Genomic DNA, 256028 nt, shown 5'->3' with positions numbered 1-256028 from the left:
CACTAGCCGGTAAATAGACCTCATTTACCAAGGACTGGACCTCACTAGCCGGTAGCTAGACCTCATTTACCGTGGACTGGACCCCACTAGCCGGTAGTTAGACCTCATTTACCGTGGACTGAACCTCACTCACCGGTAGTTAGACCTCATTTTCCATGGACTGAACCTCATTAGCCGGTAGATAGACCTCATTTACCGTGGACTGGACCCCACTAGCCGGTAGTTCGACCTCATTTACTGTGGACTGGACCTCACTAGCCGGTAGTTAGACCTTATTTACCGTGGACTGGACCTCACTAGGCGGTAGTTAGACCTCATTTACCGTGAATTGAACCTCACTCGCCGGTAGTTAGACCTCATTTACCGAGGACTGGGCCTCATTAGCCAGTAGGTAGACCTCATCTACCGTGGACTGGACCCCACTAGCCGGTAAATAGACCTCATCTACCGTGGACTGGACCTCACTCGCCGGTAGTTAGACCTCATTTACCGTGAACTGAACCTCACTCACCGGTAGTTAGACCTCATTTACCGAGGACTGGGCCTCATTAGCCAGTAGGTAGACCTCATTTACCAAGGACTGGACCTCACTAGCCGGTAGATAGACCTCATTTACCATGGACTGAACCTCACTAGCCGGTAGATAGACCTCATTTACCATGGACTGAACCTCACTAGCCGGTAGATAGACCTCATTTACCATGGACTGAACCTCACTAGCCGGTAAATAGACCTCATTTACCATGGACTGGACCTCACTAGCCGGTAGATAGACCTCATTTACCGTGGACTGGACCTCACTAGCCGGTAGTTAGACCTCATTTACCGTGGACTGAACCTCACTTCTAGTTACGGGCTAGTGAGGTTCAGTCCATGGTAAAAGAGGTCTATCTACCGGCTCCTCATTTACCGTATGCTTAGTATTTCAATGTGATAGACACTGTTACTCTCAGTTCACTGATATACAAATTTATACATATTTGTATCCCCCCCCCCCATATTATGTTATAGATATTATTACACTCATCGTGCTATGATATACAAGTGTATATATAATCTATAATGTAATAGACACTGGTTCACTCAGCTTAGCCAATCGTGGATGGTTGGACTTCATTAACCGATATGCCCTAAATGTCCTTATACACTAGTAGGATAAAACGTATGTAAAAACACACCTAGGCTGTTACATTTGAATTATGTGTGTGTGCATTTATCTTATTTATGATATTATATGAACGAATATTTAATAAAATTAAAAAAAAAAAAACCCGTCATAGCAGAGCGAGGTTTCGATCCTCGGACCTCTGGGTTATGGGCCCAGCACGCTTCCACTGCGCCACTCTGCTGCGTGGCTACCTACGGTGGAAATGATTGCATCACAAAAATTCTCTGTCGTAAAGTACGAGTTGTTTCCCTTGAACTTGTATGTATACTTGCCATCCATTTCATTCTAAAAAAAAATACAAAAAACATAAAAAAAAATAAAATAAAAAAAATACTGATTGTATTCGATTGTATTTTATACACTATATCCCTATCCAAAGCAAAAAAACTGATAATAAGATTTAATATATTGTAAATAAAGGAAATTTCACATGGTCTATATTATGTATTCTGCTTTGCCTCTACAGTAAACGTACGTATGTACCAGAGTAAATAATTATATTTAAGGGAAGAGACGGTGGATAAGTAACAAAGGCGAAACACTCAATTCGAAAATTTTATATTACATCATATATCAAATTTGCCTCTATTGGGGCTCTTTTTTGTTTTTCCTTTCTGACTTTTCTTCTCTTTTGTCTATTTGAGAACATTTTAGTAACACAGGTAAAAAAATCATCTTAGCAGAGCGAGGTTTCGATCCTCGGACCTCTGGGTTATGGGCCCAGCACGCTTCCACTGCGCCACTCTGCTATATGTACTGACAAGATACATAGAACACTATTCAATATAGTATCGGAAACACGCCACAGGACATATCGATCTCATTTCAATAGTATTGCATCAGAAAAATCCTCTGTCGTAAAGTAAGAGTTGTTTCCCTTGGTCTATCTAAACTCCTTAAATCCTAACACAAGGAATTACCATCCATTTGATTCAAATGCTGTTGTATTGTATTCGATTGTATTGTATACACTAAATCCCTACTTAAACCACAAATTGATAATAAGATAAAATAAATTGGAAATAAAGAAAGGGAAAAGACGACAGGATTAGTAACAATTAAAGGTAACAAATTCAATCCGAAAAACACTACAGATTTATTCTATATTATACATATAATTTGCCGCTATGGGGACCCTATTTTCTATTTCCGTGTCAAAACAACACTTCGTCAAATGTTACACTATGCTCCCAACCCCCACCCCAATACCCTTTTTTTCTATACTTGAGAACATTTTATTTATCAATTAGCATCTATATGTTCTTACATTGTATGTTCATATTTCAGCGAAATCCTATTATCATTTTTAATACATCTGTGCAATAATAAAACGATAATAGTACACATAAATATGTTACCGTGATGTCGCTTTAAAACAGAAAAACAACTTAGCAGAGCGAGGTTTCGATCCTCGGACCTCTGGGTTATGGGCCCAGCACGCTTCCACTGCGCCACTCTGCTATATAAATTCTGAATACCATTCAGAGGAATATTGGAAATACGCCACTGCATGGGGTATCGATCTCATCGGAAAATATTTGGTCATGTTGTATTATACCAGTTGTTTCCCTTTATTCAGTAAGAACACTATCAATCGGAACAACTCTCTTTCCTCTGTCAACGTCCGGTAGAAAATGACGAGGTTATAATTGCAAAACTATATTTCCTGCCCTCCCCAATCATTCCAGCCACCTTAAGCTAACACTCCATACTTAAAATTTCGATTTTCACTAAAGTTGATTGATACTATTTGATTCTGCATAATTTACGGGCCTGGCAAGCTTCCACTGCTCTAGATGCTGTTGTAGAGGATTTTTGTCTATTTTTTTATTTAACACTTATAGGATATAAGGAATTTACAAAGTGTCAAAATATTTTTTCCGCTACCACAATAGCTATCTCTGCTCCGAAACTGAGTAACATTTCTTATCAAATAGCACCAATATTGGACAATTTCAGCTCTATTAGCTTGATTGAATATCCATGTTCGAAAACATCACTTTCATGCTGATTCTGATAGAAGTTTGACCAATCCAGTACATCCACGTGATTTATGACACTGAATTAATTTTGATTAATCCTATTATACAGAGTTCGGGGTAAGTTTAGATATGACAAAACTTCCGAAGTGAATTCTTGTTCCGTAGTCCCAATGTCAAGGTCACTTTTAATCAAGTGCATTTGATTTTTAATAAAAGCAGATATTGCAATCAGTTACATGTATATTAGTATTGGACCATCTATATATAGTTGTCCGCTCCAAAATATACCAAAATAAGAATAAATACATATCAAGCATCAACATTAGTTAAGTTCAAATAGCTTATTTTGTCCATATATCTCTTTATAATCCCTCTTAAAAATATTTTAAAAATTGAAGTACATTATTTACTAAATGTAAAGGGAATGAACTCACCGGAACGTGAAAACCGACCTATTTTCTATCATAGTTCATTTTCTCCACTAGCATCGGATTTTAATCATGCATGGCAAGACCACAATTTATGTATTAGGATACCTAGAATGTCACTGAGTTTTGCCTGAAAAATGCTATAGAATGGTTAGCCCTAATTTCCTCCGACTCTGTCACCATGCCTACACCAGACATGGTAACAGGGCCAGAGGAAACTCGGGCTAGCCCTACACCAGACATGGTGACAGGGCCAGAGGAAACTCGGGCTACCCCTTTACCAGACATGGTGACAAGGCCAGGGGAAACTCGGGCTACAAAATTGTCTATTAGGCCTACTTTCCATGGAATATTGTTTTGTCATTTTTTTATTTTTTTTTTAATTTTATCAAAAAGATGCATTTAGACGATTTTTTTGTGTATAATCATGGTACACACAGTATGTACTGTATATAGTCTAATTTTGAATTAAATAAACTAACAAGGTTCTCAAACAGGCCTTAAAGAGTAAACAGCGCGGTGACTCAATGCGTTACCTGTATGAGTAAAATTATTGTAATCAGAGTTACCTCCCCTCGGACATGACAGCTGACGATGACATCATAGAAAAACATGGAGGACGACTGCACACACTGAGGGACAGAACCAGGGTAAGGGATGAAGATGGCGTGTCTGTGATGTTTGCAATTATCGCCAAACTACCGAATCGACACACATTTTAAGTAACAGTATTTAAGACAAACTGAGAATTGAAATTTTACTTGAATGAGATGTAATTCGACTTGTAAACAAAGATGTAAAACGAAACTCGATTTTCAGCCGATGTTATTATGTTACGGCTAGCTAGATACATTGTTGTATCTGACACTTCCTAGAAGATATCGTGTTTACTATTTCGTGAATCCTGAACTAAGAAATCAGTGCAGAATGACTATGTTACTGTATATATACTGCACTTACTGTTTTGACATCTCATTGATATATTAGACATAATCTGGATATAATCATATGATATATTAGACATAATCTGGATATAATCATATAAATCCCTAAAGTTTCATCGATATTATATATATATATATACAGTGTAGGTCCTATAGATCTTCATCAAATCACTTGTATAATTGGTACATGTACAGTTTGTCCATTATAAGTAAAACGTTTTTCTAATTGTGTGATTTCCTGAAGTAAAATAACACTATATTGCCCGTTTTTCTGTTGAGTATTGATAATTATTTTTTGTTAATTTTTAAACAGGAGATAGATTTTACAAAATAGTTGTTGAATAAAGTATTACATATATGGTGTCAAGAGAAAAGAAATAGCCGGTTCCAAATTGAGAAATAGCAGGTTGCTTTAGCTGGCAACGGTTTTAAGTAGGAGTGGTGTAAACAAAATATTACATTTTATTTCAGTATAAAATGTAATAATGGAGAGCCTTAGGCTAGCGGGAATTTCTCTTCAGCCGATACACAATGTACTAGTGGTAGTGCGTTTGATACACAATGTACTAGTGGTAGTGCGTTTGATACACAATGTACTAGTGGTAGTACGTTTGATACACAATGTACTAGTGGTAGTACGTTTGATACACAATGTACTAGTGGTAGTACGTTTGATACACAATGTACTAGTGGTAGTGCGTTTGATACACAATGTACTAGTGGTAGTACGTTTGATACACAATGTACTAGTGGTAGTACGTTTGATACACAATGTACTAGTGGTAGTACGTTTGATACACAATGTACTAGTGGTAGTGCGTTTGATACACAATGTACTAGTGGTAGTGCGTTTGATACACAATGTACTAGTGGTAGTGCGTTTGATACACAATGTACTAGTGGTAGTGCGTTTGATACACAATGTACTAGTGGTAGTGCGTTTGATACACAATGTACTAGTGGTAGTGCGTTTGATACACAATGTACTAGTGGTAGTGCGTTTGATACACAATGTACTAGTGGTAGTGCGTTTGATACACAATGTACTAGTGGTAGTGCGTTTGATACACAATGTACTAGTGGTAGTGCGTTTGATACACAATGTACTAGTGGTAGTGCGTTTGATACACAATGTACTAGTGGTAGTGCGTTTGATACACAATGTACTAGTGGTAGTGCGTTTGATACACAATGTACTAGTGGTAGTGCGTTTGATACACAATGTACTAGTGGTAGTGCGTTTGATACACAATGTACTAGTGGTAGTGCGTTTGATACACAATGTACTAGTGGTAGTGCGTTTGATACACAATGTACTAGTGGTAGTACGTTTGATACACAATGTACTAGTGGTAGTACGTTTGATACACAATGTACTAGTGGTAGTGCGTTTGATACACAATGTACTAGTGGTAGTACGTTTGATACACAATGTACTAGTGGTAGTACGTTTGCTTGTAGAGCTTGAGGTCACTTACATGTACAGTATATAGCTAGTTTATTACTCATTTGGCCAATAGTAATTAATTCCTATTACACATTTTGTGTTGTTGATATCACTCCATGTGAAAGTGATCGAAGATTGAAAGCTAAAGAACTTGGGTTGTGGTCCGTTGTCTTTTGGGGGCAAAGACATTATGAAGGAAAGAGTAATGTAAACTCTGAGCTCATTAAAAGCTTTTCTTTACAATATATTTATATATTGACTTCTTCTATTCCATGGAATATGCCTTTAGTTCAGTGTACATGTTTTTTCGCTAGATCTTCATCAGTTTTAAGTCTCTTGTAATTTAAACTTCATGTCCCTTATGTTTTCGTTATGGAAATGATGTTGCCCATGTAATGCCACAAGCCTCTCATCATCGGAAATAGATAATTACACCTGTAACAGGAGGGAGAATAATGTCTTTTCCACCATTCAAGATGTCTTTATTATTGTAAAGAAATATTGCTAACAAAAGTTTTTATTTGTTTTTGTGATTTCAGAAATATTGTGTCCACCATGGCTTACAGGGACTTCCACCGAGAAAATAGTGAAGGTCAGTATAATCATTTTTCTAAAATTGCTCTCTATCATCTTTGTTTTTAAAAAAATCTGTTTTGGAAAACAGATATCAACAAGCCATCAAGTGCACTGTTTACCCCAAATTTGTAGACAGGAGATGGACAAACACAATATTTTCAAATGTAAGTATTACTTTGATTAACATTATTATGACTAGTTCATGATCAATTATCTTTTAATCTCTTCACATTCAGGCATATTCAATTTGAGGTCAAATTTCATGATATTGTTTCAACTGGTGTCTCAATCACCCTGTTGCCTAAGTAGACTACTGGTAATTATGTGGATTTATTTTCCAGTGTATGGTTCATCTATATCCTACCTAGATGGGGTGCCCTTCAAGATCAGTTCTGCATTTAAACCGCCAACAAAGGTACCATTTATAATTCTTTTGAAATTTTAATACAACTTTTACTGTAATGTATAAACTGGAAGTAAAATAATTTTTCACTTTTTCAACAAACTACAGAATCATGATATCAGACATGGACAATGACCTTGACCTGTATATGAAGGTCATATCACTCCTTTACTAAGATCTAGAAAAGCTGATGTTGGCTGTAGATCACAATAAGTAATGGTTTCACAGACTTTGATTGGAAAGAATAGTAGTTAAACCTTGATGGATTTCAAGCCAGTCTGATAAAATGTTTTCAGAATTATTTGCAATAAAACTTAAATAGTTCAAATGAGATTTGTAAAATTGTTTAAGCGTGCCAGACGGTCAATGAAATGAAATCTTTGAATTGTTTCATAGATCTCATATGTAATGGAAATTTATATAATATTCTCAATGCTATAGTTACATTAAATACATAAATATTTAACTTCACAATTACCACTGTATTTAGACTTTTCCATTTATCATATCTAAATATGCATGTATTGTAAATAAATCAACAAAGACATATATGTTGATTGACAATACTTTTGAGTGTTTCTTCACAGTGGATTTCTTTGTTACAGGTTCAGCTGCCTTCCACACTCATGAGGAAAACAAGGGTGGCGGCTACAAGACATGAACAGGTAGATAGTGTAAGGGACCTACACCTGATGCACTAGTGTGAATTTTGGCTCGATGGGCAAGAATTCAATAAAAATGTATCATAATTAAGGTTTTTGCCATGTCTATTCATGCACCCATCTGTCGGTCTGATCTATTGTCCAACTGTCCTGTATTACTTATACTGACAATTTTGATGAAAATTTGTTTGCTTATTTAACATACCATTCTTAAGTTTTGTTCAAAGGTTGAATTAAATGTTACTAAAAACAGAATTTCCCAAAACTTCACAGGAATGTGTATATATTTCAAACCATCCTTCAGGCCTATATTCCAGCTATATCAAATGCCATATGTTAAAATCAATGATACACAAATAATAAATATTGCAGCTTTAAACATGCATTTTTCTCACTCATGACTTTTAACAAGATCATACACAGTACCTAACATCTAGCAATAGGTATTGTGAGTCATACTAACTTTCTCTAGTTATGTCTCCTTGCTGTTCCAGTACTCATTTGAAATAGAGGAGGGCGTCCTTCAGTGGGCTCATGAAAGGGAGAGACAGTTAGAGGCACAGAAACGGGAAGAAGAAGAACGTAAACAAATAGCCAATCAGATTCGTGAACAGGAAAGCCAGAGATCAAGTTCCGATGACTCGGAGCCTGAAGACGAATGGTTAGCATCCCACCAGAGTTCTGGGCCTTCATTGCCTGGTGGTCAATCTGCGGCGGCAGGAACTGGACCAGTTTCTGCAAGTTCAATGCCACTTCAGCCTCTAAAGGCAGGACTTAAAGGAAATGAAATACTGACTCCAACACCAATCCATACAGACGCAAACAGCCAGCACTCACACACTTCTAGTCAAAATGTGGATGTTTCACAGTTTGAAAATGTGGACGATCCTTTTGACATGTTTGAGCGCCAAACACTTAATGATATTGAGGAATTAAAGAGTGTGTTTTCTACCACAGACCCTAATGCAAAAACGACAGATACAAATTCTTGTAAGACTAACCAATCAGAAACTGAGAGCATATACGAAAATGTAAATTCAAACAATTCCAATAAGACTAATAATGTAGGCTGCCCACCTAATGGGTTAGTGAGTGGTTCACACGATCGTTCGGCAGAGGCTGGGGAGTATGTGCAAATAGATACTAAACAGTCTGAATGTGAGGGTCAAACAGCAACCTCAATAATAGATCATGGAAATTTACCGCCAATATCACAAACAAAGGATTTTCTTACTGGAAGAATTCCATTACCACCTATTGGAAGCAATGGTATGTCATCAGCAGGACATTCTGCACAAGAGGCTAGCTCAGTACCTCATTCTAACTACCAAAAAGATGTTCCTCTGTATGAGAATGTTGACTCTGCTTCGCTTTATGAAAATGTGCAAATATTACAGGACAACAGAGTGAGTTTCGATGCGAACAAATACTGCAGGAATAATCTGGACTCTCCAACACCACGTCGGAATCGACCCAACTATGTAAATGTGATGCCACATGGCCTAGGTACAGCTGGGACGATCGCGGAACCTGGAGAAAATCAAAGTGGCATGCGTAATGCTCTGAGTTCACCTGATATTTCAGGCATAAATAATATAGGCCTTCATGACTATGACAATACACGAAATATTTCACCAGTGTTTTCTCGATCTCCACCTCCTCGACCATCTTCACAACAGGTAAGGGAGATCAATGAAGATTTGTTTTTAATGTTCGAGCTATATACAAGTATATAAAAAGCTGGGGACATATACCTTGACTTTCTATGTGTTCTCGCTAAATAGGTAGATAAAAAGATGTGGACATACATCTTGACTTTCTATGTGTGTGAGCTGTATAGGTAGGTAAAAAGTTGTGGACATTCACATTGGCTTTCTGTGTGTGAGCTGTATAGGTAGGTAAAAAGTTGAGGACATACATCTTGACTTTCTATGTGTGAGCTGTATAGGTAGGTAAAAAGTTGAGGACATACATCTTGAATTTCTATGTGTGAGCTGTATAGGTAGGTAAAAAGATGTGGACATTCACATTGGCTTTCTGTGTGTGAGCTGTATAGGTAGGTAAAAAGATGGCAACATTCACATTGACTTTGTGTGTGTGTTTGAGCTGTATAGGTAGGTAAAAAGATGTGGACATACATCTTGAATTTCTGTGTGTGTGAGCTGTATAGGTAGGTAAAAAGATGGCAACATTCACATTGACTTTCTATGTGTGTGCGAGCTCGAGCTCGAACACGACCTTTATACAAAATGTAAAATAGATACAGGAGAGTTATAACAAGTTAATCTCTTGTACATCATATATGCAGTGAAAGCATTGCAATTTTTCCCGGAAGTGCTTTCAAACTATATATATTTCAACACTGCACACACAACTAACATGAATCATTTAGATACAAGACTTATAGATAAAGCTAGGATCAATGTTAACATCGAATTGGCAGTAAATTTTCTACATCGCTTTGGGAAATGTTGGAAACATTTATTGAACAAAATAACAGTTTTTGTTATTTTTTTTGCATCAGATTTTAATGCTTTTATTAGATTTCTTACAAATATTGATAAAGGTAGTCGAACTTTTCAAAACAAGTGTGTATGAGTATTTTGTGATGCGAGTATCGGTTCGGTATACCCGTACCGAGTACCGGTATCATCCAATTGCAACGCGAACCCTTTCGGTTTTAGAAGGAATTCATTCATAATATACCCAGTTCAAACTCTTTTAGCTACATGTGTTATGTGAAAATGTTGACTGAATCATTCCATTTAAGACATGTCTCAATGAGATTTGATAGGTGACTTGTTCATGTGATTAATTTGGTACATCTGTAATTAAATATAATTAAATTGAGATCCACGGTGAAATCACCTTCTCTAGAGAGGTCAAACCCAGACTACATATTGCTGGTAGACCATGTTCTAAATATATAAGTTCACCACTCTACTGTAAACCCCGGCTACATATATACTGGTAGACCATGTTCTAAATATATAAGTTCACCACTCTACTGTAAACCCAGGCTACATATATACTGGTAGGCCATGTTCTAAGTTCACCACTGTATGTGACATACAGATAAAATTTTACTGTGAAAGTGTGACTGTTATTCACAGGATCTGACAGTCATGTGTGAAGTAAACCCAGATGTAAGTACTGACTAGGGATCTCTCACCTGTTGGATACGCACTAGTGATGGGAATCAGTTCTGTTTCCACGTAATCAGAGATGCACATAATCTATTATAATAGGTTCTATAGAGTTATTTTGGTTTAATGATTCTCTTGTTACAATGATAGTTAAGTTTGAATCTGAAATCTCTAGGCTGTGAAATGTATATATTTATCAAATCAAAAGGACTGATTAAATATATATATATAGCATTTTCTTTTAATTGATGTACATACATACTGTATATGTGATTACCAAACACAAAAACTCATTCAACTTATATTTATGACATGGATAATATATTTGAAGTCATTTTAGTGTGCGAGTTGAACATTTTTCTAAATTATCCAGCTCATAAATAATATGAAGAATTATAATTCCACTATGAATGTATGAAAAAAATGTTAATTTAGGCATCGTTAAATTGGGTTTTGTTTCACAATCATATTATCATTTAATTTATGATCCCATCACTAGTACACACACACATTTACCAATGTAACATCATATAATTATATTTATCAATTAGTTATAAAACATTGTATTATAATTTCCAGGTACTGTATATAAATTATAATCACCCACATAATGAAATATGTATAGGGCATGCGCACCTGGGTGTATATTCAGTGAATGTGTATTACAGTAGTGGAGGTACCTGTACATGCTTTTTGATCAATAGACAATAGACAATAGACAATGTATTGATATATATTAAATTCAGTGTTAAGGACTTTTCTTTGTTGCCATAAATTATATTTTTCAAAACCTGGCTATCGAATACCAAATTAATTGCAATGTCATTTAATTCAATTGATTATTGATTGCAATTGAATGTAAAAGAGGTTGTTCAATGCAGGATAAATGAAATAACAAATATTTATTCAGAAATGTTTCAGGAATAAATAATAAAAATCTGTTATTTATCATGTGAAATCAAAATTGTCTTTATTTATAAAATCATGATTATATGAAGTTATGAACTAATACGTATACAACAGTCTTTGATGTAGAATATCTGTACATGCATGCACACTCTAGTCCTTGCTCACTGGTGGTGGTCTATATACAGTAGAACCTTGTTAGTCCACCTCAAATGACTATAGCTTATAGACAGAATACAAAAATGCTTGTTCCAATCAAATAGTTAGAAATAGCTTGATGCAACTTTCAATATATTTACAATCATGTAGACAGTGGTACATCTATATGTCATGAATCATTGCTGGACTAACAAGGTTTAACTGTTCTCGGATGTTTTACTGAAAAGAATATAATTCTCATTAGCACAGAAAATTTTCCAAATTTATTCACTATAATGAAAAGTTTGTGTAAAGGTACAGTTAAACAGGTATAATCAAATTTCATAGCTGGCAAGAATTTTCTCGGGAATGATCGATATCGACTCTATTGTACGTATACGAACTTAAAATTTCACATCACCAAATTTTAACTACATGTTTCTTAAATTTGAGATTCGGTTCTGATTCCTAATACTGATATCTCTATCAACATTTCTGGTAAATTTTGTGTTGGATTTGATATGATGATGCAAATTATATATACCGGTATGTATACATGTAATAATAAATTACTGGACATTATATACAGCTAAAGACTTTCTGGAGGTACCATTGTCATGGTATAGTGTGTCATTTACATTAAGTACCAGATTTCCTTGAAGACTTTTGATCGTTTGAATTTTGAAAAAAAAAATTACTTTAAATCAGGATCTAATTTATAATTCTTCAGTTTTTAAGCCATCCAGAAATGAGATCACGGCTGCAGTTTGACTTCATATTTTGAATAGTGTAATGAAATGTTACAGAGTTGGAACAAGTACCAGCCTCTGCCTGTCACCATTCCCAGTAATCAAGAAACCATCCCCAGTTCATTTTCCTCTAAGAGCAGCAGCAGCAGTGACCTTGCCAGTCCGTCTGAGGTTGACCCCTACCTTCGTCTTTCTCCGGAAGCTCAGCATGCAGTCAACAATCTTGTCAGTATGGGTTTCTCAAAACCACGATCTGCTCGTGCAGTAGAGAAGTTTGGGAAAGATGAAAAAGAGGTAAATTCAATGTCTCTTATCTAATTTTTCAAAACTTTAGTGGTTATGCAGTATACATGTTTGCCAGCAAAGGGCTATGAACCACCTATTCCTCTTCACCCTTGGCTTATGTATACATGTATATACATGTATATTATATAGCTATAAGTAAGTAAAAAATGCAAACATTTCTTAAAAGGAATATTTGGATTGTAACCCTTGTCTTAATAATCAAAGATTTTGTACTTATTAGTTGAATAACAAAATAATTTCTGAATAAGTGAAAATCTTATTAGCCTTTAAAAGGCAAACTATAGTCTTAAACTGAAAAAGACATCTAGACAAAATTTAGCATGTGTTGTATATAATAATTCCTGGACCATGATGTATAGATAGAAGGCAATCGTTAAGAATGAAAGAAATCTGTAAATTTGCATTGGATTTTATCCTAATTTGGCATGGAAATAAATGTATCTTACTTTCTTACTTCAGTCTCCAGGTGAGAGACAAGATAGTTTGTTCATGGGAAAATTGGTGCATTAATTTTGTAAGATTCTGAAGTTCCTTGTATTAATGTTGTTTAACAATGTTATTTACATTATTGTCTGGCGCTGTTAGGTGATTGACCACCTCTGTGGAGTGAACAATTTATCTGAGAAAGGATTTGACACCCACCATGCAGAAATGGTTTTACTTCTTTATAACAACAACCTCACCCGGGTAAGTTGTTATGGCAATGGTTTCTATGACAACCAGAGATAATCAAGGTACAAAAAACAAAAATGAAAAAAATGATTCTTTTGTTGATTGACGAAGAAAAATTAAATAATTTTGAATATAACTATTGCCTGCAGTACCAGTATACTAGAACTTCTAATGTAATGATTAATAAGAAATTGTCATGCTAAAGAAGTTGATTCTTAGGATAAAAATTGAAACTTATGAGGAATGAACACATCACTCTCTAAAGAAATTATTAAATACTTTCATTATTTTCAGGCTGAGAAATATTTAGATATGTTCCAACAGTTCAAAGAATTGGGTTTTAGCCATGACAGAATCAAAGAAGCATTAGTCACAAACAATCTGGACAGAGAGAAAGCCTTGGATTTCCTGACAACCTGACAGGAATCATGACCTCTCTTTGGTGACAACCCGAAGAACAAATCTCTAAAACGAAGGAAACTCACAGAAAGTACTGGACAGAGGAAACTTTGACCTTACAAAGTGTTCTGGATGCCTACCTTTGGTCAGATTATTTCCCTCGTTGAATGAAATAACAATGGACGCTGTCAGAAACATGCACAAGAATGTTACAAGCAGCTTTGTGATATTCCAAAGATATATTGAACTTTAACCTATTATTGGTAGTTATTTCCCATCAACTGTTATAGTGAAGGTGATTGATCATGTTTATGTAATGCACTCTGTTTTTATGGATCAAAGTAACAAGATTATAGCTATTTATTCAGATAATTATAGAACAGTCAGTGCTGTGGATAACAATTCATATCATTACAATTAAGACTGTTGTGAATTTGGCCATTTGTGATTGGACAAGAACAATCACATGTTGAGCTAATATTTTGTGATATTGACTTCGGGTGAAGTTGATATAACTTTCGTGACCTCAGACTATTATTTATGATGTCGTTGTCAAGGTGATGTGGGTAATGATACGGTAGATTATATAGATACAGATAATTTCCTTGATGAATCATTAAATTAACAGAGAATCCATAATTAATTCAAAAACTATTTATCATCTTCAGTTTTTGTGATTATGGATATTTGATAACTTTTGAATCATGATAGTGTTTACCTTTGTGTCTGTTAAAATAGCAATCCTTGGGTTAATAGAAATCCATATTCACCTCAACCAAAGATGATAATTGTATATAGATTACTATGTTTGATATGTACCATGTATCTGTCAATCAGAAATACATTTAGATATTTATTGTGACGTGGGTAATTTTGGTTCTAATCAATAAGGTACAATAATAAATATGTACTGATTTTGGCACACTCAAATTTTACCACAAAATATTAAAACAGATTAGCAGAATTATGAATTAGTGTGCTAACAATGCTTTCCATAGAAAACATTGTAAAGAAACTAAAATTAGTGCAATCATAATCTAGAACAATTCTTCAGAGTGTCAAAATCACCAAAACAAGATTAATACTAAATTATGTACATCTACAGTATCAGAATATTGTTGTCAGACATACAAAAATATAAAATTTCATTACACTTAAGTTTAATGTAGATTTGTATTCTAAAACTGAACATGAATTGTGTAACGATATAACTAAATTATTTACTGGTATGGTACCCTTATAAGTTCCAATATAACTGTGATGGAAGGAACATTACCAGACAAAACATCTTATTTTCACATACGTTGTATACATGTGTATATCCATCAAAACAGATTTTATCAATATTCCCAATTTTGAGGACGAACTTGATTTCTGTAGAATTTTGGAATAAAATTTAAATGAATTGAAGTATTCTTGCTTTCTGATCTGTCTTTATTCATCACACCTTATACATTAACATTTTCACATCTCTTCTGTAAAACACACATGCATACAGCAATTTTATTACATCTCAAATTTGCATAAAGCTTCTATGGCCAATAGTGAACTACGTTTATTTGATTTGAACCTTGATGGGCTGACACAGGGAACATTTTATTTTGAAATTTTTTTTTACTTCAGACCTTCTTGGGTTTTGTTTAAGATATCAACAAAAAACAGCGACAGTTTATAAGTAGGTCCCCAACTTTGTTTTATCAAACAAAGCATATTGGTTAAAAAGGGGAGCAAATTGTTGCTTGACAAAGGAAAGGGGCATTTTTGAGAAAAAAAAGTGTTCAATTGCTGTATGTGTTTAAGATAAATAACCTTTCAAAAAGTAAAACCTGCCTTCTCTGCTTTACATATACTAAATATCTTGCTTTGTGTACAGGATTATTTCAATATTTTGTCCCAATTGCAAAAACTTACTTCACATTTCAGGTAACCATTTAGGCCCAAGGCCATCTTGTTCTTTACATTAGGTACTGTATGATACCTGTTCAGCATCAAAATATATGAAAAAAATGTCAAGATTTCCTTGTAATATTATGCTGGCCCCAGTTGCTAAAAAAAACTGAAGAAAAGAAGTAATTGAAATTGGTCAAGTGCTAAAGGGAAAATAATGAAGTCTAAGAATTTACATTGACACAATGATATAATATTAGTTGTTATGCATGATTTGTTTTAATTGTTGTAGTCCTCAATACAAATTGCTTAGTATTGGTAAATATAAATATCTTAAATAGTTTGGAAAATATAAAGAGTAGCACATGTTTGATCTGGCCCTGCTTTAAAAAGAAATCTCAACACTTAAGTATTTTTATACAAGCGGGGCCTGGAGTGCTAATTGGGGCTGATATTTTGATATGGATATTACAATGTACTGATAATGGGACTTTGTTTACTATGGTAACTGGGTAAATAAAATGTAATACCTGTCAGAGCCTTGTTTTACTGCCTTTGTATTGAAGAAGAGTTTTATAAGGTAATTAAGCCTCTGCATGACTTGTGTAAACGTAAACTTTATTTATTTTTACAATTTGATAAGTTAATACAACTTATTCTAATCATGCTTGTTGGCCCGAATGGAAGTGCAGGCCTCGTTATAAGAAGACGCCAGTGAAAACCCACGAGCTTGGGCAGATAGCCTTGTGTCTATTCGCGTCCTATCGGGGAATCAAACCCCCGACGCCTATGTGAAAGGCAAGTGTCCTACCACTGTGTCACCTGACCACCCAACTTATTTGGGGACATATAGTGTACATGTTTTACCAAGCATTTTTCTGTTCATTTGTCCATCTGTCAAGCCATTTTAAGATATAGCATGTAGTAATGAAGTCATGGACAGATGATTTTAATCAAGATTGCCGTGCACACAGATATTCCAACTAGGATTTCCTTCAAACAATGCTACATTTCCGACTGGGTTGTTGAAATTCTTCTTATTACCGGTAAATGTTCTCATATAAGACCAAAAACTATGTACCAGATAAGAGGCATGGTATGATAGAATTTCTTTCAGAATTAATTATTTATTCACTTTAAATTCAACAGATAAAAGGGAAGCTAAAAAAAAAATTGCAAAACAAGTTACATTGTATATCAACTTATATTAATTACGCTTGTTGGCCTAGATTGAAGCGCACAAGGGGTCTTACTGGGGAGGAAATCAGAGAACATAGGGAAAACACATGGTCAGGCAGGTCACCCCCATACCTTTTACGTCTGGTCAGGAAATCGAACCCAGGCCGCCGAGGTGAAAGACAAGTGTGTTACCACTGTGCCATCCAACCATCCAACCAAGCTCAAACTTTTGGAGGATGGTAATAGTGGGAAGTATGTAACTTCTGGTATTGTATAGAAATATACAACAGGCTATTCTTGTTTTCAAATGATTGTAAGATTTACTCATTGTTGGAGATGTAGCAATTTTACCCTTTGTCATTTTGGAGTCTTTGACACAAAAGTACGAAACCAAGATTGGAATATTCTTTTCTCTAACCCTGAACAGGGATATCCCCAAGTTTACCGGGGTGAGATTTCCTTTTCTCCTACCCTGAACAGGGATATCCACAATTTTACCTGGGTAAGATTTCCTTTTCTCTTACCCTGAACAGGGATATCCACAATTTTACCTGGGTAAGATTAAGGATATCCACAATTTTACCTGGGTAAGATTTCCTTTTCTCTTGCCCTGAACAGGGATATCCACAATTTTACCTAGGTGAGATTTCCTTTTCTCTAACCCTGAACAGGGATATCCACAATTTTACCGGAAAAAAATGTGTGACGTCAACATTACCGATAGATTGATGGTAAAACTGAAGTTTCCATTACCGATATGTCAATGCAATGGTGTATCCAAACTTTCTATTACCGATAGGTTGATGGTATAGTTTCCATTACCGATAGGTCGATGGTATATCTAAGGTGTCCATTACCGATATGTCAATGGTGTATCCAAACTTTCTATTACCGATAGGTCGATGGTATATCTAAAGTTTCCATTACTGATAGGTCGATGGTATAGTTTCCATTACAGATAGGTCGATGGTATAGTTTCCATTACCGATAGGTCGATGGTATAGTTTCCATTACCGATAGGTCGATGGTATAGTTTCCATTACCGATAGGTCGATGGTATAGTTTCCATTACTGATAGGTTGATGGTATATCTAAAGTTTCCATTACCGATAGGTCGACGGTATATCTAAGGTGTCCATTGCCGATATGTCAATGGTGTATCCAAAATTTCTATTACCGATAGGTCGATGGTAAATCTAAAGTTTCATCACCCAAAGGTTGGTTCTTCTAACCATATTTTGTCCGTCGTCGTCCGTTGTGCATCAAGCGTTGTCTGTCGTCTCTCATGCGTCTGCAAACAATTTACAATTTCAACTTCTTCTAAGAAACCCTTGAACCGATTTCATTGATACATTGCAGGAAGCTTTCATGGTTAAAAGCCAACCAAAATTGTGAATTGTATGGTCCCCAATCCTCAGGAGGTTGAGTTGTGGGACTAAAGAGGGTGAAATTGACAGAAATTTCAAAATTTCGTCTCAGGTCCCTAATTAGGCAGAATAAAATACTCCTAAGGTGCTTCACCAAAATTTTGAATTTCATGACCCTGGGGTCTCACGTTTGTCCCTGGGGAGGGGGTAAACTTTACTGTAGTTTATATAGGAAAATAACATTTTTGACTATAATTTATTGGATTTCTAATTGAATTAATTCTAAATTGGTTGGGATAACAGTTTGGTGGTAGGCACCACCCCTGGAGCTGATGGGTGGGTCCGAAAATGGTCAAATTGACTTAGATGGGTCTCTTGTTAACATTCATTGTGCTGTTGATGGTGTTCGAACACGGAAAATAGGTTACCAGAAAAGTCTGGGAGAAAATGACTACGTGTGCACATGTGCTGCCGATGGAGAAATCCCTACCCTCTGGTTTAGAATGTAAAGTTTAATAATTTGTAAAGTCCCTTTGTTAAATCTAAAACTGTTGACACTAGAGTTGATGTTTCGATCTACATTATGCCATGATATATGGACCTTGGGTTGGAAATTCGTGTGATGTCCCTGTGGCCAGCGAGTGACATTCTGTTGTTGTTTTCCCCAGTAAATCCCATCTGTACAAGGTATACACAGTTCATCCTAGGGTCAAGATCAGGGAGTTTATAAAAATAGAATTTTGAATCTTGAGATTGTTAAGGGGAGGTGATATAATTTATTATTATCGTACACTTAAATGTTAGGTAGATAACGTTATTCTTCATGAACATGTGACTATGGTCTATACCTATATATGTATCATACACTTACAGGTATGGGAGATATAAACACAGGTACGGGGAATACTGATATCCTACACAGGTATGGGGAATACAGATATCCTACACAGGTATGGGGAATACAGATATCCTACACAGGTACGGGGAATACAGATATCCTACACAGGTATGGGGGATACAGATATCCTACACAGGTATGGGGGGATACAGATATCTTACACAGGTATGGGGGATACAGATATCCTACACAGGTATGGGGGATACATATATCCTACACAGGTATGGGGGATACAGATATCCTACACAGGTATGGGGAATACAGATATCCTACACAGATATCCTACACAGGTATGGGGGATACAGATATCCTACACAGGTATGGGGGATACAGATATCCTACACAGGTATGGGGGATACAGATATCCTACACAGGTATGGGGGATACAGATATCCTACACAGGTATGGGGAATACAGATATCCTACACAGGTATGGGGAATACAGATATAGCCTACACAGGTATGGGGAATACTGATATAGCCTACACAGGTATGGGGGATACAGATATCCTACACAGGTATGGGGAATACAGATATCCTACACAGGTATGGGGAAAACAGATATCCTACACAGGTATGGAGGATACATATATCCTACACAGGTATGGGGTACAGATATCCAACACAGGTATGGGGGATACAGATATCCTACACAGGTATGAGGGATACAGATATCCTACACAGGTATGGGGAATACAGATATCCTAAACAGGTATGGGGGATACAGATATCTTACACAGGTGTGGGGTATACAGATATCCTAAACAGGTATGGGGAATACAGATATAGCCTACACAGGTATGGGGGATACAGATATCATACACAGGTATGGGGGATACAGATATCCTACACAGGTATGGGAGATAAAGACATCCACATAGGTAAGGGAGATACAGATATCCACATAGGTATGGGAGATACAGATATCCACATAGGTATGATAGATACAGATATCCACATAGGTATGGGAGATACAGATATCCACATAGGTATGGGAGATACAGATATCCACATAGGTATGGGAGATACAGATATCCACATAGGTATGATAGATACAGATATCCACATAGGTATGGGAGATACAGATAGCCACATAGGTATGGGAGATACAGATATCCACATAGGTATGGGAGATACAGATATCTACATATGTAGGGGAGATAAAGATATCCACAAAGGTATGATAGATACAGATATCCACATAGGTAGGGGAGATACAGATATCCACATAGGTATGGGACATACAGATACCACATTGGTATGGGAGATACAGCTATCCACATTGGTATGGGGGATACAGATATCACATTGGTATGGGAGATACAGATATCCACATAGGTATGGGAGATACAGATATCCACATTGGTATGGGACATACAGATACCACATTGGTATGGGACATACAGATATCACATAGGTATGGGACATACAGATATCCACATAGGTATGGGACATACAGATATCACATAGGTAGGGGAGAAACAGATATCCACATTGGTATGGGAGATGCAGATATCCACAAAGGTATGATAGATACAGATATCCACATTGGTATGGGAGATACAGATATCAACATTGGTATGGGACATACAGATATCCACATAGGTATGGGAGATACAGATATCATATTGGTATGGGACATACAGATACCACATTGGTATGGGACATACAGATATCACATTGGCATTGGACATGCAGATATCCACATTTGTATGGGAGATACAGATATCCACATAGGTAGGGGAGATACAGATATCCACATTGGTATGGGAGATGCAGATATCCACAAAGGTATGGGAGGTACAGATATCCACATAGTTATGATAGATACAGATATCCACAAAGGTATGATAGATACAGATATCCTCATAGGTATGGGAGATACAGATATCCACATTGGTATGGGACATACAGATACCACATTGGTATGGGACATACAGATATCACATAGGTATGGGACATACAGATATCCACATAGGTATGGGACATACAGATATCCACATTGGTATGGGAGATACAGATATCCACATAGGTATGGGACATACAGATATCCACATAGGTATGGGACATACAGATATCCACATTGGTATGGGAGATACAGATATCCACATAGGTATGGGACATACAGATATCCACATAGGTATGGGACATACAGATATCACATAGGTAGGGGAGAAACAGATATCCACATTGGTATGGGAGATGCAGATATCCACAAAGGTATGATAGATACAGATATCCACATTGGTATGGGAGATACAGATATCAACATTGGTATGGGACATACAGATATCCACATAGGTATGGGAGATACAGATATCACATTGGTATGGGACATACAGATACCACATTGGTATGGGACATACAGATATCACATTGGCATTGGACATGCAGATATCCACATTTGTATGGGAGATACAGATATCCACATAGGTAGGGGAGATACAGATATCCACATTGGTATGGGAGATGCAGATATCCACAAAGGTATTGGAGGTACAGATATCCACATAGTTATGATAGATACAGATATCCACAAAGGTATGATAGATACAGATATCCTCATAGGTATGGGAGATACAGATATCCACATTGGTATGGGACATACAGATACCACATTGGTATGGGACATACAGATATCACATAGGTATGGGACATACAGATATCCACATAGGTATGGGACATACAGATATCCACATTGGTATGGGAGATACAGATATCCACATAGGTATGGGAGATACAGATATCCACATAGGTATGGGAGATAAAGACATCCACAAAGGTATGATAGATACAGATATCCACATAGGTAGGGAGATACAGATATCCACATAGGTATGGGACATACAGATACCACATTGGTATGGGAGATACAGCTATCCACATTGGTATGGGGGATACAGATATCCACATTGGTATGGGAGATACAGATATCCACATTGGTATGGGAGATACAGATACCACATTGGTATGGGACATACAGATATCCACAAAGGTAGGGGACATGCAGATATCCACATTGGTATGGGAGATACAGATATCCACATAGGTAGGGGAGAAACAGATATCCACATTGGTATGGGAGATGCAGATATCCACAAAGGTATGATAGATACAGATATCCACATAGGTTAGGGAGATACAGATATCCACATAGGTATGGGACATACAGATATCCACATAGGTATGGGACATACAGATATCCACATAGGTATGGGAGAAACAGATATCCCAAATGTATGATAGATACAGATATCCACATAGGTATGGGAGATACAGATATCCACATAGGTAGGGGAGAAACAGATATCCACATAGGTATGATAGATACAGATATCCACATAGGTATGGGAGATACAGATATCAACATTGGTATGGGACATACAGATATCCACATAGGTATGGGAGATACAGATATCCACATAGGTATGGGAGAAATAGATATTCACATTGGTATGGGAGATACAGATATCCACAAAGGTATTAGACATACAGATATCCACATTGGTATGGGACATACAGATATCCACATATGTATGGGAGAAACAGATATCCCCAATGTATGATAGATACAGATATCCACATAGGTATGGGAGATACAGATATCCACATAGGTAGGGGAGAAACAGATATCCACATAGGTATGGGAGATACAGATATCCACATTGGTATGGGACATACAGATATCCACATAGGTATGGGAGATACAGATATCCACATAGGTATGGGAGAAATAGATATTCACATTGGTATGGGAGATACAGATATCCACAAAGGTATTAGACATACAGATATCCACATTGGTATGGGACATACAGATATCCACATATGTATGGGAGAAACAGATATCCCCAATGTATGATAGATACAGATATCCACATAGGTATGGGAGATACAGATATCCACATAGGTAGGGGAGAAACAGATATCCACGTAGGTATGATAGATACAGATATCCACATAGGTATGGGAGATACAGATATCCACATAGGTATGGGAGATACAGATATCCCTATTGGTATGGGAGATACAGATATCCACATTGGTATGGGACATACAGATATCCACATTGGTATGGGAGAAATAGATATCCCCAAAGGTATGGGAGATACAGATATCCACAAAGGTATGGGAGATACAGATAGCCACATAGATATGGGAAAAACAGATATCAACATAGGTAGAGGAGATACAGATATCCACATAGGTATGGGAGATACAGATATCCACATAGGTAGGGGAGATACAGATATCCACATAGGTAGGGGAGATACAGATATCCACATAGGTATGGGACATACAGATATCTACATAGGTATGATAGATACAGATATACATATAGGTAGCGGAGAAACAGATATCCAAATAGGTATGGGAGATACAGATATCCACATTGGTATGATAGATACAGATATCCACATAGGTATGGGACATACAGATATCCACAAAGGTAGGGGAGAAACAGATATGCTACATAGGTATGGGGATACAGATCTCCATATAGGTATGGGGCATACAGATATCCACATAGGTATGATAGATACAGATATCCACATAGGTAGGGGAGATACAGATATCCACATAGGTATGATAGATACAGATATCCACATAGGTAGGGGAGATACAGATATCCACATTGGTATGGGAGATGCAGATATCCACAAGGGTATGATAGATACAGATATCCACATTGGTATGGGAGATACAGATATCCACATAGGTATGGGGCATACAGATATCCACATAGGTATGGGAGATACAGATAGCCACATAGGTATGGGTAATAAAGATATCCATATAGGTATGGGAGATACAGATAGGCACATAGGTAGAGGAGATACAGATACTTACATAGCTACAGTTGAGTGTAGACTAAAGGTTACACCCAAGTGCACTCTGAGTGCACTCCGTTTGGACTTGGAGTGCACTCCGTTTGGACTCCAGGTAAACTTGGAGTGCACTCCAAGTGGACTCCGAGTCTACCTGGAGTCCTATAAGACACCATGTCTGCCCCGGGTCTATAATCAGACTATATCATATATAAATATTAATACTTTGATGCTTTCAATATAATTTATTATAAATAAATAGATTTTTACAAATTACTTTTGTTCTGTTCACATTACTATTTACATTTGTTTATAGTCTACTAGGAATATTTATTTTATTGTTAATACATGGTAATAATGCCTACATGTTAAATCTATATTTATTAAGATCCATAAAATACAGTTATACAACTTATGCTATAATCAGGTTTTTATGACAGTTAATTGCTTATTATTTCATATTTTATTAAAATGTAATTAAACTGTATTTCATTTTATTAAGGAAGTCAAAAATTATTTCAATTAGAATATTTATTTCTGTACACATATCATGACTTTAAAGGAAGTTTAGATAATGTATCTATATTATTTTATTGATTATTCAAAATATTGAAAGTTTACAGTATTTAATGACTTATGCGTTTTTTTTAATAAGACATTCTCTGCATGAAAGGAAAATATAACTACAGATATGTACTCAGTTCAGGCAAGTAATTATAAAATAAACATAATCAATATAGTTTACATAGGTTTACATTTTTAAATGTATTGTTAAAAAGTATACATTTACAACTGTAAATATTCACGAGCATTACCTGGTTAAAATAATGTTCTGACATAATGTACACACAAGTATGTAGTTCTGTACTACCCATAATAAATGACAGTATATCTGTTATAATTGCTATTATTATTGGCCATGCATGACTGACTCTGGCCTGACACACCCGAGAACTGTGCCAGGTGAGTTTTAGTAGCCAGCTACAGGTACTGTCCTGGGTTCACAGAAATACCTATGTCCATCTTTGTTGTTGTATGGTTTCAAATGATGAAGCTGTGCAAAGCTGGGTGTGTAGCCTCAGGCCATCAAAACAGTAAGATTATCTCCTGACCTGAAGGAAAGGATTGTAGCTCTCGATCTGAGAGGCCTTAATCAGACCAAAATTATAAACGAAATACCGATATAATTAAGGTGGAAATGTCAAAATAAGCTGTAAAACCATTAACAAACTGGTAAACAGGTTTTAGAAGACCAACTTTATTGAAATGAAGTTATTCTATACCGAAATTAGAAAGTAAAAATAAGCTGTTTCTTATAACATTGTAACCTGTCTAAACTGTAAGTCATTGAGACTAAACGTATTGGCCGATTTATGCAGGTGTCCGGTATGTAGAGGTGAAATGTTGAATGATACAAGTTCAGAAAAAAATAATGTAAATCAAATTAAGAAATGACACAGTTCTTATCTTGTTATATTTAAAAATATAAAGACATTGCATTAAAAAAATTTTTGTAAAGAAAGAGATTAAAGTAAAAAAAAAAATCAGTATAATTCCCAATGGTATAATAAATGTAAATTCACTATTTCCCAAAACCAACCTATAGCCATATACCCGTAATTAGTACACATTGTTATCGTCCAGGAAATGGGATCATAATAGGAAACAGGAAACTGCCTGAGGTACAATTTGCCCCGTGGCAGTTAGACACTGGCAACCTATGTACCATTTACCTGGAAAACTTACCTGTTGGAACTACATCGTTTTCTCTTCCTATGCAGTCAATATCTATCATCGATGCGTCACTCATACATGTCACAGATACAGGTCATGAATGTACAATGGTTGTTCAAGACAATTATAAAATCATAAAGTTAAATGTTTAAACTTTAAAAAAAAATCATAAGGTAAGCTGCAGTTAGTGTATGGAATGTTTGATAAGTATTTACTTATAACTCAAACATGGAAATCATATTAATCTATGGTGATTTACATTATAATTGACTTCTAATACTCTATACATACTTACATTATAATATTAAAGACACAAAGCAATAGTACCAGTTTGAAATAAAATATCTTTTGTTATGTTTTATTTTTATATATTTATGATAATGACTTATAACTGTTGTTGTAATAGTATTTTAATAGTAATGAACAATCATATCATTTCAAAAGTGTCAGATATAGACAGTCACAAGTCTGTACCTATATTCTATATGAACTTGGTATATAGGTTAGCCTGAGTTTCCTCTGGCCCTGACACCATATACACCAGATATGGTGCCAGGGCCAGAGGAAACTCAGGCTAGGTAAAGGTAAGGTGTGATGACCAGTTTCCATCTAACAATTAATGGGGTCTTTATCTAGTTAGATGACTGTGTACACCTGTCCTGATCTTCACACCTTATAAGGTCAACTTGGAGGAAGGGGTCATTATTGGGGTCAGTGTACAAGTCTGTCTTTTCTCCACACCCCTGTAATCACGCTTGATATACAGGTAAATATTGATTCTGGAAGTGGGGAGTGGGGGGGGGGGGGGGGGGGGGGGGGAGGATTGTATCTTACATAACAGTTAAAAGAACTCCATGTATGACCTGGATTTAATGAGGCAGGTATAACAAAACAAAAAAACAGTTGGTTTACCAAATGGAAATGTAAGTCTGATGTTAAACTCTAAACAAAACTAGACATTGGATCCAGAATATGCTATCAAGGTGATAAAAAACAAGCTTTCTTTTGTATTGTATGTTAAGTAATATATATACTGTTGGAAGTAAATTATTTGAAATATTAAAAACAGTAGTACTTTGAGTACAAGATAGTTCCAGTACACATTCAGACTCTACATTTTGAGAGACCACAAACAACTTGCCAGATACATTTCTGTTTATTCCCAATATCTATTCATTTATGGCGTGGCTTGTTAAAATTCTTCAAATCAAAGGAATGCTGTCATATATTTTTCAACAAAGTGCCATATCTATTCAGTCACTTATACAGGGTTTTCTAATAAAAAAAAATCAATTATATTAGATGCATTGTTTGTTAACCAAGTAAAAATGAACCAACATAATTATATGGTATATACAAAGATAAAACAGTAACACATATCTTATTGTTAAGGAGTCTAATTGTATATGAGTATACATCTATATATAAACATTATGTGTATATGTACTTGGTTACAGGTACATATGATACATGTGGACCAAGGTAGAATTGGGGCCTGATAGGACTCCAGGTAAACTTGGAGTGCACTCGGAGTGCACTCCAAGTTTACCTGGAGTCCAAACGGAGTGCACTCCAAGTCCAAACGGAGTGCACTCGGAGTGCACTTTGTGTAACCTTTAGTCTACACTCAACTGTATGGGTAATAAAGATATCCATATAGGTACTGTATGGGAGAAATAGTTGGATTTCATTGTTTGTATACATGCCTTACTCTCTGAAATCATAGCTGCAATATTCTGTAAATGCTGAAGACTGCAATGATCGTTAATTAAAAAAAAACGTTTTGGTGAAGATTAAATTGTAGTGTTAGGTATGAAGATGATCTTTCAGCTGACATTAAGTTTTAATTGATTTGCTTGATTTTACATTATCTATCTTAAATCTATAGTGCCCAAGATTTCATTTATATGTACCTTAGATTCGTTTGACCCTTACAGTTTTTTTTTTTTTTTTTTATATTTCTTTTAGATTTAAGAAAGTAATAGAAACCTATTAAGTTAATTCAATATTAGGCCTAATGATAGGTTTATGGCTTATATTTAGTAAAAAAAAAGAAGGTTTTAATATAATTATGTAGATTTCATCAAACTTTGTCCTAAAATATGCCTGATAAAGCCATGACAAGTTGTTGGTGATGGGCGGAAATCAACGCCATACGACTCATTTGAGTCTTTGAGGTATTGAAGCAGGGACTTGTTCTACAGAGACAATTTATAATTAATACGAGTTACTCCCCTTTAACAATGTACCTACATTTGTATTTTGTTTGCTTTCACCAGAGACATATATTCCAGAAGTGACTTTTTAAAAGCTGCCTGTTGTCGTGATGAATCTAAGTTACCTTTAAACTATTAACTTTGTTTATTTTGCAACATAAATTACGAAACAGACGTTGTTTTTACATGGCAAGGATATGGAAGCGCACGAGGGGTATAAAGTGACCTTGATAAGTAACTGCATACGTCGTCTGTCGGCAGTACGTTAAAAAAGTATTTTCTTCAAACAACTTCTCAAAACAAGTTCTTCTTAACAACTTATCAAAATTTAACCTGATTTGACAAGAAGCATGATGGTGCATGAGGATTCAAAATTGAACAAATGGTGATCGAGGCTTAGTTATCTAGCTGGGTTGATCGCAATTTAGTATCCGTAAGCTATCTGCAGTGAATGGAAACGGACTCAACATAAATAAATATATATTCTTTTTTAAGAACGTCGATGTGGCGCAGGTATAGGCTGCGAATATTTCTGGCTAGGCGATTGGGTGCCGCAGATTGTGAGTTCGAGGCCCGGTCAGGGCACGAGTCAAAAAGTTGTCTTCCTTCGTCATTTGTGTTTCTAAGCTATATATCTATTTATTAGCACAATGTATCATATACACTCTGTGTTGGTGATCCGAAGATAAAGATTTGAATTTCCTGTCGTAGTTGTACCGAGAGAAATATATATAATATATGTACAATTCGTATCCATGTATGTAAATACATTGCGATCCAGGTATTCTATATCACCTTATAGACGACTTCCACAATGATCATGTCAGGGTATCGGGCCGACCATCACTGCGCCATTGAAACGTTCTTCTGTAAGAGCAGCGGTATAGGCTGCGGATATTTCTGGCTAGGCGATTGGGTGCCGTAGGATCGTGAGTTCGAGGCCCGGTCAGGGCACGAGTCAAAAAGTTGTCTTCCTTCGTCATTTGTGTTTCTAAGCTATACATGTATAAATATCTATATATATATAGGGTCTAGTAAGTAATAACGACGGTATAAACCAATATAGGTACTGGATCCTAACAAACAAATGTTGGATGCGTATTTGCACTTGCGGTAACAATATTGTTCCATTTTTTTTAATTTTTTTTTATAGAAATTCATTAATATAAAAGTTTTGTCCAATGCTAATATTTTGTATTTGTTAAAAAAAAATCCTGTTCGTGCAGTTCTGCAGTTTCTAGTTCTGGCAGATTATTTTACATGTATATTTTGACAGAGACCTATATAGTATATAGGTCTCTGTATTTTGACTACAAGTAAACCAAAAGTTTTTATTTTTTTTAATTTTTAATACCTTGTTGATCTTATCGATATAAATCCCTTTTACATCGCGTCACACGGTGTGTGTTTAGGTCTTATACGCAGAGACGTACGTGTCTGCTATACTCTGGGTCGAGGTATAACTTTACACTATGAACATTTCCCGTTAATCAGAATGTAATTCATATTATTTAAGCCTCTGTAATGTATTTCTTTTTATTCAAAATTAGGATAAGTACTACAAGACGGCTCGATATCTCCTTTTCTGAACTAGTACTTTACTTTTTAAAATGGAGCATGATAACTCCCCCGATTTTCACTACAATATTTCCCAATAGGGCTATCCTGAGACATACCATAGATTAAGGAACTGCATGCGAGGACATTCACTCTAACTTTCAGCTGCGTGCCGACCACGTGTGCATGTTGTAGGCCTTTGTATAATTCGCGAAAAAAGGTTACATGTAGCTTACATGACTTATCCTTATTTCGTCTCTCGTGTATTGGAAATAAATCAAATTCCTATTAATAAAGCTTTGAGTCCGGGATATAACTAAGAACACGACTGACATTCAAAACTTCGAACCAGAAATTGTTTTATTTAACTCGTACATCCCGGTAGAACTTCCCTTGCCTGACACGTGGGCTCGCTGATCGTTGACCTACTGTCCTCAATAAAATAACATCGTAAACGAGGTCAATGGAAATGTTTATTCCATGAGTGCGCATGCTCTTCCTCTGTGTATTTATTGAGGTCATACTAGATATCATACACCTCGGAAACGTGTCGTGCATAGCCAAACCATGAAATATGGATGTTTTCGGATGTTTGCAATTCTGAAGAGTTTTGCCATGGTGGAAAGATTTTAACAAATGTGACAAAGAACCGTTTTTAATCGTAAGTATCAGTTTACGATAATAACACAACTGTCAGTTGTGTTTTTTTTCCTGTAGCGAAGGCGTGTTGTCTTGCGACTCATGGAAGCATGTAGCTAATAAATTCGACCCATGTTTTTATCATGTTTTATATGTTAAAGCTTCATTATCTTTTTATGCATACCACAAACTTCATTATGTGATGTAGAAGTATCATAAGGAACCGAAATCGTTGCTAGAAATGGTTTGTTTTGGTTACATATTTGTGGCTAAAAATGAACCGCCACTATCACGAGTCGTATTTCATACACATTATGCGAGGGGCACATATGGGGGCCTTGTTTATGTTAAGAAACTAGAGTCAGTGCGTGGTATTTTGTAAACAAGTGATACCGGATGTTATGGGGCTGGGGAACTAGTACAATTGCGTATTAAATTGTTGAATACATGTTCAAGTTTTTGAGATTGTCAGATTGATACATAGGCCTAATTATATACTTACTGTCCTTTTTCGTTTCATATGAGATAAAATGTATATCAATAAATTAATAACATTAATTGATATTTTTGGTTACATGTAGGATCGGCAACGTGGGAGCTGACTATCTTTTGAAAGTCGGTTAATCTTAATGGAAATTTCAGGTCAATATTTACCATATGTATTATAGGTTAGGCCTATACTTTGTCCAGAGTTACTGGAGGTTAACTGTTTTCAGACTTCATTCGCATAACTTGGAGTAATTTTACTTGTTATTTAAGACGAATCTTGTCGCATGAATTTACGAGTGTGACAAAAATATTTTTATGGTTTTACCTCAGAAATCTATGGTGTTACCAAGATGTACCATTTGCAAATATTATCAAAATAGACAGCTTATATTTATATTTATCCTGCAACTGCCACCGCATTGTCGGAATACACCCACCGTATATATTTTTGCTGTATATGGCAGTGACGGAAAACAGCTGTATTTTGGAATCATAGCACGTGCGTCAGTTCGACTGACCTACTTCAAATTGAAAGTACGTTTAAAAGGCGAACATATTTCTGTCATTTTTGACACCGTTTCACTTCAAAATGATTATTTCTGATGATTATTTTTATGTCTGTTGCAGGATAAATAGAATACATGGTCAGTGTCTTAAAATATAAGCTGTATTTTTGGCTCGGGACAGAAAGACAAAAGTGGCTCGCCACTTTTGTCTTTCTTTACCCTCGCCAAAATACAGCTTATATTTTAAGACACTGACCATGTATTCTCTATTTATCCTGCAACTGCCACCGCATTGTCGGAATACACCCACCGTATATATTTTTGCTGTATACGGCAGTGACGGAAAACAGATGTATTTTGGAATCTTAGCACGTGCGTCAGTTCGACTGACCTACTTCAAAGTGAAACTATGTTTAAAAGGCGAACATATTTCTGTCATTTTTGACACTGTTTCACTTCAAAATGATTATTTTTGATGATTATTTTGATGACTGTTGTAGGATAAATAGAATATATGGTCAGTGTCTTAAAATATCAGCTGTATTTTTGGCTCGGGACAAAAGACAAAAGTGGCTCGCCAAGGCTCGCCACTTTTGTCTTTCTTTACCCTTGCCAAAATACAGCTTATATTTTAAGACACTGACCACGTATTCTCTATATATATAGACGATGGCTGAACTAAAATGTCGCATGATTTTGACAAAGTATTGTGATTGGTCTCGAGAGATAATTTGTATACGCTAGACAACTTCAATTCAAAGCTGTTCAAGTCTGTTCGGTATTTAACAATGAAATGTACTATTGGCAACATCATTATGTACATGTGTAATCTAGTAATATATGTCAAGGACACAACCAATTCAGCATTCAATGAAGTGAACGTACCTGTACCGTCACTCGTGTCAAAGTGACATCGCTCTCTGTACTGTTACCTGGTACAAACTGCTCCTTCAATATCTAGGACTCAAATGGCAATTTCCCTTTTTAGCAAAAAAAAAAAAAATACTTATATAGTTTGTAATAAATTAGATATGCATGTTTTTTCAGTTCATGAATGAAGGCAGATTTAAATCATGCATGCATATATACATAAAACTACAGTAGCTTCAATAAGTAATTTATATAAGCATTATATATATGGTAATCGTCTTTTTTATTCCATCATTTTTTTTTTTTTTTTTTAATTATGGCCCACAAATTGTACTGATCGTATTCAGTATTATTTGCATGTAGAAAAGCGTGGCCCAACATGAATCAATATTTGTCTATATAGCTAGGGAACTACAGTACAACATGCTTACTTAGTAAACTGAAGATTTCAGAAGGAACAAGACGTAAAACAAACACCATTGACATCGCTCTATTAAACCTTACCATTTGACCCTACAATGAAGGTTTGTTTGGCCACTTCAAGAAAGGGCTTCTATTAAAAACAAGATCCCTTGTCTATATTTAACTCATGCGCACAACTATATTATGTTGTTTATCAAATATTAAAAAAAAAGGTTTTGATTTACCTACTCATAGTTTTTTGTCAATTTTCAATGAAGGGTGTCTATATATATATTAGTAAAGCCAAGATTCCGTACTTAAATCTAACCTAGTAAAAACTATATCTATTTTTTTTTCAATTCATAACTTACCTACCTTATTTTATGGCATGTTATTAGAAGGTAACTTTTAGGCCAATGACAGCATACAATGTTAAAGTATACCGTACAAGTTACAGATTAATTCTGTTCACACATTTTGAAAGATCTCTTTAACATATATCACCTGGCTTAGAAATTGTGTAAATATTGTAATGTAGTGTTGGGCTGTGACGACATGGATCAAGTTTACACAGACAGGTTAAATTCGTGATCAAGAGATTAAAGCTCAGGGTCTAAACCTCCAGGGTTTAATGTTATTCAATCTAATAATTACAGTCTGAAGTTTTCAGGCCTTGACCCTTCAGTGACCGAAGGGAAAAAATATGGATCTGTTGACCTCTCTATCTTCTCTCAGTTATCTCAGTCTGGGTGATAACACTAGTCATTTGTCACAGTACTTTAAGCTGGCTTGTTCACAAATGTAATCTAGGATGTTATGTAACAGGGTATAAGATCTACAGGATAATAGTGTATGCCAGGGTAAACAAGGTAAGTCTCTAGCCTACATAATGTGTTCTACTTTTTTATATACATGTTTACCGTATCCATATCTTATTTTTGAACAACTTTAAATTTTTAGTAGTAAACTTTTACACTAGGGAAAAAGGCATTTGGTCAAGGATAAATATAAGATAAAAACGTTTACACTAGAGTAGAGGGGTTATATGATTATTTGTGGATAAATACACTGAACAAACATGTTGGATTACTAAGAATAAAACAAATTAAATCTAAAGTAGCACAAACAACTCCTATAGGTTGGTATGATATACTATGACATGTTTTTTTTTCTTTATCCTAATAAAGAATCCTGAAGTGCAAACATACTTAATGAATACATACTTGTTATCTGAGAAATGCCACAACATGTAGATAATCAAATCAATATGGTTATGTTCCTTATCAGCTGTCACCAGGCCTGGAGGGGGAAGTCGGATAAAAATAATTTTATACAACATGCTATTTAACAGAGAGGCAAGCAAGCCGTTACACATACCGCCATACATGTGTTGTTGCTTGATAGTCACATTCCATATCGCTGAAAGGAAGGATGCAGATTGAAATGAATTCAGATTCACAGGGGACTACATTCGGTTTAAGCATATATCGTCAATGAATATACTATATATAGGAGCCTTCACAACTGTCTCTTCAACTCTTGTAGGGTATGTTTTTGTTACATTTTCTTGCTTGAATACATAGATTACAAGATAAATGAAACATTAAATTTTACTAAAGTAAAACATTCCTACAGTTGCGAATTAATTATAAAGCCTCTCTATGTTTTCTAACATACAATAAATTATAACGAAGTTACAAAACTATATCGAATATGATAGAATACATATATATCCTAATGATGATATAAAGTGGGTGTCATTATCGTGGTTCTCCTTAATTGCAGTAAAAGCTGGTTAACTACTCACTGATTCCTACAAATCTTTAATGCAGTGCTCCACTCTCTATATATGCAAATATTAAGCAACTGAAAATATATCATGCAAACATGTACAAACTGGTTTGTTTTGAAGAATGGCGGACTGGCAACCAATTTGCAAAGCCACAAATCAGAAGCCAGAAGTCGGTCAGATGCTTTGGTTGCTGCCAAGGAGGCAAATCAAAAGATTGGGTAAAATTGCAACATCATCTACGATGTACTTACAGAGTCAACGTGAGCATATTGCATTTTGGGACCGATAAGAAAACAACATGGCTGACAGGTGGCCATCTTGGATTGTGACAATTGAAGTTTGTTGCTGCTAGTTCTCAAATTACATATGTAGGTTTCCCTTGATCCCTAGCTAGTTATGCATATTCCTGTATATAGGACCAACCTAACAACAACATGGCAAACAGGCAGCCATCTTGGATTTTGACAATAGAAACTTTATTAACAATTTCTTAAAGTACCAAATGGCTATTACGGGTCTTTCTCAAATTTGAATGTAGAGGTTCTCCTTGCTCTCCAGTTGTGCATGCAAGTCTGATTGAAAAAACTAAATGGATTACAAAGAGTATATGGCCATCTTGGATTTTGACAATTGCAGGTTGCTCCTGCTATATAATGTTATATAGATATATATATACAAATGTAGTTATTAAATGGAAGAAGGAAGAGTGAAAGAAGGGAAAATAAGAGAAAAGATCAGTCTTTGATTTGACTTGATGGATCATTCAATGGTGGGTGCCAATATCGTTCTGGGATCTCTTGTTATTATATAATTAACTTATGAATGGTTAAATCAGCGTAACTGCAGATTTGGCAGAAATTGAATGAAGATAAAGTTAAGTTAATAGGATTATGATCTTTAACAAGTTTTAAATTTATAAATAAAAACAAACTAAGTTTAAGAATCACTGGATTGAATTGTATCAATTAAAATATATTTTGTAAGTGATCATGACATGTCCAATCATAACTAGACACACCCACATGTTCTGGTGTGTAGCTGTAGTGACGTACACCAGTATATATTATTAGATAATTCTTTTAAGAATTACTGTATAGATATCACTTATAGTTCAAATTCTTCTATCATATTTTATAAAGTAATTTTATTGAAGAAAAAAAAATATATATCATTAGTTTTGTTGCTTGAAAATTTGAATTTTCACTTGGCATGCAATGTATATATGCATGCAATGAAAATGTAAATTTCCTCAGATAGCTTGTGCTGCAGACTTGCATGTGCTACAATTCTTGTGACTGGTCTATGTTTTCCAATATGCCATTATTCCTGAAAACATTCCAGACTGATGGCTAGAGACATTGCAAAAAGTCCATTAACATTATATAGCCATATGTTTTGTTTCCGTCCTAGCCAAACTTGTTTATGTACATTAACCAGATCAAGGTGACTGCTTTGACTAACTGACTTTTATCACTTGTATACGAACTGTACAAGAAAATTCTAGAAACTTACGAAGATTTTGTGTTATTTTGTATTTTCATTCCAGAAAGCTAGCTTTAATTATTCCTGTATAATTGCAGGGTACCAACACAAACTACACATAATAAATGTTGATGAAAAAAATTACTTTGTAAATTAAACCGTTAAAACGTGTATGTTTGCAGTAATAAGTTATTAAACTACAATGCATATTGATCTTTGTCCAATGTATAGTCCCTAGTGTGAAAAATTATTTTTAAAGTTTAGGGAGGGCTCATTTGTGAACAACATTTAACAAACAATGACTTAAATTGATAATTCTGAAAAAGTGAAGAAGGGGACTTATTTGCGAGTACATGTAGAGGCTATTTGTAGATAATTACAGGCCTAGGGTAAATATATTTTTGGCTGAGGTCTCTTAACACCTGAAATGGTATACACATTTAAGTAAATACAGCTGTAGTAATGTTTATTTGGTTTGATATATTGTCCTCACATTTTGGTTTGGTTCCCAATGTTAAAACAAAAGCGTCCTAGCTGTAGGTTATGTACACAAGTCCTAGCAGCATGTTCAATTGTCAGCCGTCATTATTACAGGAACAGTCAGACCTGCAGTCGTCATACAATGTGTAAACCAGATGGGAAGCCATGTTCTGTAACAAGATTTGCTTTCTTTGTACACATGTTCTTAATTATCAATTATATCATTAGTGTATCAATATTTATACCATCTAGAACACAACACTTCGGAAAGAATTAATACTCCTAATTGTTCATTTCTAACTGATGAAACATGTACACCTATTCAGTATCAATGATATATTGTTTAAAGTTCTAAATCAGGGTGCACAGATAGTAAAAACGAATAATAACAGACTCGCCTTCAGACTTGAGTTGGACCACATCAACATGTTAACTTTGAATACCTTTTCATCTGTAACTCTTGTGATGGCAAATCGTTGCATATTTTTCAAAATTGATCATCAGCTATATATAACTAAAAGGGCAGTTTATTCAAATTTTCTAAAAATACATATTAAATCAGTTGTTGTCATATTATTTCTGTGTAAATTTAATTTATAGATGACCAACATTTCTCATGATTGAAATATGTGAATAATTGACATCTTTATTATGTAGACAACTGTTCTAAAATTTTGGAGAAAAAAAATGAAATTTATTTATTCTAAAAAATAGGGTATTAACAATCTAATGATGATTGATTATGAACATTAACAATCGATTAACGGATCAGTTGATGTTAAATGATTTAAAGTGAATACATTATATCCTGATTAATCATCGTCCCAACTCCATAAACATTGCTAGACTTAATGAAAATAAAAATCTGATCATGAGTGGATTGATTTTGACAGTATTTGGTCATTGTTGTATAATTAGTATTCATTGTTGGGTTTATGGGTAACATTTATGACAAGAAGATCCTCATAATCAACCCCTTATGCATACATGTATAGTAAGTATGTAGTTTGTTGTGATCAATAGTGGTCCTGATTTGATTTTTCCCATTTTCACCTACTGCTTATGCGCATATTGTGTATGCCAAGGAAAAGGGTCAATCCGCAACACAAACATAATATCAGTTCTGTCTATTAACACTGTATATATCTATAGGTGACTGTACAAATCATCCACCAACTATTAACACTATATATATATCTATAGGTGACTGTACAAATCGCCCACCAATGTCTATATTAATATTACATACTCACAAATAGAGTTAGTGTATATATTGGACCCCTGGGCTTATTACACTACCCTGTAATCTATATAGTTAAAGATATATATTTATAATTATCGTAAATATTAAATTTAATGTATCCCGGTATATATATACGCACAAATGTTTTTACATATGTCTGTAAGGTGTGATAAATGTATATTGGTGGCATTTATATCAGATTTATCTGCAGCTGTCCCATTAAGTGGTAATGTGTGACAACTTTATAATGATATTATACTGTGAATCTTACTACACTTGTATATCTAGTCTACAGTGTATATATATATATATATATATATATAACTGTATTTGATATTACACTCCATAAATAGCAAAATTAATGGTCCATCTGGAATAAGCTTTTAAATGTTACCTTATATAGAAAATATCATTCTCTCTGTTTCAAATTAATTTATAAAGATCAGTGTCTTTGTGGTTTAAATCAAAAAATATATATATTCACTGGATAAATACCAATTGTCCCACTATAATAGTGTTGTAAAGGTTTCACAAGATAAGTAATACACATAAATACCAGTATATATTCCAGACTTTGGAACAGAGGGACTGCATATGCTCAGTCCCTTAGCCTTAAGTTAGGGCAAAGAATTGGGCCAAAATTAAATTGAAATTGAATATATTTAGGTGTTCAATTCTTCTGTGCATGCACATATATGGTGCAGCATATATATGGGTAAGGGGATTTTAAGCAAACTTATATGTACTGGGTTTTGTACAAACAAGGTCTTGCCACACAAGCTTATGTAGTTAGGGGACAGCTAGAGGGGTCGATATATATATACAAAGTAAATAAAGCTAACGTGAATATGAAATTCTTCTCCTCCTGAAGGGTTAACACATTTTGTCTCATTTTATCATCAGGATCATCATTGAGTGAAGTACTAACTAGTATAACTAGGCCTTTGTAGGATCATTATTGTCAGAAGTGTTTTGCCATTCATTTTAGTTAATTTTCAGTGATTAATTGGTCCAGGATCTGTACATGTATACGTACATGTACATTGTGTCACAGCAAATTAAAAACCCGTAACTAGTGTAACAAAGGATCATATAATTACATGTACTTATAATAAAGAATGTTAACCTCGTTACTGGACAGAAATGTTTATCATTATATAATTACTTATCTAAAAGTTAAATCATGCATGTCCAGACAAAGGAATGACTTGGAGCTATAAAAGTCAGGCAGAGGACAAGACCTCCACCTATTTTTAGCACTTATCAGTACACATAGGAATGATTATGTAATCTGTACACATAGGAATGATTATGTAATCTGCATTATGAATATATTCATGAGTTTAGAATTAAAAATTATCGCCAACAGAAGTGAATGGATCAGCAACAATCATTAGGGGGATGCGGAATGTCTGAATTATGAAACTTTGCTACACATGGAATTGTCATTTGATATTGATTAAACACAGTATATATTGACTAAAGCCCGATTCCTGTCCATATACACAGTATATATTGACTAAAGCCTGATTCCTGTCCGTATACACAGTATATATTGACTAAAGCCCGATTCCTGTCTGTATACACAGTATATATTGACTAAAGCCCGATTCCTGTCTGTATACACAGTATATATTGACTAAAGCCCGATTCCTGTCTGTATACACAGTATATATTGACTAAAGCCCGATTCCTGTCTGTATACACAGTATATATTGACTAAAGCCTGATTCCTGTCTGTATACACAGTATATATTGACTAAAGCCCGATCCCTGTCTGTATACACAGTATATATTGACTAAAGCCCGATTCCTGTCTGTATACACAGTATATATTGACTAAAGCCCGATTCCTGTCCGTATACACAGTATATATTGACTAAAGCCCGATTCCTGTCCATATACACAGTATATATTGACTAAAGCCCGATCCCTGTCCGTATACACAGTATATATTGACTAAAGCCCGATCCCTGTCCATATACACAGTATATATTGACTAAAGCCCGATCCCTGTCTGTATACACAGTATATATTGACTAAAGCCCGATTCCTGTCTGTATACACAGTATATATTGACTAAAGCCCGATTCCTGTCAGTATACACAGTATATATTGACTAAAGCCCGATTCCTGTCCGTATACACAGTATATATTGACTAAAGCCCGATTCCTGTCCGTATACACAGTATATATTGACTAAAGCCCGATTCCTGTCCATATACACAGTATATATTGACTAAAGCCTGATTCCTGTCCGTATACACAGTATATATTGACTAAAGCCTGATTCCTGTCCATATACACAGTATATATTGACTAAAGCCCGATTCCTGTCTGTATACACAGTATATATTGACTAAAGCCCGATTCCTGTCCATATACACAGTATATATTGACTAAAGCCCGATTCCTGTCCGTATACACAGTATATATTGACTAAAGCCCGATTCCTGTCTGTATACACAGTATATATTGACTAAAGCCCGATTCCTGTCCATATACACAGTATATATTGACTAAAGCCCTGATTCCTGTCCGTATACACAGTATATATTGACTAAAGCCCGATTCCTGTCCATATACACAGTATATATTGACTAAAGCCTGATTCCTGTCCGTATACACAGTATATATTGACTAAAGCCCGATTCCTGTCTGTATACACAGTATATATTGACTAAAGCCCGATTCCTGTCCATATACACAGAATATATTGACTAAAGCCCGATTCCTGTCCGTATACACAGTATATATTGACTAAAGCCCGATTCCTGTCCATATACACAGTATATATTGACTAAAGCCCGATTCCTGTCCGTATACACAGTATATATTGACTAAAGCCCGATTCCTGTCCATATACACAGTATATATTGACTAAAGCCCGATTCCTGTCTGTATACACAGTATATATTGACTAAAGCCCGATTCCTGTCCTATACACAGTATATATTGACTAAAGCCCGATTCCTGTCCGTATACACAGTATATATTGACTAAAGCCCGATTCCTGTCGTATACACAGTATATATTGACTAAAGCCCGATTCCTGTCCTGTATACACAGTATATATTGACTAAAGCCCGATTCCTGTCCGTATACACAGTATATATTGACTAAAGCCCGATTCCTGTCCATATACACAGTATATATTGACTAAAGCCCGATTCCTGTCTGTATACACAGTATATATTGACTAAAGCCCGATTCCTGTCCGTATACACAGTATATATTGACTAAAGCCCGATTCCTGTCCATATACACAGTATATATTGACTAAAGCCCGATTCCTGTCCGTATACACAGTATATATTGACTAAAGCCCGATTCCTGTCCGTATACACAGTATATATTGACTTAAAGCCCGATTCCTGTCTGTATACACAGTATATATTGACTAAAGCCCGATTCCTGTCCGTATACACAGTATATATTGACTAAAGCCCGATTCCTGTCAGTATACACAGTATATATTGACTAAAGCCCGATTCCTGTCTGTATACACAGTATATATTGACTAAAGCCCGATTCCTGTCCGTATACACAGTATATATTGACTAAAGCCCGATTCCTGTCCGTATACACAGTATATATTGACTAAAGCCCGATTCCTGTCCGTATACACAGTATATATTGACTAAAGCCCGATTCCTGTCCGTATACACAGTATATATTGACTAAAGCCCGATTCCTGTCCGTATACACAGTATATATTGACTAAAGCCCGATTCCTGTCCGTATACACAGTATATATTGACTAAAGCCCGATTCCTGTCCATATACACAGTATATATTGACTAAAGCCCGATTCCTGTCCGTATACACAGTATATATTGACTAAAGCCCGATTCCTGTCCGTATACACAGTATATATTGACTAAAGCCCGATTCCTGTCCGTATACACAGTATATATTGACTAAAGCCCGATTCCTGTCTGTATACACAGTATATATTGACTAAAGCCCGATTCCTGTCTGTATACACAGTATATATTGACTAAAGCCCGATTCCTGTCTGTATACACAGTATATATTGACTAAAGCCCGATTCCTGTCCATATACACAGTATATATTGACTAAAGCCCGATTCCTGTCCATATACACAGTATATATTGACTAAAGCCTGATTCCTGTCTGTATACACAGAATATATTGACTAAAGCCTGATTCCTGTCCGTATACACAGTATATATTGACTAAAGCCCGATTCCTGTCCATATACACAGTATATATTGACTAAAGCCTGATTCCTGTCCGTATACACAGTATATATTGACTAAAGCCCGATTCCTGTCCGTATACACAGTATATATTGACTAAAGCCCGATTCCTGTCTGTATACACAGTATATATTGACTAAAGCCCGATTCCTGTCTGTATACACAGTATATATTGACTTAAAGCCCGATTCCTGTCCATATTCACAGAATATATTGACTTAAAGCCCGATTCCTGTTGAGGGATAGAACAAAGCACCCGTGCCAGGACTCGAACTAGCGACTCTTTGTCACATAGCCTTGTGTCTACTGCTTGACCACCATCACACACCGTGCCTCCAATATATACCATCCATCTATATCAGTTTGGCCTGACGATAAATATGTATCTGTATTGCCAGATCTAGGTAACTATCGTGTATGGGTATACGTAGTATATATATGTATTGGCTTAGCCAGATATACTAGCGTTAATTTGGTCACAGCGTGGTGAAATTCGAATATATTTTACACCAAGTATATCAGTGCTCTAGCCCTCTACATTTTAAACGACCATAGTATCCTCAGTGATTTAGTAGTTTTATTTTAGGGGTTTTCATCAAAGCTCTAATTTAGGATCTGGACAAGTGTATGGGTCACTTACTGGTAGAAGGAAGTGAAAGAGAATGAAGAGTGTACATGTGGTGGTGTCTGTGTGAAGGGTTGGTGGACAATGGTGTGTGGATGTTGGGCCCATTTAGTCTAATTGGTTGATAGGTAATCTGGAGCCTTGGACAGAGATATGGTCATCAAAGGATTTCAGTCAGAATAGGTTAGTCCCGACTCCTTAGGGTAGAGTTAACCATTAGAAATAGAGGATTTAATTATGTAGAAGTACATGTAGTGTCTTTAGACTATATATCAGATGGATAGATGAGATGAGAAGAAGAGAGCCTTCAATTGAGAGAGAGACAGAGATGGTGTTGAGACCGAGGGAATAAAGGTTACACAATGTTGATGTAACAAAGGATGAAATAAAGGAAGTGGAACTGCTTGTTGCCTTGATTGTCACTAATTTCAGAAACACTGGACAAACACCATGCGTGGGTGACATGTCAGAAACACTGGACAAACACCATGCGTGGGTGACATGTCAGAAACACTGGACAAACACCATGCGTGGGTGACATGTCCAGTGTTTCCGAGAGTTTGTCCAGTGTTTCCGAGATTCCCGAGAACAAAATGCACTGAGAACAAAAATTGATCTTTTTAAATTTTAATGCAAGATTGGTGAAACCTGTCAAAATATTTTCATTAAAATTCTGTTTATAAAAATCTATCTTCATGTATTATTAATACCAATAAATCGAAACTTTAATTCCTCCAATGAAAATACTTTCAATTTATGAGAGCTGTATATAGCTCAAACGTACCGGTATATGGCATTTGATATTTCTGGGAGTGATGCTGGATATGAATTAATGGTACTGTTATAACAACGGAGACAAATTACATCCGGGAGAAATGATCAGAAATCCTCTAAAATCAATGATGAATGATGAAATCGTCAATCATATTTTGATTTTAATTTCCAGCTCTTCCCAAATACCAGCTGGTCTTTTGTTATTGTCTCAATATATTATGTTCATCATCATGTGACCAGACTTGCATTGTCTGCTTCACTAGTTATGTACCAATGTCTAAGAAGTCTTTACACATGCTTGTCTCTTGAAGAGAAGAGGGGGGGGGGGGGCTTTATAAGTATATGTTGTCACCCCAGCCGTGGCGTCAGTGTTGGTTTCCAAATGTTCAATTTTTGATGCAGTGTTGAAAGGCATATCAGTGAACTACTTGAACTATTTGGTTTCAGGGTTGTTATGGGGGTTACCTATTACCTACCATCAAGACAGGAGTTGGAATGAATAATGTTTTGGAATATGGAAAAAGTCTGGGGGTTTTTATGGTCTAAAACTTGACCTAGGATTGTTTTTGATGAAGATGTTGTGGAAAATATCTTGATGAGAAAAAAAATGTGAAAAGATAATTTTGCTATCTTATAGTCCGTACCCATGATATATAAAAGCAATTATTTGAAAAAATGTTTTAAATATTAAAGTTTTCCTGAAGGTATACAATTTTTATAGAGAGGAAAAGGAAAATAACAGTTGTAAAACTCCCTAATGTTCATGTACCATGTACATCAGTGATCATACTTAATTCATAATCTTAAAACTAATTTTCAAAAATTTGTCATATTTCTTGGTTACAGATCTGGAGATAATATTGAACCACTGATGTTCAGAAAAATTAACTTTATACAATATTTTTCATGAAGACTGCATGAATACACAAGCTGACCAGACTTTCAACAAAATCCAATCCAAGCATATGTGTGACAATATATGAAGTCCTGTATATACCTTCTGCTAAGCTCCGGTTACTGAAGCCAGGAAAACTGACAATGTGTAACAGTGGTCACTATTTATTCTGTCTAGACAAATAAACCTATCATTAATCACTTTCATGTTGGTGTATCAATCCTGTAAAGATTTCTTCTGCTGGAGTATATAAGATGGTAATTCTGGTTTGTAGTTGAAGTTTATTCTGTTACATATACAATGTATAGTGATAGTCAATATCTGTTTCAGTCTGTTGTGACAATATAGAATTGGGTAAGACTATTGTGTGGTAGGACTTGTAAATATATATGTGAAGATCTGCTGGAATATTGTACATGTATATATGCTGTGTAAATTAAAGTGGAAATGAACTTGTAAGTATCGTTTTATGTATAATTAATTTTGTGGTACTTGACATGATATACACATTTAATTTATGTGTATGCAAGTTCGAGATAATCAGTGGCATTTCATGGAATCAAAAATATGTTGTTTCATAATCTTTGCGATCAGTGAAAAAACAAAACTTTATGTTCCTTGCATCAATCAACATATGATCTGTGTGAATTCAATAGAAATAAATTTCAGCAGTACCAGAGGGAGTTATCTAGGCGTTTTAGGAAATGAAGACCATGTGCGCATGCATGCAGACCCGAAACTGGGACATTTTGTGGCAGAATCCTGAAACCAGAAAAGCTGGAGAACTGAATGCTCAAGCCTTCATTTGACAGAAATTGAAAGTCAATCTGTTTGGGGAAAAGTTTGTTTGGGAAATATAAGATTGAAATTGTAAGGAAACATTGACTGAATATGATGGGTGTGATATAAGTCTCTGATTAGCCAGTATGTTGTATATACCTGTACCACAAGTTGTACTGTATATATTGATTCACAGGAGAGATTGGCCACATGTTGGAGACATGTCTGCCTGTATCAGTACTGCTGTAGTTAAGCTAATGTTTGTCAGAGAATATGGATAGGAATAATCTACATTATCTGTCTTGGAAAAAAAATCTGAAAATGGGTCTTTTCTCTAATCTAAGTTCACTTCACCCCAGTTACTGTATTGTATTGTTAGTCCATGGCCACCATCATCAGATAACTTTTCAATGTGCCCTTCATCCCTGATCCAGTCATCAATTCTTGTCACCACTTAACAATGTGAACACTTAATCTCTCCCATAGGATATACCCAAGAAGTGGTTATAGATATCTGTAGTGCTATTCTGTCACTATTTTACCATGTAGAGATACAGGTGTAACATGATAGCTATCAGGATGTAGATTATCTTTTCAATAATGGTAATTATGATTTTGTTGCAGATAATGTGATGAGACTGGACCAACATGATGGATGAGGTGGAAGAAAACGACACAGGGTTGGAGATTAACGTTGAAGTGCTGATAAAATGTGTCCTCTTGAGTCTCATTGGAGTGGTGTGCATTGTGGGAAACATGCTGGTGATTCGGACTTTGATCTTTTTCAAATATCCAAAAATTCATCTTTATGTGATGATTGGTGGATTATCCGTGGCAGATCTCCTGAAAATCACCCCGGAGATTCTACAGAATGTGATCCGATTGACACACAAGGGTGACGTGTTCACATCAGAATGGTGCCAGTCAATTTTCTACCTCGTAGAAACATGTACCTATGTTGCATCCTGTCATCTTGTAGCACTCAGCATCATTCGCTGCATTATGCTCACAGATCGTGCCCATTATTCTAAATCGTATGTCATTCATGCATTCATTAGTAGTCTTGTCATCTGGGTCCTTACAATGCTTGCAAATATCCCAAATGCAAAGGCCATTGTGAAAGATGACAATTATGGGTGTCTGCGGAGCGCCACTTTAAATGCAGAGACTGAAAGAAACAACTATTTGAAGGTAGCCTTCTCTTACGCTCTACCACTCCTTGTGATTGGTATAGTGTATATTGTTACGTGGTATTTTACACAGAGATTTTTTGCAGACAGTTACTCTCACAGAGAAAGGCGACTGTCACGTATGGTCACGTTACTTATTGTCAGCTTTGGCATTTGTAAACTTCCCCATGAGATTGTGAGTTTCATTGTGTTCTATCAGACCCGTGCTGTTCAGACCTCGTTCAGTAATGTCAAGTTGGACTTGGACTTATCATTAAACAGTACAGACTTTGGCTCGGATGATATGCTCAGCAATTACCCAACCAATGGGTTGGATAATTATCACCTCTGGGGAAACATCTACGAGTATTGTGACATTTTGGCCGTTCTGGACTTGGCACTTCGGCCATTCTTCTATGCGAAACTCTCCTATTACTTCAGTAAGAGCTTTGACGAAGTGATAAACTGCACATCGTGTCGTAACAACAACAATGCTTCATGTTCAGATATTCACCAATCGCGAGAAGGAGCAGTACGAATGGGCTCCCAAAGTGGCCCGTCCTTGACACCATTGACGGTGGAACGTGAAGAATCTCCCGACGATCAATGCGATGAAATCATTAATATTGATGAAAACTGATCATGGTTACATGTTTTGTCAGGAAGTTTAACGGGCATGATCAAGGTGTAATTTGGTTCACATTTAATCCGCAGCCAGTCATCCAGCTACCTGTCTTAGTGCTAAGACATATTTTTTGTATGCTGTGACATGACTGTAGGTGTCACAATGTCATTGTTCATGTGTACTTTAATGCTGCATTTAGGGAAGAAATCTGAAGTTTGTAAGTTTCAAGTAACGATTTATCAGAGTAAAATCTTGATCTTTCATAGAAGACATCTGTCTGAAGGTACTTGCTGCACCTTACAGTGATTGGGCAAATTTAATTGAAAGAGATAATTCTGAAATAATCAGAAATTAATTTCCAGAATTGAATTAAAACATTAAGGAAGAGAATACAGATGACCAGCACATAATGTCTATGAAAAGCATATGGATGGAAGGAGTCATAGTAAGTTGAAACATTATACACATGTACAGGTATGTGAATAGTAAGTTGAAACATTATACACATGTACAGGTATGTGAAGTTGTTGCATTTCATGCTTGGTGCTATATTATTTAAGTATTTTGTTAGATTGTTTATAAAGATCAGAGAAGTTGCTGTTAAGTTTTAATTTTCTGCTTGGCATGTGGATTTTGTGTCTAGATTTCAGCCTCCAAAATAAGGGATATACATGTAAATATACTGTACAGTGTTCGAATTGTATCAAACTTTAAGACTGAACACTTCCTGGATTTGTGCAGATATACTTAAAGGCAATTATTAAATAAAATCAACTTAAATTTCAGGTTCACAGACTCATTAAACTGTTGTTGTAAATGCAGGTTAAATTGACAGGTTAATGTTTTGGCAGAATAGGTCTACAATTCCTCTGTACATAAAAAATATCCTAGAGGGAGAGAACTTTTTGTAACAGCTTTCAGTTGATTTGTTGGATTGTAATATAATATATCTCTCCCTGGTAGAACTTCCTGGACAGGTATGGTATGGGTTCATATATTCATCCTTTGTTCCACACATCATTTATTGACATGTTGTACAGTGTATTGACCCACATCGTTATTCATGCTATTTAAACCAGCAAAAAGCATTAATAGGTAATTAGCATTAATTTAATTGCTCAAGACTGTCAGTAATTGTTTACAGTTTTACTTGTTTTAATTTTAATTTAAGTATTCTTTTTTCAAAATTGCTTAAAACGAAAATTCAGATGGTGCCTCAAAGTTTGTTTTTGGGTAAAAACTATAACATGTTTGTACCTACATATGACAGACTTTGAAATAATCACTGTCATGCTCACAATGGCCAAGGGTTAAAGCATGCATACAATTGTCATTCCAAATTATCAGCAATATTCATAGCCACTTACAAATATGTACTGCTGGAAAATAATGTTTTGGATTCAAAGTCAGGTTGGTTAAAAATGATGTCTGTGAGATACAACATTGATGTTTGATATGATACTATTTATGTTAAATATGCCTCAGGAATATCAACTTCTCTTTTAGGTTTTGCTATTAGAAATTTATTACACAGAAATTATATTTTAAAAATTGAAAATTTTGAAAATAACACTTTTATTTAGGAAGTGGTTCTGCACTTATATATATACTTACATACAATTGTACTGGCAAACCTTTTTTATACACATTTGTACATACAAATATAAATTTGTTTGAGAGAAAATGCAGTTTGGGTGTATTTATTGGAAATCAGGATAAAGTGTTGTTGCAATATGTAATATTTAACAGCAATCAATAACAGTTATATCTGTCCCATAATTAAACTGCCTCAGATTCAGATGAATAATGAGAAATGTTCAAATCCGTTGAGTTGCTCTGTAGGAGTAGTCTTTTGTGTGTAAATATAGAACCACATTTGTAGCATAGAATATTACAGGTGCAGCTATGATTACAATATGTTTTGACATGTACATGTTTGTATAGGATGATATTCCAGGTATTGGTATACTGTGATCTTTACAAGTATTATATTTCGAGATTCATTATAAGATCCGGATACCATTCCTTCTTGTATATAAATTGTTTATACAGATTGTAGAATTTGATGTCACAATTTAAAGGTTGTACTTTACAGTTTAACTTTTTTCAACTGTGAAAACAACAGAAAAGAAAAGTAATGCTGAAAAAAAATCCTGTTAAAAATGTAGATATCTTCAATATTGCCCTAACATCCATACTGAGATAAGCCTTATAACAAATGATCAATTCATTTAAATGTTGTCCATCATTTACATGTTTAAACAGGATGACACACATCATCTACATGTTTAAACAGGATGACACACATCATCTACATGTTTAAACAGGATGACACACATCATTTACATGTTTAAACAGGATGACACGCATCATCTACATGTTTAAACAGGATGACACACATCATTTACATGTTTAAACAGGATGACACACATCATTTACATGTTTAAATAGGATGACACCCATCATTTACATATTTAAACAGGATGACATACATCATTTACATGTCAAAACAGGATGACACACATCATTTACATGTCAAAATAGGATGACACCCATCATTTACATATTTAAACAGGATGACATACATCATTTACATGTCAAAACAGGATGACACACATCATTTACATGTCAAAACAGGATGACACACATCATTTACATATTTAAATATAGGATGACACCCAGTCGATGGTGTCTATCATTTACATGTTTGAATGTAGAATGACAAAAATCTGATGGCGTCTTCAGTCTCATGCCGGTAATTGATTACATGATGAAATGTTTGCGGGTATAAATTGGATAACATCAAATGTTTGCGGATATAAAATTGTATAACATGAAAATGTTTTCGGGTATAAAATTGTATAACATCAAATGTTTGTGGGTTTAAAACTGTATAACATCAAATATTCGTGAGTATAAAATAGTATAACATGAAAATGTTCGTGGGTATAAAACTGTATAACATCAAATGTTCGTGGGTATAAAACTGTATAACATCAAATATTCGTAGGTATAAAACTGTATAACATCAAATGTTCGTGGGTATAAAACTGTATAACATCAAATATTCGTGGGTATAAAACTGTATAACATCAAATATTTGCGGGTATAAAATTGTATAACATGAACATGTTTGTGGGTATAAAACTGTATAACATCAAATGTTTGTGGGTATAAAACTGTATAACATCAAATATTTGCGGGTATAAAATTGTATAACATGAACATGTTTGTGGGTATAAAACTGTATAACATCAAATGTTTGTGGGTACTTCACTTTTGCGGCTTGAAGCTATTCAAATTGTTTTGTGGTATGAACTTGCATCTAGTCACCGAGGAATATATAACATTCAGAAGTGGGGTATCAATATTTGCTTCCATCAATCACAGAATCCATGAATGGTTTATATATATACACAATGACAATTGATCTATATACACAAAGACCATTAATCTATACACGACAACAATTTATCTATATACGACGACCATTCATGTATACAAGACAACCATACACTACAACCATACACTACAACCATATACTACAACCATTAATATATACAATGACCATTTATATACATGTACAACACAACATTTATCCATATACACATGATGACCATTCATCTATATACATTGTACAACAACCATTCATGTATACAAGACAACCATACACTACAACCATTTATATACAACACAACCATTAATATATACACACAACCATTCATGTATACAAGACAACCATATACTACAACCATTAATATATACACACAACCATTAATATATACACACAACCATTCATGTATACAAGACAACCATACACTACAACCATATACTACAACCATACACTACAACCATACACTACAACCATTAATATATACAACACAACCATTAATATATACAACACAACCATTAATATATACGACACAACCATTGATATATACAACACAACCATTAATATATACAACACAACCATTAATATATACAACACAACCATTAATATATACAACACAACCATTAATATATACATGATGACCATTTATATATACAACACAACCATTAATATATACAACACAACCATTAATATATACAACACAACCATTAATATATACAACACAACCATTAATATATACATGATGACCATTTATATATACAACACAACCATTAATATATACAACACAACCATTAATATATACAACACAACCATTAATATATACAACACAACCATTAATATATACAACACAACCATTAATATATACAGCACAACCATTAATATATACATGATGACCATTAATATATACAACACAACCATTAATATATACAACACAACCATTAATATATTCATAACAACCATTTCATATCAAATACCAGATAATTATGTACATTTGATCAGTTCAACTTATTCATGATTCATTGAAATTTTGTTGAATTATATGAATATACATAAATCCATACAAGCCTGTAGTTACTCCAGTGGCTACACTAAGTTTAAATTCCCTCAGTATGGTAATCATATAGTGTCTCTTTTTGTGTGACTGATGTATCAATCATTGTGGCTCTTGTTCTAGCAATATATATGTTGATATATGCTTAAGTTTAGAGCCCAAATTAAGCTATATAATACCCATTATGTGTAAATTGATATCCAGTTGGAATAATGTACATACTTGTGACCTATTAACACTGAAATCTTTATGTTAATGTACTACCTATATTCTTGGTGTTCAAAACAAGGTCGAATGCATCAACTAGAAAATGTCTGAAAATTTGGCTGTGGTCACAGGATTTAACCCTGTTGTCCGTGTGTTTTCTATATCATAATTTGTGTCAAGTCCCTTTGGCAGCAGCAAAAAACTTGTACTTGCCACAGTTATGTTAAAACTAATGATGATAAATCTTTAAGTTAGGTTTTGGACAGTATATAGGTTTTTTTTGTTTTTTTTGAGACATGTATATATGACTTATATCAATTGTAGTCCCTGGTAAAGTCAGTGGCCTCATTAACTTTATACTTGTCACCATGGATAGGTACGATACATTTTAGTGTACAGAAAGGCTTGTTTTACTCGATATTGATTGTTAACTCTGTTTAATGTGGCTTTAATATGCTCATTTCCCTTTTTTTATATCATATTACATATATCTATATATATATCCTTAAGTACATACAGGGCATTTTTCATGTACTCTCAACATTTACATTATACGAGGTAGATTGACAATCGTTTATATTGTTTTACAGTAAACAGGATTGGTTTACATATGTACTGGGCTGTGATTTCTAGCTTTTGTCAGGACCTTAAATGATTCAATGCTTTAACAATTTATAGTAAATTGTCAAAAAATCTTATATTATGATACCAGCCAACATGATGAACAACCAGTCTGCATATCCACAGTCATGGTCATTATATTTTGAGATGGGGTTTCTTTGTAGTAGCTGGTGGCTACTTCACTGAACTACATACAGAGGGTCAGTCACATCTATCCCAAGCAATAGGTATTGTATGACAGCATGGGACAGTGTTTTATCTTTTTTTTCCCCAGATAACACATACCACCAAGACTATAATGATCCATCCACCCAAATTCAATCTCCCCCATCTGAGGTCCATCAGATATATAGGTCAATTCTTTACTGACTGAACCATTGCAGCCTGAACAGATTTTGTCAACAACAAAATAAAAGAGTCAAAAACAGTTTCCAACTAACGAAAACAAAGGTATCACATATTTGAATTATCTGGTGGTTTTGGACCAGCAGTCAAATGTCTGGGGTCTGACAGCAGCCTGATGAGCCCTGGGCAGAGTTGTTCAAAACGTGATTAGCTTAATCATTTGATTAGTGAAAATCTCATTTCTCTGTTATAACCTGAGTGTTTGTATACCTTAAAATTGTCAAGTAGGAAGAGACTGACGAGTGTTATAGTTTCATGAAATTTTGTCAAGTTCATTTTACCAGAAATGATTTTATCAGAGTTACAAATTTGTTGTTAGTATGTGACTAGCCTAATCACCATTTGAACAGCTGGGACCTGGTGATTAGTTTTTAGACACAACTATTACCAGTGAAATATATATATATAAACCAATCATTGTATTTAAACTAGTGGAATTTTTAATCCAATTTGATTCGTTTCAGTTTCATGTTCATCTTTGTGTTAATATATAAAGTCATATCGAAGCAGCAATACATAGCTAATAAGATGGTTTTATTATAGATTTATGTACAGGTCATGCAACACTCACATTATAAAAATGTATGACCCCTATATGATGATATAAATAGAACTTTGTGTATATTTGACTTTTGGTTTTAAATTAAGTAATTTATGTCAGGGTGAAATTTTACTTAACATCATTAATTGTTTAAGTTATAATAACAGAAATATATTGGTCAAGTTATTGTTTTGATAAATGCGATACTGTAAACTTTAATTATATGCCCAAAGGAACAGAATGTTTTAATATCAAAATTATCCTCTGTTTATGGATTTTTAAAATTATAAAAAGTTTTTTCATGTATAACCTTTATCTTAAGATGGTTAAGTTTACCTTATTTAATTCTCTTTCATTATTGATTTATGATAATTGCTGTTTTGCGGTGAAAGTTTGGCTGGTTCTCATATAGCTTCAGTTGTTTACTGTTTTCTGTCTGGTTTTTTCTTTTTTTTTTGTGTTTATTGTTTACCAGTGCCAGCAAGAAAAACACCTTACTAATTAAAGACACCTTTTATGTAACTAATGTTGCAAGTAATTTACTTAACATATCCTGTTTACAGGGAGTACTGGTATTGAGTTCTGTAATTACCAGCTTTAATTTACCACCTTGTAAATACTGAAAAGTTGGAGTATATTTTACCAGGACATTATTCTTTCTTTGTTGGGAAATCTATTTTTACTCAGAAGTAGTTTTGATTCACAAAATGGAATATAAACATAATGTGACCAGGTATACTGAGGTATTTAAGTTTGTTCCTGGGTGTGAGTAACCTGTGTTAACCTGTGGAGAACATACTTCCTGGGATCAACACTGAAGATTGCATGCTTTCAAGTAAATTGTTTGTGTACATTTGTCTTTATTACATGCATTATCTTACTTCCTATTTGTTCAAATACAGGAAGATCTTGATTAGGACAAAATTAAGCTAGTACATCAAAGGTACACTGGCTGTCTTGATTATACACTGTTTACTTATGTACCATACCCTTGTCTTTTGCAGTTCAGTACATATACTGGTGAACACTTTATCACTGTCCTGCTATAAGCCCACGTGATCCTAGCTATTTTGAGTTTATTTGTTAGCCAATTGACATATTTCAGGATAAATAAGTATTTGTACATTTTAGCTGTAGAAATATTTGTCAATTTAGAAAGTTTTTTCACAAAAGATTTCTATCAAAAGTTATCAGCTTCAAGACATTCAACATGTATTCAAATGTGATATTACTTATGATTCTTGCCAAAATGTTGAATGCTTGTATGTCTATCTTGACCTGATTCAACCTAGCATATTTGTAGTCCTTGATAAATTGTAGAAAATGAACGTCTAAGATAAGGGGAGATAACTAGATTTGGGTTACTTAATGAAGGGGAGATAACCGGACATATGTACCCTAATGAAGAGGAGATATAAAGATTTGTGTAACCTTAATAAGGGGAGAAAATAAGATTTGTGTAACATTAAAAAGGGGGAAACTAGATTTTTGGATTTGAGTTACCTATAATGGAGGGGAGGTTACTAGATTTCTGTAACCTTACAAAGGGGAGGTAACTAGAAACTTGCATTACTATTCGCTCTGTTTATCATACATATATGATTAATATCCAAATCCACCCTAAGACAATTTTAAGTATGTAAAGAGGATGTACTCTTTTCCTGCATGTAGAATCTCTGATTTAGCTATGCCTAGTGACCTTGGTTATGACCCTTGTGTGATGTAGAAGTCAACTGGAGTATAACTGATACTGCTACAGTCTGTCTTTTGAGATAGACTAACATACAGTTACATAGCAGTGTACAAAAACAACAGATTCTGGCTGTAATTGTGATACATTTACCAACTTGGCATTTATGTCAGTCCGGAATTTTGTGTTGGCAGCTCTCCAGGTCTGGCTGTATATAGGTAAAAACTTACCATCAGGAGCTCCACAGCTTCCCGTGGTCAATATTTATGGCTTTCAACTGCATCTCCAGGCTAACTACATGTATAGGGCAATCAGTCAAAAATTGTCAATAAAACAAGTCCCCGAAATAAGTGAAGATGATGGGTTTCATAGCATGTACTAAAAATCTGTTCCATTTCAATACAATTGAAAATGAAAAAAAAACATTAGTGTTTTTACATTGACATAGAGACTAGTACAGTTTCAGTAGATAAAAACTTCTTTAAAAACCTCTCATGATGGACAAGACTTAGATTAAATCTTTCTGTACTCAAATGATTGTCGCAATTTGATTATGGATTCAAGAATGATAAAAGAAATATCCTGAAACTATCACTTTTTCAGCTCTATATATATATAACAGATTCCAAGACTGACAGTACATTGCTGTTAAATAAAGACCTCGGCATTATATAGAAGATTCCAGCATTTGTTTACAGCTCATCAGCAGCCAAACTGTCATGCTATCTATTCCTAGTACTGATTGCTGCCAACCTTTTTTTTGTGGCAAAAGATACACAGCTTCTCCGCTGTAAGATAGAGAAAAGCCCTGACTCATCTGCCTAAACTCCATGACATTATTGTGAGATGTCGATCCAGATAAAGCTATCATCTAGTGTTATGGAAAATTATATTTTGTGACAAAATTAAATTTTAATGATGAAAACTGATCACATTCTGCATGTAAATTACATCGCTTTAAGAGAAAGATGAAATTATGATAATAATTATAATTTTACCAGTATTCATTAGCAGTGTTACAATGTTGTCTAGGTGGGCAATACATACAGTATGTATGTCTGCGTCACAGCTACAAAATCACATTCTAATTTAACCTTGACCTGTATGTATGACCTTGTCTGCCTACAGTCTTGTGCTCGTCAGCTAGAGATGACGGAACAAGTATGAAAGTGTATGGAGAGGCAAGGCTGATTTCATTTACACAATGATCGTCAGAAAAACATATTGAATCTTGTACCAGTCAACCATACAAGTATACTTGCTACAGCTGCAAATACCTATTACTGTAGGGTAGGGAATCTACTCCATTACTGTAGGGTAGGGAATCTACTCCATTACTGTAGGGTAGGGAATCTACTCCATTACTGTAGGGTAGGGAATCTACTCCGTTACCATAGGGTAGGGAATCTACTCCATTACTGTAGGGTAGGGAATCTACTCCATTACTATAGGGTAGGGAATCTACTCCATTACTATAGGGTAGGGAATCTACTCCATTACTGTAGGGTAGGGAATCTACTCCGTTACTGTAGGGTAGGGAATCTACTCCATTACTGTAGGGTTGGGAATCTACTCCATTACTGTAGGGTAGGGAATCTACTCCATTACTGTAGGGTAGGGAATCTACTCCATTACTGTAGGGTAGGGAATCTACTCCGTTACCATAGGGTAGGGAATCTACTCCATTACTGTAGGGTAGGGAATCTACTCCATTACTGTAGGGTAGGGAATCTACTCTGTTACTGTAGGGTAGGGAATCTACTCCATTACTGTAGGGTAGGGAATCTACTCCGTTACTCTAGGGTAGGGAATCTACTCTGTTACCATAGGGTAGGGAATCTACTCCATTACTGTAGGGTAGGGAATCTACTCTGTTACTGTAGGGTAGGGAATCTACTCCATTACTATAGGGTAGGGAATCTACTCCATTACTGTAGGGTTGGGAATCTACTCCATTACTGTAGGGTAGGGAATCTACTCCATTACTGTAGGGTAGGGAATCTACTCCATTACTGTAGGGTAGGGAATCTACTCCATTACTATAGGGTAGGGAATCTACTCCATTACTGTAGGGTAGGGAATCTACTCCGTTACCATAGGGTAGGGAATCTACTCCATTACTGTAGGGTAGGGAATCTACTCCGTTACTGTAGGGTAGGGAATCTACTCCGTTACTGTAGGGTAGGGAATCTACTCCGTTACTGTAGGGTAGGGAATCTACTCTGTTACCATAGGGTAGGGAACGAGTAAATTGACTTATTGCAATTGCAGAATTGGTGCCTGTTAATGCTTGTTTTGTTTTGTTGATTACTTTGTTTAAGGAGCCTCATTTACATGTGTTACCTTTTAATCTGTTACCGTAGCAACATAGAGAATTTATTATCTTATTTGTAAATTTTAGTTCTATAATATTCCAGTGTACATATCCTATATCCAATATATAGTGACCTGTGTTTGATATGTTGTATCGTATTACACTTGTTATGCTTCATGATAAGGCAATATATGGACACACATTTCGTGAAACTGAATTCTAGGAAAACCATAGGTAGATGACAAATAGTCATACTACTATTTTATAATTACTATACATTTGTTCAAGTGGTTGTTTTATTTTGGTGGCACTGTTCGTTTAGTTGTTAATTGGTTTTGACTAAGCCGGGGGGTTACAGAAACATGTTTGAAAATTGTAATGGTACATATGAGGATGCTACATTTACCACATAAAGCACTTATAGTCAAAATTATCTCGACATACTTGGCATAAGGTGTACATTTCTGACATGTCATTTGTTAAGGATGGTGCACAGAGTGTGGAACTCTTCTGGAAATCAAAAGGAGACACATTTAGTAGTCTTACTTTATACATCCCTATTCTGTTCTGGATTAGTTTGTGTTTCTGTTAAGAAGTTTTTAAAAAATCATTTATCAGCCATGAAATGAACAAATGTATCCTAGTTATTATCATGGTATCTGTAAATATTTATGATATATGTATATATATTTGGTCATGTTGTAATGCAGTTGTTTCATATGATGTCGTTAACTCTTGACATCAGAAGACAATATATATATATATCATGTATCGGTCATAGTGTCATTTAGAATTGTGTACCATTCTAATTACAAGATGTACAAAAGTGTATGTGTATTGTTCTTGTGTTCATGTAATTATGTTATGCTCATCCTTCTAACTACAAAATATACATCGGAAGATAATACATGTCTAGTTCTTGCATTCATATATCAAATATACTGGTATGACTTATATACTATGACATACTGGTATGACTTATATACTATGACATACTGGTATGATGACTTATATACTATGACATACTGGTATGACTTATATACTATGACATACTGGTATGACTTATATACTATGACATTCTGGTATGACGTACTACATTTATATATCGTTCAGTGTATACTATATCCTTACTATATCATATCCGATTATACTGATAATTGTGGATGTTGTTGTTTACTGAGTCAGTTAAATGTTTGTATCTAATATTATCATACATGTCGTTCATGTGACTCTAACTTTAATTGACAAGGTCATGTAAATACTTAATGTACTTGTCTGCGTAGATACTACTCAACTCTGGGTAGACTACGGAGGCTGATGTCGACGCACGATTTACTCGGACATTTATGAGGAAAAAATCACTTGAGTGAGTGATAGAAGAAATTTTGAAGTTGAGCATTGGAAATGTTAATTTACTAGTAAAACTTACCTCATTTTACTGGTTTAATGTACATTTAATAGAAAATCATATAAGATTGGAATAAACTGCAACTCAGTTTACCTTTCAGATTTAAAATGAAAATACTGCACACCTTTATGCTATTTAACTCTTATAAAGAAGTCAAATGTCTTATGTTACAGTACAGTATGTCAAAAGGCTAGTATCTGCTGTCAGGGGGAGGTTTAAAGAAGTGCAATGGCTTCTTGAGGGCATGGAAGGAAACTCTTCATTCCAGAGAAATTTAAAAAGAAAAAAATTCTAAGAGCATTATTTGTAGAAATTTTCTTTCAAATTATTTCCATTTTTTTTTTATTTTTTTTTGTAATTAGTCCGAATGCCTGCCTGTTACACATATATTGGACTTATATATTATTAGGTATGTTTGTTGCAGATGGACAAACTCGAAATGCATGTTTATAAATAACACAGGCACTTTAGCCTCGTTGAACTACACTTAGTATACTTCCTAACGAGTGTATTATCTGTAATATATTTCTTTGTCATCACAATATTCATAATTTTGATATAAACTATATTTTTGTTGATATATTTATCACCTGTTTACCTGTACACATTGTGATTGTGACTTTATGATCTATAGTGCTAAATACTCTTTTTCCTTTGTGTAATTGTATTATATACATGTATTCGCAGCTAGCTTCTTTGAGCATGTTGTCTGCGTGTAAAAATGTCAGCTCTAAGTTGTATTAAAAATGTGTGTAAAAACATGTTGATATACTTCTGAAATCCCACTTTCTCAGAAGTAGGATTTTTGTTTTCTGGTTTTCATTTTAAGTTGGGTTTTAATTTTGACATAGATTTTAATTATATTTCATTATTACTTAGTATGTTGAGGTAAAATGTAGGGAGAGTAAAAACAGCCACACTTAAAATAAGATTTAAGTTGTTTATGAAGTGACATTCATTGACATTAAAAAGGAAATGTGAATTGTACACAATCAGAAACCTATAACGAGAAAGATGGGAATTTAGAAGTATTGTTTTTCAAGTTTGTTTAAATACGATTGTACATAAATCTTATTTTGCATGTGTCGGTTTGTATGTGTGTAGATGTTTTATTGATTATGCCGGCTATTGTCGTTTGAAATTACTGTCTACATTGATTCTTACCTTTGACCTTCTGAGCATTAGAATATTTATTTGAGATTAAACTTTCAACCCAGTTGCCGGTTACTTACCTTCAGATAAAACCTCATTGTACTGTATAAACAATTTGATACATGTTATATTGGGCATTGTATCATCAAACTTATGCCTGTGAAACATCTTTTTAGCATTCACATATCTGCTGGAATGTCATTTCATCGATATGTATATTACTGTATGGACAGTGTAACAGCTTGTGATGGTATTATCGGTATGATGTGACATTTTATTGTCTTGGACAAGAGAGAAAAAAAGAAAATAACAACATTGCCAAATATATGCACATTCCTGTATTATGCAAAAAGCAAAATTTTATTTTTATTTTTTTTCTATCTTAATTTTCAATATAAGATAGCATTGCCAATTTTTGCTCCCTTTTGGCAAATGTTTGCCAAACTACCACAGGGTGCCTTTAAACATGATCCACAAGCGTCAGAAAATCTATACAAATGCATTAAATTGGCAGTTAGAACTCATCTGTCTTTCCTTGGCTTAAGCAGTCAGGAGAATCCATTATCAAATAAACATTTACACATTCTACTCTGTAACTGGACTTCAAAGGACCTTGAAGTTAGTGAAATACGATACATTGCACTGTTGTACATGTTAGAAAATCTTCAGACATAGTAAATAGTAGCATTTTTCAGAATCTTTTTCAAAATTAGGGACATTGATATTTGATGTGTAATTTGAGATAAGATGAAGCAGGACATGTAAAAAGTAAAAAGAAAAATTAATAGATAATGAAAATGTTTTAATTGATTGTTGCATTACCTACAAACTCTGACAAATCTGTTGGCAGAGCTGGATGTGAAATAAAATGTTTCAGGAATTTTTAAAGATTTTCTGTTGCTACTAAAGTAAAATTTGTGTAAATACATAATTATCGTCATTTAAAGATAAGTAAGACAAGGGAAAGAATGCTATTTGATTTGAACATGCTTTGTGGTGGTGTGGATGACAGCAGTGTGAGGGTAATGCCCTCACACAGTGGTGTGGATGACAGCGGTGTAAGGGTAATGCCCTCACACAGTGGTGTGGATGACAGCAGTGTGAAAGTTTGAATGATATTAAATGACTTCTGGGCTTATCGATAGAAATGGAGTAAAACTCAATTAGTACGCCACTATACCATTCTGATTAAGATCGCTCATGGTTTCGTTTACTACCAGAAGATGTCGTGTGGTAACACATAGTAAACAAAGCCATGAACAGATAGTTTTAGTCAGATTGCCTTCTTTTAACAAAAAAGATAATTTTATAGAAATTCTGGAACTTCAATTTCGGCCATGCAAGTTTGGCAAATTTGATTTTTGTAAGCAGTGCATAATTTTAAGATATGTATGGTGGTTTTTAAGTATATGTAGTAAGGTTTTGTCCAGTTCTATCTGTCCAGTTGTGACAGGTACTAGATGAATTCTGATGATAATCAGATTAAGTGACATGTATAGGGCATTTTATAGTCTATAAATATTTACTTGTTACTTACCTCATTTCACTTTGTGTATCCCATGGTCCTTGCCTTGGAAGCCCTTAGCTCTAGCCAAATTACATTATTGCTCAAGACATAAAATTAAACATTTGAAAAGTTCAATGTTCAATAAATTGTCATCACTCTACGTACTCTTGTTGTTTGTTTATTTACATAACTTTTGACCTTGGTGAGTCTGTCGTTTGTTTATTTACATAACTTTTGACCTTGGTGAGTCTGTCATTGTTTGTTTATTAGTCTGCTGCCGTTTGAAAAACGGGGGGACTATAGGTTTACCCTCAGTCCGTCCGTCCGTCCGTCCGTCTGTCTGTCACGCAGTAGTTGTCCGGACAACTTCTTCTAAAGTACTACTCCAATTTTAATGAAACTTGGTATACATGATCAGTATAACATGTAGTTGTGCATCCCACATTTTTTTCCCCGAAAAACCAATTTTCAAAATGGCCGCCGACTTCTCATTGGTTGAGACTTGTCCGGACAACTCCTCCTAAAGTACTACTCCGATTTTAACGAAACTTGGTATACATGATCAGTATAACATGTAGTTGTGCATCCCACATTTGTTTTTCTTCAAAAATTCATTTTTTCAAAATGGCTGCCGGCTTCTCATTGGTTGAGGCTTGTCCGGACAACTCCTCCTAAAGTACTACTCCGATTTTAACGAAACTTGATATTCATGATCAGTATAACATGTAGTTGTGCATCCCACATGTTTTTTTCCGAAAAGCCAATTTTCAAAATGGCTGCCGACTTCTCATTGGTTGAGACTTGTCCGGACAACTCCTCCTAAAGTACTACTCCGATTTTAATGAAACTTGGTATACATGATCAGTATAACATGTAGTTGTGCATCCCACATTTTTCTTTTCGAAAAAAACATTTTTCAAAATGTCTGCCGGCTTCTCATTGGTTGAGGCTTGTCTGGACAACTCCTCCTAAAGTACTACTCCGATTTTAACGAAACTTGGTATACATGATCAGTATAACATGTAGTTGTGCATCCCACATTTGTTTTTCTTCAAAAATTCATTTTTCAAAATGGCTGCCGGCTTCTCATTGGTTGAGGCTTGTCCGGACAACTCCTCCTAAAGTACTACTCCGATTTTAACGAAACTTGATATTCATGATCAGTATAACATGTAGTTGTGCATCCCACATGTTTTTTCCGAAAAGCCAATTTTCAAAATGGCTGCCGACTTCTCATTGGTTGAGACTTGTCCGGACAACTCCTCCTAAAGTACTACGATTTTAATGAAACTTGGTATACATGATCAGTATAACATGTAGTTGTGCATCCCAATTTTTCTTTTCGAAAAAAACATTTTTCAAAATGTCTGCCGGCTTCTCATTGGTTTAGGCTTGTCTGGACAACTCCTCCTAAAGTACTACTCCGATTTTAACGAAACTTGGTATACATGATCAGTATAACATGTTGTGCATCCCACATGTTTTTTTCCGAAAAACCAATTTTCAAAATGGCCGCCGACTTCTCATTGGTTGAGACTTGTCCGGACAACTCCTCCTAAAGTACTACTCCGATTTTAACGAAACTTGGTATACATGATCAGTATAACATGTAGTTGTGCATCCCACATTTTTTTTCTTCAAAAATTCATCAAAAATTCATTTTTCAAAATGGCTGCCGGCTTCTCATTGGTTGAGGCTTGTCCGGACAACTCCTCCTAAAGTACTACTCCGATTTTAATGAAACTTGGTATACATGATCAGTATAACATGTAGTTGTGCATCCCACATTTTTTTTTCCGAAAAACCAATTTTCAAAATGGCCGCCGACTTCTCATTGGTTGAGACTTGTCCGGACAACTCCTCCTAAAGTACTACTCCGATTTTAACGAAACTTGGTATACATGATCAGTATAACATGTAGTTGTGCATCCCACATTTTTTTTTCTTCAAAAATTCATTTTTCAAAATGGCTGCCGGCTTCTCATTGGTTGAGGCTTGTCCGGACAACTCCTCCTCAAGTACTACTCCGATTTTAACGAAACTTGGTATACATGATCAGTATAACATGTAGTTGTGCATCCCACATATTTTTTCTTCAAAAATTCATTTTTCATTTTTCAAAATGGCCGCCGGCTTCTCATTGGTTGAGGCTTGTCCGGACAACTCCTCCTGAAGTACTACTCCGATTTTAATGAAACTTGGTATACATGATCAGTATAACATGTAGTTGTGCATCACACATTTGTTTTTTCGAAAAACCAATTTTCAAAATGGCCACCGACTTCTCATTGGTTGAGACTTGTCCGGACAACTCCTCCTCAAGTACTACTCCGATTTTAACGAAACTTGGTATACATGATCAGTATAACATGTAGTTGTGCATCCCACATATTTTTTCTTCAAAAATTCATTTTTCAAAATGGCTGCCGGCTTCTCATTGGTTGAGGCTTGTCCGGACAACTCCTCCTTAAGTACTACTCCGATTTTAACGAAATTTGGTATTCATGGTGAGTCTGTCATTGTTTGTTTATTTACATAACTTTTGACCTTGGTGAGTCTGTCATTGTTTATTTATTTACATAACTTTTTACCTTGGTGAGCTTATGGAATGGAGCAGCATCTGTCGTCTTTCCACTATCATCTTTATAAGTGGTTAACTTTCTTTTCAAAATAATACCAAAAACAACAGAGAATGCTACTTGTACAGAACAACTGAATGGATTATGAGGATTTTTGGGCGGGGATCCAATAGTGTATAAGTGAAGGATGTGGCTCCCCTGGGGAAGAGTGGTGGGGATCAATAGGGAAATAAGAGGTAAATGCTCAATAAACTGTCTACTATATCTACTGTCAACTGTCTACTATATCTACTGACAACTGTCTACTATATCTACTGTCAACTGTCTACTATATCTACTGTCAACTGTCTACTATATCTACTGTCAACTGTCTACTATATATACTGTCAACTGTCTACTATATCTACTGTCAACTGTCTACTATATCTACTGTCTACCATAGCTACTGTCAACTGTCTACTATATCTACTGTCTACTATATCTACTACCAACTGTCTACTATATATACTGTCAACTGTCTACTATATCTACTGTCAACTGTCTACTATAGCTATTGTCAACTGTCTACTATATCTACTGTCAACTGTCTACTATATCTACTGCCAACTGTCTACTATATCTACTGACAACTGTCTACTATATCTACTGCCAACTGTCTACTATAGCTACTACCAACTGTCTACTATATCTACTGTCTACTATATATACTGTCAACTGTCTACTATATCTACTGCCAACTGTCTACTATATCTACTGACAACTGTCTACTATATCTACTGCCAACTGTCTACTATATCAACTGTCTACTATATCTACTGTCTACTGTCTACTATATCTACTGTCAACTGTCTACTATATCTACTGTCTACTGTCTACTATATCTACTGTCTACTATATATACTGTCAACTGTCTACTATATCTACTGCCAACTGTCTACTATATCTACTGACAACTGTCTACTATATCTACTGTCAACTATATCTACTGTCTACTGTCTACTATATCTATTGTCTACTATATCTACTGTCAACTGTCTACTATATCTACTGTCTACTGTCTACTATATCTACTGTCAACTGTCTACAATATCTACTACCAACTGTCTACTATATCTACTGTCTACTATATCTACTGTCTACTGTCTACTATATCTAATGTCAACTGTCTCTATATCTACTGTCAACTGTCTACTTTATCAACTGTCTACTATATCTACTGACAACTGTCTACTATATCTACTGAAAACTGTCAATCTCACTATTTATCTACTGTCAACTGTCTTCTATATCTACTGTCAACTGTCTACTATATCTACTGTCAACTGTTTACTTTATCAACTGTCTACTATATCTACTATCTACTATATCTACTACCAACTGTCTACTATATCTACTACCAACTGTCTACTATATCTACTGTCAACTGTCTACTATATCTACTGCCAACTGTCTACTATATCTACTACCAACTGTCTACTATATCTACTGTCTACTATATCTACTACCAACTGTCTACTATATCTACTGACACCTGTCTACTATATCTACTGTCAACTGTCTACTATATCTACTGCCAACTGTCTACTATATCTACTGTCAACTGTCTACTATATCTACTGTCTACTATATCTACTGTCAACTGTCTACTTTATCAACTGTCTACTATATCTACTGTCAATTGTCTACTATATCTACTGTCTACTATATCTACTGTCAAATGTCTACTATATCTACTGTCAACTGTCTACTATATCTACTGACAACTGTCTACAATATCTACTGTCAACTGTCTACTACATCTACTGTCAACTGTCTACTATAGCTACTGTACTATATTTACTGTCAACTGTCTACTATATATACTGCCAACTGTCTACTATATCTACTGCCAACTGTCTACTATATCTACTGACAACTGTCTACTATATCTACTGTCAACTGTCTACTATATCTACTGTCTACTGTCTACTATATCTACTGTCAACTGTCTACTATATCTACTACCAACTGTCTACTATTTCTACTATCAACTGTCTACTATATCTACTGTCAACTGTCTACTATATCTACTGTCAACTGTCTACTATATCTACTGTCAACTGTCTACTATATCTACTGACAACTGTCTACTATATCTACTACCAACTGTCTACTATATCTACTATCAACTGTCTACTATATCTACTATCAACTGTCTACTATATCTACTGTCAACTGTCTACTATATCTACTGTCAACTGTCTACTATATCTACTGTCTACTGTCTACTATTTCTACTGTCAACTGTCTACTATAGCTACTACCAACTGTCTACTATATCTACTGTCAACTGTCTACTATATCTACTGTCAACTGTCTACTATATCTACTGTCAACTGTCTACTATATCTACTGTCAACTGTCTACTATTTCTACTGTCAACTGTCTACTATAGCTACTACCAACTGTCTACTATATCTACTGTCAACTGTCTACTATATCTACTGTCTACTGTCTACTATATCTACTGTCAACTGTCTACTATATCTACTACCAACTGTCTACTATATCTACTGTCAACTGTCTACTATATCTACTGTCAACTGTCTACTATATCTACTGTCTACTGTCTACTATATCTACTGTCAACTGTCTACTATATCTACTACCAACTGTCTACTATATCTACTGTCAACTGTCTACTATTTCTACTGTCAACTGTCTACTATAGCTACTACCAACTGTCTACTATATCTACTGTCAACTGTCTACTATATCTACTGTCTACTGTCTACTATATCTACTGTCAACTGTCTACTATATCTACTACCAACTGTCTACTATATCTACTATCAACTGTCTACTATATCTACTGTCAACTGTCTACTATATCTACTGTCAACTGTCTACTATATCTACTGTCAACTGTCTACTATATCTACTGACAACTGTCTACTATATCTACTACCAACTGTCTACTATATCTACTATCAACTGTCTACTATATCTACTATCTACTGTCTACTATATATACTGTCAACTGTCTACTATATCTACTGTCAACTGTCTACTATTTCTACTGTCAACTGTCTACTATAGCTACTACCAACTGTCTACTATATCTACTGTCAACTGTCTACTATATCTACTGTCAACTGTCTACTATATCTACTGCCAACTGTCTACTATATCTACTGTCTACTATATCTACTGTCAATTGTCTACTATATCTACTGTCTACTATATCTACTGTCAAATGTCTACTATATCTACTGTCAACTGTCTACTATATCTACTGACAACTGTCTACAATATCTACTGTCAACTGTCTACTACATCTACTGTCAACTGTCTACTATAGCTACTGTACTATATTTACTGTCAACTGTCTACTATATATACTGCCAACTGTCTACTATATCTACTGCCAACTGTCTACTATATCTACTGACAACTGTCTACTATATCTACTGTCAACTGTCTACTATATCTACTGTCTACTGTCTACTATATCTACTGTCAACTGTCTACTATATCTACTACCAACTGTCTACTATTTCTACTATCAACTGTCTACTATATCTACTGTCAACTGTCTACTATATCTACTGTCAACTGTCTACTATATCTACTGTCAACTGTCTACTATATCTACTGACAACTGTCTACTATATCTACTACCAACTGTCTACTATATCTACTATCAACTGTCTACTATATCTACTATCAACTGTCTACTATATCTACTGTCAACTGTCTACTATATCTACTGTCAACTGTCTACTATATCTACTGTCTACTGTCTACTATTTCTACTGTCAACTGTCTACTATAGCTACTACCAACTGTCTACTATATCTACTGTCAACTGTCTACTATATCTACTGTCAACTGTCTACTATATCTACTGTCAACTGTCTACTATATCTACTGTCAACTGTCTACTATTTCTACTGTCAACTGTCTACTATATCTACTACCAACTGTCTACTATATCTACTGTCAACTGTCTACTATATCTACTGTCTACTGTCTACTATATCTACTGTCAACTGTCTACTATATCTACTACCAACTGTCTACTATATCTACTGTCAACTGTCTACTATATCTACTGTCAACTGTCTACTATATCTACTGTCTACTGTCTACTATATATACTGTCAACTGTCTACTATATCTACTACCAACTGTCTACTATATCTACTGTCAACTGTCTACTATTTCTACTGTCAACTGTCTACTATATCTACTACCAACTGTCTACTATATCTACTGTCAACTGTCTACTATATCTACTGTCAACTGTCTACTATATCTACTGTCAACTGTCTACTATATCTACTACCAACTGTCTACTATATCTACTATCAACTGTCTACTATATCTACTGTCAACTGTCTACTATATCTACTGTCAACTGTCTACTATATCTACTGTCAACTGTCTACTATATCTACTGACAACTGTCTACTATATCTACTACCAACTGTCTACTATATCTACTATCAACTGTCTACTATATCTACTATCTACTGTCTACTATATATACTGTCAACTGTCTACTATATCTACTGTCAACTGTCTACTATTTCTACTGTCAACTGTCTACTATAGCTACTACCAACTGTCTACTATATCTACTGTCAACTGTCTACTATATCTACTGTCAACTGTCTACTATATCTACTGTCAACTGTCTACTATATCTACTACCAACTGTCTACTATATATACTACCAACTGTCTACTATATCTACTATCAACTGTCTACTATATCTACTGTACTATATCTACTATCAACTGTCTACTATATCTACTGTACTATATCTACTATCAACTGTCTACTATATCTACTATCTACTGTCTACTATATATACTGTCAACTGTCTACTATATCTACTGTCAACTGTCTACTATTTCTACTGTCAACTGTCTACTATATCTACTACCAACTGTCTACTATATATACTACCAACTGTCTACTATATCTACTATCAACTGTCTACTATATCTACTGTACTATATCTACTATCAACTGTCTACTATATCTACTGTACTATATCTACTGTACTATATCTACTGACAACTGTCTACTATTTCTACTGTCAACTGTCTACTATAGCTACTACCAACTGTCTACTATATCTACTGTCAACTGTCTACTATATCTACTGTCAACTGTCTACTATATCTACTGTCAACTGTCTACTATATCTACTGTCAACTGTCTACTATATCTACTGACAACTGTCTACTATATCTACTGACAACTGTCTACTATTTCTACTGTCAACTGTCTACTATAGCTACTACCAACTGTCTACTATATCTACTGTACTATATCTACTATCAAATGTCTACTATAGCTACTACCAACTGTCTACTATATCTACTGCCAACTGTCTACTATATCTACTATCAACTGTCTACTATATCTACTATCAACTGTCTACTATATCTACTATCAACTGTCTACTATATCTACTGTACTATATCTACTATCAAATGTCTACTATATCTACTGTCAACTGTCTACTATATCTACTGTCAACTGTCTACTATATCTACTACCAACTGTCTACTATATATACTATCAACTGTCTACTATATCTACTACCAAATGTCTACTATATCTACTACCAAATGTCTACTATATCTACTACCAACTGTCTACTATATCTACTACCAACTGTCTACTATATCTACTACCAACTGTCTACTATATCTACTACCAAATGTCTACTATATCTACTACCAACTGTCTACTATATCTACTATCAACTGTCTACTATATCTACTACCAAATGTCTACTATATCTACTACCAACTGTCTACTATATCTACTATCAACTGTCTACTATATCTACTACCAACTGTCTACTATAGCTACTACCAACTGTCTACTATATCTACTGTCAACTGTCTACTATATCTACTATCAACTGTCTACTATATCTACTATCAACTGTCTACTATATCTACTATCAACTGTCTACTATATCTACTGTACTATATCTACTATCAAATGTCTACTATAGCTACTACCAACTGTCTACTATATCTACTGTCAACTGTCTACTATATCTACTGTCAACTGTCTACTATATCTGCTGTCAACTGTCTACTATATCTACTGTCTACTGTCTACTATATCTACTGTACTATATCTACTGTCTACTGTCTACTATATATACTACCAACTGTCTACTATATCTACTACCAACTGTCTACTATATCTACTGACAACTGTCTACTATATCTACTGTCTACTATATCTACTGTCTACTATACCTACTGTCAACTGTCTACTATATCTACTGTTTACTATACCTACTGTCAACTGTCTACTATATCTACTGACAACTGTCTACTATATCTACTATCTACTGTCTACTATATCTGCTGTCAACTGTCTACTATATCTACTACCAACTGTCTACTATATATACTACCAACTGTCTACTATATCTACTGTACTATATCTACTGTCAACTGTCTACTATATCTACTGTACTATATCTACTGTACTATATCTACTGTCAACTGTCTACTATATCTACTGTCAACTGTCTACTATATCTACTGTCAACTGTCTACTATATCTACTGTCAACTGTCTACTATATCTACTACCAACTGTCTACTATATATACTATCAACTGTCTACTATATCTACTACCAACTGTCTACTATATCTACTATCAACTGTCTACTATATCTACTACCAACTGTCTACTATATCTACTATCAACTGTCTACTATATCTACTACCAAATGTCTACTATATCTACTACCAACTGTCTACTATATCTACAACCAACTGTCTACTATATCTACTATCAACTGTCTACTATATCTACTACCAAATGTCTACTATATCTACTGTCAACTGTCTACTATATCTACTGACAACTGTCTACTATATCTACTACCAACTGTCTACTATATCTACTATCAACTGTCTACTATATCTACTACCAACTGTCTACTATATCTACCGCCAACTGTCTACTATATCTACTATCAACTGTCTACTATATCTACTACCAAATGTCTACTATATCTACTACCAACTGTCTACTATATCTACTATCAACTGTCTACTATATCTACTACCAACTGTCTACTATAGCTACTACCAACTGTCTACTATATCTACTGTCAACTGTCTACTATATCTACTATCAACTGTCTACTATATCTACTATCAACTGTCTACTATATCTACTATCAACTGTCTACTATATCTACTGTCAACTGTCTACTATATCTACCGCCAACTGTCTACTATATCTACTGTCAACTGTCTACTATATCTACTATCAACTGTCTACTATATCTACTGTCAACTGTCTACTATATCTACCGCCAACTGTCTACTATATCTACTGTCAACTGTCTACTATATCTACTATCAACTGTCTACTATATCTACTATCAACTGTCTACTATATCTACTGTCAACTGTCTACTATATCTACTGTCAACTGTCTACTATATCTACTGTCAACTGTCTACTATATCTACTGACAACTTTTATACTATATCTACTGTCAACTGTCTACTATATCTACCGCCAACTGTCTACTATATCTACTATCAACTGTCTACTATATCTACTGTCAACTGTCTACTATATCTACTATCAACTGTCTACTATATCTACTGTCAACTGTCTACTATATCTACTGTCAACTGTCTACTATATCTACTGCCAACTGTCTACTATATCTACTGTCTACTATATCTACTATCAACTGTCTACTATATCTACTATCAACTGTCTTCTATATCAACTGTCTACTATATCTACTACCAACTGTCTACTATATCTACTGTCAACTGTCTACTATATCTACTGTCTACTATATCTACTGTCTACTATATCTACTATCAACTGTCTACTATATCAACTGTCTACTATATCTACTGTCAACTGTCTACTATATCTACTGCCAACTGTCTACTATATCTACTGTCTACTATATCTACTATCAACTGTCTACTATATCTACTATCAACTGTCTTCTATATCAACTGTCTACTATATCTACTACCAACTGTCTACTATATCTACTGTCAACTGTCTACTATATCTACTGTCTACTATATCTACTGTCTACTATATCTACTATCAACTGTCTACTATATCAACTGTCTACTATATCTACTGTCAACTGTCTACTATATCTACTATCAACTGTCTACTATATCAACTGTCTACTATATCTACTGTCAACTGTCTACTATATCTACTGACAACTGTCTACTATATCTACTATCAACTGTCTACTATATCTACTATCAACTGTCTACTATATCAACTGTCTACTATATCTACTGTCAACTGTCTACTATATCTACCGCCAACTGTCTACTATATCTACTGTCAACTGTCTACTATATCTACTGTCTACTATATCTACTGACAACTGTCTACTATATCTACTGTCAACTGTCTACTATATCTACTGTCAACTGTCTACTATATCTACTGACAACTGTCTACTATATCTACTACCAACTGTCTACTATATCTACTGACAACTGTCTACTATATCTACTGTCAACTGTCTACTATATCTACTGTCAACTGTCTACTATATCTACTGTCAACTGTCTACTAGTTATATCTACTGTCAACTGTCTACTATATCTACTGTCAACTGTCTACTATATCTACTGTCAACTGTCTACTATATCTACTGACAACTGTCTACTATATCTACTATCAACTGTCTACTATAGCTACTACCAACTGTCTACTATATCTACTGACAACTGTCTACTATATCTACTACCAACTGTCTACCATAGCTACTGTCTACTATATCTACTGTCTACTATATCTACTGTCAACTGTCTACTATACCTACTGTCAACTGTCTACTATATCTACTGTTTACTATACCTACTGTCAACTGTCTACTATATCTACTGACAACTGTCTACTATATCTACTGTCAACTGTCTACTATATCTACTGTCAACTGTCTTCTATATCTACTACCAACTGTCTACTATATCTACTGTCTACTATATCTACCGCCAACTGTCTACTATATCTACTGTCTACTATATCTACCGCCAACTGTCTACTTTATCTACTGCCAACTGTCTACTATACCTACTGTAAACTGTACTATATCTTCTGTCAACTGTCTACTATATCTACTGTCAACTGTCTACTATATCAACTGTCTACTATATCTACTGTCAACTGTCTACTTTATCAACTGTCTACTATATCTACTGTCAACTGTCTACTATATCAACTGTCTACTATATCTACTGTCAACTGTCTACTATTTCTCCCATACTTCACAGGGTTATCCGGCGATTGCTAGGGAAAAGATAAATCGATCTTACACAGGGTGGGTAAAGACAGCCGGCACGCGCTATATGACGCTGCTCACAATAACGTAACGTCATCACTTTACGTTGAGTAACCAAGTCGTAAATGATGGCGTCATACATTTTGACGCACATTCCAATGAGCATTGTCTACTATATCTACTGTCAACTGTCTACTATACCTACTGTCAACTGTCTACTATATCTACTGTCTACTATATCTACTGTCAACTGTCTACTATATCTAGAGAGACATCCATGAGATGTCAACTCGGCAAGCCTCGTGCTGACTGGCCAAACTCTTACACGAGGGTTGAGATATCCCTATTAATCTATTACCCTAGGGAAAAGACAAGCTACCCGCGCTCTTCTCACGTTCTCAACAATTGTTTTTCGTCACGTTAACAATACTACGACGTCACGGCAATAGTACAATGACGTCACGTCGAAAATTCAATCATGTCACGTCAACATTTCTTTGCATTGATATAACGTCAATATTAGATACATAAGAGGGTAAACATGGTAAGAGAAAAATAACTATTCACCCCCATGGAAGTGAGACAGGGGAATCTCAACCCTCGGGGTAAGATAATTAAGCTGCCAAACACTCGGCAAGCCTCGTGTTTGGCAACTTTAGAATCTTTCCCTTGGGTTGAGATTCCCCTGTCTCACCCCAAGGGGGTGAAAGATTCTATTAATCCGCAGTTTTACCGGTGTGAGATTCTCGCACTCGGTTTCGTCACGTCAACAATTCCATGACGTCACGGCGACAATACATTCACGTCATGCCAACATTTCCTAACATTAATGTAACGTCAATAATATAGATACATAAGAGGGTAAACAGGGTAAGAAAAAAATAATAATTCACTCCCTGGGGATGAGACAGGGGGATATCAAACCTCAGGGTATACTACGTATACTCAAGCTGTCAGATTCAGATTCAGATCATTTTATTTCATTGTGTTTTTCAACACATCAGAGAGAAAACATTACAAAACAATACAATGTAATATAGTATGACAATACAATGTAATAGAGACACAATACAATGTAATATAGTATGACACAATACACAATTACAAAAGTAAATGTACATTACGCTTAATAGTCTCACATACACATATATGTATACGTACACTTTAGTATTAATATATATTATAAAAATGAACATAACGTCATTATGACAGTACACAATAGTTCATGTACGTTATAAATAGACTAACTTATAGTAAATTGAATAATTGAATGGCGTTCTTACGTGTGGTTTTTTTTTGTCGCTAAATAAAAAAGGAATTTTCATAGCTTACTCAATTCAGAAACATCCCCCTCTGGTTGATACATGTATTTAATAATATACGACGGACATATATTGTAAACATCCCCCTCTGGTTGATATTTAATAATATACGACGGGCATATATTGTAAACATCCCCTCTGGTTGATATTTAATAATATACGACGGGCATATATTGTAAACATCCCCCTCTGGTTGATATTTAATAATATACGACGGGCATATATTGTAAACATCCCCTCTGGTTGATATTTAATAATATACGACGGGCATATATTGTTAACATCCCCCTCTGGTTGATATTTAATAATATACGACGGGCATATATTGTAAACATCCCCCTTTGGTTGATATTTAATAATATACGACGGGCATATATTGTAAACATCCCCCTCTGGTTGATATTTAATAATAAACGACGGGCATATATTGTAAACATCCCCCTCTGGTTGATATTTAATAATATACGACGGGCATATATTGTTCCGCCTCTGGTACTCTTATACTGAATTATTTATTTTATCATTATTATCTTTTGATTCATTATAAAACTGAAAATGCCGATGTTAGTCGCCATTTGCATTTCAAAGTTAAAAGCTATGTTTATGCGTTCATAAAGTCAATTCCAGTCAAACAAATCGGCTCCCACTACAGCATGGTTATGTTGTGTAATATGACTGATCCACATGATCTTACTGTGTTCTCCGGAAACTTACATTTTATGTATGTTTTGCCGAAATTAACAACAACTTATCAAATTACATGTCAACAGCAGAACCCATGATTAGCCATATAATACAACAACTGATCAAGTTACTTCTGTTTAATAATTGCATCAGAATAGTGATTTATAGGCGTGTAAAATATCACCAGATTTGCTATTTACATGAACCGTAAATATGAGCTGAGAAAACTGCACCATTGGTTTTTTTCCCTCATGGGGCTTGTCAGTAATGCATGGAATTAAATGTTTTAAAAATCCAGATAAGGAGTTTTGAAAGTAAATAAAGTGGCCTTTACAAATGTTAAAAATATAAAGAGAGGATGGAATAGGTTGAACTTGACTCCTGAATTTAACCAACCATGTTAATTTGTTGGATAATAAATAATTTTAAGAGAAGATAAATTACGTGTACATGTATATGCATTTTAAACATGTGCCACTAATCCTTATTGTTTTGACATGACATGGAGTCCACCAGCAGAGGTTATGTGACACATTTTGAATATAATATTGTTTCAGGTAATGCACGCCGGAAACCTTCGGATGAATCATGTACAGTCACACTAGCCCTATATAATATAAAACTTTAAAGGTTCATATCGTGATCTTTCGGACATTTACATCTTTGTTCGAGGTTCGACATACAATGTATAGCAAAAAAGTAAATATCCCGATAATAAACGTAAAAAATCACCATATGAACCTTCGAAGTCTTATATTATATGACTACATGTATATGTCGGGTAATGAATATAAAACTGTATACTTATACCCTACTAGTCAGGGACGCTAGGGACCATAGCTGCCGAAATCCAGAAATCGGAAAAATCAGCCCGAGCCTAAACAAATGTTCTTTATATATTAAACAGGAAGGTAAAGGACCATTTGTGAGATAAGCCTTTAGCTTAAATACTACTACTACTACTCTCCTAATTAAATCAATTATCTTTTTTTTAAAGCATAATTACAGAAGCGTGTAATCTTGAAATGTTTTCTTATCTATATATATAGGGAGATAGTTTATCTCTAGACAGCTATCTCGTTCATATTAGATAATACGTTTTGGTATTTAATGTGCAGAGAGAGAAGGACTACAAGACTGACAGGAAATCGTAATTTCACAAACGGTTTTAAAACGTGGCACAGAACTCTGAATTAAATGCCATTTTGTCATATCAACTGATCTTTTATGACCCGGCGATTTGATCTTTTTTGTTTACAAGAGTGCATTTCAGCTGTTTACATAATGGAGGTGATGAGGTCATAAGTGCATCAAAAGATCACTTAATGTTTTATAAACATTAACACGTGGTCAGGCTTGTTTTCAGTAAACAGTGTGTTGTTGAGATGTAGCATTGTCTGTTGTATTTCCGGTTGTATGTAAATGAGGTATGTAATTCAACGCCATACCTCATCTGATATTTGATAACTAAAAGGAATGTATTTTTCGGCGTTGTTTACAACTTAGTTTCAGATTCTTTAACCCAACCCTTAGTGATTCCACAAATTTTACAAATATTTTGTCGTCGTAAAAAACAAAGATATATTCAAACCTGTTTATTTTTTTAACAGCCATGACTTGGCATGAGAAGAGACGCGTCTCTGTGAGAACCGGCGGAGAAGAACTGCAATTACAAAAGTGCTAATAGAGTTGAATTATATAGGTTAATACATTTAATGTTCATTTGATACTGAAGCGGTCATAGCATGTTTATTTGGCTTTATAAACATTATTAGTAGGTGTGTGTAGGTGATATATAGGGTAAACATCCCACAATCCTAAATATGTATTTTGTAACTCCAATGGCTTCCTTATTTAAAACGAGGTTGAAACAGACTACTTGTTTATGTGACTGTATACCGTTTATGATGTTTAATCCCATCGTCGGATACCCACGGTTGTCGGATATACCCACGGTTGTCGGATACCCACGGTTGTCGGATACCCATGGTTGTCGGATACCCATGGTTGTCGGATATACCCACGGTTGTCGGATATACCCACGGTTGTCGGACACCCATGGTTGTCGGATATATCCACGGTTGTCGGATACCCACGGTTGTCGGATACCCACGGTTGTCGGATACCCATGGTTGTCGGATATACCCACGGTTGTCGGATATACCCACGGTTGTCGGATACCCACGGTTGTCGGATACCCACGGTTGTCGGATACCCACGGTTGTCGGATACCCACGGTTGTCGGATACCCATGGTTGTCGGATATACCCACGGTTGTCGGATACCCACGGTTGTTGGATACCCACGGTTGTCGGATATACCCACGGTTATCGGATACCCACGGTTGTCGGATACCCACGGTTGTCGGATACCCACGGTTGTCGGATATACCCACGGTTGTCGGATACCCACGGTTGTCGGATACCCACGGTTGTCGGATATACCCACGGTTGTCGGATATACCCACGGTTGTCGGATATACCCACGGTTGTCGGATATACCCACGGTTGTCGGACACCCACGGTTGTCGGATATACCCACGGTTATCGGATATACCCACGGTTGTCGGATATACCCACGGTTGTCGGATATACCCACGGTTATCGGATATACCCACGGTTGTCGGATACCCACGGTTGTCGGATATACCCACGGTTGTCGGATATACCCACGGTTGTCGGATACCCACGGTTGTCGGATATACCCACGGTTGTCCGATACCCACGGTTGTCGGATATACCCATGGTTGTCGGATATACCCACGGTTGTCGGATATACCCACGGTTGTCGGATACCCACGGTTGTCGGATACCCACGGTTGTCGGATACCCACGGTTGTCGGATACCCACGGTTGTCGGATATACCCATGGTTGTCGGATACCCACGGTTGTCGGATATACCCACGGTTGTCGGATACCCACGGTTGTCGGATATACCCATGGTTGTCGGATACCCACGGTTGTCGGATATACCCACGGTTGTCTGATACCCACGGTTGTCGGATACCCACAGTTATCGGACACCCACGGTTGTCGGATACCAACGGTTGTTGGATACCCACAGTTATCGGACACCCACGGTTGTCGGATACCAACGGTTGATGGATACCCACGGTTGTCGGATATACCCACGGTTGTCGGATATACCCACGGTTGTCGGATACCCACGGTTGTCTGATACCCACGGTTGTCGGATACCAACGGTTGATGGATACCCACGGTTGTCGGATATACCCACGGTTGTCGGATATACCCACGGTTGTCGGATACCCACGGTTGTCGGATATACCCACGGTTGTCTGATACCCACGGTTGTCGGATACCCACAGTTATCGGACACCCACGGTTGTCGGATACCAACGTTTGTTGGATATACCCACGGTTGTCGGATATACCCACGGTTGTCGGATATACCCACGGTTGTCGGATACCCACGGTTGTCGGATATACCCACGGTTGTCGGATACCCACGGTTGTCGGATACCCACGGTTGTCGGATATACCCACGGTTGTCGGATACCCACGGTTGTCGGATATACCCACGGTTGTCGGATACCCACGGTTGTCGGATACCCACGGTTGTCGGATATACCCACGGTTGTCGGATACCCACGGTTGTCGGATACCCACGGTTGTCGGATATACCCACGGTTGTCGGATACCCACGGTTGTCGGATACCCACGGTTGTCGGATACCCACGGTTGTCGGATATACCCACGGTTGTCGGATATACCCTCGGTTGTCGGATATACCCACTGTTGTCTGATACCCACGGTTGTCGGATACCCACAGTTATCGGATACCCACGGTTGTCGGACACCCACGGTTGTCGGATACCCACGGTTGTCGGATATACCCACGGTTGTCGGATACCCACGGTTGTCGGATATACCCACGGTTGTCGGATTTACCCTCGGTTGTCGGATATACCCACTGTTGTCTGATACCCACAGTTATCGGATACCCACGGTTGTCGGATACCCACGGTTGTCGGATACCCACGGTTGTCGGATATACCCACGGTTGTCGGATACCCACGGTTGTCGGATATACCCACGGTTGTCGGATATACCCACGGTTGTCGGATACCCACGGTTGTCGGATACCCACGGTTGTCGGATACCCACGATTGTCGGATACCCACGGTTGTCGGATACCCACGGTTGTCGGATACCCACGGTTGTCGGATACCCACGGTTGTCGGATATACCCACGGTTATCGGATACCCATGGTTGTCGGATATACCCACGGTTGTCGGATACCCACGGTTGTCGGATACCCACGGTTGTCGGATATACCCACGGTTGTCGGATATACCCACGGATGTCGGATACCCACGGTTGTCGGATATACCCACTGTTGTCTGATACCCACGGTTGTCGGATACCCACGGTTGTCGGACACCCACGGTTGTCGGATACCCACGGTTGTCGGATATACCCACGGTTGTCGGATACCCACGGTTGTCGGATATACCCACGGTTGTCGGATTTACCCTCGGTTGTCGGATATACCCACTGTTGTCTGATACCCACAGTTATCGGATACCCACGGTTGTCGGATACCCACGGTTGTCGGATACCCACGGTTGTCGAATATACCCACGGTTGTCGGATACCCACGGTTGTCGGATATACCCACGGTTGTCGGATATACCCACGGTTGTCGGATATCCACGGTTGTCGGATACCCACGGTTGTCGGATACCCACGATTGTCGGATACCCACGGTTGTCGGATACCCACGGTTGTCGGATACCCACGGTTGTCGGATACCCACGGTTGTCGGATATACCCACGGTTATCGGATACCCATGGTTGTCGGATATACCCACGGTTGTCGGATACCCACGGTTGTCGGATACCCACGGTTGTCGGATATACCCACGGTTGTCGGATATACCCACGGATGTCGGATACCCACGGTTGTCGGATATACCCACGGTTGTCGGATACCCACGGTTGTCGGATACCCACGGTTGTCGGATACCCACGGTTGTCGGATATACCCACGGTTGTCGGATATACCCACGGTTGTCGGATACCCACGGTTGTCGGATACCCACGATTGTCGGATACCCACGGTTGTCGGATACCCACGGTTGTCGGATACCCACGGTTGTCGGATACCCACGGTTGTCGGATATACCCACGGTTATCGGATACCCATGGTTGTCGGATATACCCACGGTTGTCGGATACCCACGGTTGTCGGATATACCCACGGTTGTCTGATACCCACGGATGTCGGATACCCACGGTTGTCGGATATACCCACGGTTGTCGGATACCCACGGTTGTCGGATACCCACGGTTGTCGGATACCCACGGTTGTCGGATACCCACGGTTGTCGGATATACCCACGGTTGTCGGATACCCACGGTTGTCGGATATACCCACGGTTGTCGGATTTACCCACGGTTGTCGGATACCCACGGTTGTCGGATATACCCACGGTTGTCGGATACCCACGGTTGATTGATACCCACGGTTGTCGGATATACCCACGGTTGTCGGATACCCACGGTTGTCGGATATACCCACGGTTGTCTGATATACCCACGGTTGTCTGATATACCCACGGTTGTCGGATACCCACGGTTGTCGGATACCCACGGTTGTCGGATATACCCACGGTTGTCGGATATACCCACGGATGTCGGATACCCACGGTTGTCGGATATACCCACGGTTGTCGGATACCCACGGTTGTCGGATACCCACGGTTGTCGGATACCCACGGTTGATTGATACCCACGGTTGTCGGATATACCCACGGTTGTCGGATACCCACGGTTGTCGGATATACCCACGGTTGTCTGATATACCCACGGTTGTCGGATATACCCACGGTTGTCGGATACCCACGGTTGTCGGATACCCACGGTTGTCGGATACCCACGGTTGTCGGATACCCACGGTTGTCGGATATACCCACGGATGTCGGATACCCACGGTTGTCGGATACCCACGGTTGTCGGATACCCACGGTTGTCGGATATACCCACGGTTGTCGGATACCCACGGTTGTCGGATATACCCACGGTTGTCGGATACCCATGGTTGTCGGATATACCCACGGATGTCGGATATACCCACGGTTGTCGGATACCCACGGTTGTCGGATATACCCACGGATGTCGGATACCCACGGTTGTCGGATACCCACGGTTGTCGGATACCCACGGTTGTCGGATACCCACGGTTGTCGGATATACCCACGGATGTCGGATACCCACGGTTGTCGGATACCCACGGTTGTCGGATATACCCACGGTTGTCGGATACCCACGGTTGTCGGATACCCACGGTTGTCGGATTTACCCACGGATGTCGGATACCCACGGTTGTCGGATACCCACGGTTGTCGGATACCCACGGTTGTCGGATTTACCCACGGATGTCGGATACCCACGGTTGTCGGATATACCCACGGTTGTCGGATATACCCACGGTTGTCGGATACCCACGGTTGTCGGATTTACCCACGGATGTCGGATACCCATGGATGTCGGATACCCACGGTTGTCGGATACCCACGGTTGTCGGATACCCACGGTTGTCGGATACCCACGGTTGTCGGATACCCACGGTTGTCGGATATACCCACGGTTGTCGGATACCCACGGTTGTCGGATACCCACGGTTGTCGGATACCCACAGTTGTCGGATATACCCACGGTTGTCGGATATACCCACGGTTGTCGGATATACCCATGGTTGTCGGATATCCACGGTTGATTGTACATACAAGTGTAGCGTATCTAACCATGTCAAACATATGAAAAATGACTTTTTATAAGTACATTACTGACTTTTGATTTATACTTTTCTTTGACATGAGATGATTTAAGTTAAAAGGAATGTACGTTTACCTATATCCTGCCATTATAATGAGTTATTATTTTGTACCCGATATATACATGTATATAGCGTTTATGTTATTTATTATTACAGTATTCATAACTATTGACTGTCATTTAAATTTCATCCAGATAAGGAGAAAAACATCTGTGAAAGAAGACTAATGTCCCATGCTGTACAAACCTACCACTATCAGCAATACTCTCACACGACATCAACCAACCCCAGAAAGTAAAGACGAGCCCCACGTGTATCTCTTATAGGCTGCTGAGAAAGACTGATAGTGAAAACATGGAGATAGTAAGGCCAGATATAAAACGTATATAAACAGAAAATAATGTAACCACGTGGTAAAATACTGTCCGCAATATACCGCTTGGCTATATAGATCTCTTTAGATCGATCGGTTGAGTACTAAAGCAAGAGAGTTCCCTGGTTCCATCGACCTAGCGGAGGTAGTGGTTTCAATTTCATTCATGTCCCAGGAACTCTTGTAAAATCCTTTCACAGTCCCAGGAACTCTTGTAAAATCCTTTCACAGTCCCAGGAATTGCGGTAAAATCCTTGCACAGTCCCCGGCATGGTTTCAAACTGTGGTAAAATCCTGTAAACACCGGTAAAATTCTTACACAATCCCAGAAACTGATAACATCCTTCCACAATCCCAGAAACTGATAACATCCTTCCACAATCCCAGGACTGATAACATCCTTCCACAATCCCAGGAACTCTGGTAAAATCCTTGCACAGTCCCAGGAATTGTGGTAAAACCCTTACTCAGTCCCAGGACCTGTGTAAACTGTGGTAAAGTCATTACACAGTCCCAGGAACTGTGGTTGATAAAAATAAAATATAGGTTTTCATGAAAATTCTTGAAAAAATAGACAATTAGCGTAAAATCTACCTCATCGATGACACCCAGCAGTTAATTCCAAGTCAAATATCGGTACAAACCGAAAGTTTCAGATGTTTACTCGACCTTTCAAAAATCTGACATCAGAAACCCTCGGATCAATATCGGTAATGTCACGTTCTCAAAATTGAGAGCCGATATTTTCCAATAAGATTGTGATATCGACCATAAAACGTTCCGGTACTTTATATTCAACATTCTCATCTCTTGAAACCCTGCGTGGCAAGCTGTTTTTCTGTAATATGTCGATATCTATCTCATAAATCGTATTATTGGAAACAGTCCCTTGAACATCGAATATCAACGATGACATAACAATCGTGTGCTGGTTACTAACAAGAAATGGGAATTAAAATAATCAAGCATATTAACGAACCTGTTGGTTGTTGTAAGTTAACCCACATGTTTTTAATGCTTCATCTTTTAAAAATCTGATATGGGGCGATTTAAAGGCCCATAAAGCATCAGAAACCTTCGGATTAGTTGAAAGTGAAGATCCAGGTAACTTCTGACGCGACATGATCAACTATAACTAAAATGTCTCGTTAGACCTAAAAGTACCCGTGTGTCTGCTTACTCTACCGACCCTAACATTGTGTATATGTACCTACCTGTTTTGGTCTATTATCAAGGAATAACTACTGAGTATTAAAGTCAAGATTCCTGGTGTATGTACCCTTAATAACAACTACTTGCAGCAGCTGTAGGAGAGTGTCAATCCTTCATGCCCTTGTCCTCTGGCAGCAGCTGTGGATTGGTGACAATCCTTCATTCCCTTGTTTCAATGTTTCCTGAGTTCTTCATTACCTCTTTCAGAAATTAATATTAATAAAATAGTGTAAAGGGAGAGCCCTGTGTATAACCAATCAAAATTTTCAACTTTTTTTCAAAACTACTTCCCTCACCTTTTTACCCAAATTTTAAATTAATTTAATTACGAACCAATCGTGACACAAACAAAACCTGCATGTTCAGACGACTGACATGTCACTTAGCACAGATTCTATTTCATTTACATGGTGATAATTACGGGTAAATGTCAATATTTCTTTGCGGTAAACTGCCGGAACAATACTTCAGGCTGACATTTTGAAAATGAAATATCAACCAGATGTCCTGTGCATCAGGTTCGGTGGGGTCTTCATATATGATTTTCTGTAAACAGCTGACTATTTGTGATAGCTACAAATGTACATGTATGTTTTATTTCCGTATATATAAATCAAATGACCATAACTGTTGATAGGACCAAAAATGCCAAACCAAATGTAAAAGCCTATATGATACGCTTTAGGTTAACACTATACATATTATGATCAGATTAAAATGTCAGCTGTCCAGGTTGTCGGTAAAAGGTAAAGCAATGACTGATATCATATCTCCTATATACTACTGGAAAACATATTCTCCGTATCTGAATGGGGTATGAATATATACATGTCCCAGGAGTGAGTTCACCGCACCCAAGTGATCATGGTATTCTCATAATATCTGTATACACTCGTACAATATACTATTCGTACAATGTTTTCTCACGAGATAATCCCTTACGAGATCATTATACTCTCGTCAGATCATTATACTTCCGGATGATCATTATACGCCCGTGAGATCATTATACTCTCGTGACATCTTTATACTCCTGAGATCTTTATACTCTCGTGAGATCTTTAAACTCTCGTTAGATCATTATACTCTCGTTAGATCATTATACTTCTGTGAGATCTTTACACTCTCGTGAGATCATTTTACTCCCATGAGATTATTATACTCCCATGAGATCATTATACTCTCGTTAGATAATTATACTCTCGTGAGATCATTATACTCTCGTTAGATAATTATACTCTCGTGACATCATTATACTTCTGAGATCTTTACACTCTCGTGACATCATTATACTCCTGTGAGATCTTTATACTCTCGTGAGATCATTATACTCTCGTTAGATAATTATACTCTCGTGAGATCATTATACTCTCGTGAGATCATTATACTCTCGTGAGATCATTATATTCTCGTGAGATCATTATACTCCCGTGAGATCATTATACTCCTGTGAGATCTTTATACTCCCGTGAGATCATTATACTCTCGTGAGATCATTATACTCTCGTGAGATCATTATACTCTCGTGAGATCATTATACTCTCGTGAGATCATTATATTCTCGTGAGATCATTATACTTCCGGATGATCAATATCCTCTTGGATGATCATTATACGCCCGTGAGATCTTTCAACTCTCGTTAGATAATTATACTCTCGTGAGATCATTATACTTCTGTGAGATCATTATACTCCCGTGAGAATTTTACACTCATGAAATCATTATATTCTCGTGAGATCATTATCTCTCATGAGATAATTATACTTGTTAGATCTTGAAATTCTTGCGAGATCTTTATACTCTTGCAAGATTATAAACACATGTGAGATAAGCATACATTTGTGAGAACATTATATACTCGTTATACATTATAAACTCGTTATGAATTATATACTCGTTATGAATTATATACTCGTTATAAATTATTAACTCGTTATAAATCATAAACTCGTTATACATTATAAACTCCTTATAAACTATATACTCGTTATAAATTATATACTCGTTATAAATTATAAACTCCCTTTAGATCAGCACACACACGAGATCATTACACCCCAGTTAGAATTATAGTTCACGAGACCATTATTATCTTGTATTATCATCACGCTGCTGTGAGATCAGCACACTTGTTGGACCATTACACCCCCAATGAGATAATCAATTACACTCTGGTGTGATCAGTAGAACATATTCATGTGCTCATTATACTCTCAAAAGATCACAATACTTGTGAGAACATGATACTCCTTTTGGGAGATTTTAATTGTAAATAACATTAACAAACTTACAAGATACATGTATAGGTTCTGTAACCCAGTCCTTATCTGCTGAAAACAATAGACAGTAATATTCTAATTCACAGAAACATTGATTTTAAACAAAACAAAAATACACACACAATTTATCTTTCATACTTTTATTAGAAGATGCCAGTGTATACAAAATGCCTGAGAACTATCACAAGGTTTTGTTGAGAATTTTATCACATCTTAATTTGTCAGGAATTATCACATTTAAAGTTGTTTTATAGTCTAATATCACTACATGTCTGACCGGTAAGTCAGGTGTAAATGAAGTCATTGTGAATACAAAAGGAACAAAGATTTGCCATCTTTGAGTTTTTGTCATCTTTGAGTTTTCATTTGAAATCCTCTTAACTCTTTGCACAGCTGAGATATTCTGGAATTACAGGGAAATACCTGCCAAATATGTTAAAAACCACTGTGACTGAGGATTAGTGAGATCTACTGTATGTACAATGTATTCCCAGTAAATGTCTCTCCTGTTCCTAAGGTTGCCCCTTTTCCCTATGGTATCTGATATACATAATAACTACCCCCCTCCCCCTCCCACATGTAATGAGACCCCTCCAATACTTGGTAAATAACTCTCGTTCTCTTTTGATAATATAAAATCTTTTTCAATCACAATGAACAACCTATTTTTAAAATGTCTGATACTTAGAGAAATATTGTATATCAATTTTGATACAAATCACATATTTACATATTTTTTCTTCTGTTCTTTCAAATAATCTCCATTACACGGAATGAGTCTTTCAAAAGATTTCTTTTAGTGCCTACAATTTTGTACGTAGCTTGTTTGGTAATTGTAGATGTGTGACGTTGTGGATACAGTCTGTTTCACAGGCTGCTACAGATAATTTAACATTGGGACAATGATAAACAATAACGTTGATGGACGGACAACGGTTTTGGATGGAATGTAAATATAATATTTTGGATGGAATGCAAATACAATCCTGCACATTATCGAAACTATTACTAAAGAAAATATTGTGAAAAAGCCACTAAATAAATGCATTGAATCACAACATATTTATCATAATACAAAAATGTGTTTAACAAGAGGTTCAATTGGCTTGTATCACTCAGCTCTTATTGAACACAACACACATCTGTGACCTTCAAAGTGAAGTAAATCTACGGATAAAAAACTTATGCAGATATTTAACATTAAACTGTTTCTTTGTTGTAAAACTCAAACTTTCTTTTGCTTTCAATTCTTTTCAAAGTCATCAAATTTCACAAAAATAAGTTTTATCAGCAATGTAAAGGTCAAATGCAGTTGTACAACATCAGTACTATAGTTTAGTGAAGCACACTGTGTTTGACCCCTATGACCAACCTTCCAGGGGATTTTCACTCCACTCCCTTCACTAAAAGATTATTAAACCTTGTTTGTATTGTTCTTTTCTCTAAATTTCTGAGTTCTACACTTCAGCAAGCACTCAAGGTGATCACTTACAATCGTACTGATAGAGTGAGACTTATGATAGACAGGTACTGGATTGTGCAAACAAAGTTGTGACACAATAAACATAACAAGGGATAAATCCTTTATTGGAAACAGTTCATCATGACCTATTTAGCATATTTTTGAAAAAAAACCCAACAACAACAACCCAAACCTTTTCCATACACCTAGACGGTTTGGAAGAAGAAATCTAAATATGACCACCACAAACTTTTAAGCTCAATTAGTTATTAATTCTAACATGCCATAATAATGGAGTGGTTATGAATAACTGTGATTAAGAAGACCTAATTTATCCTGTAGTGAGCTCTAGAGGCCACACACCAACCAAGATTTATAATAAATGTAGGTGGGTTTACTGAAGGAGAAATAAATGACATTCAGTAGCATTTTAGCTTAGCTGCAATAGAAATGGTTTGGCTTATTACTAGACAAGGGCTTAATACTTGGTAAGGGCTTATTACCTGGCAAGGACTTATTACCTGGCAAGGACTTATTACCTGGCAAGGGCTTATTACCAGACAAGGGCTTAATACCTGGTAAGGGCTTATTACCTGGCAAGGGCTTATTACCTGGCAAGGGCTTATTACCTGGCAAGGGCTTACTGCCTGGTAAGGGTTTATTAAAAGACAGCTTGGGGCCAACTTATTAATATACCGTCTGCCTTGGCCTCTACTTTTCAGATATAATTGAAATGAAAACAGCAGACTACTGCTTCTGTTCAATTTTACATTCTGATTAAAAAAAAAAGTTCTATCAATAAGCTGTTAATTTATGCATATATGAACTTGTGGCATTGCACATACATGTACTGTTTTAAATATGTGGTTTTACTACAGGTAAATGACATTCCATGCAGTACATTTTCCAAAACATTATGTCTAATTATGACATTTAACATTGACAAAAATGTTTTTTTGTGCCTCTCATACATTTTTTAACAGGCTTTTTAGATATCTTATGGGGGAGAAAGTGTGTGAGTGACATTTTCACGGGTAATTACACACTTTGATGATGCTTGTCATAGCTCTAGTTTCTGCAAGAACTACATGTAGAAGGATCAATAATAAAATTAAGTGTTTTCCTTTACTTTGAATAATCTTATTCAAATCTTCTGTACATGGTAAAAGGATTGTAATTGTATGTCTGATTTATGGAGGCTTACTGAAGTCAGTCTAAAAAGTGTCAAAATAATCTGTCTACAGTATGCATAATCTTCAAACTTAATCCTTAAAAATTTGTTAATAAACAGATATCCTTTTAAGGAGCTGTTTGAGCAAGTGTGCATGTGGAGAGAAATGTGTAATCTCAAGCAGTAATGAGGACAAAGGGACATAACTCTTATGATAATTACCTATATTTTATGTTCCCTCCAGTCATAGGGACGAACACTTGACCATACTCTCTTACTTACACCTCAATGTCCAACAGTCACACATGAATTATACCTAGGCTCATTATTAACTGTAGTAAAATACAGCTATATATACCTCTGTATCAATATTTCATCAGGAGCACTTCATAACAATTCCTGCAAAAATGATCTAAAAAATATTCACTTTCACAAAATATAACAATCATGGAAAACAATTACATACAAAACATTTACAATCTCTGTCATTTGTTCAGTCTACAAAATACTCATTCTTAAACAGAGTACAACTATCTAGCAGCTAGTAATACAGACCTTGTTGAGTGATGCTGTCAAGAATTATTAAAAGGACATTTTAAGCGATGTGGAATCACATAGTTTAATAGACTGGAACTTGAATACGTTTTTGACCATAGTTTTTCTTTTTAATTTTACACGTTGTAAAAATCAACCTAAAATTGAATTAGAAAAAAAGAAAAGAAAAAAAAGATAACACTTTAAACAATGCATCTACATGTATGTTTTACAATCTTATAACAGGTACAGGTATGTACAATCTATTTCAATAAATAAATAAATAATAAATATTGAATGCTGGCTAAATTGCCAACTGCTGTCTCTCAATCTGTAAAACAATTTTGAGAACCCATAAAAAAAATCAGAATCTTACTTTAAAGTGAAACATCAGATTCCTCTTGATTCACATTTTAAGTCAAATTCTTTTCTTCTGGACAAAAATTTGGTTTTTCTGTGTTGGTGACGGTAATCCAACTTGACATGTTCTGAGATTTCCTACTTCAACAGAAATTCACCAATTTAGACCAGTATTTCACCAGTGGGATTCTGTATCATAGCATCTTAAGAAAGAAAAGAGAGTTGTCAGCCCCTAACAGAGGAGACAGTAGAGCAAGGAACTATTGGCCCCTAGGAACTATCGGCCCCTAACAGAGGAGACAGTAGAGCTAGGAACTATCGGCCCCTAACAGAGGAGACAGTAGAACTAGGAACTATCGGCCCCTAACAGAGGAGACAGCAGAGCTAGGAACTATCGGCCCCTAACAGAGGAGACAGCAGAGCTAGGAACTATCGGCCCCTAACAGAGGAGACAGCAGAGCTAGGAACTATCGGCCCCCTAACAGAGGAGACAGTAGAACTAGGAACTATCGGCCCCTAACAGAGGAGACAGCAGAGCTAGGAACTATTGGCCCCTAGGAACTATCGGCCCCTTACAGAGGAGACAGCAGAGCTAGGAACTATCGGCCCCTAACAGAGGAGACAGTAGAACTAGGAACTATCGGCCCCTAACAGAGGAGACAGCAGAGCTAGGAACTATTGGCCCCTAGGAACTATCGGCCCCTTACAGAGGAGACAGCAGAGCTAGGAACTATTGGCCCGAAGGAACTAACGGCCCCTAACAGAGGAGACAGTAAAGCAAGGAACTATCGGCCCCTAACAGAGGAGACAGTAGAGCAAGGAACTATCGGCCCCTAGGAACTATCGGCCCCTAACAGAGGAGACAGTAGAGCAAGGAACTATCAGCCCCTAACAGAGGAGACAGTAGAGCTAGGAACTATCGGCCCCTAACAGAGGAGACAGTAGAACTAGGAACTATCGGCCCCTAACAGAGGAGACAGTAGAACTAGGAACTATCGGCCCCTAGGAACTATCGGCCCCTAACAGAGGAGACAGCAGAGCTAGGAACTATTGGCCCCTAGGAACTATCGGCCCCTTACAGAGGAGACAGCAGAGCTAGGAACTATTGGCCCGAAGGAACTATCGGCCCCTAACAGAGGAGACAGTAAAGCAAGGAACTATCGGCCCCTAACAGAGGAGACAGTAGAGCTAGGAACTATCGGCCCCTTGGAACTATCGGCCCCTAACAGAGGAGACAGTAGAGGTAGGAACTATCGGCCCCTAACAGAGGAGACAGTAGAACTAGGAACTATCGGCCCCTAACAGAGGAGACAGCAGAGCTAGGAACTATCGGCCCCTTACAGAGGAGACAGCAGAGCTAGGAACTATCGGCCCCTTACAGAGGAGACAGCAGAGCTAGGAACTATCGGCCCCTTACAGAGGAGACAGCAGAGCTAGGAACTATCGGCCCCTAGGAACTATCAGCCCCTCTGTGTACATCGAATGTTGTGTAGGATTTGATGTGCTCCTGTAGTAACTGCATGGCGGCCATCTTCTGACTTAAAATGTTGCTGACTCTCTCCACATACTCATCATATGTCTGAAAAAAAATACAATGCTCAATAAAATGGGGATGGTATAATAGTCGTTAATTCAGGGATTATTATACTCATAACCCTTATGATTATGCTGTCGCAAATTTAGTTTTTCTTACCAATATGCAGAAATATAGGTCACTGTGATTAATGACACCAGTAACCTTTAAAAGTAAAGCTTGAATTTCGCTGAACTTCTAAGGTCATACTGTTGTTCATGATGTCATTTATGGACCACTGACCTCATTAACAATCAGGCCTCATATGTAAAATTGTATCTAGTGAACAGCATACATCTTGGTTAAGATAATACATTGTATATATATATACATGTACATCTGGAAGTGATGAGTGCCTCGACTGAATAAGATCAATTTCTTGGTTCTCGGGTCAGTTTTTATAAAGAGATGAGGGAAGGAGCTTTTTCTATATCATTTTATTGGTGAAAAAAAAAAAAACAGGTGAGGACAATCTTCTTTTTTTTTTAATATTTCAAACCAATAATTGTCCCTTTTTATATAAACTGCTTCAAAATATGGGAAACACATTAATGAACCTGTGCTCTAATTTTAATGTTAAACATCATGGATATTACAGGAGAAAGATTTTAAGATATGCTTTTTTCCACACATTCTTTTGATGAATAATTCATTCAACAAAGAAAAATATATGAGATGAGGGGCTTCTTATTACTTCAAATCAGACGAGGGAGGGCCAGAGAGCCAAGTGCAGTAATATTTTTTTGCCCTATCTCTGTACACATAAGAGTTTACCTTACAAGGGAATTAACTAAGAGTTAAATACAAAGTAAAAATTGAAGCTTCTTCCCTTTATTACTTCTAAATCAAAGAGGTTAAACTGATCACTCCCCATACCTTAGTTCCAGCTTTAGCTCCCAACAACAATTTCATCTCTAATTTACAAAGGGATGTCACTACAGCCAGCTGGTCTTCATGTGCAGATATCAGTCTTTGTCTAGGGAAATACAAATACAAATAAAAATAGATATTTCCCTTTGACCTGTGTTGAAAAATTATTTTTTTAATCTATGGATATAGTTACCTTAACAATGTCATCTATACATTATATATATATACATCAAAATGTTCTATCACATTACAATGTACATGTACCGTATACGAATGCTTTATACTTTACTGTAAATCACTTATATTTCGCGAGTACTTAATTTCGCGAACTCACCTAATTTGACTTATTCGCGAATACATAATTTCGCGAATTCCAACCTCAAAATGACTTAAAAATTCGCGAATAACGTTAACAGATCGGAGATATGTGAGAATCATGTGACGGTACAAGAAAAGTCATGTGATTCAATCATGTGATTTCGGTGTCTGGTCATACTGAATTGTATTTACCGTACCTGTATACGCCTCTCGGCTATATACAAGTGGATTAAACAAAAGAAATGTGATGTTCAATGTGCGTTTATATTTGGAGGGTGAAATGAGTTGTTTTCAATATAAATAAAGCTTTCACGCCCGTTCATATGTAGTTAGTCTGGATTATTTCACCGACATGACCACGCTTACAAAGGCGGTGTCAGACATTAAACAAAACCCACGGCTCATTAAGAATGCCTGGGAGATGACGGGACTACAATAGGTTGTGAGTAATTAACGTACATTGTAATTAACGTACGTGTGTATACAGTGATACCGATGAACAGTTCTCGGGACAGTCTATTTCGAATAATATATACTCCAGGCGATTATTTGTTCTGAATGTTTGAATTAAATAAATAATATGTTTGATTTCAACTTTGTTATGGTAAATATCTTTTCGAGAATAAAGCGATGTGAAGTGCTATATATACATGTAACCTTACATAACTTACAACAGCGTGGGTAATAAAGTACGACGTATTCCAGATGACCATCCGGGATCCTCGGGACCGTACCTAATTAACTACATGTAAAACGTCGTCAAGAAGTTAATTAAGTCCGAGTTCAACCACAATATTAGTGTTCAGTGGGGTGTTGTGTGTGTGAAATTTTGGTGTTTTGTGATATAAAATTACACTCTGATCTACATGTAAGTATATAATCTATCATTCTATTATTACTTTAATGGCGATGTCTGTTCACCAACTAAAGATTACGATCAATTCAAAATGGACGCCAATTATTCTTGTCATTTTTATATAAATATTCGCGAGGGATTTGAATTCGCGTTTGACTCTCCTCGCGAATTAACGCGAAAATAAATCCCACGCGAAATATAAGTGATTTACAGTATCCAATGGAAAAAAATGTAACTTAATTGTAATTTAAAGAAATTGTGTTAAAAGAACCTAACATGTTTATCAATTCTAATCCTTATGCTGTAATTTTTTCTTTCAAGTCTATATAGTTTATTACAAAAAATAACCTAGCTATTGCTTTAACATTCACAACGAAATTGGAATATTCTTTCAAATTGTTTACCTTGGATCTGACGGGATGGACTCATCACTTATTGTTCTTTTTCGTCCATTTCCAGCATTGTCTGTAGACATGGCTAAAGCCTTTGGCTGAAGAATGTCCTTACTGACCATTCCCACGGCAACACTCTTGGTCAGACGGTTGGAAGACGTGACGGGCTGAGGATGAATTGGTGAAAATGCTGATCCAGCGGCCAGCTTCTCAGTCTTTAAAGCACTGTTGGTATTAACAGAACATCCTCCAGATGTCCCACTGTTTTCTGAACGACTTTCATGTGAAGAGGAAGAACTAAATGAGACAGTACCATCTTGATGGTATTTTGATGTTAGAATGTTTTCTTTGTTGCTTGGATCAAGTAATGCTGGAATTTTCTTGTTTCCAGGCAAATGGTGGGAATTTTCTTGTAGAAGAGTGGGAATGGTATCACTTTGCGAAGATGGAATATTATTTTGTACAGGAGTTGTGCTATTTTCCCAGCATGTACGAGCGGCTGGAGGACTGTCACTGACTGACACAGCTAACCCACTATCACTTGTCACTGATTTAGTTTCACCTGGTCTTGTTGTAGATGATCCATTTTGTTCTGAATTTTCTGAACTTGGTTTTAAAAACACTGAGCGAAGACGGCTTGCTACATTTTGACGTGATGCGGGATCTGCCTTACGGTTTTCTGGTGTTGTTTGTCGTCTTTGAACAGTCAGGAACTCCGACATGTCACCATCCACACCTTTGAACTCGGTTTCATCCTCATCATGGTAATCTTCGTATGGTTTCTCTGGCATAATGTTGCCAGTAAATTCTTTATATTTACTAAAGAAAGCACCAGGGTGGAGTTTGGAAGAAGATTGAGAGACCGAATTGCTGGATTTTTGCACTGAAGCCCCTATGTGGGTGTCAAAGTTTGCAGGAGTAGCATACCACTCCCCTGTAGAAGGTAACTCAAGTTCGTGATTCATATCATACTGCCTCGTCTCACTCACATTAGCTGGCACAGCTACAGTATATGGAGATAATCTATCTGCGTTTGTCCGATTTTCATTTAAATTTCTATCAGTTTGATGAGATATGGCAAATGGTTCAGTCAATTTAGACCTTCCCCGATATTCCGGAGATTCTGTTATAGACTCTGACACTGCAGGGGGAGGAGTCCGCAGAATTCGGGGACGTGATACCATGGGGTTGTCCTGTACTTTCTCTAAGGTAAAAGGTGGCCGAGTGCTTGAGGGTGAAGCTTTGGGAGGCTCTGGTTTGTGGAACCTGTTATTACCTATTCTTCCCGGAGATCGTTGAGAAAAAGTTGTGAGGTCACTGCTGATAGCAGTGAGTACTGCGGGAATGGCTGGAGTAGTTAAAGTATCCTGTGGGACTTTGAATGGAGCATCGCGGCCTCGACTAAGTCCCAGATTAGGAGAATTATTATCTCCTCCTGAATTCTGTAGATTTGTCTCCCCTGTCGATGGTTTCCGTGGGTAACCCCTAGCACTATTTGGTATTCTTTCTGTTCCTTCAAACAGGAGATCATCCTCAAAACTGTCATTGAACTCAGACGAAGGGCGAGAATGCCGTTGAGGTAGAGTATCGGACACTTGAGGTCCTTTGGTAACGATACCAGACGGCCCTGCACCCATTTGTTGAATATTTTTTGGAGAGGGAACTGATGCATTGTTCTGTCTTGGTGATTCAATATACTTTTTATTCCTTATCACTGGGCTAGCATGATTATTAACACTACCAGAAGTTCTGTGAGACGCTCTATCCTGTTCTATCATAGGAAGGGGATGCCCGGCTGTTGAGAGATGGACTCCCCCCATAACAGCTGAGGCAGATGCTGCTACAGCTGTTCCTCCCATGGGCATTGTCTGACCAGTCTCAGGGCGCTTCCCACCAGTTTTATTTAAATCATTGAGCATTTCTTCATTATTGAAGTCGGTTGTAGGAAAGTCATTGTCTGTGTCTTGTGAGTGTGTGATTGGGATGTTGCTAGCTCTGACCCCTCCTCCCGGTCTATTTGGCACTGTGATATTGTTTGAGTCGGACACTGTATGTTCCGGTGTGTCATCTGTTGATGAATTACTGCCACAACCTGCTTCAGCTCCGAGATTTTTACGAGACATCATCGGTGAAGAAGACTTACTAGGTCCTGTGTGACGGACAACAGACAACCGACTGGCAACAGTACGACTCGGTTTTGTTGACTCAGATTTTGCTATATTTTTTGGAACAACTTTTCTCCTCATTCCATGACCTTTGATTGGGGTTTCATTGGGGTCAAGTGCTATATCTGACATGGTGCGACTACTGTTTTGACGTGATGAGCGGTGTCGCATCGGCGTGGAGGAACATAGGACATTGGAAGGTTGGAAGGCAGATGGTGCCTGTAGAGGGATGTTCATTAGGATATTACTGGCTAGACTTGCTCTAGTCCCTCCAGACGTAGGATCTCGCCGAAGTTCCTTCACCCTGAAACACAAGGTTATGTCATAACATTGTTGATGAGAAATACACTTACATGGACAATGTTGAACCAGTTACTGAGAATATTCTCCAAAATCAATAGGATTGAAGTTGTTGGTTTAACACACATTGCCTCAATACACAATAGTTGTAAATTTAGTTTATTTTGTTTTAATATCATAATAGACTATAATTCTGTAGTTTTTCTACAAAAATGTTTAAAATGTGTGTTTGATTTACCTTTTCTCAAGGACTTGTATATTTAACCTACCTCCATGAACAGCATGACACACACCACTGTTACAGTATAACTGTTAAAACTATAATTCAAGCTATTTTGCATTTTGGACCACGATGACATAACCTTTCTTTTTATCAAAATATGTCTGTATATTTCCTGTCTGAGTTCTCCTCAAAACTCACCTGTCTGATTTAGAGACAGAACTCACCTGTCTGGTATAGAGACAGAACTCACCTGTCTGGTTTAGAGACAGAACTCACCTGTCTGATTTAGAGACAGAACTCACCTGTCTGATTTCTCCTCAAAACTCACCTGTCTGATTTAGAGACAGCACTCACCTGTCTGGTTTAGAGACAGAACTCACCTGTCTGGTATAGAGACAGAACTCACCTGTCTGGTTTAGAGACAGAACTCACCTGTCTGGTATAGAGACAGAACTCACCTGTCTGGTATAGAGACAGAACTCACCTGTCTGATTTAGAGACAGAACTCACCTGTCTGGTTTAGAGACAGAACTCACCTGTCTGGTTTAGAGACAGAACTCACCTGTCTAGTTTAGAGACAGAACTCACCTGTCTGATTTAGAGACAGAACTCACCTGTCTGGTATAGAGACAGAACTCACCTGTCTGGTATAGAGACAGAACTCACCTGTCTGATTTAGAGACAGAACTCACCTGTCTGATTTAGAGACAGAACTCACCTGTCTGGTATAGAGACAGAACTCACCTGTCTGATTTAGAGACAGAACTCACCTGTCTGATTTAGAGACAGAACTCACCTGTCTGGTATAGAGACAGAACTCACCTGTCTGATTTAGAGACAGAACTCACCTGTCTGATTTAGAGACAGAACTCACCTGTCTGGTATAGAGACAGAACTCACCTATCAGGTTTAGAGACAGAACTCACCTGTCTGGTTTAGAGACAGAACTCACCTGTCTGCATATCGGAGTGTGTTGAGAGTGTGTTCACACGACACATTTGTTGGGGAAAAGTTGGCTATCATACAAGTTCGTGAGTTTCCAGTGAAGGAATCCTTTAGGATGTGTGTTAGCTTGCTCTGTCTGAAAGGCGTATGTTTGCTATCTTGGTCTATGGAACGAATACATTCCTTCAGCTGGAAAAAAAATAAATAGAAAATCCATATTAATGAAGTACAGAATAGCAGAATCTTTGTCCCTTTGGGGCGAGACAGGCATTTCTCTTACCCTGGACAGGGATATCCGCAGGTTTACCGGGGTGAGATTTTCTTATCTCTCCTTAGGGAAAAAACAAGCTACACATGCTCTTTTCACGTTCTCAACAATTGTATTTAGTCACATCAACAATACCATGACATCATGGCAACAGTACAATGACGTCACATCGACAATTCGATCACGTCACGTCACCATTTCCTTGCATTGATGTAACATCAATATTAGTTACATAAGAAGGTAAACAGGGTAAGAGAAAAATAATCATTCACCCTCATGGAAGTGAGACAGGGAAATCTGAACCCTCGGGGTAAGATAATTAAGCTGCCAAACACTCGAAAAGCCTCGTGTTTGGCAACTTAAGAATCTTCCCCTCGGGTTGAGATTCCCCTGTCTCACCCCCATGGGGGTGAAAGATTCTATTAATCCCAATCTAAAGAGAGAGATTCCTCAATTGATAAACATGATGATTACAAAGTGTTTAGCAACTTTAGAATCTGGTGATCTCCTTGTATTGTGAAAGATCACATCATCCTGCCCCCATCCGTCCCAAACATCATCCCGCCCCCCCCCATCCGTCCCAAACATCCCCGCGCCCCCATCCGTCCCAAACATCCCCACGTCCATCCGTCCCAAACACCCCCGCGCCCATTCGTCCCAAACACCCCCGCGCCCATCCGTCCCAAACATCCCCGCGCCCATCCGTCCCAAACATCCCCGCGCCCATCCGTCCCAAACATCCCAGTGCCCATCCGTCCCAAACAGTTAGATAAGCGGATTTAAATCCAAGGGATATGTTGACAAATACAAGGCTTGTTGAGCGTTTGACAGCTGAAGAACCTTATTCCAAGTGTTACTGGTATTCCTTTGTTTTACAATAAATGGAACTGAATGATTAGTTTTAATTATTTTACCCTGTTCCTCTAGATATACACGAATGTTGACATTATCTCCATGATTAAAATTACTCTGAATAAGGAACCTCTCTGTCTCGACCCTAGAGAGAGACAGGAAGTCTCCTATTGGTAAAACAGAGATACACTATTCCTGATTAAAAGTAAAATGCATCTATGACAAAAACACTTGCCTCAGACAATTTAATTGCACAACTATCCACTCTACATTTATAGGAAGGGGAAGACAAAAGAGCAGAAATCTCCAGGTTTTGTCAACTTTAAAGGTTTAATTGAGTTTCAAAACCTTTGTTAATTAGGAGTTACCATGTGAAAATAAAATAATTAAAAGGAAGGACAAATGATGACCAACAGTCAACTGACTATATGCTATACTGCACTCACCCAAACATTGTCATACCAGAGACTACATATTTCTGTTAGTTTTTTATTTATGGCACCAAAAAACTGTGGTTTCCCATACCGAAATAAAGCACACTAAAGTATACTTTTATGCTACTTTAAGTATACACTTTTTCCTACTTTTTTGAAAAAGTACCAAAAAAGTATACTTTTTTTGTACTTTTCTGGACTTAGAAATTTTTCAGAGTACTTTTTCTGTACTAAATTTGGACTCTGAAATTTCTCAGAGTACTTTTTTTGTACTTTTCTGGACTTAGAAACTTTTCAGGGTACTTTTTCTGTACTTTATTTGGACTCTGAAATTTTTCAGAGTACTTTTTTTGTACTTATTCTGGACTTAGAAATTTTTCAGGGTACTTTTTCTGTACTTTATTTGGACTCTGAAATTTTTCAGAGTACTTTTTTTGTGCTAAAATCTGACTTAGAATTTTTTTGAAAGATTGTGAAAATATGGATGTACTTTTTTCCTACTTTTTTGGGACTTAGAATTTTTCAGCTAATGCCATTGTGCTTTTTTTGTACTTATTATGGACTTAGAATATTTTCAGACATTGCGAGGGGTTATAGCATATTAATATTTTCAAAATTAAATCGGACTTTTTCAGTCGACTACAAATCTAAGACTAAAAAAATAATACCCAGGATTAACCACAACAAATATCTATCAAATAAGATACAGAAAATTATCATTTGGTAATATTAAATGTTTTTGATCTCGTTTTTTGTTTTTTGTTTTTTTTTGTCTTTTTTATGTTCTAAAAAATACTTTTCATACTTTGATCAGTACCACAGAAATTTATCTAAAAATAATTAAAATTCAACAATTATTATCATAAGTATTTCACTTCAATGTACTTTGTTAGTAAGGTTCACACATTTTAACGGTGATTTCTTTGTCACTTTTCGTTTGTATTTCCATATGCATCTCAGAAGTAATAAACTTCACATTGATGAATGTTACTATACGTTCATGTGACGAACGTCAAAACTTAGCTCTATAAAAATTTTGTTCCAGATCGTTCTTTGAAGTTACAGTATTTTGGCTTTAATTATAAACTCTTTAACGGAGTTTAAAACATTTCGTTTATCCAAACGTTAACCTCTACCAGATCGGGGATCACTCTACGAACACACATGTGCCCGTGCCTGTAATACGCTTTTAATTCATTCAAATGAAATTAAAATCACCTGCTCTTTGTCTGCATATCATATACTTGCTGGATATACGTGGTTTTAAGATTACATCTGATAATTGCACCCGAAATCACGTCGTGTTCTGTCAAAATATTCACCGATATACTCATATAAACATGTGTAATACTGATATAGTCACTCGGACGCTTCTTTGTAAAACGTATATTGAAGTCAAGCGCTGTGATGATCTCGATCTCGATATGGCTTGACTGACAACAAACAGGCATGATCAAGGAACAATATTCCGGTATTTAAATCAGAATTACATCGCATTCATTGAAATGGTGAAAGTGGACACAAAAAGAAAACTTTAATTTGTCTGATATTTATTTAGCAAGATCGTACGATAATTCGGACAACGACACAATGTAGCTGTACTCTAATCTGTTGTAGAATGATCTCGTAGGAGTGTTGTGTGTACAAATAAAATACTCTATTGTATACAAAAATCAAGATCAATACCAAGATCTATCATAAGTATTTTAATTGATATAGTAGACGGCTTGAATAACTGCAACTCCAAGATCGATCAAAAATATTTCAACTGTTTTAAACTAAATCTTGAAACCTGTGTGTTAAGCTAACAAAGCGATCAGGATATATGCTTAACGTCGTACCGAAAGTTAATTTCACCCGTGGTGTTAATTAATATAAGCGACAGTCGACTGTAATGGCAAATCATACCTAGCTTTATTGTTTATTGGAGTTACCTGTGTACCTCCCGTCTCACCTGTACACATATTGCCCCTCTTAGACGAAGTCTTATGCCTGCGGCGTTAATTATAACAATTTATATTGTCAAGCTTGACTGCCTTTCACTACGATCAGATCACAGGTGCCTACCCTCATTTAAACAAAACATCCGGATTACATAACAGGTACTGACGAGGCTTATACCTGTGTCAGATTATCATCGGTCGGTTCACCTATGACCTCGGGGCCGTGATCTCGTTTGTTTACTTCGGTTTACGGAATCTACCGAGATTTGACGAGTTCGCTTCGTGCGATCATTTTGTGCAATGTGCAAGCTTTAAATGCTGAAGTAGTAATACCAAAAGTATGAAACAATAGAGGTTAAGGAAGTAGAATATAAAAAAACAAGTAATAAAAGAATGAAATCGATACAGTAGATCTCCGACAAAACTTTTTTTTTATCCCATGATGCAACAAATAGCGAGATTTTAGCGGGAAGTCTGATAGCCATGTTTGAATTTCACCGGATGTTTATCTACGGAAGAAACATAAACAAACACGATTTTGATATAGAATAGCCTAAAAACGAAATTCATTTTCTTGCCTAACTGAAGAAGATCGACTATCTGTCAGTAAGTGGCCAAAGAATATCAGCTTTCTTGTTGTTTTTGGCGACAAATGCTCATTTTCACCCGAAAATATCACAGATATCGCGACCAGGTAAGTTTACAATTTTATTATTTAAATCTATTTCGTCTTCTGCACGTTCCTACATCGTTTCACATTATATAGGTGAATAGGGGCCTACACATGTTAATATTAATACTTGATTACTTCGTGTTTCAGGGTTTTCATAATGAATTCATCACCGATTACAGTTTACACGGCCCGAGTTTAATTAACAAAGAACTGCTAGATCCGGGGATCCACGTGTGTTTCAATCGTAAGTATTCAATTTACAGATTTATGCTACCATACGCCTGGGATTTTATAAGCATCCTGATTGATAGCACCCAAATATTGAGAACAAGAAGAATTTTATTTCTTTATTGACGAACTTCGATGTAGTTATACTGCATTTTTATTTCTGTCACGTAACGGTAAATTCGTAATATCTTTACTACATATTTCATGCATTTTGACAAATTTCCAATTAATTTTTATGACTTCGTTTTTCAATGGAATTTATTGAAATTTCACTTACATGTAAAGAATTATTTGCTTATTCATCTGATAATATTTACAGAATTTTTTGTAGTTGATTTCAAGAGATATTGCATTAAATTTCAAAAAAAATAGCAATGACATTTTTAAGTTAGAATATAAGAACGAAAGTAATGTCACATTTCGGGCAACATGTGTATATCTATTTTAGGGAATATATGTAAAAATATCGGTAAATGAGCTAATAATTGTCTACTATAGTATATGGAATTTGAAGAAAATACATTCAAAAACGAAGTCAATAAAATCCATTGAAAATTTGTTGTATGTCATGATCATGATCAATTCACAAAAAAATGATCTCAAGAAAATGATTGAATAAAAAAGATCTGTGTTTTGGAGTATTTTGATAGTTAGTTGCATAATTTAAGATGAAACAAACTGTCAGAGAATTCTGGAGTAGCTTGATTTTTATTAAAGTACTTATCCTTATAATTAAAAGTTTTATGTTGTAGCTTTAAACTTAACTTGTATACCTGTGGCTAGCTTTTCTTGATAAAAAGACTTCCAAGCAGACATGCATGTAATAAATGACAGTAAAGTGATCAGGTGCATATATAAGGAAAATTATCTACATTTTTATATTAAACAAATCTTCACAATTATTCTAAGTTTTGATATAAAAAATATTTTAAAATTTTTTCTTTCTTCCAACAGATTATGCAGTACATTCTGAAGTGACGGAAAGCTTAAAGATATTGCATTGTGGTCCGAATTGAGGGCAATGATTCGCATAAAGCAAAAAAGGAATGAAGAGAATCAGACATTTTATTTTTCGAATTCACACTTACTTGGATTTGACCAGTTAAGCAAGCAACATTATGCATATACCATACTTCATTGTATTCAGTATGCATTTATGCATTGTTTTTTATTTACATTTTTTTGTTGTGTTTACTCAAGAGGAATTATGATTCGACAATTTTTACAAATGTTGTTGCCCTTTTTATTTAGAATAGTATATTTTTTTTGTCTGGATCTCCTACATACACATGATATAAAATTGTGTTTTCCTGCTTGAAAAAAATATTAGAATAATTTATCAAAAGTTATTGCCCTTATACATAGATGTCCATCTGTAAATCCTTAACCTCACCCTTAAACAAATTTCGAGCTTATTAGATCAAGACTTTGCTATGGCATGAAATTATACTCAGTGGAATTGTGATTGGATAACTAATCTTGTATTTCAATGTTTGTTTTCACTTGATACAATTGTGCATTTCTCTTAGGAATGGGACTGATGTATGTATTGTTTAAGCATGCAGTATTCTCATTTAAGCTTATCTGCTATATTTTCAGAACTAATTTCCTACACCATTAAATTAAGTCCCTTTTTTTGGTAATTTTTTCCTACTTTTTTTATATTTTTTCAGTACAAATTTCCTACTTTTTTAGTACTATTTTCCTACTTTTCTAGTACTTTTTTCCTACTTTTCCACTACTTTTTCAGTACTAATTTCCTACCTTATTGGTACTTTTTTCCTACTTTTTCAGTCCTAATTTCCTTCTTTTCAATACCATTTTCCTACTTTTTTGATACTTTTTCAGTACAAATTTCCTACTTTTTTAGTACTATTTTCCTACTTTTCTAGTACTTTTTTCCTACTTTTTCAGTACTAATTTCCTACCTTATTGGTACTTTTTTCCTACTTTTTCAGTACTAATTTCCTGCTTTTTCTGTACCATTTTCATACTTTTTTTGTACTTTTGTACTTTTTTTGTACTTTATGGACTTACTGTAAAAGTACTAAAAAAGTATAAAAGCACAAAAAAAGTACACCATCAATTTGTCCCTGTGCACTTTATACTATTATTGTACTTTTAATGTACTTTTTCTGTACTATATTTGTGCTTTTTCTGTACTTAATGAAAACAATAAAATGTACTAAAGGTATACTTTTGTTAGACTTTTTTTGTACTTTAGTACTTTTTTTGACTCAATTTGGAACCGTGTTGGAATATCGGTTCCAAATTGAGTCAAAAAAAGCATACTTTTTCTATGCTTTTTTAGTACTTTTTTCCCATACTTTTTTTGTACTTTATTTCGGTGTGGGTTTCTTTAATTTTAACCTTGAGTAATTTACACACTATCATATAAAACTAAATAATCTAGTCCCTTACTACAGAGGGTGGAAATACATTCAATAATAATATAGATATTTGTGCCAGTCACTAGTTCTTGAAATTAAAACAAATTTATTGGTTCAATTAAAAGGGGGGTGATAATGCCACATCTCAGTGAGTTTTCATTGAACTTTGGCCTTTAGCAATGTCAGAAATCTAATCGTCAAAACATACTGAATCAAATAGATATATGTGACTATGTCCCTTCAAACCTAAAAACACTCATGTTAGTAGTCTGAAACAATTTCCAGGGAAACCCTATCTGGATTAGTAGTGGTCAGCATTGGTTGACCAGATCAGACGTAATGGTCAGCATTGGTTGACCAGATCAGTTGTAGTGATCAACATTGGTTGACCAGATCAGTTGTAGTGGTCAGCATTGGTTGACCAGATCAGTTGTAGTGGTCAACCAATGTTGACCAGATCAGTTGTAGTGGTCAGCATTGGTTGACCAGATCATACAGAGTGGTCAACATTGGTTGACCAGATCAGTTGTAGTGATCAACATTGGTTGACCAGATCAGACATAATGGTCAGCATTGGTTGACAAGATCATACAGTGGTCAACATTGGTTGACCAGATCAGTCGTAGTGGTCAACATTGGTTGACCAGATCAGTTGTAGTGATCAACATTGGTTGACCAGATCAGACATAATGGTCAGCATTGGTTGACCAGATCATACAGTGGTCAACATTGGTTGACCAGATCAGACATAGTGGTCAGCATTGGTTGACCAGATCAGTTGTAGTGATCAACATTGGTTGACCAGATCAGACATAATGGTCAGCATTGGTTGACCAGATCATACAGTGGTCAACATTGGTTGGCCAGATCAGTCGTAGTGGTCAACATTGGTTGACCAGATCAGTTGTAGTGGTCAGTCTGAACTTACAGCGAGGAGACTCTGGTTAATCTCTGCTCCTTCCATTCGTGTCTGTCTGTCTGTGTCTGTCATGTCAGAGGCTCTCTCACTCCCTGCCAGGTCTATGAAAGACATCCTGAAGACAAACAAATTATAAAACTTTAAATAATTTTACTTCAAAACTTCACTTATCAATAGAGAAAATTACAATGTATTTACCAAAGTTAAATGATGCAGAAATGAAGATATCCATCTTTTAAAAGAGTAAGATTTTTGTTTTTAAAATCTGACATTTGACAGGCAAATAGATTCTTTTCTGTTTTGATTTTCAGAGGGAAAATTACATGAGAATCACCTTGAAGCTCTTAATACAGATTAGTAAAATCTACAGTTATATAATTTCAATGTGATATGGTCACAATTCAATGTTTACAATATGCCAACATGGCCGTTTATCAGACCTTAGCTGTTTTGAAGACTCTAAAACCTAGACCAATAAAGCCTAACCTTCCCACTCGTTTATCCTGATTGTTTCTAATCTCCAGCTGCAGGACTGCGTGAGACCGAGAGGAGTCCGGGTTAACCCCAGTCACACCCTTACTGCGTACAGAGTTACCATACTCCAATACCTTAACACAAACAAATAGTCTCTAAGACATATACAATACCACAACATAATACCACAATATTATATAGCATGATACCACAACATAATACCATAACATAATACCACAACATGATATCACAACATGATACCACAATATTATATAGCATGATACCACAATATTATATAGCATGATACCACAACATGATACCACAATATTATATAGCATGATACCACAATATTATATAGCATGATACCACAACATGATACCACAATATTATATAGCATGATACCATAACATTATACCACAATATTATATAGCATGATACCACAATATCATATAGCATGATTCCATAACATGATACCACAATATTATAGAGCATGATACCACAATATGATATAGCATGATACCACAACATGATACCACAACATAATACCACAATATAATATAGCATGATACCACCACAATATTATATAGCATGATACCACAACATGATACCACAATATTATATAGCATGATACCACAACATGATACCACAATATTATAGAGCATGATACCACAACATGATACCACAATATTATATAGCATGATACCACAACATAATACCACAATATTATATAGCATGATACCACAACATGATACCACAATATTATAGAGCATGATACCACAACATGATACCACAATATTACATAGCATGATAACACAACATGATACCACAATATTATATAGCATGATACCACAATATTATAGAGCATGATGCCACAACATAATACCACAATATTATATAGCATGATACCACAACATGATACCACAATATTATATAGCATGATACCACCACAATATTATAGAGCATGATGCCACAACATGATACCACAATATTATATAGCATGATACCACCACAATATTATAGAGCATGATGCCACAACATAATACCACAATATTATATAGCATGATACCACCACAATATTATATAGCATGATACCACAACATGATACCACAACATAATACCACAATATAATATAGCATGATACCACCACAATATTATATAGCATGATACCACAACATGATACCACAATATTATATAGCATGATACCACAACATGATACCACAATATTATAGAGCATGATACCACAATATTATAGAGCATGATACCACAACATGATACCACAACATGATACCACAACATGATACCACAATATGATATAGCATGATACATGTACCACAACATGATACCACAATATTATATAGCACAATACCACAATATAATATAGCATAATACCACAACATGATACCACAATATTATATAGCATGATACCACAATATACTATAGCATGATACCACAACATAATACCACAATATAATATAGCATGATACCACAACATTATACCACAACATGATACCACAATATTATAGAGCATGATACCACAATATAATATAGCATGATACCACAATATTATATAGCATGATACCACAACATGATACCACAATATAATATAGCATGATACCACAACATGATACCACAATATAATATAGCATGATACCACAATATTATAGAGCATGATACCACAATATAATACCACAATATTATATAGCATGATAACACAACATGATACCACAATATAATATAGCATGATACCACAACATGATACCACAATATAATATAGCATGATACCACAACATAATACCACAATATAATATAGCATGATACCACCACAATATAATATAGCATGATACCACAACATAATACCACAATATAATATAGCATGATACCACCACAATATAATATAGCATGATACCACAATATAATATAGCACGATACCACAACATAATACCACAATATAATATAGCATGATACCACAATATAATATAGCATGATACCACAACATGATACCACAACATGATACCACAACATGATACAGTGTATAGCATCATACCATACCATAATACCATAATATAATATAATAATACCGTAACATAATATAGCATGATACCATAACATAATACCACAACATGATATAGTAATACCATAACATAATATAGCATGATACCACAATATAATATAGCATATGATACCACCACAATATAATATAGCATGATACCACAACATGATACCACAATATAATATAGCACGATACCACAACATACAATGTAATACCACAATATAATATAGCATGATACCACAATATAATATAGCATGATACCACAACATGATACAGTGTATAGCATCATACCATAACATAATACCACAATATAATATAGTAATACCATAACATAATATAGCATGATACCATAACATAATACTACAACATGATATAGTTATACCATAACATAATATAGCATGATACCACAATATAATATAGCATGATATCACCACAATATAATATAGCATGATACCACAACATGATACCACAATATAATATAGCATGATACCATAACATGATACCACAATATGATATAGCATGATACCATAACATAATACCACAACATAATACCACAATATAATATAGCATGATACCACAACAAGATACCACAATATGATATAGCATGATACCATAACATAATACCACAATATAATACCATAACATAATACCACAATATAATACCGGTATATGCCAACTAATTTATATAAAACAGCTACATCCAACAGTATCACATCCATTGTTCTAGGACATGTCAGTGGTACTAAGGGCCAAGAGTGTGAAAATCATCATCAAAATAAGGGGATGTACAAAATGTATCTTACCCTGTAATAAATTCAGTAAATTTTGATGAATTGTCTCTAAGATGACAGCAAGTCTATAGTGTTACTTTTTGTGTAAATCCCATGAATGGTGTATATTGAGACATACCTGCATAATAGCAGCCACATTTTGGACCTGTGTCTCCGTTAGACCAGCTATACATACATGGTGGGAACCATCCTCTCGTGCATGTAGTCTGTAAAGATAGAATAGTGACATCTTTGCCAATTATTTCTGAAACTAAAAACATCTATGAATGATCATGCTTTAGAAAACTCATTCCTTACTACTGTAGCATTTAAATGTTTATTGTAAGGATCAAAAGTGAAGAAAGATGGCCAATTTGAATCATATCATATCATATCAATGAGGGAACATACTACACTAGAAGGAAGGACTATAGATAATTTCATCCTAGATTAGATAGAATTATACTTTCTTTTTACCACAGTACAGTAGTCCCATGGCTGAGGCTATGAATTATATAATCTTTTTACCACATTACAGTAGTCCCGTGGCTGAGGCTATGAATTATATATTTTTACCACAGTACAGTAGTCCCGTGGCTGAGGCTATGAATTATATTTTTTGTTTTTACCACAGTACAGTAGTCCCGTGGCTGAGACTATGAATTACATTGTTTGTTTTTACCACAGTACAGTAGTCCCGTGGCTGAGACTATGAATTATATTTTTTGTTTTTACCACAGTACAGTAGTCCCGTGACTGAGGCTATGAATTATATTTTTTTTTACCACAGTACAATAGTCCCGTGGCTGAGGCTATGAATTATATTTTTTTTACCACAGTACAGTAGTCCCGTGGCTGAGACTATGAATTATATTTTTTTACCACAGTACAGTAGTCGCGTGGCTGAGGCTATGAATTATATTTTTTGTTTTTACCACAGTACAGTAGTCCCGTGGCTGAGACTATGAATTACATTGTTTGTTTTTACCACAGTACAGTAGTCCCGTGGCTGAGACTATGAATTATATTTTTTGTTTTTACCACAGTACAGTAGTCCAGTGGCTGAGACTATGAATTATATTTTTTGTTTTTACCACAGTACAGTAGTCCCGTGGCTGAGGCTATGAATTATATTTTTTGTTTTTACCACAGTACAGTAGTCCAGTTGCTGAGACTATGAATTATATAAGTTTTTTACCACAGTACAGTAGTACCGTGGCTGAGGCTATGAATTATATTTTTTCCTCATTTCTCTGTTTATCCTTTTCACCTGACTTACCTGTTACGTTTGTTGAGTAAATCGAACAGCTGTCCACAATAAATTTCAAAGAAGCTGACCCAAACTTTAAGATCCGAGCCATACTGTTTGGACTCAATGATGGAAAATATGTCATGAGTTGCTAGGAGATATAGTCCCGGGACGTCACGCGACCCTATCATGGTGTGTGTCTTTCCTGCTCCTGTCTGCCCATAGGCAAAACATGTTGCACTTCCCCTGTAAGATAGAGTACACCATATGACATTCAAACAGCAAACACAATTTCAAAATTATTAGTAAGACTGATTTTATTCACTATTATCAGGACATCTGTTTATAAGACCACCAGTTTTTTTTCTGATTAAAAAATGATGCAGCATCAATAGCAAACTAAGGAAATTGAATGTCTGTTGTTACATACATCGGACATTAGAAATATGTAGTTATGACATTAGTTTGTCAAATGTATGTAAACTAATGAAGTAATTTTTCTACACTTGAAACTTTTACACGTACATGTGCAATCTCCCCCACGAAAATTTCAAGGCAATTATATATGTATATGTTATGAAATGTGGCACTGCCTCTATATAGCTAATATAGCATTGCAAAACCTAACCAAATCTGTATGAACGGTGGATACATTACCCTGTAAATATGTTTCCAACGAGGGGTCTGGCAGCCCTCACATAAACATCCTCATTAGAGCATTTCTCATCAAACACTTCATCAAATATGAATTCATGCTGAAAGACAATAATAAATAAACATATAAATTTTTATGTGCAAAATATGATTTGGTAGTTTGTTTCAATCTAAGAAAATCTTAACATATTCATCCATTATCCATTCGGGTACACCGTACATGTATTATACGTACATACATTATATCAACTATTTACAGGTTATGAGGTAGGATGATACTCAGGGCATCCAGTCGACCCTTGATTTTTAGCAATATCAGAAGTCAAATCACAATTTCTCAGGAATCTGAAGGTCAAAACATAGGTTAAATAGATATGTTCCTTCAATCCCAAGAGACAAATATGATTTATGGGAGTCAAAAACACACTCTCAAGGGTCTACTGGATGTCCTGCATTACTCCAAGTCTGAGTCTGCCTGATTGCAGATCTGCGCTGTCAAGTTTCTCATCTTGTTGAGCCTTTAATATTGTTGGAGTATTATAAAGCTAGAATTTGAAATACATCTATAAAAATCAAGTTCAATTGATTCTAATATTATTTTTCATAATGACCTCACCATTTATTTGCAAGTAACTGATAAAATTTCACTGTAGCATTAGAATTTCAGATATTCACTTGTTGGCAGAGATTCAATAACTAATTATAAAAGAATATTTTTTCACATGAAAAGTGAAGATCCTTTATATATTCCTGAATCACACCTTTAAGATGGTCGACTTACTTCGAGTGTGTATGCAGTGAGATCCACAGCTTGCTTTGGTTCATTAACAGTCAATGTTGTGGTACTTTCTGCTTTACACACATCCTCTTCCTTGTTTTTAATTTCCCGTTTGTTCATTGGTCTTTTCCTTACACACACTCGTATCCTCTCATCTCCGAGCAGACCTCCTTCGGCACCCCGTGCCCTAGATTTACTAACAGACTGAGCAATACTCCCAGCTTTAGGGACCCCATAATTGTAGCCACTTTGTCGAACACGGCTCACAGCTGTTTTCCGGACTCGAGGCGGTGGTGGTGAAACTGATGCAGCATTCAGATGCTTCTTTGCTGGCTCATAATCTGAATGTGCTGATTCTTCTGAGCTTGATTCATCTGAACTTGACACCAAGTCAAATATTTCTGCCCTTGAGAGAAACTGATTACTAGAATGAGCTTGAGCTGTGGGAAGGTTTTCTCGGACTCTTACGTTATTAGTTGCAGACAATGCATATCCTGACATCTGTGACTGTGTAGTGTACGCTGGACTTCTATTTCGTTTTCGTGCTGACGACGGTCTGGCCCCTACATTTGTTCTAGGTGGAGTTACATTAGGAGAGTCAGATTGGTGCACAGATTTTATTATATTTATCAGCTCAACAAGTCTTCTTTTATCCTCTGTGGATGTTACACCAATAGCTTCACAGTCTTCCAGGGTAAGTTTTGCCAGCGATTCGGATTTTGTGATCCCATTCACTCGAAGGGTTGGATAGTATTTCTCAAGACGTGCTTCACGAAGACATTCAAATAAAGTTCCCATTGTCTGGCAGGATAATTCACAGCTGTCTTTGAGTTTTATCTTAAAATGTAGACAAGAAGGAAATTCATATAAAACACTCATTTATGATAGAATTATTTGGTGCCAAAAGTCCAAAACTCATAAACTAAAATCAGTGACACAACACATGTATCTTGACCAACATTACATCTATATATCTTTTCGCTTTTGGGAAAATTCTAAATTTAATTTCTATAAATAACCCTTTTTTTAAATAACAATGTTTACTAAACTGTGATGTAAATCAATCTTTTAAGTTTAGAAAGCGTTCCAAAGAGATGTATATGTATTAAGATTTACATTTTATTGTTATGCTAACTTTATGCTTTAAACCTCATTAAGTCTTCTGTTGAACTGTATGATAATCGGTTCTTGAGAGCAGTAATAACATTGGAAATAACAAACTATGTACATCTTTTAGCTTCATGCATGTACAATGTATCAGAAAACTTCTTTATGATCTCAGTAATCCAGTATGACATAATTCCAGGCATTAAAACTTAATATGAATCATAATTTTGAAATGAAACAGAGAAATGAACTTACCCTTTTAAGAAAATGGGAGTTACATATCAAGTGAATGAGTCAAATATCTTGGCACGAAGTCCATCTTGATAATCTGAATGGAAGCAGTTTGCACAATGCGTTCGAGACTTCCTGTCGCGTTTCGAGAGGTTGCCTGTCCCAACATGTCACTGAAGTTATTAAATCATTGGTCAACAATTTAAAGATCACTCGTCAAAAAGCGTTCATTCGAACAAGGATATATCCGTTATTTACAGCAAACATATTTTTGTCGTTTCCGTCAACACACCTGAAGATGCTTTCTGAAAATATCACTTTTCTGATGGTTTTTTCGCGGCCTTAGCAACTAGATTTTCTAAATTTGCATCTCTTCATTTATATTCACCTCAGTAATGCATAAGAAAAATGCAGGTCATTATCATGCCACTTTCTTGTGGAATATCCACCTTTCATGGAAGCCTCTATAAATATATGACTGAAAGTTTTTCATGACAGCTGTTTCATGAATATTTTATACTTCGGTGCTTTTGCACCGTTGTTTTCATAAGGCCGCCATTTTTGGACGCTACAGGTCGGCAAGGTAGTTTCTAATTTGGAGATCCCAGATAAAATATTCCGGATTTCCTAAAATATTACCAAATCATCATAGATAATACAAACAAAATGACTTTAAAATTGATATTTCTTGAATAAATCGACAAATTAACCAGGCAAACACTACAATTTCATGACAATAGAGGGTAAAATCCAGTAACACCTTTAGAAATTATCCGCAATCTCCTTATTTCTTTTCTATCACTAGTACACCCCTATTATTTCCGGTATTGCTCTTTGTCATTTCGTCCGCGGCTTTAAAAAAAAAAAAATGATTGTGAAAATAAACGCGCTAAACACAAAATAATGAAAATAGCACAGGGACTCAGTTTTGCTGCAATATCACATGTCTTAGTAAAAGCGATACAATTTAGAAGTTGGTCAAGTGAGAATACTGGACGTTTATGTGATATCAATTACAATGTATTATTAGAAGATGGTCAGGTGGCCTCATACCACTTAGTCGTTTAAGTGATATCAATTAGAAGCTTAATTAAGATGGTCAGGTAATGTCACTTAGTCGTTTAAGTGATACATTTTAGACGTTGGCCAGGTGATGTCACTAAGTCGTTTAAGTGATATCAATTGAACGACTAAGTGATAGCATCATAACTTAACTTATAAGATTTGAAATTAAGTGAGAACCTCTTATTTCTTCTTCTATTATGCTGTCTACTAGATCTATATGCACATATAACAGATACAAAAAATGCGATTTATCTAGAAAATATCATTGTCATATACCATAGTGAAGTCTGGCGATTTTGTAAACTTTGTAACTGACATGAGCGCAAGTGATAAACTGATGATGAACTAACAAGACAATCGGTCGACTAACAGTCCCCTCCCATGTCTACTTTGTAGGTCAAAATATAGGTCAGAGTGATCTACTTCTACTCTTGATACATGACACGCCGCTTCTCCACACCCGTAATATATATAATTTTGGCGCCAACAATTAACATGATGATTAACACTCTTCATCCTTGGGACACGCGCATCTTTAACGTATATTACAAAGGCCTAGATCACTTGCAGAAAATCCACCCTTCCGGTGCGTATTTCAAAATATGTCCATATATAAGAGAAAGGTGTGATTAGGCTTCAAACTTCAAATACTCATTTGTCCAATATTTTTTAAACCTATTTCAAAGATATTCACGTTTGGTGAATGAACAATATCATTTGGCAGTCTGTTTCAAGTATCCACAGCCCATTTGATGGACATTTTACTTTAGATAAGTTTAGTTTGATCTCATTTTGAAGAATTTTGTTGTTTCCTCTAGTGCCAGTTGTTGGTGCTTTTACAAACATTTTTTCCACGTCCACAATATACCTCTTACAGGACTGTGAAGAGTTATATTACGTTTGCCCATTCTCGTCGGTCTTCAATGGTCGGCAGTCCCAATTAGCAAAGTGTCTCAGGGTAAGATGCGAAGGGGCCGCGGTGGCTGAGTGGATAAGGTGTCCCGACACTTTATCACTAGCCCTCCACCTCTCGGTTGCGAGTTCTAAATCTACGTGGGACAGTTGCCAGGTACTGACCGTAGGTCGGTGGTTTTTCTCCAGGTACCTCCGGCTTTCGTCCACCTCCAAAACATGGAAAGTTAAATGTCTGGTGTAGGGGTTGTACACCAGCCATGGTGTCAGGACCAGAGGAAACTCGGGCTAACTGACTGCTATGTGGCAGTGTCAATGCAGAATGCATTAGGAAGAAGAAAACTGTTGAGGAAGGAGAGAAAATGCAATGCGGAGACCAGGTACACCTCTTACACTATACCAGGGATTTTTGTACAACCAGATTTTTGTACACCTCTTACACTATACCAGGGATTTTTGTACAACCAGATTTTTGTACACCTCTTACACTATACCAGGGATTTTTGTACACCTCTTACACTATACCAGGGATTTTTGTACACCTCTTACACTATACCAGGGATTTTTGAACATCAAAACATTTTTTAACGAACTTTATTGGAGCTGGTCGTGTATAATTAGTATGCAGTACATTCTGACTACTCAAAAGTTATGCTGAAATGGAAAAGTTGATCATGAGGCCCGAGGGACGGACAGACGGTCCCACGGAGCACATGTGCTGTAAGATTCAATTATGAATTGTGGGATAAAAACAAGAACAAAAAACTTATTTTCTCCTGTAGAAGTTTATTTTTACTGAATGAACCGTGCTTTCAAACCTCGAAAATAATATAGCAAGTGAGTAGAGACGGACATCCGGACGGATAACTCGATTACTGTTTACTGTTGATACTGCAGTGGATCTATGAATGTCTACAATAAACCATGTTTCATTTGTATTTGTTTTATTGATCTATACGGTATATTGTTGTTGACCTCCTGAGCTTCCAATCTTAGTACTGAGTATTTTATGCGGAAAATCATTAATTTAGATGAGAAACGAGATTGGTTATAATGCACTTCCTCGAGGAACTCCGCTTGGCACATATAACTGAGTGGGGTAGGTCTTTTAATGATGAATTTTACAAGAAATCGCGAATCCAATTCCAGACCTACAATACTATAGTTTATAGTTAAATGTCTGGTGTAGGGGAAGTACATCAGCCATTGTGTCAGGGCCAGAGGAAACTCGGGCTAACTGACTGCTATATGTGACAGTGCCAATGTAGACACTAGGAAGAAGAAAACTGTTGAGAAAGGAGAGAAAATGCAATGCGGAGACCCGGTACAATTCTTACACTATACCAGGGGTTTTTGCACATCCCTTACAGTATACCATGATTTTTGTACATTAAAACATATTTAACGAACTACCTTGGAGATGGTCCTGTATCATTAGTACCAAGTACATTCTGATTACTGAAAATTTATGCTGAAATGGAAAAAGTTGAGGCCCGAGGGACGGACAGACGGACCGAGCACATGCGCTGTACGATTCAATTATGAATTGTGGGTTAAAAAAAAGAACAAAAAACTTATTTTCTCCTGTCGAAGTTAATTTTTACTGAATGAACCGTGCTTTGAAACCTCGAAAATAATATGGCGAGTGAGTAGAGACGGACAGCCGGACGGACAACCCGATTACTATAAATAGAACATCTATACACGTATACTTTACATTATCACACACATGCTGACCCATTGTGCCGTACATACACACACCTGGTTGGTTAATAGTATTCGTGTATTACGTGTTTTATCGTCAGTTTTATCTGATATACACTTACGTCTCTGGTTTTATACAATTCAATATTCAAAAACATTCCCGCGGTTTATGAATTGTATAGTGCTATAATTAAGTCAGTGTGACATTTAAAACACATCGGTACCTATGTTTGGGATATACCTCGGTCGATTTGTACTCGAGTCGGTACATGTTTCCCGCCTTTCCAACGTGTCGGACATATACACTTCCTTGTAGTGGAGAAGAGATATTGATGACACATGTTTACAGATAACGATACTTCTCGTCTCATCTCGGAGTCCAAGGGTGTAGATGAACGGACTCACCATCAAGATGGGAATGAAAGCGAAACCAAGGAGCGTCTGGAAACTTCTGGCAATGATATCCCGGGGGGAGAGGATAGGTCTATCTACCCATCGGCGACAGACAAACCTATCGTAGCCGCTATAGACTTTGGCACCACGTACTCCGGGTATGCCTACACTTTCAGGAGCGAGTATGAGAAGTCAGCGGGAGCCAGGGAGATTTTCAGTAATAGATGGTCCCCCAGCACAGGGTCGCTTCTGTCAGCCAAGGCCCCCACCACCGCCCTCTTTGATTCCGAGATGAACTTCCACTCCTTCGGGTACGAGGCGGAGGAGAAATACGCTGACCTCATACAAGAGAAACAGCAACGGGATTGGCACTGCTTCAGAAGATTCAAAATGAAACTACACAACAAATTGGTAAAATATTTGATTATTCATACACGGAATTATTTAGATATTTTATAAACGGTTATATAATTAGGTCATTAAAACTATAAAGAACTTAAAATACAATTATCAGTACTACCATTTAACATGAAATGAACATTCTCGGTTTTAATCGTCTAAAATCGCGAAAAAAATGCCGACGTATAACTCACTGATGTACAGTATGTGTACGCCATCCGAGCTCCTGTTTACACCACAGGGACATGATAATTTGTTACAGTATATACGTAACTGGATCTAGCCCCAAAAACATCTGAAAAGTTGTACATACTAGAGAAAGTCCAATTACAAATTAGACTAATTAATTCTCATGTCCCTGTGGTTGGATATATCGCCCACACTCGAGGGTAAGATTTTTAATGCTTACTGCAAGGATCGTGGGTAGGTAAAAGGTTATCTTTCCTAACGATTGCGATTTGGTCTAATACAAAGCCTACGTCCTTTCAGTCTCCCGAATCCCAGTTATAGACTTTATATAATTAAACGAGCTGCATTTTACTCTCAATCTATCAATATTTTGCGGAAAATACGCACATTGGTCAAAATTAGAATATCTGTTAGGATGAACATGATTTTTTTTTGTTTGCCTACATTTTCAGAAAATGGAAAGAAATTTTGCAATTGAAGACGAGGATGGAAGAGACTTTCCCGCAAAGAAAGTGTTCGCAGCAAGTATCAAGTACCTTAAAGACAAGCTGACAGACACACTAAACAAACAGAACCCAATGGAAGACGACAACGCCATTCACTGGGTGCTCACGATTCCCGCCATTTGGAGTGAATCCGCAAAACAATTCATGCGGGAGGCAGCTTTAGAGGTAACTAGCGAATTTTTTGTTGAAAGTACTGTTGCTCTTAAATGTCAATTTGTGTTAAGTATTCCAGTTTCTGCGTGAAAACAGTTTAGTCCAATTTGGACTCAAAATCGTAATTTGAATTGAAAAAAAGGTTTATACACAGTTAGATTAGAATCTAGAAATAATGAATTGGTTTGGTTTGAACAGCTAAGATCAGAACCTTAGAAATAATAAACATGATAAAATATACTTACGGCGGCGATACCGAGCATTGAAAACAAGAGTAAACCAAATACGACATGAAGGCAGTATTATATCAGTACATGTACACGTATTTTATCCAGGCGAGTATCCCATCCGATTGTCTTACCCTGGCCTTAGAACCTGAGGCTGCGTCCCTGTTCTGTAAGTCCCTGCCCCACGGGACTCTCCGAGATAGTAAGGACCAGCTCGTGCTTGGAGCCTTCCAGCCCGGTAGTCGCTATATGATTGTTGATATGGGAGGTAATTATCGACCATCCTTTGTCCATCTACGGACATTTTTTTTTATAAATTCAGGCATACTTTTGCCCAATCTTTGTAATCAATATGTATAGAACACGGACATGTATATTAGCCTGGGTATCTAATGTACAAGTCCATGGTATATAATCACAGGGATTTGATACGAATTTCCATCCCACGGTCAATATATACATATAAATAATATACATTAATACGCAAATATACATTAGTTATTCCGTAAACAGGATAATAAATAATTACTAAGAAGAACTTCAATTTCCGTGTTGTTTTATAAGCAAGACTTTTCTGCTAGTACGTGTTTTATTGAGAAGATACACATCCAACAACAGGATGTTTTCTTTTTTGTAAGAGTTAATTCCCCTTGCAAAATTTTACACTTTCTGAATAGCAACATTAGTTCAAAATGCAACTCTTTCCCCCCATTTGTTTAAATTACCAGTAGATTCTTCGCTTTCAGTGACTGGCACGAAAAGTTTATATAATTCATTATCATATACATTTTGTATGTACATATTAACATCAACTTAATATGGAAATGTTTAACTAGTAATACAAAGCTTTGGTGTGTAATTATATCTATAAACAATGTTTGATTACTGTGTATTGTCTGTAGGAGGCACTGTAGACACCACCGTACACGAAGTGGCCGAGGACGGTCGTCTCGTAGAGGTACGACAAGCGTCAGGCGGACCCTGGGGAGGAACCTCTGTCGACGATACTTTCTACGAATTCGTAGCCAATAGGTTTGGTAGAGAGTTCGTTGAACAATTTAAGCGGACCAAAGCAAGCGACTGGATGGCCCTACTTATGGAGTTTGAAACCAAGAAAAGGCAGTTAAAGTATAAATCTGAAAATAAAATCGGCATCAAGATTCCACCTCGATTGATAGCAGAAAGCAATATACCAGTGGAAAAGCTAACGTCGTATGACAAACTCAGAGTAGAAAACGAGGATTTCAAACAGTTTTTCCACCCATCTACCGAGGATATTATCGGCCACGTGAGGTCCGTCCTCGGTGAGGTCGAAGGAGTGAATGCAATCTTGTTGGTGGGTGGCTACTCCCAATCAGACTATGTAGCAAGCCTAATGAAATTAGCGTTTCCGGACGAACGCATTGTCATCCCGTTACAGGCAGAGGTGGCAGTCATGCATGGCGCGGTTCTGTTCGGGTTCGAACCCAGATCAGTGTCAGTGCGGGTTTGTAGGCACACATACGGAATCAGCTGTCGGAAGGTTTTCATTGAGGGAGTACATCCTGTCGAGTTTCGAAAGGTGGTAGACGGCACAGCGAGGTGCCTTAATATATTTAGTCCAATTGTTACACGTGGGGAACGTGTTCTTCTTTCGAACACGCGCGAAAATAAGTTTTCTTCATCACACCAAAACGAGGCTCGGCGATTCAAACAGATCGGATTTCCAATATACGCCTCGACTTCTACATCCCCTACATATACAACAGAAGAGTCTTGTACTCGACTTGGACAAATTGTCGCTTACCCACCGGAGAACGGCTGGCCGTCCGTGGTCAACTACCGGGTGGAGACTTACTTCGGCAGGACAGAATTCCAGGTCAAGGTCATAAATGACGTCAATGGATCAGAGTTCAACTCGTCATTTGATTTTCTCGCCTAAAAATATTGTTTTGTTACTTCAAATAGTCTTCGAATGAAAACTTATTTACACATCATGAACATTTTATTTAACTTTTAACAATTACAAGAATTACATTGTATACGTAAAGCTATTTCTTTTAAACAAACGATATTTTCTCTTGTTGCAAAATTACCTCATTATAATTCAGCAGTATCTGTAGCTGATTTATAAATGTATACAAACTGATATTAACTCAATGAATAAAATCAGCTAATTAAACGATGAGATATATGTATTTTGTAAGTAGCAAAGCGGCGTGAAATTGTATACATTTATCGTAGTGTCAATACAAAATATAGAACATCTTTGACGTTTAAAGGGCACGCCTTTGTCTGTCGATACAAAATTTGCAAAACATTTTTTTTCTATTAAATCACCAATGTTAAACGAAACCATACCAAAGCATATAATTAAACACCTCTTGGTTTTACTGACTCCCATTGCCACCTCGTGAATCTGTGAAAATTTACAGTGTAAATGACCTTTCTTCTCTTAAAGAAATATTCTAAACCAATCGAAATATAAAGTTGGTAGGAAGATATTTGAAAAGCAAATCTCGAATATGCCTTCTGTGTCAAGGACACTTATTCTGATGAACTGTCAGATACCTTGGCCAAGTTCAGTTGGAAATCTTACATCTGCAGCTTCTTGTGCGTGTTTAAAAAAAAAACGTCGTTTCACTTTTAACAAACTAAAAATGCGCCATTAAAACAATGAAGCCCGGTATAAGTGACGTCATCGACGTCAATTGGTGATGGAAATGATTTAACGTTCGGCATTGCAGTGTTCTCATTGATCTTTCACGTGTTAAATTAGTTTGACGCTCAGCGTCATCGATGTGTAATGTACGTACCCTTAGAGTCGTAACTACTGAACGTAACGCGCTACAAATCACTGTCAATAAGTGGAATCCTTGTAACCAGTGTATGTGTTTATACAGTGTATGTACAGTGTATGTGTTTATACAGTGTATGTGTTTATACAGTGTATGTGTTTATACAGTGTATGTGTATGTACAGTGTATGTGTTTGTACAGTGTATGTGTTTATACAGTGTATGTGTTTATACAGTGTATGTATTTATACAGTGTATGTGTTTATACAGTGTATACATTGTAATCGGAACATCCACTCATACACTCCATTGGGGATGTAATTACTGGGCCGTTCATGCGGACTTGTATTAAAAATACTTATTATTGATATAACTAATATACATATAGGTCCGTGGTCCGGTGTCTATGACAAATGACAAATCATTAAACAAACCAACAACTATTTAATTCATTTATTACTTTAAACCTTACGGTTTATCAATACAAATATATACATGACAGATAGTATAACTACCTATATATGTCTTAGAAATATTACCACTGAAAAAACTTGAAAGACTAACAAGAGGCCCAGGGGCCTTAACGGTCATCTGACTCTAAATTAAAACCCTTATATTATTGTAGTATGCATTCTCTGTAGCAAGTATATAGTGGCACTGTTGGCTATGGTGGCCATCTTGGAATTCTGACCGACCCAATAAATAACAACACTTGGTCTGGACCATCTAAGGATAATTTCTGGTAAGTTAGAGCTGAATCCCACCGGTGGAATTTGAGAAGAAGTTTGAAATAGGTGTTGTTCAGGAAAACCATGATTGCGCAATCATGTTACAAAATGGCCGCCATTGCTGCCAGTTCAAAGTTTTTACGAGACCGAAAAAATAACAACACTTTGTTGGCCCTCCTTCCTTAACATCCTCACCAATTTCCAGCTCAATGGCACCAGTGGAACTGGAGAAGAAGTTTAAAATGTGTTTTTCAAGATGGCTACCATGGCGGCCATCTTGGATTTCAGACCAATCTAAAAAATAACAACACTTGGTCGGGATCATCTCAGGAACATTTCAGGTAAGTTTCAGCCCAACAGCACTGGTGGAACTTGAGAAGAAGTTTAAAATGTGTTTTTCAAGATGGCAGCCTCAGCGGCCATCTTGGATTACGGACCGACCGGAAAAATAACTACACTTGGTCGAGATCATATCAGGATCATTTCAGGCAAGTTTCAGCTCAATAGCACTGGTGGAACTTGAGAAGAAGTTTAAAACGTGTTTTTCAAGATGGCGGCTATGGCGGCCATCTTGGATTTCAGACCTATCTAAAAAATAACTACACTTGGTCGGGATCATATCAGGATCATTTCAGGCAAGTTTCAGCTCAATAGCACTGGTGGAACTTGAGAAGAAGTTTAAGATGTGTTTTTCAAGATGGCGGCTTAGCGGCCATCTTGGATTTCGGACCGACCCGAAAAATAACAACACTTTGTTGGCCCTCCTTCCTTAACATCCTCACCAATTTCCAGCTCAATGGCACCAGTGGAACTGGAGAAGAAGTTTAAAATGTGTTTTTCAAGATGGCTACCATGGCGGCCATCTTGGATTTCAGACCAATCTAAAAAATAACAACACTTGGTCTGGATCATCTCAGGAACATTTCAGGTAAGTTTCAGCCCAACAGCACTGGTGTAACTTGAGAAGAAGTTTAAAATGTGTTTTTCAAGATGGCTGCCATGGCGGCCATCTTGGATTTCAGACCAATCTAAAAAATAACAACACTTGGTCGGGATCATCTCAGGAACATTTCAGGTAAGTTTCAGCCCAACAGCACTGGTGGAACTTGAGAAGAAGTTTAAAATGTGTTTTTCAAGATGGCGGCCTCAGCGGCCATCTTGGATTACGGACCGACCGGAAAAATAACTACACTTGGTCGAGATCATATCAGGATCATTTCAGGCAAGTTTCAGCTCAATAGCACTGGTGGAACTTGAGAAGAAGTTTAAAACGTGTTTTTCAAGATGGCGGCTATGGCGGCCATCTTGGATTTCAGACCTATCTAAAAAATAACTACACTTGGTCGGGATCATATCAGGATCATTTCAGGCAAGTTTCAGCTCAATAGCACTGGTGGAACTTGAGAAGAAGTTTAAGATGTGTTTTTTCAAGATGGCGGCTTAGCGGCCATCTTGGATTTCGGACCGACCCGAAAAATAACAACACTTGGTCGGGATCATATCAGGATCATTTCAGGCAAGTTTCAGCTCAATAGCACTGGTGGAACTTGAGAAGAAGTTTAAAATGCGTTTTTCAAGATGTCGGCTATGGTGGCCATCTTGGATTTTGGACCGACCCGAAAAATAACAACACTTGGTCGGGATCATATCACGATCATTTCAGGCAAGTTTCAGCTCAATAGCACTGGTGAAACTTGAGAAGAAGTTTTAAATGTGTTTTTCAAGATGGCGGCTATGGCGGCCATCTTGGATTTCGGACCGACCCGAAAAATAACAACACTTGGTCAGGATCATTTCAGGATCATTTCTGGCAAGTTTCAGCCCAACAGCACTGGTGGAACTTGAGAAGAAGTTTAAAATGTGTTTTCAAAATGGCGGCTTTGGCGGCCATCTTGGATTTCGGACCAACCCGAAAAATAACAACACTTGGTCAGGACCATCTCAGGATCATTTCTGGCAAGTTTCATCTTAATCCCACTGGTGGAACTTGAGAAGAAGATTGAAATGTGAAAAGTTTACGGACGGCGGACGGCGCACGACGCACGGCGGACGGCGGACGACGACGGACGAAGCATGATGGCTATAGGTCATCCTGACCCTTCGGGTCAGATGACCTAAAAACTAACAAAAGGAATGATGGACATCACTATACACATTGTACCAGGGTTCAGTCGTTTCGGCACTTTTTGGAAGTCGGTTCGGTTTTATTTTAAAACAGGGGGTCGAACCTATTTACTTTGCTAATGTCATATTTGCTTTGCGAGAAAAAAATGGCTGCGCCCATCCGGTTCGGAGCACAGAGGTGAGTAAAGAATCCGCTGTATAGCCTGGTAGCAGGCATGTGACAAAGTATGCTTATTGCGAGGATGATCTACGATAATTTCTTTTTCGATTGAAACATTTGGGAGAATTATATGTATGTTCTATAAAAAGTTATTGAATTAGAACCTCACCAATACATACTCTTGTGCCATGGCGTGGATCGTCCTACCAACTATTTTGGTCATTTTCTAATTGTTTGAACACGTTTACTATTATAAATCGTTTTGTTTATACATTGTTTGTTTATTTCTAATGATATAGCAAAGAAATATTTACCGATGACAATATATATTTAGAATAAAACGACATTTTTGAAAATCAGGACAAATTTTACTTTGCTAATTTAGGTGTATGACTCAAATGCTTTGTGAATATAATGGTATAGAAGGTAATTTATTCATAATGTGGCGATTATAATTCTTCGATGGATAAATTTAATTGCATTATGCTTTATATTGGAGAGATTAATCAGGTGCAAATTGAAATAACATACCTAAACGTGCATCAAAGAAAATGATTTGAAATGTTTTGTTTTGCTATTTTAAATTCGTTATTTTCATTTTTACTCAAGTAGTTATACTCAATCATATCCCAGTAATGGTTCGGCACAAAAAGCGGACGTCATTAAGCCTTTATAAAATGTACAAAGAAAAGAAAATTTGCCGAAACACCAAAGTCTCTCTCAAAGAAACGCCAGAGACTTGTGACATTTGTAGCATTAATTACCGGTACTCCAAGTCAGTGGCGTGCAGGTCGAACACTAGAACGAATATTCATACCCTGCCTACACTGCTCTCCACATCTGTCAGAAATTGTCCGTCCGTCGTCCAGAGCTACGTTATCGCAGCTAGTCGAACACCACCTAGCCATTCCCACATTCGTCACATAAACTGAAGAACAGAGAAAACAAATAATTAGTTCTGTACATTTTATTTTTTATAAAATTTAAACCTCATACCGTATGACTATATAGCCTATACATCATGTATCGTATCTAGTAGGCATTTTCTCCGACGATGTGTGATGTGTTCACCGTAGATACAACCCAGCGTCTCTGCAGTAACGCCAAATACACAATGGCGAAATTTTAACGTTTTTTTGGTGTTTTATATAAAAAATTTATGACGTCATGACTATTATTATATACAATAAATACAAACGTTCTCCCGATCAATATCAAAAAGCAATCCTAAAATTTGAGATTTTAAAAATTTTCAGTCAATATGATGTGTAGTCGTTATTGGAAAGCAGTACATATGTAATTGAAATTCAATACCTATCATTATTTTTGTGTCCTTATCTTCCTATGGGTATCATATGAACAAAAAAAACAACCTAGTTTTAAGAAATCGCAATTTCTAGTAATGCCACAGTTGACGGAAAATGAGCGTTTGCGGATATTCGGCATGCAGGAATGACCCAACATGACGCCGCACAGCCTTTCAATAAGCATATGAATACTAGGCCATTTTGACTTCCTCTATTGGATCCTTGAAAGTTCATCAAGGATTTGCTACTATACTGTACATATAATTTCACTATTTGACCCCACCCCACAGGCCCCATGAGAGCCATTTCACTATTTGACCCCACCCTACAGGCCCCATGAGAGCCATTTCACTATTTGACCCCACCCCACAGGCCCCATGAGAGCCATTTCACTATTTGACCCCACCCTACAGGCCCCATGAGAGCCATTTCACTATTTGACCCCACCCCACAGGCCCCATGAGAGCCATTTCACTATTTGACCCCACCAGCCCATGAGCCATTCACTATTGACCCCACAGGCCCCATGAGAGCCATTTCACTATTTGACCCCACCCCACAGGCCCCATGAGAGCCATTTCACTATTTGACCCCACCCCACAGGCCCCATGAGAGCCATTTCACTATTTGACCACCCCACAGGCCCCATGAGAGCCATTTCACTATTTGACCCCACCCCACAGGCCCCATGAGAGCCATTTCACTATTTGACCACCCCACAGGCCCCATGAGAGCCATTTCCTACATTCATGTAGACTCTTGCTTTCTTTTAGTTCATTCAGTAGAAGTATATCATTTTAAATGAATACAATTTATATGATCGAAATATAAATATATACATCCCGTTAATATACATGTACATGTTATATATAGGGGATACTGAATGGTTTCCCGTTTCTTTATTGTATTTTTGCCGGTGAAATATAGAAATAAATCTTATATTTTCACTGCAGCGATGAGGCAGAGACCTATATATAGAGAATAAATGGTCAGTGTCTTAAAATATAAGCTGTATTTTGGCGAGGGTAAAGAAAGACAACAAGTGGCGAGCCTTGGCGAGCCACTTTTGTCTTTCTGTCCCGTTATTATTAATGTTCTATTTAATATATTTAATATATTTATTATTAATGTTATATTTAATGTTCGCCTTTTAAACGTAGTTTCACTTTGAAGTAGGTCAGTCGAACTGACGCACGTGCTAAGATTCCAAAATACAGCTGTTTTCCGTCACTGCCGTATACAGCAAAAATATATACGGTGGGTGTATTACGACAATGCGGTGGCAGTTGCAGGATAAATAGAGAATACATGGTCAGTGTCTTAAAATATAAGCTGTATTTTGGCGAGGATAAAGAAAGACAATTTTAAGTGGCGAGCCTTGGCGAGCCACTTTTGTCTTTCTGTCCCGAGCCAAAAATACAGCTTATATTTTAAGACACTGACCATGTATTCTATTTATCCTGCAACAGTCATTAAAATAATCATCAAAAATAATCATTTTTAAGTGAAACGGTGTCAAAAAAGACAGAAATATGTTCGCCTTTTAAACGTAGTTTCATTTTGAAGTAGGTCAGTCGAACTGACGCACGTGCTATGATTCCAAAATACAGCTGTTTTCCGTCACTGCCGTATACAGCAAAAACATATACGGTGGGTGTATTACGACAATGCGGTGGCAGTTGCAGGATAAACTAATATATAGGTCTCTGGATGAGGTTTATAAGTTTATGAAATGCAATAAAAAGAAAATTGAATGGTTTCCCGTTAAATATAACACATATGACAGAATATTTTTCACGAGTACGACAAATATCGATATTCTGTCATACTCGTGAAATACATGTACATTTGTATATGTTATATTAAACGGGAAAACATTCAATATCCTCTATATGTTACATCTACACTGTATATTCTATTAGATTTTTCTCCCTTTATTCATACAAGAGCCTATTTAAAAAAAAAAAAAAAAAAAACGACTCTTAACGTTTGGCGCTTATTTTTGGTAAAAAATAACATTTTTATACCGAAACGACTTTCTCAAAGTTGGCCTACCGAATTATCTTCCGCAACATCCGTCCAGCCACAAGATACACGCGGACGGTGCAGTTGGCTTGTGCAGGTAAACAAAAACAAACAAAACTCACACACACACAAAGAAAATCATCCGTGCCTTCCTGGAGACAAAAAACCCAACAGGTATCGCCCCGAGTAGGAATCAAACACCCCCTCCTGAAGCGGTAGGAGTGACCGTGCTTGACGGCGACAAGAGTTACCCGTCATCCGATCCGTACACAATACATGCATGGATCCCTTAGGTACATAGATTCCTATGTACGTACGTGTAGTTTTAGTACATATTCTCAGAGACTTGTACATCATGTATATATGGTATATCTACGTCTCTGATATTCTAATAATAGTTATTTTTGAGTTGATGGAAATATTGGTGGGTAAAATACTAGCTGGGAAATTGGAGTTACATGGAACGCCCACATGGAACGGGATTCCCAAAATTTTCAAACCGAAAGTAGATCATTTTACGAATTGAAAAAATAACCATTTGAGCGGAACGACGCTCTAAGCAAATCTATATAACTTTTCGTTATGATGAAAAATAAGGGAATATATAATATGGTTATTTTATTCAGTTGTAAAATTTACTTTAGATATCAACAAATCGACATGTAACAGAAGGTATTAGATACATGTGCGTGTCGTAAAATTAACTACTTCAAACCGAAAGTGGAATATGGCGGAAATTCAGAAGAGGCCCTCTCCTACGATTTCCGTCTACCGGTTTGTATTAAGATTTTTGTATGTTATTAGTATAGGATAGTTACTCTTATTATGAAATAGCTTACTTGACGGTAATTTCTTTTTAATTCCGAATCTACTGTACACTGCTGTAACAGGAGCGTGTCGGGCCCAGTCTGCGTACTGTACGTCAAATTGCACCCGACTCGCCCTTGTGGACCAACAACCCAGGTTCGATGGGTAACTTGTATCTGTCGTATAGAGAGAGATCAAACGCCTTGAAGTACAATTAACAATTTATAAATGATGACATAAACATTTACAACATGAAATTACATAGAAACAGACAACGCATAGGCCTAGCTATATAATAAATATCCTAACCTAAAACCAACCCCCATACCTGTACGACCTAACTAAACCCAACATCCCGACTACTACTACCCACCCAAGTCCCTACATACCCTAACGCTACATTAGTACTAGCGAGAGAGACATGACAGCACTGCTACTACCAGACTAGCCTATACTTAATGCTGTGTGTTTTACCAACGGTATGTTCTCAACTGGTTCACTTTATTGAGATTAATAATAGGATGCAGGCTGTAAGCCTCTATATCCAAATTTCAAGTTTCCTGTATAATGATGTTAATTATCCTTTTCACTCAGATACACTGTAGTAATGCAAGTACAAATTATAATAAACCACAGAGGCAACCAAATCCTCACAGGGGCTTGACATGATTTTCCAAATGATGATCCATACATGTATATATATATATATATATGAAACGTTCTGTTTTAAGAACGCCGATGTGTGCTAAGTTATATATCTATTTATTAGCACAATGTATCATATACACTATGTGTTGGTGATCCAAAGATATAGATTTGAATTTCCTGTCGTAGTTGTACCGGGAGAAATATATATATATATAACATGGTAACACAAGTGACCAAGGAAGACAACTTTTTGACTCGTGCCCTGACCGGGCCTCGAACTCACGATCTACGGCACCCAATCGCCTAGCCAGAAATACCCGCAGCTTATACCGCTGCGCCACATTGACGTTCTTAAAAAAGAAGGTTTCAATGGCGCAGTGATGGTCGGCCCGATACCCTGACATGATCATTGTGGAAGTTGTCTATAAGATGATATGAATACCTGGATCGCAATATATTTATATATATATATTTATCCTGCAACTCGCCAAGGCTCGCCACTTTCGTCTTTCTTTACCCTTGCCAAAATGCAGCTTATATTTTAAGACACTGACCATGTATTCTATATGTATTAGATCATCATTTGGAAAATCATGCCAAGCACCTGTGAGGATTTGGTTGCCTTTGTGGTTTATTATAATTTGTACTTGCATCAATTCAGTGTACCATTTGGAAAATTGTGCCAAGCCCCTGTGCAAATCCTGCTACTATTGTAGTGTAAAAGCATTTGACACTTTTGAATGTCTTTTCCCTGACAAAAAGTCATAACCGCTAAATAACATGGCAATACAATTCAGTTCTTTAAACAAAATACCTTTTTCTTGTAATCAACTATCACAGATTGGAGGGCAATGTAATTGAAAAATAATAATGCATATGTTATTTCAGAAACTTATCCTGATGAAGTAGCTGGGATACAGAAAGCAGAAGGCTTGAAAGGAATAAAGACTGTCAACATTGAACTAGGACAGTTACACAGAACTATGTCATCCGCGCTCACAGAACTAGGTCAACCACGTACACAGAAATAGGTCAACCACATACACAGAACTAGGTCAACCACTTACACAGAACTAGGTCAACCACATACACATAACTAGGTCAACCACATACACAGAACTAGGTCAACCACATATATAGAACTAGGGCAGCCATCCACAGAACTATAAGGTCAACACCTTAGATAACAAAGTCAACTGCACAGAAAACTAGGTCAGCCACACAAATAAATAGATGACCTGCACAGTAGATTGGGTCAACACAGAAGCTTTAAAGAAGGTCAGTCAGCCAGAGGACCAGATCAACTACAAACCACAAACAACTAGCAGTCAGTAGCAGATGGAATGTCTTCAGGACGTAAAATCATGACATTGTATCGTTGGTTTCATTTGATGTAGCAGCTACCTGAACCAATATAAGTTCATGATGGCGAGTGCTGATGATGGAAATGGTAAGTAAATTTATATTCTATAGAATCTGTAGAATTCACAGGGATTCTCTGGGATGTTTTGGGTCAAGAATATAGTTACAGGAAAATTTGGAAGGAGACAACAAGGAATCTATAGGATTCAGGGAAATTCTCGGGAATATGGTCCAAGATATTACAGGGAAATAAGTAACTAAGGCAATTTAAAAGTAGCGAGATAAATAAGATTGGGACAGATCTTTTGGGACTCTTCTTTTTTTTGTTAAGGTGACCAGCATAGGATAAACATTGGAAATGCTGGAGTTGTGCAAGTTGCTGATGATGCGGTAATGATTTCTAGACAGAGTGATTGTCCACCACAGATTGAAGTGCAGCATCAGCCATCAGATCACCCAGGTAAGTATAAACACATGTTTATTCAACATAATACTATGACACAAAATTTAAAAAGGATTTTTGATTTTACATTTTGGCTTTATATTGGTCATGGCTGTTTACAAATATTATTGGCTGCTGCCAACAAATGTATATGGTTAGTCCAAATAAATCACAATATTTCACACTGTCCACAACTTCAAATATGAAAATTGACAATACAAATGTGACTATACTGTCATCAAGTGCACTTAGTACATGGCTCTGAGAACAGTGGTCAAGTAACCTAACCAAAAGTATAAATACTGATCTGTAGTTAAGGTTGTGCAAAGCGCGAATGCAAACTGGACAAGATTGATTTATTAAATTACTATATCTTGACCACCGGCACATCCAACGGGGAGGAATGGGAAGCCGCACAACTCAACCGGCCATGACCAATTCCTAACTAAAGTAATTATGAAAAGTCTTTGTAAATCAAACTACAGTGGGTATGTGTTGCCTTTGTTGGCTAAGAAGTACTCTAACCCACCTTGAAGAACATTAAGGAAAATACTGTTTCAAAATTCAGATAATTAAGTGTACTTTGTTAGCGAGGAACAATCTCTCATTGAGATTAATGTCTGGGTTTCTAAGATAAAATTTCCCCAAAGGAATTCCTTCTTTTTCTACTGCACTATTTATTCATTGTTTTAGCCCGCTCCACAGCTTCACTATTGACTGAATACCTGTAACTTAAGTGAGGTAAAACTTGTGAAAAAATATTTGTTACACCTTGCATTATATTAGTTACCAGGTATATGTAACAAAGTAAAGTAGCAATCTTTGTCCTCAAATCAAACACAGAAACTCTCCCAATATCATTCCCACCAACATGAAGTATGAGATAGTCTGGGTCATCCATCACCTGCCTAAGAGTGTTGATCTTCCTCTTCACCAAGTCTTAACCCAGGCCACTATATCCTTGCCATATAATCTCAGCCCCAATACTTTCCATGGGACCACTGGGCCTTTTGTATGAGAAAATGGAGGCTCGCTTGATGATGGAGGAACCCAAACACCATATTTGGATAGCTACAAAATCTCATATACCATGTCAACAAGGACAACATTAAACATCAGACCTCCATCGACCTGCCATTTTAATTGTCTTAGCTGAATGACCTACTGCTGCAGCTGCTGAAGCAGCTCCTATTCTAAAAGAATGAGTTTTAAATCTACTTATTTGGTCTTTTCCCACAAAACACTGCAATGCCTTCTCAGTCACCTTGTGCTTCTGTAAAACCCCTTCTAGCACCTCTCTCATGACCTGCGATATGTGCCCATTTTCACTAGTTTGTTGCTCAGTCGTACCACAAAATATCAATAAATTAAATAAAAATCCTTTAAAATGTAAAAAATAAAATTGTCAATAAGCCTAAATATTCTTAATAAATACATTTTCATTCACTGATATTTATAATGAATGCTTTCAAATTAATTTAACAGCTTCATTTGCCCACAGATTAAATTGGCTGCCTGTCTGCCTGCACAAATTCCTTCTACAGTCAATCAATGCTATCAATCTCCAGTAACTGCTTTCTGACAATCAAAACTTCTTTGTAATTGTAGCTTTATAGTTTTTAGAAAATTATTCAAGTTTTTAGAAATTTTTTCAAATTCAACCAATAATTCAACATAAAATTATACAATATAAAGGCTCTCTATGAATTTTTGTCTTACCCGCGTCTAAACTTTCCAAGAGGAAGTCTAATTGGCAACGCCCCCTTTATGCGTTTTATTGTTATAGCTCTTTAATATTCCAAGCATCTAAATTCCCAGTATCAAGGGAAGCAACTCTTACTAAAAATTGATGAAATTCATCATTTGACAGAAACCAATACTGACAAAACTATATTAATATTATTTACTTCAAATGACAAACAAATACGACAATGGAACAAATCCAGTGGAACAAATCCAGCTCAAAATATCTGCAAACAAATTGTAGAGAGATAAAAGGCAGTCTTTTTTCAATGACCCCGTCTATTTAAAAGCAGTAGATGTTAGTATTGAGATTCACACCTGCGGAATTATGTACTTTTGTACTGCATTCAATTAATCTACATCCCGGATACTCAAGAGGTTACTTTCATGTTTTCTATTTGCATCACTGGAATATCTCCAGGTAAAGTTGAAGGTTGTGTAACCATCGCCTTGTGGACAAATCAAAAAGACTAATGTTTCATCCCTTGATTTATAGCAACTTAATCTTGAGGTTACTCTACTGTTAAATAAATTGACTGGCTTTGAACTTTATTGTAGCTCCTCTGTAATTTGTAGAAGAAATGCATTAGCATAGTGATTGGTCCACTTTCTCCCGGCACTAAGGGGGATATGACATATTCTAGAGATGCTGAAGGCAAAAGGGAATGTAATATATACTAAAGTATATACTTGAAATTATAATACATCTTTAAAACATCATTTTATTAGTGATTATAATCTAAAAGTAGATAGATACAGGAACTAAGTTTGAAAAATGATTTAAATACATTGATTTGATCAATCATCTTTACTTATAGATAATGTGACTGAGGAACTGAATCAATTTGACATCAATATAGGCAATGCATCAAGTCTCAAACAGAGCAGACATGTGGTTGCTGTGACAAATCAAGAAGAAGCACGCCCCCCCTTGTCTAGGGCAGGTACATACAGTAGTTATATCCTCAAGGTTACCTGGTTACTGGTAGGTTAATATCCAGGTACATAGTTATATCATCAAGGTTACCTGGTTACTGGTATATACAGGTACATAGTTATATCATCAAGGTTACCTGGTTACTGGTAGGTTAATATCCAGGTACGTAGTTATATTATCAAGGTTACCTGGTTACTGGTAGGTTAATATCCAGGTACGTAGTTATATCATCAAGGTTACCTGGTTACTGGTAGGTTAATATCCAGGTACATAGTTATATCATCAAGGTTACCTGGTTACTGGTAGGTTAATATCCATGTACGTAGTTATATCATCAAGGTTACCTGGTTATACTGGTAGGTTAATATACAGGTACATAGTTATATCATCAAGGTTACCTGGTTACTGGTAGGTTAATATCCAGGTACATAGTTATATCATCAAGGTTACCTGGTTACTGGTAGGTTAATATCCAGGTACAAAGTTATATCATCAAGGTTACCTGGTTACTGGTAGGTTAATATCCAGGTACATAGTTATATCATCAAGGTTACCTGGTTACTGGTAGGTTAATATCCAGGTACATAGTTATATCATCAAGGTTACCTGGTTATACTGGTAGGTTAATATACAGGTACATAGTTATATCATCATGGTTACCTGGTTACTGGTAGGTTAATATCCAGGTACAAAGTTATATCATCAAGGTTACCTGGTTACTGGTAGGTTAATATACAGGTACAAAGTTATATCATCAAGGTTACCTGGTTACTGGTAGGTTAATATACAGGTACAAAGTTATATCATCAAGGTTACCTGGTTACTGGTTGGTTAATATACAGGTACATAGTTATATCATCAAGGTTACCTGGTTACTGGTAGGTTAATATACAGGTACATAGTTATATCATCATGGTTACCTGGTTACTGGTAGGTTAATATCCAGGTACAAAGTTATATCTTCAAGGTTACCTGGTTACTGGTAGGTTAATATACAGGTACATAGTTATATCATCAAGGTTACCTGGTTACTGGTAGGTTACTATCCAGGTACATAGTTATATCATCAAGGTTACCTGGTTGATGGTAGGTTAATATCCAGGTACATAGTTATATCATCAAGGTTACCTGGTTACTGGTTGCCTAGGTTAACATACAGGTACGTAGTTATATCATCAAGGTTACCTGGTTACTGGTAGGTTAATATACAGGTTCATAGTTATATCATCAAGGTTACCTGGTTACTGGTGGGTTAATATCCAGATACATGGTTATATCATCAAGGTTACCTGGTTACTTGCAGGTTAATATCTATTACATAGTTATATCATCAAGGTTACCTGGTTACTGGTAGCCTAGGTTAATATACAGGTACGTAGTTATATCATCAAGGTTACCTGGTTAATGGTAGGTGAATATTCAGGTTCATAGTTATATCATCAAGGTTACCTGGTTACTGGTAGGTTAATATCCAGGTACAAAGTTATATCATCAAGGTTACCTGGTTACTGGTAGGTTAATATCCAGGTACATAGTTATATCATCATGGTTACCTGGTTACTGGTGGGTTAATATACAGGTACATAGTTATATCATCAAGTTTACCTGGTTACTGGTAGGTTAATATACAGGTACATAGTTATATCATCGAGTTTACCTGGTTACTGGTGTGTTAATATCCAGGTACATAGTTATATCATCAAGGTTACCTGGTTACTGGTAGGTTAATATACAGGTACATAGTTATATCAGCTACCTGGTTACTGGTTGGTTAATATACAGGTACATAGTTATATCATCAAGTTTACCTGGTTACTGGTAGGTTAATATACAGGTACATAGTTATATCATCGAGTTTACCTGGTTACTGGTGTGTTAATATCCAGGTACATAGTCATATCATCAAGGTTACCTGGTTACTGGTTGGTTAATATACAGGTACATAGATATATTATCAAGGTTACCTGGTTACTGGTAGGTTAATATCCAGGTACATAGTTATATCATCAAGGTTACCTGGTAACTGGTTGGTTTATATACAGGTACATAGTTATATCATCAAGGTTACCTGGTTACTGGTAGGTTAATATACAGGTATGTAGTTATATCATCATGGTTACCTGGTTACTGGTGTGTTAATATACAGGTATGTAGTTATATCATCAAGGTTACCTGGTTACTGGTGTGTTAATATACAGGTATGTAGTTATATCATCAAGGTTACCTGGTTACTGGTAGGTTAATATCCAGGTACATAGTTATATCATCAAGGTTACCTGGTTACTGGTAGGTTAATATACAGGTATGTAGTTATATCATCAAGGTTACCTGGTTACTGGTAGGTTAATATCCAGGTACATAGTCATATCATCAAGGTTACCTGGTTACTGGTGTGTTAATATCCAGGTACATAGTTATATCATCAAGGTTACCTGGTTACTGGTGTGTTAATATCCAGGTACATAGTTATATCATCAAGGTTACCTGGTTACTGGTTGGTTTATATACAGGTACATAGTTATATCATCAAGGTTACCTGGTTACTGGTAGGTTAATATACAGGTACATAGTTATATCATCAAGGTTACCTGGTTACTGGTAGGTTAATATACAGGTACATAGTTATATCAGTTACCTGGTTAATGGTAGGTTAATATCCAGGTACATAGTTATATCATCATGGTTACCTGGTTACTGGTAGGTTAATATCCAGGTACAAAGTTATATCATCAAGGTTACTTGGTTAATGGTAGGTTAATATCCAGGTACATAGTCATATCATCAAGGTTACCTGGTTACTGGTAGCCTAGGTTAATATACAGGTACGTAGTTATATCATCAAGGTTACCTGGTTAATGGTAGGTGAATATTCAGGTTCATAGTTATATCATCAAGGTTACCTGGTTACTGGTAGGTTAATATCCAGGTACAAAGTTATATCATCAAGGTTACCTGGTTACTGGTAGGTTAATATACAGGTACATAGTTATATCAGTTACCTGGTTACTGGTAGGTTAATATCCAGGTACATAGTTATATTATCAAGGTTACCTGGTTACTGGTAGGTTAATATACAGGTATGTAGTTATATTGTCAAGGTTACCTGGTTAATGGTAGGTTGATATCCAGGTACATAGTTATATCATCAAGGTTACCTGGTTACTGGTAGGTTAATATCCTGGTACATAGTTATATTATCAAGGTTACCTGGTTACTGGTAGGTTAATATCCAGGTACATAGTTATATCATCAAAGTTACCTGGTTACTGGTAGGTTAATATACAGGTACATAGTTATATCATCAAGGTTACCTGGTTACTGGTATATATACACATACATAGTTATATCATCAAGTTTACCTGGTTAATGATAGATTAATGTACATGTACATAGTTATATCAGTTACCTGGTTACTGGAAGGTATAATAGGTATATAACACCGACAATGAAGAACAGAAGTTAGTGGTTAATCACTCTACAGTACAGTTAGTGGTTAGTCACTCTACAGTGCAGTTGGTGGCTAGTCACTCTACAGTACATTTGGTGGTTAGTCACTCTACAGTACAGTTAGTGGTTAGTCACTCTACAGTACGATTAGTGGTACGTCACTCTACAGTACGATTAGTGGTACGTCACTCTACAGTACGATTAGTGGTACGTCACTCTACAGTACAGTTAGTGGTTAGTCACTCTACAGTACGATTAGTGGTTAGTCACTCTACAGTGCAGTTAGTGGTAAGTCACTCTACAGTACGATTAGTGGTTAGTCACTCTACAGTACAGTTAGTGGTTAGTCACTCTACAGTACAGTTGGTGGTTAGTCACTCTACAGTACAGTTAGTGGTTAGTCACTCTACAGTACAGTTAGTGGTTAGTCACTCTACAGTACAGTTAGTGGTTAGTCACTCTACAGTACAGTTAGTGGTTAGTCACTCTACAGTACGATTAGTGGCTAGTCACTCTACAGTACAGTTAGTGGTTAGTCACTCTACAGTACATTTGGTGGTTAGTCACTCTACAGTACAGTTAGTGGTTAGTCACTCTACAGTTCAGTTAGTCACTCTACAGTACAATTAGTGGTTAGTCACTCTACAGTACAGTTAGTGGTTAGTCACTCTACAGTACGATTAGTGGTTAGTCACTCTACAGTACAATTAGTGGTTAGTCACTCTACAGTACGATTAGTGGTTAGTCACTCTACAGTACAGTTAGTCACTCTACAGTACAATTAGTGGTTAGTCACTCTACAGTACAGTTAGTGGTTAGTCACTCTACAGTACAGTTAGTGGTTAGTCACTCTACAGTACAGTTAGTGGTTAGTCACTCTACAGTACAATTAGTGGTTAGTCACTCTACAGTACAGTTAGTGGTTAGTCACTCTACAGTACAGTTAGTGGTTAGTCACTCTACAGCACAGTTAGTGGTTAGTCACTCTACAGTACAGTTAGTGGTTAGTCACTCTACAGTACAGTTAGTGGTTAGTCACTCTACAGTACAGTTAGTGGTTAGTCACTCTACAGTACAGTTGGTGGTTAGTCACTCTACAGTACAGTTAGTGGTTAGTCACTCTACAGTACAGTTAGTGGTTAGTCACTCTACAGTACAGTTAGTGGTTAGTCACTCTACAGTACAATTAGTGGTTAGTCACTCTACAGTACAGTTAGTGGTTAGTCACTCTACAGTACAGTTAGTGGTTAGTCACTCTACAGTACAATTAGTGGTTAGTCACTCTACAGTACAGTTAGTGGTTAGTCACTCTACAGTACAATTAGTGGTTAGTCACTCTACAGTACAGTACAGTTAGTGGTTAGTCACTCTACAGTACAGTTAGTGGTTAGTCACTCTACAGTACAGTTAGTGGTTAGTCACTCTACAGTACAGTTAGTGGTTAGTCACTCTACAGTACAATTAGTGGTTAGTCACTCTACAGTACAGTTAGTGGTTAGTCACTCTACAGTACAATTAGTGGTTAGTCACTCTACAGTACAATTAGTGGTAAGTCACTCTACAGTACAGTTAGTCACTCTACAGTACAGTTAGTGGTAAGTCACTCTACAGTACAGTTAGTCACTCTACAGTACAGTTAGTGGTTAGTCCCTCTACAATACAGTTAGTGGTTAGTCACTCTACAGTACAGTTAGTGGTTAGTCACTCTACAGTACAGTTAGTGGTTAGTCACTCTACAGTACAGTTAGTGGTTAGTCACTCTACAGTACAGTTAGTGGTAGTCACTCTACAGTACAGTTAGTGGTTAGTCACTCTACAGTACAGTTAGTGGTTAGTCACTCTACAGTACAGATTAGTGGTTAGTCACTCTACAGTACAATTAGTGGTTAGTCACTCTACAGTACGATTGGTGGTTAGTCACTCTACAGTACGATTAGTGGCTAGTCACTCTACAGTACAGTTAGTGGTTAGTCACTCTACAGCACAGTTAGTGGTTAGTCACTCTACAGTACAGTTAGTGGTTAGTCACTCTACAGTACAGTTAGTGGTTAGTCACTCTACAGTACAGTTAGTGGTTAGTCACTCTACAGTATAGTTAGTGGTTAGTCACTCTACAGTACAATTAGTGGTTAGTCACTCTACAGTACAGTTAGTGGTTAGTCACTCTACAGTACAGTTAGTGGTTAGTCACTCTACAGTACAGTTAGTGGTTAGTCACTCTACAGTACAGTTAGTGGTTAGTCACTCTACAGTACAGTTAGTGGTTAGTCACTCTACAGTACAGTTAGTGGTTAGTCACTCTACAGTACAGTTAGTGGTTAGTCACTCTACAGTACAGTTAGTGGTTAGTCACTCTACAGTACAGTTAGTGGTTAGTCACCCTACAGTACGATTAGTGGTTAATCACTCTACAGTACAGTAAGTGGTTAGTCACTCTACAGTACAGTTAGTGGTTAGTCACTCTACAGTACAGTTAGTGGTTAGTCACTCTACAGTACAGTTAGTGGTTAGTCACTCTACAGTATAGTTAGTGGTTAGTCACTCTACAGTACAATTAGTGGTTAGTCACTCTACAGTACAGTTAGTGGTTAGTCACTCTACAGTGCAGTTAGTGGTTAGTCACTCTACAGTACAGTTAGTGGTTAGTCACTCTACAGTACAGTTAGTGGTTAGTCACTCTACAGTACAGTTAGTGGTTAGTCACTCTACAGTACAGTTAGTGGTTAGTCACTCTACAGTACAGTTAGTGGTTAGTCACTCTACAGTACAGTTAGTGGTTAGTCACTCTACAGTACAGTTAGTGGTTAGTCACTCTACAGTACAGTTAGTGGTTAGTCACTCTACAGTACAGTTAGTGGTTAGTCACTCTACAGTACAGTTAGTGGTTAGTCACTCTACAGCACAGTTAGTGGTTAGTCACTCTACAGTACAGTTAGTGGTTAGTCACTCTACAGTACAGTTGGTGGTTAGTCACTCTACAGTACAGTTAGTGGTTAGTCACTCTACAGTACGATTAGTGGTTAATCACTCTACAGTACAGTAAGTGGTTAATCACTCTACAGTACAGTTAGTGGTTAGTCACTCTACAGTACAATTTTTATCTGATAATCTGTCTGTTCTTTACTACTTTATCTCCTTTTGGGATAGTTTCTGTTGTTGAAAAATCCACAAAATATGCACACTTTATCCAATGAATACATTGTTTTAGGCATGAATTGGGTTGTGATTAGTGTGGTTGACATTTGGTATACATGTATATATATGGATATTATTTATTCAGTTACACTCCTCCATGACAGGTGCTGAGGGAACAAATTCAGGCAAACTTTTGGAACTTGTATTTAGATTGGTTGGATGAACTGTCCATCTAAACATGTATGACATCTTACCAGCCACTGTCAGATCTTCATTATGTTGTATTTAATGATGACCTGTATTTTAATTGCTTTCTAATCAATAGTACTTAAATGATTTTGTGATTGGTACTTGAGAGATTTGCTTTACCCTTTCGGTTTAAGGAGGAGACAAAAGCCTTGAAGTAGATGGCACACAAGAGTTAGTAGGTCAAAACGACAAAAGTACAGACACTCGGGAGGACTGGATGTATGCCAGAGGTCACAGCATGGGTGAAGCCAATTCAAAGAGACTACACTTCTGTTATCACGAAGGTTTAGACTTGGTACAGATAGCAAATTGTTGTACCTACATAGAATTGAACATCAACCCGGAGCTTGTGCAGAAATTACGAAACCAGGGACTTCTCACAGGTAGGTCAACACTTACAGGTAAAAAAGACGTCCATATCTCACAGGTAAGATTGATACATAATCAGGTTAAATATCTCTCAGGTAAGATTGACATATACAGATGAAATAGACCTCTATATCGCTAGGGGAGGATCAACACATACAGGTAAAAAAATCCTTGTCCCTCAGGTAAGATCACCACATACAGGTAAAATAGACCTCCATATCTCGCAGGTAAGATCAACACATACAGGTAAAATAGACTTCTATATCTCACAGGTGAGATCAACACATACAGGTAAAAAAATCCTTGTCCCTCAGGTAAGATCACCATATACAGGTATAAAGACTTTCCTATCTCTTTGGTAAGATCAATACGGGTTACAGGTAGAGTATGATTCAAAGAGAATGTTTTGATGAAATGATGAGCATCTTTTAACCATATGTGCAAAGCAATCTGAAGAAATGGTTGCAAATGTTGAAGTGCATTGTAGAACCTAGCTGGGCTCTGTTGCTTGTGTCCTTGTGACTATAAGGGAATGCTCAAAAGACAAAGTAGAGTCCCATAGGTTTCAGGCTATGATGCAAGTGTAGAGCCTATGTCTATTGGTGAGGTAGTAGTAGTAGCTCACCTTGCCTGAAGGACCAAGGTGAGCTTATGCCATTCTGGAACAGATCGGAATTTGACCAAATTTGGTAAAAAGCATCCTTATGGGATGGGGACTCAAAATTGTACAAATGGTGGGGGTCTTAGACTTAGGGACAGGCCAAAAAGGGTCAATTTGGCTAAACGACTTCTCCTCTGAAACTAAGGAATGGATATTGCTCATATTTGTCTGGTAGCATCCCCTTGGGGTAATTATTCAAAATTGTACAAATGGTGGGGTGACCCCCCCCCCCCCCCCCCCCCCAGGGGTCTTAGGGGCGGGTCCAAAACGGGTCAATTTGGCTAAACGACTTCTCCTGTGAATTTAAGGAATGGATATTGCTCATATTTGTCTGGTAGCATCTCCTTGGGGTAATTATTCAAAATTGTACAAATGGTTGGGTGACACCCCCCCCCCCCCCCCCCCCCCCGGGGTCTTAGGGGCGGGGCCAAAAGGGGTCAATTTGGCTAAATTTGATATATAATAACGACTTTTTCTCTGAAACTTAGCAATGGATATCTCTCATATTTGCCTGGTAGCCCTTGGGGTAGGGACATAAAATTGTACAAATAGTGGGGCTGAACCCCTTGGGGGCTGAGGGGAGGGGCCAAAAGGGGTCAATTTGGCTAAATTGACATTTTTAGAATTACAATAAAACCAATGTTCATGTACCCATATAAAATGCTTATGATATATTGACATATCAATACCAGTGATAAATATACTTGAGCATCATTCTTGTTTCATATCTCATGAAACCAGGTGAACGATACAGGCCCCCTGGGCCTCTTGTATAAAGTTGTAGGGTAGTATTATATAAAGCGGTGAGGTAGTATTATATAAAGTAGTGAGGTAGTATTATATAAAGTGGTGAGGTAGTATTATATAAAGTAGTGAGGTAGTATTATATAAAGTGGTGAGGTAGTATTATATAAAGTAGTGAGGTAGTATTATATAAAGTAGTGGGGTAGTATTATATAAAGTAGTGAGGTAGTATTATTAGCTCACCTGGTCTGAAGGACCAAGGTGAGCTTATGCCATACCGTTGCGTCCGTCGTCCGTCCGTCCGTCGTCTGTCGTCCGTCGTCCGTCCGTCCGTCAACAATTGACTTCTTCTTCATAACCACTGATCAGAATTTGACCAAATTTTGTCAGAAGCATCCCTATGGGGTGTGGACTCAAAATTGTACAAATGGTGGGGCTGACCCCCCAGGGGTCTGAGGGGCGGGGCCAAAAGGGGTCAATTTGGCTCTATTAATATAAACGACTTCTTCTCTGAAACCAAGCAAAGGATATCGCTCCTATTTGCCTGGTAGCATCACTATGGGGTGAGGATTCAAAATTGTACAAATGGTGGAGCTGACCCCCTAGGGGCCTGAGGGGCGGGGCCAAATGGGTCAATATACCTATATTGATGTTAACGACTTCTTCTCTGAAACCAAGCAATGGATATCGCTCATATTTGCCTGGTAGCATCACTATAGGGTGGGGATTCAAAATTGTACAAATGATGGGGCTGACCCCCTGGGGGCCTGATGGGCGGGGCCAAATGTTGTCAATTGGGCTATATGGATATAAACGACTTCTTCTCTGAAACCGAGCAATGGATATTTCTCATTTTTGCCTGGTAGCATCACTATAGGGTGGGGATTCAAAATTGTATAAATGGTGAGGTTGACCCCAAGGGGGCCTGAGGGGAGGGGCCAAGAGGGGTCAATTTGGCTAAATTGATATGAACAACTTTTCTTCTGAAACCAAGCTATTGATATTGCTCATATTTGACTGTTAGCATCACTATGGGGTGGGGATTCAAAATTGTACAAATGGTGAGGCTGACCCCAAGGGGGCCTGAGGGGTGGGGCCAAGAGGGGTCAATTTGGCTAAATTGATATGAACAACTTCTCTTCTGAAACCAAGCAATTGATATTGCTCATATTTGACTGTGAGCATCCCTTTGGAGTTGGGATTCAAAATTGTACAAATAGTGGGGCCGACCTCCGTTGGGGCTGAGAGGTGGGGCCAAAAGGGGTCATTTTGGCAGATTTGACATAAACAACTTTTTCTCTGAAACTAAGCAATGGATATCTCTAATATTTGACTGGTAGCATTCCCTTGGGTTAAGGATTCAAAATTGAACAAATGATGGGGCCCACCCCCTTGGGGCTGAGGGGCGGGGCCAAAAGGGGTCAATTTAGTTAAATTGATATAAACAACTTCTCTGAAACTAATCAATGGATATCACTCACATTTGTATGGTAGAATGGTCATGGGGTTGGGATTCAAAATTGTACAAGGGGCTGAGGGGTGGGGCCAAAAGGGGTCAATTTGGCTAAATTGATATGAACAACTTCTTCTCTGAAACAGCTCATATTTGACTGGTAGCATTCTTTTGGGTAAGGATTCAAAATTTTATAAAGGAAGGAACTGACCTCCCGGGTGCAGAGGGCGGGGTCAAAAGGGGTCAATTGGTTTAAACAACTTCTTTTCTGAAACTAAGCAATGGATATCACTCACATTTGTGTGGTATCATCCCTAAGGGGTTGCGCCAAAAGTCAATTTCATTTTATGAATTAATGCATTTTTTGGCATACCTCACGTACCCATATAAAATGCCTATGATATATTGACATAGCAATACCAGTGACAAATATACTTAATCATCATTCTTGTTTCATATATCATGAAATCAAGGTGAGCGATACAGGCCCTCTGGGCCTCTTGTATAAAGTAGTGAGGTAGTATTATATAAAGTAGTGGGGTAGTATTATATAAAGTGGTGAGGTAGTATTATATAAAGTAGTGGGGTAGTATTATATAAAGTGGTGAGGTAGTATTATATAAAGTGGTGAGGTAGTATTATATAAAGTAGTGGGGTAGTATTATATAAAGTGGTGAGGTAGTATTATATAAAGTAGTGAGGTAATGTTGTATAAAGTAGTAGGATAGTATAATGTTAATAAAGCATTTTATGATGTTTTATTTATTCCAGTTGAAATACCATTACCCAACGGTCCGACTCTTGTGACATTTAGGTGGGGTAGTTTGGAGGCAAACAGAGAATATATCCGATGTGAACTCAAGGCAGAGCTACAGGACGAATGGAAGTGTATAGATTGGGAAAACGAATATTTAAAGTCACTCCTATGTAATAGTGATTGTCAAGTGGAAAAAATTGTGGAATATTTCTATCAAATGTTTAATGCTTTAATCTTAAAGATAGAAAATGGTTGTCTGTTGTTTAAGATTCTTGTACAGGATATGGACGCCTTGGATAGGCTGTGCACCACACAGAGTCTAGATAAAATAGCGAAGTTCCTGGACAAACTCTTTTTGACCAATGAAATGAGACGAAGGACTGGTGATCAACAGGTGTTCAGGGTCAGACTAATTAACAAAGGGTTCAGGGCTAGGCCTGATACAAAACACATGATTCAATTTGACACAAGGGCAAGCAGGTTTGTTTGATGATTTGTTCTGTTGAATAGAACATGTTTTGATATACAAATATGTATAGTAGTGAGGAATTCTGACATGGTATTAATGATTTTACAAGATTGTAAATAGTATAATGTATTTATCTGCAAATAAGTCCCTGCCTACAAAAAAGCACCCTTCTTTGTTTTCATATGTCCATCCAGCTGGCTGGCATTAACATTTGTTTGTACGGCAATCTCCTCATACATTTGTCAATCAATCTCTTTAAAATTTAGTATACATTATAATCATGATAGAAAGTTGAGTGTCTCCAAAAAGAATTTTTATTTGACTATATTTTTCAAAAATTATTCCCCTTTGATTATTTCAGGATTTGATTTTTGTCCAGAGTTCTCCTACATTTTTTCATTGATTTCTTTGAAACTTATATTTAACAGGCTTTATAATCATGATCTGTTGTTGTGTTTGACCAGCAAATTTGATCTGTTAGTCAATTTGTTTGATTTACAAGAAAATAGATATTATTATTTTAACAAAAGTTGTTTTACCAATTTCTTTGAAAATTGAAATGCATTACAGTTTTGATTCAGCTTTTTAGCCCACCATCATCAGATGGTGGGCTATTCAAATCGCCCTGCGACCGTGGTCCGTGGTCCGTCTGTCCCACCGTCCGTCCGTCCCTCCGTCCGTCCCTCCGTCCGTAAACAATTCTTGTTATCGCTATTTCTCAGAAAGTACTGAAGGGATCTTTCTCAAATTTCATATGTAGGTTCCCCTTGGTGCCTTATTATGCATATTGCGTTTTGATACCAATCGGAAAACAACATGGCCGACAGGCAGCCATCTTGGATTTTGACAATTGAAGTTTGTTATCGCTATTTCTGAGAAAGTACTGAAGGGATCTTTCTCAAATTTCATATGTAGGTTTCCCTTGGTGCCTAGTTATGCATATTGCGTTTTGAGACCAATCGGATAACAACATGGTCGACAGGCAGCCATCTTGAATTTTGACAATTGAAGTTTGTTATCGCTATTTCTGAGAAAGTACTGAAGGGATCTTTCTCAAATTTCATATGTAGGTTCCCCTTGGTGCCTAGTTATGCATATTGCGATTTGAGACCAATCGGAAAACAACATGGCCGACAGGCAGCCATCTTGGATTTTGACAATTGAAGATTGTTATCGCTATATCTCAGAAAGTACTGAAGGGATCTTTCTCAAATTTCATATGTAGGTTTCCCTTGATGTCTAGTTATGCATATTGCGTTTTGAGACCAATCGGATAACAACATGGCCAACAGGCAGCCATCTTGGATTTTGACAATTGAAGTTTGTTATCGCTATTTCTGAGAAAGTACTGAAGGGATCTTTCTCAAATTTCGTATGTAGGTTCCCCTTGGTGCCTAGTTATGCATATTGCGATTTGAGACCAATTGGAAAACAACATGGCCGACAGGCAGCCATCTTGGATTTTGACAATTGAAGATTGTTATCGCTACATCTCAGAAAGTACTGAAGGGATCTTTCTCAAATTTCATATGTAGGTTTCCCTTGATGTCTAGTTATGCATATTGCGTTTTGATACCAATCAGAAAACAACATGGCTGACAGGCAGCCATCTTGGATTTTGACAATTGAAGTTTGTTATCGCTATTTCTGAGAAAGTACTTAAGGGATCTTTCTGAAATTTCATATGTAGGTTTCCCTTGGTGCCTAGTTATACATATTGCGTTTTGAGACCAATCAGAAAACAAGATGGCCGACAGGCAGCCATCTTGGATTTTGACAATTGAAGATTGTTATCACTATTTCTGAGAAAGTACTGAATGGATCTTTCTGAAATTTCATATGTAGATTTCCCTTGGTGCCTTGTTATGCATATTGCGTTTTGAGACCAATCTGAAAACAACATGGCCGACAGGCAGCCATCTTGGATTTTGACAATTGAAGTTTGTTATCACTATTTCTGAGAAAGTATTTAAGGGATCTTTCTGAAATTTCATATGTAGGTTTCCCTTGGTGCCTAGTTATGCATATTGCGTTTTGAGACCAATCAGAAAACAACATGGCTGACAGGCAGCCATCTTGGATTTTGACAATTGAAGATTGTTATCACTATTTCCGAGAAAGTACTGAATGGATCTTTCTGAAATTTCATATGTAGGTTTCCCTTGGTGCATAGTTATGCATATTGCGTTTTGAGACCAATCAGAAAACAACATGGCCGACAGGCAGCCATCTTGGATTTTGACAATTGAAGTTTGTTATCACTATTTCTGAGAAAGTACTGAATGGATATTTCTCAAATTTCATATGTAAGTTTCCCTTGGTGCTTAGTTATGCATATTGCGTTTTGAGACCAATCTGAAAACAACATGGCCGACAGGCAGCCATCTTGGATTTTGACAATTGAAGTTTGTTATTGCTATTTCTGAGAAAGTACTGAATGGATCTTTCTCAAATTTCATATGTAGGTTCCCCTTGGTGCCTCGTTATGCTTATTGCATTTTGAGATCAATTGGAAAACAATATGGCTGACAGACCGCCATCTTGAATTTTGACAATTGAAGTTTGTTATCTCTATTTCTCAAAGTACTGAATGGATCTTTCTCAAATTTCATAAGTAGGTTCCCCTTGGTCCCTTGTATTGCATTTTTGGACCAGTCTGTCCTGAAAACAACCTGGCAAACAAACAGCCATTGTCGTTAAATCTCAAATTTCTTATATAGCTAAGATTCCCTTGTTTGAAAAGTACTGGAGGGATGTCTCAATTTGCACAGATTAGTAAAATGGAGGGAAAAGTAGAGAGAAGATCAATCTGACATAGAACCTATAAAGATCATTCAGTGGTGGGCGCCAAGATCCCTCTGGGATTTCTTGTTTTGTAGAAGTAATTGGCCAAGCTTTGTTGATTTCTTAGTACTTCAGGATATAGTGAAATGTAATTCTCCCTGTATTTTCAATCTATATTTCATGTACTGCATTCTTTAAATCAATATGAAAATGATGACCCTTTAAAACTATCTTAATGATGTTGAACAACAAGACTTCCTTGATGTACCTGTGCATGTTCTGAAATAGAACTTGTAGAGGACATGTACACCACTGAGAAATGTTGATTGACTTTTTTTCAGAGAATTTTCGGCTGATCCCACAGAAGGCAATTTGACATATTTGATAGAGAAAATTGTGTCACAAGAGTTACAAGCTAGCTTGTCTCAGCTGCAGGTGTCTCTGACAGATAGAATAGCAAGAACTGTAGTAGAGGAAATGCAGAAATTTGGAAAATTGGGACCTTCAATTTCAAGAGAAGAACCAACGGAGACAGTGAGTAGATCTCTAGATCTTCCCAGAATTCAAGATCTTAACACCAGTATAGAACAAGACAGGGCCTCCATAGGACATCATGGTACAGTATCAGGGAGTATATCTCCAGGCCATCCAAGTATGGGGCCAATGCTTACCTCTCAAGGTCTTCCCAGTGCTGAGCCAGAGATTACCTCTCAAAGTATTTCCAGTGCTGTGCCAGGGATTTCCTCTCAAGGTCTTTCCAGTGCTGGGCCAGGGATTTTCTCTCAATGTCTCTCAGGTGCTGGGCCAAGGATTACCTCTCAAGGTCTTTCCGTTGCTGGGCCAGGGATTACCTCTCAAGATCTTTCCAGTGCTGGGCCAGGAATTTTCTCTCAAGGTCTCTCCAGTGCTGGGCCAGGGATTACCCCTCAAGGTCTTTCCAGTGCTGGGCCAGGGATTTCCTCTCAAGGTCTTTCCGATGCTGTGCCAGGGATTACCTCTCAAGATCTTTCCAGTGCTGGGCAAGGTAGTACATCTTCAGAACATCTTAGTACTGGGCCAGGTAATATGTCCCCAAAACATCCCAGTGCAGGGCCAGGGATTACCTCTCCAGGCCGTCCCAGTACTGGGTCAGAGACATATTTAGGCCCAGGGAGTACTCATCCAGATACTTACATATTGTCTCCACCAAGCTGTAGAGTAAAAGAAGATGTAAACCAAGGAGAAAGAAGCAGACGTATGTGGAGAGGAGATCCTGGCCAACATGCTCACAAAAAACCGAGCTTTGCTAGCATCTTGTTTAATCTGGAGAACACATCACAATTATGGTAATTACCATTTTGCTTTATTTCCAAGTCACCTGAGTCTCACGTGATCTATTTTAATCACCTTTTGTCCGTCATCGTGCATTTGTAAACAATTTACACTTTTTTTCCTTCTAACTCCTGAACCTTTGCAGAATATTTCCATGGCCAAAGGTCAACCAAAATTGTGAATTACATTTTCCCCACCCCACAGGGGCCGTTAGGGGGAAAAAAACAGGTCAAAGGTACTGAAATATCAAAAGTCTTCTTCTCACGACCCAGTATATGGTAGAATCGAATACTCTTCATAGATAGAAGTGTTTTAACTAAAGGTACTTTTAACTTACTATATTTGTGAATTTCATAACCCTGGGGTCTCACATTTGCCCCTGGGGAGGGAGTAAACTTTATGATAGTTTATATGAGGAAATTACATTTTTGAGTGTTATTTGTTTAAAATCTGTTGGAATTAATTCAAACTTGAGTACAGTAATTAGTATATGATGGCTGTTTCAAATTGTTTGTATGCATGTATTGGCAATGACAGAATTTAAGAGTTATGAAAGTTTAAAATAGTAAAGTTTGACTGTAGTGGATTTTTCTATTAAATTACCTGGGGTTGGTCAGGTCCAATATGTGCATAAACTTTCTGTAGCTGGTAGAGTTAATTTTAACCTCTTTCAGAGGGATATGTGAGAGACCCCATGGTCATGTGAAACCCCAGGGTCATAATTTCACAATTTTGGAAAGCACATGAAGCCGTTTGTTGTCTTAAATTTTTGTAACTGGAAGACCCTCTAGAGTTAAAATTTTTGTTTTATCATGACCCCCATTAACTTTGATATACAACAATGTTCATCTGCATTTCAAAGTATGTAATTAATTGTAAAATATGATATCCTGGTTATAAACTAGGGTGTAATCAATGTCTGTTAATGAGGCAGTAAAGTGGGTTGATTATGATTTAAAGAGAAGTGTATTTCATATTCTAAATTTTGTGTGGGTAACTTACAGGCCAGATCAAGCACAAAGGGCAGAAATGGAGAAGTGTTTTCAGTTGAAAGGTAAATATTTGTTTCCATCTCTCCATTAAAACAGGGTCAGGACCAAATGTATTCACTTATAAACTAGTAAAAATCCAGGACTTTAAAAAATAATATGTCAGTAATTGTAATTATTTCAGTCTGCATTTGGTCAGGACCAGTATTAGATACGAGGGATGATTGATATGTTGTGAGCCTCGTTTTGAAGAAGGTACTTAAGGATGTTCTTTTTAAGTCCTACTATTCTCTGACTATATATATACGTCTGTGTACCCAAAGACTGGTCTCATTTGGTTAGACGAAGTTGCTAGCACTTTAAGGTAAATAAGACAAGCTGCTTTTGTAAAATGGACAAAATTGGTGAAAGAGCAGTGATTCAATATTTGGATAAAAAAAGGTTTAACACCTAAGGATATCCATAATATTATGTTAGCAACACTAGGAAAAGATGCCTCTTCATATGCTACAGTGAAAATGTGGGTGGCGGAATTTAAGCACGGCCGACAGAGCCTTGAGGATGACCCCCTGTCCTGGAAGGCCTGTCAATATTGCGACCCCAGAAATGGTCAGTAAAGTTCATGATATTGTTATGACTGACAGACGAGTCACAGAAAAATATATAGCCAGTAGAGTTGACATTTCACAGGAAAGATACATTCCATTCTGACCGAGGATCTTGCAATGAGACAGCTTTCGGCCCGATGGGTACCAAGACTTCTGACAGTTGATCAGAAGCACACCAAGCACACATTATTGCGTGCTAATCTTAACCTTTTTGATTTGTCACTATGGATGAAACATGGGTCAATCATTTTACCCCAGATGCCAAACAACAATCGACAATGGAAGCACCTTGGCTCTCCCCTGCCAAAGAAAGCAAAGACTGTTCCATCAGCTGGGAAGGTTATGGCCTCAGCTTTCTGGGATGCAGATGGTATTCTGCTGATAGATTATCTCCAAAAGGGGCAAACAATCAATGGCACATACTATACTTCACTTTTGAGGCAGTTACAGGAAAATATTAAACTTAAGGGCCACGGAAAGCTCACTAAAGGTGTGTCATTCCATAAGAACAATGCTTCTGTTCACATGTCTGTCATTGCCATGGCTGCTTTTCACGATTGTGGCTTTAAATTGATTGAGCATCTGCCTAATTCACCTGATCTTGCTCCATCAGACTTTCATCTATTTCCAAAACTATTTCAGGCATCCACTTCCCGTCCGATGATGCAGTGGATGACTTCTGAACAGCCAAGAAAAGTAGTTCTATAAAAGTGGTATTGAGGCCCTTAAACACTGCTGGCAAAAGTTTATAGATACTGAAAGGAATTATGTTGAAAAATAAAACAATATGTCTGGCAAAATTCAAATCCTTCAAAATGAGGATCACAACATATCAATCAGCCCTCTTACAATAAATATCAGACACAATGGATATGTATATCTATAGCTATTACATACTATACCTAGCTGGTAATTGATATTTGTTGGAGGTTTGATTTCCCTTCATTCGCAGCCATGAAATAAAGTACAAAAATAAATAATCTGAGAATTTTACAGATATGTACACACAAATGGTGCAAAATGAGTGTTTGCTTGCTTACTACAAAATGTTTGTTGTGCAAAATTTACCTCTGACAAATTTGTTCCAACTGGGCAACCACAAAATCTCAAAGCCTCGATAGATAAAACTACTATTAATAATTATGATATTAATTTATTTCCCATGATTTGATATTGTATTTTCATTGAAAAGGAATTGAGGATCCACTTGATGAAGATATACAGCAGGATCTTCAATATGTCAAGAAACTGGTGGATGTCGGACATTTGGCTAAACTGATGACGATGTCTGTACTAGGTATGTCAATGACTAAACTTATGACAAAGTCTGTAATAGGTATTGTCAATGACTAAACTGATGACAAAGTCTGTACTAGGTATTGTCAAAGACTAAACTTATGACAAAGTCTGTAATAGGTATTGTCAATGACTAAACTGATGACAAAGTCTGTACTAGGTATTGTCAAAGACTAAACTTATGACAAAGTCTGTAATAGGTATTGTCAATGACTAAACTGATGACAAAGTCTGTACTAGGTATTGTCAAAGACTAAACTTATGACAAAGTCTGTAATAGGTATTGTCAATGACTAAACTGATGACAAAGTCTGTACTAGGTATTGTTAATGACTAAACTGATGACAAAGTCTGTACTAGGTATTGTTAATGACTAAACTGATGGCAAAGTCTGTACTAGGTATTGTCAAAGACTAAACTTATGACAAAGTCTGTACTAGGTATTGTTAATGACTAAACTGATGACAAAGTCTGTACTAGGTTTTGTCAATGACTAAACAGATGACAAAGTCTGTAATAGGTATTGTCAATGACTAAACTGATGACAAAGTCTGTACTAGGTTTTGTCAATGACTAAACTGATGACAAAGTCTGTAATAGGTATTGTCAATGACTAAACTGATGACAAAGTCTGTACTAGGTATTGTCAATGACTAAACTGATGACAAAGTCTGTACTAGGTATTGTCAATGACTAAACTGATGACAAAGTCTGTACTAGGTATTGTCAATGACTAAACTGATGACAAAGTCTGTACTAGGTATTGTCAATGACTAAACTGATGACAAAGTTTGTAATAGGTATTGTCAATGACTAAACTGATGATAAAGTTTGTAATAGGTATTGTCAATGACTAAACTGATGACAAAGTCTGTACTAGGTATTGTCAATGACTAAACTGATGACAAAGTCTGTACTAGGTATTGTCAATGACTAAACTGATGACAAAGTTTGTAATAGGTATTGTCAATGACTAAACTGATGACAAAGTCTGTAATAGGTATTGTCAATGACTAAACTGATGACAAAGTCTGTAATAGGTATTGTCAATGACTAAACTGATGGCAAAGTCTGTTATAGGTATTGTCAATGACTAAACTGATGACAAAGTTTGTACTAGGTATTGTCAATGACTAAACTGATGACAAAGTCTGTACTAGGTATTGTCAATGACTAAACTGATGGCAAAGTCTGTTATAGGTATTGTCAATGACTAAACTGATGACAAAGTCTGTACTTGGTATTGTCAAAGACTAAACTGATGACAAAGTCTGTTATAGGTATTGTCAATGACTAAACTGATGGCAAAGTCTGTACTAGGTATTGTCAAAGACTAAACTTATGACAAAGTCTGTAATAGGTATTGTCAATGACTAAACTGATGACAAAGTCTGTACTAGGTATTGTCAATGACTAGTCTGTACTAGGTATTGTCAATGACTAAACAGATGACAAAGTCTGTAATAGGTATTGTCAATGACTAAACTGATGACAAAGTCTCTACTAGGTATTGTCAATGACTAAACTGATGACAAAGTCTGTACTAGGTATTGTCAATGACTAAACTGATGACAAAGTCTGTACTAGGTATTGTCAATGACTAAACTGATGACAAAGTTTGTAATAGGTATTGTCAATGACTAAACTGATGATAAAGTTTGTAATAGGTATTGTCAATGACTAAACTGATGACAAAGTCTGTACTAGGTATTGTCAATGACTAAACTGATGACAAAGTCTGTACTAGGTATTGTCAATGACTAAACTGATGACAAAGTTTGTAATAGGTATTGTCAATGACTAAACTGATGACAAAGTCTGTAATAGGTATTGTCAATGACTAAACTGATGACAAAGTCTGTAATAGGTATTGTCAATGACTAAACTGATGGCAAAGTCTGTTATAGGTATTGTCAATGACTAAACTGATGACAAAGTTTGTACTAGGTATTGTCAATGACTAAACTGATGACAAAGTCTGTACTAGGTATTGTCAATGACTAAACTGATGGCAAAGTCTGTTATAGGTATTGTCAATGACTAAACTGATGACAAAGTCTGTACTTGGTATTGTCAAAGACTAAACTGATGACAAAGTCTGTTATAGGTATTGTCAATGACTAAACTGATGGCAAAGTCTGTACTAGGTATTGTCAAAGACTAAACTTATGACAAAGTCTGTAATAGGTATTGTCAATGACTAAACTGATGACAAAGTCTGTACTAGGTATTGTCAATGACTAGTCTGTACTAGGTATTGTCAATGACTAAACTGATGACAAAGTCTGTACTAGGTTTTGTCAATGACTAAACAGATGACAAAGTCTGTAATAGGTATTGTCAATGACTAAACTGATGACAAAGTCTGTACTAGGTATTGTCAATGACTAAACAGATGACAAAGTCTGTAATAGGTATTGTCAATGACTAAACTGATGACAAAGTTTGTAATAGGTATTGTCAATTACTAAACTGATGAAAAAGTCTGTAATGGTATTGTCAATGACTAAACTGATGGCAAAGTCTGTACTAGGTATTGTCAATGACTAAACTGATGACAAAGTCTGTACTAGGTATTGTCAATGACTAAACTGATGACAAAGTCTGTAATGGTATTGTCAATGACTAAACTGATGACAAAGTCTGTACTAGGTATTGTCAATGACTAAACTGATGACAAAGTCTGTGCTAGGTATTGTCAATGACTAAACTGATGACGAAGTCTGTACTTGGTATTGTCAATGACTAAACTGATGACAAAGTTTGTAATAGGTATTGTCAAAGACTAAACTGATGACAAAGTCTGTAATAGGTATTGTCAATGACTTAACTGATGACAAAGTCTGTACTAGGTATTGTCAATGACTAGTCTGTACTAGGTATTGTCAATGACTAAACTGATGACAAAGTCTGTACTAGGTTTTGTCAATGACTAAACAGATGACAAAGTCTGTAATAGGTATTGTCAATGACTAAACTGATGACAAAGTCTGTACTAGGTATTGTCAATGACTAAACTGATGACAAAGTCTGTACTAGGTATTGTCAATGACTAAACTGATGACAAAGTCTGTACTAGGTATTGTCAAAGACTTAACTAATGACAAAGTCTGTAATAGGTATTGTCAATGACTAAACTGATGACAAAGTCTGTACTAGGTATTGTCAATGACTAAACTGATGACAAAGTCTGTACTAGGTATTGTCAATGACTAAACTGATGACAAAGTCTGTAATAGGTATTGTTAGTCATCTGTATTTATTAGTATTTATAGGTTACTTAAGAGCAACAAGGTATTAGATGGTTTAAGATTTTTAAGTCGCAAAGTCTTATTATTTACTTAATGCCGTCACATTTATTTAATTATTATCAAATATGATTTGAAATATTAAGAATCTTAAATTGGTTTTGAATTCACCTGTCAGATGGATGTGAAACAGAAGGAAAAGTTGAATCAAATAACTATTATATAATAACAAACAACTATATTATATAATAATAAATACGCTTTAAGAAAGATAGAGTTAATTGAACATGCAATACATATATTATGTCAGGGCATTCATATCGGATATTAGAATTTGGACTATATTCAATGCCCACTTGGGACATACAATATACTGTCATACATAAATTTGGTAACGGGTGTTCTGATATGAGATTCTGTAGTAAGAAGTGATCTAACATACTACAGGTTACGTACGTGGAAGACACACATCTGTCTGTCCACAGAAAACTTCTGTCTGGACAACTCCTCCTAAACTTATCTGAATCCAATGAAACTTCACACAAATGTAAAGCAACTTTTATTTTTGCCATGGCAGCCATCTTGAAAACAAATTTTAAACTTCTTCTCCAGTTCCACTGGTGCCCCATTGAGCTGGAAATTGGTGAGGATGTTAAGGAAGGAGAGCCAACAAAGTGTTGTTATTTTTTCGGCGTCGTAAAAACTTTGACATGGCAGCCACAGCGGCCATTTTGTAATATGATTGCGCAATCATTGTTTTCCTTAACACCACCTATTTAAAACTTCTTCTCAAATTCCACCTGTAGTTGGGATTCAGCTTTAACTTGCCAGGAATGATCCTGAGATAGTCTTGATCAAGTTTTGTTACTTTTTGGGTTGATCCAAATTCCAAGATGGCCACCATGGCCCACAGTGCCACTATACCTGCTACAGAGAATGCATACTACAATAGTATAAGGGTCTTTTATTTAGAGTCAGATGACCGTTAAGGCCCATTGGCCTCTTGTTTGGATAAAGAACTTTAACTCCTCATTTGATTTGACATATTAGTTGTTTCTAAAACTATCACCATATGGCAACACAATCCGGGCCTCTGATTGATCAAAATTTGGATATTGTCTGATTTTGACCAACTTGGGGATATAGGGGCATAAGGATGTGCCGAACAGCACCATATAGGTTTTGATGTCATGACAACCACACTTGGGCAAATAATGACCTGAGATTAGTCAGAATTTAGATATTGTTCAATTTTGACAAAATATGGAACATATGGGTATTTAAGTATTGAACTGCTTTCAATTGGAAGTTATGGGCTGATGAATGCCAACTGGACAAAGGCAAATTTAATGAAGCGCGCTAGCGCTTCATGTTGAATTTGCCTTTGACCAGTTGGCATTCATCAGCCCATAACTTCCAACTAAAAGCAGTTCAATGCTTATATATACATTTGACAACGATTTTTAAAGACTATATCCAGGAATTTTGCTCCGACGATGAATGAACAAATTATTATCGTCAAAGACGGAACAGCCTTTTCAGCAGCCATCTTTTGTTATCGCCGACGTGACAATTATGACGTCACTATATTAATGACGTCATAATAAAGATTTGGAAGTTATGGACTCATAACTTCCAAGTGAGCTTGGTAGAGTTATATAGTGGGGCTGCAGTGTAAATGTAAATATTTAGGGATGACAAATGTTTTATTACTGTATAGGTTTGTTGCCAGGACAACCATGCAAAAAAGGTTTAACAAGTTCGAATTTCCATATGCATATAATGAAAGTTTGTATGTATTTGTGTTGTTTGGATTTGCAAAATTCAAGTGTATTCTGAGTAGTTCATACTTTTAGTAGTAGTAACTTTTTAGGTCATCTGACCCGAAGGGTCAGGATAACCTATAGTCATCATGTTTCGTCCGTCGTCGTGTGCCGTGTGTAAACTTTTCACATTTCAAACTTCTTCTCAAGTTCCACCAGTGGGATTGAGCTGAAACTTGCCTGAAATGATGCTGGGATGGTCTTGACCAAGTGTTGTTATTTTTCGGGTCAGTCTGAAATCCAAGATGGCCACCACAGCCGCCATTTTGAAAACACATTTCAAACTTCTTCTCAAATTCCATCAGTGGGATTCAGCTCTAACTTACCAGAAATGATCCTGAGATGGTCTTGACCAAGTGTTAATATTTTTCAGGTCGGTCAGAAATCCAAGATGGCCACCATGGCAGCCATCTTGAAAAACACATTTTAAACTTCTTCTCCAGTTCCACTGTTGCCATTGAGCTGGAAATTGTTGTGGATGTTGAGGAAGGAGAGCCAACAAAGTGTTGTTATATTTTGGCCCTGTAAAAACTTTGACATGGCAGCCATGGCAGCCATTTTGTAACATGATTGCACAATCATGGTTCTTCCTTAACAATACCTATTTAAAACTTCTCAAATTCCACCAGTGGGATTCTGCTCTTACTTACAAGAAATGATCCTGAGATGGTCCTGGCCAATTAGTGTTTTTATTTATCGGGTCAGTCAGAAATCCAAGATGGCCACCATGGCAGCCATCTTGAAAAACACATTTTAAACTTCTTCTCCAGTTCCACTGTTGCCATTGAGCTGGAAATTGTTGTGGATGTTGAGGAAGGAGAGCCAACAAAGTGTTGTTATATTTTGGCCCTGTAAAAACTTTGACATGGCAGCCATGGCAGCCATTTTGTAACATGATTGCACAATCATGGTTCTTCCTTAACAATACCTATTTAAAACTTCTCAAATTCTACCAGTGGGATTCTGCTCTTACTTACAAGAAATGATCCTGAGATGGTCCTGGCCAATTAGTGTTTTTATTTATCGGGTCAGTCAGAAATCCAAGATTGCCGCCATGGCAGCCATCTTGAAAAACACATTTTAAACTTCTTCTCAAGTTCACTGGTGCCATTGAGCTGGAAATTGGTGTGGATTTTAAGGAAGGAGAGCCAACAAAGTGTTTTAATTTTTTTCTGCCTCGTAAAAACTTTGACATGGCAGCCACAGTGGCCATTTTGTAACATGATTGCGCAATCATGGTTCTTCCTTAACAACACCTATTTAAAGCTTCTCAAATTCCATCAGTGGGATTCAGCTCTAATTCACCAGAAATGATCCTGAGATGGTCTTGACCAAGTGTTGTTATTTTTCAGGTCGGTCAGAAATCCAAGATGGCCACCATGGCCAACAGTGCCACTTTACTCGCTACAGAGAATGCATACTACAATAGTATAATAGTTTAATTTTGAGTCAAATGACCGTTAAGGCCCATGGGCCTCTTGTTTTTATAAACCTTCATGTGGAACTTAACTTAGTAAACATACCTCAGGCAGAACTAAACTTTGTACATGTACATATACTTCCTCAGGCGGAACCAAACTTTGTAAATAAACCTCCCCAGGTGGAACCAAACTTTGTAAATATACCTCGGGTTGAACCAAACTTTGTAAATATACCTCGGGTTGAACCAAACTTTGTAAATATACCTCAGGTTGAACCAAACTTTGTAAATATACCTCAGGCTGAACCAAACTTTGTAAATAAACCTCCTCAGGTGGAACCAAACTTTGTAAATATAACTCAGGCGGAGCCAATTTGTAAATAAACCTCCTGAGGTGGAACCAAACTTTGCAAATAAACCTCCTCATATGGAATCAAACTTTGTACATATACTGATCCTCCAATCTTTATAAATATAACTCATCGTGCGGAATCAAACTTTGTAAATATACCTCATGTGGAACCAAACTTTGTAAATATACCTCATGTGGAACCAAACTTTGTTAATATTCCTCCTCAGGTGAAACCAGCCAGCACTCCCATGCCCATGGTCTACACACCGTCTTGTGTCTTGATGTGTCTGAGAGTATGAGAGGTGAACCTATTCAGAAACTAACTGAGTGTGCTAAAACGTTCCGAAATGGTAAGTTCTACCTACTACAGTGAAATGTTTAGTTTTTTATAATGAGAATGTATTCAGTGAAAACTTTAATTACAATAACATTTATATTGGTCAAATATTGTTTGACCTTCGAATAATCATTGAAAAGGTAATGTTTACATTTGTCACAGTTTTCTTGACAAACAAAGTGTTAATAGTTAAGAATTTCAAAATGGTGAAATGTCTGTAGGATTGTGGAAAATGGTGACAGAAAGGTCAGATATCAGAGAAAATACTCTTTCATAATATGTGGCTGTGAAGGATAAGGATAGTCTACCCTTGAGCTCACAAAATGTGGTAAGTCCCTCAGTAAGCCTTGGGTTTACTGCAATTTGTAACCCCTTGGGTCGAATCTCCATATCCATCATACACATATATGAAAAGACTATTATATAAGTTTAGATCTACTATGTGGATGATGTTTACTTACAAGTGTATGCATGTCCATGAATTATTGTGTCTGTAAGACCTGATTAACATTCCATTCATAACCTGTTATTATTCACATTTGTTGTAATCCCGTCCTGATTATTGTTCCTAACTGACCGTTCGGGTTAGCTATTAAATTTGGGATGCAGTATCTGACAAAATGTTTACGACAGAATTTTATGTTAGATTACAAATACAATGTAATGACCTTGAACTTTGAAAATTTTCTTATCCTTTGTAATAAATACATTTGGAAAGTTGTACTACAAAATACTAGATATGAATTAGTTGAGATACTTGACATTGTGTATTTCATTTTTTGCAGAAATTGAAGATAATACTATGGACCTTTACCTGGAGGAGAATGTTGGAGTGGTCTTGCTTGGGGGTGATGTTGATGTACAGCTTCTGCCTACAAATGATTACAGTAAATTAGAAGGTGCATATACTGAACTAATTTGTAACAAATACTAAGGAACCAAAGAAAAGAGTTTATTTTACCATAAATTTGTTACAGGTCCGTAAATTTAAAAATAAATAGGATTAAGCCAAATTAGGTGATTTTAATTTACTTTGTAAAAAGCAGAAATGAAGAAAGCTGGTTCATTTTAAGAACGTCCGCTGTGTATATATACTGCTAACTATGAGCTGACCATTAACCCTATGTTTCACTAATGACATTTATCCAACAAGCCATCCACCCACCAGACTTTAAATTAGTATAGACTGAATTACCTCCCCTAGTAGCATTTTGCTCCACTACACTTAGCTTATTGATGATTTGGTAATTAATCAGAACATTTAGGTCAGGACCACCAGTTTTGTTAAAATCCTGATGAAGCAATCATGAGTAGCTCTGATGACTTTCATCACTAACTTGCTGTTTTTTCAGAGCCCTAGAATTCACTCTTGTTTACAATCATGGTAATCTGTAAGTACAGATAAGAATCATTCATCAATGAATCGTATTTAATATAGTTTGAAAACATTTATTTCAAATTCATCAGCTATATATTTATGAGCACTTCTTTTGTGCCATGATTTGAATGAAGAGGAAAGATGAGAAAAGTAGAGAACAGATCAATCTGATATAGATAACTGATGTCATTTCTCATTACTAATGTATACATGTAAATAGAAATATCATGTGGTTGTGATCTGTGATTAACTAAAGATATCCAGACCTACCGACTAAAGTGATGTGTTTAATGAACATACAAGCAGTTATGTGGTGTATTGACCAGTCCACCTTATATAAGAAAATTTCCAAATACCATTTAGGAAGTCTCAGTTTGATAAATGAATATTAGCCAATCAAAATGGGATATATGTATATTAGCCAATCAAAAAAGTATAGAGAAACTATAGGTGGCAATATCCATTCTTGCCATTCTAAGTTCTGCAATGATCAATATAGTAGCTATTCTATATCATTATGAGACACATTTCATGCTGTACGAATAAATGGCCTTGACCTCTGAGTTACTAAGGAATATTTTTTGTAGCAAATAATGAAAATTATATAAGAAGTAATAAGCAGAGTATTTACATTTGTCTTTTGAAGCATTTAAGAAATAAATCACAAATAAAACACAAAAAAATGCATTCATATTGGAATATTGTCTATTTTCAGAGGCAATAAGAGGTCTAAATGTTAAAGGAGAGACTTGTCCATTACTGGAGGGCCTTATTGCTTGTATACTGCTGCTTTTTAGAACAGAACAAGGTAAGTAATAGGGAAACTATTCAATATCCTGATATATCTGAATTGTCTTGAAAAATTAAACAAATTTGTTATGACATCTCTTATATACAATTGTACTTGGTTATTTTGACTTTAAAATCTGTGATATGTATATAAATGAGGAGTATGGAAAATGGAAATGTGGACATTCCGGAAACAAATTAAAAAGTAATACAGGCCAAATGGGACTTTTGTTTAGACATTATAGAATTTTAAGTATAAATATACATCAAAGGATCCAATCATTACAGGACCTGTCTTACAAAGTGTTTCTTAACATGTATATAAACTGAGTAGATTTATTAGCAGATTAAATTGAGATGTGTCTCGTCAGTAGCTACCTCACATTATGCCATCATTTGTAAGATGGGGCCAAATTATACCATTCAGTCACCTTCTTTCAACACAATTACAGGTACATCTCAAGGATCAAAAGTAAACATCAATATCCTGATAATACTTGTTTTTTTTATTACTCATATTTGTACTGTGACCCATTGTTTTGTATTTAGATGAAGATCCTTACTTCACCATTGTCTTGTATTTAGATGAAGATCCTTACTTCATCATTGTTTTGTATTTAGATGAAGATCCTTACTTCACCATTGTTTTGTATTTAGATGAAGATCCTTACTTCATCATTGTTTTGTATTTAGATGAAGATCCTTACTTCATCATTGTTTTGTATTTAGATGAAGATCCTTACTTCACCATTTTATTGTATTTAGATGAAGATCCTTACTTCACCATTGTTTTGTATTTAGATGAAGATCCTTACTTCACCATTGTTTTGTATTTAGATGAAGATCCTTACTTCACCATTGTGTTGTATTTAGATGAAGATCCTTACTTCACCATTGTCTTGTATTTAGATGAAGATCCTTACTTCACCATTGTCTTGTATTTAGATGAAGATCCTTACTTCACCATTGTCTTGTATTTAGATGAAGATCCTTACTTCACCATTGTCTTGTATTTAGATGAAGATCCTTACTTCGCCATTGTCTTGTATTTAGATGAAGATCCTTACTTCGCCATTGTCTTGTATTTAGATGAAGATCCTTACTTCACCATTGTTTTGTATTTAGATGAAGATCCTTACTTCACCATTGTTTTGTATTTAGATGAAGATCCTTACTTCACCATTGTTTTGTATTTAGATGAAGATCCTTACTTCACCATTGTCTTGTATTTAGATGAAGATCCTTACTTCACCATTGTCTTGTATTTAGATGAAGATCCTTACTTCACCATTGTCTTGTATTTAGATGAAGATTCTTACTTCACCATTGTCTTGTATTTAGATGAAGATCCTTACTTCACCATTGTCTTGTATTTAGATGAAGATTCTTACTTCACCATTGTCTTGTATTTAGATGAAGATTCTTACTTCACCATTGTTTTGTATTTAGATGAAGATCCTTACTTCACCATTGTTTTGTATTTAGATGAAGATCCTTACTTCACCATTGTTTTGTATTTAGATGAAGATCCTTACTTCACTATTATCTTGTATTTAGATGAAGATTCTTACTTCACCATTGTTTTGTATTTAGATGAAGATCCTTACTTCACCATTGTCTTGTATTTAGATGAAGATCCTTACTTCACCATTGGTGAATATCACCATCATTGTTTATATCCTCGGATTATCTTGATGTCTGATGGCCTGACGTCAGAGGGAGGTCATGTCAGTGGCATTGATGATATTACAGATGAGGTATGACCATTTTGCAATAGTTATTCCAACGCAATGAAGTTGGGGGGAATACTGCATAAAATCACCCTGTCTGTCTGTCTGTTTGTCTGCATGTAGTCTGCAAATGTTACCTGGAGAACCATTATGCAGATGTGACTTTTTTTTCTTTTTCATTTTGGTTTCTATGGTAACTGGTCACTATAAACAGTTTCTCTGATGAAGGGTCAGTAATTTGACCAATTTTATTCAACATTGGTAATTTGACCAACTGTATTCAACATATGTCAATCATTTTACTGGTAAACTTTTTATTATGACATCAAGAAAACTTGGTTGTATTCAAAATACAACATCAAGAAAACTTGGTTGTATTCAAAATACAGAGTAGATGTCCACTGGCTATTGCACAAGGCCATCTGGTCAAACTGACCGAAAGACAAGGTCACTTGATCAATTGTCAAGGTCAAATTTTGCATCATTATAATTATCAACATTTTATTCTGTATTGATTATGAAGCAAAGTTTGTCGATATAGAATGATAAGTCAATTAAAGGACCAATGGACAGAGTCATCTGGTCAAAGGTCAAAGTGGCTACCTTCTTGGTTTTCTGCTGTCTATTACCGTAAAAGCCGATGTGATTTATGTACTTTTTTTAACTAAAAGTTGCTGTTTTAGTGCAGTGTGTAGATTTATTTCTATAAGCTGTAGACCCAGTAAATTGCCATATTTGCCATGTGGGCAATTTATTAGCATCCTTAATTAATACCTGAGGCAATGGCCCCTACCCAAGATCACCAACACATCTATATGTACAGCTCTCAATCAGAAAACAATAGAGGTCAAATCACTTTGCTTGTGTTGCATGGTCACAGTATGGGTCAGAGCTGGCTGCCAGCAAGTATATAATATTATATGAATGTGTTCGTTCTTTTTAAATGATAAAGATGAAATGTTTCGGTTGATTTTGGTGTCTGATGCACTGGTAAAGACCTTTTTTTTCAGGTGTATTAAAGTGAATTTTAGAGTGCATCAATGAAATGGGTTCTTAGATGATTACTCATTCTTAGATTACACATTCTTAGATTACTCATTCTTAGATTACACATTCTTAGATTACTCATTCTTAGATTACACATTCTTAGATTACTCATTCTTAGATTACACATTCTTAGATTACTCATTCTTAGATTACTCATTCTTAGATTACACATTCTTAGATTACACATTCTTAGATTACTCATTCTTAGATTACTCATTCTTAGATTACTCCTTCTTAGATTACACATTCTTAGATTACACATTCTTAGATTACTCATTCTTAGATTACACATTCTTAGATTACACATTCTTAGATCACACATTCTTAGATTACTCATTCTTAGATTACACATTCTTAGATTACACATTCTTAGATTACTCATTCTTAGATTACACATTCTTAGATTACACATTCTTAGATCACACATTCTTAGATTACTCCTTCTTAGATTACACATTCTTAGATCACACATTCTTAGATTACTCATTCTTAGATTACACATTCTTAGATTACACATTCTTAGATTACTCATTCTTAGATTACACATTCTTAGATTACACATTCTTAGATCACACATTCTTAGATTACTCCTTCTTAGATTACACATTCTTAGATCACACATTCTTAGATTACTCATTCTTAGATTACTCATTCTTAGATTACACATTCTTAGATTACTCATTCTTAGATTACTCATTCTAAGATTACTCATTCTTAGATTACACATTCTTAGATTTCACATTCTTAGATTACTCATTCTTAGATTACACATTCTTAGATTATGCATTTACACATTCTTAGATTACACATTCTTAGATTACACATTCTTAGATTACTCATTCTTAGATTACACATTCTTAGATTACTCATTCTTAGATTACTCATTCTTAGATCACACATTCTTAGATTACTCCTTCTTAGATTACTCCTTAGATTACTCATTCTTAGATTACTCATTCTTAGATTACACATTCTTAGATTACACATTCTTAGATTACTCATTCTTAGATTACTCCTTAGATTACTCATTCTTCGATTACTCATTCTTAGATTACTCATTCTTAGATTACACATTCTTAGATTACTCATTCTTAGATTACTCATTCTTAGATTACACATTCTTAGATTACTCCTTCTTAGATTACACATTCTTAGATCACACATTCTAAGATTACACATTCTTAGATTACACATTCTTAGATTACTCATTCTTAGATTACTCCTTCTTAGATTACTCATTCTTAGATTACACATTCTTAGATTACTCATTCTTAGATTACATATTCTTAGATTACTCATTCTTAGATTACACATTCTTAGATTACACATTCTTAGATTACTCATTCTTAGATTACACATTCTTAGATTACTCATTCTTAGATTACTCATTCTTAGATCACACATTCTTAGATTACTCCTTCTTAGATTACTCATTCTTAGATTACACATTCTTAGATTACACATTCTTAGATTACACATTCTTAGATTACTCATTCTTAGATTACACATTCTTAGATTACGCATTCTTAGATTACACATTCTTAGATTACACATTCTTAGATTACACATTCTTAGATTACTCATTCTTAGATTACACATTCTTAGATTACACATTCTTAGATCACACATTCTTAGATTACTCATTCTTAGATTACCATTCCTTAGATTACACATTCTTAGATTAACTCATATCTTAGATTACTCATTCTTAGATTACACATTCTTAGATTACACATTCTTAGATTACTCATTCTTAGATTACACATTCTTAGATTACCATTCTTAGTTACTCTTCTAGATTACCCTCTAGATTACTCATTCTTAGATTACACATTCTTAGATTACCCATTCTTATATTACCACATCTTAGATTACCATTCTTAGATTACCATCTAGATTACACATTCTTAGATTACACATTCTTAGATGTACTCATTCTTAGATTACACATTCTTAGATCACACATTCTTAGATTACTCATTCTTAGATTACCATCTTAGATTACTCATTATTAGATTACACAATCTTAGATTACTCATTCTTAGATTACTCATTAGATTACACATTCTTAGATTACTCACTCTTAGATTACACATTCTTAGATTACACATTCTTAGATTACTCATTCTTAGATTACACATTCTTAGATTACTCATTCTTAGATTACTCATTCTTAGATTACTCATTCTTAGATTACACATTCTTAGATTACTCATTCTTAGATTACACATTCTTAGATTACACATTCTTATATTACTCCATTCTTAGATTACACATTCTTAGATTACTCATTCTTAGATTACACATTCTTAGATTACACATTCTTAGATTACTCATTCTTAGATTACTCATTCTTAGATTACACATTCTTAGATTACACATTCTTAGATTACTCATTCTTAGATTACACATTCTTAGATTACACATTCTTAGATTACTCATTCTTAGATTACACATTCTTAGATCACACATTCTAAGATTACACATTCTTAGATTACACATTCTTAGATTACTCATTCTTAGATTACTCATTCTTAGATTACACATTCTTAGATTACTCATTCTTAGATTACACATTCTTAGATTACTCATTCTTAGATTACACATTCTTAGATTACTCATTAGATTACTCATTCTTAGATTACACATTCTTAGATTACTCATTCTTAGATTACACATTCTAAGAATGATTACACATTCTTAGATTACTCATTCTTAGATTACTCATTAGATTACTCATTCTTAGATTACTCATTCTTAGATTACACATTCTTAGATTACACATTCTTAGATTACTCATTAGATTACACATTCTTAGATTACTCATTCTTAGATTACTCATTAGATTACTCATTCTTAGATTACTCATTAGATTACACATTCTTAGATTACACATTCTTAGATTACTCATTCTTAGATTACTCATTCTTAGATTACACATTCTTAGATTACACATTCTTAGATTACTCATTCTTAGATTACACATTCTTAGATTACACATTCTTAGATTACACATTCTTAGATTACACATTCTTAGATTACTCCTTCTTAGATTACTCATTCTTAGATTACTCATTAGATTACTCATTCTTAGATTACTCATTAGATTACACATTCTTAGATTACACATTCTTAGATTACTCAATCTTAGATTACACATTCTTAGATTACTCCTTAGATTACTCATTCTTAGATTACACATTCTTAGATTACTCATTCTTAGATTACTCATTCTTAGATTACACATTCTTAGATTACTCATTCTTAGATTACACATTCTTAGATTAGATTACACATTCTTAGATTACTCATTCTTAGATTACACATTCTTAGATTACTCATTCTTAGATTACACATTCTTAGATTACTCATTCTTAGATTACACATTCTTAGATTACACATTCTTAGATTACTCATTCTTAGATTACACATTCTTAGATTATGCATTTACACATTCTTAGATTACTCATTCTTAGATTACACATTCTTAGATTACTCATTCTTAGATTACTCATTCTTAGATTACACATTACTCATTCTTAGATTACACATTCTTAGATTACTCATTCTTAGATTACTCATTCTTAGATTACACATTCTTAGATTACACATTCTAAGAATGATTACACATTCTTAGATTACTCATTCTTAGATTACTCCTTCTTAGATTACACATTCTTAGATTACTCATTCTTAGATTACTCATTCTTAGATTACACATTCTTAGATTACTCATTCTTAGATTACACATTCTTAGATTACTCATTCTTAGATTACACATTCTTAGATTACTCATTCTTAGATTACACATTCTTAGATTACTCATTCTTAGATTACACATTCTTAGATTACTCATTCTTAGATTACACATTCTTAGATTACTCATTCTAAGATTACTCATTCTTAGATTACCCTTTTTTTATGATACATGTATTGGTAGCATGGTTTCTGTGTGTTGATTGGGCAGTATACAATATACACAATAAGACTTGCAGATCTTTGTTAATGTTCTAGTTCAATTTTGACCTTGATCCGCATTGATGTCACAGGTGTGAGATGTTCACTGCAGCTTTGAATAATAAATAATGTTCAATACGGGACCCCTTGTTATAATAAATAGCAAATGGGACCATTAAGCCCCTTGTTTTAGGAATAATATGGGATTATTGAGCCCCCTGTTGTAGAACTAATATGGGACCATTGAGACCCTTGTAGAAATAATATGGGATTATTAAGCCCCTTGTTTTGGGAATAATATGGGATTATTGAGCCCCCTGTTGTAGAACTAATATGAGGTTATTGAAGCCCTTGTAGGAATAATATGGGACTATTGAGCCCCTTGTGGTAGGAATGATATGGGATTATTGAGCCCCTTGTAGGAATAATAGTAGACCATTAAACTCTTTGTTGTAGTAATAATAGTGGACCATTGAACTCTTTGTTGTAGGAATAATAGTGGACCATTGAGCCCTTCCTGTAGTAATAATAGTAGACCATTGAGCCCTTTGTTGTAGGAATGATAGAAGACTATTGAACCCTTTGTTGTAGGAATAATAGTGGACCATTGAACTCTTTGTTGTAGGAATAATAGTGGACCATTGAGCCCTTCCTGTAGTAATAATAGTAGACCATTGAGCCCTTTGTTGTAGCAATAATAGTGGACCATTGAGCCCTTTGAAGTAGGAATAATAGTTGACCATTGAGCCCTTTTGTTGTAGGAATAATAGTGGACCATTGAGCTCTTTGTAGTAGGAATAATAGCGGACCATTGAGCCCTTTTGTTGTAGAAATAATAGTGGACCATTGAGCCCTTTGTAGTAGGAATAATAGCGGACCATTGAGCCCGTTGTTGTAGAAATAATAGTGGACCATTGAGCCCTTTGTTGTAGGAATAATAGTGGACCATTGAGCCCGTTGTTGTAGAAATAATAGTGGACCATTGAGCCCTTTGTTGTAGAAATAATAGTGGACCATTGAGCCCTTTGTTGTAGGAATAATAGTGGACCATTGAGCCCTTTGTTGTAGAAATAATAGTGGACCATTGAGCCCTTTGTTGTAGGAATAATAGTGGACCATTGAGCCCTTTGTTGTAGAAATAATAGTGGACCATTGAGCCCTTTGTAGTAGGAATAATAGTGGACCATTGAGCCCTTTGAAGTAGGAATAATAGTGGACCATTGAGCCCTTTGTAGTAGGAATTATAGCGGACCATTGAGCCCTTTGTTGTAGAAATAATAGCGGACCATTGAGCCCTTTGTTGTAGAAATAATAGTGGACCATTCAGTCCTTTGTAGTAGGAATAATAGTGGACCATTGAGCCCTTTGTTGTAGAAATAATAGTGGACCATTGAGCCCTTTGTTGTAGTAATAATAGCAGACCATTGAGCCCTTTGTTGTAGGAATAATAGCGGACCATTGAGCCCTTTGTAGTAGGAATAATAGTGGACCATTGAGCCCTTTGTAGTAGAAATAATAGTGGACCATTGAGCCCTTTGTTGTAGGAATAATAGTGGACCATTGAGCCCTTTGTTGTAGAAATAATAGTGGACCATTGAGCCCTTTGTAGTAGAAATAATAGTGGACCATTGAGCCCTTTGTTGTAGGAATAATAGTGGACCATTGAGCCCTTTGTTGTAGAAATAATAGTGGACAATTGAGCCCTTTGTTGTAGGAATAATAGTGGACCATTGAGCCCTTTGTTGTAGTAATAATAACGGACCATTGAGCCCTTTGTTGTAGTAATAATAGCAGACCATTGAGCCCTTTGTTGTAGGAATAATAGTGGACCATTGAGCCCGTTGTTGTAGAAATAGTAGTGGACCATTGAGCCCTTTGTTGTAGTAATAATAACGGACCATTGAGCCCTTTGTTGTAGTAATAATAGCAGACCATTGAGCCCTTTGTTGTAGTAATAATAGCAGACCATTGAGCCCTTTGTTGTAGGAATGATAGAAGACTATTGAGCCCTTTGTTGTAGGAATAATAGTGGACCATTGAACTCTTTGTTGTAGGAATAATAGTGGACCATTGAGCCCTTTGTTGTAGCAATAATAGTGGACCATTGAGCCCTTTTGTTGTAGGAATAATAGTGGACCATTGAGCTCTTTGTAGTAGGAATAATAGCGGACCATTGAGCCCTTTTGTTGTAGAAATAATAGTGGACCATTGAGCCCTTTGTTGTAGGAATAATAGCGGACCATTGAGCCCTTTGTTGTAGGAATAATAGTGGACCATTGAGCCCGTTGTTGTAGAAATAGTAGTGGACCATTGAGCCCTTTGTTGTAGAAATAATAGTGGACCATTGAGCCCTTTGTTGTAGAAATAATAGTGGACCATTGAGCCCTTTGTTGTAGAACCAATAGTAGACCATTGAGCCCTTTGTTGTAGAAATAATAGTGGACCATTGAGCCCTTTGTTGTAGAAATAATAGTGGACCATTGAGCCCTTTGTTGTAGGAATAATAGTGGACCATTGAGCCCTTTGTTGTAGAAATAATAGTGGACCATTGAGCCCTTTGTAGTAGGAATAATAGTGGACCATTGAGCCCTTTGAAGTAGGAATAATAGTGGACCATTGAGCCCTTTGTTGTAGGAATAATAGCGGACCATTGAGCCCTTTGTTGTAGAAATAATAGTGGACCATTCAGTCCTTTGTAGTAGGAATAATAGTGGACCATTGAGCCCTTTGTTGTAGAAATAATAGCGGACCATTGAGCCCTTTGTAGTAGGAATAATAGCGGACCATTGAGCCATTTGTTGTAGGAATAATAGCGGACCATTGAGCCCTTTGTTGTAGAGATAATAGTGGACCATTGAGCCCTTTGTTGTAGAAATAATAGTGGACCATTGAGCCCTTTGTTGTAGAAATAATAGTGGACCATTTAGCCCTTTGTAGTAGGAATATTAGCGGACCATTGAGCCCTTTGTAGTAGGAATAATTATCTGTTCTGTAATCATGTTTGTCCAGGTTTACAAGGCAGTGTGTACATATCTGCCCAGGCTGCTGAAGGCATCCAACAATATCTGTAGGATCAGCTGTGTACAGTTTGAAAACAACGTGAGAACAAGCAAAACCAATGTAAAGCTGGAGGTAACGTACCTTTGTGTGTCTGACAATTGATTGAATTTTTTTTCTTCAATAGTATTGTGATAAACATAGGTATCACTCTGTCAGCATCGGTGTCTGTGGATGCAGCAGAGTTCCTTGGGCTGGTCACACTCAAAATTTATGCAGATCTTACTTATCACATGTGCTTGCTTGGGATTGTTTTTCAGGTCCGAAGATCAAAGGTCCAAAGTCACTGTTACTATAAATAGAAATTTTTTGCAGGCGGCATATATCCCTTTCTGTGCAATTCTTGATTTCTGGTAGTTCTGTGACATTGAAAAATATTCTGCCCATGTTGTAATGAGATTAAAGATATTGCCCTTACATTCTGTATACACAATTACACATTTCTTATCACTAAAGGGAAATAACCACTAGCCTCGACTAGTAATGTGGCCTATACACTCCACTAGGATAAAGGGAAATAACCACCAGTCTCGGCTAGTAATGTGACCTATACACTCCACTAGACAAAGGGAAATAACCACCAGTCTCGGCTAGTAATGTGGCCTATACACTCCACTAGACAAAGGGAAATAACCACCAGCCTCGGCTAGTAATGTGGCCTATACACTCCACTAGACAAAGGGAAATAACCACCAGTCTCGGCTAGTAATGTGGCCTATACACTCCACTAGGATAAAGGGAAATAACCACCAGTCTCAGCAAGTAATGCGACCTATACACTCCACTAGACAAAGGGAAATAACCACCAGTCTCGGCTAGTAATGTGGCCTATACACTCCACTAGACAAAGGGAAATAACCACCAGTCTCGGCTAGTAATGTGGCCTATACACTCCACTAGATAAAGGGTAATAAGTTCTAATAACCACCAGTCTCGGCTAGTAATGTGACCTATACACTCCACTAGATAAAGGGAAATAACCACCAGTCTCGACTAGTAATGTGACCTATACACTCCACTAGGTCAAAGGGAAATAACCACCAGTCTCGGCTAGTAATGTGACCTATACACTCCACTAGACAAAGGGAAATAACCACCAGCCTCGGCTAGTAATGTGGCCTATACACTCCACTAGACAAAGGGAAATAACCACCAGTCTCGGCTAGTAATGTGGCCTATACACTCCACTAGACAAAGGGAAATAACCACCAGTCTCGACTAGTAATGTGGCCTATACACTCCACTAGATAAAGGGAAATAACCACCAGTCTCAGCAAGTAATGTGACCTATACACTCCACTAGACAAAGGGAAATAACCACCAGTCTCAGCTAGTAATGTGGCCTATACACTCCACTAGACAAAGGGAAATAACCACCAGTCTCGGCTAGTAATGTGGCCTATACACTCCACTAGATAAAGGGAAATAACCACCAGTCTCGGCTAGTAATGTGACCTATACACTCCACTAGATAAAGGGAAATAACCACCAGTCTCGACTAGTAATGTGACCTATACACTCCACTAGGTCAAAGGGAAATAACCACCAGTCTCGGCTAGTAATGTGACCTATATACTCCACTAGGTCAAAAGGAAATAACCACCAGTCTCGGCTAGTAATGTGACCTATACACTCCACTAGACAAAGGGAAATAACCACCAGTCTCGGCTAGTAATGTGACCTATACACTCCACTAGGTCAAAGGGAAATAACCACCAGTCTCAGCTAGTAATGTGACCTATACACTCAACTAGGTCAAAGGGAAATAACCACCAGTCTCGGCTAGTAATGTGACCTATACACTCCACTAGGTCAAAGGGAAATAACCACCAGTCTCGGCTAGTAATGTGACCTATACACTCCACTAGGTCAAAGGGAAATAACCACCAGTCTCGGCTAGTAATGTGACCTATACACTCCACTAGGATAAAGGGCATTGACTAGTAATGTACGTGGCCTATACATCTCACTTTTAAACTATATACTCATTTCTCTAAAAAGTCTTTGCCATTTAAAACAACCACAAAACCCAGGTTCTGCATAGAACCAATGGTGGACAGTTTCAGAGTCAGGGGTCAAAAGTGAAGGTTACTTTGGATTATCTTGCATAATCATCAAAGATATATATCCTAGTTGTATTTCTATATTGATTGGTCATATAGTTATACCATCTCATACTGTTTATCCTTGTTTGCCTTGGAACAGCCGTCACAATTTTCAGTATAAGATCAAGGCGGTCGTGTATATATATATATATATATATATATATATATATTGAAACTGTGGCTATATATACATTAAGTCACGTTGGTTGGTGATATTCTAAATATTGCCCTCTTTTTCAAGTTGTTGAAGTCATGTGTTTTGGGTAAATGTCAACCATAATCTGTTACTAAATTCTATCATATTGTTTGTTCCGCAGAAAAAATGTAGGTCCATGATCAACAAACTTTCCCAGGAAACTGGAGGTGATACAGTTGATCCAACTCAGATTCAATGGCTAAGTCACTACTCCAGACTACAGGTAAGTCAATATTACACTGAGGAGTCAATACTCCAGACTACAGGTAAGTCAATATTACACTGAGGAGTCAATACCACAGACAGGTAAGTCAATATTACACTGAGGAGTCAATACCACAGACAGGTAAGTCAATATTACACTGAGGAGTCAATACCACAGACAGGTAAGTCAATATTACACTGAGGAGTCATTACTCTAGACTACAGGTAAGTCAATATTACACTGAGGAGTCACTACCACAGACAGGTAAGTCAATATTACACTGAGGAGTCACTACTCCAGACTACAGGTAAGTCAATATTACACTGAGGAGTCACTACCACAGACAGGTAAGTCAATATTACACTGAGGAGTCAATACCACAGACAGGTAAGTCAATATTACACTGAGGAGTCACTACTCCAGACTACAGGTAAGTCAATATTACACTGAGGAGTCACTACTCCAGACTACAGGTAAGTCAATATTACACTGAGGAGTCAATACCACAGACAGGTAAGTCAATATTACACTGAGGAGTCACTACTCCAGACTACAGGTAAGTCAATATTACACTGAGGAGTCACTACTCCAGACTACAGGTAAGTCAATATTACACTGAGGAGTCAATACCACAGACTACAGGTAAGTCAATATTACACTGAGGAGTCAATACCACAGACAGGTAAGTCAATATTACACTGAGGAGTCACTACTCCAGACTACAGGTAAGTCAATATTACACTGAGGAGTCAATACCACAGACTACAGGTAAGTCAATATTACACTGAGGAGTCAATACCACAGACAGGTAAGTCAATATTACACTGAGGAGTCAATACCACAGACAGGTAAGTCAATATTACACTGAGGAGTCAATACCACAGACAGGTAAGTCAATATTACACTGAGGAGTCAATACCACAGACAGGTAAGTCAATATTACACTGAGGAGTCAATACCACAGACAGGTAAGTCAATATTACACTGAGGAGTCAATACCACAGACAGGTAAGTCAATATTACACTGAGGAGTCACTACTCCAGACTACAGGTAAGTCAATATTACACTGAGGAGTCAATACCACAGACAGGTAAGTCAATATTACACTGAGGAGTCACTACTCCAGACTACAGGTAAGTCAATATTACACTGAGGAGTCACTACTCCAGACTACAGGTAAGTCAATATTACACTGAGGAGTCAATACCACAGACAGGTAAGTCAATATTACACTGAGGAGTCACTACCACAGACAGGTAAGTCAATATTACACTGAGGAGTCAATACCACAGACAGGTAAGTCAATATTACACTGAGGAGTCACTACTCCAGACTACAGGTAAGTCAATATTACACTGAGGAGTCACTACTCCAGACTACAGGTAAGTCAATATTACACTGAGGAGTCACTACTCTAGACTACAGGTAAGTCAATATTACACTGAGGAGTCAATACCACAGACAGGTAAGTCAATATTACACTGAGGAGTCAATACCACAGACAGGTAAGTCAATATTACACTGAGGAGTCAATACCACAGACAGGTAAGTCAATATTACACTGAGGAGTCAATACCACAGACAGGTAAGTCAATATTACACTGAGGAGTCAATACCACAGACAGGTAAGTCAATATTACACTGAGGAGTCAATACCACAGACAGGTAAGTCAATATTACACTGAGGAGTCACTACTCCAGACTACAGGTAAGTCAATATTACACTGAGGAGTCAATACCACAGACAGGTAAGTCAATATTACACTGAGGAGTCACTACCACAGACAGGTAAGTCAATATTACACTGAGGAGTCAATACCACAGACAGGTAAGTCAATATTACACTGAGGAGTCAATACCACAGACAGGTAAGTCAATATTACACTGAGGAGTCAATACCACAGACAGGTAAGTCAATATTACACTGAGGAGTCAATACCACAGACAGGTAAGTCAATATTACACTGAGGAGTCACTACTCCAGACTACAGGTAAGTCAATATTACACTGAGGAGTCAATACCACAGACAGGTAAGTCAATATTACACTGAGGAGTCAATACCACAGACAGGTAAGTCAATATTACACTGAGGAGTCACTACTCCAGACTACAGGTAAGTCAATATTACACTGAGGAGTCAATACCACAGACAGGTAAGTCAATATTACACTGAGGAGTCACTACTCCAGACTACAGGTAAGTCAATATTACACTGAGGAGTCAATACCACAGACAGGTAAGTCAATATTACACTGAGGAGTCACTACCACAGACAGGTAAGTCAATATTACACTGAGGAGTCAATACCACAGACAGGTAAGTCAATATTACACTGAGGAGTCAATACCACAGACAGGTAAGTCAATATTACACTGAGGAGTCACTACTCCAGACTACAGGTAAGTCAATATTACACTGAGGAGTCACTACTCCAGACTACAGGTAAGTCAATATTACACTGAGGAGTCAATCCCACAGACAGGTAAGTCAATATTACACTGAGGAGTCAATACCACAGACAGGTAAGTCAATATTACACTGAGGAGTCAATCCCACAGACAGGTAAGTCAATATTACACTGAGGAGTCACTACCACAGACAGGTAAGTCAATATTACACTGAGGAGTCAATACCACAGACAGGTAAGTCAATATTACACTGAGGAGTCACTACTCCAGACTACAGGTAAGTCAATATTACACTGAGGAGTCACTACTCCAGACTACAGGTAAGTCAATATTACACTGAGGAGTCAATACCACAGACAGGTAAGTCAATATTACACTGAGGAGTCACTACCACAGACAGGTAAGTCAATATTACACTGAGGAGTCAATACCACAGACAGGTAAGTCAATATTACACTGAGGAGTCAATACCACAGACAGGTAAGTCAATATTACACTGAGGAGTCAATACCACAGACAGGTAAGTCAATATTACACTGAGGAGTCAATACCACAGACAGGTAAGTCAATATTACACTGAGGAGTCACTACTCCAGACTACAGGTAAGTCAATATTACACTGAGGAGTCAATACCACAGACAGGTAAGTCAATATTACACTGAGGAGTCAATACCACAGACAGGTAAGTCAATATTACACTGAGGAGTCACTACTCCAGACTACAGGTAAGTCAATATTACACTGAGGAGTCAATACCACAGACAGGTAAGTCAATATTACACTGAGGAGTCACTACTCCAGACTACAGGTAAGTCAATATTACACTGAGGAGTCAATACCACAGACAGGTAAGTCAATATTACACTGAGGAGTCACTACCACAGACAGGTAAGTCAATATTACACTGAGGAGTCAATACCACAGACAGGTAAGTCAATATTACACTGAGGAGTCAATACCACAGACAGGTAAGTCAATATTACACTGAGGAGTCACTACTCCAGACTACAGGTAAGTCAATATTACACTGAGGAGTCACTACTCCAGACTACAGGTAAGTCAATATTACACTGAGGAGTCAATCCCACAGACAGGTAAGTCAATATTACACTGAGGAGTCAATACCACAGACAGGTAAGTCAATATTACACTGAGGAGTCAATCCCACAGACAGGTAAGTCAATATTACACTGAGGAGTCACTACCACAGACAGGTAAGTCAATATTACACTGAGGAGTCAATACCACAGACAGGTAAGTCAATATTACACTGAGGAGTCACTACTCCAGACTACAGGTAAGTCAATATTACACTGAGGAGTCACTACTCCAGACTACAGGTAAGTCAATATTACACTGAGGAGTCACTACCACAGACAGGTAAGTCAATATTACACTGAGGAGTCACTACTCTAGACTACAGGTAAGTCAATATTACACTGAGGAGTCACTACTCCAGACTACAGGTAAGTCAATATTACACTGAGGAGTCACTACTCCAGACTACAGGTAAGTCAATATTACACTGAGGAGTCAATACCACAGACAGGTAAGTCAATATTACACTGAGGAGTAACTACTCCAGACTACAGGTAAGTCAATATTACACTGAGGAGTCACTACTCCAGACTACAGGTAAGTCAATATTACACTGAGGAGTCACTACTCCAGACTACAGGTAAGTAAATATTACACTGAGGAGTCACTACCACAGACAGGTAAGTCAATATTACACTAAGGAGTCAATACCACAGACAGGTAAGTCAATATTACACTGAGGAGTCAATACCACAGACAGGTAAGTCAATATTACACTGAGGAGTCACTACTCTAGACTACAGGTAAGTCAATATTACACTGAGGAGTCACTACTCCAGACTACAGGTAAGTCAATATTACACTGAGGAGTCACTACTCCAGACTACAGGTAAGTCAATATTACACTGAGGAGTCAATACCACAGACAGGTAAGTCAATATTACACTGAGGAGTAACTACTCCAGACTACAGGTAAGTCAATATTACACTGAGGAGTCACTACTCCAGACTACAGGTAAGTCAATATTACACTGAGGAGTCACTACTCCAGACTACAGGTAAGTAATTATTACACTGAGGAGTCAATCCCACAGACAGGTAAGTCAATATTACACTGAGGAGTCAATACCACAGACAGGTGAGTCAATATTACACTGAGGAGTCACTACTCCAGACTACAGGTAAGTCAATATTACACTGAGGAGTCACTACTCCAGACTACAGATAAGTCAATATTACACTGAGGAGTCACTACTCCAGACTACAGGTAAGTCAATATTACACTGAGGAGTCACTACTCCAGACTACAGGTAAGTAAATATTACACTGAGGAGTCACTACCACAGACAGGTAAGTCAATATTACACTAAGGAGTCAATACCACAGACAGGTAAGTCAATATTACACTGAGGAGTCAATACCACAGACAGGTAAGTCAATATTACACTGAGGAGTCACTACTCCAGACTACAGGTAAGTCAATATTACACTGAGGAGTCAATACCACAGACAGGTAAGTCAATATTACACTGAGGAGTAACTACTCCAGACTACAGGTAAGTCAATATTACACTGAGGAGTCACTACTCCAGACTACAGGTAAGTCAATATTACACTGAGGAGTCACTACTCCAGACTACAGGTAAGTAAATATTACACTGAGGAGTCAATCCCACAGACAGGTAAGTCAATATTACACTGAGGAGTCAATACCACAGACAGGTGAGTCAATATTACACTGAGGAGTCACTACTCCAGACTACAGGTAAGTCAATATTACACTGAGGAGTCACTACTCCAGACTACAGATAAGTCAATATTACACTGAGGAGTCACTACTCCAGACTACAGGTAAGTCAATATTACACTAAGGAGTCAATGCCACAGACAGGTAAGTCAATATTACACTGAGGAGTCAATACCACAGACAGGTAAGTCAATATTACACTGAGGAGTCACTACTCCAGACTACAGGTAAGTCAATATTACACTGAGGAGTCACTACTCCAGACTACAGGTAAGTCAATATTACACTGAGAAGTCACTACTCTAGACTACAGGTAAGTAAATATTACACTGAGGAGTCAATACCACAGACAGGTAAGTAAATATTACACTGAGGAGTCATTACTCCAGACTACAGGTGAGTCAATATTACACTGAGGAGTCACTACTCTAGACTACAGGTAAGTCAATATTACACTGAGGAGTCATTACTCCAGACTACAGGTAAATCAATATTACACTGAGGAGTCACTACTCCAGATTACAGGTAAGTCAATATTACACTGAGGAGTCACTACTCCAGACTACAGGTAAGTCAATATTACACTGAGGAGTCACTACTACAGACAGGTTAATCAATAATACACTGACGAGTCACTACTACATACAGGTTAGTCAATAAAACACTGACGAGTCACTACTACAGACAGGTTAATCAATAATACACTGACGAGTCACTACCACAGACAGGTTAGTCAATAAAACACTGACGTGTCAATACCACAGACAGGTTAGTCAATATTACACTGATGTGTCACTACTACAGACAGGTTAATCAATAAAACACTGACGAGTCACTACTACAGACAGGTTAGTCAATAAAACACTGACGAGTCACTACCACAGAGAGGTTAGTCAATAAAACACTGACAAGTCACTACTACAGACAGGTTAGTCAATATTACACTGACGAGTCACTACTACAGACAGGTTAATCAATAAAACACTGACGAGTCACTACCACAGACAGGCTCATCAATAAAACACTGACGAGTCACTACTCTAGACTACAGGTAAGTCAATATTACACTGATGTGTCACTACTACAGACAGGTTAATCAATAAAACACTGACGAGTCACTACAACAGACAGGTTAATCAATAATACACTGACGAGTCACTACTACATACAGGTTAGTCAATAAAACACTGACAAGTCACTACTACAGACAGGTTAATCAATATTACACTGACGAGTCACTACCACAGACAGGTTAATCAATAATACACTGACGTGTCACTACTACAGACAGGTTAATCAATAAAACACTGACGAGTCACTACTACAGACAGGTTAGTCAATAAACACTGACGAGTCACTACCACAGAGAGGTTAGTCAATAAAACACTGACAAGTCACTACCACAGACAGGTAAGTCAATATTACACTGACGAGTCACTACTACAGACAGGTTAATCAATAAAACACTGACGAGTCACTACCACAGACAGGTTAATCAATAAAACACTGACAAGTCACTACTACAGACAGGTTAATCAATAAAACACTGACGTGTCAATACCACAGACAGGTTAATCAATAAAACACTGAAGAGTCACTACTACAGACAGGTTAATCAATAAAACACTGACGAGTCACTACTACAGACAGGTTAGTCAATAAAACACTGACAAGTCACTACTACAGACAGGTCAGTCAATATTACACTGACGAGTCACTACTACAGACAGGTTAGTCAATAATACACTGACGAGTCACTACTACAGACAGGTTAATCAATAAAACACTGATGAGTCACTACTACAGACAGGTTAGTCAATATTACACTTACGAGTCACTACTACAGACAGGTTAGTCAATAAAACACTGACGAGTCACTACTACAGACAGGTTAGTCAATAAAACACTGACGAGTCACTACTACAGACAGGTTAATCAATATTACACTGACGAGTCACTACTACAGACAGGTTAGTCAATATTACACTGACGAGTCACTACTACAGACAGGTTAGTCAATAATACACTGACGAGTCACTACTACAGACAGGTTAGTCAATAAAACACTGACGAGTCACTACCACAGACAGGTTAGTCAATAAAACACTGACGAGTCACTACTACAGACAGGTTAGTCAATATTACACTGACGAGTCACTACTACAGACAGGTTAGTCAATAAAACACTGACGAGTCACTACTACAGACAGGTTAATCAATATTACACTGACGAGTCACTACCACAGACAGGTTAATCAATAAAACACTGACGAGTCACTACCACAGACAGGTTAGTCAATAAAACACTGACGAGTCACTACTACAGACAGGTTAATCAATAAAACACTGACGAGTCACTACTACAGACAGGTTAATCAATAATACACTGACGAGTCACTACTACAGACAGGTTAGTCAATAAAACACTGACAAGTCACTACTACAGACAGGTTAATCAATATTACACTGACGAGTCACTACCACAGACAGGTTAATCAATAATACACTGACGTGTTACTACTACAGACAGGTTAATCAATATTACACTGACGAGTCACTACTACAGACAGGTTAGTCAATAAACACTGACGAGTCACTACCACAGACAGGTTAGTCAATAAAACACTGACGAGTCACTACTACAGACAGGTTAATCAATAAAACACTGACGAGTCACTACTACAGACAGGTTAATCAATAATACACTGACGAGTCACTACTACAGACAGGTTAGTCAATAAAACACTGACAAGTCACTACTACAGACAGGTTAATCAATATTACACTGACGAGTCACTACCACAGACAGGTTAATCAATAATACACTGACGTGTCACTACTACAGACAGGTTAATCAATAAAACACTGACGAGTCACTACTACAGACAGGTTAGTCAATAAACACTGACGAGTCACTACCACAGAGAGGTTAGTCAATAAAACACTGACAAGTCACTACCACAGACAGGTAAGTCAATATTACACTGACGAGTCACTACTACAGACAGGTTAATCAATAAAACACTGACGAGTCACTACCACAGACAGGTTAATCAATAAAACACTGACGAGTCACTACTACAGACAGGTTAGTCAATAATACACTGACGAGTCACTACTACAGACAGGTTAGTCAATATTACACTGATGAGTCACTACTACATACAGGTTAGTCAATAAAACACTGACGAGTCACTACTACAGACAGGTTAATCAATAAAACACTGACGTGTCACTACCACAGACAGGTTAGTCAATAAAACACTGACGAGTCACTACCACAGACAGGTTAATCAATAAAACACTGACGAGTCACTAATACAGACAGGTTAGTCAATAAAACACTGACGTGTCACTACCACAGACAGGTTAATCAATAAAACACTGACAAGTCACTACTACAGACAGGTCAGTCAATATTACACTGACGAGTCACTACTACAGACAGGTTAGTCAATAATACACTGACGAGTCACTACTACAGACAGGTTAATCAATAAAACACTGATGAGTCACTACTACAGACAGGTTAGTCAATATTACACTTACGAGTCACTACTACAGACAGGTTAGTCAATAAAACACTGACGAGTCACTACTACAGACAGGTTAGTCAATAAAACACTGACGAGTCACTACTACAGACAGGTTAATCAATATTACACTGACGAGTCACTACTACAGACAGGTTAGTCAATATTACACTGACGAGTCACTACTACAGACAGGTTAGTCAATAATACACTGACGAGTCACTACTACAGACAGGTTAGTCAATAAAACACTGACGAGTCACTACCACAGACAGGTTAGTCAATAAAACACTGACGAGTCACTACTACAGACAGGTTAGTCAATATTACACTGACGAGTCACTACTACAGACAGGTTAGTCAATAAAACACTGACGAGTCACTACTACAGACAGGTTAATCAATATTACACTGACGAGTCACTACCACAGACAGGTTAATCAATAAAACACTGACGAGTCACTACCACAGACAGGTTAGTCAATAAAACACTGACGAGTCACTACTACAGACAGGTTAATCAATAAAACACTGACGAGTCACTACTACAGACAGGTTAATCAATAATACACTGACGAGTCACTACTACAGACAGGTTAGTCAATAAAACACTGACAAGTCACTACTACAGACAGGTTAATCAATATTACACTGACGAGTCACTACCACAGACAGGTTAATCAATAATACACTGACGTGTCACTACTACAGACAGGTTAATCAATATTACACTGACGAGTCACTACTACAGACAGGTTAGTCAATAAACACTGACGAGTCACTACCACAGACAGGTTAGTCAATAAAACACTGACGAGTCACTACTACAGACAGGTTAATCAATAAAACACTGACGAGTCACTACTACAGACAGGTTAATCAATAATACACTGACGAGTCACTACTACAGACAGGTTAGTCAATAAAACACTGACAAGTCACTACTACAGACAGGTTAATCAATATTACACTGACGAGTCACTACCACAGACAGGTTAATCAATAATACACTGACGTGTCACTACTACAGACAGGTTAATCAATAAAACACTGACGAGTCACTACTACAGACAGGTTAGTCAATAAACACTGACGAGTCACTACCACAGAGAGGTTAGTCAATAAAACACTGACAAGTCACTACCACAGACAGGTAAGTCAATATTACACTGACGAGTCACTACTACAGACAGGTTAATCAATAAAACACTGACGAGTCACTACCACAGACAGGTTAATCAATAAAACACTGACGAGTCACTACTACAGACAGGTTAGTCAATAATACACTGACGAGTCACTACTACAGACAGGTTAATCAATAAAACACTGATGAGTCACTACTACAGACAGGTTAGTCAATATTACACTGACGAGTCACTACTACAGACAGGTTAATCAATAAAACACTGACGTGTCACTACCACAGACAGGTTAGTCAATAAAACACTGACGAGTCACTACCACAGACAGGTTAATCAATAAAACACTGACGAGTCACTAATACAGACAGGTTAGTCAATAAAACACTGACGTGTCACTACCACAGACAGGTTAATCAATAAAACACTGACGAGTCACTACTACAGCCAGGTTAGTCAATATTACACTGACGTGTCACTACCACAGACAGGTAAGTCAATATTACACTGACGAGTCACTACTACAGACAGGTTAATCAATAAAACACTGACGAGTCACTACCACAGACAGGTTAATCAATAAAACACTGACGAGTCACTACTACAGACAGGTTAGTCAATAATACACTGACGAATCACTACTACAGACAGGTTAGTCAATATTACACTGATGAGTCACTACTACAGACAGGTTAGTCAATAAAACACTGACGAGTCACTACTACAGACAGGTTAATCAATAAAACACTGACGTGTCACTACCACAGACAGGTTAATCAATAAAATACTGACGAGTCACTACCACAGACAGGTTAATCAATAAAACACTGACGAGTCACTAATACAGACAGGTTAGTCAATAAAACACTGACGTGTCACTACCACAGACAGGTTAATCAATAAAACACTGACGAGTCACTACTACAGACAGGTTAGTCAATAAAACACTGACGTGTCACTACCACAGACAGGTTAGTCAATAATACACTGACGAGTCACTACTACAGACAGGTTAGTCAATAATACACTGACGAGTCACTACTACAGACAGGTTAGTCAATATTACACTGATGAGTCACTACTACAGACAGGTTAGTCAATAAAACACTGACGAGTCACTACTACAGACAGGTTAGTCAATAAAAGACTGACGAGTCACTACTACAGACAGGTTAATCAATAAAACACTGACGAGTCACTACAACAGACAGGTTAATCAATAATACACTGACGAGTCACTACTACATACAGGTTAGTCAATAAAACACTGACGAGTCACTACTACAGACAGGTTAATCAATAAAACACTGACGTGTCACTACTACAGACAGGTTAATCAATAATACACTGACGAGTCACTACTACATACAGGTTAGTCAATAAAACACTGACGTGTCACTACTACAGACAGGTTAATCAATAAAACACTGGCGAGTCACTACCACAGACAGGTTAGTCAATAAAACACTGACGAGTCACTACCACAGACAGGTTAGTCAATAATACACTGACCTGTCACTACTACAGACAGGTTAATCAATAAAACACTGACGAGTCACTACTACAGACAGGTTAGTCAATAAACACTGACGAGTCACTACCACAGAGAGGTTAGTCAATAAAACACTGACAAGTCACTACTACAGACAGGTTAGTCAATATTACACTGACGAGTCACTACTACAGACAGGTTAATCAATAAAACACTGACGAGTCACTACCACAGACAGGTTAATCAATAAAACACTGACGAGTCACTACTACAGACAGTTTAGTCAATATTACACTGACGTGTCACTACCACAGACAGGTTAATCAATAACACACTGACGAGTCACTACTACAGACAGGTTAGTCAATATTACACTGACGTGTCACTACTACAGACAGGTTAATCAATAATACACTGACGAGTCACTACTACAGACAGGTTAGTCAATAATACACGGACGAGTCACTACTACAGACAGGTTAGTCAATATTACACTGATGAGTCACTACTACAGACAGGTTAGTCAATAAAACACTGACGAGTCACTACCACAGACAGGTTAGTCAATAAAACACTGACGAGTCACTACTACAGACAGGTTAGTCAATAAAACACTGACGTGTCACTACCACAGACAGGTTAATCAATAAAACACTGACGAGTCACTACTACAGACAGGTTAGTCAATATTACACTGACGTGTCACTACCACAGACAGGTTAGTCAATAATACACTGACGAGTCACTACCACAGACAGGTTAATCAATAAAACACTGAAGAGTCACTACTACAGACAGGTTAATCAATAAAACACTGATGAGTCACTACTACAGACAGGTTAGTCAATAATACACTGACGAGTCACTACTACAGACAGGTTAGTCAATAAAACACTGACGAGTCACTACTACAGACAGTTTAATCAATAAAACACTGACGAGTCACTACTACAGACAGGTTAATCAATAATACACTGACGAGTCACTACTACATACAGGTTAGTCAATAAAACACTGACGTGTCACTACTACAGACAGGTTAATCCATAAAACACTGACGAGTCACTACCACAGACAGGTTAGTCAATAAAACACTGACGAGTCACTACTACAGACAGGTTAATCAATAAAACACTGACGAGTCACTACTACAGACAGGTTAGTCAATAATACACTGAAGAGTCACTACTACAGACAGGTTAGTCAATAAAACACTGACGAGTCACTACCACAGACAGGTTAGTCAATAAAACACTGACGAGTCACTACTACAGCCAGGTTAATCAATAAAACACTGACGAGTCACTACCACAGACAGGTTAGTCAATAAAACACTGACGAGTCACTACCACAGAGAGGTTAGAAAAATAAAACACTGACGAGTCACTACTACAGACAGGTTAATCAATAAAACACTGACGAGTCACTACTACAGACAGGTTAGTCAATAAAACACTGACGAGTCACTACCACAGAGAGGTTAATCAATAAAACACTGACGAGTCACTACTACAGACAGGTTAATCAATAAAACACTGACGAGTCACTACTACAGACAGGTTAGTCAATATTACACTGACGAGTCACTACTACAGACAGGTTAGTCAATATTACACTGACGAGTCACTACTACAGACAGGTTAGTCAATATTACACTGACGAGTCACTACTACAGACAGGTTAATCAATAAAACACTGACGAGTCACTACTACAGACAGGTTAATCAATAATACACTTGCTACTCACTGCTTCAGACAAGAAATGAGATTGGACTTTATAATCCAGAATGCAGTATTCCTGTATAAACTCCAGTTATATGTTTTTGTTATAGAATGCTATTGGTAAAGTCTTAGATTGGAATGCTGGGAAGAAGGGAATGTCCAAAGATGAGATAGAGGAAAGAATTGGGGAGGAGTTTTCTGATAGCAACATTGAAGACATTAGAGAACAGGTAAATTGGCAGGATTTTACTCGAACACTGATATACTCTGTAGTCAGTTAAAGATCATGATCACTACAGTATGATATAGGGGACTTCACTTGTTCATTTGGTAATATCGAACAATATGCTGATAAATTCAGGTGAGCGTATGAGGTATGTAGTTCGATCCCGAACAGGGACGGTTTGTATTTCTGAGGAAAGTTATATGTATGTTCCCTTTGTCTCATGGGCTCATTCCCCGAACACCAACTCTGGTAAAGACAAAGGAAGGTGTTTATGTAGGAAGTTCTTTGAAGTTTAGTTATAGTCTGTTTCAATATGGAATACCAACTCAGGTAAAAAATAGTGTCAACTCAGGTATATGAATCAGAAATAGTTTTCTAAATTCCAATCACTATCATATAGATTATTTTACTAGTAAGAATGAAGCGACAATATCATATCAATAAATATGTATAAAACAAATAAAAAATAGATGTGACATATGTATATGGTAAATTTGATCTTATAGCTATTTTTGACATGTTCACATCATCATTATTTGTCCTCATTTTTTAGGTCATCTGACCCGAAGGGTCAGGATGACCTACAGTCATCATGCTTCGTCCGTCGTCGTGCGCCGTGCGTTGTGCGCCGTGTGTAAACTTTTCACATTTCAATCTTCTTCTCAAGTTCCACCAGTGGGATTAAGCTGAAACTTGCCTGAAATGATCCTGAGATGGTCCTGACCAAGTGTTGTTATTTTTCGGGTCAGTCCGAAATCCAAGATGGCCGCCATAGCCGCCATTTTGAAAACACATTTTAAACTTCTTCTCAAGTTCCACCAGTGCTGTTGGGCTGAAACTTGCCAGAAATGATCCTGAGATGATCCCGACCAAGTGTTATTATTTTTCGGGTCGGTCCGAAATCCAAGATGGCCGCCATAGCCGCAATCTTGAAAAACACATTTTAAACTTCTTCTCAAGTTCCACCAGTGCTATTGAGCTGAAACTTGCCTGAAATGATCCTGAGATGATCCCGACCAAGTTTTGTTATTTTTCGGGTCGGTCCGAAATCCAAGATGGCCGCCATAGCCGCCATCTTGAAAAATACATTTTAAACTTCTTCTCAAGTTCCACCAGTGCTTTTGAGCTGAAACTTGCCTGAAATGATCCTGATATGATCGTGACCAAGTGTTGTTATTTTTCGGGTCGGTCCAAAATCCAAGATGGCCGCCATAGCCGCCATCTTGAAAAACACATTTTAAACTTCTTCTCAAGTTCCACCAGTGCTGTTGGGCTGAAACTTGCCAGAAATGATCCTGAGATGATCCCGACCAAGTGTTGTTATTTTTCGGGTCGGTCCGAAATCCAAGATGGCCGCCATATCTGCCATCTTGAAAAACACATTTTAAACTTCTTCTCAAGTTCCACCAGTGCTATTGAGTTGAAACTTGCCTGAAATGATCCTGATATGATCCCGACCAAGTGTTGTTATTTTTCGGGTCGGTCCGAAATCCAAGATGGCCGCCATAGCCGCCATCTTGAAAAACACATTTTAAACTTCTTCTCAAGTTCCACAAGTGCTGTTGGGCTGAAACTTGCCAGAAATGATCCTGAGATGATCCCGACCAAGTGTTGTTATTTTTCGGGTCGGTCCAAAATCCAAGATGGCCGCCATCTTGAAAAACACATTTTAAACTTCTTCTCAAGTTCCACAAGTGCTATTGAGCTGAAACTTGCCTGAAATGATCCTGAGATGGTCCTGACCAAGTGTTGTTATTTTTCGGGTCAGTCCGAAATCCAAGATGGCCGCCATAGCCGCCATTTTGAAAACACATTTTAAACTTCTTCTCAAGTTCCACCAGTGCTGTTGGGCTGAAACTTGCCAGAAATGATCCTGAGATGATCCCGACCAAGTGTTATTATTTTTCGGGTCGGTCCGAAATCCAAGATGGCCGCCATAGCCGCCATCTTGAAAAACACATTTTAAACTTCTTCTCAAGTTCCAGCAGTGCTATTGAGCTGAAACTTGCCTGAAATTATCCTGAGATGATCCCGACCAAGTGTTGTTATTTTTCGGGTCGGTCCGAAATCCAAGATGGCCGCCATAGCCGCCATCTTGAAAAATACATTTTAAACTTCTTCTCAAGTTCCACCAGTGCTTTTGAGCTGAAACTTGCCTGAAATGATCCTGATATGATCGTGACCAAGTGTTGTTATTTTTCGGGTCGGTCCAAAATCCAAGATGGCCGCCATAGCCGCCATCTTGAAAAACACATTTTAAACTTCTTCTCAAGTTCCACCAGTGCTGTTGGGCTGAAACTTGCCAGAAATGATCCTGAGATGATCCCGACCAAGTGTTGTTATTTTTCGGGTCGGTCCGAAATCCAAGATGGCCGCCATATCTGCCATCTTGAAAAACACATTTTAAACTTCTTCTCAAGTTCCACCAGTGCTATTGAGTTGAAACTTGCCTGAAATGATCCTGATATGATCCCGACCAAGTGTTGTTATTTTTCGGGTCGGTCCGAGATCCAAGATGGCCGCCATAGCCGCCATCTTGAAAAACACATTTTAAACTTCTTCTCAAGTTCCACAAGTGCTGTTGGGCTGAAACTTGCCAGAAATGATCCTGAGATGATCCCGACCAAGTGTTGTTATTTTTCGGGTCGGTCCAAAATCCAAGATGGCCGCCATCTTGAAAAACACATTTTAAACTTCTTCTCAAGTTCCACAAGTGCTATTGAGCAGAAACTTGCCTGAAATGATCCTGATATGATCCCGACCAAGTGTTGTTATTTTTCGGGTCGGTCCGAAATCCAAGATGGCCGCCATAGCTGCCATTTTGAAAACACATTTTAAACTTCTTCTCAGGTTCCACCAGTGCTATTGAGCTGAAACTTGCCTGAAATGATCCTGATATGATCGTGACCAAGTGTTATTATTTTTCGGGTCGGTCCGAAATCCAAGATGGCCGCCATAGCCGCCATTTTGAAAACACATTTTAAACTTCTTCTCCGGTTCCACCAGTGCTATTGAGCTGAAAATTGCCTGAAATGATCCTGAGATGATCCCGACCAAGTGATGTTATTTTTCGGGTCGGTCCGAAATCCAAGATGGCCACCATAACCACCATCTTCACAAACACATTTTAAACTTCTTCTCAAGTTCCACCAGTGCTGTTGGGCTGAAACTTGCCTGAAATGTTCCTGAGATGATCCCGACCAAGTGTTGTTATTTTTTAGATTGGTCTGAAATGCAAGATGGCCGCCATATCTGCCATCTTAAAAAACACATTTTAAACTTCTTCTCCAGTTCCACTGGTGCCATTGAGCTCGAAATTGGTGAGGATGTTAAGGAAGGAGTGCCAACAAAGTGTTGTTATTTTTTCGGCCTTGTAAAAACTTTGGCATGGCAGCAATGGCGGCCATTTTGTAACATGATTGCGCAATCATGGTTTTCATGAACAACACCTATTTCAAACTTCTCAAATTTTACCGGTGGGATTCAGCTCTAACTTACCAGAAATTATCCTTAGATGGTCCAGACCAAGTGTTATTATTTATTGGGTCGGTCAGATATCCAAGATGGCCAACAGTGCCACTATATACTTGCTACAGAGAATGCATACTACAATAATATAAGGGTTTTAATTTAGAGTCAGATGACCGTTAAGGCCCCTGGGCCTCTTGTTTATTCATTTCATCATTTATATTATACGGGAAAAGATGGATTATACGTTTTATACTTGTGTCTAAACCCATTTTTGTTTTGACAAATAAAATTGGTTTAAATAAAAAATCAAATATTCAAGGCACTATGCCTAACTATATATTTCACTATTTATAATGACAAAATTAGATTAAAACAAATAGATAAAAGATAAATAAAATTAGAAATTGTTTTCTAAATTGAACGCACTTATTATAGATATTACTATTAATAATAACAATATCTGTTGATAATGAACTTACGCTGACCTGTGCGTTAGCCATTCTTTGTATGATAAACACAAATTATTACTACTCAACAATATCTGATCTATAAAGCAATTATATGATAATCTAAACAAATCTGGAAAATCAATTTATGTATAGCTACATGTATTCAATGAAAACCTGTACTAATTAAACCTGACACAGGTACAACTTCACAAGAACATTACATTTCTACAATAACTTAATTGTCTATACAAATCTGAAAACGTGCAAAGTTAATCTACATGAAAAAATACAAAGTCTAACTAATATGTAATTGCTTTAACAGTGAAAAAGTATGAATGTAAGATTCCGTATTTATGCCAATTTAAATGCTAAATTTAAATGATGATAATCAGATATATTTACAATATAAATGAAAAATGATACCGGGCTGATTTTGCTGAAATAATTTAAAAGAATGTAAATTAAACAACCGTATTTAAAGTATTTTTTAAAGTATTTACACCAAATCTGAAAACAAGCACAAATTAAATCAATATGACACAAAATTGTTAAAGTTCGATAAACTTTTTACAGAAAATAAGATTTAAAAGTATTCAACGTACAACTGTTTTACAATTCAAGAGTCAGTCAGTTTGATACACTATTTGCGAAACAGTTCAGCAATCATTAACAGCTAATGATTTTCTGACTTGATTTACCTGTGTTCTGATTTACCTGTGTTCTTACACTGAGGATATTTCTGTAACAGACTATAACTCCCTATCAACACATCTTAAACCCTATGTAAACACCCCCACTCTAACCGGAGTTGGTGTTCGGGGAAGACCCCGTCTCATGTGGTATATGTAGGTTCCCTTTGTCTGAGGCGTTATATGTAGGTTCCCTTTGTCTGAGGTGTTATGTGTAGGTTCCCTTTGTCTGAGGTGTTATATGTAGGTTCCCTTTGTCTGAAGTGTTATATGTAGGTTCCCTTTGTCTGAAGTGTTATATGTAGGTTCCCTTTGTCTGTAGTGTTATATGTAGGTTCCCTTTGTCTGAAGTATTATATGTAGGTTCCCTTTGTCTGAGGTGTTATATGTAGGTTCCCTTTGTCTGAGGTGTTATATGTAGGTTCCCTTTGTCTGAAGTGTTATATGTAGGTTCCCTTTGTCTGTAGTGTTATATGTAGGTTCCCTTTGTCTGAGGTGTTATGTGTAGGTTCCCTTTGTCTGAAGTGTTATATGTAGGTTCCCTTTGTCTGAAGTGTTATATGTAGGTTCCCTTTGTCTGAGGTGTTATATGTAGGTTCCCTTTGTGTCAAGTGTTATATGTATATGTAGGTTCCCTTTGTCTGAAGTGTTATATGTAGGTTCCCTTTGTGTCAAGTGTTATATGTATATGTAGGTTCCCTTTGTCTGAAGTGTTATATGTAGGTTCCCTTTGTCTGAGGTGTTATATGTAGGTTCCCTTTGTGTCAAGTGTTATATGTATATGTAGGTTCCCTTTGTCTGAAGTGTTATATGTAGGTTCCCTTTGTCTGAGGTGTTATATGTAGGTTCCCTTTGTGTCAAGTGTTATATGTATATGTAGGTTCCCTTTGTGTCAAGTGTTATATGTAGGTTCCCTTTGTCTGAAGTGTTATATGTAGGTTCCCTTTGTGTGAAGTGTTATATGTAGGTTCCCTTTGTGTCAAGTGTTATATGTAGGATCCCTTTGTCTGTAGTGTTATATGTAGGTTCCCTTTGTCTGAAGTGTTATATGTAGGTTCCCTTTGTCTGAAGTGTTATATGTAGGTTCCCTTTGTGTCAAGTGTTATATGTAAGTTTCCCTTGTCTGAAGTGTTATATGTAGGTTCCCTTTGTCTGAAGTGTTATATGTAGGTTCCCTTTGTCTGAGGTGTTATATGTAGGTTCCCTTTGTGTCAAGTGTTATATGTATATGTAGGTTCCCTTGTCTGAAGTGTTATATGTAAGTTCCCTTTGTCTGAGGTGTTATGTGTAGGTTCCCTTTGTCTGAGGTGTTATATGTAGGTTCCCTTTGTCTGAGGTGTTATATGTAGGTTCCCTTTGTCTGAAGTGTTATATGTAGGTTCCCTTTGTCTGTAGTGTTATATGTAGGTTCCCTTTGTCTGAAGTGTTATATGTAGGTTCCCTTTGTCTGAAGTGTTATATGTAGGTTCCCTTTGTCTGTAATGTTATATGTAGGTTCCCTTTGTCTGTAATGTTATATGTAGGTTCCCTTTGTGTCAAGTGTTATATGTAGGTTCCCTTTGTCTGTAGTGTTATATGTAGGTTCCCTTTGTCTGAGGTGTTATATGTAGGTTCCCTTTGTGTCAAGTGTTATATGTAAGTTTCCCTTGTCTGAAGTGTTATATGTAGGTTCCCTTTGTCTGAAGTGTTATATGTAGGTTCCCTTTGTCTGAAGTGTTATATGTAGGTTCCCTTTGGCTCAAGTGTTATATGTAGGATCCCTTTGTCTGAAGTGTTATATGTAGGTTCCCTTTGTCTGAAATGTTATATGTAGGTTCCCTTTGTCTGAAGTGTTATATGTAGGTTCCCTTTGTCTGAAGTGTTATATGTAGGTTGCCTTTGTCTGAGGTGTTATATGTAGGTTGCCTTTGTCTGAAGTGTTATATGTAGGTTCCCTTTGTCTGAAATGTTATATGTAGGTTCCCTTTGTCTGAAGTGTTATATGTAGGTTCCCTTTGTGTCAAGTGTTATATGTAGGTTCCCTTTGTCTGAAGTGTTATATGTAGGTTCCCTTTGTCTGAAGTGTTATATGTAGGTTCCCTTTGTCTGTAGTGTTATATGTAGGTTCCCTTTGTGTCAAGTGTTATATGTAGGTTCCCTTGGTCTCAAGTGTTATATGTAAGTTCCTTTGTGTCAAGTGTTATATGTAGGTTCCCTTTGTCTGAAGTGTTATATGTAGGTTCCCTTTGTCTGTAGTGTTATATGTAGGTTCCCTTTGTCTGAAGTGTTATATGTAGGTTCCCTTTGTCTGAAGTGTTATATGTAGGTTCCCTTTGTGTCAAGTGTTATATGTAGGTTCCCTTTGTGTCAAGTGTTATATGTAGGATCCCTTTGTCTGAAGTGTTATATGTAGGTTCCCTTTGTCTGAAGTGTTATATGTAGGTTCCCTTTGTGTCAAGTGTTATATGTAGGTTCCCTTTGTGTCAAGTGTTATATGTAGGTTCCCTTTGTCTGTAGTGTTATATGTAGGTTCCCTTTGTCTGAAGTGTTATATGTAGGTTCCCTTTGTCTGTAGTGTTATATGTAGGTTCCCTTTGTGTCAAGTGTTATATGTAGGTTCCCTTTGTGTCAAGTGTTATATGTAGGTTCCCTTTGTCTGAAGTGTTATATGTAGGTTCCCTTTGTCTGTAGTGTTATATGTAGGTTCCCTTTGTCTGAAGTGTTATATGTAGGTTCCCTTTGTCTGAAGCAGTATATGTAGGTTCCCCTTGATCCCTAGTTGTTTCCATTAGATTTTGAGTCTGATCCAGAAAACAAAATTGCTGAGACCTGATGTTTAGCATGATTGCTATTTTCAATTAACTGAAAATTCTTCACTATTGTTATCTGATTGTTTTAGTAGAGAAAAGATCATACATAAATCTGATACAATGTTTGTTGCCAAGATCACTCTTGGATCTCTTGTTAATAGTTTAATTGAACTACGACCTTCTTATTAGTCAATATTTTTTTTAGTTTACTCTTATTTTTTATCATTCAAATAATTTATATCTATATACATATATTATAACAATTTTACAGGAACACGTTAGGGAAGAAGTGTGGAGGATTATCAATATTGGACCTGATGTTATACAAGGTAAATCTGTAGTGGACTCATTTCTTAAAATGTCAATTGGGTCATAAAGCAATAATGATCTAGATCATATGTGTATGGTGACAGGATGGTGACTGTCTTTATTTATTTTCTCATCATTACAAAGTCATTTTAGGTCACCTGGGAAAAAATCTCAAGTGACCTGTTCTAATCACCTTTTGTCTGTGTTGTTTTACATTTTCAACTTCTTCTGCAAAACCCCTGAACCAATTTAAATGAAACATTGCAGAAACCTTCCATGGCTGAATTTCAGCCAAAAATGTGGATTATATGGTCCCCAGCCTACAGGGGACTGAGTGGTCCAGGTAAAAATTAAGGGATGTGAAATTGTCTGATATTTCAAAAAACTTCTTCTCAAGACCCAAATAAAGTAGAATCAAATTCTCTTCACAGATGAATAAGGTCTGAAGGTGCTTGACCAAAATAATGAATTTCAAGACGCTTGTGTCTTGTGTGTGCCCCTAGGGAGAGATTAATCTTTACTGTAGTTCGTATCACATTAATTTATTCACTATCATTTGTTGAATTTCTATTGGAATTAATCAAAGTTGGTTAGAATTAGCACTTTTAAATGGTAACTTGATGGTATGCAAATGTTGCCCTGAAATGTTTAAAACTCAGGTGATTGTTGAGGCTCATTGGCCTATTGTTGACCCAAAACAAGATGATAATTTTTAGCTCACCGGTTACGAGTAACCGAGAGCTAATGCTGTCACCCCGGCGTCGGTGTCGGCATCGGCTTCCCACCCCAAAACTTTGAAGTTTTTGGGGTAAGTTTTTGGAAAGCATGTAAGTCCAAAAGTATACATCTCATGCCCTTCTAAGTTGGTTTATACATTCATTAGAGGTCTAGGAGTGATTTCATTGCAAAATCATGCAGAAAAAAAATGTGATTTTTTCGCATTTTACCATTTTGTGGACTTAACTTTTTTGTCACTAAAACCCACTTTTAAAGTTTTTGGGGGCAGTTTTTGGAAAGTTTGTAAGTCCAAAAGTATACACCTCATGCCCTTCTAAATTGATTTATACATTCATTAGAGGTCTAGGCGTGATGTTATGGCAAAATCATGCAGAAAAAAAATGTGATTTTTTTCGCATTTTACCATTTTGTGGACTTTTTTGGCACCAAAACTCACTTGAAAGTTTTGGGGGTAAGTCCAAAAGTATACACCTATCACCCTTCTAATTTGGTTTATACATTCATTAGAGATCCAGGAGTGATGCTGTGGCAAATCATGCAGAAAAAAATTGGCATTTTGGCATTTTACCATTTAGTGGACTTACTTTTTTTTGACACAAAAACTCACTTTAAAGATTTTGGGGGTTAGTTTTGAAAAGCTTGTAAGTCCATACCCTTCTTATTTGGTTGATACATCCATTAGAGGTCTAGGAGCGATATTATGTGACATACAATTTCAAAATGACATGCTTATACATACATAAAAAATGAATGCATAGTGTGATTGGTGCCGCCGGTGAGCTTTCGCAATCATTGATTGCACTTGTTTTTTCTGCAATGCTGTTAAATCCATGAACTAAAATATTTGTTTTGTGCTTATTACAATACATAGAAAACTTAGCTTGTGGTGAGTCTCACTCAGCAGCAGAATCACATGGAGTGTATGACACATCTGCCACCCCACATGTCCTGAGGACAGGAGACAAGGTCAGAGAAGGTAAGGGATTACAATGTTTGGTCTGTGTGACAGTTCAAATGGAACATATTAAATCTAAAACTGTAGTCTCTAAATCAGGTCATACAGACGGTGTGTCATTTTCACATCTCTTTTGTCAAGGTCAATTTTTTTTTTTCAAATATTTTTTAGCGTCAAAACTGGTAGGATAGTCACTTGCTAAACAACTTAATTTTTCCAGATATGAAAATACAACTTTTTTTTACACAATTCCTACCAGACAGGATGTTGTGTGTCATTGTTACACCCCGACAGGATGTTGTGTGTCATTGTTACACTGAGACAGGATGTTGTGTCTCATTGTTACACCCAGACAGGATGTTGTGTGTCATTGTTACACCCAGACAGGATGTTGTGTGTCATTGTTACACCCAGACAGGATGTTGTGTGTCATTGTTACACCCAGACAGGATGTTGTGTCTCATTGTTACACCTAGACAGGATGTTGTGTGTCATTGTTACACCCAGACAGGATGTTGTGTGTCATTGTTACACCCAGACAGGATGTTGTGTGTCATTGTTACACCCAGACAGGATGTTGTGTGTCATTGTTACACCCAAACAGGATGTTGTGTCTCATTGTTACACCTAGACAGGATGTTGTGTGTCATTGTTACACCCAGACAGGATGTTGTGTGTCATTGTTACACTGAGACAGGATGTTGTGTCTCATTGTTACACTGAGACAGGATGTTGTGTCTCATTGTTACACCCAGACAGGATGTTGTGTGTCATTGTTACACTGAGACGGGATGTTGTGTCTCATTGTTACACCCAGACAGGAGGTTGTGTGTCATTGTTACACCCAGACAGGATGTTGTGTCTCATTGTTACACCCAGACAGGATGGTGTGTCTCATTGTTACACCCAGACAGGATGGTGTGTCTCATTGTTACACCCAGACAGGATGTTGTGTCTCATTGTAACACCCAGACAGGATGTTGTGTCTCATTGTTACACCCAGACAGCATGTCATGTCTCATTTTTACACCCAGACAGGATGTTGTGTCTCATTGTTACACCCAGACAGGATGTTGTGTGTCATTGTTACACCCAGACAGGATGTTGTGTCTCATTGTTACACCGAGACAGGATGGTGTGTCTCATTGTTACACCCAGACAGGATGTTGTGTCTCATTGTTACACCTAGACAGGATGTTGTGTCTCATTGTTACACCTAGACAGGATGTTGTGTCTCATTGTTACACCTAGACAGGATGTTGTGTCTCATTGTTAAACCCAGACAGGATGTTGTGTGTCATTGTTACACCCAGACAGGATGGTGTGTCTCATTGTTACACCCAGACAGGATGTTGTGTCTCATTGTTACACCGAGACAGGATGTTGTGTCTCATTGTTACACCCAGACAGGATGTTGTGTGTCATTGTTACACCCAGACAGGATGTTGTGTGTCATTGTTACACCCAGACAGGATGGTGTGTCTCATTGTTACACCCAGACAGGATGTTGTGTCTCCTTGTTACACCCAGACATTATTGATATTCAATCAAATATCCATGGGAGTATTGTTGTCTCCTTTTTAGGTCATCTGACCCTTTTCACATTTCAATCTTCTTCTCAAGTTCCACCAGTGGGATTTATATGAAACTTGCCAGAAATGATCCTGAGATGATCCCGACAAAGTGTTGTTATTTTTCGGGTCGGTCTGAAATCCAAGATGGCCGCCATAGCCGCCATCTTGAAAAACACATTTAAAACTTCTTCTCAAGTTTCACCAGTGCTATTGAGCTGAAACTTGCCTGAAATGATCCTGATATGATCCCGACCAAGTGTTGTTATTTTTTTAGATCTGTCCAAAATCCAAGATGGCCGCCATAGCCGCCATCTTGGAAAACACATTTTAAACTTCTTCTCAACTTCCACCAGTGCTATTGAGCTGAAACTGGCCTGAAGTGATCCTGATATGATCCCGACCAAGTGTTGTTATTTTTCGGGTCGGTCCAAAATCCAAGATGGCCGCCAAAGCCACCATCTTGAAAAACACATTTTAAACTTCTTCTCAAGTTCCATCAGTGCTATTGAGCTGAAACTTGCCTGAGATGATCCTGATATGATCCCGACCAAGTGTTGTTATTTTTCGGGTCGCTCCGAAATCCAAGATGGCCGCCAAAGCCACCATCTTGAAAAACACATTTTAAACTTCTTCTCAAGTTCCATCAGTGCTATTGAGCTGAAACTTGCCTGAGATGATCCTGATATGATCCCGACCAAGTGTTGTTATTTTTCGGGTCGCTCCGAAATCCAAGATGGCCGCCATAGCCGCCATCTTGAAAAACACATTTAAAACTTCTTCTCAAGTTCCACAAGTGCTATTGAGCTGAAACTTGCCTGAAATGATCCTGATATGATCCCGACCAAGTGTTGTTATTTTTTAGATCAGTCCGAAATCCAAGATGGCCGCCATAGCCGCCATCTTGAAAAACACATTTTAAACTTCTTCTCAACTTTTACCAGTGCTATTGAGCTGAAACTTGCCTGAAATGATCCTGATATGATCCCGACCAAGTGTTGTTATTTTTCAGGTCGGTCCGAAATCCAAGATGGCCGCCATAGCCGCCATCTTGAAAAACACATTTTAAACTTCTTCTCAAGTTCCACCAGTGCTATTGAGTTGAAACTTGCCTGGGATGATCCTGATATGATCCCGACCAAGTGTTGTTATTTTTCGGGTCGGTCCGAAATCCAAGATGGCCGCCATAGCCGCCATCTTGAAAAACACATTTAAAGCTTCTTCTCAAGTTTCACCAGTGCTATTGAGCTGAAACTTGCCTGAAATGATCCTGATATGATCCCGACCAAGTGTTGTTATTTTTCGGGTCGGTCCGAAATCCAAGATGGCCGCCATAGCCACCATCTTGAAAAACACATTTTAAACTTCTTCTCAAGTTCCATCAGTGCTATTGAGCTGAAACTTGCCTGAGATGATCCTCAGATGATCCTGATATGATCCCGACCAAGTGTTGTTATTTTTCGTTATTTTTCGGGTCGGTCCGAAATCCAAGATGGCCACCATAACCACCATCTTGAAAAACACATTTTAAACTTCTTCTCCAGGTTCATTGGTGCCTTTGAGCTGGAAATGGATGAGGATGTCAAGGAAGGCGAGCCAACATAGTGTTATTTTTTTGGCCTCGTAAAAACTTTGACATGGCAGCAATATGGCGGCCATTTTGTAACATGATTGCGCAATCATGGTTTTCCTGAACAACACCTATTTCAAACTTCTTCTCAAATTCCACTGGTGGAATTCAGCTCTAACTTACCAGAAATGATCCTGAGATGGTCCTTACCAAGTGTAGCTATTTATCGGGTCGGCCAGAAATCCAAGATGGCTGCCATGACAGCCATCTTGAAAAACACATTTTATACTTCTTCTCCAGTTCCACTGGTGCCATTGAGCTGGAAATTGGTGAAGATGTTAAGGAAGCAGGGCCAACAAAGTGTTGTTATTTTTTTGGCCTCGTAAAAACTTTGACATGGCAGCAATGGCGGCCATTTTGTAACATGATTGCGCAATCATGGTTTTCCTGAACAACACCTATTTCAAACTTTTTCTCAAATTCCACTGGTGGGATTCAGCTCTAACTTACCAGAAATGATCCTGAGATGGTCCACACCAAGTGTTGTTATTTATTGGGTTGTTCAAAAATCCAAGATGGCCACCATGGCCAACAGTGCCACTATATACTTGCTACAGAGAATGCATACTACAATAATATAAGGGTTTTAATTTAGAGTCAGATGACCGTTAAGGCCCCTGGGCCTCTTGTTATGCATATAATTTGTTTTTAAATTGTGTTTTAGTCCCTGATGAAACTGTGTTGGAACAAGATAAAACTGACTCTTTTGGAATAGTCATCGGTATAAACCAAAAAGATGACATAGTCAAGGTGTGTATCTAGTCATCACTGACCCCCTATATAAGTATGATATAGTCAAGGTGTGTATCTAGTCATTACTGACCCCTATATAAGTATGATATAGTCAAGGTGTGTATCTAGTCATTACTGACCCCTATATAAGTATGATATAGTCAAGGTGTGTATCTAGTCATTACTGACCCCTATATAAGTATGATATAGACAAGGTGTGTATCTAGTCATCACTGACCCCCTATATAAGTATGATATATAGGTGTGTATCTAGTCATCACTGACCCCCTATATAAGTATGATATATAGGTGTGTATCTAGTCATCACTGACCCACTATATAAGTATGAGATATAGGTGTGTATCTAGTCATCACTGACCCCCTATTTAAGTATGATATATAGGTGTGTATCTACATGTAGTCATCACTGACCCCCTATATAAGTATGATATAGACAAGGTGTGTATCTAGTCATCACTGACCCCTATATAAGTATGATATAGACAAGGTGTGTATCTAGTCATCACTGACCCCCTATATAAGTATGATATATAGGTGTGTATCTAGTCATCACTGACCCCCTATATAAGTATGATATAGACAAGGTGTGTATCTAGTCATCACTGACCCCCTATATAAGTATGATATAGACAAGGTGTGTATCTAGTCATCACTGACCCCCTATATAAGTATGATATAGTCAAGGTGTGTATCTAGTCATCACTGACCCCCTATATAAGTATGATATAGACAAGGTGTGTATCTAGTCATCACTGACCCCCTATATAAGTATGATATAGACAAGGTGTGTATCTAGTCATCACTGACCCCCTATATAAGTATGATATAGTCAAGGTGTGTATCTAGTCATCACTGACCCCTATATAATGATATTTTGTTTACTAAATAGTTGTTTGTACACAACATTTAAAAACCCCGTCACAGTCTTCATGTTAGTAAATATCTATTTCTAACCTCGCGCCTTTGATCACGTGATGTTCTTGACCAATGGAAATACGTCAGGGGATAGCGCCACCTGCATTCATTTTCAAGCAGCGTGATTATTTGTAGCAGCAGTGTTTTATTCATCATTATTTTCTCCTATTGTTTACTTTCGTCGCAACAACTCCTATTGACTTTTGAACTTACGAGTGTTTTTGCCTGGAGTTGTCGTCTCCTACGACAGTGAAGTACACACCAATAACGGTATTTACACGTGTGTTGTGTTTGTTTACATTTTTATCGACGTGTGTCGAGGACATTTCCTTTAGTTTACATTGACGAATGTCATTCGTCATCGAGCTGTGTATTTCCTATTTGGATCCTAACAGTCTTTATGCAACCACAATGTGTTTTCTTTGCTATCGGGATCTAACTTTGTGTGTGACTTATTCGTGCTAGTGGAAATCGAAAGACATCAGTTTGTAAACCGTCTCGGGTCATCTAACATGGCGGCCAAGCAGGTCAGGAACGCGTCACTACCAGCAGCTTGGTGCGCGATCCCAGGATTCCGTGCGGGATTCAAGATGGCAGCGCCCATGTCTTGTCGAACACTGTAGGGCATTGCATTGTCTTCTTTGGCGTTTACGGTTAATTTTGTAGGGGTAATTATCTGATTTAAGGAAAAATAATTAAGGAACTACACGTACAACATTATTAGTCTAGATTTCCATCTCGCGATATTACGACATGCAGTGTACTCGGAACTAACCGAACAACTTAACTAGTCGGAATTTCAATCTCCCGACGATTACGACATGCAGACTCCTCGGATAATCAACGAACAACTTTGATAACTACATACAGACGACTCGGAAACTCACCGAACTACATTATGCGTTTCCATCTCCCGATGATAGCGACATGCAGATAAAGTGGAAATCGTAGCATCAGCTTACTATGCTTCCAACTCAGTTTCTTGGACTTTTCAGCGGTGAGATTACTCATCAATCTGTCTATTTTGACTTGTTGTACCTGACCAGACTTTGGTTACAGCGTGGATATCAGAGGAGCATTCTCGATACTTGTTACTCTAGTAAACATTTATATCTTCGCGTTCACACCTTCTATCTGAATCTAGCGTTACTGTGTTCTATGTACTTGTCACAGATATTTCTAAATAATTGGTTTACGGCATAGCTGTCACACCTTTTATCTGTATCTAGCATTATTGTTTTCCTTGTACTTGTCACAGATTCTTGTTTATACTTGTGCGGAATATATTATGCAACTGTTAAGGAGAGCTTTGTCATAGATATATATAGAGATGATGTTTCTTCCTCACTTTATTTAGTCTGTTACTAGATTGTTATTATCATGTACTAGGTTTAATTAGTTATCAGTCAGATCAAGCCTCTTCTATTACGAGTCAAGTCACTCATCTCATGAGTAATCACAACTTAAAGTCTAGGATCTTCTCAGCAGCCATAAGAAGTGAAGTTTTTCCTTACAATAGCCACCAACCTATGCCATGTTTTATTTGTTTATTTTGTGGGTAATCAGGTCATGTCTTCAACCACAATCAAGTCACTCTTCTCTTGAGTTGTCATAACTCGAAGTCAAGGGTCTTCTCAGCTGTGTCTGCGAGTCAAGTTTCTTCTCACGAGTCACTGAGACTCAGAGCCAAGGGTCTTCTCAGTAGCACTTAGGAGTCAAGTTTGTCATGCCACCAGCTACTACTTCACTGTGTTTTGATTCGTTAGTTTATGCAGTCATGTCATCGCTTCTCCAATCATGAGTCAAAACTCTTCTCATGAGTAATCACAACTCAAGAGTCAAGGGTTTTCTCAGCTGTGTCTGCGAGTCAAGTCTCTTCTCATGAGTCACTGCGACTCAAAGTATGTAGTCTTCTCAGTAGCACTTAGTCAAGAGTGTCCCGCACTAGCTACCTACTACTTCGCTGTGTTTTGATTCGTTAGCTTACGTATTCAGGTCTTGCTTCTCCAATCATGAGTCAAAACTCTTCTCATGAGTAATCACACTCAGAGTCAAAACTCTTCTCAGCTGTGTCTGCGAGTCAAGTCTCTTCTCACGAGTCACTGAGACTCAGAGCCAAGGGTCTTCTCAGTAGCACTTAGGAGTCAAGTTTGTCATGCCACCAGCTACTACTTCACTGTGTTTTGATTCGTTAGTTTATGCAGTCATGTCATCGCTTCTCCAATCATGAGTCAAAACTCTTCTCATGAGTAATCACAACTCAAGGGTCAAGGGTTTTCTCAGCTGTGTCTGCGAGTCAAGTCTCTTCTCATGGGTCACTGCGACTCAAAGTATGTAGTCTTCTCAGTAGCACTTAGTCAAGAGTGTCCCGCACTAGCTACCTACTACTTCGCTGTGTTTTGATTCATTAGCTTACGTAGTCAGGTCTTTGCTTCTCCAAACATGAGTCAAAACTCTTCTCATGAGTAATCACAACTCAAGAGTCAAGGGTCTTCTCAGCTGTGTCTGCGAGTCAAGTCTCTTCTCATGAGTCACTGCGACTCTGAGCCAAGGGTATTCTCAGTAGCACATAGGAGTCAAGTTTGTCACTACAGGGGTACTAGATTCAAGTCGCTTCTCTATGGCTCAGTAGGGTCAAGCTTCTTCTCTAGTAGGACCTTTCAGTATGAATGATTTAGAGTCAAGTTGCTTCTCTGCTGTCAAGTAGAGTCAAGCTTCTTCTCTAAGTCAGGCATTTTAGAGTCAAGTTGCTTCTCTGCTGTCAAGTAGAGTCAAGCTTCTTCTCTAAGTCAAGCATTTTAGAGTCAAGTTGCTTCTCTGCTGTCAAGTAGAGTCAAGCTTCTTCTCTAAGTCAGGCATTTTAGAGTCAAGTTGCTTCTCTGCGGTTCAGTAGAGTCAAGCTCCTTCTATAAGTTTCGAGTACTCCATTTTCTTTCTTCACCGTGAAATACCTGGAGTCAAGTTGCTTCTCTGGAGTTCATCAGAGCCAAGTTTCTTCTCTGGGTGTTTCTCCAAATACTCAAGTCTTGTTAATTTAAGTTAGCTGTTTAAGCCCTGTACACCATTCAGTATCCTTATTGTATTTCTGCTGTTCAGTAGAGTCAAGCCCCTTCTTTAGTTTGAGTACTCAATTTCTTTCTTCACTGTGAAATACCTGGAGTCAAGCTGCTTCTCTGGAGTCCGACAGAGTCAAGTCTCTTCTCTGGGTGTTTCTCGGAATACTCACATCTTGTTTATTTAAGTTAGCTGTATAAGCCCTGTACTACATTCAGTATCCTTATTGCATTAAGTACTTATAACTTTAATCGTATCTCCTTTTATGCATCGTAATCAGTTTGAGTGTTGGCAGGTTCATTATAACTACCTGTTCTGTGTATGTAAGTTCCTTAGTCTTGGCAACCAGTTTGTTGACTTTCTTAGGACATCTGCAACCCTTTTTTTTGTCTATTATTAGTAGATATAGTTGACATACGGAGCTTGTTATCCTCTTACATCTTCAGGGTGCGTTCCCAGTACCTAATTATCATCCTTAACACTTTATCATTGGCACTGTTTCCTTAATTAGACCTCCATCAGAAGGATGTAGTTCTTGCATCTGTCTCATTCACAGACGCAGAATCTAGTGCTCCTTTAAATACTATCTCACTTTATAGTATTAGGTATGTTTTTCCTCTCTTTTTCAGCTTTATTCCATACGTGATATAACCTTTCAATCATTTGAACTCTTGTCATTACTTGGTTTATCTGCAAGCTTTATACCAGTTACTGTGCCACTGACCACATTTAACTTCTTAATGTCTCATTTTAGAGCATATGATAATTATGTGTGTATATATGTAATACGGTGCATTAATTTCTATAGGGAAATTTGTGCTTAGTTGTACTGATTATAATCAATAATTTTCTAGTTCATCATCGATTCACTTTATCTACACTCTTAAAAATATTACATTGTCATATCCTTCTTGCACATAATTTCCTTCTTGGGGGCTCTCATTCGGTTACTTTATTGTAACCTCTTCGATTTGGCCTTTTAAATTCGGGGAATTTCTTGCCCCCAATTCATTATATCATATTTTGTGTATTTATTTCTTATGTAGATGATATGCTTGGGATCGCCCAAGCTCGGGGGTCGCCCCATCTGAAACAGTCTTAGCAGAACTGCCTGCTTTTTAGCTACCAACTGCTTACTCTGTGGCTTGAGGTCGCTCAAGCTAGGTTTCTCTCCTCTCTATTAGTCATAGCTAGCTAAGCTATGATCGCTCTAGCTTGGGGGTTGCATGCCCCTATAGTATAATTAGTATCTTAATTGTTTAGGTGTATCTTTTGAGTAGCGAGTAAAAATTTATTATGTAATATTGTTAGTTGATGTTATTTAGTTGTAAGAATGAGCAGCCCCTAAGAATGCCAAAACCTTTAGATAATATTTAATACGAGCCTGAACAAGTTATTGGTTCCATTCAATAAATTTTTGACTTTCATACTGTTTTGGTGTGTTGTGTATAAAATGATATTTTGTTTACTAAATAGTTGTTTGTACACAACATTTAAAAACCCCGTCACAGTCTTCATGTTAGTAAATATCTATTTCTAACCTCGCGCCTTTGATCACGTGATGTTCTTGACCAATGGAAATACGTCAGGGGATAGCGCCACCTGCATTCATTTTCAAGCAGCGTGATTATTTGTAGCAGCAGTGTTTTATTCATCATCCACCATCCACCCCACCTCCACCTTTGATAATTTGCAGTTTTCTTTACTGTGGTTTGTGTATAATTGTTTATATTATATTATAATTACCTTTTAATATTTATATACTGTTGTTTTGTTTTGATTGCCTGTACTTTTCATGTGTATATGTTGTTTTTATTATATGTGTTTACTTATAATATTTATATTTATTACATGTCTTTTTTACTTGTTTCGGGCTCATTTGTTTAGGGGTAAGTAAGGCCTCATGGTGAGACAACACCTGGCAAGCTGGTCTGAGCATTGGATAAACCTACCTCCCTGATTCAGGTTGGGGCAGCCGGCTCGCAGCACCTTTTTGTACATCTGTGTTGGTTAATTATAAGCTTTATTTTGTTACAATGCAAGCTGTCACATTTTTATTTTTATTTTGGGCTGCTCTTCTTAGTAAGGAATAGTTAGAGGATATCACTCACAGTAATGAATTTATCACGCCGTGATATTAGCACTTTTAAATTCGGGGAATTTCTTGCCCCCAATTCATTATATCATATTTTGTGTATTTATTTCTTATGTAGATGATATGCTTGGGATCGCCCAAGCTCGGGGGTCGCCCCATCTGAAACAGTCTTAGCAGAACTGCCTGCTTTTTAGCTACCAACTGCTTACTCTGTGGCTTGAGGTCGCTCAAGCTAGGTTTCTCTCCTCTCTATTAGTCATAGCTAGCTAAGCTATGATCGCTCTAGCTTGGGGGTTGCATGCCCCTATAGTATAATTAGTATCTTAATTGTTTAGGTGTATCTTTTGAGTAGCGAGTAAAAATTTATTATGTAATATTGTTAGTTGATGTTATTTAGTTGTAAGAATGAGCAGCCCCTAAGAATGCCAAAACCTTTAGATAATATTTAATACGAGCCTGAACAAGTTATTGGTTCCATTCAATACATTTTTGACTTTCATACTGTTTTGGTGTGTTGTGTATAAAAGTATGATATAGACAAGGTGTGTATCTAGTCATCACTGACCCCCTATATAAGTATGATATAAAGGTGTGTATGTTGTCATCACTGACCCCCTATATAAGTATGATATATAGGTGTGTATCTAGTCATCACTGACCCCCTATATAAGTATGATATATAGGTGTGTATCTAGTCATCACTGACCCCCTATATAAGTATGATATATAGGTGTGTATCTAGTCATCACTGACCCCCTATATAAGTATGATATAGACAAGGTGTGTATCTAGTCATCACTGACCCCCTATATAAGTATGATATAGACAAGGTGTGTATCTAGTCATCGCTGACCCCCTATATAAGTATGATATATAGGTGTGTATCTAGTCATCACTGACCCCCTATATAAGTATGATATATAGGTGTGTATCTTGTCATCACTGACCCCCTATATAAGTATGATATAGACAAGGTGTGTATCTAGTCATCACCGACCCCCTATATAAGTATGATATATAGGTGTGTATCTAGTCATCGCTGACCCCCTATATAAGTATGATATATAGGTGTGTATCTAGTCATCACTGACCCCCTATATAAGTATGATATATAGGTGTGTATCTAGTCATCACTGACCCCCTATATAAGGATGATATATAGGTGTGTATCTAGATATCACTGACCCCCTATATAAGTATGATATATAGGTGTGTATCTAGTCATCACTGACCCCCTATATAAGTATGATATATAGGTGTGTATCTAGTCATCACTGACCCCCTATATAAGTATGATATATAGGTGTGTATCTAGTCATCACTGACCCCCTATATAAGTATGACATAGTCAAGGTGTGTATGTTGTCATCACTGACCCCCTATATAAGTATGATATAGTCAAGGTGTGTATCTAGTCATCACTGACCCCCTATATAAGTATAACATAGTCAAGGTGTGTATGTTGTCATCACTGACCCCCTATATAAGTATGATATATAGGTGTGTATCTAGTCATCACTGACCCCCTATATAAGTATGACATAGTCAAGGTGTGTATGTTGTCATCACTGACCCCCTATATAAGTATGATATATAGGTGTGTATCTAGTCATCACTGACCCCCTATATAAGTATGACATAGTCAAGGTGTGTATGTTGTCATCACTGACCCCCTATATAAGTATGATATATAGGTGTGTATCTAGTCATCACTGACCCCCTATATAAGTATGATATATAGGTGTGTATCTAGTCATCGCTGACCCCCTATATAAGTATGATATATAGGTGTGTATCTAGTCATCGCTGACCCCCTATATAAGTATGATATATAGGTGTGTATCTAGTCATCACTGACCCCCTATATAAGTATGACATAGTCAAGGTGTGTATGTTGTCATCACTGACCCCCTATATAAGTATGATATAGACAAGGTGTGTATCTAGTCATCACTGACCCCCTATATAAGTATGACATAGTCAAGGTGTGTATGTTGTCATCACTGACCCCCTATATAAGTATGACATAGTCAAGGTGTGTATCTAGTCATCACTGACCCCCTATATAAGGATGATATATAGGTGTGTATCTAGTCATCACTGACCCCCTATATAAGTATGATATATAGGTGTGTATCTAGTCATCACTGACCCCCTATATAAGTATGATATATAGGTGTGTATCTAGTCATCACTGACCCCCTATATAAGTATGATATATAGGTGTGTATCTAGTCATCACTGACCCCCTATATAAATTTTATGAATGAAGGTGACTTCATTGTTATAATTATACAAAGGGAGGCAGCTCCAGGTGTGGTTTTTCTCTCTCAAGTCGGTTATATCTTAACCACAGCAATGATATTAATTTTTGCACATGTCATGTCATGATATTTTACTGTTGATATATAACTCAACAGGACAAACACAAAAATGCAGAAATTAACTGAAAATCACATGAAAAAAACCCACTTAATGATGATAAGAAGATCTTCAAATTTTGTACACCAAATCTATTTCTCTACCATCACTTGCTTATTTTTTTTATAAAACATGCTGCAGAAAAACATATTAAAGCTTAACTTCATGTAGATACTGAGATACTGATTGAGTAATGACTTGATTTCTTTTGTATGATTTTAATTAAAATTTGTTTTTATGAAATAAAGGTGAAGTGGAGCATTGGTACTGAGGATTACTATAAACACAATCAGTTACAGTTATGGGAGGTACATCCAACTAAACCCAGGTATGTTACACTAAACCCAGGTATGTTACACTAAACCCAGGTATGTTACACTAAACTCAGGTGAGTATGTTACACTAAACCCAGGTATGTTACACTAAACTCAGGTGAGTATGTTACACTAAACCCAGGTATGTTACACTAAACTCAGGTGAGTATGTTACACTAAACCCAGGTATGTTACACTAAACCCAGGTATGTTACACTAAACCCAGGTGAGTATGTTACACTAAACCCAGGTGAGTATGGTACACTAAACCCAGGTGAGTATGTTACACTAAACCCTAGTGAGTATGTTACACTAAACCCAGGTGAGTATGTTACACTAAACTCAGGTGAGTATGTTATACTTAACCAAGGTGAGTATGTTACACTAAACCCAGGTGAGTATGTTACACGTAACCCAGATGAGACTCAGGTGAGTATGTTATACTTAACCAAGGTGAGTATGTTACTCTAAACCCAGGTGAGTATGTTACACTAAACTCAAGTGAGTATGTTATACTTAACCAAGGTGAGTATGTTACACTAAACCCAGGTGAGTATGTTACACTAAACCCAGGTGAGTATGTTACACTAAACCCAGGTGAGTATGTTACACTAAACCCAGGTGAGTATGTTACACTAAACCCAGGTGAGTATGTTACACTAAACCCAGGTGAGTATGTTACACTAAACCTGGACAAATATGATCATGTATACAGGCCCAAGGAAAAGGAATTTCTTTTGTCTGGGTGATAATATCTTAACCATTAAGGTTCATCGCACTGAACAGTGCAGTGTGGCCTTGACTTACAGATCAAAGTTCAATAGAGTGCAAAAAAATTCAATGCATTGTAAGGGAGAAGGGGAATGTTTTTGTTGACAAAGACAATCTCTAGTTATTGTTCTGAAACTTTCTTCTCTCGGTTTCAGAGTTAAATTGTAGTTATATATTTACTTTCAGTGAGATATCAAATCTTCAGGTTGGTGGCAATGACCTTCAGGTAGACTGTGACCCTGATAGTGATGCTGAGGATCAAGACCAATATCTGAGAGAATCAGATGTTGCACTTACACATCACCATAGCCCCTTCTCATGGTCACCTACCGTTGAAACAGGTGGACAGGTTAAAGGTAAAGTTGTTTTACACAGAACAGAGATAAATAGGTCTTTATATACAGATCCAAAAGTGGTCCTAGTTCACAGGTGTCAGGTCAATATGGTCATAGTAAAAGGTCCCAGATAAATAGGTCCTTGTATACAGATCCAAAAATGGTCCTAGTACACAGGTCTTAGGTAAGTATTGTCATAGTTTAAAGGTCCCAGATAAATAGGTCCATGTATACAGATCCACAGTAAAAGTGGTCCTAATACACAGGTCTCAGGTAAATATTGTCGTAGTATAAAGGTCCCTGATAAATATGGTAACATATACTGGTCCAAGGTAAAAGTGGTCCTAGTACACAGGCCTCATGGTAATATGGTCATAGTATAAAGGTCCCAGATAAATAGGTCTATGTATACAGATCCGCAGTAAAAGTAGTCCTAATACACAGGTCTCAGGTAAATATAGTTGTAGTATAAAGGTCCCAGATATATATGGTCATGTATACAGATCAACAGTAAAAATGATCCTAGTATACAGGTCTTAGGTAAATACTATCGTAGTATAAAGTTTCCAGATAAATATGTTATATATGATACAGGTCCAAGGTAAAAGTGGTCCTAGTACACAAGTCCGTAGTAAATATCCTAGTGTGCAGGTCCCTTGTAAATGTCCTAGTGTACAGGTCCCTTATAAATGTCCTAGTGAACAGGTCCCTTGTAAATGTCCTAGTGAACAGGTCCTTTGTAAATGTCCTAGTGAACAGGTCCTTTGTAAATGTCCTAGTGTACAGGTCCCTTGTAAATGTCCTAGTATACAGGTCCCTTGTAAATGTCCTAGTGTACAGGTCCCTTGTAAATGTCCTAGTGTGCAGGTCCCTTGTAAATGTCCTAGTGTGCAGGTCCCTTGTAAATGTCCTAGTGTGCAGGTCCCTTGTAAATATCCTAGTGGACAGGTCCCTTGTAAATGTCCTAGTGTGCAGGTCCCTTGTAAATGTCCTAGTGTACAGGTCCCTTATAAATGTCCCAGTATACAGGTCCCTTGTAAATATCCTAGTGGACAGGTTCTAAGTAAATGTCCTAGTGTACAGGTCCCTTGTAAATGTCCTAGTATACAGGTCACTTGTAAATGTGCTAGTATACAGGTCCCTTGTAAATGTGCTAGTGTACAGGTCCCTTGTAAATGTCCTAGTGTACAGGTCCTAAATAAATGTCCTAGTGGACAGGTCCTAAGTAAATGTCCTAGTGTGCAGTCCTTTGTAAATGTCCTAGTGTGCAGGTCCCTTGTAAATATCCTAGTATACAGGTCCCTTGTAAATGTCCTAGTGTGCAGGTCCCTCGTAAATGTCCTAGTATACAGGTCCCTTGTAAATGTCCTAGTGTGCAGGTCCCTTGTAAATGTCATAGTGGACAGGTCCTAAGTAAATGTCCTAGTGTACAGGTCCCTTGTACATATCCTAGTATACAGGTCCCTTGTAAATGTCCTAGTGTGCAGGTCCTAAGTAAATGTCCTAGTGTACAGGTCACTTGTAAATGTCCTAGTATACAGGTCCCTTGTAAATGTCCTAGTGTACAGGTCCCTTGTAAATGTCATAGTGTACAGGTCCCTTGTAAATGTCCTAGTGTGCAGGTCCCTTGTAAATGTCATAGTGTACAGGTCCCTTGTAAATGTCCTAGTGTACAGGTCCTAAATAAATGTCCTAGTGGACAGGTCCTAAGTAAATGTCCTAGTGTGCAGTCCTTTGTAAATGTCCTAGTGTGCAGGTCCCTTGTAAATATCCTAGTATACAGGTCCCTTGTAAATGTCCTAGTGTGCAGGTCCCTCGTAAATGTCCTAGTATACAGGTCCCTTGTAAATGTCCTAGTGTGCAGGTCCCTTGTAAATGTCATAGTGGACAGGTCCTAAGTAAATGTCCTAGTGTACAGGTCCCTTGTACATATCCTAGTATACAGGTCCCTTGTAAATGTCCTAGTGTGCAGGTCCTAAGTAAATGTCCTAGTGTACAGGTCACTTGTAAATGTCCTAGTATACAGGTCCCTTGTAAATGTCCTAGTGTACAGGTCCCTTGTAAATGTCATAGTGTACAGGTCCCTTGTAAATGTCCTAGTGTGCAGGTCCCTTGTAAATGTCATAGTGTACAGGTCCCTTGTAAATGTCCTAGTGAACAGGTCCCTTGTAAATGTCCTAGTGTACAGATCCCTTGTAAATGTCCTAGTTTACAGGTCCCTTGTAAATGTCCTAGTGTACAGGTCCCTTATAAATGTCCTAGTGAACAGGTCCCTTGTAAATGTCCTAGTGAACAGGTCCTTTGTAAATGTCCTAGTGAACAGGTCCTTTGTAAATGTCCTAGTGTACAGGTCCCTCGTAAATGTCCTAGTATACAGGTCCCTTGTAAATGTCCTAGTGTACAGGTCCCTTGTAAATGTCCTAGTGTGCAGGTCCCTTGTAAATGTCCTAGTGTGCAGGTCCCTTGTAAATGTCCTAGTGTGCAGGTCCCTTGTAAATATCCTAGTGGACAGGTCCCTTGTAAATGTCCTAGTGTGCAGGTCCCTTGTAAATGTCCTAGTGTACAGGTCCCTTATAAATGTCCCAGTATACAGGTCCCTTGTAAATATCCTAGTGGACAGGTTCTAAGTAAATGTCCTAGTGTACAGGTCCCTTGTAAATGTCCTAGTATACAGGTCACTTGTAAATGTCCTAGTATACAGGTCCCTTGTAAATGTGCTAGTGTACAGGTCCCTTGTAAATGTCCTAGTGTACAGGTCCTAAATAAATGTCCTAGTGGACAGGTCCTAAGTAAATGTCCTAGTGTGCAGTCCTTTGTAAATGTCCTAGTGTGCAGGTCCCTTGTAAATATCCTAGTATACAGGTCCCTTGTAAATGTCCTAGTGTGCAGGTCCCTCGTAAATGTCCTAGTATACAGGTCCCTTGTAAATGTCCTAGTGTGCAGGTCCCTTGTAAATGTCATAGTGGACAGGTCCTAAGTAAATGTCCTAGTGTACAGGTCCCTTGTACATATCCTAGTATACAGGTCCCTTGTAAATGTCCTAGTGTGCAGGTCCTAAGTAAATGTCCTAGTGTGCAGGTCCCTTGTAAATGTCCTAGTGTACAGGTCCCTTATAAATGTCCCAGTATACAGGTCCCTTGTAAATATCCTAGTGGACAGGTTCTAAGTAAATGTCCTAGTGTACAGGTCCCTTGTAAATGTCCTAGTATACAGGTCACTTGTAAATGTCCTAGTATACAGGTCCCTTGTAAATGTGCTAGTGTACAGGTCCCTTGTAAATGTCCTAGTGTACAGGTCCTAAATAAAGGTCCTAGTGGACAGGTCCTAAGTAAATGTCCTAGTGTGCAGTCCTTTGTAAATGTCCTAGTGTGCAGGTCCCTTGTAAATATCCTAGTATACAGGTCCCTTGTAAATGTCCTAGTGTGCAGGTCCCTAGTAAATGTCCTAGTATACAGGTCCCTTGTAAATATCCTAGTGTGCAGGTCCCTTGTAAATGTCATAGTGTACAGGTCCCTTGTAAATGTCATAGTGTACAGGTCCCTTGTAAATGTCCCAGTATACAGGTCCCTTATAAATGTCCTAGTGTACAGGTCCCTTGTAAATGTCCTAGTGTACAGGTCACTTGTAAATGTCCTAGTGTGCTGGTCCCTTGTAAATGTCCTAGTGTACAGGTCCCTTGTAAATGTCCTAGTGTACAGGTCCCTTGTAAATGTCCTAGTGTGCAGGTCCCTTGTAAATGTCCCAGTATACAGGTCCCTTGTAAATGTCCTAGTGTGCAGGTCCCTCGTAAATGTCCTAGTATACAGGTCCCTTATAAATGTCCTAGTGTACAGGTCCCTTGTAAATGTCCTAGTGTACAGGTCCCTTGTAAATGTCCTAGTGTGCTGGTCCCTTGTAAATGTCCTAGTGTACAGGTCCCTTATAAATGTCCTAGTGTGCAGGTCCCTTGTAAATGTCCCAGTATACAGGTCCCTTATAAATGTCCTAGTGTACAGGTCCCTTGTAAATGTCCTAGTGTACAGGTCCCTTGTAAATGTCCTAGTGTGCTGGTCCCTTGTAAATGTCCTAGTGTGCTGGTCCCTTGTAAATGTCCTAGTGTACAGGTCCCTTGTAAATGTCCTAGTGTACAGGTCCCTTGTAAATGTCCTAGTGTGCAGGTCCCTTGTAAATGTCCCAGTATACAGGTCCCTTGTAAATGTCCTAGTGTGCTGGTCCCTTGTAAATGTCCTAGTGTACAGGTCCCTCGTAAATGTCATAGTGTACAGGTCCCTTGTACATATCCTAGTATACAGGTCCCTTGTAAATGGCCTAGTGTGCAGGTCCCTTGTACATATCCTAGTATACAGGTCCCTTGTACATATCCTAGTATACAGGTCCCTTGTAAATGTCCTAGTGTGCAGGTCCCTTGTAAATGTCCTAGTATACAGGTCCCTTGTAAATGTCCTAGTGTACAGGTCCCTCGTAAATATCCTAGTGTACAGGTCCCTTGTAAATGTCCTAGTATAAAGGTCCCTTGTACATATTCTAGTATACAGATCCCTTGTAAATGTACTAGTGTGCAGGTCCCTTGTAAATGTCATAGTGTGCAGGTCCCTTGTAAATGTCCTAGTGTACAGGTCCCTTGTAAATGTATAGTCTAGTGCTGTACAGTTGGTAATATTTATTGGGGATTTTTTTTTTGTTATATTCACAACCATTAAAGATACCTCTCAATACGTTTGACTTTGACAAGCAAGAGATATGCCTTCCTTCAGTGTGATTCAGCTAAAACTTGCTTGAAATGATCCTGAGATAATCCTGACCAAGTGTTGTTACCTTTTTGGTCTGTCTGAAATCCAAGATGGCCACTATGATAGCTTCAAATATTTTTGTCAATTTCTTCTAAATACCCAAGAGGCATTAAGACCTAATATTGAGCCTGTAGCATGTTGGAGAGAAGCACTATCAAGCTTGGTCAAATTAATGACTTGCCTTTCATTCAAGGTCACAGGGGTCAAGTTTTCTAAAAACCTTAAATGACTCCTTTTCAATAACCCAGAGGCCCGAGACCTGGTATGAACGTATGCCTGTAACATTCTGGGTCAAAGGACCACCAAGCTTGTTCAAATGAATGACCTTGAACTTTGATCAAGGTTACAGGTTCAAATATGCTAAACGCGATATTTGACCTATAGCATGCTTAGTCAAAGGGTCACTAAGTTCAAATGATTGACCCTGCCTTATATCTTGGTCATTTTTTTCAAAACCATTAAACAAGCTCCTTTGAAAACTCATAATGCTGAGAATGATGACATTTGGCCTGTAATTTGCTGGAATGAACAGCTACCAGCTTAGGGTATTGATATTATAGGTCAGATAAGTTAAAGATATTAAAAATGTTTTAAGAAATGAAATGGTTAATTTGTCCATAACAATTTGATTAGGAGATGCAAGAAAATCCATAAGGGAATGGAGACAGAAGTTGTAAGCTTGATCACCTACTTCTCCTAGCTGTTTATACAATGTCAGGAGCAGTTCTAATAAAATGTTTGGTTGTTGACAGACTTTGATCACAAGATTGTGTGGCAGAGGAAAGTCAGGGGAGACAGATGGGAAGTGTATTCCCCAGAACAGATAGAGATGATAGAGAAGTCCTACACTAGTCGCTCAGAGTCGTGTGTGATCGGCAGCCCAGGCAAACAAATACAGTAAGTAGTTCAGTAGTCCTGCTATCAGTGGTCTTGATCACATGGAATAATGTCAATTTCACATACTATTAATTATTAGGGTGTTCATGAGTAAAATAAATGAGAAAATAAATAGTAGGGATTTACGTATGTAATAACAACAACTTTTGTAAAAGAAAGGGTCAGTTTGGCCTGTACATGATATCAGTGACTTAGTCATGACAGTGTATAATTGCTTTGCTCAGGAGGTAGAGCCCTGGATTGTCACACCTATGTTTGATTCCTCTTCAGGGTACTCATACAGCAGTGTGTTTTGATACTTGATGGAACTTAGTTAGTTAATTTTAAGACAGTCAAAGCAAGGAGAGTGTGGCATTTATTCAGTTGAAGCTTTTTTTTTTTTTTTTAGATATCGCCTTGATTTCACCAACCTATGTAGCACAAATTTAAGTGATAGCAGTAGCTGTGATATCAGAAGATCTGGTGAGTATTGACTGCACTGTCAGAGAAAATAACATTATGTTGATTCATCAAGTAAAATTTTAGTAAATTTGCTGTTCAGCAGTAGACTATTGTTGACATCAAGACAACTCATGTGGATATTAAGTTTTTATTTTCTATTTAAGATATACGGTTGAAAGTTAATATAGGTATCTTTCTCATGCTTGGGATTGAGGAATTCTCACATGCAGCTCAACGCAGGATTGTTAGGTCACCCGAGACAAAGTTGCATGTGACCTATTCTAATTGCCTTTGTCTGTCTTCATGCATAGTGGCTTGTATTACATCTGTAAACTTATAAACATTTTTAGAACCTATACAGCCATTGTGCTTCATCCATCATTGTGTCCTGTCCATAAACTTTTCACATTTTAAACTTCTCAACTTCCATCTGTGAGATTCAGCTCAAACTTACCTGAAATGATCCTTAGATGGTCCTGACCAAATGATCCTTAGATGGTCCTGACCAAATGATCCTTAGATGGTCCTGACCTAATGATCCTTAGATGGTCCTGACCTAATGATCCTTAGATGGTCCTGACCAAATGCAAGTGCTGTTATTTTTAGGGTCAGTAAGAGATTCAAGATGGCAGCCATCTTGGGAAACACATTTTAAACTTCTTCTCCAGTTACACTGGTGCCATTGAGATGAAAACCGTTAAAGATGTTGAGAAAGGGGAGCCAAAAAAGTGTTATTTTTTTGACACAGCCATGGTGGCAATTCTGCAACAATTTGTGAAATTATCCCTTTTCTGAACAATACCTATTTTAATTTTCTTCTCAAGTTCCACTTGTGAGATTCAGCTCAAACTGGGCTACAATGACCCTGGGATGGTCTTGGCTAAGTGTTGTTATTTTCTGGGTTAGTCAGAAAACAAAGATGGCCACCATGACCAATAGTACCAACGAGTATGTATATATTTATAGTAGATGGCCTCTTTAGAGTCAGATCACCATCTATGCCCAATGGGCCTCTTCTTGACTTTTCCAAAACCCCTGGACCAATTTCTGTGAAACTTTGCAGAAACTTTCTGTGGCCATGCAAGGGTCAACGTCAACCAAAATTGTGAATCCGATATGGTTCCCTACCTCCAGGGGTAGGGCAAAAAAGTGGTCAAAGTAACTGAAACAAAAGTCTTTTTCTCAAAGTAGAATCAAATACTATTCATAAATAAAATTGTGAATTTCTTGACCTGGGGCCTCATGTTTCTCTGTGGGGAACAGGTAAAATTTACTATTGTGATGAAATCACATTTTTGAGTATTATTTGTTAGCTCACCTGGTCCGAAGGACCAAGGTGAGCTTATGCCATACCGTTGCGTCCGTCGTCCGTCGTCCGTCGTCCGTCCGTCCGTCCGTCTGTCGTCCGTCGTCCGTCCGTCCGTCAACAATTGACTTCTTCTTCATAACCACACATCAGAATTTGACCAAATTTGGTCAGAAGCATCCCTATGGGTAGGGGACTCAGAATTGTACAAATGATGGGAGTGACCCCCTGGGGGCCTCTGGGGCGGGGCCAAAAGGGGTCATTTTTGCACTATTGATATAAACGACTTCTTCTCTGAAACCAAGCAATGGCTATCACTCATATTTGCCTGGTAGCATCACTATTGGGTGGGGATTCAAAATTGTACAAATGATGGGGCTGACCCCCCAGGGGCCTGAGGGGCGGGGCCAAATGTGGTCAATCTGGCTATATTGATATAAACGACTTCTTCTCTGAAACCGAGCAATGCCTGTCATTCATATTTGCCTGGTAGCATCACTATGGGGTGGGGATTCAAAATTGTACAAATGATGGGGCTGACACCCCTGGGGCCTGAGGGGTGAGGCCAAATGTGGTCAATCGGGCTATATTCATATAATTGACTTCTTCTCTGGAACCAAACAATGGATATCTCTCATATTTTACTGGAAGCATCACTATTGGGTAGGAATTTGAAATTGTACAAATGACAGGGCTGACCCCCTGGGGTCTGAGGGGCGGGGCCAAAAGGGGTCAGTTTTACAGAATTGATATAAACGACTTCTGCTCTGAATCTAAGCAATGGATATCACTCATATTTATCTGGTAGCATCCCTATGGAGTGGGGATTCAAAATTGTACAAATGGTGGGGCTGACCCCCAAGGGGTCTGAGGGGCGGGGCCAAATGGGGTCAATTTGGCACTCTTAATATAAACGACTTCTTCTCTGAAACCAAGCGATGGATATCGCTCATATTTGCCTGGTAGCATCACTATGGGGTGGGGATTAAAAATTGTACAAATGATGGAGCTGACCCCCCTGGGGCCTGAGGGGCGGGGCCAAATGTGGTCAATTGGGCTATATTGATATTAGCAACTTCTTCTCTGAAACCAAGCAATGGATATTGCTCATATTTGCCTGGTAGCATCACTATTGGGTGGGCATTCAGAATTGTACAAATGGTGAGGCTGACCCCCCGGGGGCCTGAGGGGCGGGGCCAAGAGGGGTCGATTTGGCTGAATTGATATGAACAACGTCTTCTCTGAAACTAAGCAAGGGATATCGCTCATATTTGCCTGGTAGCATCCTTTTGGGTAGGGATTCAAAATTTTATAAAGGAAGGAACTGACCCCACTCTCCCCGGGGTGCAGAAGGCGGGGTCAAAAGGGGTCAATTGGTTTAAACAACTTCTTTTCTGAAAATAAGCAATGGATATCACTCACATTTGTGTGGTAGCATCCCTATGGGGTTGTGCCAAAAGTTAATTTTATTTCATGGATAAATGCATTTTTTGACATCAAATCCTCACGTACCCATATAAAATGCCTATGGTATATTGACATAGCAATACCAGTGACAAATATACTTAATCATCATTCTTTTTTCATATCTCATGAAATCCAGGTGAGCGATACAGGCCCTCTGGGCCTCTTGTTTAATTTCTGTTGGGAATAATACAGTAATTATCAGTATGAGGATGGTATTTTGGGAGGGGGTAAACTTTACTGTAGTTTATTTAGGGAGGATGTAAACTTGAACATAGTTTATATAAGGAGAGTATATTTGTTTTACATAGGGAGGGGTAAACTTTACTGTAGTTTATATAAGGAAATCACATTTTGCTGTAATTTTTAGGTCACCTGAGACGAAGTTGACCTATTGCTATTGCCTTTTGGCTGGCGTTGTGTGTCGTAAACAATTTTCATTTGCAACTTCTTCTTAGTTACAAACATGCCAAGTGACCTGATATTGGGTCTGTAGCGTGCTGGGATGAAGGGCTACCACTTGTGTTTAAATGGTAACCTTGACCTTCATTTAAGGTCACATGGGTCAAATATGCTGAAAATCTTTAAACAACTTCTTCTTGATAACCAAAAGGCCCAACCAAAAGGCCCAGAAACGTAATATTAGGCATGTAGCATGCTGGGATGAAGGGCTCCGAAGTTTGTTCAAATATATGAAGTTCACCTTCATTCAAGGTCAAAGGGGTCAAATAGGCTTAAATCTTTAAATGATTTCTTCTCAATGACCAAGTGGCTGAGGAAGTTGATATTGAGTCTGTAGCATGCTAAGGTGAATTTATAGGGCTCCAATTTTGTTCAAATGAATAACCTTTATCTACATTCAAGGTCACAGGGGGTCTAATAGGCTAAAATCTTTAAACAACTTCTCAAAAACCAAGAGGCCCAGGGATTTGATATTAGGTATCTAGCATGCTGCGGTGAATTGCTACCAAGTTTGTGCAAATGAATGAACTTGATCTTCATTCAAGGTCACAGGGATCAAATACTCTAAAATCTTTAAACAACCTCTTCTCAAAAACCAAGAGGCCCGGGAAGCTGATATAAGGTCTGTAGCATACTGGGGTGATGGGCAACCATGTTTGTTCAAATGAATGACCTTGACCTTCATTCAAGGTTACAGGGGTCAAATAGGCTGAAATCTTTCAGGGACTTCTTCTCAATAACCAAGGGACCCAGGGAGTTGATATTGAGTCTGTAGCATGCTTGGGTAAAGGCAAGGAAATTTGTTCAAATGAATGACCTAGACCATAATTTAAGTTTGTAAGAGTTAAATTGGCCAAAATATTTAAAAGACACCTTTTCAAATTACTGTGAGACCCTGAGATCTTTCATTTGGTCGCTGATAGATCAGTATTATAGATCACATAGATAGCAGGTGAGCAATTCGGGCCCATTGGGCCCTTGTTTACGTAATAGTTGGTACAATATGATGTCATGTCCAATTGTCTTTTTCTGAAGCATGTTAACCACAAAGGGAAATAATTCATAATTAAGTAATTTGGAAATAATTTATTTTATTTATTTTTTATACAATTATTACTAAAAACATAATCTAGTAACCTATATGATTTTTTTCTGGCTAAAAACTCTGTAACATTTCAATGATCTTACTTCACCTTGAGCAGGACTTCACCTTCACTTCAGGCAATCACCTCTATATAGATCAATTGAGTCAGCTATTTATGCTGACTATATTTGTCCTTCCAACACCTAATCCAGAACAAGAAGTTTCCTCTTCACTTCAAGTACCAATTTGAAATGTTCTTTTAAATTGTTCTGTTTGTTTTAGAAATGTCTTATAGTGAGTATGCTCAGAAGTTTGAGAAACAGTAAAAGAAGGAAGCAACCAAGTATCTGCTGACTAAAGATGGATCATGACTTAACTCAGCTGACTAAGGATGGATCAGGTCTCAAATCGACTGATTAAAGATGGATCATGACTTAACTCGATCAGCTGACTAAGGATTGATCGTGACTTGCAAGGGTTGATTAACTTGCCAGGTACAAATCTGATGTTTCAGGTGTAAATTCTGTAGAATTTAAGACCTCAAGACTAATAATTTTGACTATGGTCTCAGGTGTATACTTTAATAGGCCTCCCAACTAACAAGTGCTGGTCTGTTGTGTAGGGGTCAGCTGGTCCTTGTCTATAACACACAGCTGACCACTACATTGTATGCATGGAAATTAAAGTAAACTTGACTGTCAAATAGCCTATATCTCTTGATCTGCCTTGAGACTTACAACATGTTACGATGTTTTGACCCTGCTGAGCAGTTGGATGACATTTTACTTTATGTGTTGTCAGTGACAACTTATATCAGAGTTTTTATACGTAGACTCTACAAGTGCATTTAGTACTAGTATTATAATTTCTTTCCGAGACTGGAAAATTTCCCTGGGAAAGACATTTTCTTCGTTGTTTTTGTAATCAACCTGTAAAATCAGTAGATGTGCAGTGATAGAAATTATCCTGCTAGAGCATAAACAAGTGACCTTTTTCTCCTTAAGAGAACATCCAAGGGAAATTCCCTCAAGCCTGAGCTAGTCTGTAATATTGGCCCTGTTGTTAGACTGAAGTCTGTCATATTGACCCTGTTGTTAGACTGAGGTCTGTCATATTGGACCTGTTGTTATACTGAGGTCTGTCATATTGACCCTGTTGTTAGACTGAAGTCTGTCATATTGACCCTGTTGTTAGACTGAGGTCTGTCATATTGACCCTGTTGTTATACTGAGGTCTGCCATATTGGCCCTGTTGTTGGGCTAAAGTCTGTCATATTGGCCCTGTTGTTAGACTGAGGTCTGTCATATTGGACCTGTTGTTAGACTGAGGTCTGTCATATTGGCCCTGTTTGTAGGTCAAGGCATATGTATTGCATAATTAACCTTTTCTGCCAACAGGAAATCAGTTGATTGATAACTCTTATAGCAGTTAACAGGAAATGTACCTTTTTGAATGCTTTTTGTTAAGTATAATAAAACATATCTCATTACTTTACTAAAAAAATTCATTCAAAACATCGACTTTGCAAGTTTGCCTACATGATTGAGGATCAGGTTTTTCTAACACAGCATATCATGTTGGTCAAGTTGAAGTAATTTGATCAATATTTGCCTGTTTTGCTTAGACCATGGTCACTATAAAAATGCAGTATAAATTCTATAGTTAACAAATGAGATATATTTCAAAGTAAGGTAATGAGATAGATTTAATAGTAAAGTAATGAGATATGATATAAAATAATGAGATATGATATAAAATAATGAGATATGATATAAAATAATGAGATATGATATAAAGTAATGAGATATGATATAAAATAATGAGATATGATATAAAGTAATGAGATATATGATATAAAATAATGAGATATGATATAAAATAATGAGATATGATATAAAATAATGAGATATGATATAAAATAATGAGATATGTTATAAAGTTATAAGTAATGACAGAGATATATTTTATAGTTATAGATAATAAGATATATTTTATAATAGTGGAAAGGCTGATTGTATGAATCAAGTGAATGGTGTGTTGTATGATTGCATGCATGTTTACATGTTAAAGAGATATTATTGGTTTTTTTTTTAAATGCTGTCTATCAACAAGACTAAGTCCATCACTTTGAATTGATGCTGATTTTGGTACAGTATAAATGTAGTATAAATGTAGATACAGGAGTTCATCAGTATACATATAATTGTATCACTATGTATCAATGCTAATTTCGGTACAGTATAAATGTAGTATAAATGTTGATTTAGGAGTTTATCAGTTTACATATAATTGTATCACTTTTGATATTAGAGGTCAGTACTGCAATGACTCCTCTGATGTCAGAGGAACATTGTCTTTTTAAAACTCAAGTCAATAACTGTATAAAATGTTAAAACTTATTCTGATATAAATGTATTACTGTGTATCAACTATGTTCTATTATATGACTAAATGATAGACCTGATATAAATGTATTACTGTGTATCAACTATGTTCTATTATATGACTAAATGATAGACCTGATATAAATGTATTACTGTGTATCAACTATGTTCTATTATATGACTAAATGATAGACCTGATATAAATGTATTACTGTGTATCAACTATGTTCTATTATATGACTAAATGATAGACCTGATATAAATGTATTACTGTGTATCAACTATGTTCTATTATATGACTAAATGATAGACCTGATATAAATGTATTACTGTGTATCAACTATGTTCTATTATATGACTAAATGATAGACCTGATATAAATGTATTACTGTGTATCAACTATGTTCTATTATATGACTAAATGATAGACCTGATATAAATGTATTACTGTGTATCAACTATGTTCTATTATATGACTAAATGATAGACCTGATATAAATGTATTACTGTGTATCAACTATGTTCTATTATATGACTAAATGATAGACCTGATATAAATGTATTACTGTGTATCAACTATGTTCTATTATATGACTAAATGATAGACCTGATATAAATGTATTACTGTGTATCAACTATGTTCTATTATATGACTAAATGATAGACCTGATATAAATGTATTACTGTGTATCAACTATGTTCTATTATATGACTAAATGATAGACCTGATATAAATGTATTACTGTGTATCAACTATGTTCTATTATATGACTAAATGATAGACCTATAGAGTTGAGTAATCTTTTAGAAATATTTCATATAATCTAAAAAATACTTTTGAAAAAGTATATCTTCTTGAAACCTCATCATAAAAGGTAAATGATACAGGGCAAATGGGCATTGTGTTTATAAGAAATGTATCCAATATACCCTAAAACAATTCTTACTTGTAGGATCGATTACACACTACATATTCAACTCGTCTTTCAGGTTTGGCCAGACAGTTCATGAAATAGTATACATCACAATCTTTCACTCCCTTTTGGGTGAGACATGGAGATCTTAACCGGAGAGGAAAGATTCTAAAGTTGTCAAACACAAGGCTTTATTATTTTATTCTGAGGGCTGTGGTCACCGTCTCACTACCATAGGGGTCATTTGAGGGCTGAGGTCACCATCTCACTACCATAGGGGTCATTTGAGGGCTGAGGTCAACATCTCACCACCATGGGGGTCATTTGAGGGCTGAGGTCAACATCTCACTACCATAGGGGTCAATGATTATTTTTTCTTACCCTGTTTACTCTCGTATACATCTAATGCTGATGTTACATCAATGCACGACCATGTTGACAAGACCTGATTGAATTGTCAATGTGCATGATGTCATGGTATTGTTGCTAGCTGGGACAACATTAAACTGTTGAGAATGTACAAAGAACATTGTGTAATTTGTCTCAACCCTAACGTGACACAAGAAAATCTCACACCAGTAAAACTGTGGATATCCCTGTCCAGGGTAAGAGATAAGAAAATCTCACACCAGTAAAACTGTGGATATCCCTGTCCAGGGTAAGAGATAAGGAAATCTCACCCCAGTAAAACTGTGGATATCCCTGTCCAGGGTAAGAGATAAGGAAATCTCACCCCGGTAAAACTGTGGATATCCCTGTCCAGGGTAAGAGATAAGGAAATCTCACCCCGGTAAAACTGTGGATATCCCTGTCCAGGGTAAGAGATAAGGAAATCTCACACCAGTAAAACTGTGGATATCCCTGTCCAGGGTAAGAGAACAATAGAATCTTACATGTGTCTGTTCTGTAGCCAGAGATATCCCAACCTTTGTGTAGAAGTTGGGTGGTCAGCGCAATCGAGGCTTGCCGAGTGCCCTAGTACTGGGCAGGCAAACTCTTACATGAGGGTGATATCATCCCTATACACTGAACAGGGATATCTCAATCCTTCTGTAAGAGTTGATCTGGTCTGGATAAGGCTCGCGAACTATATCATATATTTGATTATTTCAAAAAATAAAAACAAATTTTAAGTTGTTGACGCGAACATATTCATTGCACCATCATCAGTGTCCCATGACGTTACCAATTGCGACACTACATAAAATGATGACCTGACCCTGTAGTGAGTATGTATATCATAGTACATATGTATGTGCCAGCTGTATATCCCTATCCCTTGTGGGATAGAGTTTTCTCCTACCCTGGACAGGATATCCACAATTTTACCAGTGTGAGATTTTCTTATCTCACCCTAGAGTTGAGACAGGCTATGCATGTACACATGCTCTTTGCACATTCTCTACAATTGTATCATGACATGGGAACGATTCAATGACATCAAATCGATGATCCAATAAGGTCATATGATAACATGGTTGTGCAATAAACATCAATATCAGACATGTGAGAAGATAAATACGGTAGGAGAAAAATAATAATTCCCCGACTTGGGAGTGAGATCTCATTCCTCGGGGTAAGATGCTTCAGCTGTCAAACACTCACCAAGCCTCATATTTGTCAACTTCAGAACTTTCCCCCTTAATTAGGTTTAGAGTCCATCGTCTCTTCCCAAGGGGATTAAAGATTATGTTTATGCCATATACCTAGCAACCACTGGATCACCCTGGTGTGAAGGATTTAGATTCAGATTCAGATATTTCCTTGTGTCTACAATACAACAATACAATAGTACAGATAGTGTTGGACAATCATACCATTATATCAATCCACCAGTTATATTATATATATCTTTCTCTGGAAGAACACATTGCATGGTATAGCATTGAATGATAGCAGTATGCGATACATTTACTTACATGATGTCATTGATATTAAATGATAATTATCATACAGTTAATGCACTGATACTTTATCATTGATTCCATCATCGACTGTATTTCCAATTCAGAACAATTCCTTGATGGTATTAAAGCCGAGCAGCATGTAAGTACTTTGAAGTTGTTTTTAGACATACTTTTTAAGAAAAGTTTGTTATAAAAATGCAACAGGACCTATGCAATTTCATCAACTTTCATGTTTTTCTTATTATTGGATTAAATTTTAATGGAAATTTCTTAGTTGTGGAACTTTTCTTTTAAAATTCTCTAATGCCTTCCTATGGACAATTTTAAGTCCAGGAACTTCTTCATTTGGCATATATAAGTTCATCTTACCTGGGGTTCCCTTCTCAATAACCAAGAAGTCTATAGGGTCATGATATTGCACTTGTAGCATGAAGGGCTAACTACCATGTTTATTCAAATGAATGAATTATCTTGACTTTCTTTGAAGGTCACAGGGTCAAATATCTATAAACAACAACTTATTGTAATTAAATGGGTCATGGAATTGGGCCAATATCATCTAGTGAGATGAAGGGCTATGAAGTATGTTCAAATGAATGACCGATCCGAGCCAGCTATCAAGGTCATACTGGGGTCAAATATGCTAAAATCTTTAAACAGTTTCTTCTCAATAACCAAGAATCACAGGATTATGATATAGGGTAAAGTTTGTTTGTTCAAATGAATGACACTGTTGTTAAAAATTTAATGGCCTTGCAAACCTGTCAAGGTCATAGGGTTCAAATGTGTTTCAATATTCAAATGTCTTCTAAATAACCAAAAGGCCTAGGGTCATGATAGTTAGTCAATTAATATGCTGAGATGAATATCATGGCTAATAGATTTATTCATGACAAATGAATAAAGCTTTATATCTTTTCAAGGTCACAGGTCTATGTGTTAAATGTTAGTTTATATGCAAACATCATCTATCACTGTACATATAGCATCTGGTGAGTGATAAAACCCATGGGCCTCTTGGTATTCAAACATATTTACTGTGACATTGCAACTGCAGTCATGAAAAAGAAGAATATATTTTTTGCTACAAGTGACAATAGTTGACCAGAAAATGTGGTACATGCCAATAATCTGAACAGTCATTAAATGCAATTATATTTTAAAATAAACACAACCGTGCCTCATCACTGCTACATGTAGGTGTGCCTCATCACTGCTACATGTAGGTGTGCCTCATCACTGCTACATGTAGGTGTGCCTCATCACTGCTACATGTAGGTGTGCCTCATCACTGCTACATGTAGGTGTGCCTCATCACTGCATGTAGGTGTGCCTCATCACTGCTACATGTAGGTGTGCCTCGTATGTCATATTAATACAACTTTTTGTTGTGTACCAAGTGCTTAATAATACAATTAATTATCACATTTAAGGATGACCCCAGAGGCTACCCTATACTTTCACAATTACAAGTGAATGCAATTATTAAAAATTCAGGCTTATTATATTTTAGTATCTTTTTAAAAAGAATTTACATTTTATTTGTATTGTTTTGTCCATAACACTTTTATAAAAGTCATTTTATCACAAAATATTTCTTCTATCTATATTCTTAAAACATTAAATGTTTATATCTTATACACTTGTATTTGAATTTGAAAGTGTTAACTCTTTGAACAGGTTATAAATACAATCATGTAACATTCTCTAAAATCTTGTCCTGTAAACAAGGTCTATCCAGTCAATATCATAGCTTCATAGGTTTAAGTAAATGCACGTGTCCGTTAAATCATTACAGTTTTGTAGTTGATGTGTCCAGCAAACATCCCCAATGGCAATAAACAACGGTATACTTATGAATTTTTTTATGCCATAGACATATTTAATGTTGAATGTATTTTGTGATATATATATATGTTTTTTATAGATAATTTTGTTTCTGTACAAGTTTATTTAGGAGTAATATAATTGAAAAGATATACTGATTTTTTATTGAAATTGGAATGTTTTAATGTGGAATGGTGATGTATTAAAACAGTCAAACCCTAAGTTGAAGTTTTTGACTTATTTACATATTGAAGAATCATAGCAACCACATGGAAGCTTCGATTTGTCAGAATTTAGATATTTAATTTCTATGAAAATTGGTTTATAGGGATAACCTCATGGGTGGCCGGGGAGGGCGGTGGGGGTGGGGGGTTGGTTGGTTATGAGTTGGCCACCGGACGTCAGTTCTAGTTTTAAGGCGTTTAAAGTATTAAACCAGTATTTACTTCATCAGAGGTATACATGTATAATCTATAATGACATTCCTATTTCAATCCTTACATTTAAAGAAGCCCTACCGTTGTGAATTAGAAATGGAAGTGTCGCCTGCGCCCACTTAATGCAAAGGATGTCATTTTGGAAATATCGCCATACCATATGACAAGCATTATGCTTTCTTTTGCTGGTTAATTAGATGATGGAATTTAACGACTTCGCAACATCTGACGTCATATGAGAGAAAGAGTCCGGGAAATAATTGATAAAGAGAATTATGTAAAATTGTCATAACTCCAGAAGAATGGAATATTGACTATGGAGGGTTAAAAGGGACATAAGTCAAACATACTATTTTCAATTTTTTTTCTTACTTTTTTTTACTTTTCTAATTGCAACTTCTCATTATTTGTCATTACTGATTTATTTCTCACAATTTTAATGCTTCATTTTACGTTATTACTTTTTTGAATTCAAAACTCTTTATTTTAACATTTTATCTTCAATTGTGCATTTTGTTTTTTTTGTTTTTGTTTTTTTTACTGTTGTTAAGATTTTATATTTTAACTTTAAAGTTCTCCAATTTTACAACTTGTAAAATAACTATTTTTGCTAAAACATGTTACATGAAAGATGAAAACTAAAAATGAAGAGAGAAAGAAAGGGGAAAAAGTAAGAAATAGAAAGTTAGAATTATGTCCCAAAAAACCCTTATGCAATTTTTCATCTTCATTCTATCGCCAGAGGGTGCTCAAATCAATCGCTTCGGAAGTAAGGATTACTCCCTACAGCAGCCATGGCAACAGTGACTCTCAAATTCCTACCAATGCCCGACTGAAACGCTTCATCATTGTTTGGATTAAGCTTTGGCCCTAAATTATACACTCACTGCTTTTTATCCTTAATATTCGAAATAATATCAATATTATATCCTCAGATGATAAAATCCTAGTTTAAAAAAGTGTTTACGACACCGAGCCCGTTTTTTCGTGTCTGCTCCGGTTGAATGGCACAGGCAGTAGGCCAAGAGCTCGAAGTACTAGACTGGTTTTCGTAGTTCCGCATATCATACAGCAATCTAATTAAAATCTAGATGGTCATTCTCATTACGTTACATGAGAAATATATTAAATTTAAATTTCATTTCGGGACTTTCCCCATAGTTCAAAGTCAGTATCAAGCGTCTTTGTCAGTGGTCCGTGTCAAGCAAATTGGGAGATTGTCTAATTTTTTTTATTCGAAAACTTCTTCAGTAGTGTTGGGAATCACTAATAAGTTCATTATCAATCATCATCATATCGATAATTGATCGATCATGAATATAGCTTTAGGGAAATATCTTATTACCCATGTAATTTAATATCAAGAACAGGTGAGCGAGTTATCTCCCTTTTTCTATCACAGATGAAAATTAAGTAATTAGCAAGTTTTAAATTATTTATGTGAATTTGACCAATAATTCATGTAAAGGAAGCTTAATAATGCATAATAAATCATATTTTTATTTTTAAATAACTTTTTCAACCTTTTATCAGGTAGCAGTGTACACCAGTTTGCCCTGCAGTTTCTGAAAATTAAGTGGCAAATTATCTCTTACTCTTATATATATTTGTTTTGTTATTTGTTAGCTTTGTTTATCACCCTTTGAATAGCCAGCTGAGTCAGTTTGAGGCAGGGTCTCCTTGTAGTAGTTAGTGACTACCTCTGAACAACATGCAGGAGACCTGTCTGTCCACAAGCCATCCAGGAAATGGAGCTTACCAAGCAAAATAAATAATATTTTCTTTTCAAATAAATGATTTAAACTTCTTGTAAGGTAGCATTGTAGACCAGTTTGCCAAGATTCTAAAAAATAAGTCTGAGGCTGGGTCTCCTTGTAGTAGTTGGTGACTACCTGACTGAACAACATACAAGACGCCCATTGCATGCCATCCAGAACAAAAAGGGTAAAGTGGTCTTGTCCAAAGACATAACCATGACAGCACATACCGGACTGATTGTCAGCTTCCATTTTCTTCTGCAGGATAACTGTTCAAACTATACTTCTTCTATATATATAATACTAATATACTTGGTGTATTTGGTTTAACGTCCTATTAACTGCTAAGTTCATTTAAGGACGTGTCAGGTTTAGAGGTGGAGGAAAGCCGGAGTACCAGGAGAAACACTACCGGCCTACGGTCAGTACCATGGCCAGTTAACTTCCAACGTAGGTTTCGAACTAGCAACCCAGAGGTTGATAGCTAGTGATATTTTAAAAGTGTCATGATACCTTAACCACTCAGCCACCGCGGCCCCTCAATAATAAATAATTAACTATCTTACAGTGGCAATAGTACCAAAGAAGTGAAAATTGTGGAAAATTTGTTTCTTAATATCTAAGTGGCTTGAAATTGAGAGAGTACTTCTACAAAATGAAATGAAAACCATATTTTATGCAGTCTCAAAAACATTTTAATGAATTTTTTTTTTAAGTAGAACATAGAGGATAATTACTTGCGGTCTAAGGCCTGCAATTTCAGTACCTGTTTAAAACTTTTTAATTTTTATTTGTTACAGTTGCAATTGTAAAAGATGTGAAAATAAAAGAAAATGGTGTTATCCCAATATCAAAATAGTTTGATATTGAGAAAAAAGTTCTACAATATGAAATTAAAACCAGATTTTATGTAAAGTTTCAAAATCCTGAATTTGTTTCTTCAGTAGAATATAGAGGGAAATTAACTGCAGTCTTTGGCCAACAATTTGTAACACCCTTCCTAAGGTAAATGTTTGCATATGGTGGTGTTGGCCTAAAAAAAAGAAACATATAAACTATTTACATGTACACTAGTCCTACTGTAGTGTTACTGTATTTCACCTGTGTGGAGATGACATTATGAAGAAGACTATCTTGTAGAATGGTTATCATTAAATCCTGGTCATTGTTTGAATTTGTCAAATAATTAATACCTTTATATAAGTAAAGTTTAAATTCAAAAGATAAATCAAAGTACTGAAAGTACTGTAGGAGGCGTTAGTCAGATGTAAAAGGAGATATTTGAAATAAAGCAAGAATACAAATTAAACTGATATCAACATGACTAAACATTTCCACTTAAGTGTGTCAAACCAACCGGACATAATGGTTTTCACAGTCCTGATGAATGTAATGGTTTAGACTGTTCCGATATACATAATGGTTTTAACCATCTTAAAGTTTCAAACCTACTTCTAAAAGTAGTTAAACATTTCTTATTTCAATCAAACCTTTACTTAAGAAGTCAAACATTTTAAATTTTTTCAAATCAACTTCTACTTAGGTACATGTCATTAACATTCATACTTTAAACCATCTTTTATACTTAAGTAGTTCAAAATTTGCATTTATGTGTTTAAAACAAACATATTTTATAGGCCTGGGTATTAGAAATGTCGAAACAATATGATACGCATTTCGATAAGTTATAACAATACACGATATGTATTGAAAATACAGGGAGTGTCTGCTACTTTTTTTGTTGAAAGTGTGCAATGTCTTTCAATATCTTGTAAACAAAATTGTTTATTCCTTTCTATTTTGATCTTAGAATAATATCAAAATTAGATTGACGGCTTTTAAAAGTTATTACACTTTTTTTTCAACAAAGACTTCATTTGTTAAGGACAATTATTTTTAAATTAGATATCAATTCCATCTATTTTAATAGATCCAATGTCAATATTGACAATAAACTGTGATTTGTGATTTGTTGCTTTTTAATTTACCACCAAGATGTAGATAATAGCCTAGTAGCTATAGGTACTTATATAAATATACAACGTTTTACATGCAAAATATTGAAGAAAACTTTCATATTTGATATCAATTCAATATGATTGTATAAGTCCCTTGGGGTGGGGAAAGAACCCTGGGCCTATTTTTACATCAGGATTGTGTTCATCTCTTGGTCACTTTGGCTTAATTGACATAAATAACTTCTTCTCTGAAACTAAGCAATCGATATAGCTCATACTTGACTGGTAGCATCATTTTGGGTAGGGATTCAAAATTGTAAAAATGGTGGGGTTGACCCCTGGGGGCAGGGTCAAAAGGGGTCAATTGGTTTCTCTGAAACTAAGTTATGGATATAACTCACATTGGTGTGGTAGCAATCCCTATGGGGTTGTACCCAAAGTCAATTTCATTTCATGGATTTATTGCACAATTTGGTATAAAACCTACATTTGTATGGTAGCATGGTTATGGGGTGGGTATTCAAAATTGTACGAATGTTGGGGCTAACCTCCCGGGGGCTGAAGGATGGGACCAAAATAGGTCTGACATTTTTAGAATAACAATAAACCAATGTACATGTACCCATATAAAATGCTTATAATATATTGACATAGAAATACCAGCGACAAATAAACTTAAGCATCATTCTCGTTTCATATCTCATAAAACCAGGTGAGCGATACAGGCCCTCTGGGCCTCTTGTTTTATCTGTGAAACCATTCAGATCCCAACTCCATAATCTTGCTGGACACCCCTTTTGAGCCGCCAATTGAATTGCAATTTATGGATAATTTTTAATTTTGGCAAGAAAACATTCTTTAAAGGGCATGTCTGCATCATTTTTAATAATTTGCCCTTGAAACTTCGCACACACCTTCATAAGAGCCGGTTCTTTAAAATGTGAATGAAGGTCAAGGTCAGAGAGATAAACTCAATATTTGTAGCCAGTCACACATGTTACATGTATCTGTTTGCCAAATATCCAGCCTTCATGTGTATGTGCAGTTTTGGGTCATTTTTTCATTTTGGTAGGAATTTCTTTTTAAAAGTGCCATATCTGCGTCATTTTGATTATTTGACCTTGATACATTGCACACACCTTTAAAAGGGCCGATTATTTAAAATGTGACCCAAATTAATAATTTTGAAAGAACTTTGAATTTTTTTCATCATTTGACCCCCGTGACCTTGAATGAAGGTCAAGGTCAAATATAAGTATAACATTTGTAGCCAGCCATACGTTATCAATGCGCCAAACATCAAGCCTTCATGTGTATATAGATAAAAGAGCAGAAACCTTTATTCTGCAATTTTGGATTATTTTTTAATTTTGGCTGGAGAAAATAGCTTTATGATTCTTTTCCAAGTGCCATATCTTTCTGCCTTATTTTTATCTGATGACAATAAAATATGCACATTCTGTTTCAGTGGACTATGCTCTTTCATATGAAATGAAAAAAATAATCAATTTGAGATTTTTATTTTTGACATTCGAACCCATTTTAAACAAGTCGTTGGCCCTAACCACATGCTAACCAATTTCCAATGAAAATGAAACAAATTATGCTAAAATATGTGTGATGAGTTTCCTATATAAACTATAGTAAAATGTATCCTCTCCCCAGGGAGAATGCGACACATAGGGGGCCATGAAATTAACAATTTTGATAAAACAGCTTAAGAACCTTTTGTACACCATTCTGCGATATCTTGGTCTTAAGAAGAAGACCGACGCATGACGACAGATCAAATTATTATGGTGTATATTATGAGCTGAATGTCAAAGGATTGTAAACTCTGTACAAATTGTATTATATTATCAGGCAGTCAGCCTAAATGTATGTTTCATATCTACCATATTAGAAGTTTGATGTTTTGTACGATATATATATATACTTAATTTTTACACATACATTAAATGAGTTAGCTACTTTCATAAATTAAGATGTTTTTTCTAGAGTTTACTAGGCCGGATGAAATATGATCATGAGCAATCAGTATGGTCAATATGAGATTTGATAAAATGCCTCTCGTAGGTCAACCACTCATGATCACTCAACTTCTTTTTGTAGGAGTCAATATTATATGTACGAGAATTAAACTCTCGCGATGTCTGTTGCACATAAGTACAAAGAAATACATTATCACTTAAGCCTAAAAAATTCACACTTAAGTAGCAATAACACATAATAGTCGAAAACCCAATATATGTGATCAGTGATAAGAAACAGTACTTATAAGCATTTTTGGCAATTTATCCTGAAACAGCTATAGCCTTCCATATTTGACATCCCACAGATTGTTGCTTGTATATATATATAGTTTTAAAGGTCAACATTGGAAAAAACCTAAATGGTTATACATGAATTCATAATAAATAGAATTATTTACAAAAAAGTTTCATTTATTTTCACACTTTCTGGAGACCAATAAGGAGCTCGAGATTGATGATTATTTTAAGGGATATGTTGGCGACATGAAAATCAAACATTTTTAATTAAATTTCAAAAGCAAATAGAGATTTATTTTGAAAGTTATGAGGAATATTGATATTTGAGAAAGTCTTATATTATATTGATTTGATATCGATTGCCAATAGATATACATGTATTTATCATTTTACATGAAAACAACAAAAAGTTATATTACATGAAAACAACAAAAAGTTGTACTAATAGGTTAAAATGCAATTGGTATACATTTTGTTAATCTACAATTACTTTGTATTGTTTAAATATTCTATGTAATACAAACATTTCACAGCTTGGTGCATACAAGTGTTTATATATATTACATGAAAACATTTGAAAAGGTTGAATCGTGAGCTGAATAATATATAAATAAGACAAGCTGGTTCAATAATAATTTAGCATTTTCATATATATTACGAGTGCGAGTAGCTACTGCAGTAAACCTTATCACAGAAATCCAGATTCTGTATATTGTCTCTGTCGGGGAAGGTACAGCACAAATGACCACCACGACAGATATGTGCCAGTTTTCTTAGTTTAAAAAAATAAACGATCGAATTCCATCACGCCATCACGTAGGTCTACCGATTCATGGATTTGAAACACAGGGACTTCGATCAGTTATCGCAGTAATCCGAAGGGTTCTGGGGTTGATATCGCCTTAAAGCTGATTAAAGTTTGCATATAGTATATAGCAAGATCGTCACAAAATTCGGACTATAATCGCAGTAGATATTGTGATTTTGTGGTCTGGCCAGGCTTGAACAACTTATCGTAAACAGTTTCGTCCTAAATAAACAAACACTTATTTCAGTGGGTCAACAAACAGATTTAAACTTTGTAAGCAACTTGCCTTTAATTCATGTTGATAGATATTAATTTCTAGCGACAAACATCATTTTGATGCTTCGTGTGAAGCCCGTGTCCACGTGCCTCCATTTTGACAGAGTGCTCACTCACGTAAACAGACGAAACACGTGATCGCTAAATATCGGACTAAATCTCATAAAATCTCGTGAACAAACTACCAAGTTGTAAACAAAAGAAATGTTGTTAGCCAAAACCTGGAGGGTATTATGAAAATCAGGAATTTGTTTGCGCTTGGTTGTTATGCCATCTTTATTTCTAGTAGTTAAACAAGTGTCCTCTCTAAGGTAACGTCAGAATCTCGCAGTTATCTCCCTTCAAACAGTATTTTCAATATAGATTTGCAAAAATCGATGCAGGTGTAGATATTTACAAGACATTATTCTTATTGTTTATTTAAAATAGTTCCTGAAATGTTCAAAACATTATCAGTATAGTTAATACATTTCTGTGCACATCTACTTTGAATGACGGACTACAATGACGTGCCTCATACTTGGAACTAATTATAAGCGAATCATTACCCCTAGTTACAGAAACTACCACCAGAGGTCTCAAATTCCGGGCTTCCGCCGAAGAGAAATTTATACTGAATATACCTTTTTTCATGTAATAGCACTTTATTTGTAGTCTTGATAGTTTTCATAAATGTATATATAGTTCAACTACATCATATATGAACCGAAAGAAACTACAAAATGAACTGTGAAAGGAAATATAACGAAAATGAAAGTGAGAGATTGTGACGTCACAACTCGTAGGTGATTGTAATATGGCAGGCGTAAACGCCTCCATAAAAAAACAACTACTTTGTTCCCCAACATTGAATTTAACATAGTGCAACACAGTAAATACATAATAGTTTCAAAAACTTAAGTATAAATTTGTCAGAATTGGTGTCTTGCTCATTGTTTTCTTTGGTATATGTAAGCGAAAGGTTGAAATATGTTGGAATGATATTTAAAGCAAAGATATTTCAAAATTTACCACTTGCTACCTATGTGCAGATGAAATTTTGGAGAAAAACCATTTTTTTTTAAATAGTGATAACAAAATATTAGCAATTCTTTAATTTTGACAAGTAGTTTTCTATTATACCTTTTGTGATAAGTTGAAACTGATTACAAATTCAAAAGACAAAACTACAACATGGTTCCACACCCTAAATTAGTTAATTAACTTATGTGATATAACAATCAACATAATTTTAGTAAAATTTTCTCAGAACAGGTTTCTCGCACATGGTTTTCTTTGGCACATGTAAGCAAATGGTTGAAATATGTTGATATGGAATATTGATAATAAAGCAACTTATAGATATTTGAAAATTTACTAATTCATGAAATTTCAAAGTAAACTATTTTGTAAAATTGTGATAGCTAAAACCTGGTAACTCTTTGATTTTGTCAAATAATTTTCTATCTGATAATTTTTTGTAATAAATTGAAATTGATTTAATTTTAAAAGATAAAAAAAAATGCATGACATCTTTCTATACACCCAAAGCAACAGAATTTTTCCTAATGCAACATAATAATTGACAATATTTTAGCTTAAAATTTGTCAGAACAGCTTTCTTGCATATTGCTTTCTTTGGTGCATAAAAGTGAAGGGTTTAAATATATTTGAAAACTTATTTCATTTATTAATCAATGCAACAGATGATATAATTTGACACTGTCAAAATTTAAAGCATTAATTAGAACATATCTATATTTCATTAAGAATTTGAGAAAAAAACTTCTATTACTGAAAAAATTATTTAATATCCTGCTAGTGTGTACTGAAGTACATGTACAGTATACGTAGTTCCTTGAAAGTTCGTGTCATCGTACTTAGCTAATGTGTACGAGATATGATTCTCGAAATGTCGTTGCTCCACAACATAAACAAATATCAGCTGATCAAGACATAAACTAGCCCGAGTTTTCTCTGGCCCTGTTACCATGTCTGGTGTAGGGCCAGAGCGCACTACTATATGAAAACGTGGAATTATCCGACACCGTTTGGTGTCGCTAAGAATTTGGTGGATATACAATAAAATCGGGTGTGACATAACACCTACCTTACATATATGGATAAATGAGATATTTATTTACCCTGGAACACCCATTTAGTCCAATCTAGGTGGTTTATTCCGCCCGTATAGACCCTCGCTTTACGCTAGTCAAAATTTCGTACTGCTGACCCGCCATTTTGTAAGTGACAGTACGACTAACCACCCGAATCGGAACGCAATGGACCGAAAAGACCACGTATCATTTATTGTGTTTTTCGTCTTACATTGTTTAAAATAAGAAAACTAAGCTTATTATTTCCCAAAACCTGTTATATCCAATTTAAAAATTCATTATTTATGAATTATAAGCGGTAAAATATATAAAAATAAATGTTGTATTTTTTTTCTTTTCGCTCCATCGCGCACTGATTAGGGTAATTAAGCCGACCGCGACCTACATGGTTAGCAATATGGCGCCGAGTCAAGTATGAAATTTTGGCTAGTGTACAACGAGGGTCTATACAGACGAAATAAAACACCTAAGTGGGACTAAAGGGGTGTTTTGGGGTAAATAGATATCTCATTTATCCATATATGTAAGGTAGGTGTTATGTCACACCCGATTTTATTGTATTTCACCAAATTCTTAGCGACACCAAACGGTGTCGGATAATTCCACGTTTTCATATAGTAGTGCGCTCTGGCCCTACACCAGACATGGTGACAGGGCCAGAGAAAACTCGGGCTAGACATAAACTAACGACACAGCAATTTCATTAAACAAACAAACAATAAAGACATTTTAAAAATATTACATATTTAAACGCCGCCTGTCTCTAAAACGTGAATGAACACGTAACATTTATACTAGACCTAGGAAACCTACTGGAAACCTACGACTCCATAAGAGATTAGATTTGTTATCGAAAAGATGAACAGCTGATTGACCCACTTCCGTCACAAAAGTTGAGCGATGTCGTAAAACGACACGGAAAAATCGTCAAAAAGAAACATTTTATGGGTACACAAACGGTGTCTCAATACTAATAATTACATATGTAATAAGCACAATGCCTAGGATTTAACCGTTTTGATAAAATCATAATATGAAGTTACCAGTCGGTGGTTGTTGGGGAGCGCCCCTTGATTATATATTTATGTTTAGATTTTACTGCCCCCTGGTGTTAGAATAGTTGGAAAAAATGCATCAAGGGTTTTTTGGGACATAATTCTGAAACACTTACATTGTTGTTGTGAAACAAAATATACTTAAATAACCAAATAGGAAAAGAAGAAAATGCGATATTAAACCACTAAATTTGAAAACCATAAAACTATCAAGCAGAAACTGAAAAAATGACATATTAAATCAAAGTTTTTGGTCACAAAATAGAAATAGCCGACTAATATCTAAAATTGTTAAACACAATTTTACTTAGTTTATAGCATCAGTCTGCAGCAATAGGAATATGAAACAAAGAAACACAAACTATCTACCGCTGAATAAAAGAAATTTAATATCAACACTTATCACGATGTAAAAATAAAGAAATCAAAAAATAAAAGATAAAGTAACAATAATCAAAACAATAAGTTAAATGGTTAAACAAACAAGAAAAGTTAAACATATAATTATGTCCCTTTTAACCCTCCATAATTGACAGAGTGTTCGAGCTTGGTCTGCATTCTATTATAGTGAAGCCAAATGCCATGTTAGAAATCGATGTGGCAAACAGGAGTGAAAACAGATCGGACAGTGTGATCCTTTCGTGTCCGCCGTGCATTACAGGCGGCGCGAACAAACCACCACCACCACCCCCCCCCCCCCCCCCCCCCCCCCCCTCCAGGGAAGAACTTCATAGAGCTCCCGGGGGTTACAAGGAACCTTTCACAAGTAACGCTAGTATAATTTGAGAGCCCCACTCCGGGTGCCAATGTAAACCATGGGGCGCTTTAAACTTGGCACATACGCAAGGGGGTTGTTTACGGTTAGAACTTCAAAGGTATCACCAGAAAGATAATAGGTCTAGGTCTATAGTTAGTGGATAATTACACTGGGTCCTAAACCCCAAGTAGCATTGGCAGTGATATATATGTATAGCACTGTCCCGTAACCTACGAAGGGTTTGGTATGCTAACACAGGTGATTAATCGATTTTTGTTTACTTCTTCAAAAACTTGCTATTATGGTCTCCCCGGACCCATTTAACTTTTATCAGTTAATCAGTCAATACCATGTTCTTTACGTCATGACCATGAAGCAGTGATTGAGGGGTTGTAATAAGTACTTTCAGAACCGTCCGTAGAAACTTTTAACCACAGAACTCCAAAAGCTGACGCAGCTCCTTTACATTTGATGGCACTGGCCAATCCATAACAGCAATTACTGGCCAATCCATACAGCAATCACTGGCCAATCCATAACAGCAATCATTGGCCAATCCATAACAGCAATCACTGGCCAATCCATAACAGCAATCATTGGCCAATCCATAACAACAATCACTGGCCAATCCATAACAACAATCACTGGCCAATCCATAACAGCAATCACTTTTTCAGGATCTGTCACGATTCCCTATTCTGATACTACATATGACCAATGTGAGAATGTAATCTAGAAAGACATTCCAGAAGGTGCATGTACATATACGAGGGCTGATTGATAAGTTGTGAGCCTCGTATTGAAGCATTTAAAATTTGCCGGACATATTGTATTATTTTTCAACATAATCCCCTTCAGTAACTATACACTTTTGCCAGCAGTGTTTTAGGGCCTCGATGCCACTTTTATAGACCTCCTTTTCTTGGCCGTTCAGGAAGGCATCCTCTGCATGTTAGGGTGCCTAAAATAGCTGCTTTCAGTTTTGGAAATAGATGAAAGTCTGATTGAGCGATATCAGGTGGATAAGGCGGATGCTCAATCAATTTAAAGCCACAGTCGTGAATGGCAGCCATGGCAATGAAAGACTCTTTCACCCTAATCCTAACCGATTTTGTCCATTTTTCAAAAGCCACTTGTCTTGTCTACTTTAGAGTGCTACCTCGTCGATTTATATACTAACCAAATGAGACCAGTCCATGGGTACACGGTCCTGTATAGTCGGAGAATAGTAGGACTTCAAAAGAACATCATTGAGAACCTCCTTCAATACAACTCGGGGTCACAACTTGTTTATCAGCCTTGTACATTTTCCAATTAATCGTTGCAAATATTCAGGAACACAAATAAGACTCGATTCCATTTGGATGGTTTCCCAGAAATGGCGGTCTTTTTCTTGTGCGATTCTTCAGTTTGCCAATAGCCGGATCGCAAAACCTTGATCTAAAGATTGTATCAACGATTTTATCTAATCCAGAGGTCATGCATGCATGCATCCTTCCTAGTACAGGAATTAAGCATGCGATAGTCAGTACAAAGTCGGACAAAAGCGTCTTTTCTTTTCGTAGACATTACTCGGAAATGGACTGTTTCTCGCGGTACTCCCATTGATAACTCCCACGGTTTACATGTCCTGAATATGCTGACAGACTTCTTCGTTCATACTAGGCGGTATTTTGCGATAAAGCTGTTTAAATTACCTTTGTTCTATTAGCTCTATTTTACGTTTGACTAAGTTCATTTTGCGTATGGCCAAAGCTCTAGTTGAAAAAAAACCTGCTTCCAATTGACAATAACCTGGAGAATTCTCATTAGTTTGGGCAGACTGTATAATTCTTAATGTATGGTCACAATATCTGGGGCGAGACTACCATCCCATTCTATCCAAACCTGTCCATCAGTATGGAGTAAATAAACGGCCTCTCGTTTAATGATTTGACGGTATTTTCCATTCCGTCTGAATGTTTATGTTTTTAAGTCTGCATCAGACAGCTCTGTGCATTTTACATAGAATGATTATCAGGTATATGTATCTGTTCTATATAGTTCAAGAGTGATCCTTTCGTCACGGTTATCACTAACTCTACGGTACGTAAATTGTGTATTCTGGGTTGTCCTTTAGACTTTGATAAAACTAATAGATTATGTTGATAGCACAGAGCCACTGTTCACTAACCATTTTGACCCATGTTAAGTATATTGACGCAGGAAACATCACGAAAGCATCGCTGTCACCCGTGTAAATTTATAAAGACAGTTCTCTGTAGCCGAGCTGATTGGAGTGTTGCAGCTATTTAAGCATTGAACTGTTTTTGTATGGTATTTATGTTCAAATAGATCATCAATACCATACAAAGCAGTTCAACGCTTATATTTACATTCCTTTTACTTTATTATTTTTTAAATGCTATAATTCATATTTCATAGTTAATAATTCCCGCCTTACCGACAATCATTTTATTATCAACGTAATGCGCAAATGGCATATTTTTATAATAAATAATGTAGACAAAATAATTTGTCGTTAAACTTAAGTATCCTGGATATTGTAACAGCCATGGTCATATGAGGACAAAAAGACAAAGCAAGTGTTACAAAGAGGTCAGAAGATCTATTTTTTGTCTCTTCAATGTCTCCGAAAAGGAAGATTCGTCGCGGGCTTTATTCTGTTGCTTTCCAATTTGCCATGAACAGGAGACGCTCGAAAGAAAACACCGGACCCGGAATTAGTCACCTCACTTGCTTGTTGAGATTAAAACATACATGTTCAGGGAATAGGGAATCAGTTAAATGCAGACTCTCGATGGATTACTGAACATTGAAAACGCGTGGAATGGAATACTTGTACTCTCGGATACTTTTATGGAAACCTTACTGGACCTGTTTTCGGATCTGATTGCATTGCTGTGATTGGATAGGATGATTTGGAGATGATGTAAGTCACTTTTAAGTTCTTCTTCTTCTTGAAAATGAAAATTGTTATACTAGGATACTATTAGGGGACAGCTAATTCAACTGCATGGATTTCGCTTCCATAGCAACCACATCAAGGCTTCTGATTGGTCGAAATTTAAATACAGCTGTATTGTCAACTTTTTTTTTATGAAACTTTATATATCGGAGTATTAGGGAACAACGAATTTAACCGAATGGATTTGGCTTCCATAGTAACCACACGTATGCTTCTGATTGGTCAGTTTGAATATTATTTTCAAAAAGGTATATAGATGTTACAGGGGACTGCAAATGTAACGGGGCGTTTGGAGGACGTGCTTTTCCATTACAACTAGTACTTGTTAGGATTAGAGTGCTGATAACTTGGTTAAGGACGACAATAGCGATCACTAAGAGGAGGTATAAAAAGGTCCTATTTCAGAATAGCGTATAATGTTCTCGAGATACAAAAGCGGACAGAGGTCAGCAGCTTTCCTACTGATAACCGCAAAAACTGAGATACACAACACTGTAAACACTCGTGATTTCGTTGCCAATATGATAACGAAATCATATTTATAACGGGCGCCTGGGGAGATATCGAATCGACGTTCTTGTGTGACTAGGCCATGGTTTGAAGTTTGATAACCCGCGGTGACTCCGTCATCAGATGTTGTCTCAAACACTGACCCAGGTTAGTAGGATATGCGATTTCAAGCAATGTTCTAGGTCGTCACATAACTGTATATCGAATCTGGGAAAAACAATATCGGACCTTTAATAAATTAATGCTGTACTATTAACTGTAATATTTTTTTACGTTATTGAGCAATAACACAAAAAACTGGGGTGTACTCTGAATAAACCGCGAAGCGGTTAATGAAAAGAGTACACCCCAGTTTTTTGTGTAATATTTTTTTTACGTTATTGAGCAATAACACAAAAAACTGGGGTGTACTCTGAATAAACCGCGAAGCGGTTAATGAAAAGAGTACACCCCAGTTTTTTGTGTTATTGCTCAATAACGTAAAACAAATATTACAGTTAACCCTTATAATTTAATTAACAACGATAAGAAACATTTTCATTAAGTTTAACATGTTTATTTTGCTCCAGATATTTAAAAACGCATCGATAAATACAAAATCCCGTGAACAACGATTACTCCGCTGACGTCACAGTTTATTTTTTTTATGTTATGAGATGATAACATAATTTTTTGAGCCAATGAAAATGCTTGTTACAAGCAAAATTAAATTATTTTAACATCATATAAAAAGAAGCATATCTGGGTAGTTGGGATTTAAAATTGTACAAATGGTGTGGTTGACCTCCGAGGGGGTTTGAGTGGCGGGACCGAAAGGTGGCGATTTGACTATATTGTTATAGACAACTTCATCTCTAGAACCATGCACTGGATATCACTCATACTGGACTGGAGGCAACCTAGGTAGTGAGGATTGAAAATTGTTCCAACCCCCTTTGACACGAGGGCCAAGGCCCAATAGGGGAAATATAGCAAGTGCATCCGTTTTCTATAGAATGACTGGAGTTGGAGCCTATATTTGGTCTGAAGTATGTATGGATAACTCTTTTTTATGAAAGATGGGGCTAGAGGGATGGGGTACAATTTTCCTACTCTCTAGCTATCGTGTTTCTTTTCTGTTTTTCTGTCGTTTTTCTGCTGTCACTTTATCATTTGATCGCTATCATATCTTGATCTGCTGATATGTTGAATGTGTTTCGAGTATATTGTAGGGCAAAATTAAAAGGTTGTGTCATTGCAGCAATTTAAAATAGAACAAATTCACTATGACTGTCGAGATGCGATTCTACCATGGTTTTAAAAGGTCATTCATGACTCAAAAACTGTTTTCTATACGGAATTATTGCATTTATATCATTTGCTTCATTCCATAACTTTATATTATCCTTTAATTCGTAAAGGTAAAGAGATCGACCAAAAAGATAAAACATGACAAAAACATTCTTAACTGTATATCTATTGACTATATTTTGCAGAAATGTTAAGAAGTTTTCGCCTTTGAAAATTAAAATCCTTTAGATTAAAGAAATGACGTAGTTTAAAAGCCCGTAAATTGCTTTTCATCAATATCTTGTTCTTTGAAAAGTTGCGGGATCATATAATACCCATGTACTTGACGAAATCCAGCTTTAAGTCTTTTTGATCAATTTGATTACTAACTTGACCAGAACGGACATGGATAGATAGCAATTAAAACTTGATTAGCTGTATTGTATTACAAGTGTGATTTTTATGGATCAACAAAAACGACTTGGAAATAACAAGGATATCGATAAGAATGTACAGAGAGAAAAAATCAATGTTCATTATCCAATTTATCGACACGTCACATAACCTTTAGTGATATACTGTATACACATATGCTGGATATTAAGGAACTAGTGCGCAGACTTTGTATTTTATCATTGAAGTACTCGGAATCCCCGTGCAGTTTTATTTTCTTCCTTTAAGTTGATACATCTTAGATCTCCAGTTCTAAGTCTTTATGATCAATTCAGCCCTAACTTTACCATAACAGACATAGATGTATATCAATTAAAACTTGATAAGCTGTATTATATTACAAGTGTGGTTTCATAGCTAAACAAGAACGAGTTTTGAAATAATAAGATATCGATAGGAATGTACACAGAATATTACCTTTAGTGTTATATACACGGCACAATCATATAAAAACAGTAGGCTATGATCGTCGGAAACCCACGTGACTCTAGATCTGCTATCAGTCATTCGACAGAGTCTCCAGGGTTACCGACGACCGGTTGATGTATACACTGACAGAAGTGAAGCAAATTACGTGCAGCTGTTTACTGAAAACCATGTTACTTTGCTAGGAACTTCCATGCAGTTTTATTTTCGCTTTTGTAATTAACAGACACTAGATTTACAGCAGAAATAAGGGAGCGATCAGGTAATGGCGATATTCGTGGTTTATACGGTTTGATGAAAGAAGTGTTTAAGTGTTGAATATCAAAATAATGTAATGGAAAATAAGGTTCCTTTGATAAAAACATAAATGTGTACATAAAGTATTTAAGGATGAGTACAAATTTAAGTTTAAGATGGCCTGATTGTGACGTGACGCTTCTTGTCTCCTTGATACAGCATGTTTATTTTGAAATACACGAACTTTTTATCCGTATTTATAAATCTGGAGAAGTAGACATGCCACAAACTTTAGAAGTTCGTATTGTTTAGAAAAAAATCAACAGTGTTTCCAATAGAACATTAAGTGGCATATATAAGTACAATTAAGACAAACTTTTATTATTACATAGTAAAAATATTTGTTGCTGATTTTTTTTTTACTATATTCTGTATGAATATATCGCTCATTTTGTTGAATACATCTAAGTACTAGAACAATAAAGAAACAAATTTTGCTGTATGCTTTGTGAAATCGCAGGTGACTGTACAGGTAAAAATACAGCATATATGAAACAGTATATAATTACCTTCCCATTGTTTCCTGAAACAACACTTACCTACATGTATTGTTGAAAAAAATATGTTGACGTTCAGGGAACACCCTTTAACCTTGACCCCTTTTCTCAAATTTGCATGTCTTCATGACTTTGTAATTCTGTCACTTTCAGTTTTTACATTTCTTTTAACTAAGGAATAACCATCATTCTAATACTTTTATATTTTCCTAATTAATTCGTAATGATATCAACCCCAAAGATAAAACATGCTTAAAACATGCTTTGCTGTGTGTCTTTCGACTATTTTACACAAATTTTAAGACGTTTCACCTTTGAAAAGTAAAAGCCTTTATGTTAAAGTGATAATGTTGTTGTTATAAAAAGTCCAAGGAATTGCGAGCTAACACATTCTAGTTCCTAGAAGTATTATTTTGAACAGTGATGTTAAATTGTTTTTTGAAAAGAGGCATGGTTCAGATCATATACATGTACTTGACGTTATAAGAAATCTATTTTTTCACATTTCTTTCTACCTTTTTGATCTTTCCCTCCTTCTAGCAATTCTATTCATTTCTATTCAATTAAATTCAATTCAGCCCTAATTTGACCAGAACGGACATGGATAGATATCAATTAAATTTGATTACCTGTATTGTATTACAAGTGTGATTTTATAGCTAAGCAAAAACGACATGGAAATAACAAGGATATCGATAAGAATGTACAGAGAGAAAAAATCAATGTTCATTATCCAATTTATCGACACGTCACATAGCCTTTAGTGACATATACACATATACTGGATGTTAAGTAAATAGTGTGCAGACTTTGTATTTTATCATTAAAGTACTCGGAATCCCCGTGTAGTTTTGTTTTCTTCCCCTTGTAGTTGATATATCTTAGATTTGAAGGCGGACTAAGGAAGCGATCAGGTAATGGCAATATTCGTGGTTTATACGATTTGATGATATAAGTTTTAGAGTTTTGAATATCAGAATATTACAATTATAAATAAGATACATTTGATAAACATGTGAACATGAGGTATTGAAGGTTAAATATTCAGGTTAAGATAGTCTTATTGTGACTGCACTGACAACGTGACACCTCTTGTCTCCTTGACACAGCGTTTTTATTTCCAAGTACACGAACTTTTTAAAATGATACATTTGTAATTTATTGATTAAACTGGAGAACTACATACCCCACAATCTTTAGACGTACATATTTTGTTCTCCAGAATTGTTTATGATATGAAATCAACAGTGTTTTAGATATATGATCCATAGTTTATGCAATAAAATGTATGTCATACCCAATATGGTTTTCGAAAACAATTGTACTGATATATACTTGTTGTATACTCGCAGTCAAAAAACTAAATACATGCTTGCTGTATGAACTGTATATCGAATCTGGGCGAACAAAATATCGGACATTTGCTAAATTAAAGCTGTACATTATATCTTGCAAAGCCTTCTTATTGTAGGACCAATGTGAGGTATGCCATACCGTGGCGTCCGTCGTCCATACTTACGTCATCATTGTCTTCAAACGAATTCTTTTTAACCACTGATTGGAATTTAACCTCATATAACAAGAAACATATCTGGGTAGTTGGGATTCAAAATTATACAAATGGTGCGGTTGACCTCCGAGGGGGTTTGGGTGGCGGGACCGAAAGGTGACGATTTGACTATATTGTTATAAACAACTTCATCTCTAAAACCATGCACTGGATATCACTTATACTGGACTGGAGGCACCCTAGGTAGTGAGGATTGAAAATTGTCCCAACCCCCTTTGACACGAGGACCAAGGCCCAATAGGGGAAATATGGCAAGTTATTTAAAATCCCATCCGTTTTCTATAGAATAAAAGGAATTGGCCTATAGTTGGTCTGAAATATATATGGATAACTCATTTTGTGTAAAAGATGAGACTATCAGTGGTAAAAACATTTTTAACTGTATGTCTATTGACTCTATTTTGCACAAATGTTATGAAGTTTTCACCTTTGAAAATTAAAATCCTTTAGATTAAAGAGATAACGTAGTTAAAAAGCCCGTAAATTGCCTTCCATCAATATCTTGTTCCTATAAGTATTATTTTGAACAATGGTATTACATTGTATTTTGAATAGTAGCGGGATTACATAATACCCATATACATGATGTTCTGAGAAATTCAATATTGAAAAACATTAAAAATGAATGATTGGGCTATTGCGCCTGCAAATCCAGAAATTTCGTTTTTTTTAATTGCTTTTTTTCTTTTTACCTTTTCTGTGTGCTTTATTTGTCGCCCCTTCTAGACGATATCAACACTTTCAAAATCTTGAACAACGGACATGTCCTTGAAGATGAAACTGATAGATGTTGAAAATTATCTTAAATTGGTGAATAATTATGCCTGTATCTAGTTTTAAGTCTTTATGATCAATTCAGCCCTAATTTGACTAGAACGGACATGGATAGATATCAATTAAAACTTGATTACCTGTATTGTATTACAAGTGTAAGTTTATGGCTAAACAAAAACGACTTGGAAATAACAATATATCGATAAGAATATACAAAGAGAAAAAAAATCAATGTTCATTATCCAATTTATCGACACGTCTCATAACCTTAAGTGTTATATACACATATACTGGATATTAAGGAAATGGTGCGCAGACTTTGTATTTTATCATTGAAGTACTCGGAATCCCCGTGCAGTTTTATTTTCTTCCTTTAAGTTGATACATCTTAGATCTCCAGTTCTAAGTCTTTATGATCAATTCAGCCCTAACTTTACCATAACAGACATAGATGTATATCAATTAAAACTTGATAAGCTGTATTATATTACAAGTGTGGTTTCATAGCTAAACAAGAACGAGTTTTGAAATAACAAGATATCGATAGGAATGTACACAGAATATTACCTTTAGTGTTATATACACGGCACAATCATATAAAAACAGTAGGCTATGATCGTCGGAAACCCACGTGACTCTAGATCTGCTATCAGTCATTCGACAGAGTCTCCAGGGTTTCCGACGATGGGTTGAAGTATGCACTAACAGAAGTGAAGCAAATCACGTGCAGCTGTTTACTGAAAACCATGTTACTTTACTAGGAACTTCCATGCAGTTTTATTTTCGCTTTTGTAATTAACGGACACTAGATTTGCAGCAGAAATAAGGGAGCGATCAGGTAATGACGATATTCGGGGTTTATACGGTTTGATATAAGAAGTGTTTAAGTGTTGAATATCAAAATATTGTAATAGAAAATAAGGTTCCTTTGATAAATAAAATAAATGTGTACATAAAGTATTTCAGGGTGAGAACAAATTTAAGTTTAAGATAGCCTGATTGTGACGTGACGCTTCTTGTCTCCTTGATACAGCATGTTTATTTTGAAATACACGAACTTTTTATCCGTATTTATAAATCTGGAGAAGCAGACATGCCACAAACTTTAGAAGTTCGTATTGTTTAGAAAAAAATCAACACTGTTTGAAATAGAACATAAAGTGGCATATATAAGTACAATTAAGACCAACTTTTATCAATACACAGTAAAAATATTTGTTGCTGATAGTTTTAATTTTTATTATTATTTTTTTAACAATATTCTGCATGAATATATCGTATTGCATGGCTTCATAACTTTGTTATTCTGTCACTTTCAGTTTTTACATTTCTTTTAACTAAGGAATAACAATCATTCTAATACTTTTATATTTCCCTAATTAATTCGTAACGATATCAATCCCAAAGATAAAACATGCTTAAAACATGCTTTGCTGTGTGTCTTTAGTGATAATGTTGTTATAAAAAGTGCAAGGAATTGAGAGCCAACAAATTCTAGTTCCTAGAAGTATTATTTTGAACAGTGATGTTAAATTGTTTTTGAAAAGAGGCATGGTTCAGATCATATACATGTACTTGACTTTCTAAGAAATCTATTTTTCACATTTCTTTCTACCTTTTTTGATATTTCCCTTCTTCTAGCAATTCTATTCATTTCTATTCAATTAAATTCAATTCAGCCCTAAATTGACCAGAACGGACATGGATAGATATCAAATAAACTTGACTAGCTGAATTGTATAACAAGTGTGATTTTATAGCTAAGCAAAAACGACATGGAAATAACAAGATATCGATAAGAATGTACAGAGAAAAAAATCAATGTTCATTATCCAATTTATCGACACGTGTCATAACCTTTAGTGATATATACACATATACTGGATGTTAAGTAAATAGTGCGCAGACTTTTTATTTTATCATTGACGTACTCGGAATCCCCGTGCAGTTTTGTTTTCTTCCTTTAAGTTGATATATCTTAGATTTGAAGGCGGACTAAGGAAGTGATCAGGTAATGGCGATATTCATGGTTTATACGATTTTATGATATAAGTTTTAGAGTTTTGAATATCAGAATATTACAATTATAAATAAGATACATTTGATAAGCCTATGAACATGAGGTATTGAAGGTTGAATATTCAGGTTAAGATAGCCTTATTGTGACTGTACTGACAACGTTACACCTCTTGTCTCCTTGACACAGCATTTTTATTTGCAAGTACACGAACTTTTTTAAATGATACATTTGTAATTTATTCATTAATCTGGAGAACTACATACCCCACAATCTTTAGACGTACACATTTTGTCCTCCAGAATTGTTTAGGAAATGAAATCAACAGTGTTTTAGATATATGATCCATAGTTTATGCAATAAAATGTATGTCATACCCAATGTGGTTTTCGAAAACGATTGTACTGATATATACTTGTTGTATACTCGCAGTCAAAAATCTAAATACATGCTTGCTGTATGAACTGTATATCGAATCTGGGCGAACAAAATATCGGACATTTGCTAAATAAAAGCTGTACATTATATCTTGCAAAGCCTTCTTATTGTAGGACCAATGTGAGGTATGCCATACCGTGGCGTCCGTCGTCCATACTTACGTCATCATTGTCTTCAAACGAATTCTTTTTAACCACTGATTGGAATTTAACCTCATACAACAAGAAACATATCTGGGTAGTTGGGATTCAAAATTAAACAAATGGTGTGGTTGACCACCGAGGGGGTTTGAGTGGCGGGACCGAAAGGTGGCGATTTGACTATATTGTTATAGACAACTTCATCTCTAGAACCATGCACCGGATATCACTCATACTGGACTGGAGGCACCCTAGGTAGTGAGGATTGAAAATTGTTCCAACCCCCTTTGACACGAGGGCCAAGGCCCAATAGGGGAAATATAGCAAGTTATTTAAAATCCCATCCGTTTTCTATAGAATAAAAGGAATTGGCCTATAGTTGGTCTGAAATATATATGGATAACTCATTTTGTGTAAAAGATGAGACTATCAGTGGTAAAAACATTCTTAACTGTATGTCTATTGACTATATTTTGCACAAATGTTAAGAAGTTTTCACCTTTGAAAATTAAAATCCTTTAGATTGAAGAAATAACGTAGTTAAAAAGCCCGTAAATTGCCTTCCATCAATATCTTGTTCCTATAAGTATTATTTTGAACAATGGTATTACATTGTATTTTGAATAGTAACGGGATTACATAATACCCATATACTCGATGTTCTAAGAAATTCAATATTGAAAATCATTAAAAATGAATGATTGGGCTATTGCACCTGCACATCCAGAATTGTTTTTTAATTGTTTTTTTTTCTTTTTACCTTTACTGTGTGTTTTATTTGTCGCCTTTCTAGACGATATCAACACTTTCAAAATCTTGAACAACTGACTTGTCCTTGAAGATGAAACTGATAGACGTTGAAAATAATCTTAAGTTGGTGAATAATTACGCCTGTATCTAGTTTCAAGTCTTTATGATCAATTCAGCCCTAATTTGACTAGAACGAACATGGATAGATATCAATTAAAACTTGATTACCTGTATTGTATTACAAGTGTAAGTTTATGGCTCAACACAAACGACTTGGAAATAACAAGATATCGATAAGAATGTACAGAGAAATAAAATCAATGTTCATTATCCACTTTATCGTCCAGTCACATAACCTTTAGTGATATATACACATATACTGGATATTAAGTAAATAGTGCGCAGACTTTGTATTTTATCATTGAAGTCCTCGGAATCTCCGTGCAGTTTTATTTTCTTCCTTTAAGTTGATACATCTTAGATCTCCTGTTCTAAGTCTTTATGGTCCATTCAGCCCTAACTTTACCATAACAGACATAGATGTATATCAATTAAAACTTGATAAGCTGTATTATATTACAAGTGTGGTTTCATAGCTAAACAAGAACGAGTTTTGAAATAACAAGATATCGATAGGAATGTACACAGAATATTACCTTTAGTGTTATATACACGGCACAATCATATCAAAACAGTAGACTATAATCGTCGGGAACCCACGTGACTCTAGATCTGCTATCAGTCATTCGACAGAGTCTCCAGGGTTTCCGACGATGGGTTGAAGTATGCACTAACAGAAGTGAAGCAAATCACGTGCAGCTGTTTACTGAAAACCATGTTACTTTACTAGGAACTTCCATGCAGTTTTATTTTCGCTTTTGTAATTAACGGACACTAGATTTGCAGCAGAAATAAGGGAGCGATCAGGTAATGACGATATTCGGGGTTTATACGGTTTGATATAAGAAGTGTTTAAGTGTTGAATATCAAAATATTGTAATAGAAAATAAGGTTCCTTTGATAAATAAAATAAATGTGTACATAAAGTATTTCAGGGTGAGAACAAATTTAAGTTTAAGATAGCCTGATTGTGACGTGACGCTTCTTGTCTCCTTGATACAGCATGTTTATTTTGAAATACACGAACTTTTTATCCGTATTTATAAATCTGGAGAAGCAGACATGCCACAAACTTTAGAAGTTCGTATTGTTTAGAAAAAAATCAACACTGTTTGAAATAGAACATAAAGTGGCATATATAAGTACAATTAAGACCAACTTTTATCAATACACAGTAAAAATATTTGTTGCTGATAGTTTTAATTTTTATTATTATTTTTTTAACAATATTCTGCATGAATATATCGTATTGCATGGCTTCATAACTTTGTTATTCTGTCACTTTCAGTTTTTACATTTCTTTTAACTAAGGAATAACAATCATTCTAATACTTTTATATTTCCCTAATTAATTCGTAACGATATCAATCCCAAAGATAAAACATGCTTAAAACATGCTTTGCTGTGTGTCTTTAGTGATAATGTTGTTATAAAAAGTGCAAGGAATTGAGAGCCAACAAATTCTAGTTCCTAGAAGTATTATTTTGAACAGTGATGTTAAATTGTTTTTGAAAAGAGGCATGGTTCAGATCATATACATGTACTTGACTTTCTAAGAAATCTATTTTTCACATTTCTTTCTACCTTTTTTGATATTTCCCTTCTTCTAGCAATTCTATTCATTTCTATTCAATTAAATTCAATTCAGCCCTAAATTGACCAGAACGGACATGGATAGATATCAAATAAACTTGACTAGCTGAATTGTATAACAAGTGTGATTTTATAGCTAAGCAAAAACGACATGGAAATAACAAGATATCGATAAGAATGTACAGAGAAAAAAATCAATGTTCATTATCCAATTTATCGACACGTGTCATAACCTTTAGTGATATATACACATATACTGGATGTTAAGTAAATAGTGCGCAGACTTTTTATTTTATCATTGACGTACTCGGAATCCCCGTGCAGTTTTGTTTTCTTCCTTTAAGTTGATATATCTTAGATTTGAAGGCGGACTAAGGAAGTGATCAGGTAATGGCGATATTCATGGTTTATACGATTTTATGATATAAGTTTTAGAGTTTTGAATATCAGAATATTACAATTATAAATAAGATACATTTGATAAGCCTATGAACATGAGGTATTGAAGGTTGAATATTCAGGTTAAGATAGCCTTATTGTGACTGTACTGACAACGTTACACCTCTTGTCTCCTTGACACAGCATTTTTATTTGCAAGTACACGAACTTTTTTAAATGATACATTTGTAATTTATTCATTAATCTGGAGAACTACATACCCCACAATCTTTAGACGTACACATTTTGTCCTCCAGAATTGTTTAGGAAATGAAATCAACAGTGTTTTAGATATATGATCCATAGTTTATGCAATAAAATGTATGTCATACCCAATGTGGTTTTCGAAAACGATTGTACTGATATATACTTGTTGTATACTCGCAGTCAAAAATCTAAATACATGCTTGCTGTATGAACTGTATATCGAATCTGGGCGAACAAAATATCGGACATTTGCTAAATAAAAGCTGTACATTATATCTTGCAAAGCCTTCTTATTGTAGGACCAATGTGAGGTATGCCATACCGTGGCGTCCGTCGTCCATACTTACGTCATCATTGTCTTCAAACGAATTCTTTTTAACCACTGATTGGAATTTAACCTCATACAACAAGAAACATATCTGGGTAGTTGGGATTCAAAATTAAACAAATGGTGTGGTTGACCACCGAGGGGGTTTGAGTGGCGGGACCGAAAGGTGGCGATTTGACTATATTGTTATAGACAACTTCATCTCTAGAACCATGCACCGGATATCACTCATACTGGACTGGAGGCACCCTAGGTAGTGAGGATTGAAAATTGTTCCAACCCCCTTTGACACGAGGGCCAAGGCCCAATAGGGGAAATATAGCAAGTTATTTAAAATCCCATCCGTTTTCTATAGAATAAAAGGAATTGGCCTATAGTTGGTCTGAAATATATATGGATAACTCATTTTGTGTAAAAGATGAGACTATCAGTGGTAAAAACATTCTTAACTGTATGTCTATTGACTATATTTTGCACAAATGTTAAGAAGTTTTCACCTTTGAAAATTAAAATCCTTTAGATTGAAGAAATAACGTAGTTAAAAAGCCCGTAAATTGCCTTCCATCAATATCTTGTTCCTATAAGTATTATTTTGAACAATGGTATTACATTGTATTTTGAATAGTAACGGGATTACATAATACCCATATACTCGATGTTCTAAGAAATTCAATATTGAAAATCATTAAAAATGAATGATTGGGCTATTGCACCTGCACATCCAGAATTGTTTTTTAATTGTTTTTTTTTCTTTTTACCTTTACTGTGTGTTTTATTTGTCGCCTTTCTAGACGATATCAACACTTTCAAAATCTTGAACAACTGACTTGTCCTTGAAGATGAAACTGATAGACGTTGAAAATAATCTTAAGTTGGTGAATAATTACGCCTGTATCTAGTTTCAAGTCTTTATGATCAATTCAGCCCTAATTTGACTAGAACGAACATGGATAGATATCAATTAAAACTTGATTACCTGTATTGTATTACAAGTGTAAGTTTATGGCTCAACACAAACGACTTGGAAATAACAAGATATCGATAAGAATGTACAGAGAAATAAAATCAATGTTCATTATCCACTTTATCGTCCAGTCACATAACCTTTAGTGATATATACACATATACTGGATATTAAGTAAATAGTGCGCAGACTTTGTATTTTATCATTGAAGTCCTCGGAATCTCCGTGCAGTTTTATTTTCTTCCTTTAAGTTGATACATCTTAGATCTCCTGTTCTAAGTCTTTATGGTCCATTCAGCCCTAACTTTACCATAACAGACATAGATGTATATCAATTAAAACTTGATAAGCTGTATTATATTACAAGTGTGGTTTCATAGCTAAACAAGAACGAGTTTTGAAATAACAAGATATCGATAGGAATGTACACAGAATATTACCTTTAGTGTTATATACACGGCACAATCATATCAAAACAGTAGACTATAATCGTCGGGAACCCACGTGACTCTAGATCTGCTATCAGTCATTCGACAGAGTCTCCAGGGTTTCCGACGATGGGTTGAAGTATGCACTAACAGAAGTGAAGCAAATCACGTGCAGCTGTTTACTGAGAACCATGTTACTTTACTAGGAACTTCCATGCAGTTTTATTTTCGCTTTTGTAATTAACGGACACTAGATTTGCAGCAGAAATAAGGGAGCGATCAGGTAATGACGATATTCGGGGTTTATACGGTTTGATATAAGAAGTGTTTAAGTGTTGAATATCAAAATATTGTAATAGAAAATAAGGTTCCTTTGATAAATAAAATAAATGTGTACATAAAGCATTTCAGGGCGAGAACAAATTTAAGTTTAAGATAGCCTGATTGTGATGTGACGCTTCTTGTCTCCTTGATACAGCATGTTTATTTTGAAATACACGAACTTTTTATCCGTATTTATAAATCTGGAGAAGCAGACATGCCACAAACTTTAGAAGTTCGTATTGTTTAGAAAAAAATCAACACTGTTTGAAATAGAACATAAAGTGGCATATATAAGTACAATTAAGACCAACTTTTATCAATACACAGTAAAAATATTTGTTGCTGATAGTTTTAATTTTTATTATTATTTTTTTAACAATATTCTGCATGAATATATCGTATTGCATGGCTTCATAACTTTGTTATTCTGTCACTTTCAGTTTTTACATTTCTTTTAACTAAGGAATAACAATCATTCTAATACTTTTATATTTCCCTAATTAATTCGTAACGATATCAATCCCAAAGATAAAACATGCTTAAAACATGCTTTGCTGTGTGTCTTTAGTGATAATGTAGTTATAAAAAGTGCAAGGAATTGAGAGCCAACAAATTCTAGTTCCTAGAAGTATTATTTTGAACAGTGATGTTAAATTGTTTTTGAAAAGAGGCATGGTTCAGATCATATACATGTACTTGACTTTCTAAGAAATCTATTTTTCACATTTCTTTCTACCTTTTTTGATATTTCCCTTCTTCTAGCAATTCTATTCATTTCTATTCAATTAAATTCAATTCAGCCCTAAATTGACCAGAACGGACATGGATAGATATCAAATAAAACTTGACTAGCTGAATTGTATAACAAGTGTGATTTTATAGCTAAGCAAAAACGACATGGAAATAACAAGATATCGATAAGAATGTACAGAGAAAAAATCAATGTTCATTATCCAATTTATCGACACGTGTCATAACCTTTAGTGATATATACACATATACTGGATGTTAAGTAAATAGTGCGCAGACTTTTTATTTTATCATTGAAGTACTCGGAATCCCCGTGCAGTTTTATTTTCTTCCTTGTAGTTGATATATCTTAGATTTGAAGGCGGACTAAGGAAGCGATCAGGTAATGGCGATATTCGTGGTTTATACGATTTAATGATATAAGTTTTAGAGTTTTGAATATCAGAATATTACAATTATAAATAAGATATATGTGATAAGCCTATGAACATGAGGTATTGAAGGTTGAATATTCAGGTTAAGATAGCCTTATTGTGACTGTACTGACAACGTTACACCTCTTGTCTCCTTGACACAGCATTTTTATTTGCAAGTACACGAACTTTTTTAAATGATACATTTGTAATTTATTCATTAATCTGGAGAACTACATACTCCACAATCTTTAGACGTACACATTTTGTCCTCCAGAATTGTTTAGGAAATGAAATCAACAGTGTTTTAGATATATGATCCATAGTTTATGCAATAAAATGTATGTCATACCCAATGTGGTTTTCGAAAACGATTGTACTGATATATACTTGTTGTATAAACGGAAACGGAAAACGTGACACCTCTTGTCTCCATGACACAGCATTTCTATTCTCGAAATACACGAACTTTTTTAATTGATAAAATTGTTATTTATGTATTAATCTGAAGAACTAGATGCCCCACGATCTTTAGATGTACATATTTTTTTCTCCAGAATAGTTTAGGAAATGAAATCAACAGTGTTTTACCCAATGTGTTTTTTTTGAAAAAATGGTACTGATATATTCTTGTTGTATACTCGCAGTCAAAAAGGAAAATACATGCTTGCTGTGTGAACTTTAACAAAGCATCTGATTGTAAAGATATTGTCGTTAAGAAGGGTAAAAAAGTTGGATG

At 36.6% G+C, this 256028-nt stretch overlaps 5 protein-coding genes, 1 long non-coding RNA gene and 3 other non-coding genes across 12 annotated transcripts; 5 read left to right on the top strand and 4 right to left on the bottom strand.

The window, feature by feature from the left end:
- Positions 1-1277: 1277 nt before the first annotated feature.
- Positions 1278-1349, bottom strand: Trnam-cau. Its single transcript has one exon. It is a non-coding gene; the product is annotated as a tRNA-Met (tRNA).
- A 496-nt stretch (positions 1350-1845) lies between these two features.
- Trnam-cau lies at positions 1846-1917 on the bottom strand. The gene has a single exon. It is a non-coding gene; the product is annotated as a tRNA-Met (tRNA).
- A 640-nt stretch (positions 1918-2557) lies between these two features.
- Positions 2558-2629, bottom strand: Trnam-cau. The gene has a single exon. It is a non-coding gene; the product is annotated as a tRNA-Met (tRNA).
- Positions 2630-4125: 1496 nt separating this feature from the next.
- On the top strand, positions 4126-16346 carry LOC117334323 (ubiquitin-associated protein 1-like). Of its 4 annotated transcripts, none has more exons than XM_033893864.1 (9): positions 4126-4228; positions 6509-6561; positions 6887-6960; positions 7554-7613; positions 8105-9289; positions 10724-10756; positions 12607-12843; positions 13441-13542; positions 13822-16346. In XM_033893864.1, exons 2-9 carry the CDS (start codon positions 6525-6527, stop codon positions 13945-13947), a joined length of 1854 nt encoding a protein of 617 aa, XP_033749755.1. In that variant the 5' UTR covers positions 4126-4228; positions 6509-6524; the 3' UTR covers positions 13948-16346. The 4 variants fall into 4 exon arrangements, with proteins under 4 accessions (XP_033749755.1, XP_033749754.1, XP_033749756.1 ...); XM_033893863.1 differs by lacking the exon at positions 4126-4228 and adding an exon at positions 5958-6176; XM_033893865.1 differs by lacking the exon at positions 4126-4228 and adding an exon at positions 5960-6171.
- Positions 16347-30127: 13781 nt separating this feature from the next.
- LOC117335117 (galanin receptor type 2-like) lies at positions 30128-49123 on the top strand. Its single transcript, XM_033895040.1, has 2 exons — positions 30128-30254; positions 45419-49123. The coding sequence occupies exon 2, from the start codon at positions 45443-45445 to the stop codon at positions 46601-46603; it is 1161 nt and encodes a 386-aa protein (XP_033750931.1). The 5' UTR covers positions 30128-30254; positions 45419-45442; the 3' UTR covers positions 46604-49123.
- Positions 49124-89236: 40113 nt separating this feature from the next.
- LOC117334470 lies at positions 89237-112180 on the bottom strand. The gene is made up of 11 exons (XM_033894113.1): positions 111657-112180; positions 110298-111131; positions 109520-109617; positions 108893-109108; positions 107753-107840; positions 104806-104927; positions 104329-104434; positions 96620-96801; positions 92992-95448; positions 91420-91519; positions 89237-90549 (listed from the first exon to the last, which is right to left on the bottom strand). The coding sequence occupies exons 2-11, from the start codon at positions 111090-111092 to the stop codon at positions 90421-90423; spliced, it is 4293 nt and encodes a 1430-aa protein (XP_033750004.1). The 5' UTR covers positions 111093-111131; positions 111657-112180; the 3' UTR covers positions 89237-90420.
- A 3282-nt stretch (positions 112181-115462) lies between these two features.
- LOC117335039 (heat shock 70 kDa protein 12A-like) lies at positions 115463-119791 on the top strand. Its single transcript, XM_033894957.1, has 4 exons — positions 115463-116117; positions 116747-116965; positions 117289-117448; positions 118083-119791. Exons 1-4 carry the CDS (start codon positions 115653-115655, stop codon positions 119099-119101), a joined length of 1863 nt encoding a protein of 620 aa, XP_033750848.1. The 5' UTR covers positions 115463-115652; the 3' UTR covers positions 119102-119791.
- Positions 119792-127003: 7212 nt separating this feature from the next.
- On the top strand, positions 127004-214416 carry LOC117333999. Its single transcript, XM_033893419.1, has 22 exons — positions 127004-127074; positions 128644-129205; positions 129449-129577; positions 132121-132246; positions 139205-139453; positions 143069-143534; positions 146649-147632; positions 148623-148672; positions 150408-150512; positions 157582-157704; positions 158477-158590; positions 159785-159877; positions 161488-161615; positions 169602-169724; positions 172072-172173; positions 185351-185470; positions 193136-193193; positions 194783-194887; positions 198732-198817; positions 207554-207633; positions 208577-208746; positions 214268-214416. Exons 2-22 carry the CDS (start codon positions 129178-129180, stop codon positions 214414-214416), a joined length of 3588 nt encoding a protein of 1195 aa, XP_033749310.1. The 5' UTR covers positions 127004-127074; positions 128644-129177.
- Positions 214417-223849: 9433 nt separating this feature from the next.
- Positions 223850-226423, top strand: LOC117334563. The gene is made up of 2 exons (XR_004534196.1): positions 223850-225574; positions 225702-226423. It is a non-coding gene; the product is annotated as an uncharacterized LOC117334563 (long non-coding RNA).
- The last annotated feature ends 29605 nt before the right edge of the window (positions 226424-256028 follow it).

Source organism: Pecten maximus, chromosome 9 (assembly GCF_902652985.1).
Source record: "Pecten maximus chromosome 9, xPecMax1.1, whole genome shotgun sequence".
Classification (NCBI taxonomy): Eukaryota; Metazoa; Mollusca; class Bivalvia; order Pectinida; family Pectinidae; genus Pecten; species Pecten maximus.
The sequence above is the reverse complement of the archived record's forward strand: the minus strand, read 5'-3'. Positions and strand labels throughout refer to the sequence as shown.

Coding starts and splice junctions, on each gene's coding strand:
- LOC117333999 (XM_033893419.1), top strand. CDS start 129,178: ATGATGGCGAGTGCTGATGATGGAAATG. Junction 139,454..143,068: donor AAACCAGGGACTTCTCACAG/GTAGGTCAACAC, acceptor TATTTATTCCAG/TTGAAATACCATTACCCAAC. Junction 172,174..185,350: donor GTCACTACTCCAGACTACAG/GTAAGTCAATAT, acceptor TTTTTGTTATAG/AATGCTATTGGTAAAGTCTT.
- LOC117335039 (XM_033894957.1), top strand. CDS start 115,653: ATGTTTACAGATAACGATACTTCTCGTCTCATCTCGGAGTCCAAGGGT. Junction 116,966..117,288: donor TGCGGGAGGCAGCTTTAGAG/GTAACTAGCGAA, acceptor TATTTTATCCAG/GCGAGTATCCCATCCGATTG. Junction 117,449..118,082: donor TATGATTGTTGATATGGGAG/GTAATTATCGAC, acceptor TATTGTCTGTAG/GAGGCACTGTAGACACCACC.
- LOC117335117 (XM_033895040.1), top strand. CDS start 45,443: ATGATGGATGAGGTGGAAGAAAACGACACAGGGTTGGAGATTAACGTT.
- LOC117334323 (XM_033893863.1), top strand. Junction 6,562..6,886: donor CCACCGAGAAAATAGTGAAG/GTCAGTATAATC, acceptor TTTATTTTCCAG/TGTATGGTTCATCTATATCC. Junction 6,961..7,553: donor CATTTAAACCGCCAACAAAG/GTACCATTTATA, acceptor TCTTTGTTACAG/GTTCAGCTGCCTTCCACACT.
- LOC117334470 (XM_033894113.1), bottom strand. CDS start 111,092: ATGGGAACTTTATTTGAATGTCTTCGTGAAGCACGTCTTGAGAAATAC. Junction 107,841..108,892: donor TTACTCAACAAACGTAACAG/GTAAGTCAGGTG, acceptor CTATCTTTACAG/ACTACATGCACGAGAGGATG. Junction 91,520..92,991: donor TCCATCCCGTCAGATCCAAG/GTAAACAATTTG, acceptor GTATTTCCCTAG/ACAAAGACTGATATCTGCAC.